Source organism: Xiphophorus couchianus, chromosome 6 (assembly GCF_001444195.1).
Source record: "Xiphophorus couchianus chromosome 6, X_couchianus-1.0, whole genome shotgun sequence".
Classification (NCBI taxonomy): domain Eukaryota; kingdom Metazoa; phylum Chordata; class Actinopteri; order Cyprinodontiformes; family Poeciliidae; genus Xiphophorus; species Xiphophorus couchianus.
Window position 1 is genome coordinate 28,334,787 of NC_040233.1, and position 281,719 is coordinate 28,616,505.

General features: G+C 41.2%; 22 protein-coding genes, 1 long non-coding RNA gene, 1 pseudogene and 1 gene segment (V, D, J or C); 16 read left to right on the forward strand and 9 right to left on the reverse strand.

Moving 5' to 3' along the window:
- Nucleotides 1-1,064, forward strand: part of proca (protein C (inactivator of coagulation factors Va and VIIIa), a) — a 7,405-nt gene extending 6,341 nt beyond the window's left edge. The window contains exons 8-9 of the mRNA XM_028020254.1: nucleotides 1-53; nucleotides 400-1,064. The exon at nucleotides 1-53 is cut by the window's left edge and continues 65 nt beyond it. Of these exons, the coding sequence (XP_027876055.1) occupies nucleotides 1-53; nucleotides 400-968 (622 nt within the window). The 3' untranslated portion in view covers nucleotides 969-1,064. The remainder of the gene's footprint in view (nucleotides 54-399) is intronic.
- Nucleotides 1,065-1,513: 449 nt separating this feature from the next.
- Nucleotides 1,514-6,571, reverse strand: dusp28 (dual specificity phosphatase 28). The gene is made up of 3 exons (XM_028020319.1): nucleotides 6,313-6,571; nucleotides 4,768-5,159; nucleotides 1,514-3,351 (listed from the first exon to the last, which is right to left on the reverse strand). The coding sequence occupies exons 2-3, from the start codon at nucleotides 5,113-5,115 to the stop codon at nucleotides 3,250-3,252; spliced, it is 450 nt and encodes a 149-aa protein (XP_027876120.1). The 5' UTR covers nucleotides 5,116-5,159; nucleotides 6,313-6,571; the 3' UTR covers nucleotides 1,514-3,249.
- Nucleotides 6,572-7,057: 486 nt separating this feature from the next.
- LOC114146313 (zinc finger and SCAN domain-containing protein 2-like) lies at nucleotides 7,058-9,715 on the reverse strand. The gene is made up of 2 exons (XM_028020275.1): nucleotides 9,382-9,715; nucleotides 7,058-8,522 (listed from the first exon to the last, which is right to left on the reverse strand). Exons 1-2 carry the CDS (start codon nucleotides 9,551-9,553, stop codon nucleotides 7,528-7,530), a joined length of 1,167 nt encoding a protein of 388 aa, XP_027876076.1. The 5' UTR covers nucleotides 9,554-9,715; the 3' UTR covers nucleotides 7,058-7,527.
- Nucleotides 9,716-11,008: 1,293 nt separating this feature from the next.
- vcpip1 (valosin containing protein (p97)/p47 complex interacting protein 1) lies at nucleotides 11,009-21,729 on the reverse strand. Its single transcript, XM_028020159.1, has 3 exons — nucleotides 18,922-21,729; nucleotides 16,172-16,258; nucleotides 11,009-15,161 (listed from the first exon to the last, which is right to left on the reverse strand). The coding sequence occupies exons 1-3, from the start codon at nucleotides 21,572-21,574 to the stop codon at nucleotides 14,425-14,427; spliced, it is 3,477 nt and encodes a 1,158-aa protein (XP_027875960.1). The 5' UTR covers nucleotides 21,575-21,729; the 3' UTR covers nucleotides 11,009-14,424.
- An 8,232-nt stretch (nucleotides 21,730-29,961) lies between these two features.
- On the forward strand, nucleotides 29,962-31,031 carry LOC114146342 (immunoglobulin lambda variable 9-49-like). The segment is given in 2 exon segments: nucleotides 29,962-30,354; nucleotides 30,447-31,031. Coding segments are annotated over 2 exon segments (561 nt in total).
- Nucleotides 31,032-40,957: 9,926 nt separating this feature from the next.
- On the reverse strand, nucleotides 40,958-50,994 carry LOC114146346 (uncharacterized). The gene is made up of 6 exons (XM_028020322.1): nucleotides 50,582-50,994; nucleotides 50,169-50,489; nucleotides 46,525-46,563; nucleotides 42,305-42,604; nucleotides 41,202-41,270; nucleotides 40,958-41,107 (listed from the first exon to the last, which is right to left on the reverse strand). The coding sequence occupies exons 1-6, from the start codon at nucleotides 50,754-50,756 to the stop codon at nucleotides 40,974-40,976; spliced, it is 1,038 nt and encodes a 345-aa protein (XP_027876123.1). The 5' UTR covers nucleotides 50,757-50,994; the 3' UTR covers nucleotides 40,958-40,973.
- A 2,739-nt stretch (nucleotides 50,995-53,733) lies between these two features.
- Nucleotides 53,734-57,211, forward strand: LOC114146314 (zinc finger protein OZF-like). The gene is made up of 2 exons (XM_028020276.1): nucleotides 53,734-53,984; nucleotides 54,768-57,211. The coding sequence occupies exons 1-2, from the start codon at nucleotides 53,822-53,824 to the stop codon at nucleotides 55,748-55,750; spliced, it is 1,146 nt and encodes a 381-aa protein (XP_027876077.1). The 5' UTR covers nucleotides 53,734-53,821; the 3' UTR covers nucleotides 55,751-57,211.
- Nucleotides 57,212-59,517: 2,306 nt separating this feature from the next.
- On the reverse strand, nucleotides 59,518-83,566 carry LOC114146327 (gastrula zinc finger protein XlCGF7.1-like). Of its 3 annotated transcripts, none has more exons than XM_028020295.1 (2): nucleotides 83,238-83,566; nucleotides 59,518-60,887 (listed from the first exon to the last, which is right to left on the reverse strand). In XM_028020295.1, exons 1-2 carry the CDS (start codon nucleotides 83,434-83,436, stop codon nucleotides 60,130-60,132), a joined length of 957 nt encoding a protein of 318 aa, XP_027876096.1. In that variant the 5' UTR covers nucleotides 83,437-83,566; the 3' UTR covers nucleotides 59,518-60,129. The 3 variants fall into 3 exon arrangements, with proteins under 3 accessions (XP_027876096.1, XP_027876095.1, XP_027876094.1); XM_028020294.1 differs by lacking the exon at nucleotides 83,238-83,566 and adding an exon at nucleotides 62,898-63,497; XM_028020293.1 differs by lacking the exon at nucleotides 83,238-83,566 and adding an exon at nucleotides 62,898-63,497 and having other exon boundaries at nucleotides 59,518-60,890.
- LOC114146252 (zinc finger protein 343-like) lies at nucleotides 73,322-79,952 on the forward strand. 3 transcript variants are annotated; one of them, XM_028020173.1, is made up of 3 exons: nucleotides 73,322-73,828; nucleotides 74,793-75,062; nucleotides 76,413-79,952. In XM_028020173.1, exons 1-3 carry the CDS (start codon nucleotides 73,543-73,545, stop codon nucleotides 78,617-78,619), a joined length of 2,763 nt encoding a protein of 920 aa, XP_027875974.1. In that variant the 5' UTR covers nucleotides 73,322-73,542; the 3' UTR covers nucleotides 78,620-79,952. The 3 variants fall into 3 exon arrangements, with proteins under 3 accessions (XP_027875974.1, XP_027875976.1, XP_027875975.1); XM_028020174.1 differs by having other exon boundaries at nucleotides 73,323-73,828; nucleotides 74,793-75,041; XM_028020175.1 differs by lacking the exon at nucleotides 74,793-75,062.
- Nucleotides 78,636-81,478, reverse strand: LOC114146291 (zinc finger and SCAN domain-containing protein 2 pseudogene; annotated as a pseudogene).
- Nucleotides 83,567-83,892: 326 nt separating the features above from the next.
- Nucleotides 83,893-87,026, forward strand: LOC114146283 (zinc finger protein 568-like). The gene is made up of 2 exons (XM_028020227.1): nucleotides 83,893-84,102; nucleotides 85,194-87,026. Exons 1-2 carry the CDS (start codon nucleotides 84,075-84,077, stop codon nucleotides 86,777-86,779), a joined length of 1,614 nt encoding a protein of 537 aa, XP_027876028.1. The 5' UTR covers nucleotides 83,893-84,074; the 3' UTR covers nucleotides 86,780-87,026.
- Nucleotides 87,027-88,343: 1,317 nt separating this feature from the next.
- On the reverse strand, nucleotides 88,344-100,506 carry LOC114146301 (gastrula zinc finger protein XlCGF48.2-like). Of its 3 annotated transcripts, XM_028020258.1 has the most exons (4): nucleotides 100,396-100,506; nucleotides 98,429-98,728; nucleotides 90,810-90,910; nucleotides 88,344-90,329 (listed from the first exon to the last, which is right to left on the reverse strand). In XM_028020258.1, exons 2-4 carry the CDS (start codon nucleotides 98,706-98,708, stop codon nucleotides 89,547-89,549), a joined length of 1,164 nt encoding a protein of 387 aa, XP_027876059.1. In that variant the 5' UTR covers nucleotides 98,709-98,728; nucleotides 100,396-100,506; the 3' UTR covers nucleotides 88,344-89,546. The 3 variants fall into 3 exon arrangements, with proteins under 3 accessions (XP_027876059.1, XP_027876058.1, XP_027876060.1); XM_028020257.1 differs by lacking the exon at nucleotides 100,396-100,506 and having other exon boundaries at nucleotides 98,429-98,840; XM_028020259.1 differs by lacking the exons at nucleotides 98,429-98,728; nucleotides 100,396-100,506 and adding an exon at nucleotides 91,961-92,189.
- On the forward strand, nucleotides 90,917-96,914 carry LOC114146296 (zinc finger protein 239-like). Of its 3 annotated transcripts, XM_028020251.1 has the most exons (3): nucleotides 92,711-92,936; nucleotides 95,515-96,483; nucleotides 96,568-96,914. In XM_028020251.1, the coding sequence occupies exons 1-3, from the start codon at nucleotides 92,738-92,740 to the stop codon at nucleotides 96,657-96,659; spliced, it is 1,260 nt and encodes a 419-aa protein (XP_027876052.1). In that variant the 5' UTR covers nucleotides 92,711-92,737; the 3' UTR covers nucleotides 96,660-96,914. The 3 variants fall into 3 exon arrangements, with proteins under 3 accessions (XP_027876054.1, XP_027876052.1, XP_027876051.1); XM_028020253.1 differs by lacking the exon at nucleotides 92,711-92,936 and adding an exon at nucleotides 90,917-91,774 and having other exon boundaries at nucleotides 95,515-96,914; XM_028020250.1 differs by having other exon boundaries at nucleotides 95,515-96,914.
- Nucleotides 100,507-104,110: 3,604 nt separating the features above from the next.
- Nucleotides 104,111-107,143, forward strand: LOC114146321 (zinc finger protein 69-like). Its single transcript, XM_028020285.1, has 2 exons — nucleotides 104,111-104,371; nucleotides 105,642-107,143. The coding sequence occupies exons 1-2, from the start codon at nucleotides 104,209-104,211 to the stop codon at nucleotides 106,535-106,537; spliced, it is 1,059 nt and encodes a 352-aa protein (XP_027876086.1). The 5' UTR covers nucleotides 104,111-104,208; the 3' UTR covers nucleotides 106,538-107,143.
- A 1,065-nt stretch (nucleotides 107,144-108,208) lies between these two features.
- On the forward strand, nucleotides 108,209-111,590 carry LOC114146325 (zinc finger protein 1 homolog). Its single transcript, XM_028020289.1, has 2 exons — nucleotides 108,209-108,435; nucleotides 109,321-111,590. Exons 1-2 carry the CDS (start codon nucleotides 108,273-108,275, stop codon nucleotides 110,145-110,147), a joined length of 990 nt encoding a protein of 329 aa, XP_027876090.1. The 5' UTR covers nucleotides 108,209-108,272; the 3' UTR covers nucleotides 110,148-111,590.
- Nucleotides 111,591-112,008: 418 nt separating this feature from the next.
- On the forward strand, nucleotides 112,009-114,835 carry LOC114146289 (zinc finger protein 391-like). Its single transcript, XM_028020239.1, has 2 exons — nucleotides 112,009-112,242; nucleotides 113,465-114,835. The coding sequence occupies exons 1-2, from the start codon at nucleotides 112,080-112,082 to the stop codon at nucleotides 114,688-114,690; spliced, it is 1,389 nt and encodes a 462-aa protein (XP_027876040.1). The 5' UTR covers nucleotides 112,009-112,079; the 3' UTR covers nucleotides 114,691-114,835.
- Nucleotides 114,836-125,123: 10,288 nt separating this feature from the next.
- On the forward strand, nucleotides 125,124-130,045 carry LOC114146303 (zinc finger protein 664-like). Its single transcript, XM_028020260.1, has 2 exons — nucleotides 125,124-125,376; nucleotides 127,026-130,045. The coding sequence occupies exons 1-2, from the start codon at nucleotides 125,220-125,222 to the stop codon at nucleotides 128,135-128,137; spliced, it is 1,269 nt and encodes a 422-aa protein (XP_027876061.1). The 5' UTR covers nucleotides 125,124-125,219; the 3' UTR covers nucleotides 128,138-130,045.
- A 657-nt stretch (nucleotides 130,046-130,702) lies between these two features.
- Nucleotides 130,703-157,922, forward strand: LOC114146266 (gastrula zinc finger protein XlCGF57.1-like). Its single transcript, XM_028020203.1, has 2 exons — nucleotides 130,703-130,926; nucleotides 155,086-157,922. Exons 1-2 carry the CDS (start codon nucleotides 130,881-130,883, stop codon nucleotides 156,831-156,833), a joined length of 1,794 nt encoding a protein of 597 aa, XP_027876004.1. The 5' UTR covers nucleotides 130,703-130,880; the 3' UTR covers nucleotides 156,834-157,922.
- Nucleotides 157,923-161,230: 3,308 nt separating this feature from the next.
- LOC114146320 (immunoglobulin lambda-1 light chain-like) lies at nucleotides 161,231-169,829 on the forward strand. Its single transcript, XM_028020284.1, has 5 exons — nucleotides 161,231-161,610; nucleotides 161,703-162,023; nucleotides 166,500-166,538; nucleotides 168,891-169,196; nucleotides 169,280-169,829. Exons 1-5 carry the CDS (start codon nucleotides 161,436-161,438, stop codon nucleotides 169,537-169,539), a joined length of 1,101 nt encoding a protein of 366 aa, XP_027876085.1. The 5' UTR covers nucleotides 161,231-161,435; the 3' UTR covers nucleotides 169,540-169,829.
- Nucleotides 169,830-172,748: 2,919 nt separating this feature from the next.
- LOC114146404 (uncharacterized) lies at nucleotides 172,749-180,188 on the reverse strand. The gene is made up of 5 exons (XM_028020397.1): nucleotides 179,667-180,188; nucleotides 179,247-179,574; nucleotides 176,001-176,110; nucleotides 173,438-173,737; nucleotides 172,749-173,347 (listed from the first exon to the last, which is right to left on the reverse strand). Exons 1-5 carry the CDS (start codon nucleotides 179,839-179,841, stop codon nucleotides 173,172-173,174), a joined length of 1,089 nt encoding a protein of 362 aa, XP_027876198.1. The 5' UTR covers nucleotides 179,842-180,188; the 3' UTR covers nucleotides 172,749-173,171.
- Nucleotides 180,189-186,620: 6,432 nt separating this feature from the next.
- On the forward strand, nucleotides 186,621-191,168 carry LOC114146352 (uncharacterized). The gene is made up of 4 exons (XR_003595876.1): nucleotides 186,621-186,934; nucleotides 187,018-187,128; nucleotides 188,571-190,671; nucleotides 190,790-191,168. It is a non-coding gene; the product is annotated as an uncharacterized LOC114146352 (long non-coding RNA).
- A 6,993-nt stretch (nucleotides 191,169-198,161) lies between these two features.
- On the forward strand, nucleotides 198,162-200,999 carry LOC114146318 (transcriptional regulator Myc-like). Of its 2 annotated transcripts, XM_028020282.1 has the most exons (4): nucleotides 198,167-198,539; nucleotides 199,241-199,847; nucleotides 200,248-200,421; nucleotides 200,458-200,999. In XM_028020282.1, the coding sequence occupies exons 2-4, from the start codon at nucleotides 199,247-199,249 to the stop codon at nucleotides 200,760-200,762; spliced, it is 1,080 nt and encodes a 359-aa protein (XP_027876083.1). In that variant the 5' UTR covers nucleotides 198,167-198,539; nucleotides 199,241-199,246; the 3' UTR covers nucleotides 200,763-200,999. The 2 variants fall into 2 exon arrangements, with proteins under 2 accessions (XP_027876082.1, XP_027876083.1); XM_028020281.1 differs by having other exon boundaries at nucleotides 198,162-198,539; nucleotides 200,248-200,999.
- Nucleotides 201,000-211,102: 10,103 nt separating this feature from the next.
- Nucleotides 211,103-221,902, reverse strand: LOC114146326 (protein FAM49B-like). Of its 2 annotated transcripts, none has more exons than XM_028020292.1 (11): nucleotides 221,678-221,902; nucleotides 215,833-215,930; nucleotides 215,611-215,732; nucleotides 214,913-215,018; nucleotides 214,555-214,691; nucleotides 214,398-214,475; nucleotides 213,540-213,656; nucleotides 212,653-212,732; nucleotides 212,428-212,554; nucleotides 212,083-212,153; nucleotides 211,103-212,006 (listed from the first exon to the last, which is right to left on the reverse strand). In XM_028020292.1, exons 2-11 carry the CDS (start codon nucleotides 215,903-215,905, stop codon nucleotides 211,937-211,939), a joined length of 981 nt encoding a protein of 326 aa, XP_027876093.1. In that variant the 5' UTR covers nucleotides 215,906-215,930; nucleotides 221,678-221,902; the 3' UTR covers nucleotides 211,103-211,936. The 2 variants fall into 2 exon arrangements, with proteins under 2 accessions (XP_027876093.1, XP_027876092.1); XM_028020291.1 differs by having other exon boundaries at nucleotides 215,833-215,906; nucleotides 221,678-221,879.
- A 2,955-nt stretch (nucleotides 221,903-224,857) lies between these two features.
- On the forward strand, nucleotides 224,858-232,579 carry LOC114146329 (prohibitin-2-like). Of its 2 annotated transcripts, XM_028020297.1 has the most exons (10): nucleotides 224,858-224,968; nucleotides 225,641-225,770; nucleotides 226,940-227,024; nucleotides 227,701-227,780; nucleotides 229,268-229,452; nucleotides 229,547-229,676; nucleotides 229,756-229,859; nucleotides 230,338-230,415; nucleotides 231,432-231,508; nucleotides 231,583-232,579. In XM_028020297.1, exons 1-10 carry the CDS (start codon nucleotides 224,948-224,950, stop codon nucleotides 231,602-231,604), a joined length of 912 nt encoding a protein of 303 aa, XP_027876098.1. In that variant the 5' UTR covers nucleotides 224,858-224,947; the 3' UTR covers nucleotides 231,605-232,579. The 2 variants fall into 2 exon arrangements, with proteins under 2 accessions (XP_027876098.1, XP_027876099.1); XM_028020298.1 differs by lacking the exon at nucleotides 230,338-230,415.
- A 32,750-nt stretch (nucleotides 232,580-265,329) lies between these two features.
- Nucleotides 265,330-268,680, forward strand: ptmab (prothymosin alpha b). 2 transcript variants are annotated; one of them, XM_028020321.1, is made up of 5 exons: nucleotides 265,330-265,513; nucleotides 267,413-267,478; nucleotides 267,553-267,637; nucleotides 267,724-267,809; nucleotides 267,894-268,680. In XM_028020321.1, the coding sequence occupies exons 1-5, from the start codon at nucleotides 265,469-265,471 to the stop codon at nucleotides 267,930-267,932; spliced, it is 321 nt and encodes a 106-aa protein (XP_027876122.1). In that variant the 5' UTR covers nucleotides 265,330-265,468; the 3' UTR covers nucleotides 267,933-268,680. The 2 variants fall into 2 exon arrangements, with proteins under 2 accessions (XP_027876122.1, XP_027876121.1); XM_028020320.1 differs by lacking the exon at nucleotides 265,330-265,513 and adding an exon at nucleotides 266,671-267,343.
- Nucleotides 268,681-281,719: the final 13,039 nt, after the last annotated feature.

A 281,719-nucleotide genomic window follows, 5' to 3' on the forward strand; every position in this document is an offset into this window, starting at 1 on the left:
CCTGACTGCTGCCCACTGCCTGGAAAACAACTTCAGGTTCAGCGTACGACTGGGTGAGCTCTCCGTCTGCAGATCCATAAACCATCAAACTGAACATAATACAAAACAAAGAGAAAATGATACTGAAGTATTTGTGAAACTTTTATTTCATCTTATTTTAATCACAGAGCAGCAGGTTTCACATTTAATTTCAGCCTCTGTTTCTTTCATCAACTTGGGAAAAACTTCCTCTGCCTGATTTATCTGATGATAAATCTCTTATTCTCCAGGTTTAGATGTGCAGCTCGGCATTGTGGGAGAGTTGTTTTCCTGAGGCAGTTTCGCTTTCACAAGATGTAATAGTGTGACAGGAGTGTTAAAAACGTAACACCTCATCATGATCATGACCTTTTTACTCAGGTGACTACGAGCGAATGAGAAATGAAGGCACAGAGGTTTTGCTTAGAGTCACCAAAACCTTCAAACATCCCAAGTACAACTCCAGGATGGTGGACAACGACATCGCCCTGATGCGTCTGCAGTCGCCCGCCCCGTTCTCCAAATACATCGTCCCCGCCTGCTTACCTGGCCGCGCCTTGGCCGAGAAGGTGCTCCACCTGAACGGCACCACCACTGTGGTGACGGGCTGGGGTAAAGATGACAGCGGGAAGTACAGCTCAGCGCTCAACGTCATCAAAGTCCCGCTGGTTAATCACACCTTTTGCAGCCAGCAGATGTTTCCCCATGAAATCACCAACAACGTCCTCTGTGCCGGGATCCTGGGTCAGAAAATCGACGCCTGTGAGGGGGACAGCGGGGGGCCGATGGTCACTCTGTACCGGGGCACCTGGTTCCTGGTCGGCCTCGTGTCGTGGGGCGAGCGTTGTGGCATGGTGGACAAGTTGGGCATCTATACCAAGGTGTCCAACTACAACGAGTGGATCACTCAGGTACAGGAGGAATGGGACCGAGGAGTTCATCCTCAGTAACACCCAACCAGCCCGTCTGCTCCGTCAAACCCACAGGAACGACTCAGTGCATCAACGCTGATGGAAACGTTTTGTTAAATAAACCTGGTAACTCCAGAGAGGCTTCAGTGTCTGTTTAATCCCCACTGACCTTCGTACTTCAGCTCAATAACCAGATGTAAATGTTCAAGCTTCTGAAGGGTTTTATAAACCCGACTCTTCTGAAGCATCTGAATGTGTTCGATCTGTTCATCTACAGTCTGCAGTAAAAAACATGCTGGTTTGTCAAAACGCCTGTTTAACTCAGATTATTTAAATTATGCTGAGAGTCTCATTCCTCACACAGCTGCAGTCAGACTAAAACATTTAACTTCTGTTTGGGAAATAATTCAACTTTGAAATGAATTGAATTGGATGAATAACAAACTGAGTCTTCTCACGCTCTCCACTTATTTTGTGCCTTCCTGGTTGCCGTACATCATTTCAGTGTCCAAACAAACATTAAATGTGATGATATTCAGATTATCTGAGGTGAAACAACAAACTGTAACATGATTACACACCAATCAGCTCAGAATGCAGAACTTTTATTATATTTACTGTCATTTTCCTCCAGTTAAAACTGAGTGTACAGCTTCTTAAAGGGACAGAGACACATTCAGGTGTTACATTCACTTAAGGCATTTACTGTAGGCTAAAATGTTCTAAGAACTGAACACAGTTTGAAGTAGATATGAAGATAAAATGATTAAATTCAAGCTGAGTAAAGATTCACCTGAGATACAGAACATCACCGTCAGACTATAGACGCTTCAACTTCACCAAATATCACGAATATGAACTTCATAAACTCACTGAGGTTATTAAACTACATCCACGTTTAAACAAGTTTCAACAGTTACCATGGTTTCATCTAGAGAAGCCAGTAAAACATTAATAAACATGGAGTTCTGCTGACCTGAGTTTTTATTGATTTTATTATTGGAACAGGATGCTGACTCAGCAAAACATTCATCTCTAAAACTTCCCTCTAAGTCGCCTGGTTTTAAATTTGTGCTTTTGATTAAATGTTTGAAAAACCAAAACAAGTTTCCACCAGTTCGTGATGTCAGTTTCCACAAAGATGCTTTTTTTATTCAGACTTGAGAAATTTGATTTATTATTGCATTTTCCTTTGTCTGATAAAACAAATCAAACTAAATCTGTTGTTTTCTATAAAAGGTTGAGAAACGATTAAAGTTTAACTTTAACTCACCTTCCCTCTGAAAAAAACCTGCTTTTCACACAAACTGATCCAGATCTAAAGGTTCTAGATATTTATCCTGTTCACAGATTATTAGACTAACAAGCCAGAATATTTCACTGTTTGCTCTTCAAACTTTAAAACACGATGATGTCACTTCCACCCACCTTACTCAGAAAATACATTTCAGATGATTCTGATGACCAAAGTTATTAAAATCACAGCTGGAGGAAAGATGGAGCGTTTCTCTGTCCAAATGTAAAAATAAATATAAATTATCATTAACAAAATGTTTTCATCAGTTGGAGTTTCTTTTCGTTTCCTCGTTGCTTTTCTTTTTGTCTCTCTGAGTTTTTTCCTTCCTTTGGTCAGAAAAAAATAGATTAAATTTGAGAAAAACGTCTAAATATGAAGCCAGAAAACTTAACAGAACAAAACAGATTTGAAAAATATATTTGTTCTAAAAAATATTCTAATAAATTTAAACACCAATATATATATATATGGTTCATGGTTCTTATTTAAGAGGAGAAATAAATGAAGTTTGTGATTTAAATGTGAAATAATGATTAAAATAATAAATCATTGAACTCTTTAAAATCCAATCTGCCTGATTTGTTTGTCAAAACTTCATTTCCTCATTCAGTCACTTTTCACACCAATAATTATATTTTTTCAAAAAATAAATAAAATTCTTTACAGATTTGATGTTTTCTTCACAGTTTTACTTGTTTTTTATGGGTTTATTTTTTTTGTTTTTAGATTTGCTGCAGAAGAAACTCTAAAGTTGAAACACTGCATGTTATGACGTACTCCACATGTATCACTTTATGCAATATAAACACTATTTATGTATTTCTGAGTCATTATTAATGTTTTTACTTCCTCAACATTTGCTCTCTCAAATCTAATCTCTTGGTTTTGTGGTTGATTATTGTTTGATTTCAGGTTTTCTCTCCTGTTTGCTCCTCAAACTGACCCGAAGTTTTAGTTTTCAGATTCAGATTCAAACTCTGATGGTTGTGAATCGGAGCAGAGAGGAAAACGTCCTCAGCTTCATCAGGACGCTCCTCTCCTCTTCCTCAGCTCCTCCTCGTATCGCTGCAGCTGAGACATGAAGCCGGGGTTCGGATCCACGACGTGCCGAGCCGTTTTCACCCTCTGGGAGGAAACAACAGTCAGAAGGACTCTGGAACCGAGGTTCTGATCCGGTTCCAACACCGGATCAGAACACCGGTTCTGATCCGGTGATCAGAACACCGGATCAGAACATCCCTCCTGAGTGAAGCAGGGATGCTGCCCTCTGCTGTTGGTTTAGATAAATCACTGATATAAACTAAACACCGTTAAACTGCAGGACCAGACTATTTACTGAAACATTTAGAAAATCAACTAAAACTGCAGAGAAATGAAACCAAAAAGAGGCAGAAGGAGGTTTCTGCTTCAATCTGAGCAATCTGACCGCTCACAAAGAATAGAAATAGAACAGAATAGAATAGAAATAGAATAGAATACAATATAATAGAATAGAAATAGAATAGAAATAGCCTCTATTGTCCCAAAGAGGAGAAATTCATCTTTATCAGCAGCATCAGATAAAAAGTTTGACACTAAATTAAAATAAAAAAGTGTTAAAATATATTAAAAAAACTAATTTTTTATATATTTTATAAGATTTTATACATGTTGGATTATTACAATAATAATAATAATAATAATAATAAATAATAATAATAATGTACAAGATTATGAACAAAGAAACTGCAACATATTTCATTTCTTGATTCTGACATAATTGAAGGTTTTCAGGTTTTTATTTTACTGTATAGTTTCATAATTATTGTTTTAGCTGCATCACTTCAGTTATTCCTTCTTTATAAATGTAATTATTGATAAATCATCTTTAACGCTGTTCCCCCTTTATCTCCCCTCTGAACTCAGTGACCTCTGAACTCAGTGACCTCTGAACTCAGTGGTCAGCAGGATTTTATTCCGTCTGTCTGTCGGGTCCAAAGTCACCTTGGACATTAAAACCTTTGGTTCTGCTGAGCAGACGGAACCGCTCAGCGCCGGTTCTTTCATCTTTCCTGTCTGATCCTGTTACAGCTGCTGGTTCTGACCCGGAGTTACAAATATGAACTCATGGGAATTTAATGTGTCTGTAAAACATAGAGAAGGTCAAAGGTCACTGTTGAACATCTGTTTTGCTTCTGTTTGGACCAAACATCCCATCGTTCAGTCGCTGTAATAAAGAGAACCGGTCTTTAACGTTCAGAACCTTCACTGAACATTTACGGGTTGAAATAAAAACTCATTTGTTTGGGCTGAAGCAGAACCGGACCAGGTAGAACCGGACCAGGTAGAACCGGACCAGGTTCTGCTGCTTCCCTGTGAAAGTCTGAACATTTGCAGATGACTCTGTGATTCTATTTGCTCCGGTTCTTCTGAACTCCAGAACCAAGCTGGACATCTGCTCATTAGAAGCAACATTTACTTTCAACATGTTTTATTCTGTCATGAATGGAGGAACCGTTGGCACCGACTCAGCAAAACCCAAACCCAGAAGCCCTGGATCACCTGTACGGCCTCCGCCAGCGTCATCCTGCGGTGCTTCATCAAGTAGGCCATGCAGATGGTGGCCGAGCGGCTGCGTCCGTTCTTGCAGTAGACCACGCTGCGTCCGCCGCGGTTGGCCTCCTTCTGGATGGCGTCGGCGCAGCGGTCAAAGTGGCGGTACAGATCCTCGCCGGGGTCGTCGTAGACGGGGATCTGCATCCTGGTGACGCCGCTGCTGGTCGGGAACGGCTGCTGCTTGGACACGTTGATGCAGAGCGTCACCGCCTCCTGCTGGATGAGGTCGTCGCTGCAGGCTGAGCGGGCGTTGCTGATGAACAGAACCTTGGTGACTTTACACAGCTGCAGCATCCTGGCTGACCCTCCTGGGCCTCCTTACCAACGCTAACAGCTTCCTGGTCGTCAGGAGAAGCATGAGAGTGTTAAACATGGACAGTTTAGCGAAACTAAAATGACTAAGATTTGATCCAAATTCTGCACAAAGATCTACTGTCAACTCCTCAGATTCCTGCTGATGGTAAAAGTTTATCGCCTGACAGAGAACAGAGAGAAAGAAACCGTAAGCTCTGTACCTTCTGAATTGTTCATGCTACCGATTAAAAGCAACTTGTGTGTGAACAGTTTCTGACCCCAAAGTGACCCGCAGAAGAAGAACGTGGACATGAACACAGCAGCAGCAAAATGGCCGCCGCTGTCTGTGGGTGGAGTTGAACGTGTTTCCGATCCGACAGAACCGCTGACCGGAGCAGCGGCTTCTGGAGAGAAATCTGACTGGACACAGACTTTTTTCATTTCAGAATCAATCATTTCAGTCGTTGTTTCCATCCAGATTTACTTCTGGTGCAGGATTATGACGTATGTCTCACATTCATGACGTAATAATCGGATACAATGTGACATGACCGTTCAGACTGCAGAAAACGGGATTTAGTTCCACATATGAAAGTGACACAAATCTGACAGTTTGGGGTAAAAAGGTCCGTTCAGACTGATGTGAAATAATCTGATTCGAGTAGCATTTACCTGCTGAGTCAACGAGCGACAGAGACGCGATATTTCAGTTTGGCTAAAAACGTAACGGTGACGCCACCTGGTGGCAGAAAAAGGAAACTACCAACAGATGCTGTCAGCTTTCTGAGGCTGGTGGGGAAAAAAAACCTTCAGTTTCCAGGGACTCGATGCTGCTGATCACTGGATATGTAACATATGAAATACATATGTAATAAATCACTAATTAGCTTCTGTAATAAATGTATATTTTACCCAACAAACCAAACATCCAGAGTTTATTACAGCAGTGAAGTTTCTCCAGCCTGGTCAGTTAAAGTGGAAATATGTTTTATGTATTTCTTTCGTTTTTCATTTCTATGTTTGATATTAAATGTTTTTGCATTAAAATGAAATAATACATTTTAAATCTGAACACAGTGGATTATTTCAGATATATCATTGAGGTATAATTCCTCATTTATTCAAAAATAAAAAAAACATTTCAACACCTAACACACACACACACACACATACACACACACACACCGTCTGTCTGACCTGCAGCTGGATCCTCCTGAATGAACCCGTTCTCCGTCCGTTCCTGCAGACCGACTGATCCGCTGTGTTCAGGTGTCCTCATGACCCCCAACTGTTCTGATCAACAACACACACACACACACACACACACACACACACACACACACACACCGCTCCTGCTGCTATATTTATGCTGCTGGCAGCTGCAGGGTCCTAATGCTGCTCAGATTAAAGGAACCAGTGAGTTTGTGTCTGTCTGGACTCGGCTGCTTCTGTCTGTCAACTGATGTTTGTAATATTTAGTCATAAAAATCACTTTGCTGAAGAATCAAGTTTGGTTCCATTTCACCTCAAAGTTCCAGCCTGATCTGTTTTCAGCAGATTTTCTGTTTTATGGTTTGAAAATGTGACTGAATGTGAAAAAGACTGAATGTAGAGCAGCACAGGCTGGGTGGGTCTGTATGTTATTAAATCTTACATATTAAAATAAGAAACATGCATGAATCACTTTAATATTCCATATCTGACTGATATATGAAAATATAATTTCTGTTCAGAAAAGAGAAACTCTGACTGGAGGGAAATAAAAGCAAAGTGAACAAAAACTGAAATCTGTGTTTGAATGTTTTCATAAAAATCTGCAGCTGATTAATGAAATTATTCAGATTTCTCTGTTTTCTATAGATCTATTTCTCAGCCATGTTACAGGAAAACAGGTTTTTAGTAAAACTGGAAACATTTACAGAACTCAAGTTTACAAAAAAGATTCTTTACTGTAAAAAACAAAATGACAGATATTTGTTGCTCAACTTCAAAGAGTTGCAGAGGTTGATGTCTGTGGCAGGAAGGATCTCCTGTAGCAGTCTGTTACAGTGAATCAGCAGAAGCCTCTGACTGAAGAAAGTGTTCTTGTTTAATGGCCTCATGAATGAGACGCTCCAGCTTGTCTGTGACGTTCTGCTCTTCAGATTCAACCTTCCTGACATTAAACCATCATTCGTCTCAAACTCATCGTAACTAAAATGTTCTTCAGAACTTTTCCCACATTTGGCCAGTAGAGGGAGCTGGTTCCCACCTGTGTTCTGCTTTTGTTGCAGACTGCTGGAAGATCTCCAGTAGAACATGTTGTAAACTCACATAGCTTTGATTTACTTCACGCCATCTGTTGTCCCTGCAGATGTTTCGGGACACTCGTCCCCAGTGTTGGACAGACGCGTCGTCCTCACATGCAGGACCTCAGCCAGATGTGTAATTGTCGCCGGCGTGCGTTGTGGCGTGTTTTTTCAGCGTTGCAGCGTATTGAAACCTCTCCCCACACGAGCTACAGGAGTACGGCTTCTCTCCTGTGTGCGTCCTCATGTGGACGATCAGGCTGTTGCTCCGACTGAATCGTTTCCCGCAGGTTTTGCAGGAGTACTTCTTCTCGCCGGTGTGCGTCCTCATGTGAGCCTTCAGGTTTCCGCTCTGAGTGAAGCTTTTCCCACAGATCTGGCAGGAATACCTCCGGTCGCCCATGTGGATGGCGGTGTGCCACTTGAAGGCTGATGAGTTGGTGAATCTTTTCCCACAGGTGTTGCACAGGTATGGCTTCTCCCCAGTATGGGTTCTCATGTGGACCAACATGCTGTAGCTGCACCTGAAGCTTTTCCCACACGTCTCGCAGGAATACGGCTTCTCGCCCGTGTGCAACCTCGCATGATATCTCAGAGTGGACGCGGCTTTGAAAGATTTCCCGCATTCGTTGCAGACATACGGCTTCTCTCCCGTGTGGTTCATGTGATGCATCTTCAGGTGATATTTTTTCCTAAAGATTTTTCCACAGAAGTCACATTTTAAGGCGTCGCGTCCTGCCTGAGAAAAACTCTGCTTGTCTGAAACTGGATAAACGTCCTGGCTGATGATCTCACTGCCATCGTCTTCAGGTCCTTCATGACCCGTCTGTTCTGTCTTTGTGGATCCTAGATCTACATCCTCGCCTCCTTCCTGATGCAGAGTCTGGAGACCATCAAAGGTTTCCTCTGCTACTCTGGGCTCACCTTCCCCATACAGAAGCGCCACCAGAAACGTTTTGGACTCTTCATCGGGCTCCAGTTGATCCATCTGCAGACTGCTGCCGGGTTCCTCCTGCTCCTCTTTGATCTGTGGAGGTTCTGGCGCCTCCTGCTGGTGGCAGAGCTGCGGCTCGGCAGGAAGCTCCTCCTGCTCCAGATGAAGGTGTTGCTGTGGAAGATCTAATAGGGAAACGGTTTGGATAAAGTTCAGGAAAACATCAAAACAAACCTGTTTCATCATTTTTATAAAAGGTGAATTTATTTGTGACAAACTTTTGGTAGAAAAGCAAACTACTGACCTCTGCTGGTTAACTGAAAAACAAGCTTTAGGAAGTAGATTAAACTACTTCCTGTTTGGGGTTTAACCAACCTAGCTTTAGCATTACAGTTGGAGCTTTAACTAAAACATTTAGTATGTTTAGCTTTGAGATGCATAAAAATAAAATATATATAATCTTATGTTGACAGTTAACTGCTGCATCGTAGGTGCACAAAGAAGCGCTACAGCAGATCCTTCCTCCCACACAACACTCCATAATTCTGCTTTTATTGGCACATTTTTCTGTTTTTATGAAAATATATAGAGGCACATTTCCCTCTCTAAATGATCATACTCTAATGCTATTTTTTTTACCTGTACAGTATTATTTGTCTTATACTAAATATTTGTCGTTGCAGTAAACTCTTTCATTCTTGTTTTTCAAGACATTTTTAAGTTTGTTATTCTCTACCTGACATTTCAGAATAGATGGGTAAATTTTTATACTAGGAAATAAAACATGACTGTTTCAGTCATTTCATTTTGCAGGCCTGTTTAAGCTCCGCTCCTTTCGTTCAGTCTGAGGGTAAAGAAGCAGCTCATTAGTCCAGAACATCACCTGATCAGGCGGCAGCATCCTGACCGTGTGTGGCCCTTTAAATCTGGCAGTCAAAGCCTCAGATCTCTGATAAATGACTGCATTTAAACCTGGTTGGTTAAATGAACCAACCAGGATCACATCCCTGTATTTACTCTCTGAGCTCATATAAAACTCCATACCTGCTGGTTTCTCATGTGTTTGTGTTTTCCAGCTGGTTTCCATCATTCTGCGCTGACGGTCGAGCTCTTCTTCATACTGAATGACGGTTTTCTCAAAAACTCCGAAGATTTCTTCCGCAGCAGCAGCTAGCCGCTGCCTGATGAACTCTCTCACATTCAGAGCTGAACACATTGTTGTTCCTGACCGGAGAAAACCAGCAAACAACCCGCACAATGGAGCTACAAGCTACAAGCTACAAGCTAGCTTCTCATTGTTTACTTCCGCCGGGAGGTCAGAAGATCCGCACCATCTCAACGCCGGCGCACATAGTGGCGCGCTGGGTGGGTGGAGTCTGTGTTGAAAGCTCTCTGTCTGCATTTAAAAGCTGATTTCTCCAGATATGAGTTTTTCAGTTTAAGACACTGTAACGCTCGGGTTAGATTTAAGGGGGGAGAGGAGGCGGCAGACTCGTCTGGGCGATCAAAAACGCACAGCCACACTGGTACTGGGAAGTTCCACAGTGTTGTCTTTTAATAAACTCTCTTCACCAACCTTACAAGCCCGGTTGAACGGCTGCTATAATAACAAACAGAGACACTACACAATTACGGCTGTTACAACACGGATGTCCAAAGTGCGGCCTGGGGGCCATTTACGGCCGCTGGGGGCCATTTACGGACCCTGGACTGATTTTTGTGCGACTGCAATTCAAGAATCATACAAATATGACTCTCTGCAAGTGGTTAATGCAGATGGAAACTTTTAATTATACCCATTTTATTCATCCACTAACAAAGTTTACTTATAGTTATTATTACAGATATAAAATATTGAAAAAAACAAATAGAGAATTAGCATTTTCTTTAGTTTCATCATAAACAGAATCATGTCTATCCAGTGACCTTTACTCAAAAGCAGAGTTGGTTCACTTAAATCTGTTTTTTAAATCATATTATATTACTCTCTAATCTTAAACATATATAGAGTGTTGCATTAATTATTTCTTGCATGTTTGAGAAATCAAATTTGTTTTTATTTATTATCTCAATTCTAATGTTATTAGGGAAACTTTCCACTTTAATGCATATCCAGTAGACATAAAAAATCCAGAGTGGAGGCCGACTAGGGACATTATAGCTTCAATATAAAATCTCAGAGTTTTTCATACCAAATCTGATTTTAATAAAAAGAAAAAAAATCTATTTCTTTTGTTCAAAGGAAATTACAAATAAAAGGAAAGGGTTAGCGTTAAACTCTTATTTCAGTCATCCATTTTGGGAGTTGAGTTGAATTCAAAGTCCAACTAAAGACAAGCTGATGGCCACAGTGAAGTCTAAAGAATATTACGATATTGTTACTATTCACTGACTTATGACTGTCATATTATGATTTTATTCTTGTATTATTTTGGCTTTATTTTTGTTAAATGACTTTATTCTCCATCTTATTGTTTCTTAGTACGGCCCTGACTCTTAGTGGGAATCTGATTTTGCAAAAAATGTAATCTTCAGAAACAGCAAGTTTGATTATTTGACCAGTTCTAGCCTGAATCCTGCAGAGTTGATCAACAGACAACAGAGAGAAATGGAAGTAAAACATGAACAGTCAGAATCAGGAACATCACCAGAAGGACTCGGCTCACAAACGAATGGAGGAAGTGATTTTATTGGTGGCGCTGAGAAGTTTTCATGCAAGCAGCGACGTGGAAGCAGAGTGTCGTCAGCGTTTTATTAGCAACCAGACAGAAGATCCAAAAGAACCAACCGAAGGAGAAACGGAGCGGTTTCTGTACAGGTCCAAATATTCTACAATATGTACTATAATACAGCAGGAATATGGAGGAGCCGCGGGTTGGTGACAGCAGGAGGTTCTGATCCGAAGCGTCCTTCCTGCTCGGGTTCAACGACTTCAAAGTGCCGAGTTTTCCTTCACTTCAACCAGGAGCAGAAAACTGAGCCGAGAGGCAGGAAAACTAAAAAATTAAACAACAACACTTTAAAACTGATGATTTCTGAGGAAAGAACCAGAACAAAACCAAAACAGAACCAGTTTCTAGTCAGCAGATGGAGAGAAACCTGATCACTGGCGTCAAACATCAACTTCCCTTACAGAACAAACTCACATTTTCCAAAATGTTTATCTTTAAAAGACTAACTAAGTGTCAAATGATTGAGCTTTCGTCAAATTAAATAAAAACTAAACAGGTTTTAGTCACAGGAGTCCAGCCGCTTCCGGCTGTCGTCACGGCAACAACCTCCTCATCAAAACGCATGAGCATCAGAAAGCTTTGACTGCAGGAGAGTAAAACAAACTCAGGGTTACTGTGTGAGATGAGTTCAAGAAAATAAAAAGCTTTATAGTTTATCTGAGCAATAAAACCAGAGTGAGAAAAGAGGAAACATAAAAAAACAGGAAACTTCATGTTGATCGTTTCAAACTTCAGCTGCAGAAACAAAAGATTTAAACTGAACTTGAAGCTTTTCATGAGTTTTTATGAGAAAAGTCGCAGCAGAAAAGTGTTTCTGTAGGAACCTGGAGCCCAACCAGAACCCGAGATGGGACATAATCCAGGAGTTCTTCCGGAACCCATCATTTGGACCTTTGGTGTTCTGGTGCTGGAGCAGTGTTCAGGTCCAGCAGGTGGCGCCGTCCTGAAAACCTGAGCCAGGTTCTGGAGGGGAAACGGTTTGTTCTGATCGGTTCCCGTTTGATGCTACAAAATCTGTCAAACGTCAGAAAAACTCTCCAAAAATAAAAAATAAAACAGATTAAACGTTTCCTGTAACCCAACAAAACTTCTGAGCTTCCCAATTTTTTTTATTTATTTTTTTGTAATTTGATTAAATGTTGGCAAACGACAGAAACACAAATGTAAGGAGCAACTTCAACCTGGTTTTTCTTTGGCTGCTGTTTAAACAGAAGTTCAGGTGAAAGTCGGTCCGGATGGAGGGAAGTTCTGTTCAGGCGACTGCAGCTTTCAGAGCCCAGAAATAATTTTAAAAAAGTTTGACAAGAAGCTTCAAACTCAAAACAATTCAAAAAATAAAAAAACATCCATAAGAGAAATAAATCACATCTTTTTAGGAAATTTGTTCTTTCTTGTTGTCTTTGAATCGCCAGACTTTTTTTAAAATCTAAACTTGATTTATTTGACATATTTACTTAAATATCTTCAAAAAAGAAGAATTGCACTGAGATTTTCTCTCCACAAGGGGGAGCCATTCCCCCTCTACCTTCACTGCTCTTGTTTCCTTCACGTTGTTTTTTCTGACTTCTGATTTTGGCAACAGGAGCTTCGGCTTCAAACTGCTGTTAAAATCGACTTTATGGAGACAAAAAGGTAAAAATTTGTTTTTATGGAGATTTTGAACTGAAGAAAAACAAACATATTTATCTGTAAAAGTTGCTGCAGAAGCTGACCTCCAGGTCGCTCCGTCAACCCGCTTCAAACTGAATCCTCAAATTAAACTTCTCTAAAATGCCGATCAGAAAACGTTTCTCTCTTTGGCATTTCACTGTTGGGACGTTTTTACATTCAACAGACGAGTGATGAATTAAAGGAATTACAAACTGCTGAACCCTCCAGAATGATGAAGCCTTTAGAAAGTCAAACTAGCAGGAAGTGGGAGGATGTTGAGGTTGATCTGAGTTTAGACCTGCATGGAGGACGTCATGCGGTTAGTGTGGATGAACACCATTCAATGCTCAATATGGGTGTAAATGTTTGTTGGGTTGGTGGAGGTTACAGGTGGGGTTCTGATGGGCAACTTTTCCCTCCTTAAAGGAGAGACGCATGAAGCTGATCTGTTCTGTTCCTGGATCAAAGCCCAAATCTGTCAACCTACAATAAACGTTCATCAGTTTACTGATCAGAACTCTGTCAGCCAAGTTTTAGAAATATTTGCTTCAAAACTGAGATCAAAACTCAACAGAACAAACAAGAAAACAAATTGGCCTGAAGGTTTGACTTTGCAAGTTTCAGCGAGAAAAACCAGGAAGAACGTCAATAAAATACAGAATCTCACCTGGAAAAATCAGAGGTTCACAATCCAATATGGCTTCTGTGCATAAAAAACAACTAAAGTTGTAAGTAGAAACTATTATTATTAATACTTAATGTTTTATTAAGCAAGCGGCACACACTGCTGTACAATATCTACCTGTGAACTCATTCCTTTAGTGTTTAATTAAAGTGACTCACTCAGAGTAGCACCACAACCAAAGCAAATCCAACTGATTTTCCAACTCTGACTGGCTGGGAACAGATTCCTACATGAGAACTGCTGAGAAAATCACAGCTGGACTAAATTCATTCAGGAGAAACGTTTCCTTCAGTCGGTGTTTTCCTTTAATTCGTCACTCGCCTGCGTCTCTAGCAGAGACCTGAAGCTCACGTTGGGTTGAGCCCTGTGAACCTCTGCAGGAGCTCCTCCCTGCCTGCAGGTGGCGCAGCTCGACGGCTTCAGGAGTCCAGCATTCATCAGACAGGCGGTGGGAGCAAAGCAGGTGTTGGTGATGAAGGCAGCAGAGTTGAACAATGGAAGCGATAATGCAGGGCGTCTCCTCTGTGGCCAATTAGCACTTCCTGTACAGGCAGGAAGTGTCCCGCTCTTTAATCTGACCGTGTTCTTCAGTGCAGGTTTGAAGCAGGAAGAATCGGCGTCTGCAGGAGGGATTCAGAAGGCTGGAGATACAATCCGGTCAGCTTCCAGGCAACTGGGAACACTGGGAGCCGTCGCTGACGAAGAGTCAGCTGGAGGGAAAGTTCTCCTGAAGAAGGAAATAAATCCGTTTGCTCTGGATTTACTTCCTGCCTCTGAGGTGAGAGAGTTAAGGGAGTAAAGACACAGACAGTGGCGGAGAGACGATGCGCCGCAGACGGACCGTCTCCGTGTCTCAGCTCAGTGACGGTTGCCGCGGCAGCAGCAGTGCGGTCAGTTCGCTCCTCAGTCATGCAGTAAAGACGACGCGACGTAATGAAGACCTAAGCTTTGGGGTCCGGCCTGCGGCGGGGCAGCAGGCGGCGGTCAGGGGGCGGAGGCAGCGCGGCGGCGGCGGCGCCATCAGGAGTGGTCCATGGGTTCGCTGGCGTTGCCCTGCCCAGCGTCCTGGCTCTCCATCTCCTCTGGCTCCTCCGGTTTGCCCCCCGTGGCGGCCGCGGTGCCGGGTTTGGTCCCAGCAGTTCGCTCCTGGCTGGCCCCGCCCGCAGCACCTGCAGCGCCCTGCTGCTCCTTCAGGTGGCGCTCCATGGAGGCCTGGATGGAGGACACCATCTCCTGCAGCTTGCGGCGCTGCTGCTCCATCAGACCCGGGTCGGGAGCGCGGCCGTCCCTGCTGGCCACGAAGCCGGGCGCCATGCGGACCAGCTCTCTGGTGGCGTCCTCGGGAATGTCCGACAGGTCCGGCGCTCCTTTGGACACGCTGGCGCTCAGGTCCACGCCGCTGCTGTGCTGCCGCGTGATTGGCCGGTGCTCCGGAGGGGAGGAGCCTCCGGCGCTCCCTAGGGAGTGACCTTTGCCCTGGAAGGCGGTGACACTCTGCAGCTGCTCCTTCTTGCGGACGACGCCGCCGCTGCCCAGCCGCAGGACGCCGTGGGACGGGCTGCCCTCTCTGCTGCCCCTAGTGGCCGCCTCGGAGCGCAGCTGCAGCACCGCCTCCCTCACCAGCTCCTCCACGTCCGGTCCGACCGGGAAGTGACCTGCGGCGTCCACGCAGAGCTCCAGCCGCTCCTCCGCCGCGTTGTAGACGAAGGTTTTCCCCGTCAGGTGAGGCAGCATGCAATGCTTCCCGTCCATGAGGCCTGGAGGACACACACACCCAGAACCGCTCAGCACACACCCAGAACCGCTCAGCACACACCCAGAACCGCTCAGCACACACCCAGAACCGCTCAGCACACACCCAGAACCGCTCAGCACACACAGACTTTAACTTATTTTACTAATCATGAACGTGATTCAATCACACTACTGAAATATACATCAACTCATCTAGTTATCGATTAATCATGAACCTGAGCATAAAGACTCAAAAAAGACCATTTGCTGAAAGAACAATAGAGTCAGAGCAGTAATTAAACCAAAACTGTAAAATAATAATAATATAATATCTATATTTAAATCTAGATAAAAGTCACTGATGATGATATTGTGTCCTTGTTCCACTAATATTCACTCTATTAACAGATTAGTACTACCCTCCATCTGCACAATATAAGGCTAATTGATGATCATCACAGTGACACTCTAGTCAATTTCACCACCACAAAAACCTGATTATATTCACACATCAACATTAATGTAATAAAACCTTAAAATGAAGGTTTGGGTTTTTAATTCTCTTATTTTAAGTGTCTTGGTTTTATTCTGGAGAACTGAAGATCCCTACTGACACTTTTGGATCTTTTCTTCCATTTCTGTAAAGTTTCTCTCCAGACTCTGATGTTGCTGGTTTCCATGAACGCAGCTGCCAGTAACCTCAGAGCGAACGAGCCGATCTGGTGTGAAACGGTTTTAGTCTCAGGTTAAATTTATCTCTGAATCTGATTATTTTCACCGCAGCAGCTCTCCTCACTTCCAGCTCTGTTGTGTAAATGTGACGAAGCTTTGAAGCTTCAAGCTGGAAATACTCTGGTTTTTAAACATACTGTACTGAATGGAAACGTAATAAAAATAACACAGAAACCCGTATCTTCCCATTAAGACAGCTGCATTCATTTAAAAAAAGAAAACCTACAATCTATGTATTTGCGTCCTGAGGTTCTGAGCATGCTCCTGCTCTTGGCTGCGCTGCCAGAGAAAACAAACTCACCCATGTCTTTCTTGACGATGTTGTAGAAGACGCCGCCCTGCTGGAACAAGTGCGGCAGCTTCTTGGCGTACGACCAAACGTCCTCGCCTGGAAAAGGACACAGTTTTCGTGTTAGAGGCGTCCGGAAATACGCAGAGACCTTGAACACAACACGAGGTTCAAATAAGTCTGTAAATCAGCAGTTCTGGCGGCAGAAAACGTCCGAGTCACGGACACTGCAGCAAAAAATCTGATTCTGTAAAACTAGATTCACTGCATGGATCCCATCATTCAAATGAATAAATCAACCATAAATCAAATTAATAACTAACTGCATCTTGTTTTCCTCTAATTAAAGCAGCTAACAGTCCAGGACGGTTTAAAGCTGCTGCTCTAAATATTATATTAATATTATTATCAGTTCTTTGTTGTTTCAACATGTTAGAATGACGACGAGTTTATGAGATGAGATGATTCAGGTCCAAAAAGCTGAAGAACGAGTCGAATGTTCTGGGAAAAAAAATCCCACGTTTCCGACCCCCTGATGACATCACAGAGGTTTATTCCACGCAGCCAATCAGAAATGTTTCTGATCCGTCTGGACCTGATGGATCAGACCAGCGGTCCACAACCTGCGGCTCCGGGCCACAAGTGGCTCGATGGTCCTTCCACAGTGACTGACTAAAAACAGGAAAGGAACCAATGGAGGTTTTAGCAGGTTTTCAGTTTATTCCATGGAATAACTGCAGAATGACACTAAAAGTATTAATAGATAATAATCTATTAATAATCTATTTGTCTTATTATCTAATTTGAATTGTTTTTTTGTATAATTTCTGCAAATAACATTTATCCTCTGCTTTCTGCAGATGTTTTATGTTTTTCTTTATTTCGGAGCTTCAACATAGAAGCATAGAACAAAATTGTGCTTTTTAAAAAAAATAAAAAATAGTAAATATTTCTCATTATTTATGTTGTTTTTAAAGTCATGTGACATGAGTTTTAATGAGAACTGAGGGCAGAAATGGCTTTTTAAAAGCTGAAGATAACAGAATCAAACCATCAAATTAACAGAAATGTGGAATTTTACAACCATTTTACTGAGACAAAACTAAACACATCTGTCTACATTTTATTTCACATTTAAATACAGAAGCTAATTTTCAAAATAATTGCACACTAAACCAGAGAATTATTTTTTTTTGTCTCCAAACCATTTATTCTTTATATTTATTGTCAGCTGGAAAACGGAGGAACTGAAACATGTTTTCAGCTTATAAATCTGTTTGTTGCTGATTATATTTAACTGACTTCAGCTGCTAATATTTATATTTCAGGACATGAGAATCAGGAAAATGTTTCTGGTATTTCATTATGGATCTGCATTTTACTGTCAAATTTATCTGAAGGTTTTAACCAATCAGAGGAGCAGCTCAGCTTCTAGGACCTTTTTATCTCCTGATATGGATTTGAACTTCATCAGGATGATGTCAGAGGTGAAGCAGATGAAGCTCTGAACATTTTTGCGGATCAGTTGTCTGACAGTCGGCTGTCCGGCTGCAGCTAGAACTGGTCACTTCCTGTCCACTGGACAGGAAGTGCAGCGTCAGGTCCAGCGGAGAGCTCAGAGACAAATCTTCCTGAAAATCAGCAGCAACGCTACGTCATGTTCTGTGTTTATCTGGGAGCAGCGGTGACCTTTGACCCTTTTGGCAGGCGACACAGGGAGGGGACGAGATGCCGGAGTCAGCAGATTGACTGAACACACATCAGTGAATGCAGAGTTTCTGGTAAAGCTCAGGAGCCTGAGAGTTCATTCAGCTGCAGTCTGCTGGAAGCCAACCAATCAGAAGCCAGCATGCGTCTGTACTGCACAGCTCAACCAATCTGCAAAGCTCTCAGTTTCTCTCGAAATGAAAACAAAACTAAGAAAAACACTGCTGCTGCGCTTCTTAATTATTACATAAACATGACTGAATATTAGGAGAGAGAAAATCGGCCTGAAGACCCAGAATAGAAGAAGACTGGGTTTTAACTAGGCCAGAGACTTTAACTTGTTAATTTAGATTCATTATAATGAATCTTTTTTAACGCATTAAAGAAAAACAGCCTAACACAGTTCATCTTTTTTTATGTTTACATGCAAAAGCTCTGAGCTGGAATCACGACGGCGTTTTTCACCCCGATTAAAAACTGTAAATATTTTGTTGTTGAGCTCATGTCCATTTATTCAATAATTTAGCAGCAAAAAGTGTTTTGAATTGAAAATGTTGTTTATTTTGATGATATACAGTTTGATTAATTACTTGCGGACCTTGAAATGAACTTGTTCCTCCATTAGTTTTAACTAGATAGGATGTAAACATCTGATGTAAAAAAGAACTGGCATAATAAATAAGAATAAATGAGAAAATCCAGTTATTGTGTCCATTTCAATTATTTAAATGATACTTCTTCATGTGACTGCTAACCTAAAGAAACTCGTTACAAATGGGAATGTTTTAAAAAAGTTTAGCTTTTGTGTTTGTGATGTTATTATTGCAGCAACAGACATTAAGTTCCTAAAAGAGAAATAATAAATAAATACTTCTTGTCACTTTTATCATCATCACAATAGACAAACTTTACACGCTTGCTGCCAGCGCTAGCTATAAGATTAAAATCATGTGGAATACTCTGATCTTTCTCTGGAACATGAGTTCTGCCAGGCTGCTTCCAGGATGTGATGTCATAAAGGATGAAGGTTGACCTGCGTGTCGCCATGTTCTTACCCATCAGGGTTGCTAGGAGACAGAGGGAGGACATCTCCAGGTCGATGCTCTCCTGGATCTCCCGGCTGCTCGTCCGGCCGCTGGTCACCGCGTCTTCGCTCTTCGCCGAGTGCAGGGCGGAGTGCGAGCTGGTTGCCCTGGTGATGGTGGCCCCGGGGCCCCTGTCCTCAGGGCCCCTCAGGATCTCCACCGTCACCCTGTCGCCGTGCTGCAGGGCCACCGGCTCGTTCTCCTCGCCGTCCCGGGGCGGCAGCAGCTCTTTGGGGGGGAAGCCATAGCGGATGCACTGCTGCGGCGGCGGCACGTCGAACTGCTTGGCGATGCTCCGGCGCAGCTCCGCGAAGGTGGTGAGGGCCGGCAGGGTGAGCATGGCCTGGCGCCCGTCGCTGGTCGTCACCCGGATCTTCTTCTCCTTGTTGGAGGAGGAAGAGGGGGAGGAGGTCTTGGTGGGGGTGGCGGGAGCTGAGGAGGAGGAGGTTTCCGGGGAGCCGCTGGGGGACGAGGTCCGGCCCTGACCTTTGGGGTCGTGCTTCAGCTTGTCGGAGCGTCTCTTCTGGGAGACGAAGGCCTGCTCGCTGATGCTCTGCTGGAGGCTGCGCTCTGCCCGGCTCATCGTCAGCTCCTCCTTGTGGAGTGTCTTGGCTTTCTGACCCGTCAGAATGATCTTGGTGGGCAGCTGGGGGTCCGGCGGCGGCGGCACCTCCGTCCCGTCACCGAGACGATGGGCGTGGGCCCCGTCGATGGACACCGGGTTGTACTCATCCGGGTTCTTCTTGGCTGTGTGGTGCAGGATGGTGTTCACCACCTTCTGCACCAGGATCTCACTGCCAAACTCTCCAGGGAAGTGCTTGGTGACCAGCTTCATGGCCACGTCGTACACGTTGCTGTTCAGCGTCGGGTCCGTCTCGTACTGGAACCAGTACACGGTCTCCCGGACCACCCTGCCCCCCCACTCCAGGGTGATGGGGAAGGCTTCGGGCAAGTTGTCGTACTCCTTCCCGTCCCAGTAGTGCTTGAAGCCGCAGCCACACTTCCCCCCCTGCGACCGGCTGTTGGTTCTGTCCCCGTCCAGGTACACCACCGACCCATTCCCGCGGATGTGCCGCACCGACGTCCCGTGGCACCAGGTGCAGGTGTTCAGGGAGCTCAGTTTGTAGTCCGGGACCAGGAAGTCCCTGTGGGGGTTGTAGGAGCACACCACGTTGTTGAGGGGGAAGCTGTAGTTCTTGTCGGGCCGCAGCTGTCCGTGCGTGGACTTGGCCAGGTTGTAGAGCTTCCCGCCCGGTACCAGCCACTCGGACGGGATGTGTAGCTCAGAGAGGGCGCCGCAGATCAGGCAGCGGTGCAGACGGTTCTCCATCACGGACTTCTTGGCAGCCTCCGTCACCTCCTCCGGTTGGACGCCGATCACGCCGGTCCGCCGGTAGACGTACTGGTGAACGTCGGCCACCAGCGACGGGTGGATGCTGTGCTTCTCCATGAACACCTCCTCCATGGCGTTCACCAGCCGCATCAGATACTTATCCTGCAGGCTGCGGTCACCTCCGATCACGCAGCTCCCGTCCGGCTCCAGCTTGATGTACTTCCTGATGAGCTCCTGCGGGACGCCCCAGGCCTTCGGCAGCAGGCGGGGCGGCAGCTTGGGGAGAAGCGTGTTCTTGACGCCCACCAGAGGAACGTAGTGGTTCCTGCCGGAGCTGCTCCAGGCGATGCAGATGGGTTTGTTCGGCTTCCCGTCCTTCCCCTTGCACTGCTCCTCTGGGACAAGTCCGGGCAGGAAGGTGGCAGAGTAGTCGCCAGAGCTCCTCATCCCGCTCATGGAGTCCAGCAGGACGATGGGCCGGTGGAGGACGTTGGCCAGCCCGAATATGTGGATGTTACGCAGTCCCAATGGGACGCCTTCGGGGGGGATGAACAGGGGGTCGCACTCATTGATGATGTCCTCCCACTCTGCGGCGTCAATAAAGTCCTGGAACAGGTTTTTGTAGCAATCCAGGTTCTGCTTGAAGTTCTGCTTCAGGTTTTCTCTCAGTGCGTGCCAGAACAGTTCCCTGCCCACCAGGGCTCTGGACACAGCGTGGACCAGGCAGTGTCCATCTCCGTCCACGTGCACCGGGATGAGACACTCTCTGTTGCCATTGGCCTTCTTTATCTCCTCCAGGGTGTCGTGGAGGTAGATCAGGCTCCCGGAGCGGTCTTTGCCGTACCCCATGGTGGTGACATGGTCCGGCTCTATGAGGAAGGCACGGTCCCCCAGCAGGGAGCAGTCAAAGATCTCCCCCTGGTTCATGTCTTTCAGCAGTTTGGCTTTACCGGTCTGTTTGTCCATGCCGTAGCGGGTCAGCACCGGGGACAGCAGCTTGCAGTGGTAGTTGGACAGCCCCATCACCTTCACCAGCTCGGTCCCCTTCTTCGGGGCCCCGGTGACGCCGAGCAGGGCGTTTCTGAGCAGGTTGTGGAGCACCACGTCCGGGTCGGTGACCTCCTCCACGTTCAGCAGGCCGCTCTGCTCGTGCCGCTGGCCGCACTCCGTGCACTCGATGCTGATGGAGCCGTGAGCGGGGAAGAAGAGCCGCGCCTGGCATTTCGGGTCCGGGCAGGTCCCGCACAGAATGCGCTTGTCTTTCTTCTTGGAGCTCTGCAGCAGCGACATTTCGGGAAAAATGAGGTGAAAATGTCTCCAAGCTTCACAGAACCATGATAATAACCCCGCAGAGAGGCTGTCAGGTCAGCTCTGACCGCGCTAACGACTGTTTTCAACCAGAATAACACCAGAACAACACGGAAGCGGCTGGCTTTCTTTTAGCAACTGACCGTTGCTAAACGTCCCTACGTAATGACGCAGAGCCTCTGGGACTTGTAGTACATCTGAATAATAATGAGTTTAAACCATGAATTTGCTCTAAAATACCTACATATATGTTTTATTATTAAAATTATTACACAAAATAATGTAATTGACCATTAATTAACATGAAATTACAATACAGGTTAAAGTGTTAATAAACGATATCTTTAACATTACTACATTTCCCAGAATGCGTAGCAGCATGTCGTCGTTTTGTTGTGTAAGGAAGTGAATTCAGGGAGAGTTCTCAGTTTATCAACAATAATACGATTAATAAAAACATATTTTACTAATGCGACGTATTTTCAGTATTTACAGTAGCGTTTACATGCATTTTGGGAAAGTGTTAAAATGTTACTTTTAAAAACCGGAGATTCCTAGTCGGTAGTCTGCTGAATTTCATTTAGAAATATGCGAATTTTAAGTTTTGCCTGATTATTCACTTTAGACGGGACAAAACACCAGAAAAAAATATCTTAATTTATTTTACTTATATATAAATTATTCGGCATAAACTGGATCCATAAAAATAAAGTTTATGTGGAGCAAATATTTTAAAAAGCCTACATGACAGCGGTTCTTACGGAATGTTTTTGTAACACGTTGTTTTTGTAAGAGGTTTATTAGATCTGTGAATGCATTCCAGTGCTGAGCCTCAACAATTCAATTAGGGAGAAAAGAAGAGGATAAAAACGGAAAACATTAAGCTGTACAATGTTGAAGGGTCTGGTAGGATTCAAAGTGTCTATAAAGTTCTCAGTAATCATCTCCTGAACATCAGAGAAATCAATAAAGTGCAAAGGAAACCAGATGCAGTCTGCTGTCTCTGCTGTAATCCTGGAGGTGATTCAGCAGATATGTGAATATCTTCTGTCAAATCTGAAAGTATGAAACTCAATACAGTCATTTAGTTTTCTGACATCCTTTATTCATTTTCAGAAAACATAAGATTTTCTTACGTAATAATGTCAAGCATCAAATAGACTTGTATTCCACTCAACCAAGTAGCCTGAGTTTTAGTTGTTACTCCTGTGAACTGACCACCAGATGGCAGATTTACTCTTTGTACTAGTTGAACTTTAGCTTTCAGCTCCAGACGGTTTATCTGTAATGTTCAAATCGATCTTGTTTCTTCTTTTTTGCAGTGCTATTTTTCATCCTATGTATTTATTACTGGGAAAAAATCAGGTTTGTCCAGAATTTAAAAAAACAGACAAAAAAAAAAACAAGAAAATATAAATTGAAACAACTTCTTTTTGAAAATTGTTTACATTTCCAGCATAAATAATAAAATGTAATTTGGTCCTGATGCAGACCAGAAATGTGCAGGATTTTATTCAGCTGATTCTGATATCACCACCAGAAGATTTCAATTCTATTGTTTATTTACATAACATTAATACACAATAAATTTCATCTCAATGCGTTTCATAAGAATGCTTCCAACTGGTGGAGGAACATTCACCAGAACTTCTGGAGGTCAGTCGGATACGAACACCAGCAGAAGGTGTCAATAGTAACAAAATAAAGTCTTGTGTGAAATTCTCTGCATCAGAGTATTCAACACCTAAATCACGACACAAACATGTCGGCAGAACAAAAAGCTTTTATTGTGGGAGACGCTTCAAAGTTTCAGGTGAGCAGAACAGAAACGGCTGATTTCCTTTCAGGGTTGTGATGTTTCACATGTCGCCTGCTTGTTGCTGTTTCATGGCTTAATTAAAAGGAGGAATAAAGCTAACAGATATGAAATGATGTATGTGTTAATGCAAACAAAAGGGAAAAAATGAGTTAAAATAACTGCTGTAGTTAAAGGAAAGTGAAGCAGGAACTTATCAAACATCATCCGATTCTGTCCAGAGCAGGGGCTGATGGGAGCTTTGGTTCCTCTGCTAGAAACCACGTGGCCCTGGTCTGATCTCTCAGCTAGTCCTTGTTTGGCCTCAGCTGCATCAGAGCGCCACTTCTCCCCAGGTTCACCAGAGGAAACTCCACTGCACACAATGCTTTTCCTCCCAGCTGCTGCTCTGTGCTGGCTGGGTTCAGGTGAGTGTTTCCAGCCAATCAGGAGCCAACAAAGCCCACCTGGAGCAAACACTGTCACACTAACCTTCACCTGTCTGTCTGTGTCTCTACAGCGCTGGCTGCCATGGCAACACACCTGGTTCAGGACCAGTTATCATTTGTAGCTGTAGCTGGAAGCACCGTCTCTTTAAAGTGCTCAGGAACAGACATGTGTGATAAAAATCAGGTTTACTGGTACCAAACCACAGAGAGCGATCCGCTCAGAGGGATTCTACGCTACGATCTCGGAGATGGAAAAGTTAATAACCTTCTTAAATTTAAAGATCCTCAGAGAAATGATTTCTTAGCTACACCTGAACCAAACGGTTGTAATTTGGTGATCCAGAAAGTTGAAACGGGTCATAGTGGCTCCTATTACTGCGCCTGCTGGAGGCCGGGTTCCCACAGTGAGAAACGATCCGACCAGCCTGAACAAAAACCTGCAGAGGAGCAGACGTTACACAGGCAGTAAACCACAGCCTCACCTTCAGCCGGTACACACCTGGAAAATTATTACCTCAGAAGATTTACAGGGTTTCTGGTTGTTATTTAAAGATTATCAGTCTGAATGGAAACATTAAATAAATCTAATCCTGTTCCCAGGTTAGCTTAATGTGTTTTGAAGAACTCAGATGTTGGGAGATAATGAGTCTTAGCCTCTGTTCTCACATCTGCAGCCTAAACATCCATTTTACTTCTTCATATTATATATCATCAACTTACACTTAAAATTAACTTTGTACAGTGTAAATATGGGCAGCTGTCAATCATAATTAGCTCACATTCAGGTCACATAATAAAAACAACGTTATAGAACACAGTAACTAATTAAACATCAACTTATCAGATACATAAATATCTGATTATAAAAGAACAAAGTTAGGCCAAAAAACTAAAGGTGCTGATTTCCAGTATTAATTTAATTAGTCCTCTTGTTATTTATGTAATCTTTATGTTTTTCATATTTCATGTTTATGCTTATTAGGCAGAAATGACAAATATGATAAAAAGGAAAGTTCACTTATGAAGCAGTGTGGTGATGCTGAGAGGTTTCAGAAGTCAATATCCTACCTGCCACTGATAACTCTTCATCAATTTGATGAACTTTGTGCTGAACTGAAGATCATGTCAGCTTGTTTTCTGCAGCGCTAAACGCTCCAGAAAACGTTCTGGAGTGTTTTCTGGAGCTCCATGTGAAACAACAAACACATGTATGTCGGGTTAATACGCTATGCTAAGCTAATGTATTAGCTTAGCAATAAGCTAATATGCTCACTAGCATATTAGCTTAATATAATTATTAAGCAATAATATAATTACTGCTATTATAATAGCTAGAATAGCAATATTAGCTATTATTGCTAATTTTGCTAATAGCAATAAGCATGTTGTGTACTCCTCATCCAGTGTGTCCTTAGCCTCTCAAATCACTAACTATTGGTTCATTTTTAAAGAAACGCCTAATTACTAATTTTATCTTCAATGCTTCCATTTAAAACATTAATAATTAATATTCATGTCTTTGAAAAGTGATCGTTCCTCCATCTTCTCTGTCCGGTGGATGAATCAATGAAACTATGGGGTCTTGGCTGGTCAATGTGGATTCCCTCTTTTATTTCTTTACATTGTTCAGTTCTAGAGGCCTTTTCCTGACAGAGATCTGTCAGGACAGACGGCTGCAAGACGTGGAAGACACGTGGCAAAGGTCAACAGGTGGGACTCAAACGGCCGCATGGAGGACTGAGGTCTCCGTCCACAGGTCACTCGCTTCACCTGCGCCATCGCAGCGGCCCACTTTCCTAAAACATACGACTGTTTAAATGTTTCTGGACAAACCTGTCATGATGTCACTGTCTGACAGAAACACCGACAGAACGACGAGCTTTAAACCCGAACCACATGAAACGGCGTGACGCGTCCAGAGCAGGGGCTGATGGGAGCTTTGGTTCCTCTGCTAGAAACCACGTGGCCCTGGTCTGATCTCTCAGCTCGTCCTTGTTTGGCCTCAGCTGCATCAGAGCGCCACTTCTCCCCAGGTTCACCAGAGGAAACTCCACTGCACACAATGCTTTTCCTCCCAGCTGCTGCTCTGTGCTGGCTGGGTTCAGGTGAGTGTTTCCAGCCAATCAGGAGCCAACAAAGCCCACCTGGAACAAACACTGTCACACTAACCTTCACCTGTCTGTCTGTGTCTCTACAGCGCTGGCTGCCATGGCAACACCGCTGGTTCAGGACCAGTTATCACTTGTTGCTAAAGCTGGTCCCACTGTCTCTGTTCCTTTAAAGTGTTCAGGAACAAACGGCTGTGATAAAAATCAGGTTTACTGGTATCAAACCACAGAGAGAGATCCACTCAGAGGGATTCTACGCATCGATCTGATCAATGGAGATGTTAATAAACGTTACGGTCATCCTCAGCGAGATGATTTCACAGCTTCACGTGAAGGAAATGGCTGTATTTTGATAATCAATGGAGTTAAAGAGGAGCACAAAGGCTCCTATTACTGCGCCTGCTGGAGGTCTGGTTCCCACAGTGAGCAACGATCCGAGCTGCCTGAACAAAAACCTGAACAGACGTTACACAGGAAGTAAACCACAGCCTCACCTTCAGCCTTTAAATAACTGGCAATTTATAAGCTGGTTTCCAGCTGTAATAACTGAAGATGTGCATCGACTCTAGATCTATAAATCTAGATCTATAAATCTAGATCGCTCCTCTTTAGGTCCAAACATTATAACTTCAGTTTTGTTTCTGTTCAGCTAAAGCACAGAAACAAAACTGTTTCATTTAAAACACAATAATCTGTTCAGTGCTTGGATGGGGTCAAAGGTCACCTGGTGACATCATAATGTAGAGCTGGGTGTCATCCTCGTCGTTATGGTAGCTAATCTAATTTCTTGTTATGGCCTGAGCCAGTGGGAGAATGTAGATATGGAATAAAATGATCCTAGGATGGAACCTTGATGAACTCCACATGTGACCTCTGACCTCTTCGATGAGAAGTTTCCTATTGAAACAAAGAAATCCCAGTTCTTTATGTCAGACTGGAACCAGTTGAGTTCTGGACCGGAGAGTCCGACCCAACTCTCCAGTTGGTTCAGTAATATGTCATGATCGACACTGAGGTCCAACAGAACCAGAACCAGCTGTGGTTCTTCCACAGTCTGTGTTTATGTGGATGTCATTGAATACTTTGACTAGGCCAGTCTCAGTGCTGTGGTCACCAAGGAAACTAGACTGAAAGACGTGAAAGTGGTTGGTTATTGTTGGGAATCAACCCGGCATTCTAACATCTTTAAACCTAATTATCCATCAACGATTCAGATACATAAATATTTGTCATGTTGAGTTCATGTCTTTTAGCCCAAATACTCAACAGTCAGGAGAAAAGAAAATCAGATAAAGTTTATTTTAACAAGATGAAATGTGAGATTGTGTGGTTCTTGTCCTGTGGATGTGAAGCCGGGTTATCAGAACTCTGAAGACAGAGAGAAGGTGAGTTAATGGCAAATTGAAAAGGTTCAATCTTGAGGAAATGAACTGATCTTAATTGGTGTGATGAGTTTCCGCCAGGGGGGGATTACTGTGGTCTCTTTCAGGGGGTTCTTGAGATGATCCAGGTTCCAGTGTGATCTTGACTGAGTTCTTTGGAGGTAGATGGAAGAGGCTTGCAGTGGAAGGCGGACAGGTAAGTTCTTGTGAGGAGAGGTGAGGAGCGAAACCAGGAACCAGGAACCGTCAACGATTCTTCAGAAGAGGTGGAGAGGAACTCGGGCCATCAGTGGGTAATAATCCACAGTGTCACGAGGGGAAAAGCAGAAACTTGGGCCACACAGAGAGTAAAACACCTGAGAGAGGCAACAGGAGAATATTACTAGAAACAACCTCAAAGAGCCGAGTCAGAGCAGCGCAGAGTACCATAACTGGCAAACACTGAGGCGAAGTGCTGGCAGCTCCTCCTCATATACTCCTAGATGATGAGGTGATTGACCACAGGTGAGCTGAGTCCAGTCAGCAGGCACGACCTCCAGGTAGGCAGAAAATCCCCACTAAGAGCAAAAAGCCCAGTTCCCAACAATATGTGATTATAAAAGCACTAAGTTAGACCTACCAACTATAGAAGGTGATGATTTCTAGTTCTAATGTCACCAATGTCCTGTACTTTGCAGTGTTAAAGTACACTGTAAAAAAATCTGTAAAATTTAGGGCAAGAAATTGTAAAATACCAAAAGTTACAGACTGTAGCATCCAAAGCGTCATGGCTGGTTGAATAGATGGAAGCAGCGGTCCTTTGATGGTCAATGTGGACCAAAGACAGCTGGACCTTCTAATGTTACTTTTCTAAAAGTGTTAAATGTTTCTGGACAAAACTGTTGACAGAAACACCGACAGAACGACGAGCTTTAAACCCGAACCACATGAAACGGCGTGACGCGTCCAGAGCAGGGGCTGATGGGAGCTTTGGTTCCTCTGCTAGAAACCACGTGGCCCTGGTCTGATCTCTCAGCTCGTCCTTGTTTGGCCTCAGCTGCATCAGAGCGCCACTTCTCCCCAGGTTCACCAGAGGAAACTCCACTGCACACAATGCTTTTCCTCCCAGCTGCTGCTCTGTGCTGGCTGGGTTCAGGTGAGTGTTTCCAGCCAATCAGGAGCCAACAAAGCCCACCTGGAACAAACACTGTCACACTAACCTTCACCTGTCTGTCTGTGTCTCTACAGCGCTGGCTGCCATGGCAACACAGCTGGTTCAGAAGGATCTGACTCTGACCAGGAACGCTGGTGAAATCGTCTCCATTGGTTGTTCTGGTTTTGAAATCTGTGACTTCAATTTTATTTACTGGTACCAGAAAAAAACTGAAGCAGAACGCCTTGTACCGGTCCTTCGCTTCGATCGAAGTGGTGAAAAACGCACTTCCACCTTTGATCACCCTCAAAGAAACTCGTTTTCAGCGATGAGGAAAGACGGCGGCGTTGAGCTGGTGATCAGCGGCGCTGCAGCGGCGCATTCAGCCACTTATTACTGCGCCTGCCATAAAACCGGATCCCACAGCGCAGAATCAGGCCTGACAGCCGAACAAAAACCCTCTGAGCAGAGCAGATGTTTAACTGAGGCAGAGAGAAAAGAAAACCACAGAAAATCCCAGAACAACTCAGATAAAACTATTCACTGATCTACATATGACAGACTCTCATGGTTTCTCTGAGCTTTAACACATAAATCTGATCAGTTTAATCTGTGAAAATAGAAAACCAGTTTGACCAATTTCAGCAGTTCCAGATAACATGATTAGTGTTTTCAGCAGGAGAACCTCAGATGATGGTTGACTGGAGGCAGCAGAAATGTTTCCTGATCATTTCATCCCTTTGACACCAGGCAGGATTATTTATAGACAGCATTTACACACAAGTAGGAGACCTGAAGGAATATACAGCAGATACTTTGATACATTTTGGGATGTTTCTGACCAGCCTGTGGAAAATCTGGGCAGTGTGATCAATGGAGAAAGAGGAAAAGGTCAGAGGTCAAGATGTTCCAGTGATGTAGTAGACATACTAATACAGTAACCATCATTTTCTAGCCAGTTGGTATAAATATTTAATATAACAAGTTTTAATCAGGGATTGATTATTTGTCTCGTTTAATAATCAAAACACTGGGCGTGCCGTGGTGGCGGAGGGGTTAGCGCGACCCACATTCAGGCAAACGTAGCCTCGACGCGGCTGTCGCAGGTTCGACTCCCGGACCCGACGATGTTTACCGCATGTCTTCCCCCCTTTCCTGTCAGCCTACTATGAAAACAGGGACACTAGAGCCCACAAAAAGACCCCTGAAAAACATTGCAATAAGACTCATTGTTTACAGAAACAATTCAATCTGGGAACCAGATGTTTGGTATTTGGTGGTTGTGTTGCCAAACCTCATGGTGCTTTAGGAGCTGGGAGATCAGAAAAGTTTAAGATGTGAAGACGATTCGTGGAGGAAGAGGATAACGTTCAGCTGCTGTGATGTGATAGACTGAATATTTAAGCTCTCTGGCTGCACAGTGAAGCGGTTAGCACCGTTGTCTCAAAGCTAAAGGCTAGCATTCTGCAAGACGTGGAAGACACGTGGCAAAGGTCAACAGGTGGGACTCAAACGGCCGCATGGAGGACTGAGGTCTCCGTCCACAGGTCACTCGCTTCACCTGCGCCTTCACAGCGGCCCACTTTCCTAAAACATACGACTGTTTAAATGTTTCTGGACAAACCTGTCATGATGTCACTGTCTGACAGAAACACCGACAGAACGACGAGCTTTAAACCCGAACCACATGAAACGGCGTGACGCGTCCAGAGCAGGGGCTGATGGGAGCTTTGGTTCCTCTGCTAGAAACCACGTGGCCCTGGTCTGATCTCTCAGCTCGTCCTTGTTTGGCCTCAGCTGCATCAGAGCGCCACTTCTCCCCAGGTTCACCAGAGGAAACTCCACTGCACACAATGCTTTTCCTCCCAGCTGCTGCTCTGTGCTGGCTGGGTTCAGGTGAGTGTTTCCAGCCAATCAGGAGCCAACAAAGCCCACCTGGAACAAACACTGTCACACTAACCTTCACCTGTCTGTCTGTGTCTCTACAGCGCTGGCTGCCATGGCAACACCGCTGGTTCAGGACCAGCTATCACTTGTAGCTAAAGAAGGTAGCCTCGTCTCTTTAACGTGTTCAGCTTCAAACGGCTGTGATAAAAGGCAGGTTTATTGGTATCAAACCACAGAGAGAGATCCACTCAGAGTGATTCTACGCATCGACCTGACCAGTGGATTTCCTAATGATCGGTACGGTCATCCTCAGAAAAATGATTTCACGGCTTTCAGTGTAGGAAACATCTGTAGTCTGAAGATAAAAACAGTTAAAGAGGAGCACAAAGGCTCCTATTACTGCGCCTGCTGGAGGTCTGGTTCCCACAGTGAGCAACGATCCGAGCTGCCTGAACAAAAACCTGAACAGACGTTACACAGGAAGTAAACCACAGCCTCACCTTCAGCCTGCACAAAGAGTCATCAACAACATGAAAAGCAATAATCATTCAAAGGTAAACTATTAACTAATTATACAACAAATTTAAAATATTTCTGCTCAAACAAGTCAACACATGAAATGGTGAAATGTGAGACTCTTGTTATTGATGTGATTGTTATGGATTTTATATCTTATGTTTCATTTATTAGGCAGGAATCAGATAAAAAAAAAGCATCTAAATAGTAAGAAATTTGACTTCACATTCTGAAACTGGTGTATGTCTCTTTAAGAAACTCCATCAGCAGTACTTCTCCATGATGCCATTTACAACCATCCTTAGGATCGTTGTACTTTGTTTGATAAACAGACTCAGAGCTCCAGCAGCTGTTTGCTACTGCCGCTAGTCTGATGGAGCCGACTTTAAGATGCTAAGCAGTTTGACAAATCAATATCTTTGATCATTATTTATCGATGATCTCTAAAGGTCCAGGTGAAGACCAGGGAGAGATTTTTATAAAACTTTGTGATGTTTTTACTCCATGTTGGTTTTGGTGAATCATCTTCTGAAGCAAAGCGTTAAATATTTACAGAACGTTTTCTAACAGTCTCATAACTTAAAACATTTTTTAACATGAAGTGAAATAATCTGTCAGTGGAACTAAGACTGTTTCATAAATATTAAGGAACTATTTACTTAAAAAAAGTTCCTATTTCTTGCTGAAAAGCTGCGTAAACGTCTATGTTAGTTTTGTCTCAGTTAAAGTGTATTAATGTGATAGAAACTAGAACAAAATTACTTGGTAGGATTTTGTGTTTTTGCAGTGAAGGAAATTAAAACCAAACTAATATTGATGCAAAACAATAAAACTCATTTGGTCTAAAACCATCTTAGAACCGGACACCACGGGTCAGGAGGCCAAGAAACCACAACAATGTGGAAAGTAAGAGAATCTAGAAATGATGGGAATGTGTTCAAAAGTGACTTTTGACTGAATCTTTGAAACTTTGTTCTCTATGAGCAGCAACGTTTCTATCTGCTCCAGTTCACGGAAAAGCTTCACGTGTGCTAGAAAACATTTTTACCTGTTTTACCTGAGATGGTGAAGTTTGGAGAAAGTCATCCTTGGCCACACCCAGCCCCCCAAACACGCAACCCTTAAAGAAACCGGCTCCTTGCTCACGCTGCAGACGCTGAGGTTTTTGTATCAGAGGGTTTCGCTGTGGAAGGATCAGGAGGATCTAACGAGTCCAACAAGTACCTCATCTTTGGGACAGGAACAAAACTTTATGTAACAGGTAGGAAAACATTTCATTATTAATCTGCTGTTTAACTGAGATGCAGAAATCCTGTATTTGTGTTTTCAGCTCTGAATGTTTTCAGGTCTGACAGAAATATTTTATGATCTAAATCGAGGTGAAAGTCAGCAGTAAAAACCTGAATCTTCCTTCCTAAAGCAACAGAAACCATTAGAAAAACTAAAAGTTTGATAAAGTTTGTTATTTTCTGGTTTCTGTTCCGTCGCCTGTTTCCTGGAAAAAACACAGAAAAATTCTGAGAACGACGGAAAGTTTTTCTGCTCCGTTCTTCAGTTAACGAGAGTAAAAAAAATTACATTTAATCACAGATGATCTGAAGACGTTTCCACGGTCTAATTTCAACATATTTATGTTGAAATGTTGGATTATATCTCCTTCATATTTTAGAGTCATATCAACGTTTTTGCGTTTCTAGGAAACGTCTAAATAATCATAACTTCATCTGAATGTCTGGAGTCCAAACATTTTGCATCCGGGGCCAAAAATGCAAAATTGGAAGTTTTAATAAAATAAAAAAATTTAAATGATCTTTTTTATTATTATTTCACCCGCACAAGAAAAAAACACAACATTTAATAAAACAAGCAATTTCTGTGATTTCTGGAGAAAATTAATCTGTAAATGATGGCAGATTTGAAACCTAATTTTTTTTTAGATTGTTTTTTATTTTGTTGTTGTTTTGTTTGTGGTTTTTCAAAACAAAACAAGATTATTGAAACAACCTGTTTCAATAATAACAGGTTATGCTCCGTGTTGCATTTCATCACCAGGCTGAACTGATGATCATATCAAACCTGATCTTTAGTAAAAGTCTTTGGTTCTGTTTAAATTAAATTAAAAGTAAAATCATGTCCGATAGAATATTAATACTTTGTGTTGGGCTTTAAATGTTTTATTTTAAGGTTTTAATCATTTAAAATTCCTCAGTCAGTGAATTCTGCTCCGAAACATTTTCATTTTCTTAAAATGTGAATCTGCATCAAACCAAATGAATTATTCTGTGACCGAGATCCGACACGAATCAGCCCCAGACGGCCCCGGCGCCGCGCGTTGGACAGCCCCATCCGCACGCTGACAATAAGACTAAAACATTTTATTAGATTCATAAGCATGTATGATGTAAATATATCTACAGTTTTAATTTTCTAAATATTTATAACAAAAACAAATTTTTCAATTTGAAGTTAAAATGAAATTGAATAAAAGCACAGCAGAAAACCAGCAGCTGGTTTATAACATACATGTTCAATTTACCGCCAGAATTTTGTAAAGTGTAAAATTACACCTTTCATTACTAAACATATAAACTTTATTCTTATAATATATATAAAAATATATCTGTAAATTTTGCATCAACTTTAAAACTGAGATTACATCAAATTAAATTTAGTTTTTTCCAAATAGTTTGATATTTTATTCTTGTAAATTTGCTGAAGTTTGTTAATGATAAAAAAACAAAACAAAACAAACAAAAAAAACTTAAAATCAATTTTAAGTTTTTATTATTTCTTTGCATAATAAAACAAAGTTCATGTGTGGGAACTTATAAAACTTATTAAATTCATTTTTGTTCCTATTTATATCTATATTGCAACACTTTATATTACAGACCAGATTTTTCAAGTTACACATTAATCATATTTTATATATTATATATTATTATATATATTATATTAATTATTCATATTAGTGAAATGCTATGCAGACAGGTGTTTTTGTCTTTATTCTCACTGAAATATTTAAACTGAAACAAGATTGTGGACATGCTGAAATGAAAATTAACATTAAAATTCAACGAAATATAAAACAATCTATTAATTCTGAAATTGAAAATATATACTTTTAAAAACTTGTAAAAACATTTATAGTGATTTAAAATATATTTTTTATAATATTTTATATCTATGTTGGAATATAGATGTAGAAAATATTTCATTAATATTAATTATTTATTCTGTTTGTAGAAGTTTTCTAGTTCTGGTTAAGAAAAAAATAATTTGTCGCTTTAATGATTAAAATCTCTGAAATATATTCTGCCACACAACAATAAAACCTTTTTTATCACATTTATAATAATAATCACATATGATTATAATAATAATAATAATGATAATAACTATTATGATTAGAATGCAAAGTATTCACGGATTGTTGCTGTTGGATGTTATATGAAGTCTTTTTTACATAAATATATATTTTTAAGGATTTTAGTGACAGATAATTAAAAATCATGAGTTTTGTTGATTATTGATTATTGATCGGTTCTGTTGAACCGTTTGTGGTTTTTCATCACATCTTATAAACTGGGCTGGAAAATCCTTCAAGAATTTAATTACTTGAAATTTATTTTAAATTTCTTGTTTTGTTTCTTTCCAACTTTTTTTCAGTTAAATTCCTTCCTTTGTTTTGGTGATGAATGTTCATATTTTTATTGAAATGTTTTTTCTCCTGTCAACCTTCAGAGGTCAGAAAGCAGGAACCTGAGGTGAGCCTGTACTCCGCGGCTCCGGACCGGAAGGAGCCGCGGCCGGACCGGAAGGAGCCGCTGCTATGCGTCGCTTCAGGAATGTTTCCGCCTGTGATCCGGTTCACCTGGAAAAGGAAGAAGGAGGACAGGAAGGAGGAGGTTCTTCCTGCTGGAGCGGAGCAGCTGGAGCTCAGCGAGTCGGGTCGGTTCTCCTCCATCAGGATGGTGGATCCGGATCCTCAGCACATCTACGAGTACCGCTGCTCCGTCCAACATGAAGGGGGCGCTAAAGAGTCTCCATCAAAAACAGGTAAAGCGGCTCAGAGATCCGGTTGGATTCAGCTGTAAGTTACTGAAGAGGCAGAAACCCAGAAAATTTACTCCACCTACAGTAGAAAGTATCTGTCCAAGTATTTACCAAGTATTTGGTAAAAAGTACTGAGGAACTGATGATCAAACATTTAATATTAATAATTACATCATCAGATGGACCAAATCATAACGTTAAATGGAATTTTTGGTATTTTAAGGATGAAAATGGATGAAAATGGCAATTATTCATATACGTAACAAAAAATAACAAAATTAGGCAAAATATTTTTTCCTAAATCAGTTTATTTAAAATTAATAATAATACATTACTTTAATACAAACTTTAACAAAAGCTGCAGGCGTGTGTCGGTGAATTTCTGGTTAAAACATGTTTATTTTCATCCAGATGGCAGAAAATCCAGAAATTTTACTCCAGTAAGAAGAAATACTGGATAATAAAATGACTCAAGTAAAAGCAAAAAGTGCAGCTTGATTAAAATACTTTTGTTTGTTTCAAAGAGTTACTCAGGTAAACGTAACAGAGTGGCTCTGGTTCCTTCAGCAGCTGGTGTTCTATTGTTCTAATGTTCTGATGTTCTGATGTTCCTCTCAGTTCTCCCCCGCCCGCCCGGCCCTCCGCCCCCCACCAGGTCTCTGGGCTTCAGCCAGCAGCTCGTCTTCCTCATTTACTCGCTGCTCATCGCCAAGAATCTGCTCTACTTCTGCAGCCTCTTCCTGATCAGCGTCTGTGGAACCAGCAGAGCTGATTGATGGTTCCCAGTTTGTCCTGGAAACCAGCAGAGCTGAATGATGGTTCCCAGTTTGTCCTGGAAACCAGCAGAGCTGATTGATGGTTCCCAGTTTGTCCTGGAAGCTTCCAGACATGAATGTAAAACTTTCTGTTCAAACTGGATCATAAACGTGAAAACGCTTCTACATGCTGCATTTCTATACGGTTCATCCAACAGGAGATAAAAACGTCATTAATCATTTTAGGAATGTGAAAATATTTTTTTATCTTTTGAATGAAAAATTGCATAAATCTGCTTTGTTTACATTTAATGTTTTTATTGCAAAGAATTTCTTTCATTTTATTCTTTACTCAGTTTATGAATATTTTCTTTTTCTGCCAGCTGAAAATCTTTTAACTCAACCTGAATTAAATCTGAATATTTTCTCTTTATTAGTCTGAATGTAAAGTGATTTTCTGTATCCCATAAATCTGGTGAAATAAAATGTAATTAATAAAGAATTTGTTTCAACTTATTCTGTTTCATTTCACTGAGGTTTTTATTGTAATTTATGATTGTTGTAGTTTAATATGAAGATGTTGGGCATTATCCAAATTAATAAATAAAACAAGAATAAAAAGTGTTATTAAATATAATCATAAAATGTTTTAACATGTACAGAAAAACAAAACAGATTGATGTAAATTAGTGATAATTAATAATAATAAGACAGTCTGAATAAATGCAATCATATAATTTATTGCTATAATTTAATATTTTAAATGCATTTATTATCCTCTATTTTAAATTAAAAACAATCAAATTTACTTTTGAATCTAAATAATAAATAATAAACTCTGATCTTTAATTACTGAGCAGCTGAAGATTCACAAATGATTCTGTGAAAAAGAAAATACAGAAAAATGCTTTGAATTTGGAGACAAGAACTAAAAAACAATAAACAGAATAAAATATAAAGATACAGATTTTTACAGATGAATGCAGCTGAGCAGGACGAGGTTTGGACAGTTGGATCAGATTAGCAATAATCTCCTGCTGGGTTTGATCGTCATCAGCTGCTGTGGTCCTGCAGCTGTGTGGGTTTGTGCTCTGCAGCCTCCACACCGTTAGCTGTGGCTTCTCACCTTAATAACACAATGACAGTTACAAGCATCGACTGAAACAATCGTTCAGGAAGCACCTGTTTCTTCATCTGAGAGAGAAACAGCTCAGAGCTGAACTCACAGCTCAGCAATCAGCTCTGATCACAGTGAATCACATCAGTCTGTTCAATGGCTCAAATACATTCTAATAATTATCAGTAAAGACTGAAACACCAACAGCTGAATCTAAACTCTGATCAGTTTTTCTGTGTTTCTGTTGATGCAGCAGGAAGATTTCAGCTCACAGGAACAAACAAAGCAGCAACAAAACCACCGAGACAGAAACTCAAACCACTGAGACAAACATTCACCTTGTTCTGTTCCTGTGACCAGGCGGCCATGTTGGTTCTGATCCGGTCTGGTCGATCAGAGGAGTCTGGACGTCTCCATCACAGCTGACCTAACTGGTTTGGTCTCTGAGGACCAGCTCTGCACTGGTTTCCATCAGGCTGATCACACAAACTGCTGGCAGCTTTACAGCGGAGTCCCTCAGGGCCGAGTGCTCGGTCCTGTTACCATGGCAACCCCCAGTCCCAGCACCGATCCTCTGATGACTCTTTCTGGGTCTCATCAGAACCATCTCCTGTCATTCAGAACCAGATGGATCCTGACCTCCTGGGCCTGAACCCGGGTCAGACTGAGGTTCTGTTGGACCTGAACCCGGGTCAGACTGAGGTTCTGTTGGACCTGATTGTTGTTCTAACACCTTAAACCACAAACCAACTAAAAGCTCTTGGATGGAAACTTGATGATTCTGATCCACTTCCACCAGAACATTCTGGTTCTGGCTGCGACTGTCACGAATTGGTGGTGTGAGGTGGTGAGGCAGACACGATGGAACCAGGTATAGCAGGAAAATGATCTTTTAATAATGAAAATGGTCCAACATAATCCACAAAAACCAGGCAGCACAACTGAGCAGAAGCCAGGGCTCAACGCCGGCAGCAACTGATTAAACGAATGGACAACAAGAAGGACTGAGGAAATATTGGACACGGACCCGACCAGGAACAAGGACACAGGTGGAGTTAAATACACAGAGGGTATCAAGGAAAGAGACACACCTGGGAAATAATCAAGGGGAGACAGGACAACACGGAGACTCAGAGACAGAAACTCGAAATAAATACACAGAAAAACACGGAACATGACAGCGACTTGTCACAAAACTTCATTAAGTTTCTGTTAATCATTTAAATTCTGTTATGACATTTATGTGACCTTTTATATTTTAAAAACATTTGTAAGTATCTGAGACTAAAATACTTTAACTTTACATTTTCTGATGACGTCAGAAGATTTAAATATCAAAATTTCAGTCTACATGGTGAACAGCGCCCTCTGCTGCCACAGTATGATGATGATTATAAGATTTTATAATCCTGTTCAGATGTGTTTCTAGTTTTATGTCACATCTTTCTTTAGTTTCTGGTTCTGGTTATAAATTCCATCATTTTTATTGTAAAATCTTCAGAATAATTCACTCCATGCCATAAAGGTTTGATGCAGCACTTTAGCTATTTGTTATAATTTGATTTGTTGGTAGGAAATCTCAGTTTAGAGCATTTTTAATCTGTCTCTTCTGAACAACCCATGGTCTGAAACTGGAAAAATAAACTAAAAAGAAATAAAACATTTTCTATGATCTGCTGGCGTCCTTATGTTGAGTAAAATATTTTGTATTTATATATTTCAACACTCAGAAGTTCATCAGGTTGAGCTGAAGTTTAAACTTTAAAATTAGGAGGAAAGGATTTATCTGAAAGATGCTGTAGGGAGTGAAACTCCTGGGATTTAAACTAACAACCTTCTCTCAGGTCTTCCGCCCCCTGCTGGACTGGAGCGGAACAGCAGAATGGAACCAGAACATCCTCCGAACCAGACCAGAACTTTCTAAAGTCATTAATGGAGCAGATTTTAACAAGAATATTTCATACAGTAAAAATGATTTTCAGTCTTTCTACTCATCTGTGTTACACTATAATAATACCTGAGGAAACGTGAGTCAGCCTTTAGTTCCACCTTTAATTCTCCCTGTTTATCTGTGTCTTGACTTAGAATTAATGTTTCTATATTTACATGATTAGATTAGATAGCATTTATTGTCATTGAACAGGATTCAACAAAATTCCTATTGCAACTCCCGTGCCAAAAAGTTATGTTACTACAGTTAAACATGATTCACATTCATTCATTTTGAAGCTGCTTTGAATATTTTCTCCACTGAATGTAAATCAGAAGCAGCGCCACCTTCAGGTTGTTACCTACAATACAATCACTGATGGTTTATCTTAGTATAAAAACTAACTGCATACATGTAATGAATATGTAGTGAACGGTCAAATAAATCCAGCATAAAAACAGACGTATAATAATAATAATAATAATAATAATTAAAGCCACAGGCTGGTTAAATGTTCCAGATGGTTTGTTTGTCGGTTTGGTTTGTTGGTTTGCAGCTGCAGCATTTCTGACAAAAGATCAAATTCATTTATTTTTATCAAAACCTGTTGGTTCATAACAACATGATTATTCTAATTAATGCACTGAGGATTTAAGATGCTTGTAATTATAAATACTAAACTAAAATTATTTTAGTTTGAGTTTAATGGATAAAAACAGAATATCAACCAAATATCTTGAGCCAAACTGACTTGTTCTTGGTGAAAATAAATATTTGATCAAAACATGAATTCTGATTTGCTATAGATTGTTTCCTTTTGTAATCATTAAATCTAAATCTGGAGATTCACTGACTTTGATATGATTTGTTAGAAAACCATCCATAACTCATCTTCTGATGGAGAGAAGATTCTTGGTGTATCAGGATATTTACTGGCCTTTCAGTGGATCTGCATGAAGCTCATTGTATCAAACCGAATCATTCTGGATCAAGTTGATGTGAATCCATTTCAGTTCAAACAGGTCAGTTTGTCCTGCTGACTGAATCTGTTCCTCCATGAAGCTTTGAGGATCCAAACTGACATTTTATATTTTCTGGACATTTGAACAACATCCCCAGCAGCTTCACCTTCATGCTGATGAGTCAACTGTTTCCACCTGAAGCTGGTTACCTGGTGCAGAGCAGACCTGGTCACATGTTCATCAGAGCCTGACTGATGTGATTCACTGTGATCAGAGCTGATTGCTGAGCTGTGAGTTCAGCTCTGAGCTGTTTCTCTCTCAGATGAAGAAACAGGTGCTTCCTGAACGATTGTTTCAGTTGATGCTTGTAACTGTCATTGTGTTATTAAGGTGAGAAGCCACAGCTAACGGTGTGGAGGCTGCAGAGCACAAACCCACACAGCTGCAGGAACCAAGTCTGATTGGCTGCCAGCAGTTTGGTCGGTTCTAATAACCACTGAGAACAGATTCATATCTGCTGCTCTACAAACTCATCATCTGCTCCGTCTCTGTGGTTTGGTTCTGCTTCCTGGAAACATTTTCATTGTGTTTATTTAGATCAACATCAGAGCTGATAGATTATAATGTTAACTGGGTCATTAGTCCAGTTAGACGACCTTCTTTAATTCTCACTGATCTGCTGCTGATGAAATATTTCATGGCTCCTGATGAACTCAGGAGCCTCATGGAGCCACATTCACACCTCAGGCCCGACTCATCAAACCTCTGGACGTTTCAGCAGCTGGAGCTTCACAGGAAACATTTAGTAGAAAATAGAAAACAGATTTATTCTTTCAGCGTCGCAGGATTTATTCAGAGCAAAAACAAAATGCATATTTAAGCAATTACTGTAGAAAAAACATTTGGACAAAATCAGAGTTTTTAAATCTTTACAACACAAATTTGACAGAAACAATTTTAAACAACATGAATAGAAATGTTTTCTCAAAGCTTATTATTTCTTCTTCATGAGTCAGTTTCAGCATAAATGTTTAGAATAATAATAAATTATTTTTAAAAAACTAAACTTTTGTATAAGTCAATGATGTTAAATCTGCTGGAACTGATTTAGTTTCCTTCACAGCAAATTGTTCTGATGTCTGATTGGTTGAGAATATCTGACTTTATTAAAGCAAAGAAGCTGCAGAACTAATTAAAATGAAGCTAAAGTTGAATAAATGATTTTCAGTGATTAATAATAAAATCCTGAGTTGATGCAGCCTGGCAGGAGAAGCAGCAGCAGCAGCAGAGATTCATCTGGGGTCCGGGCCCTTGTTCCTGAGGACCATCAGCAGAGAGAGGCCACTGCAGTACACCAGACTCTTCACTATCAGCACTGAGTAGAGCAGGCAGAGCAGCTTCACCCGGCACTGAGACTGGAAGGACACTGACAGACACACAGACACAGAGACCTGATCAATCTGCACATCCAGCTCCTGCTGAGCTGCAGCTCATCTGGGTTTGTCAGCAGCTGATCTTACAGGCGTGTTGCTGCAGTTCTGCCTGGTCTGGTTTCTGTGGAGGACAGGAAGCTGCTGCAGCTGGAAGCTCTGGAGCAGAAAAGGAGGAAAAGTTTGGAGAGAAACAGAGAAATGTCCGTCCTCTGCTGCTCTGCTGCCTGACAGCGACTCACATGAAGCTGAGGGAGTCGCTCACTGAGCAGCAGAGATTTAGATTTTATTCACATTTCATTATTTATCAGCTTTTAACAGATTGTATCATTATGGTGGTGAAATAATAAAGTGTTATTATGCAGCTAAGTTTTATTAAAGAGTGATTATATTATCAGATCCATTCCTGCTGGCACCAGGCTCACTAGCGCCCCCACCAGGCTAACGTTGGTGTTTTAATCTGTAACGTTGACAGATTAAAGAGTCTTTCATGGTCAGCATGTGAACACAGACTGAGGTCAGAGGTCACCAGAACTCTGGAACCACTTCCTGTCTTTACCGGTTTCCACGGCAACAGCTTCAGAGAATAAAATGACAAGTCATTGAAAATGATAAAAAAAACATTTAAACACTTTAATTAGGATAAAACAACTGAAGTTTCTATTTTTATAGTCTGTGTTTATGTATTATTAATAATGTTTTCCAATAAAATATTTATATGGTGATAATTTCAAACTTCCTGTCAACATTAAACATTTTCTAAACCTCGGTGGATGACTGGAGCGGCTCAGGTTTAGAGAGTTTTCTGCTGAAACTGTTAATATTCATCAGCTTCCATGCTGCATTAATAATGAAGTTATGACTTTATTAATAATGAAGTTATAACTTTATTAATAATGAAGTTATGACTTTATTAATAATGAAGTTATGACTATTAATAATGAAGTTAGCTTCATGTTAACAGCTACTCTCTGTTAGCTTTCATGCTAACAGCTACTGTCTGCTAGCTTCATGCAGGTCTGTGCCGTTTCTATGTTCTAATGTTACGGATCAAATGTGATGCTCATGTCTATGTTTAGTTATTAATTATTGATTTGATTCTTCTTGTTTTATAAAGTAAATGACTGGTTATTTTCTGGACGCCTCTCTTGTTTTGGATCCTGTGAGGAGAAACAGCTACGCAGCTTCATCACCTTGTGTTGTAGGGGCCTCCACTGGGCCCCCCTCATGCTGCACAGAGCAGCGGTATCTAGATGTGCTGAGAAGATCCCGATCCACCAGTAAGATGGAGGCGGTGCGGTTCGGCTCTCTGAGCTCCAGCTGCTCTCCAGAGGTCAGATCTTTCTCTCCATCGTCCTCCAGTGTTTTCCAGGAGAACTTGACCTCAGGAGGAAACATGCCTGAGGCCAGACACAGCAGGAAGCCCCTCCTGCCCCGCCGGGCGCTGGATGCTGCTGGGTACACGCTCACCATGGGCTTCACTACCGGATCACCTGGAGGTTGGCAGCAGAAACAAGCAGACAGACACACATCCAGCCAGTCAGCAGCAGAAACTCTCATCACAGTTTAATACGTTATGTTAGAAACACTAAGAAACTTTTCCACATGATTCAGAGTTTAGACTCCAAGGATCAGCTGCTGCAGACGATCCAGAGATTCAACTGGAATCAGTTCATTACCAGAGAAACGACCAGAGTGGCTCTGATTGATTGTCTCATTTATTCTGTTTAAAAGCAACAGATTTTTATTAGAACAGAAAATTTATATGTTTTAAATCCGATTTTAAACTTTACAGAAATTAATCTGCTGGTTTAAGAGATTTTAACTGTTTGTTTGTAATAATTCAGTTTATTTATTTATTTAGCTCCAATTCACACCAAATGAAGATACTTTATAAAAATATCATTTTAATTCCATCATATATATTCCAGTTGATCCTGGTTACCAACAGTTCAGTAAACTCCATTAATCATTCAAAGTAGATTAAACGTTTCTATGGAAACCAGCAGATCGATTGATTGTTTTATAGATTTATCAGCTCAGATGAAGTTTTTCAGTCAAACTGGTTTAGTTTCCTCTACTTCCTGTCTTCACTCTGGGGCCCCACAGGGCCCCATGTTGGGCTCCTGCTTTCCTCTTTGTTTCTCTTTGGTTCTAATTAAAGAAACTTTGGTTTCCTGCCACTCAGTCGTCACGGCGACGGCTCTCCGGCTCCTCGTCTGATTTATTGTTCGTCTGACAGAAAGAAACTTTTTACATTTAAACGAGTTAAAAACCAAAATAATGTTTGATGGAAAATCTGAACTATTTCAGTTTATCAGGCTGAACATTAAATAATATATAAAACTACAGATATTAAACAATTTAAATTATGATACATTTTATGCAAATTATTGGAAGAAACATTTTTATTTTAAATAATTAATATTAAATTAGTTGATTTTCTTGCCACACAGTAACACTAGTTCACTATAAAACTGTTTTCATATATATGATCAAATTTAAACAATTTAATTTTTAAATCTGTAAAGTTTTAGTTGAAATCTAAACTCATAGATTGATGCGACAAAATGTCAAATTTTATATCCAGCTGTAATAAATGTAATAAATATCTTCCACAATTTAACTATATTTACATTTGAACTCTTAATTTTTCTAATAACTTTTCAATATTTGAAAACTGATATGAAAAAATAATAATTACAAATTATGTTTCTCACCTCCGAATAATTTATTTTATATTTAAAGAAAATGTAAATGACTGAATGTTGGTCATATTTTTAGTTGGTTTTCCATATTTATAAATAATACATTTAAACATTGGTAACATAAAGTGTTTCTTAAACATCTTTATGAAACTTTTGAGGTTTTTTAGGTAAAAACCTTTTTAAAGTTTTCTGAACCTTCCTGTGAATATTTGTAAGATTTTCAATTCTTTACCAGATGAACATTTTTATCCACTTCAGAGACTTTAAAACGTTAAAGATGATAAACACAAAATATCTTTAACCTTCTAAATATTTTATAAAATAATAACTTTTCATTTTCACTTTAAGGAAACCACAGAGTTTTTCTTCTTTACTAATGACAGAAACATTTTAAGTTGTAATTTAAAACAGCTGAAGGAAAATAAAAGTTCTTACCGGTTACAAACAGTTTGGTTCCAGAACCAAAGATCGGGTAATTATAACTGCCACACAGTGAGACAGATCCATACAAAAACCCGTCTGATGCTTTTGGTCGGATTATTATTATTATTATTATTATTATTATTATTATTATTATTATTATTCTCTCTCAGCTTCATGTAACTCTGAGGTTTAGCATTTAGTAAATCTATAAAGAATATTTTACAGTAATTAGACTTTTACAGAATATTATTACTTGGTCACTGAGAGTTTTCAGATATTATTCTCCAATATTTAAAAATATATAAATACTACATTTACTTTAAAATATTCTTGGATTTTTGAACATGTTTTTCATCAATTGTTGATATTTCCTTGATTCATTTTCTATTAATGATAAAAACTAAACATGTAAATTCTGAAGCAGCAGAAACACATTAAACACATTAAACCATTTTAACTTCTACAGTGAAACCAGTAAATGTTGGTTCTTACCAGTTACAAACAGTTTGGTTCCAGAACCAAAGATCCATTCATCCCACAGTGAGACAGACTGATACAAAAACCCATCAGCTGCTTTCTGCTTTTATCATATTCAGTTTTTCTCTGTTCGCTTTGTGTAACTCTGAGTTTTAGTCCTAAATAAAATATTAAATTAAGTCTTTCAGTTATTAGACTTAATAACAAAAAAGATAATCACCTCCAACAGCTGAAAAAAGACATTTAGCTGTTTGTGAATTTTACATCCGTTTTCATAAATGTCCACATTTTATAATATGACTTTCTACTAATGAAAACCAGTAAATGTTGATTCTTACCAGTTACAAACAGTTTGGTTCCAGAACCAAAGAGATATTCCCATGCACAGTGAGACAGACTGATACAAAAACCCATCAGCTGCTTTCTAGTTTTATTATCTCAGTGTTTCTCTGTCAGTTTCAAGTTTTATCAGTTAAAACTGCTAAAACTGTCTAATTAATTAGTGTAATTAGACAGTAATTACAGTGTAATTACTGTAAAAGACTATTTTACAATAATTAGACTTTTACAGAATATATTGCAGAGTTAGAGTTACTGAGAGTTTACAGATACTCTCTAATTATTGGTTAAAATACTACATTTATTTCATAAAGTTGTCCTTGAACATGTTTCCCACATTGAATTTTAGCATTTAGTTAACATATAAAGAATATTTTATAGTAATATAGAGGTTTATCAACAATCTTAGCCAATATTACAGGGTCACTGAGAGTTTTCAGATATTATTGTCCAATATTTTAAAAAATATATATAAACTACATTTATTTTAGAATATTCTTGGATTTTTGAACATGTTTTTCATCAATTGTTGATATTTCCTTGATTCATTTTCTATTAATGATAAAAACTAAACATGTAAATCCTGAAGCAGCAGAAACACATTAAACACATTTTAGCTTCTACAGTAAAACCAGTAAATGTTGGTTCTTACCAGTTACAAACAGTTTGGTTCCAGAACCAAAGATCCAGTCATATGTCCACAGTGAGACAGACTGATACAAAAACCTGTCGGCTGATTTCTGCTTTTATTATATTACATTTTTCTCTGTCAGCTTCATGTAGCTTTGAGTTTTAGCAGTCAGTAAATATTGAAAGAATATTTTATAGTAATTATAATTTATAAACAATATTATCAGATATTGCAGTGTGAGAGTCACTGAGAGTTTTCACAAGTTATCCAACATTTAACAGTTTATTTAATAAATTTGTTCAGAGTTTTTTCTAACATGTTTTTCATGAATTGACATTTTTATATTAAATTATCTTCTACAAAGAACCAAATTAGGAGAATATGGGCCTTGAGTTGCAGCCAGATTTGCTGCCCTATCCTCTAAGGAAAAATGATTTTATTTATTAAAATCATTGAATATTAATAGACATCAACAGGTTTTCTTACATCAGCAGGTTTGAACTGATTTAATATTTTTTCTACCCAATAACTCCATGTTGTTTCTAAATAAATCAACATAATTTTCAAATACTTAGATGTTGTTTATATCCACAAAATTCCTAAAAATTAAAACTCACATGGTTTGGGGCGATGAGTTTTATATGATTATGTTTAAAACACAAATTCATTAAAAACAGACAAGAAAAATCTGTGGCCCCAAAACATGTGAGCCCTGGGCTACTGCCACGATCCGCCTTTTATATAGTCGCTGTTTCTAGTAATAAAAATTACATTTAAATCCTGAAACAGCAAAAAGTGAGATTAAACAATAAAACCAGTAAATGTTGATTCTTACCAGTTACAAACAGTTTGGTTCCAGAACCAAAGAGATAATCTCTACACAGTGAGAAACTCTGATACAAAAACCCATCAGCTGTTTTCTGCTTTTATTATATTCAGTTTTTTCTCTTTCAGCTTCATGTAACTCTGAGTTTTATCATTTAGTAAATGTATAAATATTTTACAATAATTAAACATTTATCAACAATATTAGTAGATATTACAGATTTAGAGTTACTGTGAGTTTACAGATATTGACTAATATTAGTTAAAATACTACATTTAAATTATAAAGTTGTCCTTGAACAAGTTTCTCATGAATCATTTATATTTTTATAATTAATTATCAACTAATGATAAAATCTAACATGTAAATCCTGAAGCAGCAGAAAGTGACTCTAAACCCATTCTAACTTCTCCAGTAAACCCAGTAAGTGTTGGTTCTTACTTGTAACATCCAGTCTGGTTCCAGAACCAAACGGTACCAGTATCCTCCACAGAAACCGGTCTGCTGCTGAACGGGTCGGCTGAGGGGAACCGGTCCAGATGATGCAGCAGGATCAGATTTCAGCTCCATGATGAGTTTCTCTGATGTTCACATCAACATGGCTGCTGAAGTTGCTGTGAGGTTCTGAGTGGATCCTTGGCAGAACCATCAGAAATGTGCTGTGAAGGTCCAAAGTAGGTCTGAAGGAAGCTCTGCAGACATCATGTCTGAAAGCTCCCATCTCTCCCAGTGGGTCTCCTGGTTTGTTGGGACGTCGTCTTGCTGAAAGTCTTCAGTGTTTCAGTCTGAGCTGCAGCTGCTGAGATCTCCTGAGATCATGAATGCAGCATGGAGGTCTGTGGTTTCCTGGAGGCTGATGGAGTCATGAAGCTCACACTGATCAGGTGGGATGGAGGCAGCAGAGGTCATGACCTTTGACCTGCTGTGAGTCTGCTGATGTTCTTTACAGGCAGCGGCGGCTCCAGAGTTTTATTTCTGCAGATGCTAAAGGGGAGCAAAGCATTTTACTGAGGTTCTACGACGGATCTTTTTTTCCTATAGTTATCAACAGACGCATTAATATTATTATTTTAATTAGACTGATTTGAGTTTATTTGACGTCAGCATGAAGCTTTGAGCCATTAGCCAGATGACTTCCAGATAATAAATGACATTGTTTAGGTTAAAACATATTTATGACAAAGGAGAAACCAAGTATTGACTCTTTACAACTGTCATGGTGTGATCAATTCTCTGAACCCACATGTGCAGAACACACTCCGGAGGCAGATCAGGTTAGGGAAATTTATTAGAAAAACAACGTGCAGATATGTACAGGTGAAGGTGAGAGGTCTCTCTCTTATTCTCTCTGGCAAGGGCTGGATCTCTGGGATCTAGTGAGAACAGAATAGGGTGAGTACAGGGGCGTGGGAGCCCTCAGTCCCTAACACGGCTATGGTCTTACTTGAGGATTTACAGGGGAAAGCTCGGCTGGAGATCTGGGACTGGTGGGTCCGCGAGGCCGGGGCTCAGGGAAGGGGGGTGGGCTGGTAAGCGGAAGAACAGGAATCCAGGGTGGAAAAACCTTCCAGCCAGTAACTCGGGTCAGGCGGCCAAGGCGTCACGGAGGGGCAACCTGGGAAGAGGTTACACGAAATTAGTTACTTCAAGAAACAGGTTGGTCAGAGGATGGCTAGTAACAACAGATACCATAACTGGCTACACTCTGGCACTGGAGTGTCGGCAGCTCCATCCAGATATACTCCTCCAAATGAGTCAGATATGTGTCAGGTGTGCAGCCGCGAAACCACGCCCTCCAGGAACCTCCAGGAAGCCCCCTGGTGGAAAAAGTGGGAAAGAACCCCAGCCAGCCTTCCCCAGATCCCAACAACTACGTCACTTAATCATTCGAAGCTCCATGTTGTAGATCAGAAGTGAGAATCTGAAGTATTGAACATGGTTACTGATGGTTACCTTCTCCATAATGTGATATTTCATATCTTTCTAATCATATTTACTTATAAAATATATGAATGTTAATCTTCTTACCTTGTATAAAGTGTTTGCTGTAAATCCTCGGTTCCACCAACAGCTGCCAGTCATTATGATTGACGGCTGATATCATCTCATCTTTCCTGGTTAAAATAAAAAGACAAGTTTGGTTTTGACTCTTGTCTGTCTGTGCAGCAGCTTGTGAGCATTTTACTGTGAAATCAACTCAATAAAAGTGATATTATGAACCACATGTAGGTATTTTGACAGGCTTTATACAGGAGAGCAGGTTTGGACATCCAGACAGTGACGTCATGTGCAAAGAGTCATATTGTCATATTTGGTTTTTATTTATTTAAATTAACTTGTGTTTATTTAATTGGCTAATTAAATAAACAGTACAGGACCTGATTTAACTATCTATAAATGTTCTTATGATAAAAAATGTTATGTTTAAAACCGGTTACCTTCATACTGACTAACATTTGGTAGTTTGCTGTGATAAACACTGTTAATATCGTCGAAGTCAGTTCATCTAGATAAAGGTTGGACACTTTCTGACAAATTGTGACCACCGATTGGTCAGTTGCTGACCAAAACCCTGCAATGATTGGAGGAGGATCGCTCCTCGTCTGCATGGGGGCGGAGCCTGCATCATGTCAATTGTTTCCAGGAAGTGATAATAAGTTCACATCCTCTTGTGTTTTTAACTCAGTATATAATAATTTCTTTTGTTTTGTGTCTTTTGATGAAAGTGCAACAACAAATACTTATAAGTAATGTTACATTAATAAAAACTAAATCTATATTTCCTGGTGGCGCTATGAGGAAGTTATGACTTTTCCATTGGAGCTTTATGGCGCCACCACTGTTTACAGGAAGAGGGGCCCTAAATCATTTTCTGCCTCAGGCCCCATACAACCTTGGACCGGCCCTGCATGATGAACATCTCTGCTGGATTGAAGAACAAATATGGAGATTTAATGAATGTGGTTCTAGAGACAGAAAAGGTTTTTCTTGTTTGGGTTTTAATAATCGTCACAGAGTTGGTTTGGAAGAGAGGAGAGGAGAGGAGAGGAGAGGAGAGGAGAGGAGTACAGGTATACAGGTTTACTGTATAAAGTATAAGAATTATTAAATGTAGATTAAAATCAATTAGTTTTTTTGTACAACAGTTAAATTTAAAACATGTAAAGTTGGGTAAACTTTTCACCAAGTTAAAGATTTTAAACTTTAAATGTTGGAAATGTTTCCAGAAGATTTAAAGATGAAAAACTTCAGATCATCCATGAAGAAAAACCAACATTTGTCCTGCTGGTGGCGCTAGAGAAACATCAGGATCTCAGCAGAATATCAGGTTCCTCTGAGAAACTGATGGACAAAATGCTGACCTGAGATCAGTTGAAGATTTAACCTCAGACTGATTAGTGTTTGTCAGGATGATGAAGACGCTGATCTCTTCAATCCAGTAACTCACAACATGAATTAAGATAATAAATGTTGAAATAAATATAATAAAATGATGAAACATTAAAGACTAAAACTCAGAGAGTCTCTGTGTGAGATGGAGGTGAAATCAGTGAACCTGGGCTGTGGTTTACTGCTCTCTATGTCACAAACTGACATCTGATCATCTGGAGGTTTTTGTTCAGGCTGAAGGAATCATTTCTCACTGTGGGAACCAGACTTCCAACAGCCGCAGTAGTAGGAGGCTGAATGATCTTCTCTAATATTTTGAATCTTCAATGAACAGCCGTTCTGAATTTTCTCAGAGAAGAAATCATTTTTCTGGGGATGATCGTACCTGTTCATAATTGCACAGCTACTTCTATGGTAACGAAAAATGATCTTAAATGTTTCTGTTTCTTTCTTCTGGTACCAGTATGTCTCATCATCATAATAACACTGCCCAGTTCCTCCACAGCTGAAGGAGACGCTCTGCCCGGTTCTCCTGGTCAGAGTTAAATCGTCCTGAACCAGGTGTGTTGCCATGGCAGCCAGCGCTGTAGAGACACAGACAGACAGGTGGAGGTTAGTGTGACAGTGTTTGTTCCAGGTGGGCTTTGTTGGCTCCTGATTGGCTGGAAACACTCACCTGAACCCAGCCAGCACAGAGCAGCAGCTGGGAGGAAAAGCATTGTGTGCAGTGGAGTTTCCTCTGGTGAACCTGGGGAGAAGTGGCGCTCTGATGCAGCTGAGGCCAAACAAGGACGAGCTGAGAGATCAGACCAGGGCCACGTGGTTTCTAGCAGAGGAACCAAAGCTCCCATCAGCCCCTGCAGCCCACAGAGAAGAGGAGGCTGCTGATTGGATAATCAGGGGAAGATGCTGATTGGATCATCAGAGGAAGATGCTGATTGGACAATCAGAGGAAGATGCTGATTGGACAATCAGAGGAAGCTGCTGATTGGACAATCAGAGGAAGCTGCTGATTGGACAATCAGAGGAAGATGCTGATTGGACAATCAGAGGAAGCTGCTGATTGGACAATCAGAGGAAGCTGTTGCTGCTGCTTTCTGCAGCTGGACTGGAGTCTGATGTAAAAAATCAGCCTCTCTACCAAAAGATGGCGCTGTTGTATTGCATTTGATTCACAATCAGTGAAGCTATCATTAACTTCAAAGATAAATGTGAATGTTTAACTGTAGTAATAAAACTTCAAAACCATCAGGAAGATGCAGAATGACAGATACAGAAACATTAATTATAAAGAAAACACAGAAATACATTAGAATTAAAGGTGGAACTAAAAGTTGACTCACGTCTCCCCAGATATTAGCTTGTAAGCATATGAAGACAGAGGTAATATTCTATAACAACTGAAAATAACTTTTTCTGGATACATTATTTTTAGTCAATATCTACTCCTTATAACTGTGGAGCAAAGTGATGAGATGAAGCTCCATGAAGCTTCATTTGCTCTACAGCGGCATCAAGTGGACAATAGATGTAAAACAGGTAAAGTGATTTTTATGACTTGTGTCTGCAGCTTTTAACTGAATAAATAATTAAATTATGTTTATTAAGCCAATACATAAATGCTGAATATTGTCTTAATTTGTTTTATTGATCAAATTAAAACTGGAAACAGATAATAGTCTCGAATTGTTGTTACTTTTTAACCATGTTTATGTCACAAGAGACAAAATTCTATTTGTTTTTTTTATTTAAAAATAAAACGTTTTCTCTCTTCTTTTTTTTTTACTGCTACAGAAAATGCCCTTTTATAAAATGCAACCAGAAAATCATCAGCAAGTTTATACAAGTCAGGATAAGAAATTTTCTGTCTCCAGTCCTTTAATGTTACCATTATGATTTTATTTGTAATCATAAATAAAATCATAATGATTTTTATTGCATCCTATACTGACTTGGCTGAGATCCGTCCACTTGGTTGGTCTCCTGGTTTTCATGCAGAACCTCAGTATAGATGAGGTCTTTATATTTCATGAAAGTTCAGTTGAACACAACATATCATTTCTTAAAACACCAGAAATTAGAAGGAAGAAATTCAAACAGGGACATTGTTTATGACATTACTATAAATGATGATTTATCAAGTGAAAATTGTTTTTATATCAAAAAGCCGATCATGATGCAAACACAACTGCAGCAAGATCCTTAAACAACAAAATGTGATGAGGCCTCAGCAGCGTTTTGGAGCTCATGATGATTCACAGGCAAACCAAGGAGACCCAGTTCATAAATCAGCCTTGTGGTACCTTGTGTCAGTCGGACCAACTGACGTCAGACCACGTTTTTCAGTAACTAATAATCTAACGCGTTGCTATTTCATATCCAGTAGTCAGACTACAGTTACTTATCAAAATCATTTTGCGTTACTATTTTCTTTTGGAATTTAATTGTATTTCCTCTGTGCGTCTTGTCGAGTGATCGCCGTTTCTATGCGACAGAAACATAAACAATGGAGGGAAAAGGGAGATGCGATTTTGTTGGTAGAAAAACAGGAACTATTTTGAGTTTCTGTCGCCAAGTCCGATTATTATAAGCGGCTGTGGGCTTTTTTTTTTTTTTTAAGTCGCTAGCAGATTTAATGAGTCGCTTTCTGGGCTGGTTTTTGAAGGTGAAGTTGTTCATTTGGGCTTGGAAATAAACAGACAGAAACCCCAGAATGTGTCTGACCTCCAGCTAGTTTTAGTCAGACTCTCCCTGTCCATCATTTCCAGGATGATCCGTCCCGCTGCGTCTCTGTTAAAGTTAATATATTACCTGTGAATGACGTCCAGATGTCCAGAACATTGGAAACATGGAGACTAATATGAACAGAGCAATAAACGTGAAAACAGCCACGAATGAACGAGTCTGTAAAGTTGTGCAACTAAACGCCATTATAATTATTAATATTAAGATAAGTGTCACTAATCTGTGCAGCAGCCATCTGAACTGTGGAGCCGCAGGAGGAGCTCTGACCTCTGACCTCTGACACCAAACACAGAACCTGGAGGCTGGGGGTTAAAATCCTTAGAGTTTTCCAGATAATAGTGGAAAACACAAAAACTGCACAAATTACTAACGTTTCTTTTTTGTACTGTAACCATTAAAAAAGTCTCCCCTTCAGTCCAACCTTATAAGTGGAGACACATTGTTGATGTTACTGTTATTAAATAACTTACAATTAAATATTGGCAAAGATCAATGTCATTTTCACAGTGTTGTTGTTAGCAGCTGCTGAAAGTAACTAAAAAAGTTACTTTTAATGTAACTTAGTTACTTTCCAAATCAAGTAGTCAGTAATCTAACAGAGTTACGTTTTCAAGGAGTAATCAGTAATCTGATTAAAGTTACTTTTTCAAAGTAACTATGCTGCCACTGCTTATAATGTACCTCAGAACCTGCAGGAGAATCACTGCTGCTGCATTAAGTTTAGAAATACTGATAGAGAAATGAAAGTGGGAATGTTGGCAGTTTAGTATATCTGCAAGACTTTGTATAAACTGTGGAATAATGTATCATTGTCCTAATATGTAAAACATGTAAAAACACAGAGAGTCAGATGATGAACAGAAAATTAGTTTTGCTTTTTTGGAAAATAGAAGATTAGATGTTTGAAAAGATTTTGTTGAAAAGGAAGAATTTCAACAGATCCATATTTCTGTTTACAACATGAAATAAGATGAATTCATGTGAATAAATACAGTTTAGCAGCTCTGTTGTTGTTGCCACGCTGCGGTTCTTCTCCAGCCCAGCAGGGGGCGGAAATGGAAAAAAATCATCTGCGTTTTTCTCACTGTGGCCCTGAGCGGAAGTAAAACCAAAAGGCTGCAGCTGCTGCTTGTGTTGTGTTTTCGTGTCTCAGCTGAATATTTCAGTAACAATGTCTTCAGTTCAGCAGCTGAGGGATTTTATCAGACAGAGACTAACTGCTGCTGCGGAAGAAATCTTCACCCAGGTAGAAAAAACCATCTTCCGCTACGAGGAGGAGATTAAACTGCTGGAAACCTGCTGGAATAAACCTCAGATAAAATCAACCAGAGCCGGTACGAAGCTACAACAGTCACTGATAAATCAGTTTATTACCTGAAGTCTCAACTTTACGCTTCGGTTTGTTCTGCTTTAAGTTTGAACCTGGAAGTCAGACGATTTGCCTTCAGTTGGCACTAAGCTCCGTTTCTGCTTAAATATTTGATCAATATTAAGTTTCACACCGGATGATAGTTTCAGGTTTTATGGCTCTAAAATTATAATATTATTCGGAGCTTCCTGTTTCCCCCTAAACCCGGGTTTATATTTCCGTTTTCCTGGACTGTTGCTCACAGGTCCAAAGTTCTGTTTCAGATGGAAGTAAAGTTTTCATTTCAGTTGGAGGTAAAAGTTTCAGTCTGAAGGAGGAGAGGAGAGGAGACCAGAACCGAGCTGCTGGAGGTCCAAAGTTCTCCAGAGAGTTTTAGACTCTGGTGTTTTGATTTAAGGTCCGGATTTAAAGACCTTTGTTGTAAAAAAACAACCTTCAACTTAACAGATTGTTCAAATCTAATATTATCGATCAGTCTTCAGCAGTTTTACCTGCATACTGCCAAAAATATACCAACGTGAAAAGATGTTTAATTTTGAGAAGGGCTTGTTGGATGCAGAAGCAGCTATTTATTAATATTTTATCTTTCTTTCATGATCTTGACATTACCCAAAATGGAAATGAACTAAACTTTCCTCCTGTAGAGAATTTTAGACAAACCAACAATAAAACCTGCTGTTATTTTACTGTTTATTAACAGGATGGATCCAGGAGACCAGCTTTAATTATTGATCTGTTCTTCCTTCAGATCCAGACCAAGATGAACCAGAACCTCTGCAGATTAAACAGGAGGAACCAGAACTTTCACTGATTGAAGCGGGCCTGGAAGAACTTGGACCAACTAAAGGAAACCAGAACCAGAAGGATCCGGTACCTGGAGGAATCACAGGGGAACCAGCGCAGATTAAAGGTGACCTCACAGAACCACAGCGGCTGTACGTCCCGGTGTCCAACAGCCAGGAGGGACAGCAGCTGGTACTGAAGGAGGAGACATCAGTGGACCTGCTGAGTTACCAGCAAACTGAAGCAGAACCAACCGCTGAGCAGCTTTACAGTTATTATGGTTCTGAATGTCAGACCCAAAGTTCAGAAGGAAACGTCTCCGCTGTGTCCCAGAGTCTGTCTCATAGAAACACTGATTCTTCTCTGAAATGTGACTTCTGTGAAAAAGTGTTTAACTACAAAAACAATCTGGTTCAGCATCGCAGGACTCACACAGGCGAGCGGCCATTTTCCTGTAAAACATGCGGGAAGAGCTTCTCCAAAAGCAGCAATCTGAAGGTCCACATGAGGTCCCACACAGGCGAGAGGCCTTTCATCTGCAGCATCTGCGGCAAAGCTTTAAGTTCAAACAGACATCTGTCCGATCACATGGTCACCCACTCCAGCCAGAGGCCCTACGGTTGCTCAGTGTGTGGAAAAACGTTTTGTCATGAGAGTTCCTTCCAGTACCACATGAAAGGCCACAACGGAGACAGGCCGTATTCTTGTGACACGTGTGGAAAAAGGTTTATTCTCAGTTCCAACCTGCTGATGCACATGAGAACCCACACCGGGGAGAGACCTTTCTGCTGCACCACGTGTGGAAAACGGTTCGCTCAGAGCAGCAACCTGAGCGTTCACATGAGAATCCACACGGGAGAGAAGCCGTACTCCTGCCCAACGTGTGGAGAGAGTTTCTGTCGTAGAGCAGGTCTGCTCAGGCACATGGAGACCCACAAAACCGTCTGAAAACCGAAGAACATTCTTTCTAAAGTGGATTTATTTTACAGTCAGTCCGTAGCTTTTGGTTCCTGCTGCTCACACAGTCACATTGCAAACCATCAAACACTGGAAGGGGTGCACTTATTTATCCTGCAAAACTGTACAAACAATATTTTAGAATCCGAAGAGGAAATATTTCAGAGCTGGGTTTGGTTGAGGTTTGAACCAACAGGGGAAACAAACTGATCCGTTTAAAGCAGCAAATTAATCAGGTGTGAATTCACCTTTAGGCTTTTAAAGAAAACCTGACACAATACCTGAAATATTATTATTAACTAATTACTATGGTAATTATTAACTAGAGTCGGTTTATTTTCTGAAGCACTGTTCAGTGCATAACTTCCTCCAGTCATAATGAAATAAATATCATATTGACATCAGTCAGTGGTCCATGCTTATCCAGCACCAGTTCTTTGTTTAACCCAGAACCAGCTCCCTGCTCTGGACCAGAACCAGCAGAACTGCTTTTACCAGGAAGTGAAGGTGGGATCTTGGGAAACAGCAGGCAGTGCCTTACTTAACAATCTGGACTTTAAAACTAGGAAACCAAACGAGAGGAAAATATTGGCTCAAATTCAGGACAGAAGCTGATCTCTGATCTTCCTGCAGTTTGTGTTGAAATCACTGTCAGAGGTTAAATAGATTAATGTTCCCCTGAACATTGAAATATTATTTCTGACTCGGTTCTTCTATTCTCCAGCTGTTGGTCCTGATGAGAAATCAGCTGATTAGAAACACAAACGCTGCTGGTTGTTTCAAATAATGATAATTAGAATAGAAACATAGAGCAGAATGTTCACTGCAGAACATTTAATGTTTAACCTGCAGAACGTTTCATATCCGGAAATAATAAACAGCTTTTAGTTTCTGCAGCTGAATCATAAATTCTGAGGATGAATGATAATCTGTGTTATAATCAGAAAACTTAATTTCACACCCATGACCCCTGACCCCTGATAGCTTAGTGACCTCCTGCTGGTAGAGAACAGTAGAGAAATGTTCATCAGCTGAAGTAAAAGGTATGAAAGATGAAATGATCTCCTTCCACTCAGCAGGTGAATCTGATCTGCAACAAATATGAATATATAGAAAAACACCTTAAGCTTCTGTAAAGTAAGGTGGAGGTTCTGTAGTACTGTGGGCCTGTTTCTCTGCCTTGTTAGATTAATTTATTGTGAATTCTGCAATAGGACATTTTAATAAAGTTCTGGTCCAGGTCAGTAAGCTGAAAGCTGCTTCCATTATATAAATCCTACTTGACTAAAATATATTTCTCTAAATTATGTTAGCGGTTATCAGCCTCCTGGGATGGAAACACTATGATCATTTATGCAAACAACAATCAAAACTCATTTGTTTTTACATTGATTGCTGTTTTTTTCTTGACGTTTTGCTTTAATAATCTAATAAATGTAAATGTGGAAAGAACTTGACTCATCATAATAATTTGTTACTCTGCCTATAACAACATGCTGGACAGATTATGAGTCTGGAAGAAAATCACTTTCTGAAAAATGGAAACTTAAACTGGTTTAAAGGCTTCTGGAGTTTCTAGATGTTCCCAGCAGGGGGCGCCAGATTCAGACTGAGCTGTAACAAAACTGATCATTTATTTAGAGTTTGATGTTTTTAAACTGTAGAAAAGCATTTAATGCCACTAAACTTCACAGGGAAACTTTTTTATGTGGAGCAATTAAGGTTCTCTGTTCAATTTGAAATGCTTTGCTAAACTGATAGAAATTAAATATATTTAGAAAACAGAAATTTAGAAAGATCTGGAAGTTTCTGTTTAAGTAGGAACTGCTGTGACAAGACGCTGATGAAGCTGGGAGAAAGTCTGGAGATGAACTTGAAAACAAAAGTCTGTTCCTCGTTTTATTGCTTCTTCAGTCTTAGAGACTTTGAAAAAACCTAAAGATCTAAATGAACAAACCGGTAAACATCAGTTTATCCTGATCCAATTCTGGTCCTTTTCCGGATCATTCTTAAGTAACAATGATCCGGATTGTAGCGTCCAGTCACAAATAAAGGCAAGCAATGAAATATTAGAATCTCCCATAAAATTAAAGTTATTAAATAAAGGAACAATAAACAAGTTGGGAACTATTAATCAAACTTTATTTGTACCTTTCAGCAACAAGGAGCTTCAAAGAGTTTTACATCATAAAAACAAAATTACAAAGTCATAAAACAAACAGTCAACATTACATTCTGCACATCAGATTATTGATTAATGTTTCATGATTAGGTTTCAAAAGCAACTTTGAACAGCTGAGTTTTTAGTCTAGATTTAAAGGAACTCAATGTTTTAGCTGACTATCCTTAGTTTAGAGCAGGGGGGCCCAAAGTGGCCCCTGAGGGCCGGCATCCTGGATGATTTAGTCTCTCCCTGGTTTAACACACCTGGATCACATCATGGCTCGTTAGAGGCCTAAGAAGAACATTGACCTCCTGAAAGGTTGTTGGTACCAGGGAGAGAATTAAACATGCAGGATGCCGGCCCTCAGGGGCCCGGCCCTCAGGGGCCCACTTTGGACACCACTGGTTTCAAGAAACTTAGGGTTTCAGCAGCTTTCCAGTTTTCTGGAATAAACTTTCCAAGTTTGTTCCAGAATAAAAGAACATAAAAACTGAAGCTGCTCCTCCAGGTTTGGTTCTGGGGATAAAGAATAAACTAGAACCAGGTGGTAGGAGCTTCGTCCAGAATGCAGACAGTTCGGAGGTCTGCAGAGACAAAGGAAGATATTAATATAAATTAATTGATGACTCTCTTATGCATCAACCTGGTTGTTCCTGGACTGTAGGAATTACACAACTAATCTAAAATGAGTTGGCACCGTTTCATTTCAAAGGAGGTTCAGTTTGCCAGGTAAAGTGTCCTCCACAATAACTGGCAGCCTTGGTAAAGATGTTCAAAAGCTTTAAAATAGTTTCTAATTTATCCCAACAGCGCAATTTTACATAGAAAATTTTAATAATCAAACCTTTAATTTCAGGACATTTATTCAGTGGAGAAAAAATACATGCTTCTGGTTAACTCTGACATAATGACTGAAATGTTAATATGAACCGTCCCTGTAATAAATAATTACAAATCAAGAAAATATGTTTCAAAATCAACACTGCAATTGGTACGAGCACCACAACCAAATCCCATCAAATAAATATGACTCATATTTCAGACCTGGAGTTTTAGTTGATCAGACTGAACTGGAAGTTCAGTCAGTAAAGAATCAGTTCAAAACTAACCTGTTGCTCTGGTTCACTAGCACAAACGTTAAGAGGGAACATGTGGGAACTGTAATCCTTCACAGCAGATCATGTCTGAGTTTTAAATAAATCAGAACCAGAGATGGCGGGTTGTTCATTTACGTGTTTTGTTACGTCCCAACGGCAGACATGGGGCCACGCAGCACACCTGCCAGGTCTGTGTTTATTATCCAAAGATGGGACTGATCTCTATGACCAGCTGTCCCTAAGATGGTTTCATCAAAGTAAAATACATTGTAAGTTTTCTAAAGGTTCAGTAGAGTTTCTCTGGATGGATCATCAAAATGAGCTTTACCTGTTGAGACTTTCTTTAATGTTCCTGGAAACCAGGAACATGAAGAGGCTGAGGTTAAACTCTGGCTCCTCATTAACATGATGATCTTTAGTTCAGAATGAAAACATCATTTCACATGAAAATCATTCACAGGTTGGAGGTACGGCTGAATATATCAACTGCAGTAAGATTCTAATTACATTTCTGGTTTATTCAACAAAAACCATGAATAACACAAAATTAACCACAAAGGAAAATATGATTTACATCAGATGTTAGCATCAGTGCTAACGTCCCCGACTCACTAAAACATGAACAGCTTTACAGAAAACAATACAGAGCATCTGTACAGCAAACATAAGATTGTAAATTACTTTAAAAAGTCCAAATATCAAACAGTGAACATAAGTTCTGGTAGAACCTGCTATTCCCATCAGCCACTAACCAGCCTGGGTTCTCCAGAACATTTGACTAAACTACTAATTTCCTGATAATTATGTTAACTGATCAAATTATTGATGTTATTTCTGATTTAATGTATTTTTCTGTTTTAAATCATAATGTTTTTAATTCTGTTGGAGTTCTGTTTTACTGTTATAAATGAGAAAGCTGATTGTCCAAATATTATTTATCCTTCAGGAAAAATCCACTGCAATTTCAGTGGTGAACATTTTCACCATCAAGAAAATGTTCACCATGGTGACAATAACTAAATTACCAGATGTCTATTTAATCCATTAGTGTGGATTATGGCTGCCTACAAAACCCCATTTAAAAAACAATAATTCAGTCTTCCTGAACATTAAACCAGATTTGTTTCCTCGTCTTTATGTGATTTTTTATGGCTGTACATTCCATTGGCTGTCCTGAATTTAATTCCACATACTGTACATGAGAAAGGTTTCTCACCTGTGTGTACCCACATGTGAGCTTTGAGGGAAACTTTGCGGGTGAATATTTTACCACATGTTGGACAGGAAAATAGTCTCTCTCTGTTGTGTTTCCTCAGGTGGGAGTTCAATGAGCTCAGCAGGGTGAAGCCTATCCCACATATTTCACAAGTAAATGATTTCTCCCTTGAGTGGGTACGCATGTGATTATTCAGGCGCCGACGGTCAACACAACCTCTGCCACATATTTTGCAATAAAAAGGCCACTCGCCTGTGTGGATGCTTATGTGGCCCTTTAAATGAGTTTTTTGAGAGAAACCTTTTCCACATACTGTACAAACAAATGGCTTTAAACCCAAGTGCATTCTGTGATGCACCTGAGAATTATACTTTGATTTAAAGGTTTTTCCACAAACATCACATGTTAAGGATGAGTAGTTATGACAGAGTTTTTTAGTGTTTGGTTCTACTTCATGAAAATCCCTGTCCTGACCACTGGGTTTCTCCAGAAGGTTGACAGGCTCCTGTCTGCTGCAGAGTTCCTCCGGTTCATTTTTAATCTGTGAAGCTTCTGGTTCCTCCCGGTCCAGACTGGATGTCCCCTCAAAACGCTTTTGGACCTTCTGCATCGGATCTTTCTCATCCTTCCAGACATGTTGCTGTAGGATGTCTGCTAAACAATAAAAACACTATCAGTTCATATTATATTTAGGGAAACAGCCGGAAAACATATTTCTAAAAATAAGTAGGGATGCACAAAGTAAAATCCATGTTTTCAATAATTAAAACCCATCAGACAAACAGGTTAGGATGAACAAAAGGCTTTCAGCTGTTATGAAAATACTGCATAAAAGAAAAAAACTTTAAACAAATTTTCCTTTGCATCACAGCCGTATTTGAGGCCTTTAACTGGCATCTGTCTCTTTAAGAAGCTCCTACTCTTTCTGACAATCCCCCTTATCCATGTGATCAAACAATGCTTCTCCATGCTGCCGTTTAGGACCGTTCTTAGGATAGGAGTAGTGTGTATGATGAGCTCAGCAGACTCTCAGACAGAGGCTGAGTGGGGAAGAAGCTTGTCAGGAGACTGCAGCTCCACGGCGGAGCTGTGGGTGAAACGATGAGCGAATCACAGAATTTAATAAACAAAATGGAATCCACAATAAAACGAGACGTTTCACAGAATTAGCTGGTAATACAGGAGAGAAGGGAAGGATATACGGTAGTTTCTGTAGAGTTTTGGCTGCTGTTACCGTCACGCAGCGAGGCAGCTCCTCTCCACATGGACTGAACTCTGAAACACTGACGTCTCCCAAAAAAGAAAGGTGAGCACAAGGTTGGGGACCAGCGAGTTTTAGGACGCGTGAGAAAACTTTTCAGTACAGTTTGTCAGCACACGGTTAAATAGATTCAATTACTGAGAAACAGAGAATAAGCTAACTAGCAGCAGCTAGTTAAGCCTGCTAACCAGAACATTTACATAAATCAGTGGAAGTGAGAGCTGAAGGTTCTTGTTGCTCTCTGGCTGATATCAGATGTTCCTGGAGGGAAAATATAGAAACTTTGCTCATTGTTGGCAGATCAAAGCAAACCGACGGTTATTCCTTCAATGGAAACGTTTGAGTCAGTTGGAAGAAATAAAAATGAACAGATTCTGATCAGATCAATATTTATGTTAAAAACAAGATCTGATCATAATGTTCTTTAAAACGATGAAGGAAAAACCTTTTAAAACTTGAGCTGTTGTTCCACATCAGTCTGTTATATGAACAGAACAACAGTTGACCTCTGACTCCTGATTTCATTCATTCACAACATCATTACATCCTTTTGGTTTTGGTTTAGTAATAAATATAATGTCCTTTCAGAGAGTCAATCTCCTTACAGCACTCACTTTGTACTAATATTCACTTTTTGCTTTATTTATTTTGTTTTCTGCTTTATTTCCTGAATTTTCTGATTTATTTCTCAGATAAATAAAACCATGTGTAAAAATAGAAACAAATATAATATCTAACGTTTTGTTACATCATTTGAAAGCAAAGATTGTAGCTGAAAAAATAAATCATCAAAACTGCATTCATGTTTTGAATTAACAAATGTTTTAAATGTTTTTATGGGTGTGACTCGATTTTTATAATAACTCATTTCTATCATTATTAACAATTTCTTCTGTTTTTACCATTAATCTACCAGCTGACTGTAGACAACAATCAGTCCTTGTGGTTAAATGTGACATATTTAAAAAGTTGTTTTAATGTTTATTAGTATTCATTGTCTGGAACTATAATTAGTTTAAAGGAACTTAGCAGCTTTCTAGTTTGATCCAGATCAGAAGAGCATAAGAACTGAATGTTTTGGTTCTGAAGGTAAAGAGTAAACCAGAACCAGAACCAGATGGTAGAATCTTTGTCCTGTGAAATAAATTCTAATCATTTCTCGCAATTAGAAACTGATTTTGCTCTGTATAGTGTAAACTAGAAGGCATTTGTTGTAAATAAACTGAATAGAATAATGAATCCCATGATGTCATCTGAGTTTATTTTCTCTTTCAATTGTTGATACAGTTTGAAAAATAATCGTCTGTTGCATCCGAGCTAATAACGGTTCGTGTTCAGCCCAGTTAGCAGCAAATATCTCTGTCTGCATTTAACACATCAGCACCTTCATCCAGACCCACCAGAACTTTGTCTCTGCAGCTCCGAACCGATTCTGTTGAGTTTTATCTGTGGTTTCCAGTTGATCCCCATCATCCTGCGCTGAGCATCGAGCTGCTCCTCGTAGCAAATGATGGTTTTTTCGACCTCAGTGAAGATTTCTTGAGCAGCAGCAGTTAGTCTCTCTCTGATAAAATCTCTGAGATGCTGAGCTGAAGACATGGTTGCTGAAATATTAGCTGAGAAACGATAAAACAACCGTTTTCTAACTTCTAACTTTGCTATAATGGCGGATCGCAAGTCCGTGTTGCTGCTTGAGCCTTTTTTCTTCTACTTCCGCTGGGGGTCACCTGAGGTCCGTTTCCGCCGCCTGCTGGGCTGGAAGGGAACAGCAAAGCCCGGATTTTAGATTTTAGCAGCCCGGGGCCCCGGAGCTTTGGGGGCCCTGAATGAGGCTTTGAGAATGAATAAGGTCAGAGTGCCTTAATTTTATCACTGGCTAAGAGGATTTTGACGGTGTTGTTGAAAAATTGTCTGTTTTGTTCTGGCAAACGTCCATATTGAATGCTTGATTATTATTGGTCCAAGTTTGACGTGTCTTTAGCATTGGGGCGGAGCATCAGGGAGTCATTCCTCACATTTTCATTTTCTCTTTCCAGCGCAGGGCTGGAGCGGTGATGAAGAAAATATTCAACAGGATTTTTAAAATCTCATATTAACATGGATCAGAACCATTGTTTCCCTCCACTTCTCAAAACGTTAGCCTTGCTAACAGCGGCTCTACGGTCCATCAGACCCCGCAGCTGTGTCTGATCTGGTGCTTGCAGAGTCAGAGGCGGTGGAGCGTTTGGGTTCGGGCCTTCGGCCTGAGCAAGAAGCAGGGAGCTGTCAAAATATGGATGTTAATTTTAAAGCATCGGAACAGGTTGTGTTTGTAGTAATGGTCTTCACATTGATTGGTCATCAACAGTTCTACAGAGAAATTGCTATTAAAAAAAAACAGCAGCTATTCACCAATTGCAATTTTTTTGGCCGATCACCAATCTTTAAAAAACCTGAGTTGCTGATTTTTGGTGTGTCTGTGTTGCACTAAGTAGGTAACCATAGGATTTCTGTTGTAAACACTGCAAATGGAGAGTTGACCTGGGGGCAGAACTGTCCTTCGCTCTCTAACGGCAGAGCAAAGGAGGACAGAGGCTGATTTTTAGAACTGTGTAGGTAGATAATGTTGGTATCATGGTTATACCGTTGTGCATAACATGCAGTTTTAGGTTACATGACAGGCAGTTTGTAAATTTATTTATAAATTTTAATTAATTTATAGTTTGCCGTCTGCAATGTTGTTGCTGTAAACAAGTGATTATTTGGCAGTTAATCAGGACAAAATCCGTTGTTTTGTGGGATTTTTTGTCCCTATACTTTAAAATATTTTAGTTTAATAACACTCTTTATTACTAAACCTTGCTAAATAGATGTTAGCGATACTATGTGGGATTGAAGCAGCGTAATAGCGGTGTAATATTAGTGAATATGAATCATATCCTATCATTTCAGTGACCTGTGCAGTTCGGTGGACACATTCTGGCTGCATTTAATAAAGTCTGTCATACAAAAAAGAGTCACACTGATCTGTATTTGTCTTTAATTTAATTCCAATAAAACCTGTTTCCTCTGTCTGATACTGTTTTATTCTTACAAACGCCTCTGTATTTAAAATATTTTTAACCTGTAGGATATTCAGAAGTGATCTTCTTGTGGTTTCGTCATGTATATAAATTGTTCCGATGCTAAGCTAACCACAACTCCTAAGCTTCCACTTCAGTCCCATCACTTAAATAATGTTATCCAATATATTTAACATTAACAACCTGCTATAGTTTTCTGATTGTAAACATGACGGTAGCAGCTTTGGACGGGTAGCACAGACAGATAGACATATCTATCTATCCGTGCTACGGTAGAAAAATCTGACAAGGTAGCGCTGATAGTCAGAACACTGGCATTTAGCTATGCTATAAAGATGCTACGAGTCAGAGCCCCAACATGCTGAAAATGTCTTTTTTCTGAATGTGAAGGAAAAATATATTTATTTTCTATTACACTTTTGGATCATTTCTGTTTTATCCTGAGCTTTAGCCTGTGTAGCAGGAGTCATTGGAGTTCTCCCAGTCTGACCAGCAGACTGAAGCCCTGCCTGTGGCCAGTGTTCCCAGTATAATAAACACATAATAAATAAATGTGTTTTATTCTTTCACCTTTTGTGTATTTTTAAACATCTCAATTTGAAGTATTAGTGTATTAATACGGCTTATGTAATGTAATACTCTGTTAGAATTATTTTCACTCTGCTGTCAATAGCAGAGTTAACAAACTGTAATCAGTTTTCCCCCCGGAAAAAAGTAAGAAAAATATGTAGTTTAATGTTTGCCAATGATTTATCAGAGCCATTGTCAAGTGACAACGACATTGGTAAATCAAAAGTCATTTATCAATAATATATTTAAAAAAATAAGTACAAGAAAATATTTTTTTTCTTGTCTTGAAATGTTAAATGTACATTAAATGATGGAGTCATGTAAATATGTTCTTTAATAAAACACTGTAAAAGTGTGTATTTGTTCATCAATGTCAATTATCAGAATCATTTCTATCAAATAAAAACATTCTGCTCTTTATTCAGAAATCCCCCAAAACAATTAATCACATCAAAAGTTAGAAACTCTGTTTTTAGTCATTTATTTTCTTACCAAATATATTAGTGTGAGAGAGAGAGAATGTGTCAATGACAGATATTAACTTAATGTAGAACGTCACTTTCTGAAGTTCGGTCCATTTACTGCTTTCTGGCACATGGGCCACATTCAATATGGCGGACGCTGTGACGTATCTCAGCAACGGGCCGACCCGCTCTATGACGCGTCGGCGTTTTCATGTCTATGGGTAAATCCGCTATGGCAAGCCGTTTTAACATAAATTCGGTTTTGCCGCCCTTACATTCCAGATATCTTAAACCAGGGGTGTCAAAGTCAAATGGACGGAGGGCCAAATAAAAAATTTAGCTACAAGCCGAGGGCCGGACTGATCGAATGTTCATTGAAATTTTTTTAAATGACGCATATAGTCTAGTGAACCTAATTGAACCTACTGAAAACCTAACAAATATATTCCAATATGATCAGATAAATAAAGCAAATCTTATGGCTCTGTCAGTAATCTTTAATTTTCAACAGACACAACTGAAATATTTTTAAAATATAATTGGATTGAAATACAATAAAATAAAGTGCAAAAATCTATTAATCAAAAACAGCACTTTCATCAAGGAGAAGTAACATGCAGTGAAAACAAATATTAAACTTTAACTTTTAAACTTGAACTGAGTAAAAACTCTAAATATGTGATTGCACAGTAATGTTCACTTGTTTGAGGTTGAGGGTGATACTTGGTGGTGTCCCATCTTTTCCACAAGTTCATCAATGTTCGGGGTAAGGCTCTGAGCTGAGGAAATCCTCAGAATTGAGTGAAGGTGTTCAGCAGTAAGTTGACTTCTGTGTGATGTTTTGTTCAGGTTCATCAAAGAAAACAGTTGTCCCTTCTACACGTGTCGCCGGCGACACATCTAAATTTGCAGTACCGTAATTCCGCCACACGTAGCGCTAAGTGGAAAAATTCCAACGGTTTCTGAAAGGGGAGACGTTGCACTTTCCAACAAGTATCGGGTTAATACTGTAACTTCGCAGCTGCAGCTGCAGAGAGTGTAATTAATCCGGGGGGCACTCCTTTAATAGATGGTATATTTCGGCAATAACTTGGTGGATATTGAAAGTTCCGGTTGTTATGGATACATGGGTAAGTACATCATCTCACAGAACATTTAAAGAACTACTTACAGTTCAAATAAGGAAGGTATTTTTTTTTCAGACGGGGTGCCGGCTTACTGCGGTCTGCGGGCCGGTTCTAATAATAAATCAAGATCATTCCAGGGGCCGTAAAAAACCTTCTCGCGGGCCGGATGTGGCCCGCGGGCCTTGACTCTGACATATGTGTCTTAAACTGTCTTATGACTAGACGTTTTAGCGATTTAATATATCTCTAATTACATTCTGACTAGTCGAAATGACGTCAGATTTACCATTGACTTGTATGGAGACGTCAATTCAAGATATCTACAATGAATTATTGACTATCTGAAATACACATTTCAGATATCTACAATTAAATTATGACTAGGCATAAAGTAAATTCAAGATATCTCGATTTTAGTTTTGACTAGTCATAATTCTAATTAAAGATATCTTAAATGACAACATAATTCAAGATATCTTAAATGTATTTTTGGATAGGAGAAATGTAGTTTTGACTAGTGAAAAGTAAATTATAGATATCTTAAAAGCAAATAATGACTAGACAAAACTAAATTAAAGATATCTTGAATTGTAATTTTGACTAGTCAACATTCCTTTTAAGATATCTCTAAAGGAATTAGAGATATCTTGAATTATTCAGCTTTTCCATTTAAGATATCTTAAATTGACATTCTGACTAGTCAAAATGACATTACTGATATCTTGAATTAGCACTGTGTCCAGTCAAAACGTCACAGATTTATGTAGCATTTTGGCGGACAGGCCTTCTAGCCTTAGGCTACTTTATTGTGCTAGTCCGTGGTCCACAATGAGGTCAGTCCAGCTCAAATGCTCGTGTTTTTATTACAATATTCAGCGCTGCAGCTCGTGCTCGACATAAATTAAGAAATACAGATAATTTATTCTCTGCAACAAGAAAACATTTTCAACGTCAAGTGAAGGTAAGTGGATGTTCAGATGTCGGTTCTAACTGTAGCTTACCAGGCTACGTTAGCTTCGTGCTAGTGGAATAAAGAAATATTAATTGGGAAAATTTAAGTAGCCTATTTAGTTAGCACTGGAGTTGCTATTCGCCCTATAAAATACGAAATAGTCCAGTATTTTGCGTCCCGTATTGAAGCGATTTGTTGTGTATATGATTTGTTCCCATCTCGCACCAGCAGCGGGCGAGAGGCGGGTACACCTGGACAGGTAGCCAGTCCATCACAGTCTTTGTTCATTATGAGAAATTACATTATTGGCTTTCACATTTTCATTTCACAATTTTCATAATCTACATGAGAAGCCGTGGTGGGCGTTCCTTATTGAAACTTATGAAAGGTGGTATTAAGGAAGAATAATTTAACATTAACTTTGGACAAAACGTTTGGCTCTTTCTTCCTTAAAGTCCCGGGGTCCCTAGCGGGCGGTGCTGCAGCTGGAGAAAGTGAAACAACAACAGAGCGCGTTGACGTCACAGATCACAGAGTTTAATCCCATACAAAGCAACGCATGAATCAATTAACAAAACTGCAGAGGTACAGAGATATGCATTGATTTCCTTATACAGACAAAGACAGAGAAGACAGATCAACAAAACGAAGACAAAGACAGACAAAAAAGGCAAAGACGCGTCTTTGGAGAGAGCCCATGCAAAAAGCAAAAAATAGTGGCCGCTCTCTGGATTTTTAGCGCTGACACGAAATTTTATACTGAGTGGGTGTTTCTTCAATTTAATATATTCAATTAAGGCGTTCCGTTCTTCGACCAATTAGAAACTCCCGTAGGGACTCAGAGAAACTTAAGAACCTCCCTGATTTACGGCAAAGATTGGAGGGCCATCTGGTTTTTGTCTAAGCAAAAGGGCGGACCACTTAGTGCTAATCCCTGTCTGGTACGGGTGGATCCCTGGCTCCGAAAGGTCCTGAGATGAGATTTCGCAGATACCTCTGAAGTCTCTTCCCCCAAACTCCCGTACTTCTGCCCCATCGGAATGCTAATTTTATGGCTCTGTGTGACAGCGGGAGGCCCCATCCCACATCTCAGACAAAACCTGTTCCAAATAAGAGTATTGAATATAACTTTTACACATGCTGTAAGATTAACTGTATTAAGCACTAAAAATAATCATTTTTTCTCAACAGTGGCAACCCCTTTTTTAATTTAGACTAGGGCTGAAACGATTCATCGAGTAACTCGATTACAAAAAATCCTCGAGGAAATTTATCTGCCTCGAAGCTTCGCTAAATTTATTGTATTGTAATAAGCAATGCTGTTAAATACGCAGCACACTGGTCTAGCCGGAGGGTTTTTGTGTTGCACAACGCTACCACTTCCGTTAGCGCCTGGAGCACATGTGCTAAGTTTGTAGCTATGGAGGGAACCGGAGAATGCTCAGAAGGAGAACCCCGAAAGCGACAAAAAATGTCAAGTTTGGGAACATTTTAGGCTAAACAGAAAGGACAACACAGCGCAATGCATCCACTGCAAAGCAGAATTGGCGCACCACAACAGCACGACATCAATGTTGCAGCATCTGAAGAGAAAACACCCGCTACATGCATCCAACTCGTACACGGTTGCCAACAGGTAACGTTTATGTTCTCTTTGCTAACTACGTTGTGTGATAATCTGCCATGTTATAGATGTAAATTGAGGCACATTATTTTGCTGACGTTACATCTAAACATAGCAGTTACTTAACCGGGTGTAGTGTAAATTGTATGTGAGGGTGGAACTGAGAGAAATTATGCAGGACTTAATGGAAGTTTGTTAATAAAAATACGCAGCAACAGATTACAGGCATAAGCTGAAAAGCATTTATTTATTGGTGTCTTTCCATCCTGAAAAGTTACAGTCTTTTCTTCTCGCTACTGTTATGTATGAATTAGAAATTTTTGATTAATATTTTTTGTAGTAATTCTATATTTGTTTATACCTAAGCAATCAAGAATAAATAATAGCATCGTTTTAATAAAAATAGCAACATTTTTGCATTTTATCATGACTAGTTAAGGCTGCAGAACTCTGTACAAACTCAAACCTTTACATTTTGAGTAAGTTTATTTTTTTCCTAACATATAGATTACATTCTGTTTTCCAATACATAAAAAAACATTTCACTGCATTTAGATTTTTCTGTGATGGTTAAAAATAATGCTTTTAATTAAAGCATCCTCAAACTCACACATAAATGAAAGCCTTAAATCCATAAATAAAATAAAACTGAAACTAAAGCTGCTATCATAGCAGATGAGCTGTCAGTGCAGATTCCAACTTAATAATATTAAATGTTATAATATCCAAATTAGTGCACTTGAAATATATTTAATTCATAACAAGGAATAAACAAATAATCATTACATTGTGCTTCTTTTCAGTGAACCGAAGAGTCATACGTTGGACAGCTTTGTTCAAAGGCTTCCAGGATGTTCGGTTGTTCAAGCAGCTGAGTTCACAAACAGCATTTTAAATATGATCATCACAGACATGCGACCGCTGTATTCTCTGGTTGCCTTAACTTTTCTATTTAAAGCTAATGAATATTTTTTTACTCTTTTGTGTTAGCACTGAAAAAAGCAAGGAATTTGTTGCACCTTAGACTTAAAATATATTGTATAAAATGCAGTATTTACTATTTTGTCTAAACTTGTTTTATTTTTAAATCAAGTATTTTCTTTATTTATCTTTTCTGTTTGAACTTTAGAACAAAAAAGCAAGAGATTTGCTGTACTACTGATTTGAAACTTTACTGGAGGTTTAATGTTATTGCGTTATTATCAATAAAATGTTAGAGTTAAATGAGTTGTTTACTTAGTTCTTTTACGTGTATGTGTATTACTCACTGAAGATAAATACATAAACTAAAAGCTGGAGTATAGACATTTTTATAAGCATATTTGTGAGCCTGCCACTTTATTATTTGAATATAATTTAATATCTTAGTATAACTTTTCTTCAGGTTAAAGCAAACTACTGTTACAAGTAAACTTTCTAAACTACAAACATTTAACTGTTAGGGATGCTCAAAAAGGAGATATTGGACTGATCTGGACTAACTGGTGTTATTGCAGATTTGCCAATAGTTTATATTATAAATTTTTTTTATCCGATTACTCGATTAATCGTAAGAATAATCGATAGATTACTCGATTACTAAAATATTCGTTTACAACAGCCCTAATTTAGACATTAATTCAGTAACGGAAAACACTAAAACATTGAGTCGCTCATAATCCTCATATTTGGTTCAGAAATAAAGCCAAGTTATCAAATAATTTAAAACTATAGAGGCTTTTCAAACCTCAGGAATGACAAACTGGCCGGCAATCAGCAGCGCTCCCAGCAAGTTGTCTCTAATCAGCTAGAAAATAAGAAACAAAATACAAATAAACTAAATAATCTAAATTTTAAGATTTAACTGAAAATGGAGAAATAGCTCCTACAATGTCTTTAAGAGTACCTGCTGGATACCTTATAACAAAGGTAATAATTGCAACATTTTGTCTTTCAGAAGGAGAATGCCCTTGAAATGATACTGGAGTTTGCCAGAGCATCCACGGTGCCTCCACTGGGCTTTCCCCATCGTCCACAAATTGAATTCCTCCATGAGGCTAACAAAATCTTCCCAGAAGCAAATACTTGCCTTATAGTACTCCACCTTCCTGTACACCCAGATTATGAGTCTTTCACAAAGTACATGACAGACGGGATGCTGCAGGCACCTACCTTTGGTGTTGCATAATCAGCTAATGAGTGTAATAACCAGTTCTTTTAAAAAAGAGTTATGTGTTTTAAAGCAAGTTATAGTAAAGGTAATGTAGTGGCCAAACTTGGAAAATATTGAATTGTAAATGCAATATTTACTGTCTTTTTAACCACTTTTTTGTTTCACGATTTAAAGGTGGATGTTTGAGCCACACTGCAAAAACAAAAGGTCTTATCAAGTATTTTTGGACTACTTTCTAGTGCAAATTTCTTAGTACATTAGAGATAAAACTAATATACATGTAACTTTTCATCAAGACATGAGCTTGTTTTAAGTCTAATTATTTAGCATTGTTGAAAAAATAGTTACATTGGCATATTAATTATAACTGAACATCTTTCCCTTGCTATAAGTGAACTAATCTGACAATGTAATAAGTTCTTCTTCATCAATATTAAGGAAAAAATGACTTAAAACAAGCTCATATCTTGATGAAAAGTTACTTATATCTTACTTGTGACTTATTTGAAGTGATTTTTGCACTGGAAAATCTAAGGTAAGATTTATTTTTTTTTGTTTTCTGTGTAAATGGGCATTGTAGTTTAATCTTTTGTAATGATTGTTCTAGTTCATGTAATGAACTCGGCTCATTTGGATTAAAATCAAAATCCAATTCTAAAGAAGCTCAAAGGTTCCAAAAGATGCATTTGAAAAGGGGGTTGGGATATACTTGTTATTTCTACATGAACATTTCCAAAAGTAGAATTTTTATTGTTCTTTCCCTCTCCAGAATGTATATTTAATTTGTCATGTCTTTAAACACCTTAACATTTTATAATTAAATTTGTAAGGTTACCTACTCATATCAGTTCCGAGTTTTATTTGTAGTAATTGTATCTTTAGAACAATGCATTTGATCAAATGTTATTGATGTTTGTCACTCCTCAAACATAGTGACATGTACTTAAATCAATAAAGCATTTGCTATTTCTGCACAACAGGCCTGGTATTTCTCCTTCAGATCTGAAATATGATTGACTGCAAGATTAACTGACTGAAGTTGCTGCTGACTGAGCCTGGATTGGTTGGTTCTACAACTACACTAAGAACCTCTTCAGCATCAGTGGTTGGTAGTGGCCAGAGGACCACAAAGCCCCACCTTGGGCCAAAAGAAAGTCGATCTGCTCTCTTATAGCTAATATGAATAGCTGGTCTACCTCCACCACCTAAAATAGAATCATATTCAAATGCCTTAGCATAATGTTTACTTTATACAACTATTTTTCTCTGTCTGTCTATATCTGTCTATCCTCTACAGGTGTCCCTGTGTCTCCTAAGGGTGACACTATGCACTTCACACAATGTATACATTTTGATATACATAATTTCCTATTGCAAATCCATGAACACAAAGCTTTAAACTTTTATAGACGCTGGAAAGCAACTTAAAGTGTGAATCAGACATGAACCGGGGCTGCGCTTTTATTTTCAGAGGAGCTAAAGGAGGGAGCTGTAGTTCTGTGTAGCAGGTCAAAATCAAGAGCTGGCTGGCTTTACTATAGTTTCCGAAGAGGCAGATAGCTTTACCACAGTATAAAAACTACATCTGGTTATTACCTGAACTGGCCCGGGCTGCGGAATATTAATATTAATATAATAAAATCGCGCTCTCCGCATATCCCATTCTGGAGAACTCTTTCTATATTGTAGCAATTTCTTACAATTTTGTCCAAAACTGCCGGCGCCATTGAATGTTCAGGCAATTGTTTGGACAGCTCAGTACAGCCAAAGAGAGGCTTACATGCAATTTCTTACTTCAGATATCTAAAACTGTAATTCTGACTAGTCATAATTACGTTCGAGATATCTTAAATTATAATTACGGATGTATGACCCTTCCGATGACGAATCCAGTTATTTGAGATATCTTGAAAGGAATTTTGACTAGTCAAAATGTAATTGAAGATATCTTGAATTATTATTATTCCTAGTCAGAATGTAAATACAGATATCTTAAATTACCATTCCGGATAGTCAAAATGTAGTTTTGTCTAGTCAAAATCCAATTTTAGATATCTGGAATGTAATTACGGATAGTCAGACGAAACCGAATTTATGTTAAAACGGCTTGCCATAAATCAGCTGCTGTGTTTCAGCGTGACGCTCAGCGGAAGTAAAACAAAACGGCTCCAGCAGCAGCTTGTGTTGTCTTGTTGTGTTTTAGCTAAATATTCAGTAACAATGTCTTCATTTCAGCAGCTGAGGGATTTTATCAGACAGAGACTAACTGCTGCTGCGGAAGAAATCTTCACCCAGGTAGAAAAAACCATCTTCCGCTACGAGGAGGAGATTAAACTGCTGGAAAAATGCTGGAAACCTCAGATAAAACTCACCAGAATCGGTAAGAAGCTACAGAGACCAGCTAGTTCCGACCCAGAAAATAAAATACAAAATAAATAAATGAGAAATCAGCCGTTTGGTTGGGATTTTTCTTCCTGTTACCATGGCAACTGTTACCAACCGCCCAGTTGCTAGCTTTAGCAGCTACCATTTAGCTAAATTTGTATTCGGTTCGTCCGTGTTGCCGAGCTAATTTGCTTCATTTAAGTAGACTAGAACTGGAAAATAAAACCATTTAAATGATTTCAGAGGAAAAAGAAAACGCCAACAATAGTTATAAAGTTAAGCTTTAAAAAATTAGAGACCTTACATGGGACCTAACTGGCAGGTTCGCCATTTACACGTTTTTACAGAGAAGAGATGGAAAAATGTTGAGTGAAGTTGATTTGCTTTGTTTTCTTTCTCTACCTTAAATGTATTTGCTCTCTTACTGTAAATTGAATTTGTACATCATATAGCTGACTGAGGAAGCGTGATTATTAAATCATAAAGTCCTTCAATTCCAAAGAGAAATCAGTGTTTAGTTTGTTATTTTTGGAAATAAATCTCAATTGTTACTAATTGAATTTATTTGTTCTTTACGGTTGTAGTAAAACAGAAATGATCTTAGAGTGTAAACTCATTGGATCATTTGACAATAACTAAATATTTATTCTATTTGCAATAACTCATAAAATGGACTTTTTACTCCAGTTCTTAACGGTTCGACACCTGAACTCCAAATTAATATCAACATCAAATCTGAATCTGAGATTAATAACACATCACTCATCTTTTAAAATGGTAATATTAATTTTGAGAGGTGTTGGCATAGTAAGTGGATCCTTCTGAATTTTACAGAACGTAAACATACTTCACTATCCGGTTCTTCAGAGGAACAAACCAGGATGTCTGGATCAGAACCAACACCGGTTCTGGAGACGGTCATCGTGTTAATGAGTTCTTGTGTCTCCTTGTTCCTACAGACGAGCCAAAGCAGCATGTCACCAATACGAAAGACCCAGAGCTCTGGGTCGGTCAGAACCTCAAGAAGAAACCAGAACCTCAAAAAATTAGACAGAACCAGCAGGAACCAGAACCTCATTGTATTGGAGGGAAACATGATCATATTCAGATTAAAGACCAGAAGGAACCAGAGTTTGGAGAAACGGTGATCCAGTACCAAGAGGAGATCAGAAAGCTGGATATCTGCTGGAATCAGCTCACCAGAACCAGTATGAAATTCACCAGAACCGGTATGAAATTCACCAGAACCAGTATGAAATTCACCAGAACCGGTATGAAATTCACCAGAACCAGTATGAAATTCACCAGAACCAGTATAGAGCTCATCACACTCAAAAACACAACATCTTACCAATTATTCTTGGTTTAGTTTCTAGTGCAGATATCTTAGTACACTTAAAATAAGACCAAACTAACTTACAAGTCATTTTTCAGCAATATTTTCCAAATTGTTTAGAGTCAATAATTCCTTAGTATTGATGAAAAAGTAATTGTTACGTTGGCAGATGACTTCATTTGTAGCATGAGAAAATATCTTGTTTTATAAGTGAAGAAAATCTGCCAATGGAACAATACTTTTTCATCAGCATTAAGAAATTATTTACTTAAAACAGGCACTTATATCTTGCTGAAAGATATAGGAGAAACAAAACTACTTGCAAGTTAGTTTTGCCTTGTTTCATGTTTCCATCCATCCATCCACCCACCCAGACTTCCAGCTCCTCTGGGGGAATCCCGAGGCGTTCCCAGGCCAGCCGAGAGACATTGTCCCTCCAGCGTGTCCCGGTTTTCCCCTCCTCCCGGTGGGACATGAACTCCTCACCAGGGAGGCGTCCAGGAGGCATCCTGACCAGATGCTCCTCAACTGGCTCCTCTCGATGTGAAGGAGCAGCGGCTCTACTCTGAGTCTCTCCTGGATGACTGAGCTTCTCTCCCTATCTCTAAGGGAGAGCCCAGACACCCTACGGAGAAAACCCATTTCGGCCGCTTGTATCATGTTTATTAAGATATTTTCACTACAAATTAGACCAAAATTACTTGTTAAGATTTTGTGTTTTTGCAGTGCAGAACAGGTGAAGATGCTGAGCAGCTTTCTGAGCCAGGAGCTCAGGTTTTAGGCCTGTTTTCAGAACCAATAAATAGTTTGGATGGATAAGAGAGACAAAATAACTGAGGAACATCCTGCTTCTTCAAGGCAAAGTTCCAGTTTATTTGTGCAGCACATTTCAGCTACAAGGCAGTTCAAGGTGCTTCACATCATAACAACACAAAGTCATAGAACACAGCCAACAACTGAAACATTACATTTTGCCAAGTGCCATCATTAGACCTCAGATTGTTGATTCATGTTTTAGTATTATTACTATTATTGTATTGTTCATTAGGGATCAGATCAGATTGTAGAAAATATCTTAAATCTCCAGTTATTTTGCTTCATTCTAAAAATAAATCAAATATATTTGGGTCGAAATGGACTTAATTTAGACCGATGGTACCAGAGCAGCTGGCCCACACTCTGTGAATCACAGCATCAGTTTCATTCTGGGAAATTATTCTGTTGTTCCTTTCTGTTCCTCCAGACTTCCCAAAGCAACAAGTCTGGAAGGAAGAGGACGTTCTCAATGACCAGAGGGAACCAGAACCGCCACAGTTTACAGAAGAACCAGAAAATGGACCGTCAGATTCAGATTATCTGCAGTGTGAAGAGGACCAGAAGAATCCAGAAGGTTTGGGTGTGAAGGTGGATGAGGAGGATGTAGATCTTCCTCAGTTTGAGGATGAACCTCCAGAACCTCCAGAGTTTGAAGATGGTGAAATAAATTCAGAGTTTATAGATATTAAAAAGGATCCGGAAGAACCTATGAAGATCAAAGAAGACCAAGAAAAACTAGAACCTCCAGAGTTTGAAGAGAAACTAGAGAACCCAGAAGGTTTAAAGGTTAAAGCGGACGAGAGAGATCCAGAACCTCCACGAATTAAAGTCAAACAGGAGGAACCAGAACCTCCACGGTCTGACGGTGAACATGAGCAACCAGAACCAGAACCTCCACGGTCTGACGGTGAACATGAGCAACCAGAACCAGAACCTCCACGGTCTGACGGTGAACATGAGAAACCTCAGTGGCTCACTTTCCTGATCCAGAGCAGCCAGCAGATCCAGCAGCTGTTATCGACGTGTGAAACCAACGCCTTTATGGACCCGTTGCCTTCTGATCAACCAGAACCAGACAAGGAACAGCTTCACCATCAGAACCGTCCAGAACTTCAGCACCTTTTCTACTCAGGTGCAACGCTGGATACTGAGCAGATCACAGAGGAACGTAATGGATCAGAACCGCCACCTGTCCAGCAGGAGAGGAAGAAGCTCTGCAGCGGCTGGGAGGCAGAACAGTTTATGGCAGCAGGGTCTCAGGAACATGGCTGGATTGGACCAGAACCAGAACCAGAGCAGTTTCAGTGTCAGAACCCTGCAGAGGAGCAGCAAACTTTTATCGAGCTTAAAACTATTTATTCATGCGATTCTGAGCAGATGCAAGAGGAACCAGAGCCTCCACGTTTTCAGCAGCAGGAATCAGTCAGGAGTTGGGAGGAGAAACTTCTAATGGCCTCAACTTGTCAACAACATGGCTGGTTTCAGCCAGAACCAGGCGCTGGTCCGCTTCACTGTCAGAACTCGCCAGAAGATCACCACAGATTCATGGAGCTTTACGGTTTCTACTCCGGTGTGACACCAGGTCAGGAGCAGTATGGATCAGAACCCGTCCAGCAGCAGCAAAAGAGCCCAGACTGGGAGCAGCAGGTCACTCCGACCCGACCTGCAGCTGAGGACCAGAACCAGGAAGGAACCAGCTCTGCAGGGTCAGAGCGTCGTTCTCACACCAACACTGTGAAGTTCAGTAAATGCTACGTGTGCAGTGCCGTAGTGAAATCTCAGAGTTTGAATCAGCATCTAAAGACGCATCCGGGTGTGAAACCGTATGTTTGCAAGCGCTGTGGAGAACGCTTCGCCCAACATGCTCGCCTGAGGGACCACAAGATGGCCCACCTGGTGGACGACCTGAAAGCTCGGCAGCTAGCCGGAGTCAAAAGCAGACAGAAGAACTTCTTCTGCGAAATATGCAAGCGAGGCTTTGCTGAACTTGCTTTCCTAAAAAATCACTACAAAGCTCACAAGTGGGAGCAGCCATTTTGTGAAACCTGTGGGAAACATTTCACTTCTGAATATTCACTGAAGTCTCACCTGAAAATACACCAGAGGAAACGTGCAAAGCCATTTTACTGTGGGTTATGCAAGAAAAGGTTCGCTTGTCATTCAACCAAGAAATCCCACATGAAGAGGCACAAAGAACAGGAACCCATATCGTATAAAACATGGCGGGAAACGTCCAACACCACAAAGCCATTAGTCAGCCACCGAGAAACTTCCTCAGCTGCTGAGACTTTGTTTTGTAGAATATGCAAAATACTTTTTCTTTATAGGACTTCTTATATTGCCCACATGAAGTCCCACAAAAGTCCGGCCAACAAATGTTGCAAATGTGGGAAAAGTTTTAAAGATAAACAGAAGCTGGCAGCCCACAGGAAGTCCCACAAGAAGAAACCAACCTTAAATTGTAGCAAATGTGGGAAAAGTTTTCGAGATAAATCTGAAGTAGGTGCCCACATGAGAAGCTGTGGAAAGCTCTATGGATGTGAGGAATGTGGAAATAGGTTTTCCTCATGGAAGGGAGTCAGGCGCCACCAGAAAGGTGGACATTGCAGGGGAAAAGTTCAGTCTGTGAACTAGTTTTTTTTGTTAATGCTTTTCTTCAGTACTAGTGATGTTGCAAAGATGAGAAATAACTTTCTGTAAAATATTTGGAAGGTTGTTGTTTGATTTTTGTTTCGTTTTTAGATGTTGTGTTCACTGATTTACTTGCTGAGAGACCTTGATGGTGTTCAGCCGTATTTAGAGGTCTGAGGCTCTGACCTCATGTTGCTTGTTGGGACGTCCATTCCTGGATTGGAGGCTGGTTCAAATCTGAATTTCTTAACAATAAAAAGTTGCATGTTTAACATTCAAATCATCAGCCAATCCTCACAGGATTGGAGTTTATAATATGTTATTTAAATCTTCACCTTCCAGTTCATCTTTAGAAGCTTCTGCTGTGACCGACGGACGGAACAAAAGTCTTGACAGAGATGGAGGTCCGACCCGATGAACTCAGCAGATGAAGGAAACTGCTTCAGGATGATAAGCGGTGACAAACTTCTGGTAGCGTTGTTTTATTTTTAAGTTATCTTTATTGAACATTTAAACAAGCAAACAAAGAACAGATAGTCTTTATCACAAAAAAATGGTCTGAACCCATTCAACACCACACAGTCAGGGCATAAAAAAGTAACTTCTGTAATTCAGAATCAAAACTATAATGGGTTTTATTACTGCGGCAGCATCATTGAATACAGGTGAACCAGCTTTTTGTGTTTATCAGAACTGGTGTGCAGTTAATCATTCAGGCTCTCTGACTCCGACATACGGCCCTAATGTAGGGGTAAAACTAGCAGCAGTGAGCAGGACCGAAGACATTTGATTGACAGCTGACTGCATTCGCTGATTGGCTCCTGCTTTATCTCTCAACAAACAGCAAAGTATAGTTTAACTGCGGAGTGCAGACATGAAGTCTGCTGTCAGAGACCTGCTCAATATGGAGGATTGCGGGTTTTTGTTTCGATTCACAGCAGGGTGCCAACATTTGTGTCCAGGTGTGTATGAAGCCTCTGCACAGGATGTTTAATATGCAGGTCACTTTACACACCAAACTGTTGATTTTCTTTTCAATTCCTTCTGTTTAAAGTTTTTATGACACCAATGTTCTGATCAGTTGTATTTTTGAAAGTTTTGATTCTGAAATAAAAGAAAGTGTAACTGACCTGAAGTTTGATCAACTTTTAGTCCTTTTAGTTTGCAGCTTCAGGATCGTCTCCAGTCAGAATGCAAAACTATTAATCAACTTACAATAAATTGTTGATTAATGGCTTATTATATTAAAATATGTGCCACTTAATAACATCTGCTTAGACCTTCTTTCACTGTTGTAGTTTGGCCACTGTCCAGAATAAAAGAATATGTAATGGTACATCGATCTGAGGTCAAATGACTACTTCTCATTTATGTGTTTTTGTTTCATGTGGAAATTCAGTTTTCTACTTTCAATGAAGCTTTTCCCACATACTTGACATGAAAAAGGCCTCTCACCTGTGTGGGTTCTCTGGTGTACATTTAAGCGATTGCGAATACTAAAAGCTTTCCCACATGTCTGACATGAATAAGGTCTCTCACCTGTGTGGGTTCTCCTGTGAGCATTTAAATTTGAACTATGTGAAAAACATTTTCCACATGTTTCACAAGAAAAGGGCCTCTCACCTGTATGAATTTTCTTGTGAAGATTTAAATTATCAAGTCGAGAAAAGCTTTTCCCACATGTGTCACAAGAAAAAGGCCTTTCACCGGTATGAGTTTTCATGTGATGACTTAAATGATCCATTCTAGACAAACCTTTACCACATATGTCACAGAAAAAAGACTTCTCACCTGTATGACTTTTCTTGTGAGCTTTTAAATACCCCATTCGAACAAAGGATTTTCCACAAGCTTCACAAGTAAAAGGCCTCTCACTCGTATGAAGTTTTTGGTGAACTTTTAAATAGCCACTTCGAGAGAAACTTTTTCCACACGTGTCACAAGAAAAAAGCCTCTTACCTGTGTGACTTTGGCAATGCTTTTCGAAGTTGTACTTTTTATTAAAAGATGTCCCACAAATGTCACATTTGAAAGACATATTCTTGGAGCCAGTATGAGACTGACTCTGAGACACAGAGGAATTGATTTCTTCCTGATCTTTTGTCTCATCTACAGTAGAGATGTGAAAGAAAAGCTGCTCAGTTCTTGGTTCTTCACTGAAATCACATTTTTGAAGAGTAGAAGTCTCAATCAAAGCAATGGACTGCTTCTGGACTAGCTGCTCTCCATCCCGACTGCTCTGGTCCTTCTGCTCCTGTCGAAGTGGCAAATATTCTGGTTCCTGCTGCTCATGCTTAAGCAGTGAAAAATCTAGGTCCTCTCTCAGTGGAGATTCTGTTTCCTCCTCTACCTTAATCCACTGAGTTTCAGGTTCTTGCCTTCTTTCACTCAGTATCACCCGTTTCTCTTTAGCCCTTGAGAACTCAGATTCCTGACTTTCCTTTGTCACAGACGCTTCTGGTTCCATCTCTTTGTCTTTAATCCATGGAGGTCCTACTTCCACCTGGTTTTCAATCAGTGCTGTTTCTGGTGCTATGCATTCCTCTTTAGCCCAAGAAATCCTGAATTCCTCATTTTCTTCTGTCAATGAAGGTTTTGGTTCCTCTTCTTCCTCTTTGATCCATTCAGTGTTTAGGTTTCTCCGTTCAACCAATACAAGTTGCATATCCTCCTCTTCCTCTTTGATCCCTGGAGATCCTGGTTCTGTCTGTTCTTCAATCAGTGGAGATTCTTGTTCCATATGTTGTTCTTCACTCCATTGAGGTTCTGCTTCCTCTTGGTCCTCACTGGAACTCTTCCCTTGGTTACAGACTTGGTGGATGGCAGCAGCTTCCTCTTCAGTGGAAACATGTGGCTTCAGGTCTGCAGGGACAAAGAGATCATTGATATAGATTAATTGATGCCCATCTCATTTATCAGCCCGGTTATTCTCAGACAGTCTGGACAGTAAGTGTCACATGGTTCGTAGGAAATTAGTGCTGCAGAATCCTATTAATCACACATTCATTCAACTCAGAAGTGTGACAGAAGGGAAACACCTAAAACATGCAGGGCAATGGATTCTGACGACTGGAAATGGGAAACACTGCTGTAGAGGAAATGGTCTTATCCTAAAATATGTTGAATTTACACCAATGCATGCTGGCACTGTAGTTTGTGTAAATGCTACCACTGGAAATGTGGAAATGTTAACAGTGAGGGTATTTGGCCCTTTGCTGTGCTAACACACCTGGTTTGGGTTGTTAATGGCCCCTCTATCACAGTAGGGAAAATTACAGTCATGTTAGTAGTTCTAGCCAAAATGCTGGTTAGGCAGTAAAATCTAGATTTTGTTGAGCACCTGAGCAATGAGCATGCAAGAGATGTCTCTAGAAAAAATGTCTAGAATATGGACAGTTCAGGGACATTGTGTCAAAGTCAGTCCTCAACAGTAACATGTCTTTTCATAAACATGGAGTAAGAAGGCTCAACAACAAGCAGAGGGAACAATGTCTTCAGCATCAGTTACTCTTTGAACAACTCAAAGAAATTGGGTATAATGTTAGTGTGGAACTGCATTCAAGAAATTTGTACAAAGTCAGTTGGAACATAAGGAAAGAAACGGTGTGGCATACAGCACTGTCATCTCATGTCTGGTGGAGGTTCCAGACCCAGAACTGGAAGGAGGACCACCAAACATATCGGGTCAGAAAATTTTACATCTGTTTCTTCAGTCTCCTGCAGGGCTTTATTTTATTATTTTCTACTTCTATGCTTTTTAGCTTGCTTTTGCTATTACTTTAAGCTAATTAGACATATTAAATGTTGCTTATAGCCTCAGTGATTGACAGGAGATGATCCAGGGAGGAATGAGACTTTGACAGAGCCAGCCAGGGAAACAGAGCTATGCAGGTTCATAGGCTTCACTCAGAGAAAAATCTACTACAGTTGATAGCAGGCAGTCATGTTGATATCTATTTACAGATTCGATGTGACAGCAGGAAAACGGCAAATCCAGTACAACTGACAGAAAACAGAAAAGACTGGAACTGCCCTTTGTGTATTTTATCGTTCTTTTAAGCCTGGATATGAAATAGATATTTTGGCAACAGATGGGAAACATGAAATGATGATAATCTGAATAATCTCAGACTGTACATCTAAGTCTTACTACATTTATACACTCACCCGGATCTCCAGACTGCGTAGTAAAATTATGAAATATGTATAGTTTTTTTGGTAGAGTTGATCATTTAACAGAAAATAAAGAAAGATTATTGTCACCTCTTTGGTTTTGAGAAAAAACATAATCCTGAAAATGACAAACACGTTTCCTGGGTAACCATTGAACACCCATAATATTACGTCTGAATCCATTTGGTATTAAATATTTATTTTGGATATAATATATGTATGTAAAAGTAAAATGTGTGTTATAAATATACATTTTTGATGGCTAAGCCTCTCACTTTCTCTACAGTTCGAGTTGTTCCGCATGAAATTGCGTCCCTCTGTTACCGTAATGCACCATGTATGCACGAAGCTAATCTTTGACAGAGAGCTACGGTTAGCTGACTTGACTGCAGTCCTGTGACGGATCTCTGTCTGCATTTAACACATCAGCACCTTCATCCAGACCCACCAGAACTTTGTCTCTGCAGCTCCGAACCGATTCTGTTGAGTTTTATCTGCGGTTTCCAGTTGATCCCCATCATCCTGCGCTGAGCATCGAGCTGCTCCTCGTAGCAAATGATGGTTTTTTCGACCTCAGTGAAGATTTCTTGAGCAGCAGCAGTTAGTCTCTCTCTGATAAAATCTCTGAGATGCTGAGCTGAAGACATGGTTGCTGAAATATTAGCTGAGAAAAGATAAAACAACCGTTTTCTAGATGAGTCCACACAACCTGATGCTGGAGCCTTTTGTTTTACGTCCAGTTGATGTGATGCTGAGAGAAAACAGCAGCTGATTGGTTCGTTTACAGCCCCTGCAGGACTGGAGCAGCAGACCTGACCTGACCTGAAACTGTCATTAATTGACAGTTAATCATAAAGTAGCAAATGTTAACTAATAATATTCATTGAGCTTTTGCTCCTTTCCTCCTTGGTGCTTTTTATTGAGTGAGACTGCTGGTAAGTTGGGTGTACTGTAATTTATATTATATTACATTAATTTATACATGTTACATTTTTAATAAATCTTTAGATGCATTCGATGTTTAAATTAAAAATGATAAAAATCATTGATTGATTGGGAGGCTGCTGCTGTTATGTTGCTCCAGTCCAGCAGGGGGCGGAAATGGACCAACCAGCTGCTTTGACTCGGTGTGACGCGCAGCCGGAGGAAAACAAAAAGACAACAGGAGCAGCTTGAGGACGCAGCTGGGAGACGATTGTGTTGTCATGTCTCAGCTGAATATTTCAGTAACAATGTCTTCATCTTCAGTTCAGCATCAGTTGTTCACTGCGAGGAAAACAATCTGATGGAAACTGCAGATGAGACCAGAATCGGTATGAATCAGTTTGATCGGTTTCCAGCTTCAGCGTCAGCATTACTAACTGACTCCAGGGGTTCAGGGTCCGTTCAGATCGGTGTTACGGTTTAATAGGTTTTCATGTTAACTGGTGACTAACTTCCGGTAGCGTTGTTGCTACATAGCGGAAGGACCCGCTTAGCTGCCCTAGTCAAAGCCCGTCTCTCAACGTACCAATAAGGAATCGGCAGACTGGACTTCTGACAGTCTTCTTGTGGGTCCAAAACGTTTCTTCCAGAATTTAATTAGTTCTGTTCCTTTTTTAAATGTAAGGAGCTGCTTTAAATACTCATTTATCATTTTCCAGTTTATGTATTATCAGTTAACATGGATATTAAAGGGACACAAACCCCAGATTAAAATAGAAAACATGAAACAGCTTTGATTAAACCTTCGGATAAACGGTTCGTTCATCCTGTCAACTTGTTCAGGTTTGGACTTAAACACCAAATTAACTTGCTACTATTGTTAGAAGATAGGCAGTATAAAAAAAAATAATTTTATTTTCTAGATTATCCTGACTTCCTTAGTTTTGAGCTTTCTTGTTATGTTTTCATCTATGACTGCATTATTACACTTAGTATTATTCAGATTATAGTGTTTCTTTATTCTGAGGACTGCAGTTTCAAACCCTTCTCTTTTAATGCATTCTGTCTTTATGTGACTTTTTATGTTGTATTAGTGTTAACTTGGAATACAAAATCTTATATCAAATAAATAACTATATTTTATTTAGTTTCTTTTCCACCTCCAAACTGCATAGAGTGGCTGGAACGTTACTTGTCCTTGTGATTGTTTGTGCTGACGCTCAGCGTTATCAACTCGCTGTCACATCCAAAGGAATCCAAGCGAATGCTGTTTCCTGCCGAGTGCTTTCCTGTGTTAGTGTGTCACAGAGTTCACATCTGTGGTTTCTTAATAGGCAGGATGGACAATGTTTCCCAAATTCCTCCCAAATATCCAGTTTTAATGAAGGTGGAGTCAGATGGTTCCAATGAGGTTTTAGGCTGAAGAATGAGATGATCATCAATTTAAATTTATTAATGATGTCTTTCTTTTTCCCTACAGACCTTCAAAATTCACATGTCTCCATTAAGAAGGAAGCTTCTTCCATCCAACATCTCTGTGCCCAGAGCAGGCGGCTTTACCACAACAGGATGGAACCAGATCCAATACAATGGATTAAAGAGGAAGAGGAGGACACAGCACATCCACTGATAGAAGAAGAAAAGGAGAAAATAAAGTATTCATGGGCTAAAGAGAAACAGAAGAAAACATTACCTTCACTCATTGAAAAACAAGAGAACCCAGACACTCATAGGACTAAAGAAGAAGAAAATCCAGAATTTCCACTGACAGAAGAACAGGAGAAACAAGAAATACAATGGATTAAAGAGGAAGACCAGGACACAAAACACCCAAGTTTAGAGGAGGAAAATGAGGAACCAACATCTTTATGGGCTGAAGAGGAACAGAAGAAACCAGAAACTCCACTTATTGAAGAACAGGAGGATCTAGAATCTAAATGGATTAAAGAAAAAGAAGAACCAGATTCAATATTGATTGTTGAAGTAAAAGAAGAAACAGATTCTTCATGGATTAAACATGAACAGCAGGAACTGGAACATTTTCCAGCTGGGCAGGACCAGAAGGGCCACTGGAGCAGTGAGGAGGGAGAGAAGCTTGTCCAGGAGCCGACTGTTGCTTTCCTGGAGACTTCTCTTCAGGAAGTCTCCAGGAAAGGTGCTGGAGAACCAAGAACCAAGCAATATTTACCTCATATTTCTCCTACAGACAGCAAACATCAGGAAGGAAGCAGCTCCACAGTGTTAGAGAGTTTGTCTCATGCTGACACAAAGAATATGTCTTTAAAATGTGAAATTTGTGCGAGAGCTTTTAAGAAAAGGTTTAACGTGAAAGAGCATTACAAAACCCACACTGGGGAGAAGCCTTTTTGTTGTGAAACGTGTGGGAAACGTTTTTCTCGATTTGGTATTTTAAAAGTTCACAAGCAAACTCATACAGGTGAGAGACCTTTTTCCTGTGAAACATGTGGAAAAACATTCTTGCGAATTTATAATTTAAATCTTCACAAGAAAGTTCATACCGGTGAGAGGCCTTTTTCATGTGACATGTGTGGGAAATCTTTCTCTCGTATTGATAATTTAAATCTACATAAGAAAAGGCATACAGATGAGAGACCTTTAAAAAATCAGGCAAGTGAGAGGCCTTTCTCTTGTGAAACATGTGACAAACGTTTCTCTCGAATTGATCATTTAAAAGCTCACAAGAACATTCACACAGGGGAGAGACCTTTTTCTTGTGACACTTGTGGGAAAGGTTTTTCTCATATCGGCAATTTAAGTATTCATAAGAAAATCCATATAGGTGAGAGGCCTTTTTCTTGTGAGACGTGTGGGAAAGGCTTTATAAATAGTTCCAACTTGAATGTTCACAGGAGAACTCACACGGGTGAAAGACCTTATTCATGTGAAGTATGTGGGAAAGCTTATTTCATCCGCAATCACTTAAATGTACATCAGAGAACCCACACAGGTGAAAAGCCTTTTTCATGTCAAATATGTGGCAAAAGTTTTATTGAAAATAGGAAACTGAATTATCACATGAAAAGAAAGCACAGAAGTAAGAAATAGTCATTTGACTCTCACTGGTTTACAATAAATATTTAGAATTTTCTTAGTAGTTTATTTTTTAGTAGTATATTAGGAAAGGAAAAATACTAATTAAGCTTAAACATGAGTGGGAGTGAAGTGATGTGTTGGACGGGTTTAGCAGAACCTAAACCCGTTTTGTGAGGTGACTCTGGCTCATTGGGTATCGCAGTTTTTTTTGTTTATTAAAGCTTCAAGTTGGAATTTTATAATAAATGTTGAATTTAAACACTTGAAGACAATTTGTTTTTATTTAAAACTTTTACTGGTACATTTTTAGCTTTAGTGCAATAAAAATGAGAAAAATGTAATCTTCCTGTGTGTTTGTTAGGAAAAGATGTTTTTCAGATCTTCGGAGTTTAAAATGATAAACTCTCCAGTGCAGAGTTTAGATTCTAGATTCTCCAGATTGATGGAAAGTTTTTGGCCCAATTTTTGTTCAGATAGTTTACAGATCAGAGGTATGAACACAGTCAGCAGTAAGGACAGGTTTAAGCTCATTTATGTTTATTAAATGCCAACATTTCAGTCTAATAACACAAAGACGGTTACAAGCAGGCCTGGATTGGCAAATTGGGAGAACCGAGGACGCTCTGACATTCTGCCTTAAGGTCTGGTTTTCTCTCTTTATTATTTTTTAATTGGGTCAGTATTCAGTGGGTTGACCTGGTGCGCCACTACTGCAACCATCTCTACTGGACTAACAGCTTTTGTTTTTTGTTTTTCAGAGACGTACCCTGACGTTTCATGTCAATGGTCTCAGTCACTGGTTTAAAAAATGGAAAGTAGAAAGAAAAGATGGTGCAGAGGCTCGAATTAAAAAGACGAAACTCTGGAAACATTTGCAGCTAAAAGTGCAGAACTGAGCAACTTTTCCTTAATAACGACCATGCTGTTAGTAACGTCACATGTGGACGAAGAATCAGGTAAGGCAAGATATACTAGTACGTATTAAAAATTTGAATATTATGTGAAAATGCAATATTTCTTGCCAGTCATCTCAGAAAGGGAAACATTGTATGAAATCTATAGTGATTATTCCAAACCTTCGTTTCCTGTAATTGTGATGATTATGGCTTCAGTGCCTCAGAAAATCAGAATATGGTGAATAATGTCATTATTGGAATCGGTCATCTCCTAATCAGATTATTAACTCAAAGCACCTGCTGACCTGAGTCTGTAAACGGTTCCTCAGTTTGGGTCAGCGGGATTCTGACTGGACAGATGGACCAAACTATAGATCATATGCTTCTGTCATTTAATATTAACAGAAATATTAGTCTGTTCTGAAAGCCAATGCAGTGAAAAAAGCTGCTTTTTTGTTTATTTTATAGTTTTTATTATATAATTTTTTTATAATAAATAAAATTCATTCAATATTGTCAAACACTAGTAACAGATCTACTTTGTCATTTAATGTTCACAAGTCTAACATTATGAAAATCATCCTTAACACTTTGAATTATTTTGTCAATTATATTAGCTAAAATATTTTACTCAAAGTTTAGGTTTGCATTTAAGAGGCTAATTGAACCAAATCTTTCATTTCTACTGTTTGGTTGCTCTTCTCAAAGTTGCTGGAAGAATTTCACTATAAAAAGTTTAATTAAAAATGTCTAATAGTATCAATTTGTATTTAAATGTTTTATAAACCTCAGTGGGAATCCCATTGAGCACAGGAGGGTTTTTCTCCTTTGATTCCATCTATAACTGTTGAATTTGAATTTTGATGCCAATATTGTGTATAACAGTTAGTTGGTTTCAAACTGATGTGAAAAAGAATCTGAAGACGTTCAGTTGAACAGCAGAAGCTTTATTTAAAACCAAGAACACATCGCAGCACAAAGATTTGTGGACAAATTAGAATAAATCTCATCCAGACCATAGAACTATTACAACTAGATCTGTAAATCCAGACAGCACTTCTACATTACCACATCTATACTTCATCATATATGAACACATCCTTCACATCTACTGTCCTGTAAAAACCACAGCAGCAACAATTACAATCAAAACAAATTTAATTCCCGTTTAAATTCAACATTATGAAACCAAATGTTTATCTTATTGAAAAACAAAATGAAAAACTGCTAAACTATTCAGACATTTTGGTTTTCACAGTAAAAGTCTAAAATACATTTATCAATAAATGGAATAAACTCAAAAGTTCTGAAGAAAAACATTGAAAAATCAAATGAACAATGTTGTCAACAGCAACCATCAGTAGTTTATGAACTTTAAAACAAAGTTTTAAAGTTATGAAATTAAACTTCAGTTTGAGGAAATCAACCAAAAGTAAGTTTAACATCGTTGGTGTGGAGAAATGTTTCCTCTACAACCCCACTGTAGATCATTTATTTACAAACATCCAGTCTGAACATCAGGTTATAATAAAGTTGAAGTCCAGCCTTTGATTAGGCCATTCCAACTCTACAATACATTAGTTTGATCCTTCCTGTTGTAGATCTGCAGTTATGTTGATGACAGTATTTGGACTAAACTTCAGCAGCTGGACAGACGGACGATTTCTCTTCACCTCTGGGTTTTTGTTTCATGTGGAAATTCAGCCTAAAAGCATCAAATAAGCTTCTTCCACCTCTGTGGGTTTTCTGGTTCACATTTAACTTGGAGAGCGATTTGAAAATGAATTGTTGGAGATATTTGGATTGAGTGAAAACATGTTTACTCCAAACCTACACAGGAAAGACAGTGTGACTTTCCCATGTTGATCTAAACATGTTTTATTCTAGAAGCTTTTCATAAAGCTCTCCCATGAGAAAGGCCTCTCACCCATGTGGCTTCTCCGGTGAATATTTAATAAATAACGTCTAGTAAAACTTTTCCCACATGTTTCACAAGAAAAAGGCCTCACACCTGTATGAATGTTCTTGTGGACATTTAAATGACCAATTTGAAAGAAACTTTTCTTGCATATCGGACAAGTAAAAGGCCTTTCTCCGGTGTGGGTTCTATAGTGAACATTTAATTGAGAACGTCTAGCAAAACTTTTACTGCATGTTTCACAAGTAAAAGGCTTTTCTCCAGTGTGGGTCATGTAATGCTGTTTTAAGTCGTATTTATTCTTCAGTAATCTCCCACACACACCACAGCTGAAAGGCCCGGTTCTGGTGTCGGTGTGGGACTGATTCTCTGACACGGTGGAGCTGCTTCCTTCCTGATCTCTGCTCTCGGCTTCAGGAGAGATGTGAAAGGAAGGACGCTCACTTCTTGGCTCTCCGTCACTCAGATCCCGTCTCTGAAGTGTGAAAGTCTCCATCAAAGCAGCAAACTGCTTCTGGTCCAGCTGTTCTCCCTCCTGACTGCTGCAGACGTGCTTCTGGTTCTGCCTGGTCGGTAAAGGTTCTGGTTCTGGTTCCTGCTGTTCAAAATTAAACACCGGAGATTGTGCCTCCTCCTCTTCCTCTTTGATCCATATAGATCCTGGTTCCCAATGTTCTTCAGTCAGTGGAGGTTCTGGTTCCATCTGTTCCTCTTCAGTTGCATTGGAAGAAATGACTTTAACAAGAGTCTGGATGAGAAGAAATAAGAAATATATTAAAACTTTGCAAGGGGAGAACAGAAACACAGAGTCAAGTCTGCTCTGCCTCCCGGTGGATTCTGGCTTCCTGTGATCAGCAGGTCATTTAGCAGCAGGGTGTCACCGGCTCTGGGTGTTTCCCAACAGAGAGAAGAGAGGCCTGATTGGGTCATAGGTGTGAATCCTTGATTGTTAAGCACCAAGGATCCTGTGGGGCCCAACACAGAGGGTCCCACTATTTGTCTATTGTTAAGCCAAGGGGCGTTGTTACTTAATGCATAAAATGCAGCCTCAGTTCTGGGTCGGGGAAGTAAAACCCAGATGGTCTCCTGGATCACAAACATCTCCTGCTGTTATATGACACTGTGGACGTTTATAGGACAGCAGCTTGATAAATCTCATGATGGGATCATGCAGACATGATCGAAAGCACAAGAGGGATGAGGGTCACGTTATAAAAAGTAACATTACATCAGTAAACTGAGATTCAGCTTTGTCCTCCTCATGACTGGACCTTCTCTCCTGGACGGTAGCAGCTTCCTCCTTAACCGACACATGTGGGTTCTGGGTGTCTGTGGGGACAAAGGAAGGGATCATTAATATTGATCGATTGATGACTGTCTCGTCTATCAGGTCAATAAGTGACCAACAGTCTCCTGTTGTCACGTTTTCAGCTCAACACATCTGGAGAGAAAAAGTGTGTAAATGAAATGCAATACTTTAGGTCACTGATATCTCTGGTACAGAGCAGCTGGTGATGTAATATTAACACCACCGTTACTTTAATTAATGATAAATGGAGTTAAGGTTTAAACCAGCAAACTACCGGTGACAGGATGACCTCTGACCTCCTGATCCTCTGCCACCCATTAAAGAACACATTATGGTTTAGAAACACAGAAGTAAGAATATTGTTTCAGTTTAAAGTAAAATAAGCCAACAAATACTTAAAGTATTCCACATCAGAGTGAGTTTAGGAGAAACTTAATTCTTTTGGGGCCAAAACTGAATCAGTTAAATCATCATTATATCGTCTATCCTGCAGTAAAACCCAGGATAGTTCAGGCTGCAGATGTTAGTAATGAAGTTCTTTGGATTAAACAGAAACTATATTTTGTTTCACTTCATCAGGTCATATTTCTTTTCTCGCTCTACAGTCACTTTAGGATCATTTAAAATTCAGTTTCTGTTCCCAGGACGAGCCCTGGTTTGTGCCCCTGGTATGGCCGTCACTGTAGCGCATCTAGGTAGCTTTGTCTATTGGTTGGTGCTACCCTTCTGTTGTCATGGAAACTATAACAGTTAGTGTTTAATGTTACTTTAATAAAACTCTGAGGGGATTTAAGTGGCAGCAGTTCTGTGGAAAAATGGAAAATGGAGCAACGGGAGGATCAAGTAGCAGGAAGGAAACATCAACGACCTAGAAAACATCTAAAGTGGAGAAATTACTCAAATGATTTTTGTCTTTTCTGATCTGACGTCAGATGTAATCTAAACTCTTTACATCGCTATAATTCATTTTTGATTTGCATCATTAATCTTCTTCTCTTCTTTCTCCCTCTGTCTCTGTTTCCAGATTAATTGTCTGCATTTAACACATCAGCACCTTCATCCAGACCCACCAGAACTTTGTCTCTGCAGCTCCGAACCGATTCTGTTGAGTTTTATCTGCGGTTTCCAGTTGATCCCCATCATCCTGCGCTGAGCATCGAGCTGCTCCTCGTAGCAAATGATGGTTTTTTCAACCTCGGTGAAGATTTCTTGAGCAGCAGCAGTTAGTCTCTCTCTGATAAAATCTCTGAGATGCTGAGCTGAAGACATGGTTGCTGAAATATTAGCTGAGAAAAGATAAAACAACCGTTTTCTAGATGAGTCCACACAACCTGATGCTGGAGCCTTTTGTTTTACTTCCGCTGCGGGTCAAACTGACAGAAAGCAGTTTATTGGATCATTTCCGCCCCCTGCTGGACTGGACTGGAACAGCAGAAAATGACTGTTCACTGAATCAGACCTGAACTTTTTCTTCATTTTTATGGTTTACGAGCCTTTAGGACATTTAATTCTATTCACTGAAGAACTGAAATATTTTTAAGGGTTTCACAAAAACACAGCTACTACTTGTGAGCCAAATTCTGGGTGTTATTTTGTTGTGTTTTTGTCCACAAATCCCATACAAATAATTATTTGGTGCACAAAAAATGTAAAGAAGGAAAAAGTTCAGGTATGTTTCAGGTAACGTTGAGCTGTTCCGCTCCAGTCCAGCAGGGGGCGCAAATTGACCAATCAGCTGATTTGTGGTGACCCCAGCAAAAAGAAAAATAAAGGATTTAGCAGGAGGTTGTGTGAACTCGTCTAGCAAAAAAAGGTGTTTTATCTTTTCAGCTAATATTTCAGCAACCATGTCTTCAGCTCAGCATCTCAGAGATTTTATCAGAGAGAGACTAACTGCTGCTGCTCAAGAAATCTTCACCGAGGTTGAAAAAACCATCATTTGCTACGAGGAGCAGCTCGATGCTCAGCGCAGGATGATGGGGATCAACTGGAAACCGCAGATAAAACTCAACAGAATCGGTTCGGAGCTGCAGAGACAAAGTTCTGGTGGGTCTGGATGAAGGTGCTGATGTGTTAAATGCAGACAGAGATCCGTTACAGGTTTTAGCTCTGATGCTACATAACAAAACAACAGATTTCTGTTCGAGTCTCTGAAAACCAGATGATCATTTAAACCGACTGACTAAAATATTAATGTTAACTATAAACACAATAAATAAATAATGTACCAAACAAAAACAATAAAAATAAAACTGTGGTGGTTTAGCGCCTCTGTATGAATAAAAATGATCTAAAATAATAAAGAACATTTTAGCATAAATCCCAGATGACATTTTGATTATGGATGCAGGATATTGACTAAAGATTTAATATAAAGTTGACTGATCATATTGATTGATAAACAGTTAATTGATAAATGATCTTTTTCTGAAGAACCTTGTGAATGCTGGGAGGAGGTTGCAGCTTTTATCTAAGAAATCATTGAATCTTTAGTAGAATATTCTGATGGGTCCAATTTAGAATGGAAAGCAAAAACTTTCATAGTTTTTGGATTTTTCTTGATCAGTAGATTTGTAATAATATTTCTCTGCTGTCTACTTTTCTCCAAATGACAGAAATATGAAGAGTTTTTTTCACCGCCTCAATCCATTTAGCTGCTGATTGTATCTAGTGACCTTTTCTCAAGATCTAGGTCATGTTAGTTAGTTAGTTAGTTAGTTAGTTAGTTAGTTAGTTTACATCTCCATCAGTTTCTTTTTCCTCTTTCACATTTAGTTGAGTAAATCAGTGAGTGATCTGGACTAAATTACTTTAATCTATTTCTATCTTTCTTCAGTAATGGTAAGATGTGGGAGCACTGACTGACTGACTGACTGGTTGACTGACTGACTGGCTGACTGGCTGACTGACTGACTGACTGACTGACTGGTTGACTGACTGACTGGTTGACTGACTGACTGGCTGACTGGTTGTGAGGTATATCTTAGAAAACAACCATTTTCTTGGCATATGAAGTTTGTTGTGTGTATCTTACAGCTCCTGTTCTTTGGTAACTGGAACACAGTCACTGTTTATGGATGTTAGACTGAAAATGTACTTTGGATCCGAGGTTTTTAAAAAGAATCAGTTCCTTTACTCAACATAAGATGATTTCTGCTAAATGCTCGGGCGCCTGAACCTTTTTACATCCTGTTGTTTCCTGATTCTTTCCCAGGTAACTGAACCAAAGTAACCAGAGCAGAACCAGCTGGTACTTTCTCTATGGGGCTGAACAATATCTTAAAATGAATAATGAAATAAACTAACAAACTTCAAAACAAACTATGGACATTTTAGCAAAAATAAACTGAAGTAGAAACTCATCTAAAATAAGCTGTTCTGTTAGAACCAGATGGTTTTCTGAATACTGAACTGAAGAGGGAGACACAGGTTTTTATTTGAGTAATTTTTATCTAGATTGTTAGTGGAAGATGATAAAACTGAGATATAATTTAATTAAGATTGGAATAAATGTTAAGACTTGGAGTGAAATCTAAACCAGTAATGTGTGTCCGATCTGAAGAAAGTTGATTTATTTTCAGTTGGACGTTAAATCAACAAAACCTTTGATCTGTAAAAGCATCTGATGTCTTTCCTGCTCCAACATGGCCTCCAGCAGCGTTAGCAGCAGCGTTAGCAGGCCAGGAAGCAGCGTTAGCAGCAGCGTTAGCAGGCCAGGAAGCAGCGTTAGCAGCAGCGTTAGCAGGCCAGGAAGCAGCGTTAGCAGCAGCATTAGCAGCAGCGTTAGCAGGCCAGGAAGCAGCGTTAGCATCAGCGTTAGCATCAGCGTTAGCAGGCCAGGAAGCAGCGTTAGCAGCAGCATTAGCAGCAGCGTTAGCAGGCCAGGAAGCAGCGTTAGCAGCAGCGTTAGCAGGCCAGGAAGCAGCGTTAGCAGCAGCGTTAGCAGCAGCGTTAGCAGCAGCGTTAGCAGATCTGATCAGCTGCTGTCACATGAAGCACCAAACACGCAGCAGTGGGCTGTTTTCTGATCAGCTGTTCATTTGCAGTTTGAGCTTAAAGAAAATGTTTGGGAAGATTCATTTCACCCAAACTGCTCACATTTTTATGAATTTCAAAACTTTATTACCAAAGTGCAGTGAAATGTCAGAAGTGTCATGTTGACTGATTGTCATGTAGAAAGATTTTCAGCTGCTTTAATTCATTGTGTCTGTATTTACTGCAGCCACAGCAGATATTAGCCTACATACATAAATCATATCTCAGTAAATGTTTGCGGAGAAACTTATGAATGATTTTCTGCAGATTTATGTTTTTGAAATGTGATGATGAAATATTCCCAGGTCACAGTTAAATATGTAATGTGACGACATTCCTCCCAAACATCAAGTTATAAATGAAGATGGTGTCCAACTGTTGCCATGGAGACGCTTGGCCCTCCTCAGTGCAGCTCTACTCAGTTATTGGGTTTTCCTCTAACAGTCATGTGACACCAGCCCATTTTTTAGTAATAATTTTGCTGCATTTAAACTGGGCTGAGCTGACGACACGAATTCAGAAGATTGATGCATAAGACAGTCATTGATATATTAATTAATATCAATGATCTCTTCCTTTGTTCCCACAGACGTCCAAAAGCTAAATGTCTTCACTGAGCAGGAAGTTTCTTCCATCCAACTTCTGTGTAACCAGAGGAGGCGGTCCAGCCACGAGGAGGAGGAAGCAGAACCTCAGTGGACTGGAGGGGATCAAATGGAGCCGGATCCTCCAAGACCACCTGAACGGACACTGATGGAAGGAGAAAGTGAGAACGCCGAGTCTTCATGGGATAAAAGGCCACGGAAAACATCAGAGCCTCCACCGACTGAAGAATGGGAGGAATCAGAAACTGACTGGATGAACGAGGAAGAAGCAGAAATTAAACCTTCGCTGTTTAAAGAATGGCAGGAACCAGAAACTCAATGGAGTAAAGAGGAAGAGGAGGATCCACGAAGACCACAGAATGAAGAACGGGAGGATCCAGAAACTGCATGGATTAAAGAAGAAGTGGAACCACTGATAGGAGTGAAGGAGGAAACAGATTCTCCTGTATTTAGCTGTGAAGGAGAGCGAAGACCTGAGCAGCTTTCTCGTCATATTTCTGCTGTAGTTGAGAGCAAAAATCAGGGAGGAAGAAATATTTCCACCGTGTCAGAAACTCAGTGCTTTACTGACAAGTGTGATATTTGTGGGAAATCGTTCAAGAAGAAGTTTAACTTGAAACAGCATTACAGGATCCACACTGGTGAGAGGCCTTTCTGTTGTGAAATATGTGGGAAAAGTTTCTCTCAATTTAGTAATTTAAAAGTTCACAAGAAAATTCACACCGGTGAGAGGCCTTTCTGTTGTGAAACATGTGGGAGACGTTTCTTAAGAATCGATCATTTAAATATTCACAAGAAAATTCATACAGATGAAAGACCTTTTTCTTGTGACTTATGCAGGAAATCTTTCACTCGTATCGATAATTTAAACAACCATAAGAAAATTCATACAGGTCAGAGGCCTTGTCAAACATATGGAGAAGATTTCTCTCTCTACAACAAAGTGAATGCAGGTGAAAGTCCTTTTTCTTGTGAAATATGTGGGAAAATTTTCTCTCGAATTTCTAGTTTAAAGGTTCACAAGAAAACTCATACAGGTGAAAGGCCTTTTTCATGTGACACATGTGGGAAAGGTTTTATACATAGTTCATATTTAAATGTTCACAGGAGAACCCACACAGCTCATTGATACGGCTACACAGATTTCAGTCTGTCTTGGTAAATTATTTTGAAAATACGGATGTTGTGCTTGTGCATTTTCCTGTTGTGAGATTTTAGTTTAGCAGTAACAAGACATGAAGTTACTTTTAAAATGAATCATACATATGATATAGATGCAGGTTAGATTAAAATGATTGACTTTTCTTACCTGATTATTTCTGTTACTAGATTAAGCTGTACTGACCCTTACTAATAAATATCAAGCATAAAGAAAAGTCTAAAACATGATGTGGACATTGACTTACTGAGTCCTGATCATTTATGTGATTCAGTGCATGATTCTAGAAATGAAAGGTTTTGATAGGTTTCTTTGGCCTAAGCTACATTAAAACATCTTTGGGTTTCGCTGAGTCACTAAAACTGACCTGGTTCAGAAACAAGAACATGATGCAACAAAGATGATGTATGGGAAACAGAACATATTTACTGGTATCATATTTTAAAGTGAGTTTTAAGTTTTTAATGCAAAAGAGATGAGAAGACACTAAAGGAGTATCAGTATGAATCTGATAAGATCTGGGTTCAGTTTCTATGTTTGCAGATCAGATGGATGAAAACAAGGTTAAAATAATCTGTTTAATAAATGGCAACATTTGGCTCAATGTTACTGTAACACTGATTTATTGATTAATTTGCTTCATTGTTAATATTTGCATCGTTCCACTGTTTCACAAAGTGAGATAATTTCTGCTGAATTATTTTGATCTGAACTGGGAGGAAACAGTAAAAACAGCAACATCTTCAGGTTCTCAGTATTTACAGCAAACTTAATTCAGCAGTAAATGTTGCAGTGGTTGTTTTTTATTAATAACTTTAAACTGGAATCTCATTATTCTGCATGTCAACATACAGCCCAGTTTTAATAAAACATGTAAATAAACTTTCTGTTATAAGATATATGAATTATGAATAATTGAGGCCTGGAGGCTGTAAATGAAACAGATTGTGGTCAGAGAGCAGATATGAATCTGTTCTCAGTGGTTATTAGAACCGACCAAACTGCTGGCAGCCAATCAGACTTGGTTCCTGCAGCTGTGTGGGTTTGTGCTCTGCAGCCTCCACACCGTTAGCTGTGGCTTCTCACCTTAATAACACAATGACAGTTACAAGCATCGACTGAAACAATCGTTCAGGAAGCACCTGTTTCTTCATCTGAGAGAGAAACAGCTCAGAGCTGAACTCACAGCTCAGCAATCAGCTCTGATCACAGTCAGAAACCTCTGATGAACTACAGACCAGTTAGGATGGATAAATGAAAAACATCATCAGGATCATCTGAATAATAATGACGGCATCAGAACTGAAGAGAATCATACTAGCATATTATTTCCTGTATGAAATGTTTGTGCTGCATTTGATTAAAAACTATTTAAAAAGAATCAAAGCAGCTGAACTCAAACCACTGAGACAAACATTCATGTTGCTTCGTTCCTGTGAACCAGCAGCAGGACCAGGCGGCCATGTTGGTTCTGATCCGGTCTAGTTTCTCTTAGCTGTTGGTAAAACCAAGATAATCCTGTTTTTACAAGAAAGTGGAACAAATTCTTCATCAGCATCAGAGCAGCTTTAAAGATTTTAAAATAAAAATAATTTATTTTTAAATAAAAATCACCCGGTTCAGGATCATCAGGATCCAGGGACAAACCTCTGGAACAGAAAAGGAGGAAAATGTTGCAGTGAATCATCCTCTGTCCTCTGCTCCACCTGAGCCTCCACCTGGTCTCCCAGCTTCATCACCTTGTGTTGTAGGGGCCTCCACTGGGCCCCCCTCATGCTGCACAGAGCAGCGGTATCTAGATGTGCTGAGAAGATCCCGATCCACCAGTAAGATGGAGGCGGTGCGGTTCGGCTCTCTGAGCTCCAGCTGCTCTCCAGAGGTCAGATCTTTCTCTCCATCGTCCTCCAGTGTTTTCCAGGAGAACTTGACCTCAGGAGGAAACATGCCTGAGGCCAGACACAGCAGGAAGCCCCTCCTGCCCCGCCGGGCGCTGGATGCTGCTGGGTACACGCTCACCATGGGCTTCACTACCGGATCACCTGGAGGTTGGCAGCAGAAACAAGCAGACAGACACACATCCAGCCAGTCAGCAGCAACAAGCTCAACCTCAGAAAGAAAATTATTCATCTTCTGTCAAACTGTTTTTGTTATTATTCTGTTTAATTATAATTTTGTATACATTAATTTATTCATGGTAAACAATTTTTTGCTTTGAGGTTTTTAGATAATAAATAATCTAAGTTTAAAATAATTGAACACAAATTATTATATTTCCTTTGAGCAACAAAAACGGTTTTAAATTTTGATTGTTGCTGTAATTTATTTGCTATTATATTGACAAAAGTATCTTATTATTATTATTATTATTATTATTATTATTATTATTATTATTATTATTCACTGTTTATGAACATTAAATGTTCACCATCATTTTTCATCTTAACTCTTTAATGTTTTAATTTCACTAATTAATAACAGAAAAATATGTAAAACATTTAGTAATTCCAACATTTATTAGTAATCTGGAATATAAATCCACGTTTGATCTGAAGTTGTGTTGAAGTTTCTGAGTGAAACTGAATAATCTGATCCACCGACTGATCAGATCGACGCGCCGCGTTAGAGAAATAAAAACTAAAGTTACAGAAAAATCTGTAATGTTTTTAACAATAAACTAAAGTAAAAATAAAATCTAATTTATGTAAGATTGTGTAAAAAGAATGGAGTGTAAATTATTGTAGATATAAAATAAAAAAATATTTTACACATTTGCTTAATTAAAGAAAATGGATCCAGATAGCAGACTGCTTTTGGTTTCAATAATAAATAATAATAATAATAATAATAATAATAATAATAATAATAATAATAAAAAAATATCAATTCTCAGTAACAGGAACTAAATTTGTGTCTCTTTATTTAAAACAATGAATCCAGTCAAGTAAAAAAACGGATTCAAAGCAAACCTGGATGTTGGAGTCTAGTTTTAAATAAAAGTCATCAGATAGACGGGATTTTATTTTAACTTTGAAATGAAACAGAAAAAAACATTTAAAAAGTTTCTAATTTATTGGTAAATATTTTTGTTCCTATTAAAAAAAATGTCTCAGTTTATGAGTCACATTTATATATTTTATAACTACAGTTGGAGACGCTCAGCTAGATATTATATTATATTATATTATATTATATTATATTATATTATATTATATTATATTATTAGGAACAAATAACAGCCTGTCAGTAAAAAGTCGTCTTTCTCTCTTTTTATTTCCCAAACTAATAACTTTTTAGATGTGCAAATAAAATCTAAATTAATCTCCATTATTATACAGTTTTTTCTAATTAACTGTGTTTTAAAATCTTTGTAAATATAAAAACATTTTTAGACACTTTTGTCATCCAGACTTTACATGTTTACAGAATTCATAAAAATAAAAAATAGAATTTTCTGAAAACAAATTTGAATTAATTTGTCAGATTTTTTTTGCAGTTGAAGAAAAATATATTTTACACTGAATGAAATAATAAGGAATGAAAATAAATGTTAGAATGAGAGAAAACAATTTTTGTTTTGCAGTGAAGATTAAAGATGTTTTTATTTATTCCTGATTTTCTCTGTTTACATGATTAATTATCTTTTAACGACCAAAAGCAACATAAATCTGAAGCAGCAGAAAAGATTTAAACACGTTTCGATTCTTACTGGTTACATCGAGTTTGGATCCAGAACCAAAGATCGGGTAAGATTAGACTGAGCCGTCACACAAGCTGCAGAAACCTGTCTGCTGCTGACCGGGTCAGCTGAGCAGAACCGGTCCAGATCTCCATGTTTTCCTCAGAATCAACTGATGACTGGATGCAGATTTAAAAAGTGTCTGAATGAGAAGGAGACGGTCATAATGTCAGCAGATCAGAACCGTCCTGCTGAAGTTGCTGTGAGGTTCTGAGTGGATCCTTGGCAGAACCATCAGAAATGTGCTGTGAAGGTCCAAAGTAGGTCTGAAGGAAGCTCTGCAGACATCATGTCTGAAAGCTCCCATCTCTCCCAGTGGGTCTCCTGGTTTGTTGGGACGTCGTCTTGCTGAAAGTCTTCAGTGTTTCAGTCTGAGCTGCAGCTGCTGAGATCTCCTGAGATCATGAATGCAGCATGGAGGTCTGTGGTTTCCTGGAGGCTGATGGAGTCATGAAGCTCACACTGATCAGGTGGGATGGAGGCAGCAGAGGTCATGACCTTTGATTCATCAGGCTGGGATGATGTATCAAATCATCCCAGCAGAAGATATACAGCAGAGGTCATGACCTTTGATACATCAGGCTGGGATGGAGGCAGCAGAGGTCATGACCTTTGATACATCAGGTGGGATGGAGGCAGCAGAGGTCATGACCTTTGATACATCAGGCTGGGATGGAGGCAGCAGAGGTCATGACCTTTGATACATCAGGCTGGGATGGAGGCAGCAGAGGTCATGACCTTTGATACATCAGGCTGGGATGGAGACAGCAGAGGTCATGACCTTTGATACATCAGGTGGGATGGAGGCAGCAGAGGTCATGACCTTTGATACATCAGGCTGGGATGGAGGCAGCAGAGGTCATGACCTTTGATTCATCAGGCTGGGATGATGTATCAAATCATCCCAGCAGAAGATATACAGCAGAGGTCATGACCTTTGATACATCAGGCTGGGATGGAGACAGCAGAGGTCATGACCTTTGATACATCAGGTGGGATGGAGACAGCAGAGGTCATGACCTTTGATACATCAGGTGGGATGGAGGCAGCAGAGGTCATGACCTTTGATACATCAGGTGGGATGGAGGCAGCAGAGGTCATGACCTTTGATACATCAGGCTGGGATGGAGACAGCAGAGGTCATGACCTTTGATACATCAGGTGGGATGGAGGCAGCAGAGGTCATGACCTTTGATACATCAGGCTGGGATGGAGACAGCAGAGGTCATGACCTTTGATACATCAGGTGGGATGGAGGCAGCAGAGGTCATGACCTTTGATACATCAGGTGGGATGGAGGCAGCAGAGGTCATGACCTTTGATACATCAGGCTGGGATGGAGACAGCAGAGGTCATGACCTTTGATACATCAGGTGGGATGGAGGCAGCAGAGGTCATGACCTTTGATACATCAGGCTGGGATGGAGACAGCAGAGGTCATGACCTTTGATACATCAGGCTGGGATGGAGACAGCAGAGGTCATGACCTTTGATACATCAGGTGGGATGGAGGCAGCAGAGGTCATGACCTTTGATACATCAGGCTGGGATGCATTTCTGTCCAGCATATTAGCAACAACACAACTCAAAGTGCTTTACATCATAATATAACCATTTCTACCTGCAGTGACCTTTGACCTGCTGTGTGGGGCTAGGTGTGTGTGTGTGTGTGTGCGGGTGTGTGTGTGTGTGTGTGTGTGTGTGTGTGTGTGTGACACACACCCTAAGAGCTGAGAAAACCTCCAGCTCAGGACAGAGTTGAACATGTTTGAGGACAGAATCTGAACCAAACAGGATCACTGGATCACATTGGATCAAACTGTTTTCTGTTTCTGTTTTCATTTTATATTTTATATTTTTTGAGCTCTTCTGTTCAGAGACGCGTCAGAAACCTGAATCTTAATGTTTACGGAGGAAACGGCTGTTCAGCCTGATATTCCAAACGAAGTGAAGAGGAAGAGATGTGGATCCAGTACCGAGGTCCAAACCAGAGAACAAAGTACCGACTCAGCATCCTGTCCATGGGCAGAACCATCATCACTGCAGCGCTCCAGTTTCAGTCCCAGTTGACTAAACTGGGACACTCTGACTTCCCAGTTGGAAAAATCTTTCTGTAGATTTCCTATGAATTGTTAGGTGGACTTTGCATTGCAGTAAATGCTGTTTGTTTGTAGTTTTATCACAGTTTGTTTGTAGTTTTATCACAGTTTGTTTGTAGTTTTATCACAGTTTGTTTGTAGTTTTATCACAGTTTGTTTGTAGTTTTATCACAGTTTGTTTGTAGTTTTATCACGGTTTGTTTGTAGTTTTATCATAGTTTGTTTGTAGTTTTATCATAGTTTGTTTGTAGTTTTATCACAGTTTGTTTGTAGTTTTATCACGGTTTGTTTGTAGTTTTATCACGGTTTGTTTGTAGTTTTATCACAGTTTGTTTGTAGTTTTATCATAGTTTGTTTGTAGTTTTATCACAGTTTGTTTGTAGTTTTATCACAGTTTGTTTGTAGTTTTATCACGGTTTGTTTGTAGTTTTATCATAGTTTGTTTGTAGTTTTATCATAGTTTGTTTGTAGTTTTATCACAGTTTGTTTGTAGTTTTATCACGGTTTGTTTGTAGTTTTATCACGGTTTGTTTGTAGTTTTATCATAGTTTGTTTGTAGTTTTATCACTGTTTGTTGGCTAATTGTCTTGTTGGAGGTGAATAAAGTGTGAACCAGCAATCCAAGAACACTGACCTTTAGATGCTACAATAGGTACAATGTTAGCCACCTAGCGCATCATAACAAATTAACTACAGATCAGCACTTCACCAGTACAGTCCTGGACCAGCCAGTTCATGGAGGATCAGCTGCAGTGGAGGAACAGCAGGACGGCTGGGAAGAACCTGAAGATGATTTCAGGCCACAAAGGAGAATTAGAGAATTTGGCTTCGTTCATATAGCAGGAAAATGTGACTAATTTTCAAATTAAATGAATAGTTACTGTTCAGAAGATATACAGCAGCTAATGTGGAACCTCGTATTTCATGAGTTATATTAAGGTGGAAGATGTGAACCTGGGCTGTGGTTCACTGCTCTCTTCCTTCCTGTTTTACCTCTGGAGGTTTTTGTTCAGGCTGAAGGAATCATTTCTCACCGTGGGAACCAGAACAACAGGAGGCTACTGCCTTCAATGAGTTCAGATTCTTCTCAGATGAGAAATCACCTTTCTGAGAATGGTTGAACTTTTCTAAAATCTCACTCGTACTCTTCCAAAAACAAAATAGTACTTTACATTTTTCTGTATCTTTCCTCTGGTAGCAGAAAGTAATCAGACAGAGGAACACCAAACACCTGGCAGAAACACTTACTGTAAAAGAGTGATTCAGATATAATAGTAGAAAATTTACCTTTGGATGTTTTTATTTGAAAATGTTTATATAAATCTGTTTTACTGACAGAAGCATGTAAATAAAGTATTACCTGGCTCAATTCTCCACAGGGATTATTAGAATATAACCCATATAAGGTAGACTTGAAACAAATAATACAATATTTACTTTTATTCTTAGTTAATATCTGCTCTATTAATAACAGTTTAGAGAAGTTCTGTTCCGGTCCAGAGAATTTAATCCGTTTGGCTGCCGAGCTGTTGTTCCCCTCCAGTCCAGCAGGGGGCGGAAAACGGACCAATCAGCTGCTTTGTTTCAGTGTGACCCCCAGCGGAAGTAAAACAAAACCAAACGGCTCCAGCAGCAGCAGCAGCTTGTGTTGTGTTTTCGTTTCTCAGCTGATATTTCAGTAACAATGTCTTCAGTTCAGCAGCTGAGGGATTTTATCAGACAGAGACTAACTGCTGCTGCGGAAGAAATCTTCACCCAGGTAGAAAAAACCATCTTCCGCTACGAAGAGGAGATTAAACTGCTGGAAACCTGCTGGAATAAACCTCAGATAAAACCCAACAGAACCGGTACGTTAGTAAATCAGCGCTGAAGCTCCGTAAACCAGAAAAACTTCCAGCTGAGATGTTTGGAGATAAATGTTCGATTTTCGAAAAGTTTTGCAATCAGAGCTCGATGGCGACACCTGCTGGTCGAAGTTAGGAATCGAAAAACCGATCAACATTAAACATGAATTCAATTATAGAGGTGACTTAATAAATGGCTGAAGTTTATTATAAAGTGATAATGTTTATTTTAAAGGATGAAGGATGATCAGCTGTAGGAGGTTCGGATCTTTTTGCCTAGTCAAATCCAGGAGGTTGTTTTTGCTTCAGGTCGTTTTTGCTTCATGCTCTCTGGGAACTGAAGGTGTTTTTGCTGGATTGGACTTTTTATTTTAATTTGTCCGTTTTATTTTCAAGCTTTGGAGTTTGAAACATGTTGTTCTGTTTTCACCAAGCATCACAAAACATCCAGAACCACAAACCGGGACGTCCAGGCGGATAAATCACAGAGTTAGCAAATTATGGGCTGTTGTAAAGGATTATTGTAGTAATAATCTTTATATTATTCTTACAACTACAATAATCAAATAAAAAATTTCGTAGCAGCTGCTTAAACTATGAAAGAAACATTTTTATTAAAAAAAACTGTTCTTTTTAAATGATATTGTAATTTATTGATTAAACTACAATATGATTCAAACGTAATGTTTAATTTCAAGTTTGAAGTACATAAAAGTTTTTTATAGAATAGATATTTCCAATTTATTTTTTCCTGTTATTAATCTTATTGATAGAGAAAATGGAGCTTTAAGATATTATAAAAAATCTAAAATGGTTCCAGTTGCTCTAATAAACCAGCAGAAGTAAAGTCAGAGTTATGGAAGGAACTGGAAGCAGTTTAAGTTAATATTTACTTTGAACTCGGGTCTCTGGAGTTTATCAGACGGGTCGGATCAGATCCAAACACAAAGTTTATGGATTAGGTTGGGTTGGATTTTATAACTTGAATGATTCCTGCTGAGGTTTTGCCGCATCGACGACGGGCTGCTTTGAAACACCAGGTCTGTTTTACTGAACACACTGAGTGAACAGTGACTTTTTTTGTTGCTGTTTCTTCCTTCATTGCTGCTAATAACAATTAGCTTTCATCAAAAGCTCATTGGTGGAAGTGAGAACATTAAAATATTAAAACTTGATTTAGTGGATCTTTGAGGCAGATCATTTGCCTCTGGGAATTTAAAAAATTGTCATACTCAACCAAATATTTGATCTTTTATGTTTTCTGTTTCTCTAGTCGTCCCAAAGCAACATGAAGATGAGGAAGAGGAGGTTCTCACTGACAGCCAGCTCTGTAATCAGATGATGAGTTTGAATGAGGATCAGGAGCAAAAAGAGGCTCCACAAGAGAGCGACAGCAACGAGGAGCTGGAACATCAGCTGCTGAAGGAGGAACCAGAAGCTTCACTGGTTAAAGAGGAACAGCAGGAAGTCTGCTGCAGTCAGGAGGGACAGAGTCTTGATTTTACTCAGACTATGACTCTGCAACAAACTGATTTCAGTGAAGAAGAACCAAACATTGAGCATCTCGACTCTAACAATGTTTCTGAGAACCAAGATGAAGCAGGAAGCTACAGTCCTGTGTTAGCGAGTTGGGCTGAAACTGTCCCAGATGAGTGCTGTGAATGTCATGTCTGCGGGAGAGTCTTTAAATCTCAGTACAACATGGTGCGACATCTCAAAGACCACTCAGGGGAGAAGCCGCTGTGCTGTCAAATATGTGGAAAAGTGTTTGTACAGACATGTCATTTGAAAGAGCACCTACAAATGCACACAGGTGCCAAGCCCTTTTCCTGTGAAATCTGTGGGAAATGTTTCACCAGGAAATCTAGCCTGAAAGTTCACAGAAAAACTCACACAGGTGACAAGCCTTATTCATGTGAAACCTGTGGGAAATGTTTTAGCAGAAGTTTTTGTTTGAAAGTTCACAGAAAAACCCACACAGGCGTTAAGCCTTTTTCATGTGAAATCTGTGGGAAAAGCTTCCGTGAAAAATGGTATTTGAAATTCCACAGGAAGACCCACACAGCTGAGCGGCCATATTCCTGCCAAACATGCGATGAAAGCTTTAATAGTATGAATGAACTGATTTGTCACCAGAAAGTCCACAAACCTCTGAGGGAGTTCTGGTGAGATCTGAAGGTTTGTGGGGAGCCGTTTCACGTTTCCCAGTTCTGCTCCAGATGTTTCCGTCATCCAGCCGTTCACTTTCACTCTGATGAAAAGGCATTTTTTAAAGCTGCTGCAGAAGATAATTTTTAAACATAATTCTTACATCAACATAACCAAGAGGTCCATGCAGTACAATCTTAATATGTTAAGAAATGTAGGTGAATCAGGAGTCGTCAAAATGGGATAAAAGGAAAGGATGTTACCATGGCGACTCCTTATCATACATAGAGGAGGTTGGATGAGAGCAGACTTTAACTGGACCATAATGGTCGTGTTCCCTGTGGTTGATGTTCTGATGTTGACTGTTACCTGTAGGATGAAAACATTTATGTTTCCTACAGCTTTGAATGAACCGTTTCTCCTGAACACTGAGGGAAGTTTCAGACTGAAGGTTAAAAATGTTTCAACATTTATGTCTATTTAATTGATTGCTAAATGTTTGACATCCTGAACTTGCTTGTAAAGCAAAGTTGTAAATTTTTGATTTTCCTTTAATGTCCTGTAAACCATTTTGGATTGCCCTGTGTCTTCTAACTGAATAAAATCGCCTTGCTTGGGGCCGTCTCACACCGCTTCAGTTTATTCCAACATGAGTTCAGTCGGAGTTCATCAGTCCCACATGTTGAATCCTGATGCAGAGAAACCAGTTCGTCCTGCTGATGGTTGACCTAAATCAGAACCAATCAGGTTCTGGAGTCAAAATATCAGCAGCAACTGGAAAAAACTGCTCAGTGATCAGCAGAATGGTTTAAATAATTCTTAGTTTTCCATTAATAATCAATCAGTTCTGTAACTTTTGATATAAAAATTGCCCCTCAAAATTGATTCTTAGCCTGAAAAGATGTCTCTGTTTTTTAATTGGCAGCAACCTTCTTCACTGAAAATGATTTCAAATTCAAACCTGCCAGCGCTGTAAATACTTTCCACATAACGGTTGAACAGACATCGTTGTGTTGACTTAATCTGTCAACAGACAGTAAAAACCTGCCTGCTCAGTCATATTTTGGTGCATTTTGTCATCCGTGTTCTGAGTGATGTTCCTACAGCAGAGCACACAAACATTCACAGGTACTTTGACGTAACACCTGAGCTGAAGCTGGAATGTTTCTGTGCATTGCTGTGACACAGACTCACAAAATGAAAAGATGTCTGTCTTTTCCCTGTCACAACTGCATTGTGTGGGAATTTGAACAAGATTCCAGAGCGAGCTGTGCATGAACAGCACAGCTTGTTTTTATTTAGTGTAACCTGAACCCAACCTTGGTTCCGACCCTCTGCAGGCCTGAGCGGGCCGGGCCACTGGGAAATGTCTGGATGCCCCCGATGGCCAGTCCACTCTGGTTGGAATGACAGAAACTTTACAAGCTGTAAATACAGGCAAGGTCTAAACCTTAATGTATTATTGGACTCACGTTTCCACAGGTACTATTAAAAAGTAACACGTATGAGGAAGCACAGGAGGAAATGAAAATAACTTTAGTTTGTATCGTTGATTAATTTCTGGTTGATTAATAGTTTACAGAAGTTCAGAGAATCTGATGTTTGGCTGCCGAGCTGCTGTTCAACTCCAGTCCAGCAGGGGGCGGTAAACAGACCAACCAGCTGCTTAGTCTCAGTTTGACCCAGCGGAAGGAAAACAAAACAGCTTCAGCTGCTTGTGTTGTGTTTTCGTTTCTCAGCTAAATATTCAGTAACAATGTCTTCATTTCAGCAGCTGAGGGATTTTATCAGACAGAGACTAACTGCTGCTGCGGAAGAAATCTTCACCCAGGTAGAAAAAACCATCTTCCGCTACGAGGAGGAGATTAAACTGCTGGAAACCTGCTGGAATAAACCTCAGATAAAACCCAACAGAATCGGTACGTTAGTAAAGCTGCGATGGAGAAACGGATATGTGTTAATCATTGAAACTTTGAGTTGAGTTGAAATAAAGGCTCGTTTCATGAAAAGTTTTGCAACCACGGCTCGATGGGGCCCCCTGCTGGTAGATTCCTCATTAATTGCTCATTCAGAAGCAATTAATTTTCTCCTGAATGAAGACCAGGAACAAATAAATATTATAAATATATTAACCAACTAGAGAAACAACAAATTATTGCCCCTGAAAACGTATGTAGTTTTAAATGCTCTTACTTTGTAGCACTTTGTTTTGCTGAAAATGTGATATATAAATTAAATGACCTTTACTTCCTCTACTAAACTTTCTTCAGGTTGATTTTTCTCCAGCCACATTTCTTCCTCAGTCGATGGTTCTCCAGTTTCTTTCCAGCTTGGAACAGTTCTGACCCAGTTTAAGAAGTTTCTGCTTTTCCTTTAATAGTGTGACATTGTTTTCTTCATGACCGCAGGATTTCTTTCAACAAGAGAAATGAGAAGCTTCTCGTTGCATCTGATGGGGATAAATATGTTGTAACAGCAGAAAGATAATCAGATCTGCAGTAATAACCCAGTTGGAGGCTCAGACTTATTGGCTGAATTAAATCCAGGTGGCTTTTTTTTACTTCTTACGTTTTAAGTTATGTGTTTAAATACAGTGACCAATAAAACCGACACGTTTGATCACTGGGACAAGGTTTGTTGTACTGAGTATCAAATTAAGGGAGTATTTGCTTCATTGTGCTTTCAGCAACACATCCTAGGTTATTCGGTTTGTTTTCTCTTTTCACTCAAGATGCCCAAACTAAACAACTGATGAGTGACTCAGTTATTAAATATTTGACCTCTTATGTTTTCTGTTTCTCTAGTCGTCCCAAAGCAACATGAAGATGAGGAAGAGGAGGTTCTCACTGACAGCCAGCTCTGTAATCAGATGATGAGTTTGAATGAGGATCAGGAGCAAAAAGAGGCTCCACAAGAGAGCGACAGCAGCGAGGAGCTGGAACATCAGCTGCTGAAGGAGGAACCAGAAGCTTCACTGGTTAAAGAGGAACAGCAGGAAGTCTGCTGCAGTCAGGAGGGACAGCAGATGGACAGGGTTTATTTTACTCAGACTATGACTCTGCAACAAATTGATTTCAGTGAAGAAGAGCCAAACTTTCAGCATCTCAACTCTAACGATGTTTTTGCTCTGGGGAACGAAGATGAAGCAGGAAGCTACAGTCCTGCGTTAGGGTGTCGGTCCAGAATGGTTCCAAATGAATCCTTTAAATGTCATGTTTGTGGAAAAGTCTTTCAATCGAAGTTTAACACGTTGCGACACCTCAGAGTCCACTCAGGCGAGAAGCCATTCTCCTGTAAAATATGTGGAAAAGTCTTCACACAAAACTCTCACTTGAAAGAGCACATGAAAAGGCACACAGGTGTCAAGCCCTTTTCCTGTGAAACCTGTGGGAAATGTTTCGCCAGACGTTTTAATTTAAAGGTTCACAGAAAAACACACACAGGCAGCAAGTTTATTCCATGTGAAACCTGTGGGAAAAGCTTTCGGGAAAGATGCTACATTAGATTCCACATGCAGACCCACACATGTGAGCGGCCATATTCATGTCTAACATGCAATGAAAGCTTTAGCAGTCTGAGTGAACTGAACTGTCACCGGAGAGTCCACAGAGCTCTGAGGGATCTCCAGTGAATGAGCAAAACATGGGAAAAGCTTCAGTCGAAGGAGAATCCAGGTGATTGGATGAGAGCAGACTTTAACTGGACCATAACGGCCGTGTTCCCTGTGGTTGATGTTCTGATGAAACACTGTTGAGGATGAAAACATTTGTGTTTACAACAGCTTTCAGAAACTCTGATGAATGAATCTTTTCTCCTGAACATTGATGAAGGTTAAACCTTAACCACGCCGGATTACCCGCCTGCCGTTTTTCATTGTATTTTCTGGGGCTGCCGGAGTTTAAACTCTGCCGGTGTCCATTATGATGCTTTTATAGTTCAGCCTACAGCCCCCCTTTTTGATTGACATCGCATTTGACCAATGTCATGAAATGGCTTTTTCCGAGCCAATAATATCCAGGGAACGACTGGAGCTGGTTTTGACATGCTTGTATTCTTTCTGGAATATTTCTGACTGGTCAACTCGGAAACTAAATCTAAAGCCTCCGATGTGTAGCCAGCGTGTCCTGTCATAAGGATATCAGGTATTTTGGGTTTGTTTTGACATGAATCCACCAGCTGCAGGCCTAACGACGCGTAATGTGTGAGTCTTTGCTGCGTCAAAGTCAGGTTCTGTTAACCCTCGTGTGTAACGGTGTTTACAGGCAGAACGGAGAGACACGTTGTCAGAACGTGTCAAAACTGGAAGTGTTTCTTCAGCAAAACTTCACAACTCACAGGAGTGGATGATTATGGCCATAAGAGTGCTGACAAGTTTTGGATCTGAGAATACCGGAAGCTTTTAGCCGCGCGCTGCTGTAGTCAGAGTGAGGTGGGTAGAGTACCGAAGATCGAGAATGGGGGTCCGAGGGAAGGGTGGTGTGGGAGGAGCAGGGCAGGAGGGTTCAAAGAAGGAGAGATGGTGGCAGACTGGGGGTCAGCTAGAGTATCGTTAGAGTGCGAGGAGGGGGGTGGGTAACATACTGCAAGGAGGAGGTCTGGCTGTACACTAACTCCCCCTGATATGGTATTTTATTTATATAATCATAAGTAATTTCCACTATCCGTAATAATGTGTCTACCAGAAGATTCCTCTGTTCATTATCTTTCATTAGAGCCTCATTAATGACTGTATGTTGTTACAGTTTGTATATCAGGTGTTGTCCAGGTGGCCGTTTGGAGACAACACCTGGACATCCTCAAAAATAAACATGTCCAAATTGACATTTCTTTTTTGTGCTATTTTGATCAGTCTTGAAATCCACGAGCAGAATACTTTATTCTACAGATTTATTGTAAAAATAGAGAATTTAGCCTGTCATCTTCATAAAGAGACCAAGATTTTACTCTAAATGGTTCAAGAACAGCAGCTGATGTCATTTATGTAAACCTTTTCAGTTGTTTTGGTGATTTGGGGGGTGAGCGTGTAAGAATTGCTCTGTATAAATAAAGTTGCTTTGCTTGTTTGTGGTCATCACACAGCTTCATGTTATTTGAACATGGGATCAGTCAAAGCTCAGCTGTAGTTCATGTTACTGTGATGTTAGATCATTTTTTAGTTACTTTTGAGACTCGCATGTAGAAGCAATTTTTCAAATGAAATAAAGATAAGAATTAATTATTTTCTCAGAACTGATTCTCCTTTGCATGTGTTATAGGATAACTTTAAAAGATGAATCTCATTTTTAATCAGAAACAAACTTTTCCCTTGGATGAAAGTGATTTTAAATCCCTTCATGAGAGAGTTTTAAATACTTTTTGCCTATTTCTTTAACTGTTGTAATATAGATTCAGATTTAGAAACACTCGTTGTGTCTGCGTTGCTGTTCCCCTCCAGTCCAGCAGGAGGCGGTAAACGGACCAATCAGCTGCTTTACCTCAGTCTGACCCCAGCGGAAGTAAAACAAAACGGCTCCAGCTGCTGCTTGTGTTGTGTTTTCGTTTCTCAGCTGAATATTCAGTAACAATGTCTTCAGTTCAGCAGCTGAGGGATTTTATCAGACAGAGACTAACTGCTGCTGCGGAAGAAATCTTCACTCAGGTAGAAAAAACCATCTTCCGCTACGAGGAGGAGATTAAACTGCTGGAAACCTGCTGGAATAAACCTCAGATAAAATCAACCAGAGCCGGTAAGAAATCACAGAAACACAAACTAACAGGCACTAAATTAATCCGCGTGCTGAAAATTTTCCTGTGGCCATTTTGAAGAATAAATAGTTGTAAACAAACAGCCGAACATTCAGCCGTTTCTTCCAGCTCCAGGCCCAACTGTCGGTTCCGATCCGTTAAAATAAATAATCTGAGAACAAACTCCGAGTTTCAGTCCAGAACAACTGATATCAGGATCAACTGACCCTCTGAGTTTTAACCTGAGTTTTAACTGTTACCGGGCAGAGAGCCATCATCAACACAGCGCCGAGTCACCATGGCAACCAGTTAAAAAGCCCACATGCAGCAACAAGAAGTGATTTTAAACAATAAACGGTTATAAATAAGTCAGAAAAGGAGGTTAATTAAACACTTTTACTGCACTTCCACTTTGGATCTGATTTGTTGTTTTATTTACAGATAAATAAATAAATCTGTAAATAGTTATTTACAGATAGATATTTGTAAATAGGGGAATATTTATGTATTTATCTGAATTTTCCCTCTGCGACTGATTCAGGACTATAAACCATGAAGAAATGAATGATCCCTATTGATGCATTATTAATGTGTCACATAATGTCATAGGAAGTATGCACTTTCTTTGGTTGATTTGTTATAAACTGTAATGAGGCCAGTTTTTAGCTTTTGGAGCGTTTACTAAACGGTGGAAAAATAAAATGTTTCAGTCCCAAATCTACTGATTAGAGATCAGATCCAATCAGAAGAAAAGCTGCAGACTGATTGGTTCAGAGAGTCTCTGCTAAATGAGAGGAAAAGAGCCACTAAAGTACATCACAGTATTTAGCAACATCCAGATTTCCTTTATTTTTGTTTACTTAAATGTCTCAGATCTTCAAACTGCCTTTGATATCATAGATAAACGGATTAAACTGTTTTTAAATGGTGGTTGAATTATTGAGTTATATAAAACAAATTTCACTCATGTTACATCCTGAACTAAACTTATTTTTGATTCAGTTTTACTTTCTAAAACCAGACCTGATCACTGCCTGACTGGTAGTCATTAAACCTCTTAAATCGAACCCGTCTGACAACACGAAGTAGGCTAAAAGTTCTCAGAAACCAGAAACCAACATATTTAAAGAAATGAAAACACAGGTGATGAAGTCCTGAGGAGAAACGGCTGCAGCCCCATGATGGTCTTCACTTAATAATCTCCATCATTAATTTTCCCTGCAGAGCGCCCAAATCATCGTTTCCATGGTGAGGATGGGGTTCAAACAGACCAGAGCGCCAGTGAAGACCCGGGGGAACCAGAACCTCCACGTCTCCAGAGGAACCAGCAGGAACGCAGGCCTCCCCATCATCCAGACAGCCAGAAGGAACCAAAATATTCCTGCTTGAATCAGAACCAGCAGGAAGCAGAACCTCCACAGGAGGAGCCGCGGTGTGCAGAGGTTAAAGAGGAGCTGGACGAACCAGAACCTCCGACTGGACCGAACCAGGAGGAGGTTAAAGAGGATCAACCCGAGCTGCTGCAGATTAAAGAGGAGGAAGAGGAGGAGGAGGCATGCGGCAGCCAGCAGGTGGAGCAGTTCATCCTGAAGCAGGAGCACTTCGACTTCACCGAGCCTCTGAGTCAGGAAGCCGACCTCAGCGAGGGAGAACCCAACATCCAGCGTCTGTACGCCGTCAGCTTCCCTTCGGCTGGGAACCAGAACCACGAAGAACGCAGCTTCCCCACGTCTAACGCGACGGTGTCCACCGCCGATAAATCGGTCAAATGCGACGTTTGTGGGAAAGTCTTTAAGAAGAAGCATCACTTCAACCGCCATCAGAGGATCCACTCAGGCGTGCGGCCGTACACTTGTACGATCTGCGGGAAAGGCTTCACGCAGAGCGGCCACCTGAAGAACCACATCAGGACCCACACCGGCGAGCGGCCCTTCTCCTGCGACACCTGCGGGAAAAGCTTCTCTCAGGTGGTCAGCCTGAACGTCCACATGCGGATCCACACCGGAGAGAGGCCATACGCCTGCGAAATCTGCGGCAAAAGTTTTACGGTGGTGACCAACCTGAACTTCCACAGGGGAACCCACGCGGACGAGAGGCCATTCCCCTGTGAGACCTGTGGGAAGGGCTTCGGGAACTACACGTCGCTCAAAGCCCACCGCAGGATCCACACGCAGGGCCGGATGCATTTCTGCGAAACCTGCGGGAAAAGCTTCACCAAAAACGCAGCGCTGAAGGTCCACATGAGGACGCACACGGGCGAGAGGCCGTACTTGTGTGAACGCTGTGGGAAATGTTTCATCAGTAAGGGGGACCTGAAAGCTCACGTTAGAACGCACACCGGCGAGAGGCCGTTCACCTGCGGGACCTGTGGGAAAAGTTTCATCCAGAGAGGAACTCTGAACGTCCACATGAGGAGCCACACTGCAGAAACAAACGCCAACGCTGACTGAACAGGGATGGTCATATTTACTCTGTTCTCTTTACTGAGCAACTTATTAAACTGACTCATCCAGATGTTTCAAACAGCTGGACCAAATGGAGATGAGGAGAATATGGCGGTTCTTTCAAGAGTTGCAGACATGAAGGATTCTTAAACATCAAAACTCAGTTATCTGAATGTTGATTTGGTGGAACCTGGAAACGTTTCATGTGAGGAACCCGGACCGGTTCTGGTGGAGATATCAGGCTACGTTCTCACAGCTGGTCTTAACGCTCACCTCCATTTTTAATTCCATTTTCTGTGTGGTTGCTCATGCTGCTCATTTAAATTCAAACGCAGACTTCTGCGTGAACGGTTTACGACCCCAAAGCGACTCGCATGCATTACATTAGGATGACAAACAAAAGGTCTCATTTGATAAACTGTCTGTTGCCTTTTAGGTTAAAACATGTTTTTCTTCAGTCAGTGAAGCACCAGAGGAAAGAGAAGTGAAGCTAATTTTAACTTTGACCACAGAGGAGCGGCCTTTGGATTGTCAAGAAAATCCGAGCTCATCCCACTTCCCCATGCTGGAGATTTTAGTTTAACAGTAATAATAAATAAAGTTATCTTTAAAATGAATCACTCAAGTGACATCAAGGCCCAACAGTAGACTTAAGTGTCAATAAAGTTAGTTTAACAGTAATAATAAATAAAGTTATCTTTAAAATGAATCACTCAAGTGACATCAAGGCCCAACAGTAGACTTAAGTGTCAATAAAATAAATCTAGTTGTGTGTGTTGTTTTTGTCTCATGCAAACTTTGCTTTAATTCTACTTTTTTCTATCTAATCATAAGAAATCATAGTCAGTCAGAGAGAGTCATTAAACAGGAAAAGCAGGTTTCCTGGAAAAAGAGGAAGTTTCTAGCCTGCAGATTTATAAAAATAGCTGAGACTACTTCTTAGTTTAAAGCATGAAAGTTTTAAAGAATGAAATCTAAACATTATTAGTAATTGGATAAGATTCAAAGTAAAATACTTATATTAATATTGGTTTAATTGTAATAATACTTACACTTACATTTGTGAGAACACTTACAAGAAAAACAAGTAACTGTAACTTTGGTATTATATAATTAGAATCATGGATTATTCTTGGTTTCTTTTCAGAAAAACATCTGTAATAACTCACATTAAGATTATAATAAATATAATTAATAAGTTATAGTTATAAAATTATAAATGAATGCTAAATCAGAGAAGCTAAAGAAAATAAATGTGATATAAATGTGATTTTGACATTGAACTTGAAATGGTGTAAAAGGTTATAAAACTGCAATTAAACATCACTGATATGTTGGAGGTAGATGGTAGGTAAAAGGTTGTGCAGGCAAGGGACACAGGAGGTTGAGCAACCCTGAGACATTGGCACAGACATCAGGAAATGTCTGTAAGACAGTGATGGATATGAGATCATCTGTCTAAGCAGACAGCAGGCGCACCAGGGGGGTGGATGAACCCTATATAAGGTGAGTGCAAAAGAGGAACCGTTCGTTGGATCCTCCGGGCAGCTTCGAGCCAAGATCGAGATGGACAAAGAACTCTGCAGCTGAAGAAGAGCCGGGGCCACGGAGCCGGAGACTGTCCTGCACATGGAGACCAACCCGTCTGGCCCACAATCTGTGGCTTCGAATCACACTTCTCTCATCGGCTGGGTTCTGACCCCAAAGACAAAGATGAAGACAAAGACAAGGAAGAAGAACTGGTGCCTTTTTTCCTGCCAGCACCAAGTCCTGTGTGACCTCAGCATCCATGCGGAGAGGAAGCTCATCAGACCTGCGGAGATCCTGGCCTTCGCCGATCAACATCTTCCTCCTGCTGCCACACCTTCTTCATCATCAAGCCAGGTCTGGGGTTCGAAACGCCAAACTCCGTCCGTCTCTCTCAAAGGTTCCCTTTTTTAGTTCTCAGTATCAGCAGTAGGGAAAGATAGACTAGATGATTGATTTTACTTATTTGATTATTTCTGCTACTGAATTAAGCTGTACTGACCCTTGCAAAAATGCCTTACTAATAAAATATTTAGCATAAAGAAAATCTAAAGATGTTGTGGACATTCAGTTAATGAGTCACCTTAAAGTTCTTTGATGGTTGTAAAATAGCTGTGATGTTTGATTCTGGAGAGGAAAAAGTGGAAAATGTTTTTAGGTTGCTGGTAGCCCATATTTAAAACCTCATCCTTGGGACTCGCCCGAGTCACTAAAACCTACCTGGTTCAATAACAAATGCAAGTTGTAAAATAGAGAACGAGCGACCGTTAACAGGTGTGCTCTGTGAAACTAGTTGGCTGTAGGCTGCTCAGTCTGGCTAATTCACAGGGGGAAGAAGGGTGGGACACCTGGATGTAGGCCGTCAGATAACCAGGCGAATCGTTTCTCGAAACCAGCTTAAACAGAGTTTACTTCAGTTCTGGACAGGGTAAATCCCAGCAGATTTAGGAAACTCAACGGACCCGTTAGACGGAGAGCTGGTAGCACATCTCCCCTCTCAGAAGAGGAAGTACGAGAGTGAGAGAGTAGAGACAGAAAGGAGGGGGGGGGTGATGCGCAACAACAAGTGGCGCCCAACGTGGGGCCCAGTCCAACGGAGTAGGAGGGCCCTATGGCCAAGTTAGTAAAAACAGATGTGAGGATCTGAATAGCTCACTTGGCTTGTTAACTCTTAAGGAATAGAGTTAATGGTGACTGATAAGGCCGTCAGTCACAACCCTTGCAGTAACTGTATGGCATACAGGTGAGGGAAGGCTCCTACTGAGGATAAATGACCGGATCCAGACAGTGAAGCTAGTAGCCAACATAGTCTAGACCCATCCCTGCTCGAAGGCTAAAGAGAGGCTTTGGGGGATAGACAACTTGAACCGACAGAGAGACGGAGTGATGGATGATCACTTCGAGGAGGAAAATCTGGGGAAGAAACCGGAGGAAGCCGGCCGTCCAGATCGTTTGGAAAAGGAGGAGACCTCAACAGAACTGCATCAGCTTCTACACAGCTACTGTGACTCAGACCTGAAGCAAGTGGGGAAGTTGGTTCCAAGAATGAGGAACTGAAACATCAACCCCTGACAAAGGAAAGCTGGCTCACTCTTGCTGGAGTGGTTCGTGATGTAATGCTGACCAGACCAGCCAGCAACCATGCAGAGGAGACGGAGAAAGGTGTCATCAGCCGACGATGGATGAGGAAGCACACCGCGTCCTCCACTGCAGCCATCGAGAAGACATCCGGCAACAGAGGAACAAACACCAGCAGCTGACATCATCACACAGACGCAGACATGGTTAAAGACATCCTGCTGGACCCGGAGCTTGAAATTGGGCCAGCACAACCCACCAGTAAGAAACGACCGCAAGAGACATCTGAGAAGCCAGAACAACCGGAATGGACAATCTACACCGATGGATCCAGAAAGGGGTCCGACCAGTCGGCATACTGGGGATTTATTCTGAAGCAGGATGGCAGAGAGAAATGCCGTCAGAAAGGAAAAGCTCCCGGTAGTGCTCAAGCCGGAGAAGTAACGGCAGTACTGGAAGGATTGCTGGAGCTGGTGAAAAGGAAAATCAAGAGTGCCAGGTTAGTAACTGACAGTTACTACTGTGCTCAGGCCCTTAGAGAGGACTTGGCCATTTGGGAAGAAAATGGTTTCGAGACTGCAAAGGGCAAGCCCGTGGCACACAAAGATTTGTGGAAAAAGATTGCTGAGCTAAAAATGCAGTTGGAGATAGAAGTTGAGCATCAAAGAGCACACACGCATGAGGGAGCTCATTGGCGTGGGAATGATGAAGTGGACTGTTATGTCCAACAAAGGAAGATCGTCTTTGTCGGTACCGAGAAGTGGGACAGTACTCCCAGAGGACGGGAGGTCCCAGAAGAGTACGTGGTCGAGGTCGTGCGGAGCGTGCATGAGGCCCTTGGACATGCAGGCGTGCGACCTACCCGTAAGGAGCTGGAGGAGCAAGATCTTTGGATCCCAGTGAAACAAGTCCAACGCGTGCTGAGGGACTGTGAAGTGTGTGGTCAATACAACGCAGGTCGCCGAGGGCAGCGGATGGAAGGTTTGTTCATCAAGAGCACAGTCCCATGGGGTTCAGTCTGCATGGACGTAGCAGAGCCAATGGGGACAACAGGAAAGAGAGGTGAGAAGTACCTCTTGGTGCTGATGGACACAGTGACAACTGCTAGAAGAGCAGGTCTTCCCCTGCAGAGGAACTCCGTTCACGTCACAGAAAGCAGGGAGGCGAAGACACTCCTCCTTTTTGCTTAGAGAAGGAAAAGGGAAGTTGCAGCTTGAAGTGTCACTGAAAACAGGGCAGAGAGTTTGGATTAAAGCTCAAGATCGGCCTGCAACTACGGTGATCAAGCTGAGATTCAACGCCCAAGATTTTGTAAAGTAAGTACTGAACTTCAACACAGTACTACTGATGAAGAAAGGGGTCCATGAGGAAGCAGTGCTCAAGCCAGTTCTTAGCTACAGCGAACCAGAACATTACAAGAAGATGGCCAGAGAATCAAGCACCATGCCATCCTATATTAGACTGGCCACTATTACAGGAAGGTTGCCGTTCAAAGAACAACTTCAAGGCTTTGGACTGGGAGGGCCGTGAAGAAATTGGATTATGCTAAAGAAGAACTCCTGTCACAACCTGATGGATTAAAATGGAAAAGGATCATGATTACGGATAAAGCGTCATGATGCTTATGCTTTTTGCTTTGCTCTGCTGAACAGCCAGAAAAGTTTTTTTTTTGAGGCCTTCTGTCTCAGCCCATCTTCCCTAAAGAACCATTCCACATCCTGAAGAACCGACAGTTCATCCAGCGAAGGTTCCTGTAGAAGAATCAGAGCGATCCAAGTTTTCTTCGACATTCATCACCTCATGGGGGAAATCAAAACTCCAAAGAGGGGGTGTCAAGAGAAGTGGAGTTTTGATGACTACACTGAGCCCTCTGTGAAAACTGAGGATGAAGAATCTGCATCTTCACATCCCAGACGAACTTCTTCTCTTTCTAGGGGATGAGGACGGCGAACTGCAGGAGGGTGATGGACTCCCAGCATGTGAAAGGTCTGACCTCGTGGAGGGGGTGTCAAGAAAATCCGAGCTCATCCCACTTCCCCATGCTGGAGATTTTAGTTTAACAGTAATAATAAATAAAGTTATCTTTAAAATGAATCACTCAAGTGACATCAAGGCCCAACAGTAGACTTAAGTGTCAATAAAGTTAGTTTAACAGTAATAATAAATAAAGTTATCTTTAAAATGAATCACTCAAGTGACATCAAGGCCCAACAGTAGACTTAAGTGTCAATAAAATAAATCTAGTTGTGTGTGTTGTTTTTGTCTCATGCAAACTTTGCTTTAATTCTACTTTTTTCTATCTAATCATAAGAAATCATAGTCAGTCAGAGAGAGTCATTAAACAGGAAAAGCAGGTTTCCTGGAAAAAGAGGAAGTTTCTAGCCTGCAGATTTATAAAAATAGCTGAGACTACTTCTTAGTTTAAAGCATGAAAGTTTTAAAGAATGAAATCTAAACATTATTAGTAATTGGATAAGATTCAAAGTAAAATACTTATATTAATATTGGTTTAATTGTAATAATACTTACACTTACATTTGTGAGAACACTTACAAGAAAAACAAGTAACTGTAACTTTGGTATTATATAATTAGAATCATGGATTATTCTTGGTTTCTTTTCAGAAAAACATCTGTAATAACTCACATTAAGATCATAATAAGTATAATTAATAAGTTATAGTTATAAAATTATAAATGAATGCTAAATCAGAGAAGCTAAAGAAAATAAATGTGATATAAATGTGATTTTGACATTGAACTTGAAATGGTGTAAAAGGTTATAAAACTGCAATTAAACATCACTGATATGTTGGAGGTAGATGGTAGGTAAAAGGTTGTGCAGGCAAGGGACACAGGAGGTTGAGCAACCCTGAGACATTGGCACAGACATCAGGAAATGTCTGTAAGACAGTGATGGATATGAGATCATCTGTCTAAGCAGACAGCAGGCGCACCAGGGGGGTGGATGAACCCTATATAAGGTGAGTGCAAAAGAGGAACCGTTCGTTGGATCCTCCGGGCAGCTTCGAGCCAAGATCGAGATGGACAAAGAACTCTGCAGCTGAAGAAGAGCCGGGGCCACGGAGCCGGAGACTGTCCTGCACATGGAGACCAACCCGTCTGGCCCACAATCTGTGGCTTCGAATCACACTTCTCTCATCGGCTGGGTTCTGACCCCAAAGACAAAGATGAAGACAAAGACAAGGAAGAAGAACTGGTGCCTTTTTTCCTGCCAGCACCAAGTCCTGTGTGACCTCAGCATCCATGCGGAGAGGAAGCTCATCAGACCTGCGGAGATCCTGGCCTTCGCCGATCAACATCTTCCTCCTGCTGCCACACCTTCTTCATCATCAAGCCAGGTCTGGGGTTCGAAACGCCAAACTCCGTCCGTCTCTCTCAAAGGTTCCCTTTTTTAGTTCTCAGTATCAGCAGTAGGGAAAGATAGACTAGATGATTGATTTTACTTATTTGATTATTTCTGCTACTGAATTAAGCTGTACTGACCCTTGCAAAAATGCCTTACTAATAAAATATTTAGCATAAAGAAAATCTAAAGATGTTGTGGACATTCAGTTAATGAGTCACCTTAAAGTTCTTTGATGGTTGTAAAATAGCTGTGATGTTTGATTCTGGAGAGGAAAAAGTGGAAAATGTTTTTAGGTTGCTGGTAGCCCATATTTAAAACCTCATCCTTGGGACTCGCCCGAGTCACTAAAACCTACCTGGTTCAATAACAAATGCAAGTTGTAAAATAGAGAACGAGCGACCGTTAACAGGTGTGCTCTGTGAAACTAGTTGGCTGTAGGCTGCTCAGTCTGGCTAATTCACAGGGGGAAGAAGGGTGGGACACCTGGATGTAGGCCGTCAGATAACCAGGCGAATCGTTTCTCGAAACCAGCTTAAACAGAGTTTACTTCAGTTCTGGACAGGGTAAATCCCAGCAGATTTAGGAAACTCAACGGACCCGTTAGACGGAGAGCTGGTAGCACATCTCCCCTCTCAGAAGAGGAAGTACGAGAGTGAGAGAGTAGAGACAGAAAGGAGGGGGGGGGTGTTGCGCAACAACAAGTCATTAACTGAATGTCCACAACATCTTTTAGATTTTCTTTATGCTAAATATTTTATTAGTAAGGCATTTTTGCAAGGGTCAGTACAGCTTAATTCAGTAGCAGAAATAATCAAATAAGTAAAATCAATCATCTAGTCTATCTTTCCCTACTGCTGATACTGAGAACTAAAAAAGGGAACCTTTGAGAGAGACGGACGGAGTTTGGCGTTTCGAACCCCAGACCTGGCTTGATGATGAAGAAGGTGTGGCAGCAGGAGGAAGATGTTGATCGGCGAAGGCCAGGATCTCCGCAGGTCTGATGAGCTTCCTCTCCGCATGGATGCTGAGGTCACACAGGACTTGGTGCTGGCAGGAAAAAAGGCACCAGTTCTTCTTCCTTGTCTTTGTCTTCATCTTTGTCTTTGGGGTCAGAACCCAGCCGATGAGAGAAGTGTGATTCGAAGCCACAGATTGTGGGCCAGACGGGTTGGTCTCCATGTGCAGGACAGTCTCCGGCTCCGTGGCCCCGGCTCTTCTTCAGCTGCAGAGTTCTTTGTCCATCTCGATCTTGGCTCGAAGCTGCCCGGAGGATCCAACGAACGGTTCCTCTTTTGCACTCACCTTATATAGGGTTCATCCACCCCCCTGGTGCGCCTGCTGTCTGCTTAGACAGATGATCTCATATCCATCACTGTCTTACAGACATTTCCTGATGTCTGTGCCAATGTCTCAGGGTTGCTCAACCTCCTGTGTCCCTTGCCTGCACAACCTTTTACCTACCATCTACCTCCAACATATCAGTGATGTTTAATTGCAGTTTTATAACCTTTTACACCATTTCAAGTTCAATGTCAAAATCACATTTATATCACATTTATTTTCTTTAGCTTCTCTGATTTAGCATTCATTTATAATTTTATAACTATAACTTATTAATTATATTTATTATAATCTTAATGTGAGTTATTACAGATGTTTTTCTGAAAAGAAACCAAGAATAATCCATGATTCTAATTATATAATACCAAAGTTACAGTTACTTGTTTTTCTTGTAAGTGTTCTCACAAATGTAAGTGTAAGTATTATTACAATTAAACCAATATTAATATAAGTATTTTACTTTGAATCTTATCCAATTACTAATAATGTTTAGATTTCATTCTTTAAAACTTTCATGCTTTAAACTAAGAAGTAGTCTCAGCTATTTTTATAAATCTGCAGGCTAGAAACTTCCTCTTTTTCCAGGAAACCTGCTTTTCCTGTTTAATGACTCTCTCTGACTGACTATGATTTCTTATGATTAGATAGAAAAAAGTAGAATTAAAGCAAAGTTTGCATGAGACAAAAACAACACACACAACTAGATTTATTTTATTGACACTTAAGTCTACTGTTGGGCCTTGATGTCACTTGAGTGATTCATTTTAAAGATAACTTTATTTATTATTACTGTTAAACTAACTTTATTGACACTTAAGTCTACTGTTGGGCCTTGATGTCACTTGAGTGATTCATTTTAAAGATAACTTTATTTATTATTACTGTTAAACTAAAATCTCCAGCATGGGGAAGTGGGATGAGCTCGGATTTTCTTGACACCCCCTCCACGAGGTCAGACCTTTCACATGCTGGGAGTCCATCACCCTCCTGCAGTTCGCCGTCCTCATCCCCTAGAAAGAGAAGAAGTTCGTCTGGGATGTGAAGATGCAGATTCTTCATCCTCAGTTTTCACAGAGGGCTCAGTGTAGTCATCAAAACTCCACTTCTCTTGACAGGATGCACCGTCCCAACATGAAACTAAGATCCCAAAACCAGCACAGTTACTGAACGCCAGCTGGAGTAACGATTAGAGGTAGAAAGACAGGCCACAGTTTGATGTGCCGGTTTATTCATCAGAAGCAGCTCTAAACTACTGGAGTTTTAGCTTCAGTTTAAAGTTTTATTGCTTGGCTCCAGTGATGTTACTGACCATAAATCTGTTTGATTTTTTGAAGAAATATTTCTGATCTTGGCCGGATCTCAGATGTTTGCTGTCAATGAACTGAAATCAGTTTCAGGTCCAGATGAGATCCTGGACTTTTGTGGATTAACTTGTTAGTTGGAAACATGCAGAGCTGCAGAGTCCAGAGACATTTCTTCTTCTTTTAAAGTTGTCTGTATTCAGAAATACATAAAAGCAGATTTATTTGTATTTATCCAGTTTTTTGTTAAACTGAAGGTCTTGGCTGGGAGTTTAAGGTTATTGTTCAAGTAATTTTTTTATAATCCCATTGTGACTTTCTGAGTTGTAATCGAATCATGAAGTGTCCACTGATCTCCTCCCATACGTTGCCATGGAGACTGAATTGTGTTGTTTTCATGTTGTTTCGTTGTTAAAGCTGCTGGACATGCAGAAGCAGATCAACCAAAGACTGAGGCTCATTTAACCTGAAGGTGCTTTAAGTGTGAACATTTCTACCAGCAGCTGTTGCACTTTTTTATTTTTCTTTGTTTTCTACCTGATTTGCATGTTTCTCATTTGTGTTAAAGAAAATATACACCTGTCACATTAAACGTTACATTAAAGATCTGAAATGATTTGTCATGGTTTGCATTACTTTTCATACATGAGGACTGCTGTGCATTAAAACTCAACATGTCTGTCTGGAAACTGAAGTGTTAGTGGGAGAAACTGGAATAACTGGGAGCAGAAGAACATCCCATAATAACTCCGGGATCATTTGGTAAGATGAGGCTGATGTTTAAAAAATGAAATATAATCTTAGATCCAGTTCTGTGAGACTTTCTGAGTCACCAACAATTAATTAGTTCCATGTCAAAGTATTTACGAAAATGGTGATTTAGATTGTTGTGAGAATAAATATTTTTATGCATAATTTGTACATTTTTTAAATTCAGCAAAGATAATTTAGGAAAACAGACTTAAGGATGAAGTTTCTTGAACTGTGGTTCAAAACGTCCACAGAGGATTTAATGATATTCTGCCTGTTCAGTAGAAATGTCTCCTGAGTTCATAAGCTGGACGTCATTTGTAAGTTAAACAGTAAACAGATCTGAAAAAATATGAATCAGGAAGGAAAACAGACTGTTGAGACATTTAATCTCTGAAAATAATTTCTGCCATGTTTTGTCTTCACTTCTGAAGATTAACAGCTCAGTTCAAACTGCTGTTATCCTAAAGAAAAAAACTAATAATATACTCCAATCCATCAGTAGGACATTTAAATGGCTTGTTGTTGCTGTTCCCCTCCAGTCCAGCAGGAGGCGGAAAACGGACCAATCAGCTGCTTTGTCTCAGTTTGACCCCAGCGGAAGGAAAACAAAACGGCTCCTGCAGGTCTTGTTGTGTTTTTGTTTCTCAGCTGAATATTTCAGTAACAATGTCTTCAGTTGAGCAGCTGAGGGATTTTATCAGACAGAGACTAACTGCTGCTGCGGAAGAAATCTTCACTCAGGTAGAAAAAACCATCTTCCGCTACGAGGAGGAGATTAAACTGCTGGAAACCTGCTGGAATAAACCTCAGATAAAAACAACTGGTACGGAGCTACAGAAAACTATGAACTAATAAATAACTAATAGCAAATAAATGTCTAATTCAGTGTTTTAAGGAATCAGATCTTAGAGCAGCTTTATTTAAAAATTATTCTGGTATAAAAGGCCTGATCTGACCTGGTTGTTTTCTTCCACGTATTTAAATTCACTTCTTATAATTAATCTGAGCTTTACAGAATATATAATTAGTTCAGGTTTGAGCTATTTAAGCTATGGTTCATATGGTGAACCAAATTTAATTAGACTTTAGTTCTGAAAATCCGATTCAATTCAAACCAAGGCTGTTTTTTTCTTTTACATAATTTATAATGAGTATAGATTCATAAAGGGCTACTGGAGCCCAGAAGTGTCAAAATACAAAAAACACAACAAAAGTTATGATAAAATGCTGAAATTGTTGCTTTGCATTTTTATGACCCTTATAGGCAACCGTACCGTCAGATTAGTTAATTAATCATCATTAATAATAATAATTTTCATAGCAAATGTCAGCAACAAGTTAGTTCAAAAACTTTACAATGTGAAAACAAAGAAAAAACTAACTCTCAGATATTATATTTTATTAAGTGACATTGTTAAAATCACCAATATGTCAAATATGTTGGTCAATGTTTCATTTATTATGTTTCAAAGCAACTAATGAGCGTAAATACCTTAATAAAATAGACATGCAGAAAGAAGTTATTGAAATTACAAATTCCTCTGGTTTTGGAAAAGGAATATTTCTTCCTATCATTCATGTTTTACAGTATTTGTTTGTCATATTACAAAAATAATTCAGTCTCTTTGATCAGTCTAAGATTTTAAAATATTACTGGAGCTGATTTTAAAAAAAACTAATTTAAAATTCATTAAAAAAACTATCAAATGTATTTGTATAGTACATTTTAGCAGTTCAATAAACACAAAACACTGTAAAAAAAACATTAGATTGTATTAAATACGTCACAGAATCATCAGGAATTATTGGCTTCAAATAGTGAAGTAAAGACTAAAATGAATAAAAATCCATTTATTATTGCAGCTGAAACAAAGTGAGTTTTTAGCCTTGATTTAAAAAATCTCAGTGTTTCAGCAGTTTTTCAGATTTCTGGAGGTTTGTTCCAGAATAAAGGAGATTAAAATTATGTTGTACAAATCTGAAGATAATCCTAACATGTATCAGATGTTGCTGTTTAATAAAAGCTTTAGAGATGAAATGTGATGCATAAAATAAACGCGGCTGTCAGTCACAGCAGAAACAAACTCAGCAGGAAATGAATTTGGTCATTTTTGACCCACTTATGGAAATCTGGGTTTGTAATGTGAACATTGTAATTCTGTAAAATGTCTTAGAGAAGATCAAATTTTAAATGGCATTTCATTAAACAACATTTTTTGAGTAAAGATGGAATATGAAATAACTTTTTATATTAAACAAAAGCTAGTAAACTCCATCACCGGGTCATTTTTGGCTGCATGTCAGGGTTAATCAAAGATTCCAAGCTGTTGTTTATATCAGGAGTGATTTGTAAAGTTTTTGTTTTCCTTTTTATAAATTTGTTAGAAATATTAAATAAACGAGGAGCCAGGATGTCTGAACGATGCAGATTTAGAACTCAGTCACCAAATGAATCATCTCTTCTTCCTCCAGATGTCCAGCAGCAACATGGCAACAAAAACAAGGAAGTTCTCCAGGACCGCCAGAGACCATGGGGCGTACCGCAGGAGGAACCAGAACCCTTAAATCTGAAAGTGACTCAGGAAGAGCTGGATTACCCGCAGGTCAAAGAGGAACCGGAACCAGAGCCAGAATCACAGCACATTAAACAGGAGGCGGAGGTAGAGGAGTTTGTCTTGAAGGATGAAGACTTTGCTTTCATGGAGACTTCCACCTGTCAACACGGAGACTTCGATGAGGCGGTACCGAGCGGCGACCAGAACCGGTACCAGGAGGAAAGCTCCTCTCCTGTCTCAGAGAGCCGCTCTGATTCTGTCTCTGCTGCCTCTACAACCTGTGACGTTTGTCTAAAAGGCTTTAAGTGTAAGTACAGTTTGTTCCGTCACCAGAGGATCCACTCCGGCGTGAAGGCGCACACCTGCTCCATCTGCTTCAAAAGGTTCACCCAGGGTTCCCACCTCAGGGCCCACATGAGGACCCACACCGGCGAGAGGCCCTTCTCCTGCGAGACGTGTGGGAAAAGCTACACCCAGGCTGGCGGTTTGAACGCACACATGAGAACCCACACAGGGGAGAGGCCGTACTCCTGCGAAATATGCAGTAAAAGTTTCATCAGTTGTGCTAATTTGATCTGTCACAGGGGAACCCACGCGGGCGAGCGCGCCTTTTCCTGTGAAACTTGTGGGAAAAGCTTCATTCAGAAGAGAAGCTTAACCGCCCACATGAGGATCCACACCGGCGAGGGCCGATGTTCCTGTGAGACGTGTGGAAAAAGTTTCTCTGACAGGTGGTTTCTGAACGCCCACAGGAGAATCCACACAGGTGAGAAGCTGCACTGCTGCAAAACCTGCGGAAAAAGTTTCTCCAAAAACTCCACACTGAAGGTCCACATGATAACACACACAGGCGAGAGACCGTACCTGTGTGAAATGTGTGGGAAGGCTTGCATCAGCAGGAGTTATCTGAAGGTTCACATGAGGACACACACAGGGGAGAGGCCGTTCACCTGCGGCAAATGTGGGAAGAGTTTCATTCAGAGTGGAAATCTAAACGTTCACATGAGAATTCACACAGAAGAACGGTAGAACCCGACCGTCAGACCCGATTCTTTCTCCTGCAGGTTTAGTAGTTAAAGCTGAAGATGTGAGTTTTTCACCACCTTCAATGTTTGTTCTTATTCTGGCAACTCATACAATTAAAGATCAATTTTTATTACTCTAACAGTAAATGTTTTGACTAATTAATTTTTCTCTCAAAATGGCTGTTTTACATATATTTCACGTAAAAAGTTAATTTTTGCATCTCACCAAATGTAAGCAATAATCATATTTTTAAAAACAAGGCAAAGTTATTAGTATAGAACATTTCAGCAACAAGGCGTTACAAAATGAAAACATAAAACCATAAGGAAATATGTTTAATCCAGTCTACAATAAACCAAAGTTCCAGTTGTGTTCCTAGTGTTATCCTAGTGTTAATGAAAAGCAACTCTAAACAACAGCAGAACTTTAATGTATTGTGGTTCACAGGGATCCAGTGAAGGACTGGAGAACTGGGTCTATGCTCCTGGTTTTAGTCAGAACAGCAGCAGCAGCGTTCTGGATCAGCTGCAGCTGTCTGACTAGGATTATTAATGTGTGTAAAGTTTTGTACAAATTTACACCTGCAGATTCAAATAAATAATAAAACCTTTTATTTATGTATTTATATGGATACTGAATAAAAGAGAAACCTGAATTTTAGATATTCGACCCTCTGATGTGAAAATCCCTTAAATTCAATGTTTTTTTCCACAATGTTAGTTTTCTTTCTGCACAACTCACATCTCTGTGGTTGAAACTGTCTGCAGTAAAATCACAATTCTGGGAAAAAATAATATTTTTTAGTTTCCCTGATCCTGTTCTGTAGTACAGAACCCAAATAGGAAACAGTTTTTCTAGTAGCATTTTTTAGTGAAAATGCAATGTAGGAGATTGGAGCTTTAAATCACTAATATTGATTAGATTTTTCTTATTACTTTGGAATTTTTGTTGGTAAATTATTCAAGCTACTTTCAGGAATAGACTTGATCAAAGCAGAATGTAGAAAAACACAAAGAACAGATTAGAGGATTCACAAACTTGTAAATATTTCAAGTTCAACTTTAAAAACTTTCCAGCCTTTCTGATTCTAAAAACACTAAAACATCTATTATCTCTCATTCAGGACCAATCAGAGGCTCATGGTCATCATTCTTCTTCTGTGGTATTTTTACTGTTCTGCCTCACATTAAGTTTTTCAGACAGGTTTCTATAAACTTGTATTTCTGTAAGATTTCATCTTTAGCTGCAGTCACAGTGAATCTTTATGTTTTGATCGAACATCAATTTATCTAAACAAGATGTTTGTTTAGTTTTTGCAGTATTTTTGTTTGATTTTCTTCAGTTACGTCTTCAGGCCAGCAGGTCTGGTAGAAACTAAATTAATCTTATCTGGGTTTTACTTTCATGATGTGCAGAGTTCAGATTGTTCAGATGATGCATAAAACAACCATAGATCTGGATGCTAACACACCGTTAGCCGTTTTTATCCCAGTCAACATCGACAGATAAATCAAACCGGTCTGGAACTCAATATTTCAGTTACTGTAAGTTATATTTAATGGTTTAGTTCCTGACTACTGCAGTATATTTGTGCAATCGTCTCATTCTGCTATAATAAAATGTTTTCTGCTGAATCTTTGTTATTTTTGTCTCTGGTTTTCGTCGGAGCTGATTGCTGAGCTGTGAGTTCAGCTCTGAGCTGTTTCTCTCTCAGATGAAGAAACAGGTGCTTCCTGAACGATTGTTTCAGTCGATGCTTGTAACTGTCATTGTGTTATTAAGGTGAGAAGCCACAGCTAACGGTGTGGAGGCTGCAGAGCACAAACCCACACAGCTGCAGGAACCAAGTCTGATTCAAATCTGATGAATGTTGGAAACATTTTCTCCCATTAAATTTTTATTCATAACCAACTGTCTGTTTATCTTTTTATTAAGACATTGAGCATCTGTTGGGATTTTCACCGGAGCTTTTTTTGTCTTTATTTTTATACATGTATAATCCTGGTACTGGAAGGTTCTTTGTTCTTAAAGAGATTTTTTATTAAAACTGGTTTTACATGGATATAAAAAGGAATCCTAAGTACTGAAACATTTGAAAAAATTTACTTTACCAAAGTTTAGACCAGGTATCTGCTACTTTTACAGTCCAAAGGGAAATTTTTGCCTTGATTCCAAATAAACAACTAATTTAAAACGAAAAATATTAAAATATCTTTGGAAAAATAACAACTTGCAATTTTTCCTAAGTATCTACCAAGGGACACAATTTTATTTCTATCTTTTAGGGCAAAGAGAAAACATAAAACTTCAGCATTTTATTTTATGAGATGTTTATATTTCTGGAAGATCATGTTAAAGTACATTTTGTGGATCTAATATTGTTGCTAGTTTTAGTATCATTCTGTCTTATAAATTCAGTTCAGTTATTCCATGAAAACAAAATGTGAAACTCTTTAACCATGCACTTGCTCTTATGCCTATTTTTAAAAACATGAGCAGTATCTTTTTTTATTTAAGCCAGTTAGTTTTTTCTGCTGTTCTCCTCCAGTCCTGTAGGGGGCGGCAAACGGACCAATCAGCTGCTTCCTCTCAGCGTCACCAGCGGAAGTAAAACAAACAGGCTCCAGCAGCAGCTGGAGAACGGTTGTGTTTTCGTACCTTTACTGAATATTTCAGTATTAATGTGTTAATTTCCTCAGCCGGGAATGTTCAGGGTTTAAAGAAAAGCTTCTCGTTGGAGGAAAAGATGGAGGATTTCCGCCGGAAACCCGAAACTAAACCGCACAGAGTCGGTATGTATCCAAACAGGCCCGTTACAGCTGAGGATGTAGAGATAAACTGTAGAAAGCATCGTTTGGTAGGTATTTTCTCAACCTACATAAACAGAATCACAGAAAACGTTTATTAGTTTTCAACCAGAAGGAGAAATCAGCGAACATCTCCTGAGAGCCATTCAGTTACAGCTGGTCTTTAATTTTCACACAAGGGAGAAATAAAGAGGAAACAGGTTTTGTCTCTGTTTGTCCCAAGGCGGGGAAACTTTCTGTTGTTACAGATAATCAGACTACAGAGACATTCTGTAACCTTAAACAGTAAAACTAAACCCTAGAAATGAAAACAAGCTGGTAAACCACTAATGTAAGAGTGAAAACAACACATAGTAATTCTAACTCTGCTTATGAAGGTTAATGTGTGTTTTATAGAGCGGAGGTTAGTGTGGATTTACTGGTGGTGTTACAGATTAACTGGTGACCAGATTACTTTAAGGTGGCAGGTGTTTCTGTGGGCGTGGCTTTTCAGGACCCATTTCACCGAACCAGCAACAGAAAGAACAAATCACTGCAACACACGAGATATTTATCAAGATTTAATGAAATTCTCAACAGAATGAATATTGAATTAGAAACTGATGAAATAATGTCTGTAAAATCACCAACACAGAGCCTGATCATTTTGTGATGCCTGACAATAATCAGTTAAAGATCAAAATTAATCTGAATTTGACCAGAACAGATCCTAAAGCTGACAAATGCTTTTAGAACAATAACTGGATTTATTATTGTAATTCTTTTCTCCCTCATCCTGTATTATATTTAAATGTTTATTGTTATTGTAATAATCAGTTAATAATACATTAACTGATTATTGATTGTTTATGTCATTTCTTGGAGACAACTGAAAAATATGAGGGTCAGATGGAGAAAAAAATGAATTCTTGTGATGAACTTTTATTTCCCTCATTATAAATAATAAATAATTATGATATAATTAAATTTTGGCAGACGTCCTTTCATCCAAGTCACTGTAATACTCTGAATAAAAAACCTTTATGTTCTTTACTACAGGATTTCTGTCCATATGTTCACACCAGTGTGATTAAGCATTTTCCTGCTGACCAGCAGTCTGCAGCTGCCACTCAGTAACCTGAAAGAGAACAGGGTTCTAAAGAGGTTTACTAAGAATATTGCAATAATGCAGTCATGATTAAACAAAAGCCTTAATAATTTACGGTTCAGAATGAGACGATGGAGCCGAGCTTGTAGTTGGAGATTCAGCTGCTTTGCTTTTGGTTCTGGTGGATCTTTGCTGCCTCTGGTTCTGTTTGTCCTCTTGGCTGCTGCAGCATCACAGGTCAGGATTTAAACCAATTCACATCAGTTTGAATCATTTAGAATAATTTTGACTCTGATTTGTCGTCACACTGCTTCTAAGCAGTAAAAATATGAATCTGAAAAGTTAGAAAATAGTTTTGGTTAAAACTCAGAAATTTAATTCCATCAAGTTGATTTAGCAACAAGACACAAGTTGTCTAAACATTGTTTTTTAAATTTCTGATAGCTCAATGATCTTAAACTGAGTTGTTTAAGTAATTAATTATGAGAATAATCATAGTATTACCAGAATAAAGACGAACAGAAGAACGTTGTAAAATGAAGAGAACAAAGTGAGTCTCAGTTTGTCTGGTTTTCTGCTAAATAAACCAAGTTGTTGCTCAATAGTTACAAAGTTCTGCTGATGATAATTTGATGCTGATGTGTTAAAACATGAAATATTTCCTTATCTGTAAAAATATAACTTCACAAGATGCTCAACATGGATTCATTGCCCAGTGGAAACCAGTAAAACCAGTCACCACTGGACTCCTTCCACCAGCTGATTATTGGTTTAGTACATTATAGACGGTGTCCGTTATCCTGCAATAGCTAGCCCCGCCCACTTCATCACAACCCTCCGGGGCTGACTACTGACCAGTTCTCTGTCTAACAGGTCCGGAAAATCTCTAAGACCTGGGTATTACCCTAAATGAGATCTATAAGAGATAATCTATTCAAACTGGTGTCGAAAGCGATTCGTCTAGCTCTAACTACCTCCAATCCAGAAGCTACGACCCTTTTCAGTTAAGAAACAATCAGCTGAGTAGCCCTCACAGCTGCATAATTCCAATAACCACTTCTGTTAACGGTAACTCGCTTTCTAAAATATAACTCGCTCTTGGAACTGGCTAGACTAAATTTAGTGACTTGGATGTAAGTCCCTGGGTCATTATTTTACTCTCGCCAAAGGAAATTATGAAGCCTCCTCTTTACTAGAACCATGTACATTAATTTTACCTTTATTAGAAGAACTGAAGAATGATTACCTGACTCGATTAATTCCAATGTCCACCAACCTCATTAGAATTTTAGAGTATGAATTTTATTAAGCAAGCTTAAGCAGGAATATGTGACATACAAATCAATAATCAATTGTATATAAATTTGAGAACAGTATAATAAGGTCCACATGTATAACTATACCATGCTGTCTCCTTTCCCTAACCTATGTCACTGTTTCTGAGATGGAATTTCATGGAGCAGAGGCAACTCGCACCCAGTTGATGGTGAATCTTAGCAGCAGAGACATCCAGATTCCTTGGACAGAGTCTTTATCCTTGTGCGGGAAAAATCCTCCTTAGAATAGTAGCAAAGTAGAACGGGTTTAAATCCTTTTAAAACCCAACTCTTTATCCCTCCGGGAACTTTGTCTTTTCTCCAAGTCTGTTGCAATGTATTCGGGGTGGAGGCAAGACCGATGGCCGAATCAGGAACTCGGGTTTAGGCGTCCGGAACTTGTCCCTCCTTGGCGGCGCTGAGTATCAAGTCTCCCGTGGTTCCAGGGTGCGGTCTGTTACTATTTCCTCTGCTTCTCCGTTTCGACTCCTTCAGCGCCGTGGACAAAGAACAAGAACTTCTCCTTTTCCGTCTGCTTTTATACGTTTCTCTGCCATGCATGTGTATGGGGAGTTTTAGTTTACGTGGTTTCCTGAACATCTGCTGATTTCCACGGAAACCCCCGTCGGCCCCTCCTCTCTGCTGACTGAGGTGGAAAGTCCCGTCCTTCCCTCAGCGTGTTGATCTTAGCCAACCATAGCGCCCCACCCATCCTGTGCGTCTGGCCATCTGTTCAGAACTGCTTGCGACAGCAGGAACTCACAAGTTCCCCTTCTCTTTTCACTCACCCTTTTCTCTGATTAATTATTAAACACAGTCAAATATTATAAACTATTTGCAGATTTTCATTAAGCATTAATCATTTCTTTCACTTATTATAAATCATCAAGCATAATCATTTCATTGTTGTTATCTCATTACAGATCATTATTCATACATTTCAGAACCATTCAGTGACTACTTATACACAGTCATTTTACCAATTGTACTCATACATGTCCAACTTAATCATTATAAATCAAAACACCAGATTGCTTTATTTCTCTCAGGCCTTCATGCACCTTTTTCTGCGTGTACCTGGATAGATCTCAAACCCCATACCAGTTTTCTCGACACCCCCTCCTTGAGATCGGACGGTGCTGCGCAGAAAACACAAAGTCCAAAGTCAAAATAGGTCAAGTCCATCACCGCAATCTGCAGTCAGGATATCTTGTTCGTAGCAGGTAACCGGAGATGATGACGGTGTCCAGGTATCCACAACCTCATACTCCGTCAAATTGGACGGCGGAGAACTCCAGCGCTCAGCGTCCAACTGGGGAGGAAGTGGAGATCCGGCTGATCCAGGTGGGCTGATATCCTCCAGTGAAGACTGCAGAAGCGAAGGCAGATCCACCTCGGAGTCTGGCAGCGTCAGTGGGTTGTTACAGTATCCCTCCAACTCAGCCAGTAGATCTTGAAAATCCATATTGGTCGAAGGCGGATCTGGTGACGGAGATGATGCGAAGAGGGTGTCTTCTGTCTGGCACGCTTGGTGAGATGAACTGAGAATCTCAGTTTGGGTACCCTTTCTGTTAGTCGCACTGCTGGTTTGGCATCCGACATCGATAAACATATCCGGAGACATGGGACATGTGGGTGGAAGGTACTCGCCCACTGCCACAACTCTTCCATCGAGAAGGTGTAGAGTTGGCAGGCATTGTCGAGTGAGCTGGTGTTCCCATAACTTCTGAATCACGGGCAGCAAGAGTCCCGTGTGCATTGGAGATGTTGTAAGGTCGTCGTCTTCTTGGCCAAAGGCAGAGGTCCACACGATTTTGTGCACCCGCTCCAGGAATCGAGATGTGGAAGCCGCTATGTAAGGCAAATCTCCTGTGGCGCAGAGAATTGCCGTTACATCTGTGAAACGGCTGCTCACGCAACGGTGACACCAGCGGGAGGACGATGCAACCCAAATGAATCCATAGGATTCTGCGGCGATCCCACATCCCACACAGCAGGTTGGGGCCTGAGGAGAAACAGCAACCCAGGTAACTTCACGATTTCGGTTACGGATTAATAATAACACAACGAATATGCAAAGGCGAAAGCGGAGAGAGTAGCTGGTTTAAGCTCGAGTGCCTGCTTGGGCTGCCAACCAGGGAGAATTAATCACAGGAACCGGAATGTCATGATCTGGAGCTGGTTCGCCCCGATCATAGACATGAGCTGAATCATGGAATATTGCAGCATAGGTCATCATCCATACAACGATGGCCAGGTCTGAGGTCTCCTGAAGCCAGTAGAGGACCACCAAGATCCCCCAAACCGTTGCCCAAAGAGCCAGAACTATCCACTTTTGCAGCCATATGCGCCTGCCCCAACCCTTGATGGACAAAGCCTGGCGCGCCAAGTAGACTAGGATAGATACTGCGAAAAGCCCCTCTAGAATAGCTGTGAGGATCTTAAGTGGGGCGGTTCGAGTAGCTTGACGGCCCCCAAGGACCAACTCCAGTATCAGGGCTGTGGTATTGGTAACAAGCCATAGGCAAACCACGACGCCCCTGCGCCAGTTGATGCGGGTGCGGCCCATCAGGTAACAAGCGAAGAGGGATGAAGCTAACCCCCATTTCTGGAGGATGATGGGTCGTAGGATAAGCTTGACATATCCTTGTAGCGCAACGAAGATCCTCATAGGATGTCCCCTGGGCCAGGAACCAGTGTGGCAGTAGAGTACCCAGGCCAGGGTAACCCCTAAGTGCTCAAGGGTACTCACTCGAATTGGTGCAAAAAGTGAGTTGGGGTTCGATGTGTTGGTTGAAGAGTTAGATTCCATGATGTCCGATGGTGGTTCTTTTGGTTCCGGTCTTGTCGGCAGCGGCGGAGAAGGTTGAATGGCTCGTAGGCACACGAGAGCTCTCTCTTATGCAGAAGCAGGCTCCGCCGTCGGGGGGAGGGGCTGGTACTCCCTCTTTTTGCAATGACAAAGTGCTTTCAGCCACACCTCCAGGACAACTTTGCCGACGATTAAAGCCACGGCCACGCCCAGTAGGCCCAAGATGTATGGCCACAGCATACTCAGCGCACTCAGCAGCCATTGCTCAACAATGTGTAGGCCTCCTTCCACTACACTAGCAACCTCTTTGACAACCTCGGTGATTGCGGTCACGATGGTCGCACCCATAGTTTCATACCAGAAACAGTCGTGTTGGTTCGCCCCTTCGCCACATTTCTGCCAAATCTCCCTAGAGATTGTGCAGGTGAGATTGGAGTACAAAAGATTAGGTCCGACCCAGTCAAACCCTGAGTCCACTTTCCCATCGCACAGACTCTTTCGGAAAGCATGTCCTTCGGCTATGGCTATAAGGGGATTTGGGATGAATGGAACTGGAAGACCCAGAATACTCTTGCGCTTCTGGAGGTGGTAACCTAGGATTGCGTCGGTACAGGTCTTTCCGCTCACTATAGCCCTCCGCCATGTACCATTGATCTTGCGCCAAGTAACTTCAGAAGAGTGCGTGTCATACTCATCTGCATAGTGCTCCTTGCAGTAGCGTTCCCAACCGCGAACCATTTGGCAGGGTCTTCTAGCCAAACCAATCACGCATTCGGGGATGTTTCTTGTGTTATTTTTACAAGTCATGCGCCAAGGTCTTGGGTTGACGTAGTTGTCGGGTTTCCAAAAGAGTCCAGGCCAAATCATGCGTTCCTTGGAATAAACGGTGGCGAGATACTGGTACTTGATCCAATAATTGGTAGATTTACTGAGACAGGGTATGACCCAGGCCTGAAGTTCTTCTTGCTGGAGTCCCCACCATTCCCAGTCCCAATTCCGAGAATAATCCTCGTACCAGGCTCGTAAAGCCCATTTAGCGGTCGGAAGGACGTCAGGACTAGGGCAGTGATACCTCCAGGTGGAATAGAAGGTCTTGCTAGTTTGTACGAGGTCACATCGTGGGGAAGAGTGGGTTTTCACCCAGCAAGTGTTGTTAAGGCTGTCAAAGATACTTTGGGCGACACACTTGTCGATTTTTGCAAAATCGCCTTTAGGAGCGCTCAGAAGTTCATCAGGAGTTGGAAGGGGTTGTGTGCGCAGATTGGCAATATGTAGCTCCTCTAACCCAGCGTGAGAGCGAACCGTTCCCTCCGGGAAGTCTCCCATAAAGAACGTTTGGTCGTTGGCTATGTACGTCCATGGGAATGTGTTATTTAGCCAGGTTTCAATTTCTGTCCGTATTGAGCGTACAGAGTGCCAGAAATCCGACAAGTATTCTTCAACAGCTGTGACTATGTAATTTTGGCCCCTGCATTTGACGAACTTATTCCAGAGGCAGGCATTTAACCACCTAAAGTGGTGCGTATAACAATGTTGTTGGTCAGATTGGAACATCAACCGTGTGGGACCTTGTCGAATCAGGAGGGCCGTAATGTTAGTCAAACTTTCGTTGGAAGGCGGCCTCGTTGCCCAATCGAGAAAGTCGTTTCGGGAGGTGCTGTTAACCCGCGGTCGCTCTGTGATGTTAGCATCCTCTCTGCAATTCAGGTGAAAGTCACCCCAAAACTCCCCTCGTGGGAGCCAGGCTCGACAGCCTGAGGACCTGTGCGGGGCCGGGTATACTACTTCGGTATCCCAGTACCCTTGGTTCGGTAACAGTAGTAGCGACCGACAAGCCATGTTGCAATGCCATTCTGGAAATCCTCGATCCGGATGAATCCAGTTGCATCTGACGGTCCGTCGTTCTTTGCGCTGTAGAACCCGTATCCAGCAGAGCGCTCCGGTGTCGAGGAAGTCATAGGCGTAGATCTCCCAGGTCCGATTCAGAAGGCCGTCTAGGGAGGAGTCGTTCAGTTTGTAGGCTCGGCTTTCCACATACTTTTTGCCGTTTTCTTTGGCGAATAATCCGGTTCGATTCTGGGCAGAAGTTTTGTTGTCCCATGGCACAAAGATAGCCGTGGTGCTTGTATTCCAGCAGTTGAAGGTGGCATACTTGGAATGTCCATATGTGACTCTTGTATGCGTAAGGTACCATGGTCCAACTCCGATGAAGTAGAAGATCGTAGCGAGAACAGCAGCAGCAAATAGCAGAGCAAGAAGCGTTAGCAGCCCTTTCAGGCAAAGGGATTTTCCTGTTATCGTAGTCGTTTTCCGTAGCAAAGGTTCGTTAGAGGTGTCCGAGTCGTCCTCAGCGTCGTCAGTGTCAGTGGAGCTGTCCGAATCCGATGATGCGTCCAGCCAACCCTGGTCTGTAGGCTTGCGCCTCATGCCGATAGCATCCATCCTGGCCAGATTAGTGATTCTCTGGGATCCAGTGCATCAGGCGTTGTACAAATTTTTCTTAAAGCCTTGAAGCAGCCCTGGTTAGCAGGGTTCTTCGCAACCCGTCTGGTGGCTCTTCTCTGCTGCAAGGCTGTAAATATTGGAGAGGGGTAGGGCAAATCGGGCTCCAACCCCCTCCACACCCACTTCCAGTGGAACACCCTCCAATAGTCCGGCCGAGGAAACGGGCCTTGGGCGGTGCCGTTTTTCAGCGCCTGGTCATACCAAGATTCGTGATTGTGCCCTATGGGGGTGGGCACTGAGATGTAGGTGTACAAAGGTTGCCCATGCAAAGTTAGTCTGGTGCGGTACCCCCAGGTTGACGGGGTGAAAATCCTCTGGTGTGGTGGGTTGGGGTAGACCCTGTCTATTTCCAATTTCAATGGAAGCCTGGTGTTATTAAATATATAGCATTCTGGATTCATTTCCCTCTTTACTATGGTTTTTGCCATACTTGGTGATGTGGTCCAAATAATCATGTCATTAAGTGAAATTTCACAATACAGTCCTTGCAGTGGTTCAAGGTAATGGGGACCCCACCTTATCCGTAGTTCGATCCCCTGTACCCTGTGATACACTGTATTAAAAGTCCATGGCAGAGATCTTGGGCTCATAGGTGAAATTGATGCATAATGGACCGTGTTATTGGACCCTCGTCCTTGCCAAGCAGGCGGTGCGGTAGGGATGAATAAATGTGGCTTCGTTGGAGGGGGTGGCGTGTACTCTTCACTTTCCCCCACCTGTTTTGTGTTCTGGAAATTAGTGGGTCGAAGATATATGAGGTACTTGAGAAAATATGCTTCGGTGAGCGGATTGGAAGGAGTGAAATCTTCTCTTGGCATATCAAGTAGTATAGAGGTAGTAGGGAGTCTCAGAAATGGGCCTTTATCTGATAGTCCCGACGAGACTCCAGCTCCTACTTTGAACATTTTAGTTACAAAAACCCTTGTACCTTTCCGCCTTGCGGGTTTCGACTGACGTTGGGACTTGGCGACTCGCTTTCCCCCTTCCGGTGTATCCGTTAGTCTTAGTTATTCTTCCTCCATGGAAATGCTGAAGCGAGCTTCTGCCAGGCGTGAGTCTTGGGTTTCTTCTTAGGAGGCTCCGGTTCGGTGTAGGATACGGTGGCGTAATTCTGCTCGTCTGGCACCACTTTGATGGCTGCTCCGACGGAGTAGATTCCTTTATAGGGGACGGTGATCATGCGCACTGACAGCTGAATCTGGCAGGAGGTGCTAGGATCGGAGGGCGTACCCGCTCTGTGGGCCACGCCTCCCGGGTGTTGCAAAACTCCATCCCGAAACTGGGACTCCGCTGTTATCCAGTACAGGCAAGACTTTTCCTTAGGTCTTACCGCATTGCTGCCCCACCCGTCCACCTCAGTGGTGTAGTAATACATATCTGAGCAGCGTACCCCATCTTCCCTTGGCACGTCCGGTAAATCCACCACAGGAATTGTGCAGTCATTGATGACTTCCAAAATCAGATGTGCCCATGTGGTCAGCTCCCAGGGGCCTGTCCAACCCCCATTAACGGCTTGGTCTCTGGCGTCATCTGGGAGTGCACTTAGCCCCTCAGCTGATGGTTGGTACGCGTGAGGCCGATGCACCCGGAAGATCATAGGGGAGTGGCTGGTGTTCAATGGTGGAAATGACAGGGATGCTCCAGCAGCTTCATATGGCCAGGCAGCATGAACAGAATCCCACAGGACATCATGGGGCCCTTCTTCCCTCCTCCACACCCATGGATCCGCTTCTTCTGGGGTGTTTGGGGGAGCTGAAGGTCCCGGTAATATTATCGGTATGGGGCTCCCATGGTTTGGTTGTACTTGCCCATATGTTCTGTAATATCGCAGCGAGCTATAAAACCTCGTCACCTGCCATCCCTCAGCCTGACCTGTCAAAGTCACTTCTCCTCTCCCCAGCTGGTCTTCGCAAGTAGAACAATGATGGAGATCGTCCCCATCCCAGACGCAATAACAGCTTTTTGGTTCTTCATTCTGCCAGCTCCATTGGGTCTCCAACTGAAGTCGGGGCAGGTAACCTACCCGGCAGTTCCCACAGATGGTGTTGTTCAAAACCGTAACCGGAGAGACGCGGAGATGTTGTAGCATCTCTGCGGTGGCTCCTTGTTGCCTGGGTTTCTCACGGCCCGGTCCCTCCCAGGTGATGGGGAGTGGGTTGTTTACTAAACAAACCGGACAGCGACTTTTAGCTTTTGCCCACATCAGCATCTCTCGCTCCTCCGACAGGACTCCCTTTTTAGCCCAATCCAATTTCTTCAGGGCTCGTCCTGCCCAAATCCCTGAAGGTGTTCTTCTAATTACAACCACCCCTTTCACGGTGGCCAGTCCGATATAGGGTGGAATGGTACATGATTCACTGGCCATTTCACCGGCTTCTGTTTCACTTTAGTCAGGAACTGGCTTGAGCTGCTCAACTCCTTGAATCCCTTTCCTTTTCAGCAATACTGTGTTTCTATCCAGTACTTGCTTGACGATGTCAGTGGTCTCAAACTTGGGTTTTACTGCTGCATTTACAGGTTGCTCTCTTGCTTTGACCCACACGCGCTGTCCCTCTCGGAATGGCACTCTGGGCGTCAGCTTCTCCTTTTTGTCGCTGGAGCTCCGCCCCACTTCCTTCGTGGTGAACGGCCGTTGGTTGAGCTCCATTGCAGGGGCGGGCCTCTCGGCTCTGCTTCTGTCGTTCAGTGCCTGCCCTATTTCCACCGCCTGTGTGCTCCAACTGTTGGTGTTAGCATTTTTAGCTATCCAGCTTTTCACTAACCCTATGGCTCGTTCCACCACTCCGTTAGCTTGTGGGGTATAGGGTGGAGAGTAAACTCGCATTACTCCAAACTTCTGACACCATTGGTCAACCTGTGAATTACGGAAATGAGTCCCATTATCCGTACGCAGCTCTTTCGGGATTCCCAGGGCACTTCATACTTGTTCCAGCATGCCGACAACACTATTGCCGTTTGCTTTCCTGGCCGCTTTGGTAGTTACAAACCCCGACATAGAATCCACCAGCACTAAGAGGTACTTTTCACCTCTCCTTCCTGTTATCCCCATGGGGCCTGCAACATCCATGCAGACTGAGCCCCAGGGGACCGTGCTCTTGATGGATAACCCATCCATCCGCTGCCCTCGGCGACCTGCGTTGTATTGTCCACACACCTCACAGTCCCTCAGCACGCGTTGGACTTGTTTCACTGGGATCCAAAGATCTTGCTCCTCCAGCTCCTTACGGGTAGGTCGTACGCCTGCATGTCCAAGGGCCTCATGCACGCTCCGCACGACCTCGACCACGTACTCTTCTGGGACCTCCCGTCCTCTGGGAGTGCTGTCCCACTTCTCGGTACCGACAAAGACGATCTTTCTTTGCTGGACATAACAGTCCACTTCATCATTCCCACGCCAATGAGCTCCCTCATGCGTGTGTGCTCTTTGATGTTCAACATCTATTTCCAACTGCAGCTTTAGCTCAGCAATCTTTTTCCACAAGTCTTTGTGTGCCACAGGCTTGCCTTTTGCTGTCTCAAAACCATTTTCTTCCCAAATGGCCAAGTCCTCTTTAAGGGCTTGAGCACAGTAGTAACTATCAGTCACTAACCTGGCACTTTTGATTTTCCTTTTCACCAGCTCCAGCAATCCTTCCAGTACTGCCATTACTTCTCCGGCTTGAGCACTCCCGGGAGCTTTTCCTTTCTGACGGCACTTCTCTCTGCCATCCTGCTTCAGAATAAATCCCCAGTATGCCGACTGGTCGGACCCCTTTCTGGATCCATCGGTGTAGATTGTCCATTCCGGTTGTCCTGGCTTCTCAGGTGTCTCTGGCGGTTTCTTCTTACTGGTGGGTTGTGCTGGCCCAATTTCAAGCTCCGGGTCCAGCAGGATGTCCTCCCATCTTCCCCACCGTGTGTTAGTTGCTTTAGTACTTTCCACGGTACCTTTTCTTAGATACTTGTGAACTTGGCTCTGTGTGATGACTTTAACTGGTTGTCCCTGTGCTAGATCCTTCAGCACACCCCAGTAACGAGCTAACACCGCTAGCTCTTTCTCCTCCTGCGGATATTTCTTCTCAACAGAAGTCAGGGTGTAACTCCACAGGGTAACCAAGCCTCCATTTTCGTTACTCACTTTGATCATGGCATCGTCATTCTCACAGCTGATCTCTGCCACCAGTCTTTCTGACAAACTTCTTGGCTCCAGTCTCACAGCTGCTTGAATGGCTTTTCTCAATTCTTCCAGGTTCTGTTGATTCGCTGCTGTCCAAACCCAGGGTCTCTTTCCGTCCTTCTCGTCCTCCTCACTCTTTCTCAGGCATTTGTACAAAGGTTTGGCATACTTCTGATAATTGGGTACGTGGTCCCGGACATAGTTGCATAGTCCTAATATTTTCTGTAAGTCATTCTCTGACTGAGGTGGTTGAATGTTCGTCAGCTTTTCTCTGTACCCATCTGAGAGTCCCAAGTCCGACGTGACTTGGAAGCCCAGATAATTCACTTGGAACTGCCCAAATTGACATTTCCTGAGGTTTAGTTTCAGGCCTGCCTTGGTGAGGTTTTCTACCACTTTTTGTAGCCTTTCTAGGTGTTCTTCTTCTGTGTCATCAGCAATAAAGACATCATCAATGTACACAGTTGCACCTACGTCCCCCAGTACTTCCATCACTGCTGACTGGAACACGTTTGGGGAGTTCTTGTATCCCTGGGGCAACCTTTGCCACACGTAGCTCTTGCCTTTGTGGGTGAATGCAGTTTTACCTTGCGATTGTCTGGCGAGGCGTAGAGAGAAAAATCCATTGGCTAGGTCGATGCATGACTTGAACTTCTTGACTCGAAGAGTTTTCAGCGCTCCTTGTGGATTGATTAGACTGGCTCGGTTTGCTATTGTTCTTCGATTCAGGGCCTTGAAGTTGATAACTGGTCTCCAACCCCCTCCAGCCGATTCAGGTTTCTTCACCGCCTGGATGGGGCTGTTGGTGATCGGGTTGAGCTCCTCTCTGATGATTTCCAGGGCGCCCAGCTCCTTCACGATTTTGTCCATCTCCTCGACTGCTCCCGGGTTCAGCGGGTACTGCCGGACAGGTGGATGAACCCCACCTTCGATGTGATGAACAAACTTTGGACCCAAATCCCCACAATCGTTCTTGAACCGTGCCACTTGCGCTGTAACGATGATCTCACGCAGCTTCTCTTTCCCAGCCGGGGAGAAGTCACTCTCTGCGAGCTTCTGTTCTGTCACTGTCGGTATGTCAATCGGTTTGTACCAGTCCTGCTGCCCGGATCCGGTTTGAGTCGGGCCGACTTTCACCAATCTTGCTTTCAAACTCGTCAGCCTTCGCTCCAGTCGGCGATGTGTGCCTTTCTTTTTACTGAGTTCGTCTAAGTCTTTTACTGTGAGGAGATTGTAGGGACCTTTCACCCACACTACTCCTTTCCAGGTCCCATATGGCATTTCTTCTATTTTTCCATTAGCAAACTGAACCTTCAGGTGTCCTGCTGTTTCTAGGTCTTTGCGGGTCATAGACACCTCCGCTCCGGTGTCCACCAGGTAGGGTACTCCCTCCACTTTAGCGTAGATTTCGTCCCCCTCCCAGTAGGCATTTTCTAAAATGACCCGCGACCTGGACGTCATTACTTCGGTGACCCCCCGGTCCCGGCTTTACGGGACTCACGGAGGGCCGTCCTCTGTTCTGGGCTCAATTTCCTATACTCCTCATCTGTCAGGAACTGACCTTTCCCTGGCTGGTTTTGTGAAGCCGGCGAGTTGGTCGGTCTCCCTTGTGGTCCTGGTGGTTTCTGCTGGAACGGCCGGTTCTGGAAATTGGATGGTGGTGTTCCCTGTTGAAACGGCCGGCCCTGGAAATTGGATGGCTGTGTGCCTTGCGGGAACGGCCTGCTCTGGAAGTTGGATGGCTGTCTGATGTTGACCCTTCCAGGTGGCTTTGCTGGTTGGCTAGCCTCCTTCTTCCTTTTGTCCTCGTAGTACTGCTGCTCCAGGTCGAATCCCTGCACTGCCACGTCCATCTGGGCCACGGTTGTGCTTCTCACTGGCAGTTTCACAAACACAATCTCTCCTCTTCGTCCCTTTGTCACCTCACGCAGTACCTTCACATACCTCGCGGGAGAAACGGTTTGCTTTAGTGTGTGCCAAAGCGGTTCCAACCGGCTTCCTTTGTCCAGCCGTCCTCTAGCTCTCTTCACCTGGGATTCTTCGTCGTCCATGTCCTCCAACACCAATCTCTCATAGTTGCTCTGTGCTGACTCTGTTCCAACCATCGGGTCCGCAGTCACGCTGGTCAGCCACAACTTTTTGGCCCCTTCGTGGTTGGTGGTAGATAGCACGGTTGGCCAAACATCTTTCAAATATTCCTCATTATTTTCATCTGTGTTTTTACTCCGAATCACCAGCCTTAGATTCTTTAGTTCTGCGTATGCATCTTGTCCGGTAGTAGTGGTCGGTGGTTGGGCCGACACCCCTTGTGGTCTCCGCGGGATCTGTGGTCCTGGCTCTGAAGACGTCGCCTGCGGTTCCTCATCAGCCGACACCTCGTCCAGCTTCTGTCGAGTCTCCCTGGAGTACTTGTAGGCAGCTTTCTTCAGTCGTCGCAGCATCACATCATACATAATCCCCATGTATGCATTCCTGAAGTTGGTGGTCAGGGAATAGTGTGCTGTCAGGGTAGAGCAGGATGGTGTCATTAGGATGTTAGCCCACTCCCCGACTGTCGCTTCTACCTCGAGCAGCACCTTGTCTCCCAGCCTGCTGGCCCATCCTGCTGGAATCTGGTACTCGGTCTGACCGACCTCTGGTACATACGTACGCCGTCCGTCTTTAGCCTGTACGGGGCCCCATGTCACGTCTCTCGCCAGTCTCTCAGAAGAACCCTCGATGTCAAAGGTTTCTATTTCTTTCTTCTTACCTCGGTGCTGTCCTGTTCGGAGTGTCTTATGCCCTGTCGGTGGTTGCTTTGGGTCGGAGAAGATGCTGCCGTGATCACTCTCTTCTTCTTCTTCTTCAGAATGTTCGATCTCCTGTTGCTCTTCTCCGTCCTCCGAGTCGCTGATGTCCTCATACTGTTGTTGTCGAAGAGGTTCCCTCCTGGGGGAGTTCAGCGGTTGAATCTTAGCTGGTTTCATTGGTCCTACTTCTCTCTGGACCATCAGCTGCTCATTCTTGACTCTGTCTGTGTTGGGTTGTCTCAATTCACTGCTGCTTCCCTCGAATGAGAATTCTTTGACGTATCTTGCTGCGTGGGACTCTGGTCCGACTGGTGCTTCCCTCAACTTTATCCTGAGTGGCTCCATAACCTTGGCTTTGCCGGTCTGGGTGGTGTTTGAAACTTCACTCTGGGGTATTTTTAAGGGATATTTTTTAATCCCCTGTGATGGATGGCTGACATGGCATTGCTCCTCCATCTCAGTTGCCATTCGTACCCCCTGCTCAATGCGGAGTCGATGCATACGGGGGTCAACCACCACCACCACCTCTTTGAACACAAAGAAATGACTGTTGGTCTTGGCTATATTCACCACTCCGTTCTCTGCAACCGACCTGGCTGTGTCCCCTGGCAAATCTGCCGATTTCAGTCCCCGCACGCTCACCATCACTTGTCTCATGCCTTCATTACTGGCAGCCACTAGACCCCGTTCGAGTCCGTGCCACATCTTCTTCCGATATTCCTCCAGACTCTCTCCTTTCTTGTAAACATCAATTGGGACCAGGATTACGGCACCATAAGGAAGACTGTAGCCCTTCATTATCACCACGTCTCCTTTAGTTTTTGCACTACAGGAAGCTTCTAGCACCCGTGAATCCTTTTGGTAACATCTCCCTGCTTGGTTGTTAAGGCTCTTTCGGAATCTTCGGTGGTGGATCTTGTATCTGTCGTTGGTGAAAACAATCAGTCCGTCACCTTCAAGATCCCATATTCCTCCAACAAATTGATAAATCTTGAGCCCACTTTGCAGGCCCACGCTGATGGTCCCTGGTGGTATTTCTGCTAACTCTCGGGCCATCCTCCATACATCCGACTTCTGGGTCTTTTTCTTGGGGCGGCCGTGGTCCCACAGCTCCTCATCCGATTCCTCCTCGTCCTCGTCGGAGCTGCTGCCCGCTGGAGTCTCCGTAGGTGGCAGTGGCTGCCTCCTTTCCGTGCTGTGGACTCGGGGATGAAACCCGAGCTCCTGACCCCGTCGAGGGGACCAATCCCTGGCCGCTTGCTCCAACTGCTCCTCAGTGAAACCGTCGATGAGCGATCCCTCGTGATTTTCCTCTTCTGACTGCTCAGAGGGGATCTCGTCGTTCCGCGATGATCCCGGTCGAGCTGGGATGTCGTCATCGCCGTCCGTCAGGTCTATCAGGTCCTGCTGATCTTGCTTCGGTTGGTTAGTCGGTGTTGTGGCTCTGCTGGGCAGTCGAGAGGGGGCCTCAGCCACCGCCGATTCCGCCTTCTCCGGGGCTCGCTCCTTTCTTTTGATGCCTTTGTAGGTCGACAGTCTCTGCAGGGCTTCTTTACACTCTTTGTACTGACTTACCCCTCTAGCTAGCTGTTCTATCAGGATCCCGTCGATGCCCGCTGCCCTTGTGGCTGTCTTCACTACTCCGTCATACTTCCCAGAGGGGCTGTAAACAATCCGCAGCTCACCAGCGGTCCATCCCTCAAGGAGCCCGGCGAACCATTCTAGCCACTCTTTAATCTCCAACTTCTTAGCAACTTTCACTGGGCATTTGACGACCCCCAGTCGGTGACCATCGTTAAGTCGGGAGCAGTAGTATATCTGGGTCTGTATCATGTAGTTCATCATGTCTTGAACCTTGTTCTCGTTGGTACTATAATGTGATTCGAAGAAAGTCCTTTTCAGTGTCCCAGTCCAGGAATCCAATCCATCACCGAGTAATATCAACATTACAGGAAGTTGTGATATAGTAGTTTGGGAAAGACGGGTTTGATGATCTTCCCCGTCTTGGCTGATGTTGCTTGCCCCTTGTCCCTTTGCTGGCTTTGGCAGGGGATCCAGTTCCCCTCTTTCTTCTTCATTCATAGTTGTCTTTGTCTTCGAGTTGCCTATCCCCCAAAGCCTCTCTTTGCGCTCTCGAGTAGGGATGGGTCCAGGCTGTGTTGGCTACTGGCTTCACTGTCTGGATACTATCACTTATCCTCAGTAGAAGCTTTCCCTCACCTGCATGCTATACAGTTACTGCAAAGGTTGTGACTGACGGCCTTATCAGTCACTGGTAACTCTATTCTTTAAGAGTCAACCATCCAAGTGAGCTATTCAGAATCACACATTCTGTTTTTACTGACCTGGTGTATTAGGGCCCGCCTACTTGGCACCGCCCCACGTTGGGCGCCACTTGTTGTTGCGCAACACCCCCCCCCTCCTTTCTGTCTCTACTCTCTCACTCTCGTACTTCCTCTTCTGAGAGGGGAGATGTGCTACCAGCTCTCCGTCTAACGGGTCCGTTGAGTTTCCTAAATCTGCTGGGATTTACCCTGTCCAGAACTGAAGTAAACTCTGTTTAAGCTGGTTTCGAGAAACGATTCGCCTGGTTATCTGACGGCCTACATCCAGGTGTCCCACCCTTCTTCCCCCTGTGAATTAGCCAGACTGAGCAGCCTACAGCCAACTAGTTTCACAGAGCACACCTGTTAACGGTCGCTCGTTCTCTATTTTACAACTTGCATTTGTTATTGAACCAGGTAGGTTTTAGTAACTCGGGCGAGTCCCAAGGATGATGTTTTAAATATGGGCTACCAGCAACCTAAAAACATTTTCCACCTCTTCCTCTCCAGAATCAAACATCATAGCTATTTTACAACCATCAAAGAACTTTAAGGTGACTCATTAACTGAATGTCCACAACATCTTTAGATTTTCTTTATGCTAAATATTTTATTAGTAAGGCATTTTTGCAAGGGTCAGTACAGCTTAATTCAGTAGCAGAAATAATCAAATAAGTAAAATCAATCATCTAGTCTATCTTTCCCTACTGCTGATACTGAGTACTAAAAAAGGGAACCTTTGAGAGAGACGGACGGAGTTTGGTGTTTCGAACCCCAGACCTGGCTTGATGATGAAGAAGGTGTTGCAGCAGGAGGAAGACGCCGATCGATGAAGGCCAGGATCTCCGCAGGTCTGATGAGCCTCCTCTCCGCATGGATGCTGAGGTCACACAGGACTTGGTGCTGGCAGGAAAAAAGGCACCAGTTCTTCTTCTTTGTCTTTGCCTTTGCCTTTGTCTTCATCTTTGTCTTTGGGGTCTGAACCCAGCCGATGAGAGAAGTGCGATTCGAAGCCACAGATTGTGGGCCTGACGGGTTGGTCTCCATGAGCGGGACAGTCTTCGGCTCTGTGGCCCCGGCTCTTCTTCAGCTGCAGAGTTCTTTGTCCATCTCTTGGCTCGAAGCTGCCCGGAGGATCCAACGAAAGGTTCCTCTTTTGCACCCACCTTATATAGGGTTTATCCACCCCCCTGGTGCGCCTGCTGTCTGCTTAGACAGATGATCTCATATCCATCACTGTCTTAAGAGACATCATGTCATGATGTCTGTGCCAATGTCTCAGGGTTGCTCAACCTCCTATGTCCCTTGCCTGCACAACCTTTCACCTACTCTCTACCTCCAACATATCAGTGATGTTTAATTGCAGTTACACCTTTTTACACCATTTCAAGTTTAAGGTCAAAATCACATTTATATCACATTTATTTTCTTTAGCTTCTCTGATTTAGCATTCATTTATAATTTTATAACCATAACTTATATCACATTTATTTTCTTCAGCTTCTCTGATCTATCATTCATTTATGATTTTATAACCATAACTTATTAGTTACTCTTATTATGATCTTAATGTGAGTTATTAGATGTTTTTCTGAAAAGAAACCAAGAATAATCCATGATTCTAATTATTTAATACCAAAGTTACAGTTACTTGTTTTCCTTGTAAGTGTTCCCACAAATATAAGTGTAAGTATTATTACAAGTAAACCAATATTAATATAAGTATTTTACTTTGAATCTTATCCAATTACTAATAATGTTTAGATTTCATTCTTTAAAACTTTACCTTTAAACTAAGGAATAGTCTCAGCTATTTTTATAAATCTGCAGGCTGGAAACTTCCTCTTTTTCCAGGAAACCTGCTTTTCCTGTTTAATGACTCTCTCTGACTGACTATGATTTCTTATGATTAGATAGAAAAAAGTAGAATTAAAGCAAAGTTTGCATGAGACAAAAACAACACACACAACCAGATTTATTTTATTGACACTTAAGTCTACTGTTGGGCCTTGATGTCACTTGAGTGATTCATTTTAACCCTTTCATGCATAGTGGTCACTACAGTGGACAGCTATCTAAAAGCCATTTTCTTGTGCTTCCTGTGGATTTTTATGTTATAAATGCACACAGACCACTGAAGTGGACACTAATGCATCATAAAATATACCATCAACTACTGGCCATCAGCTGCAAATGCAAGAAATTATTTTTGTTAAATACAATATGGCCGACAGACAAAAAAGCATGAGAACCGACCCGGTCCCTCCTTCTACTGTAGACGACTCTTGCAAGTAAAATAAATATTGTGACATTAGATAACCCCTAAGGAACAATACTACTGATGTATTTTTCAAATAACAACTTTGTATTTGGACAAAATTACAATTGATCACATAAAAAAAAATATATATATATATATATATATATATATATATATATATATATTTACAAAAAAAAATGTCCTACCTTTTTTATGCCTTAAGAAAAAAAATTTTAAAAATGGAAAAAAAATTCGGACACAAAGGATCATAATTCATGCATGAAAGGGTTAAAGATAACTTTATTTATTATTACTGTTAAACTAAAATCTCCAGCATGGGGAAGTGGGATGAGCTCGGATTTTCTTGACACCCCCTCCACGAGGTCAGACCTTTCACATGCTGGGAGTCCATCACCCTCCTGCAGTTCGCCGTCCTCATCCCCTGGAAAGAGAAGAGGTTCGTCTGGGATGTGAAGATGCAGATTCTTCATCCTCAGTTGTCACAGAGGGCTCAGTGTAGTCATCAAAACTCCACTTCTCTTGACACCCCCTCCATGGAGTTTTGATTACCCCCATGAGGTGATGAATGTCGAAGAAAACTTGGATCGCTCTGATTCTTCTACAGGAACCTTCGCTGGATGAACTGTCGGTTCTTCAGGATGTGGAATGGTTCTTTAGGGAAGGGAAGATGGGCTGAGACAGAAGGCCTCAAAAAAAAATTCTGGCTGTTCAGCAGAGCAAAGCAGAAAGCATAAGCATCATGACGCTTTATCCGTAATCATGATCCTTTTCCATTTTAATCCATCAGGTTGTGACAGGAGTTCTTCTTTAGCATAATCCAATTTCTTCACGGCCCTCCCAGTCCAAAGCCTTGAAGTTGTTTTTTGAACGGCAACCTTCCCGTAATTGTGGCCAGTCTACTGTAGGATGGCATGGTGCTTGATTCTCTGGCCATCTTCTCGTAATGTTCTGGTTTGCTGTAGCTAAGAACTGGCTTGAGCACTGCTTCCTCATGGACCCCTTTCTTCATCAGTAGTACTGTGATGAAGTTCAGTACTTACTTTACAAAATCTTGGGCGTTGAATCTCAGCTTGATCACCGTAGCTGCAGGCCGATCTTGAGCTTTAATCCAAACTCTCTGCCCTGTTTTCAGTGACACTTCAAGCTGCAACTTCCCTTTTCCTTCTCTAAGCAAAAAGGAGAAGTGTCTTCGCCTCCCTGCTTTCTGTGACGTGAACGGAGTTCCTCTGCAGGGGAAGACCTGCTCTTCTAGCAATTGTCACTGTGTCCATCAGCACCAAGAGGTACTTCTCACCTCTCTTTCCTGTTGTCCCCATTGGCTCTGCTACATCCATGCAGACTGAACCCCATGGGACTGTGCTCTTGATGAACAAACCTTCCATCCTCTGCCCTGGGTGCCCTGGGTAGCTGTGCAGAAAGCTGATGCAGTTCTGTTGAGGTCTCCTCATTTTCCAAACGATCTGGGCGGCCGGCTTCCTCCGGTTTCTTCCCCAGATTTTCCTCCTCGAAGTGATCATCCATCACTCCATCTCTCTGTCGAGTTGTCTATCCCCCAAAGCCTCTCTTTAGCCTTCGAGCAGGGATGGGTCTAGACTATGTTGGCTACTAGCTTCACTGTCTGGATCCGGTCATTTATCCTCAGTAGAAGCTTTCCCTCACCTGTATGCTATACAGTTACTGCAAGGGTTGTGACTGACGGCCTTATCAGTCACCATTAACTCTATTCCTTAAGAGTTAACAAGCCAAGTGAGCTATTCAGATCCTCACATCTGTTTTTACTAACTTGGCCATAGGGCCCTCCTACTCCGTTGGACTGGGCCCCACGTTGGGCGCCATGTCCGTTATCCTGCAATAGCTAGCCCCGCCCACTTCATCACAACCCTCCGGGGCTGACTACTGACCAGTTCTCTGTCTAACAGGTCCGGAAAATCTCTAAGACCTGGGTATTACCCTAAATGAGATCTATAAGAGATAATCTATTCAAACTGGTGTCGAAAGCGATTCGTCTAGCTCTAACTACCTCCAATCCAGAAGTTACGACCCTTTTCAGTTAAGAAACAATCAGCTGAGTAGCCCTCGCAGCTGCATAATTCCAATAACCACTTCTGTTAACGGTAGCTCGCTTTCTAAAATATAACTCGCTCTTGGAACTGGCTAGACTAAATTTAGTGACTTGGATGTAAGTCCCTGGGTCATTATTTTACTCTCGCCAAAGGAAATTATGAAGCCTCCTCTTTACTAGAACCATGTACATTAATTTTACCTTTATTAGAAGAACTGAAGAATGATTACCTGACTCGATTAATTCCAATGTCCACCAACCTCATTAGAATTTTAGAGTATGAATTTTATTAAGCAAGCTTAAGCAGGAATATGTGACATACAAATCAATAATCAATTGTATATAAATTTGAGAACAGTATAATAAGGTCCACATGTATAACTATACCATGCTGTCTCCTTTCCCTAACCTATGTCACTGTTTCTGAGATGGAATTTCATGGAGCAGAGGCAACTCGCACCCAGTTGATGGTGAATCTTAGCAGCAGAGACATCCAGATTCCTTGGACAGAGTCTTTATCCTTGTGCGGGAAAAATCCTCCTTAGAATAGTAGCAAAGTAGAACGGGTTTAAATCCTTTTAAAACCCAACTCTTTATCCCTCCGGGAACTTTGTCTTTTCTCCAAGTCTGTTGCAATGTATTCGGGGTGGAGGCAAGACCGATGGCCGAATCAGGAACTCGGGTTTAGGCGTCCGGAACTTGTCCCTCCTTGGCGGCGCTGAGTATCAAGTCTCCCGTGGTTCCAGGGTGCGGTCTGTTACTATTTCCTCTGCTTCTCCGTTTCGACTCCTTCAGCGCCGTGGACAAAGAACAAGAACTTCTCCTTTTCCGTCTGCTTTTATACGTTTCTCTGCCATGCATGTGTATGGGGAGTTTTAGTTTACGTGGTTTCCTGAACATCTGCTGATTTCCACGGAAACCCCCGTCGGCCCCTCCTCTCTGCTGACTGAGGTGGAAAGTCCCGTCCTTCCCTCAGCGTGTTGATCTTAGCCAACCATACCGCCCCACCCATCCTGTGCGTCTGGCCATCTGTTCAGAACTGCTTGCGACAGCAGGAACTCACAAGTTCCCCTTCTCTTTTCACTCACCCTTTTCTCTGATTAATTATTAAACACAGTCAAATATTATAAACTATTTGCAGATTTTCATTAAGCATTAATCATTTCTTTCACTTATTATAAATCATCAAGCATAATCATTTCATTGTTGTTATCTCATTACAGATCATTATTCATACATTTCAGAACCATTCAGTGATTACTTATACACAGTCATTTTACCAATTGTACTCATACATGTCCAACTTAATCATTATAAATCAAAACACCAGATTGCTTTATTTCTCTCAGGCCTTCATGCACCTTTTTCTGCGTGTACCTGGATAGATCTCAAACCCCATACCAGTTTTCTCGACAACGGTAATTTGTGGGCTGAGTGCTTAATTTAAGTTTTTTATTTTTCTGCAGCATTTGACTGAATAACATCTGGATCCAGATGTTATTCCAGCAGAACTCGACAGTTCTGACCCGTTAGACCCGGAGAGTCCAGGTCCAGAACTGGACCAGCAGAGCTGTCTGTAGGCCTCTCGCAATAACAAATTTTGCTGAACGATTAATTGTCTCAAAAATTATTGCGATAAACGATAATATTGTTTGAAGACCTTTTTACACTGATTTAATGTAAATGATGTAATAATGCATGTGATTTCCTGCCAAAGATAGATACACTTTATTTTCAAAAGAATATTTAACACTGGAACTGATAAACAAAATAAACAAAACAACCAAAAACAAAAATAAAATGGATTCTCAGTCTCTATTAATAAAAAATGTACTTGATAAAAACTAAACAACATAAAGTGGAAATAAATACTGCATTCAACCAAAAGAGTGCAGATTATGAAGTCTGTATATTATGCTGCCCTTCAGTAATAATTAGATTTAAATGGAAAAGATGGGCACATCGACTACCTGATGCAATAGTTCACACTACATGATTTTTTTTGCCCCAATCAGCCAATCAGAAAGCGCGGATTCTGTTTTCTGAGAGGAAATTAAGGAGGGGAATCCCAAGCAGCTGACACGGCGCAACCCGAAGTCCAGCGGACATTGGAGATGATATGTGGAAACAACATTAATGTTTATTCAACATGCAAAGAATATAGAAATGACAAGAGGAGGAGTTGGAGCGAAATTGCTACCGCAGTTGATAAACCCGGTAACTTTTCAGCTGTTCTTCGTTAACGTGACGTAAACAGGTTCTAATGATTTTCATTCAGTCAGGACTTTACGCTGACACTAGCCACATGCATTGCAGGTAGATTGTAGTAAAGCATTGATTAATACCTGGTTTTAAAATTAGTTCACTGAACTTGTAGCCATTATTTTGTGCCCATTGTTGGACACCACATGGCAGGAACGAACCCAATCGAACCGTTATACCTAGGATTTCTGTCGGCTAATGTGTGGTCTGTCAGGTTTTGAAAATGGGCCGACAATCAGCAACAGCTCTAAGATCGTGTAGTCTGCGCTGGGCTTTACACTAAGGAAATGAGGAAGGGAGGGTCAGTGGAGAGCACCGGAGTTGAGCCTTTTTTCATTCGGTGTCATCAACAGAAAGAGAAAACGGTCAGAAGAGACGATAATGCCGATAATTGAAATGACGTCGATAGTTTTAATTTATCGTACGATTAATTGATTTACCGTTTATCGCGACAGGCCTAGCTGTCTGCCGGGTTTTAGATTCATCGGAAATCCGACCCGGCATTAAACGTTCAACAAGTTAATGTCTGATGTTTTCATTTTTCCTTCAGATTTTCTAAATCAGCATGTTTGGAAGGAGGAAGAGGAGGAGGAGGAAGATCTCTCTGAGCAGCAGCTTTGGACCCAACAGAACTACTCTGTTCTGGACCAGGAGGAACTCAGATGTCCAGGTATTAAAGAGGAACAGGAGGAACCAGAACTACCTGATGCTGCAGAGGAACAAGATGAGGAAGAACTGGCAGATCAGAGGGAACCAGAACATTTACTGATCAAAGAGGAACAGGAGGAACTGCAACTTTCACACATTAAGGAGGAACCAGAACCTGCAGGATTCGGATCAGATCAAGGGGAACCCGAACATTTAGTGATTAGAGAGGAAACAGGACAACCTGAACCTTCACACATTAAGGAGGAACAGGGTGAACTAGAGCTTTCAGGACTCAAGAAGGAGCAGGAGGAACCAGAACCTACAGTAGAACCTGCAGTAGAACCTGGAGGACATTCAGAACGGTCCCAGTTTGCAGTCGACCTTGAGGAGCCTCAGCTGCTGTCCTTCCTGATCCACAGCAGTCAGCAGATCCAGCAGCTGTTGGTGACCCACTCGGCTGATGGGTTATTGGACTCCTGGTCGGATCAGAGGCGCAGCTCCAGGGAACCAGAACCGGAACCAGGAGTGGATCATCAGTACAGCCGGTCTGGTTCTGAAGCTCAGGGCCAGAGTGAGGCAGGAAGCAGCGGTCCTGTGTCTGACAGCCGGGTCCACTCCAACCCGGAACCACCTGTGAAATGTGACGTCTGTGGGAAAGTGTTCATGTACGAGCACAGCCTGGTGGAACACCAGGGCGTCCACTCGGGCGTAAAGCCGTACGCCTGCGACAACTGTGGGAAGAGTTTCACGCAGCCCAGCGGGCTGAAGGTCCACATGAGGATCCACACTGGGGAGAGACCCTTCACCTGCGAGACCTGTGGGAAGAGCTTCCGCTACAGCAGCCATTTCCACGTCCACCGTAGGACTCACACAGGGGAAAACTCCTTCTCTTGCAACACCTGTGGGAAGGTCTTCACTCGGATTCGCAGCCTGAATGTACACATGAGGTTTCACACGGGCGACTGGCCGTTTTCCTGTGACACATGTGGGCGGGGCTTCAGTAACGACTTCCAGCTGGACGTCCATAGGAGGACGCACGCCGGCGAGTGGCCCTTCTTCTGTGAGACCTGCGGGAAAGGATTCTGCAGGCGCTTCAGTCTGAAGGTTCACAGGAAGACGCACACAGCCGAGAGGCCTTACAAGTGTGAAACCTGTGGGAAAAGTTTCCGTGACCCTTCGTATTTAAACGTTCACAAGAAAACTCACACAGGGGAGAAGTACTCCTGCTCCACATGTGGGAAGAGCTTCACCCAGCTGGGCAGTTTGAACGTTCACAGCAGGATGCACACAGGAGAGCGGCCATATCTGTGTGTGACGTGTGGAAAAAGTTTCATCAACAGCAGCCAGCTGAGCCTGCACAGCAGGACTCACACGGGTGAGAAACCATTTTCCTGCGACGCCTGTGGTCAGAGCTTCTCCAGGAACAGCAGCCTGGTCGTTCACATGAGGACACACACCGGGGAGAGACCCTACCACTGCAGGATATGTGGGAAAAACTTCACCCAGTACGGCGTTCTGCAGATCCACGTCAGAACCCACACCGGGGAAAAACCCTTTTCCTGTTCAGCATGTGGAAAAAGATTCAATCAGAGCAGCAGTCTGATCAAACACATGCAGGTTCACACCCAGAGGAAGGCGGCTCCTCTCTAAGCCTTCAAAACGTAGATCTACAGGTTAAAGAATTTTAGTTAACATAGACCTGGAGGGTAGATGTGGGCAATTCTTCTGGTTGTACCAACTTCTCAGCCAGGTTTCCCTCAAATTGCTTCTTTAAAATTCATTTAACCTGGTTAAATTACAGGTTATGTGAGACAGTTTAAAGTTTGGTTTTAGTTGGAGATATTTTTATTTCTGCTTTCAGATACATTAATATCTCCAAACATAACAACAAAGAGTAAAACATGGCAGGAAGATAAACTAGTTGAATTCAAAAGAACCAAAAATATGTTTATGAATGAACATATTTTGCAGCGTCACGTTTTCTGACTCCATTAATCAACAGAACAGTTTTCTATTTCTGTTCCATTTTTTAGTCAAATGTAGTTTTTTCTTTATGACACCAAGCTGCTTGGTCTGTCATAGGAAGCTCAAATAAATTACTTATTACACTAAACTTCATTAATTACATCATAAATGCTGAGTATTTAATTCTTTAATAAACTCTGAAATGTTAGTTTTGTCTTCATGCTAACTTGAGAGCGACGATCCGGTTAATACCGACACAGAACCGTTTAAATTAAGTCCAGATTAAAAATATTAAAAACTCGCAGGAAGGGATTTTATTTAATATGAAATATAATAATATCCACAACATTTGGGTTCATTTTCTGTTAAACTGATAAATATTTTACTCTCTAACTATTAAAAGATGAAAAATTACAATGAAGGAATAATTAAGAAGTTCTATTGACTCTAGAAGATTTGTATCCTTCCTCCTCTAACTTTAACTTTTTTAATGAAAGAGTCTTTACTTTGACTAGACCGTTGTATTGCTCCTTCTATCTGCAAATAAAAACTATAATTGAGTGTTTTTCACTTGAAGTTGTTCAGTCTCACTGTTTCCTCGGGTTAAAGGTTAAGATAAATGAGTTCAGTAAAATCTTCTGGTTCTGGTTCTGGTTCCGCCTCAACGACTCGGCTCTGCTCACTCAGATCAAATTACCTGTTTGTCTCTGAGAACTGGGTCATAATCTGCTTTATGGAAATAATGTGCTGAAAATAAATTATACAGATTTGTAACTTTGTGTTGAGTTTTTTTATTTGTATTTTTTAAGGTTTTTAATTTTCTAAAAAAATGTGAATTGCAGCAAATATCACCTGGAGGCCTCAGGATAACCAGTCCTTGATCTTTATTAGATTGCTGAGTTAAAACAGGAATGTTTGTGAACTTTAGAATGAAAAACATATTTGGATAAAATCACAATTTATAGTTGAGATATTAAGAAGTTTTTCCCACTAAAGGCCTGTAATCTGCTCCAGTCCAGCAGGGGGCGGTAAATTGACAAATCATTTGCTTTTATCAGTCTGACCTCCAGCAGAAGTAAACAATGCTCCCAGCAGCAGGTTGTGTTTTTGTTTCTCATATTTCAGTAACAATGTCTTCAGTTTATTATCTGTTCTTACTGTCAGAGAGACAAACTGCTGCAAAATGAGAAACAATATAAATATTAATAATTAAACTTCTAAAAACATTTAACAGGTTTGGTTAGCTGCTAAAAATCAGACGTTGTAATTTATTATCTTGGGAAAATCAATAGTTATTAATAAGTGATGATCAAAGTGACATTTCACAGCGACAGCCACTGAATCCTGGTTCACAATAACTGGCCACTTTATTAGGCACACATTACTACTACTGGACTCTGGATATTTACTATTTTTCAAAACAATCTTGGTAAACATGAAAGAAAGTTGTGAGTGTAAATAATGTAAAGAAGCTTCACTTTCAGACCAACTCATCTTCCTCCATAAACTGACAAATTCAAAGTAAAAAAAAATCTTCATTTTGATAAAGATTTGTTTAAATTTCATCAAAAATTTGGTTTAAATTTCAGCAACATGTGAAAATAACAGCTTCTTTCCTTCATGTCCCAACGGATCTCATAATGTCAGCATCAGGAAGCAGCATCAATGAAACTTTGACTGGACCACAGAGGTAACAATAGTAACCTGAACCTCCTAAACTCATTTCACTCTGATCTCTGCAGAGACTCTGGAGTTAAAGCAAAGCAACAGCGCCACCTGCAGGTTGTTCCCAGTCTGTTTGATGGTGTGGCTGTGATGCTCAAACTGAAAACTGTTAATAAAAATCTGAATCAGAAACATTTCAGTGTCGCTAACGTCTAATCTAACCCAACAGCACCACCTGCTGGTTGATTTTATCCATCAGATTCCAGTTCAGCCACTAAGCAGCAGAATCTTCCTCTGATGATCCAATCAGCAGCTTCCTCTGATGATCCAATCAGCAGCTTCCTCTGATGATCCAATCAGCATCTTCCCCTGATTATCCAATCAGCAGCCTCCTCTTCTCTGTGGGCTGCAGGGGCTGATGGGAGCTTTGGTTCCTCTGCTAGAAACCACGTGGCCCTGGTCTGATCTCTCAGCTCGTCCTTGTTTGGCCTCAGCTGCATCAGAGCGCCACTTCTCCCCAGGTTCACCAGAGGAAACTCCACTGCACACAATGCTTTTCCTCCCAGCTGCTGCTCTGTGCTGGCTGGGTTCAGGTGAGTGTTTCCAGCCAATCAGGAGCCAACAAAGCCCACCTGGAACAAACACTGTCACACTAACCTTCACCTGTCTGTCTGTGTCTCTACAGCGCTGGCTGCCATGGCAACACACCTGGTTCAGGATTTAACTCTGACCAGGAGAACCGGGCAGAGCGTCTCCTTCAGCTGTGGAGGAACTGGGCAGTGTTATTATGATGATGAGACATACTGGTACCAGAAGAAAGAAACAGAAACATTTAAGATCATTTTTCGTTACCATAGAAGTAGCTGTGCAATTATGAACAGGTACGATCATCCCCAGAAAAATGATTTCTTCTCTGAGAAAATTCAGAACGGCTGTTCATTGAAGATTCAAAATATTAGAGAAGATCATTCAGCCTCCTACTACTGCGGCTGTTGGAAGTCTGGTTCCCACAGTGAGAAATGATTCCTTCAGCCTGAACAAAAACCTCCAGATGATCAGATGTCAGTTTGTGACATAGAGAGCAGTAAACCACAGCCCAGGTTCACTGATTTCACCTCCATCTCACACAGAGACTCTCTGAGCTCTGAAGGTTTCTGGTTTCATTCATTATTTTCAGACTTGATAAATTTATGGTTTCTGTCATTTTAAAGTTAAAGTTAAGGTGATGATTCTCCCTGAATCATAAATAATTCATTGTAAGCAATATTAATTTCATACAGCAGATCTCTCCTGTAATCTGGACGTGTTACAAACAGAGGAACATATTGAGAACAGCATAGATTTAGTTTTATTCCCACTGGACTGTTAAGATTTACAGATTAATTTCTGTTCATCTTATAAATTAACAGAATTTATTACTTTAAAGCAGCCATGCTGCATAATTAAAGGGCTGATTACAATAAAATCAAAGATATAGAATATCCTCACGTTGCATTTGCTCAGTTTTTATCCATGAAGTATCAGCTGGATTTTTCTAACTCTTTTATAAAACATGTTATAATTTATGTGCCACCTAACATTTTATAAGATAATTTTGATGTCCAACCCATGCTTAGCCTTTTGAGAAGTTTGAAACATTTGCAGCTCATTAAATTTCCTGTTTCTTCCTGTTTCGGGGTAACAGAGTCAGGTGGGGGACAAAGACCAACCAGATGGAGACATGGAGGCTTGATGCCAGCCTCAGCCCCAGAGAGACGGCAGATTAAATCCTCACAGTCAGAAAAACCTTTAAAGCTCCAGAAATACCACAGTCAGTTTAACCTGATGATTATTTCAGGACTGATATTTGATTTTCAACCTCTGGGACATTTAGACTTTTATTATTAACACAATAAATGATCAATACTTCCTAATCATGAATCAATTCTTCAGTTAACAGAATAAAATGTAGGATGAACATTAACACATTTTAACACATTCAGACAGAAACATTGAACATGAAAGAGAAAAGGCCATAATCCTTCATTTGACTCTTTCTGTCTGAAGATAATAACTTTAGTTTGGTTTCTGTCCAGCTTTAGAACATTATTATTAAAACTGATTGTTTTCTGTGCATATAATTCAATGATTCACTGGGTTCAGATTCACCTGATGACATCATAATGTAGAGCTGTGGATCATCTGAGTTTCTCTTCATGATTTCAGAGAAGGAAGATGCTTCAGAGTTAGATGTTTTCTTCATCGTCTCTCTGTAGGTTTTACAATAAACAAGTCAAGTTTCCCACCATGTTCCCTCAGACTTTTGATGAAGATTTATTTCACTTCTCAGTGGTGGAGCAATTTATTATTACCAGAAACAATAACCACTTACAAGGGAGCGTCCAATCAGCATCTTCCTCTGATTGTCCAATCAGCATCTTCCTCTGATTATCCAATCAGCAGCCTCCTCTGATGATCCAATCAGCATCTTCCTCTGATTATCCAATCAGCATCCTCCTCTGATGATCCAATCAGCAGCTTCCTCTGATTGTACAATCAGCATCTTCCTCTGATTGTCCAATCAGCATCTTCCTCTGATTGTCCAATCAGCAGCCTCCTCTTCTCTGTGGGCTGCAGGGGCTGATGGGAGCTTTGGTTCCTCTGCTAGAAACCACGTGGCCCTGGTCTGATCTCTCAGCTCGTCCTTGTTTGGCCTCAGCTGCATCAGAGCGCCACTTCTCCCCAGGTTCACCAGAGGAAACTCCACTGCACACAATGCTTTTCCTCCCAGCTGCTGCTCTGTGCTGGCTGGGTTCAGGTGAGTGTTTCCAGCCAATCAGGAGCCAACAAAGCCCACCTGGAACAAACACTGTCACACTAACCTCCACCTGTCTGTCTGTGTCTCTACAGCTCTGGCTGCCATGGCAACACACCTGGTTCAGGACCATTTAACTCTGACCAGGAGAACCGGGCAGAGCGTCTCCTTCAGCTGTGGAGGAACTGGGCAGTGTGGTAGTGGTTATATCTACTGGTACCAGAAGAAAGAAACTGAAACATTCAGAGTTATTCTCTATATCTACAGTGGTGGAACAGGAAAACCTTACAATCATCCTCAGCAAGATGATTTCTCAGCTGAGAGAGATGAGAACAGCTGTAAACTGAAGATAAACAAAGTTAAACTGGATCATTCAGCCTCCTACTACTGCGGCTGTTGGAAGTCTGGTTCCCACAGTGAGAAATGATTCCTTCAGCCTGAACAAAAACCTCCAGATGATCAGATGTCAGTTTGTGACATAGAGAGCAGTAAACCACAGCCCAGGTTCACTGATTTCACCTCCATCTCACACAGAGACTCTCTGAGTTTTAGTCTTTAATGTTTCATCATTTTATTATATTTATTTCAACATTTATTATCTTAATTCATGTTGTGAGTTACTGGATTGAAGAGATGATTTAATTACTAGTAAACATTATTTTTAATACCTTTATTTCTTTATAATGGATAATCTCAGACAAGATTTTATGTAATCAGAAATTGATTTGTTTGGTTTTTGGTTTAGTAACATCCAGATCAATCACTGACTTAACGTATTATTGTTAGTAATAACTAAAAATATCATTTTTATTTATCAAAATGATAACTAAAAGTCATTTTAGTTATTATTTTAGACACTAATTGACCACCACCACTGGTGGACTCTCCTCGTTGTGCTGCAGCTTGATGCTGTTCTGTGGAGCCATGATGCCTTTACCACCATATTGATCCTTTCTCTATGTTTCCTCAGGTCTCAAGGTCTCAGCGTTTGGATGCAGAACCTGGAAACATCCAGATCTACAGGTGAGTCTGCTGACAATGAAGATCAGAGATCAGAAAACCTGGAGCTGCCAGAACAAACCAACTCTGTGACGATTATTAAAACCCAAACAAGAAAAACCTTTTCTGTCTCTAGAACCACATTCATTAAATCTCCATGTTTGTTCTTCAATCCAGCAGAGATGTTCATCATGCAGGGTTTCTGTTGTTTTGTAATTAAACAGCTTTATTATTCCTCCTTAATCATAAATAATTTATGTTATAATATTATATGCATACAGTTGATAGTCATCAGGTTTGTTTCTCATACAGGCTGGTTGTGTTAGAAACAGAGGAACCATTAGGAACGGCCTTTTTCCAGTTTAATGTTCTTTGACGGACGGTAGGAGTAATTTTACAGATTAATCTTGGTGACATCATAATGCAGAGTTGTGTATCATCTGTGTAGTTATGGTAACTATTCTTATTACCCTTTTCAGGTCCAAGAACCTAGAACATCAAATCCAGACACAAGGAAAGACGAGAGAGTTGGATTCATGCTACTCACAGGAGAACGGACAGAGACGTACTGCAGTTACAATCTCTATCCGCTCTGAAAACACGTCTTGCCGCATCCTCTTTTTATTTCAATCATCCCCTGGTTATAATGCACATTTCAGCTCTATCAAAACATATGCAGCTGCAACGTGATTCACGGTTTCATAAGAAAAACTAGAACATTTAGTATGAACAATATGACTGAATAAGGCTAATCAGCACCATTACGCTATAAACTCTTATTATAAACATGAACGGTCAGGATGTCCAGCTGTCCGATCAGAACCAGCTGGTTCCGGATGTCTCTGCATCCTTCAGCAGGGCTTCCTTCAACATACTCAAACATAGTTAAAACAATTCAACATTCAAGATGAATGAACAAAAGAAGCAAATGTTTGCTAACATTATTGTTTATACAATTTCTCTAACAACCCATCATAATCTGTTCTAACTGGATGATTAAATAGATAGAAATTAATATTTACAAACCGGAGTAGAATATCAAGGTTAACATCCTTAATGATGACTCAAAATGTATTTATGTTTGGGTTTGGCTTTGGTTCTAGATTGATGTGCAGATTTTAAAAAATTTCCACATAAATAAGTTGGAGTTTAGATGTTCTGATCACAGGCAGGTTTATAAAACCGTGAACTAAATCAAACCAGGCGGGAGTGTTGTTGGTATTGTTCATTAGTCTAACAGGCGCAGTGTTCAGTAAATTCACATCAATCTCCACCTTGTTTGGGTCTTCAATCAAATATCATAGAAGAGAAAATCTAAAAGCAGAAAAAGTTGCACTGTTGTCTCTAATGGTGGTCTTTAGTGTCCTGTGTGATTACATCAAACTGACCACTTGCTGCAAACGGTTTCAACTTTACTCACAGAAAACATGGCAGCTACTAAATCAATCAATATCAGATCAATATCAGATACATTTTCCATCAGAGTGTCGTCTCTGATCTGGACGCTGAAGCTGCTGGTGATGCGTTGAAGAGTTATGAACACGAACCGTTCATGATTTCCAGAAAGAGAGTTTCCCTTTGTTTAGTTTAGTGTTTAATGATTCGCTGGCTTTATTTGCAGCTTTTATAAAAAAGATGAAGTTGAGTTTTACATAATTTATGATCCACAGACTTTCTTCACTTCTCTTTTGATCTCATTTAAAAGGGTTGGTGGGACAAAACTCATGTTATCAAAAATCCAATCATGTTCACATCATCAACTTCCTGGACCAACTATATGGACAGACACACGACCCTCCACATCCTCCAGGGATCCATCATGTTTCCAGCTGCATGGGCCCCATCAGGGCCAGAGGGTTCTGCTTCGCTCTGTCTTCTTCAATTGCATTGAGAGACTAACTGACTGACATGCAAAGAGAAGCTGCAAAAAAGACAGCAAAGCACAAAGATGAAAAGCAGAGCAGATGGAGAGGAAGGAGGAGAAACAAAGTGTCTCACAGAGAGAGAGAAGTTCATGTTGGGTTAGAATCAGAACATCGAGTCAAAATGTTCACGAGTCAAATTTGGCTGGAAATACATTTTACAGTTTAATTAGTGATGCATCACAGGACACATCCAACCTGTGTGAGTCCTGCTCCGTTTCCCTGCTGCCTCCATCCCAGCCTGATGTATCAAAGGTCATGACCTCTGCTGTCTCCATCCCAGCTTGATGTACCAAAGGTCATGACCTCTGCTGCCTCCATCCCAGCCTGATGTGTCAAAGGTCATGACCTCTGCTGCCTCCATCCCAGCCTGATGTATCAAAGGTCATGACCTCTGCTGCCTCCATCCCACCTGATCAGTGTGAGCTTCATGACTCCATCAGCCTCCAGGAAACCACAGACCTCCATGCTGCATTCATGATCTCAGGAGATCTCAGCAGCTGCAGCTCAGACTGAAACACTGAAGACTTTCAGCAAGACGACGTCCCAACAAACCAGGAGACCCACTGGGAGAGATGGGAGCTTTCAGACATGATGTCTGCAGAGCTTCCTTCAGACCTACTTTGGACCTTCACAGCACATTTCTGATGGTTCTGCCAAGGATCCACTCAGAACCTCACAGCAACTTCAGCAGCCATGTTGATGTGAACATCAGAGAAACTCATCATGGAGCTGAAATCTGATCCTGCTGCATCATCTGGACCGGTTCCCCTCAGCCGACCCGTTCAGCAGCAGACCGGTTTCTGTGGAGGATACTGGTACCGTTTGGTTCTGGAACCAGACTGGATGTTACAAGTAAGAACCAACACTTACTGGGTTTACTGGAGAAGTTAGAATGGGTTTAGAGTCACTTTCTGCTGCTTCAGGATTTACATGTTAGATTTTATCATTAGTTGATAATTAATTATAAAAATATAAATGATTCATGAGAAACTTGTTCAAGGACAACTTTATAAAATATATTTAGTATTTTAACTAATATTAGAGAATAATATCTGAAACACTGAGTGACTGTAACTCTGTAATAACGGCTAATATTGTTGATAAAAGTCTTATTACTGTAAAATATTATTTATAGATTTACTAACTACTAAAACTCAGTTACACAAAGCTGACAGAGTAAAAAACTGAAGAGATTAAATTCAGAAATCAGCCAACAGGTTTTTGTATCAGTCTGTCTCTCTGTGGGTGGTATGAATGGATCTTTGGTTCTGGAACCAAACTGTTTGTAACTGGTAAGAATCAACATTTACTGGTTTTCATTAGTAGAAAGTCATATTATAAAATGTGGACATTTATGAAAACAGATGTAAAATTCACAAACAGCTAAATGTCTTTTTTCAGCTGTTGGAGGTGATTATCTTTTTTGTTATTAAGTCTAATAACTGAAAGACTTAATTTAATATTTTATTTAGGACTAAAACTCAGAGTTACACAAAGCGAACAGAGAAAAACTGAATATGATAAAAGCAGAAAGCAGCTGATGGGTTTTTGTATCAGTCTGTCTCACTGTGGGATGAATGGATCTTTGGTTCTGGAACCAAACTGTTTGTAACTGGTAAGAACCAACATTTACTGGTTTCACTGTAGAAGTTAAAATGGTTTAATGTGTTTCTGCTGATTCAGGAATTACATGTTAGTTTCTATCGTTGGTAAATAATTCATCAGACATATCAATAATAAATGAAACATTTCCAAAATTTACTGTACAATTTTGTTTATAATACCTGAAAACTGTCAGTAACTCTAACCTGGTAACATTTGCTAATATTGCTGATAAATGTCTAATTACTGTAAAATATTCACCATACATTTAATACCTGCTGGAACTCAGTGTTACATTAAACTGACTGTAGTAAGAACAGAAAACAGCTGATGGGTTTTTGTATCAGTCTGTCTCACTGTGTAGAGAATATCTCTTTGGATCCGGAACCAAACTGTTTGTAACTGGTAAGAACCAACATTTATTCATTTCACTGTTAAAATGTCAAAATGGGTTTAAAAGTCACGTTCAGCTGTTTTAGTTTTAAAGATGTTTATTATTTTAGCTTGTGATCAATCACGCTTAATCTGTTGAAAATGCATCAAATGAAAATTATAATGCAGACAGAAAATGTATAAAACATTTCAGAATTGATCAAATGTTTAAAACGTTAGAAAGTTTACCGATAAAACCCAGAAATAATCTGATCAGCAGAGATGTGAATCAGTCAGGTGATTAAACTTTTAGTTTCTGAGCCTCGTTTTAAGTTCAGAGCAGCAGAAACATTTTCCTGACATCAATAAACTGATTTTACCATCGCAGCTGTGAACAGAGTGGATCAGCAGAGCAGCTGCTGCATGTTCTCTGTTCACGCAGCTGCTGGGGGAAAAATCCGATTAATGCAAAATATTCCTTATTCATTTACTGGCTGCTGAAAGCCAGCGAAACGTAAAACTGATAGAGGAAAACTGAAAATAATAAGACCAGAAATCAGCCGGCAGGTTTTGTGTTTCTCGCTGTGTGGATCTTTGGTTCTGGATCCAAACTGAGGTAAGAAAAAATGTTTTATTGTTTTATTGTAGAAGTTAAAATGTGTCCAAAGCCACTTTCTGAGTTGAAATGTAATTTTTTTCATTAGTAAAAAATTCATCATGAAAATAATTTTTGAAAACATGCTCTTTGAACAACTTCATAAAATATTTGCTTCTAGAAGTATTTTAGAATAAAATCAGTAAACTCTGTGATATGTTCAGAATTTATCTAAAATCTAAAATCTTTCTGTGAAACTAAGTTCAGTTTTTCAGTTTCTGAATGTCATTAAAAATATGATTTATTTTTAAAAACTGGTTTTTGTTTTTGTTTTCAGGATAAAATTTAATAATAAATTAGGACGTAAAAAAAGTAAAAAGGCTTTTACATTTCATTTAAAAGTAAATGAAATACAAACTTTGTCAAAAATGTATGGAAAAATAATCTGGAAAAAATAAAAAGTATTAATCATTTAAGAAAGAAATAATTTCTATAGCCGTATATTGATCAGATATTGATCGGCATTCAGATCGGCTCCAGCCGTAACGATGGATTAACCCAGTTAAAATGTTTCTGTGGAGCCGAGTCCAGGTTCTGTAGTGGACTTTGTTCTGGACTAACGAGTAGATTAGTAAAAAAAAATTACATTTATAAATAAAATCTGGGTTAAGAAAAATTCCAGCTTTAGAATAGAATAGAATAGATTATAGAATAGAATAGAATAGAATAAAGTACTTTATTCATCCCAGCAGGGAAATTACTTCGCAGTTACAGCATAGAGACACAATAACAACCACTGAGTAGTAGTAGTAGATAAAATAAAAAATAAAAATAAAATATAAAATGCTGTTAATATAAGAAACAGCTTAGAGCAGACCTTGCAAGATTCAAAACATGCAGATATGTATCTGTAAATATATGTACAGAAATGTGCCACAGTGCAGTTGTGCAATAATTTTGATCATCAGATGAATTTATTGAGACAAAAATACAGAAACAGTTTTAAATGATGATCTTAGTTATTCAGAAGAAAAGCCGTTAATTTAAACCGTCTGTTTTTCCCGTGAGAAGAAATATTCCCACCCGACCCGATAACCGGGTTCAACCAGCAGAACCAGTAAAGAGTTTTAATCCCAGTGGAGGAACTCTGACCCACTCTGCTTTGCTGAATTGATTTAATTCAGACACATAGGGCGGGTTTCCAGTAGGAATGAACAGATGAAGGCCATGGTAGAGTCCAGGCTTTGACTAGGCCGCACCTACACTTTTTTCATTTCATGAGCCATTCAGAGCTGAACTTGCTGGAGTTCTTTGGATCGTTGTTCTACCAGGTACAGCAGGTTCTCCAGGTCCTTCAGCAGCTCATCAGTCCCAGAGCATCACTCTGCCACCACCGTGTTTGACTGAACTGTGATGTTCTGGTTCTGACCTGCTGTCAGTTTTACAGCAGATGTAATGGGACGTCCAGGTTCTGGAAGGTTCTCTCCCGACTCATCAGATTGTTTCAGGGATCATAAATGTCAGACGGGTCTTTGTGTTGTTTTGGGTTACATCATTTTTATTCAGCCTCTCCTTATTCTGGAATCATGACCTCTGACCTCAACCGAGACAGTGAGGTCTGGAAAGGTTTAGATGTTCTGGATTTTTCTAGGATGGGTCGGGTCTTTTATTAAATAATAAACAGTTAATAAATGAAATCTTTTATTTTCTCAGTTTATCGTTTCCTGACATTAAAATGTGTTTGATGACCTGAAATATTTCTCTGTTCTGTTTGTTTCTGCTGTCTTCAGGTAGAACAATGAAGAAACCCGAGGTGACTGTGTGTCCGGTGAAAACACAAGGCCGTGTGGAGGGAGAGACGGCTCTGATGTGTCTGGCCTCGGCCATGTATCCTCCTCTGGTCCGGATCTCCTGGAAAAGACAGAAGGGCAGCAAGGAGGAGCCGGCCCCCGCCGAGGAGAAACAGCAGGAGCTCAGCGGGTCAAAAAGTTCTGCCGTCATCAGGCTGGTTAAAAACGAGACTCTCTACAATTATGAATACATCTGTGAAGTTCAGCATGAGGGCGGCAGCGTGACCAACCAAACACGGTTCCAAGGTACGAAAAGCAGAAGATCAGTTCAGGAGAAATGCAGCTTCAGATTCAGTGTGACTGGAATGTTGGACTTCTCTTTGTTCCAGAACTTCCAGAACCTCCAGCACCAACAAGGTCTGGAGCAGCAACAGATCGGCCAGCAGCTCCTGCGCCACCACCAGCAGCGTCTGTCCGTCCTCAGCTCCCAGTGAGGCTCCCAGTGAGGCTCCCAGTGTCCTTCCAGTCTCGCTGCAGGGTGAAGCTGCTCTGCCTGCTGTACTCAGTGCTGATAGTGAAGAGTCTGGTGTACTGCAGTGGCCTCTCTGTGCTGATGGTCCTCAGGAGCAAGGGCCCGGCCCCCAGCTGAACTGCTGCAGTTTATCACATTCATCAGCTTTAAGAAACATTGTTCAGGACAAACTGTGGAATGTACTTTTGATTTCATTTTGCTGCATTTTATTATAATTTAATTCTTTTTGCTTTTCACTTTTTACAGTGTTGTAGATTCTACACATTTATTAATTTTGTATTTGAATAAACTCAAACATTTTTTGTCATGTTTTTCACTTTTTATAACTTTTATCTGACCTGAATGTAATGAAATTAAAACGACAATAAAACCATTTTTCCACCATCAACATGTATGTTATTAATATGAATTATATGTAACGTGTCAGTAAACCTTATTGGTTCATCTGTTTGTCGTCTGATTCTTCAGTTTTGCTCTGAATCAGTGAGAACATCAAACTCTACGCCGATGACGTCGTTGTTTCCACTCATGAACAAACAGCAGAGCTGCTTTAAAAACTAACATCCTGACTGTTTATGAGTTATTCTAACATTAGCATAATAAAACACATTTTCTGTGTTTTCTTCACTTTTTAGGAACTTTTCTGTTTCACACAGTTTAGTTAGCAGTAGCTTAGTTAGTTCAGAAGGACCAAATCTCTCTCTCTCTCTGTCTCTCTCTCTCTCTGTCAGATGTTTAGCTGCTCTGCCTCCATTAGTGATAATGTTTTATGTTTTTTCTTGCTTTGGGGCTGATTGGCTGACCGTATGCAGGAGCCATAATCCTGGAAACCAGCCCACTGGACTCCACCAACTTGTCCTGTTGTAAAAGTTTCACTGATCACCTGCTGGGAATCAGCAGGTCTGTAGTCAGAAACGTGGAATGAGAAACACGACCATGATCAAATGTTTGCCAGGACCAGAATGAGCAACTTTACATCCTACCTGGCAACAAACGTCTGGTTAGGAAAGTTCAAATACAGGAAAATTGACACATGATTACAGCAATCAGTGTCACTAAAGTTGCATTGCTTCAGTGTGAAAGTTTGCCAAAACAATGTTGTAGTTTTCTCTGGTCCCTTCCTGATGTGACGACATGTTTAACCGTTTGCTGTCGTTCAGCCGCTGCTTGTCAACGTGGCGTCTTCAAAACAGGAAACTCTGATAATTGGCAAACATTTTGGAAAAAACCGAAAGACGGCATCATCCCACTGTGGAGGGAGAAGCTCTTCTTTCAGGAAGACAATGAACTTCTCTGCTAAAACGCTGACAGATCAGGGAACCAGAATCGTAGTTCAGCACCTCTCTGTACTTTGACTGATCCGTTTCGCCATTAAGACAGCGTCAGATTCCAGTTTGTTCATGTGAACGATGAATCTCACTCCGTATGAAGGATTGCTGTAAAGACGACGACACAAGTGATTTCTGCTTCTCTGTCTGCTCATCTGGGACTGAATGCTTCAAATCAACGACTCATTGATGCATTTTTTGATAATTATCAATATTTAGAATATGTTTGAATTAAAATAACTTGTGTTTAAAGGTGTTTGTTGTGAATTGGTTCTATATAAAGAAGCTGAATTGAACTGAGATCAGTGATTCAGTGATTTAACAGGAGACTGAGAATTAATGATGATGGTCTAACTGGACTAATGACCCAGTTAACATTATAATCTATCAGCTCTGATGTTGATCTAAATAAACACAATGAAAATGTTTCCAGGAAGCAGAACCAAACCACAGAGACGGAGCAGATGATGAGTTTGTAGAGCAGCAGATATGAATCTGTTCTCAGTGGTTATTAGAACCGACCAAACTGCTGGCAGCCAATCAGACTTGGTTCCTGCAGCTGTGTGGGTTTGTGCTCTGCAGCCTCCACACCGTTAGCTGTGGCTTCTCACCTTAATAACACAATGACAGTTACAAGCATCGACTGAAACAATCGTTCAGGAAGCACCTGTTTCTTCATCTGAGAGAGAAACAGCTCAGAGCTGAACTCACAGCTCAGCAATCAGCTCTGATCACAGTGAATCACATCAGTCTGTTCAATGGCTCAAATACATTCTAATAATTATCAGTAAAGACTGAAACACCAACAGCTGAATCTAAACTCTGATCAGTTTTTCTGTGTTTCTGTTGATGCAGCAGGAAGATTTCAGCTCACAGGAACAAACAAAGCAGCAACAAAACCACCGAGACAGAAACTCAAACCACTGAGACAAACATTCACCTTGTTCTGTTCCTGTGACCAGGCGGCCATGTTGGTTCTGATCCGGTCTGGTCGATCAGAGGAGTCTGGACGTCTCCATCACAGCTGACCTAACTGGTTTGGTCTCTGAGGACCAGCTCTGCACTGGTTTCCATCAGGCTGATCACACAAACTGCTGGCAGCTTTACAGCGGAGTCCCTCAGGGCCAAGTGCTCGGTCCTGTTACCATGGCAACCCCCAGTCCCAGCACCGATCCTCTGATGACTCTTTCTGGGTCTCATCAGAACCATCTCCTGTCATTCAGAACCAACTCTTTGCAGAACTTCATGAAGGTTCTGTTGATGACGTTGAACTCCTGCTTGGTCTTTATCTCTGCATTAGATATCAGAACTCTGAACCCGTCCTGCTGGACCTCTCACCATGTTCTCACTGTTTTATCTTCAGGAAGGTGGAACAGACCAGGGAGAAACCAGGCAGGTATCAGGAGAAGATTTTACAAAGGTTTCAGGATTATCCTCATTCGCGGTGCAGCAACAGCTGTGATGATCCAGGTGGCTGCATGTTGACTGTAGCTGCCAGTTCTGGGATCCCGTCTCACTTCCTGGGTTTTTATGTTGTTAATATGTTGCTTTTTCTGTGTAGACGGTTTTTTACAACCTCACACTGTGTCCTTTATGGATACAAGGTGAAATATACACTAACTTCATCTCCTGCTGTAATGTTGTTCTCATCTAACTAAAGGGCAGAACCAGGCTGCAGCCTCAGGGACCTGAAACGTTCATTTAATAAAGTCATTCATTCATTCATTCATTCAACAAATCTACCCATTATAACTGTGTCTGTCCAAATTGGATCATTTTGTCAGTAAATGTTTAAACTTTCAAACTGAACAGAATCAAAGTGTTTCTGATCAAAGTCTTTGATTCCGACGGTTCAGTTAAAGTCCAGCTGATCGTTTTCAGCTTGTTGCTCATCAGCTTCAGGGAAATGAAACATGTTGGGACAAAAACTCCTGATTTGATGGAGAATTTAGGAACAAACAGAGAATCAAGTCATTTAGTCCCAAACAGATCTTTAATAAAAACATCAGGGATTTTACACAAAGTTCTTACTATGAAATAAAGACAAAACTGTTAACAACAAAGGATCAAATAAGAAGCAGAAAGAAAAAAATCAGAAAAGATCTAAATCAATCTATAAAATTATAACATCACAGACTGACAGGAACAAATCATCATCTGGATGGAAATCATTAACATAAATCTGAAAAACTGGAATAAAAAGATTCTCTTAATGTTTGACTTAAATGTAAAGAAGCTTTAAAACAATAAATCAGCAGTGATCTGACAGGAAAGTGAGTTATGAGAGGGGAAAAGATATGCAGCTCAGGTGAACAGGCAGCGTCGAGAACTGAGGCCTACGTTGATCAGTTACACATTTTACTCCTACACCATCACCACACCTGTGAATCAAGGCCACTGGAGTCAGAAAACCCTTAAAAATCACTCAGCAGCGATGAAGCAGGAGAAGCTGCAGCTGGGGGCCGGGCCCTTGTTCCTGAGGACCATCAGCAGAGAGAGGCCACTGCAGTACACCAGACTCTTCACTATCAGCACTGAGTAGAGCAGGCAGAGCAGCTTCACCCGGTTCAGGATCATCAGGATCCAGGGACAAACCTCTGGAACAGAAAAGGAGGAAAATGTTGCAGTGAATCATCCTCTGTCCTCTGCTCCACCTGAGCCTCCACCTGGTCTCCCAGCTTCATCACCTTGTGTTGTAGGGGCCTCCACTGGGCCCCCCTCATGCTGCACAGAGCAGCGGTATCTAGATGTGCTGAGAAGATCCCGATCCACCAGTAAGATGGAGGCGGTGCGGTTCGGCTCTCTGAGCTCCAGCTGCTCTCCAGAGGTCAGATCTTTCTCTCCATCGTCCTCCAGTGTTTTCCAGGAGAACTTGACCTCAGGAGGAAACATGCCTGAGGCCAGACACAGCAGGAAGCCCCTCCTGCCCCGCCGGGCGCTGGATGCTGCTGGGTACACGCTCACCATGGGCTTCACTACCGGATCACCTGGAGGTTGGCAGCAGAAACAAGCAGACAGACACACATCCAGCCAGTCAGCAGCAGCTGCAGCTCTGCACTGCATTCAGTCTGATCCTGGAAACTACATGGACTCTGATACCTGAACTGCTGACCAGCACAGAACAAAGTTACCTGCAGCCTCTGGACTCACCTTCACATCAAACACTGACTCAGGCAGATTCTCTGCAGGCTTTTATTTTGAAGTTACTCTAAACAGAGATTTAAATCTCTTAAAGATATTCATTTTAAATGTGGCTTTTATTTCCACAGCGCATTAAAACTTTAGTCTTTTTCTTTTATGCTTTCAAAGGTTATGGTTTTATTTACTGGCCACTTTGTATTTTATGATTTAGCCGTACAGCATTTTGGTTGACTTTAGTTTTTAAAGCATTTTATGAATGAATGAATGAATGAATGAATGAATGAATCTGACTTGAATATGTTTATTTCACTGATGGAAGAAAACAGTTTGAACCCAAAATTTAAACGCTGACAGTTTATATGAAAGTCAGATTTCTTCTACACCATCATCATTGTTCTGTTAAATTTGAGTTCAAATAAATGAAGTTTTCAATAATATTCTCATTTATTAACTATTACTGTATATTAACTACTAGACCTTCTTTAAAGCTTTAATGTTTTAAAATTATTAGATCTGGAGATGTTTGTTTCTTCTGCCAAAACTTATTTTGTAATGATAAATTTTTATTTATTAATTATTGTTTAAACACCAACTGATTACCTCATTATGTCATTTTTATTAATTAAATCAGAATTTTTAATCCACCTTCTATAGAGAACCTGAGTTGCTTTTTGCCAAACACTTTTTCATGAGTCGTTTTCAGGCTTTGAGCTTCGCTTGTATCATCATAAAATGTCAGATAATATCTTTCTCTGATTTTCTATCATTTATTTTTATTAAACATTTTTCTTTAGAAACTATACTGATAGTATACATTTCCTTTTTGTGGGACCTTTTTTCCAAACGAATCAAGATTGTCTAAACCTTTAACCACATAAACCTCGTTCATTTCTTCTGTAGAAGATTTTTCTGTTGTTGAAATTAATTCTTAAATATTTCATTATATTATTACCTTCATTAAATAACAACCCAGATCAGTTTCTGATAATTTTTCTAATTATTTTTTGGTAAAAAATGACTTATGTGATTATTATAGAAAATATATTGAAACCTGAAAGTTATTTATAATTTTTTTCTACATTTAAATAAAATCTTCCACTTTTTACAATAATATATCGAATGTTGCAACCACAGTGGATCTAATTAATAATTTTAAAAGTTTTTGTGGAACATGTTTTCTTTCTTTGAGATAACTGATCCAGTCAGAGGAAAGGCGGTTCTGCAGCGATCGGGTCGGGCTCACAGTTCAGCAGAATGAGAACCTGGAGAATTTCTCTACTGATCCACACAGAACCGTTTAAAACCTCGATGCTAAAATTGATTTATTTTATTTCAGGAAAGAGTTTCTATTTTCTGAACTTAAACGAAGCTCAGAAACTTTGGAGGTTTTAACTCATTTAAACAGATTTATATTTTTATCTGCTGATCAGATCATATTTAGGAGATTTTACCTGGTATATTCACTAACATTTTAAAATTCTTATGTTTCATATCTTCAGAGATCTTTAATCCTTTTTTGTCTAAATTACATTTTCATCTGATGCATTTTAGACACACTAAGAATTATTAAAATGATAACATAATGAGTAGTTATAGAAGCAGAAATAATAGAAAGTCACATTAAACCATTTTAGCTTCTACAGTAAAACCAGTAAATGTTGATTCTTACCAGTTACAAACAGTTTGGTTCCAGAACCAAAGATCCATTCATACCACCCACAGAGAGACAGACTGATACAAAAACCTGTTGGCTGATTTCTGAATTTAATCTCTTCAGTTTTTTACTCTGTCAGCTTTGTGTAACTGAGTTTTAGTAGTTAGTAAATCTATAAATAATATTTTACAGTAATAAGACTTTTATCAACAATATTAGCCGTTATTACAGAGTTACAGTCACTCAGTGTTTCAGATATTATTCTCTAATATTAGTTAAAATACTAAATATATTTTATAAAGTTGTCCTTGAACAAGTTTCTCATGAATCATTTATATTTTTATAATTAATTATCAACTAATGATAAAATCTAACATGTAAATCCTGAAGCAGCAGAAAGTGACTCTAAACCCATTCTAACTTCTCCAGTAAACCCAGTAAGTGTTGGTTCTTACTTGTAACATCCAGTCTGGTTCCAGAACCAAACGGTACCAGTATCCTCCACAGAAACCGGTCTGCTGCTGAACGGGTCGGCTGAGGGGAACCGGTCCAGATGATGCAGCAGGATCAGATTTCAGCTCCATGATGAGTTTCTCTGATGTTCACATCAACATGGCTGCTGAAGTTGCTGTGAGGTTCTGAGTGGATCCTTGGCAGAACCATCAGAAATGTGCTGTGAAGGTCCAAAGTAGGTCTGAAGGAAGCTCTGCAGACATCATGTCTGAAAGCTCCCATCTCTCCCAGTGGGTCTCCTGGTTTGTTGGGACGTCGTCTTGCTGAAAGTCTTCAGTGTTTCAGTCTGAGCTGCAGCTGCTGAGATCTCCTGAGATCATGAATGCAGCATGGAGGTCTGTGGTTTCCTGGAGGCTGATGGAGTCATGAAGCTCACACTGATCAGGTGGGATGGAGGCAGGAAGACAACCTGACGAAGATGAAGAATCTGCTCCTCTTAATAACCTTAGTTTGATCAAAATTACAAGTTGCGAGATCATCTGAATATCAGGAATTAATATCCAAACAGCTTTCAGTCTCTGTCAGTTATTGTTCTATGAATATCTGCCTGGAGAAGCAAGTTATTATAGAACGATCAATCAAGAAGTTAATTTGTGTGTTGTTTTTTTGTGAAAAACAAGTTAGTAAACAAAACCAAGAAGCAAGAAAATAGGCACACCAACATAATTTTTCATTTTGAATCTTTAATTTCTGATTGTAGTAAATTCTGTAGTGTTATTTCAGTTAGTCCGTGCAATTCTACACATGGCCGCTAGGGGCGCTGACGCGTTAGTGACCAAGGAAAGATTGAGCACAGAATAAATCTTCCTGTTGAAGTTAAAAAGAGCTTAACGTGTCTCGTCTTTCTCATACTACAGGTCAGTAGAAATATGGTTTTATGTACATATATCAGGACTCTTGAAGAGTCGAAAAGGTTCTTACATCAAATGTCAACTAATGTGTCACGTAGTTCGTTTTGTGATTGTTGTTGTGTACAAAAACGGGACTTGTTCTGAATGCTAATTGGAGCTAATGCTAGCGGACATGTGAGCTACCGGAGGAGCTAGCTGAAGAACCGTGGAGTTCTTTTGAACTTTTGTTTTGCACTTTTTCTCTCACTCAAAGGACATTATTTTCGTTTCTTTATTTTATTTTATTTGATGCTTCTTTATGGGTTTGTTGAAAAAAACAGATAAGCCATATATTTAGGGTATTGGATTTAAAGCACTAACTACAAAGTTAATATGGTTTAGAGAAGTAAAAGCCATTTGTGAATTAATTTAGTCATTTTATGGAATTCATAATGGTAAATGGAGCATGTTAAAATAATGATTGTTTGGTTTAAAGGAATATTACATCCATTTCTGATGTAATGAAGCTAATGATTCTCTGCTGAAGTATGTGATACCTGAAATATGTTGTCTATGAAGTGTGTTTATAACACAGAAGAAGAATAAATCTTCCTGTTGAAGTTAAAAAGAGCTCAGTGTGTGTCTCGTCTTTCTCATACTACAGCATCACACGTTGAGGGAAGATCATCATCTACATTACCCTCAGCCATCCGAGGTTGCAGGGTAACACGTGCACTGACTTCCTCTAACAGGTGTCCCTACACACAGGTACACCCCCACAATAAATACAAACTGCTTCTCTACAAAATATAATAATCTATCAATACTATGATTCAAATTTCAGTTAAAATATTTTGGTAAACAAGGTTTAACTAGATTCATATGAAACTAAACAATTAATTAGACAACATGAAAAGAAACTAATAAACTCATAAGTTTACAAAGACAAAGGACAATAACTGTGTTCACTGCTGAGTTAACCAGTTAATATCATAATGCAATTTTTAGGACAGGAGTTTTCAGTCATGGTTCTTGTCGTGGAAAAAAACTATTTCCAAGCACTGTTCAGGTAAAATCACTCAGTCAGGTTTATTCATGAATTTTGCACAACTCAGAGAGTCACAGGACAATCAGTAATGAAGCAAGTCTGAAACGGAAAACTCTGCCAGGCAGAGAAACACATGAGTTTTGTACAAAGGGATCCAAAGCCTGGGAATCAGGCTGGTTCCCATGCAGCTGGGAAAAACAACGTTCAACCTCGTGCATGAAACCCAAACAGCTTTAACTTGGTGGGAAAATACAGAACTTAGAATAAACATATAGCAATACAACTAGCAGGTGTAACAAACAATTGTTATCATTTCAACAACGTCTGTAAGGCTGTGATTGAAACCCAGGAACATGAAGCAAGGCTCCATGGCAGAAATTCAGTCAGAGCCGGTCAGGAACATGATCAGGACATCATGTTCCTGACTCCAGGCTGTGAGAGGCTGAAGACAGAAGATTTCACTCTGAGTGAATTCAGGGCAGCAGCTGATGTCGGCCTTGTTTCAGTCAGTCTGCTCCAGAGCAGCTGTGGCTACTATGTAGCTCACCATCGTAAAAATGGGTGAATGAAAAGATGTAATGTAAAACACTTTCAAGTCAGAGGACTTGATGAAGCCCTGCTCACATGCTGATAATTTTCTATAGATTTTATTTTAGACAAAACGTTTGACTGTAAATCGTTCTGATTAAAGTTCTGATGGGTCAGAGAACCGTAGCAGCGCTGAAGCAGAACTGAGGTTGAAGTGATATTTGTCCAGGTGAAGCAGGATGTGGGAGCTGCTCAGTGTCTATTATTCAACAATCTATGCTCAAATAATCTTTTCACTGAGTGAATGGACACATGCAGCTAGTTTTTATCTCAACCTGCTGAGAGTTTGCTATATTATAAGATTAAAATAAATTGGATAATTATTGGAAATATTGAATAAAATGGTTCACAAGACAAAGTGCTGGCAGAACTGAGATCAGATTTGCTTCTAAAATGACATAAAGTGAAATTAACTGCTGAAATCTGTTAAGCAACAAGAACTAATGGAAGAGTTTTCATGAAGACTTAACAGAAATAAGAACTAATGGATTTTATTCCTGCAGTTCTTTAAATGAGCTGAGTTATTCAGGACACAATGATACCTTCAGACATTAGACTCAAAGTCTGAAAATAATAATGAATGAAACCAGAAACCTTCAGAGCTCAGAGAGTCTCTGTGTGAGATGGAGGTGAAATCAGTGAACCTGGGCTGTGGTTTACTGCTCTCTATGTCACAAACTGACATCTGATCATCTGGAGGTTTTTGTTCAGGCTGAAGGAATCATTTCTCACTGTGGGAACCAGACTTCCAACAGCTGCAGTAGTAGGAGGCTGAATGATCCAGTTTAACTTTGTCAATTTTCAACAAACAATTGTTCTCATCTCTCTCAGCTGAGAAATCATCTTGCTGAGGATGATTGTAAGGTTTTTCTGTTCCACCACTGTAGATATAGAGAATAACTCTGAATGTTTCTGTTTCTTTCTTCTGGTACCAGTAGATATAACCACTACCACACTGCCCAGTTCCTCCACAGCTGAAGGAGACGCTCTGCCCGGTTCTCCTGGTCAGAGTTAAATCCTGAACCAGGTGTGTTGCCATGGCAGCCAGCGCTGTAGAGACACAGACAGACAGGTGGAGGTTAGTGTGACAGTGTTTGTTCCAGGTGGGCTTTGTTGGCTCCTGATTGGCTGGAAACACTCACCTGAACCCAGCCAGCACAGAGCAGCAGCTGGGAGGAAAAGCATTGTGTGCAGTGGAGTTTCCTCTGGTGAACCTGGGGAGAAGTGGCGCTCTGATGCAGCTGAGGCCAAACAAGGACGAGCTGAGAGATCAGACCAGGGCCACGTGGTTTCTAGCAGAGGAACCAAAGCTCCCATCAGCCCCTGCAGCCCACAGAGAAGAGGAGGCTGCTGATTGGATAATCAGGGGAAGATGCTGATTGGACAATCAGAGGAAGATGCTGATTGGACAATCAGAGGAAGATGCTGATTGGATAATCAGAGGAAGATGCTGCTTCTTTTCAGCGGTTTAACAGTGAAACCAATCAGCAGGTTGTTCTGGGTCCTTTTACTGCTCACTAAGTGTTTTCTGCTTTACATGCTCATTCAGTTTATCAGTTTAACTGTTTCTCTCCCAGATGAAGCTGCTAATAGAGCCGTGGCTTTTAACCCAAACAGTTTAGGCCCAATAGGAGAATTTTATTTTCATAATCATTAAAATATTCTATTTTTTATTGGACAGTCGTATTATAAGACTTTAATTACGATCAGAGGAAGATGCTGCTGCTGCTTTCAGTGTCTGCCTCTCAATCAGAAGGTGGCGCTGTTATGCTGCCTCTGATTCACAATCAGTGGAGACAATAATCAAATCAGCTTCAAAGATAAATATCCATAATGTTTGACTATAGTAATAAAGCTTCAAAGCCGTCAGGTAGATGCTGAATGACAGATTTAGAAGCAGACAAACAGGGAGAATTAAAGGGGGAAATAAAAGCTGATTCGTGTTTCTAGAGGTATTATTAGAGTGTAACACTGATGAGGATAGTAAGAAGACTTTGAAAAAACTGAAAATAGTTTTTACTTGTATAGTTTATATCTATGATGCCGTATTAGGGTCACTGTAGATAAAAACCGCTAGAAAATTTTCACCAAAACACTCAAAATTTTAGATTAATCTAAAAATCTTTCTAGAATATTGTTTTTCCACCTTTAGAACATTGAGTCTAAAGTACACAAGTATGATTGACAGTGCTAAGCCCCTCCTCCTGGCTCTGATTGGTTGTTGGTGCATTTCTTCAGATGGTGTTACCAGCTCAGGTGGGGGAGATCGATCTTTTCACTGATTATCTGTCTCAGAATCAGAATGATTCTGAAAGCTGGAAATGTTCTCAGATTAATAATGAAGAATTGATTCATCAATTTATTATTGAATCTTTTACATTTTCAGAACCTTCTAGATGTCGAGGTGAAGATTTTTAAAATTATCCTTCATAATGAAACTGACCCACAGCATGACTGGGCAGAGAGCCCGGCATCGCCGTGGCAACAACCGCAGAGCCACAGGAGCAGAAGAAGAAGAAAGGATGTGTATTTAGTAAAAAATAAAAAGTGACAATAAAGTAAAACATTTAATATTTAAAAATTACAAACTCAGATGGACCAAATTACAGATTTATGTGGAAATATTGGTGCATTTTTAAAGACCAAATTTAAAATACTAAAAACTCAGAGTTGGGTAGTAAGTAGTCAAAATTAAAAAAATATACATTTAGGAGTATTTTTTTTCTACTTTTACTTTAAAATGTTATTGTAAAATATTTCTACTCTTATTTGAGTAAAACTTCTGGATTCTCCACCCACTGAATGAAACATTCAGACACAGAAACACCTGCAGGTTTTGTTGAAGTTTCAGAAGTTTTTTTCTTATTGACAGAAACTGATATGGAAATTTTGTCCTTTGCCTGATTTTGATACTTATATGAAATTATTGTAACTTTGGTCCTGAAAATATCAAAATTTCCACTTAACTTTACATTTGGTCCATCTGATGATGTATTTTTAAATATTAAATGATTCATCATTTTATCAGTTACTCAGTATTTGACTAAACTTTTTCCCAAGTACTTTTTTACTCTTGAGTATTTTTTACTACTACTTGAAGTACTGCTTCTCTTACTCGAGTATAATTTCCTCGATCCGCCTGTTCTGGAAGTTTTTACTGCGTTTCTGCTCTTAAACCAACTTTGCACCAACTTTGTTTTTAACGCACAAATTTTCCATAAAGATCCCCACTTACTCTTCGTTGCCATGGTGATGATGGTCTCGGTCATGGCCTGCTCCTCGTCCTCCACCCGCGGGTCGTACCGGTCCAGCAGCTGCGTCAGAGGCGGCGCCTCGGGGATGAGCTGGATCATGACCCGGCTGATGTTGGGCGCCTGCTGCAGCAACAGGATGCTGAGGGTCTGCGAGCGAATGCGGCGCCCAGCAGGCTGAGCGCGGCGCCCAGCTCTCCGCCAGCAGCTTGCAGGTCTGGTTCATCTCCACGGCGCGGCCCGCGGACAGGACCATGGCGAGGGAGAGGAAGAGGAGCATCCTGCAGAGAGGAAGGAGAGAGTGACTCTGGATTGAGGCTGGACTCAGGACTTTATGATTGGCTGCCAAAGGACTTTTTTTTCCTCTTTTGTGGAAGTAATTTTTAAAGCGGCAGAAGGAGTTTTAAAATATTCAGTGATGGGATTTTAAAATATAGAGTAGATTCATTTGCAGAAGTGGAAACGTTTTCCACCTGGCAGCAGGGAAAGCCTGGATTTTTCTCCTAAGATGTCTGAAGACTTCAGTTCTCCTCTGAAAAGTTACATTTCCTGATTGAGGAATTTCAAAAGTACAACATAGTAAAAATACTCATAAAAAAAATTTCTCCAAAAAAAGTTACTCACATAAATATAACTACCTGACTACGATACAAATGATCTTAAATACTGGAAACACAGCAAGCATCTACAGAACATAAAAGTTTTCTAACAAACTAAGAAAATTGACATTATTCTTTTATGCATAAATTTATTTAACATTTAACAACCTGAACTAAAGTCTGACCACATTCAGAGATTAAATCATAAACATAAATGGAGCAGCCAAACCCATTTACTTACATTTTGATGTCAATCTAAAAAGTGAACCAAGATATTAAATATTGACTTTATCTGATTTTATGTAGTTTCAAACAATCTGCCAGCATTTTATTGTCTGAAGTTCAAACTTGTTCATACATTTTTAGTGGAAAACTTTGTTTTGTGAATGTGGGTTTTTGTAGAATAAGAACTATTTCATATCAGATTCTGCACAGATGATGAGTGTGCTAGTGAGCAGGATATAAAATAATCTTTCATCAAGAATTGCTTTAATTTATTGGAATAATCCAGGAGCAGAAATTTTTTCAGTCACATTTCAGAGATTTCAGCTCTCCTCTGCCACCTGCTGGTTCAACCAGGCACTGCAGGTTAAAGTTTCTTCAAACATTAGCACAGCAGGACTCCCTTTATACAGCTTTTATTTTAATTTTATTGTCTTAAACTTTCAAAATGTCTTCTTTGTTTTGAAGGGTTGGCATCTTGAGCCATTTTTTGTGGTCTACTCAGAGGAACTACCCATTGCATCCTGGGAAGTGGAGTAGAAATGCATAAATCAGAGTTGATCAAAACATCAAAACAGTTGAGTAAAATATATCTGCCACATAGAAATCAGTCCTGACATGAAAGCACAATGTAAACATGAACAAAATATTACATTTATTCTGGCTACAAACATTTTCTCAGATGTTTCATTCAAACGTGACAGGAAGCTGTTCAGTAGTTGAAAAGTCTGGTTATAAAGGGAGGAGCTGCGTTGCACCAAACATGAGCTAAAATATTCCCAACCTGCTGCAGCTGCAGGGAGAAAACATTCAAGTTTCCAGTTTTCTCAACTCACAGCCTGACAGACGACACCCAGGGTCCAAACGACCAGAACCATCATTCTTTAAAAGTAAAATGAACTTCAGCCTCTCTATTTTATTTTTAACATTTTGAGGTGTAACATCTGCTGTTAATTTAAGACCAGTTAAATTAAAGGCATCATGTTAGCAACAAAAAAAAACTTCATATCTGGATTTAAACAAAGATGTTTCAGTTTATTTCATTCTACTGTGTTTTTCTAAAACGACACAAATTATGCAAATTGGTTAAAAGTAACGTTAAGCAATGCTATTGAGGATTCTTGTGACAGTGGACATGAGAACTTCCCTTTAACAGGAAGACTTTCCAAATAGCTCAGCCTGGAGGGGCAACATAAAGCCCTGTGGGACGCCAAGCTTTAAGGCGCTGGGGAAACTCTGACTGCTGTCTATATCTCCAAGTCGTCTTCGGGCTGATCTTGGTCCGATCCCTCCCCTAGGAGCCGCTTGACACAGCGGACCCCACCCAGAGGCATGAAGCCCCCGACAGCTCCTAGGATCTCTGGGACAGTCAAACCCCTCCAGGTGGCCGCCCATGGAGGGGAAAAATAAAACCCGAAACTGTTATTAACTGATCAGGAGAAGCCTGAAGGTGGCAGACTAGAGTTAGATCTGGCAGTATGAGCTGGTGTACAATGGCAGCTGTCAATGAGCCGTGTGTTGGTTCTGTTGGATAAGACCAGACCGGAAGAAAGGCCAACCAGAACCAAGATAAACCCAACTAAAGACCCGACCAGACAGGAAGCAAAACCAGACCAGTCAATACGTGTTTTTCTTGCGTGCAGCAAAACCAAGATCTGTTTGTGTTGCTGTGAAAAAGAATAAGGTCACCTGCTTTTATGTAGTCTGTGTTTTTCCTAAAACTGCACAAATTATGTACATTGGTTAAAGATTACTGAGAGAAATGCCTCATATTTAGGATTCAAGTGGAGAGAAAACTTTCACTTTAACAGTAAGACTTTCAAAACGCACTTTTTCAAGTACTGAGAATCCATTTTATTTTTGTTTTTGGTTGTTTTGTTTATTATGTTAATCATATTGCCTGCATTATTACGTCATTTCTATTAAATCAGTGTAAAAAGGTCTTCAAACAATATTATCGTAATCTTTTTTTTTTTTGCGGCGCTAGTGACTCGTATTTTTTTGACAGTAGGCAGACAGGAAAGAGGGTGAGGAGAAGACATGCGGCAAAGGTCACTGGGAGTCGAACCCGCAACGTCCGTGTAGAGGACTAAGGCCTCCAAACGTGGGGCGTGCTGACCCGCTGAGCCACCACAGCGCGCCATCGCAATCATTTTTGAGACAATTAATTGTTCAGCAAAATTTGTTATTGCGACAGGCCTATGTGGCTGTTGGCCTTTTCTCTTTAAACAACAATGAATGTCCATCTATGGAAAAGTAGAAATTATGAGTCGGGTTTTGCTATTTTAGTTCACAGTTCATGAAGTGGGTCTGTTATAGTTTCAGGACAAAACACCTTTTTCTTCATACAGAACCAGCCTGACCCAAACATCCTGCACTGTTCTTTAGTTTTACCTTATTTAAGTGACTCCAGAGATATTTGGGAAATTAATTACAAAACACAACAGCCACTAATCAAACTTCAAAAAAGACCAATAAGAGAAATTAACAAGGCTAAGGACCAGGACCAGACTAACACATTATTTATCCAAATATTTTGCACTTATACAATATTTTGCACAGAACTACAAAATATTCTTCAAATAAATAAAGCCAATGCTGTACACAATTTCATTCATAAATATAAAAATAATTCTAAATTAATTAAGTACTGCATTGCCCATTGCAAAAAATCACTAAGCATAATATTTTACATTGCAAATTATCATCTGAATAAAAGTGTTGATGATACAAGTCTGGCCCCTTATAGCTGGTTAAAAATATTACATGTATATATATATAATGGTCTTTACTGTTTTCTGTAAAGGCTGGTTCTAGGCCAGATTTACCACAGGGGCCGTGCAGACAGTGTTTTTATGGAGACACTTAAAAAAAGAATTGAACAAAAACAGATTAATATTTCATCATTTAATAATGTGAACAAAGAGCCACTTGTGTCTCCAGAGATTCAGGTTGCAGATCCTGATTTAGCAGATGGAAAGTGTGATCCTATCTCCATACAGCAGTTAAAAAAGCAGTACTATAAATTTTAATTCATTAAATTAATTTTTATTAAAAATAATTTTAATGTATTTTTAATAATACCGTAAAAAGAAAATTGTAAAGAAAAACTATCTACCACTGAATATTGAAAAAAGACATTTATTTAGTATAATTTCTTTAGAGCCCCTCTTGGCCCCCGTCTAGAACCGGCCCTGGCCTGCAGGTATTTTTGCTTAGCATGTTTGTTCTTCATTGATAGGAAGTCAGATTATCCAAACTGGTAAACCACATTAATACAATATTAGTGAAATAATACATTAAATGACCACTGGACAATTATTCATAAAATATATCAATATTTCTGAATAAAACACACAGAAAGTATTGTAATGTAGGAAATATTTATATATTTACTGTTAATCTATTCGTGTGATTTGTTCTTTAAATGGCCACTTATTTTGGCTATTGCTATTATTTATTAAATATCATCCAAACTCAACATCCAAAGAATCAAACCACAATATTAAGCTAAAATCATAATAATAAACTGAATCAATCATAACTAAATGTTCTGTACCATGTCAGCCTGAGGAGATGATTGAGGATGAAGAGACGCTGATTTCTGGTTCTTTAGGTTCTGATGGGTCTGCGGTTCCTCTCCTGATCCATTCTGTCCATCATACAGCAGCTCACTGCGCCACCAAGGACATTTTTTTTTTGTCTTTCTATGTCCACAGTTTCCATCCAAACTGAAATTGTTCAGCTTATAATGAACAATAAGCAGAACAATTTCAGCTTATTGTTCAGCTGAAATAAGCTGAACAATGATAATCGCGTGATTTAAAAATATAAACGTGATTTAAAAATCACGTATCTATTTTTAAAAGCGTTTTTGCTTCTAAGGATCAGATTTATTTCCTTTTTGCTATTCTGCTGGTTTTACGGGTTTTACTTTGAGTTTGGACTGAAAGCTGTCAAATCTGGTAACTGCCAAACGGCGCCATGTTTGTTTTTTTATGAGCGTGATGCGCATGCGCCGTGCTGGATAGAAATATGACGCCGTTTCGACCTGAGCGTTTCAAAGGCCCGGTTCGACCAGGCCGCACCGAGACACTGAACCAGCTTTCTGATATTCATCCGCCCTGGAACCCGGATTTAAAAATCTCCTTTTCTCCCAAGACGCCGAAATGGACGCCCAGCCTAAAAAACTACAAACTTCTGCGGATTCACCTGAAATCGTCTCGGTGTTGATTGGGCCTCCTAGTCTGGCGCCTAAACACACCTGCTGAGAATCAGGTGGAGTGGGCGAACAGGCCGCGGGACCGCCATGTTTGAAATCGCTGCGTTTGTTACAAGGTAAGTTATTTTTCGGAATCCTTATTCGAAGTTGTTTGTTTTGTCCTTGGTTAAGTTATGGAGGTGATTTTGTGTTTGAACAGCAGCAGAGGACGGACCCGGCCATGGCGTCTCAGCGGTGGTTTGTCTGGCTGCTGATGAGGACAAGCAGGCCGCGGGGCCGCCATCTTTAAAATCGCTGCGTTTGTTACAAGGTAAGTTATATTGCAGAAACCTTTATTGAAGTTGTTTGTTTTGTCCCTGTTTAAAACCGTCTTATGGCCATAATTATAACTGGGCCGCCTGTTTTTTTTTATTTAAAAATGTTTATTTACTTTATGGCTGTAAAATTCTGAAATGTGCATGGAGTCTTTATTTTTGCTCCTTTTTTCCCAGAACAACCTCAGCTGTCAGTATCTGATAGTTATTTAATATTTCTGTCTATTAAAAATTGTGAACAACTTAAAGAGGGAAAAAATCAGAATTGAAATTTCCAGGTTTATTAGTGAAGAACTTCAAGATGACAGGGGCAAGCAGTTTCAGCTTTTAACTATATTACATAAATTCAGAGAAAACTGAAACCTGGCCTCCAATTTACACGTTTTTGTTCCTGTTTTTTATTAAATTATTTCAGGCATTTAAATTTTTTTTTTGTGGTTGGCTCTGCAGCAGTTCTTTTCTAGCTGGCACCAGTGAAAGTGTAAATCACATTTTGCCAAAAGTGATTTTTATTTCCATCCATCCATACTTTATCTAGCACACTGCAGGTACAGAGGGGTGCTGGTATCCATCTCCAGGGGTCAAAGGGCGAGAGACGGGTCCCCCCCCTATTCATCTTTTGACCAAAAAAAGTGGTGTTTTTTTTTTTTTTTCTTCCCCAAAATCACTTTTGGTAAAAATATTAATTGGGGCATTCTTTTTGGAAGCTCACAATTTTATTTTCAGCATAGTAAATATTTATTGTACAAATTGTGCAGGAATCAAGATGAAGCTAACATCTAGCCAGTAGTTGTGTAGCATTCAAATGAAAAACGTTATTTTGTACAAACATTTTACATAACCTGGTTTGCTGGTAATATGTCTCTCATGTTCACTGCCTTCAGATATTACTCTTCTGAGATAATTTATCACTCTGGTTGATTTTCTTTTAGACATTTCCATAGTTGTATGTGTGATTTCAAATCATCCTCTGCTGTCTTCTCTCTCTCTCTCCGCTACTCTGTAGATACAATACGAAGCTCCGCAGGGAAACTCGTAGCAGAAATATTTTCTGTAATGTCTCCTGCAACATGCACATGTCATCCACAGTTGAAAAGCCCTTTTTATGCACTTTCTAATACTTTTGGATTTTTTTGAATGCTACCAACCATTCAGGAGTTATGATGCAGAGTAGCTTGGGTGACAAATAAGACGGAGAATCTTTCTTGTGATTGGTCAAAGCTCATATCAAACATTTCCCAGGTGGCTACTGTCATGTGTCATATATGCCATGAAAGCACAATGTCTCAGCTTTTCTGCCCTTTTTAAATTTTTCTTTATATGTTGAACTGTTCAGGAATTACGGTAATGGGAAGTACACAATCCGAATCCTGACAGCAGCGACGGGTTGGTTATAAGAGGGTTAAGTTATTGAAGCCATTTTTTTGTGATTAAACAGAGCAGCAGAAGGCCACCCGACCACGGCATCGCAGCGATGGTTTGTTTGGGTGCTGGCGTCCCTGAAATATGGGGGAAAAATGGCGTCTGGAGCCAGCAGTTGATCGATTATGGATAAACTACAATCAAGCTGAGGATTCCCTGCAAGGTGCCTGGCGGATCCGCCCAACCCATCAAAGGTTTGTTAAGTCAAAGAACTGTTCCAATGGCGGGTCCAGAAGACATCTCAAAGTAAGAGCTGCTGCTGGGTTTGATGCTGAAGCGTTTGGCTATGCTGGTTTGTTTTGATTCTCTGCTGAGAATCTATGCGCTGAGAAGGATTCTGCTGTTGAAAATCCTTCTGTCTTGGGTCTTTTTGCTGTTTACTGCGGTGGTCATGTGACCTGGGAAGGTTTAGGTGTAACTAGCATGTTGGAATCTGAAGTTCATGGCTGAAAGTCAGTTGTGATGTGAAAGATGGCTGCCAAAGATATGGCAACATTTTAGAGGATGCAGGAAGTGATTCAGCTTAGGCATAATAAATAACACCATCATAATCCTTGATAACATACCTGCATATTATTAGTAATAATTTAATGTGGCTATGTTGACATTAATATAATTATCTTTTCTGTGAATATTATCAAATATACTTTTGGGTGAAAATAAGGTCTTTTACATTTCTACATACATTGTTTTTATTTTTTGTATCTACTTAATATTTAGTTTGAAATCTAATCTAAATATTCTTAAAACGGCGTCCATACTGTAATAATCTAATAGCTCAACAAATTTTATTCGCGTTCAACAACAATGTAAACGTGAAAATCGATTTATTTCTGCGTCGACTCGGCGGACAGATTCATTTCATTTCGTCTGGACTGCGACGGTCAACAGAGATCTGCTGGAGCTGCAGGTCAGAGGTCAGAGGTGAGGTTTACACAGTCTAATCCACCACCTCTAATTTGCAGGTTTAAATCTGAGATTAACTCAGGTTTCCTTCCAGAGATGATCCAGTTGGACCCGTCTTTCAGTGTTAAGTTTGTTTTTAACCCAGTTTTCCTCCTAGACTAAGCTGCTGGATGACCTGTTGGTTCACCAACCGTTTCTTTTCTCCCTTTAGCTTTTAAAATCACACAAACTGTTTCTCTTTAGATGAAGCCACCAGAGGACCTTCTGCTGCAGCCAACTCTTTTCTCCTATAGGATCACTCCTGGATCCTCTTTTTCTTTTTCTGTCTTTCTCTTTATTCTATCTTTTCAATCCCCGGGGGTCGTGACAGATGGCCTTTCTTATAGAGCCAACTTCTGGTTCTGCTGGAGGGTTCTTCCTGTTAAAGGGAAGATTTTCCTCTCCACTGTCACTGCATGCATCCTCAATATGAGGTATTGCTTTAGCTTACTCAACTTTTAACCAATGTTTGATAACTGCAGTTTTCTTTTTAAATTTTCTTTGTTTTTTTGAAAGTCTTCTTGTTAAAGGGATGCTTGTCTTCTCCACTGTCACCACTTGAATCCTCGATGTGTCTTACGGTGACGGAGACTGGTTTTGAGCTCATGGTTGAGAGTTTAAGGTCTTGTCAACACCACATGGATGTGGACTGAGGGGATTTAGAAGCCAGTCAGCAGTTTTTGTTGAGATGGAGACTGGAAACACCAAATGGCCTCAGACTGGTAGTTAATGTTGGTATCAAGATGGGCACTATGGTATTGGACTCTGAACCCAACAAAAGGAAATGTTGCGTGCTACTTCTTGAAGCCACTTGTCAAGGCTTTGAAGTTGCCGGATGAGTTAAAGGAAATTGGTAACAAAGGAATACAACGAAACGGTAAATCCATTCCCTGCAGGAAAAACACGGTAGGTTATATGAGAGGAAGATGTTCTGATCTTGGGTACAGCAACCAGAACAGATCTTATATTCTGTAGTCTGTGATCAAATATGTGTAATTCATTCTAAAAGGTCACCTATTGAAAGTCAAGAACAAAGTGTAAAGGTGTGTGAACAACCGCAGGATGACGGAAGGATAATACCCAGTCTAAAGACCTTCATCTCCCCTTCTCTGATGGCTGACCTTAGTGACCCTACCGTCGGGCTCAGCAGTTTTCCTCAAGAAATGCTACAGGTATTTTGTGGTTTAAGTGATATTCATAAATGTGTTTTTTGAAAAGTGACATCTTCATTCTGAGTCGTTAGTTTGACCTTAAACCTGCACCCATCCTGTTGTCTTCCTGTTCTTCAAGAATCCTTCTCGATCATCTTGTTTTCGTCTCTGGCTTCACCCTTCATCGCCTCCCAAGGATGGACGGACGGACGGAAAAGCCCTTCATCGCCTCCCAAGGATGGACGGACGGACGGACGAAAAAGCCCATCATCGCCTCCCACTGATGGATGACCTCAGTGACCCCATCACCAGACTCGGCAGGTTTCCTGGAAGAAACCCTAGAAGTGTTCCCAGATGAGCAGGTAAGGCAGATGCTCCCTGATCCGGTTCTTCCCGATCATCTTGTTTTCGTCACTGATTTCACCCTTCATCACCTCCCAAGGATGGACGGATGGATGGAAAAGCCCTTCATCGCCTCCCAAGGATGGACGGACGGATGGAAAAGCCCTTCATCGCCTCCCAAGGATGGACGGACGGATGGAAAAGCCCTTCATCGCCTCCCAAGGATGGACGGACGGATGGAAAAGCCCTTCATCGCCTCCCAAGGATGGATGGACGGATGGAAAAGCCCTTCATCGCCTCCCGCTGATGGATGACCTCAGTGACCCCATCACCAGACTCGGCAGGTTTCCTGGAAGAAACCCTAGAAGTGTTCCCAGATGAGCAGGTAAGGCAGATGCTTCCTGATCCTGTTCTCCATTTTGACTTGAAATGTTCTCATCAGTCTTCCTCATGAAGTGCTGCTGGGATTCTGCTTTTTTTTTGTTGTTTTTGTGATATTGATATGTGATCTTTTGAAAAGTGACATTTTCATTCTGAGTTGGTGTCCTGTGGTCCTTCAGGAATCCTCCTGGATCATCCGATTCCGTCCTTCATCACCTCCCAACGACGGACAAAAGAAAATGACTGAACTTGAAACAACTCAGTTTCTTTTTTCTTTTCTGTCTAGGATAATTTTGTTTAGAAATTTCATAATGTTATTTTTTTACATTTAAAATCTTTCATTGTTAAAGGTTAGTTAGAATTTAATGTCTGGTTTAGGTTACTGGAGGATAAATCAGTCATTTTTCAACTGTTAACATTTTTGTTTCTCGGTTATTTTTCTCCACAGAAACTACACCTGGTCTGGCGTTCTGATTGGCTGTGGTTCCTTCCTGGAGGAGGACGTTGGCTGACATGACGCTGCCAGCCGACCCTTCTCCGTCTCCTGCTGCCAACGTTTCCATGAACGTAGTAAGTTCTCCTGAACAGTTGCTCTGTTGTGTTTCTGCTCCGTCTTCTCTCAGCTCCAGTCGGTCCTGGCAGGTGGCTGCAGATACTGAGCCCGGTTCTGGTTCTGCTGGGGGTTTCTTCCTGTTAGAGGGGAGTTCTTCCTCTCCACTGTCACTACATGCGTACTCAGAATGAGGGACTGCTGTAAAGTCAACAACTCAACACAAGAGGTTTGCTGTCGCCCCCTGCTGATCAGGAGGAGTGAATGCTGTAAGTAACAACTCTATACAATCTGCTGGGTTTTCTTTGGTACAAACCTCTTAAACTATAATTAACTTTAATCTACTGTGAATTAATAGAAATTGGAGTGTATGTGGGTTAACTAAAATTATTTCAAAGTGCATTGAGACAACATTTTTGTGAATTGATGTTATATAAAATTTAATACTTAAACCAACAAATGCACAACAAACAACCAATAACAAAAATATTAAAAACCCCCAAAATTAATTTAAAGATGTTCAAAACACCAACAACCAATACAAAAACCTTCAAAACAAAATACAAAAACCTTCAAAACAAAATACAAAAACCTTCAAAACAAAATACAAAAACCCCAAACCAACAACTATACTTAAACAATAAAATAAAGAAACTCAATTAATATGTATTTATAACGTTAATTCACAATGTTGTTGTCAAAGCATTTTATAGTCATTTCAATTCAGTCAGATTCCAGTTGATTTTACTTTTTTAATATTTTAGATTCAGTTAATTATTAAAGTAGTTTGTACCAAACCAGCAGATTGTATGGAGTCGTTACTTACAGCATTCACTCCTCCTGATCAGCAGGGGGCGACGGCAAACTGCTTGTGTTGAGTTGTTGACTTTACAGCAGTCCCTCATTCTGAGTACGCATGTAGTGACAGTGGAGAGGAAGAACTCCCCTCTAACAGGAAGAAACCCCCAGCAGAACCAGAACCGGGCTCAGTATCTGCAGCCACCTGCCAGGACCGACTGGAGCTGAGAGAAGACGGAGCAGAAACACAACAGAGCAACTGTTCAGGAGAACTTACTACGTTCATGGAAACGTTGGCAGCAGGAGACGGAGAAGGGTCGGCTGGCAGCGTCATGTCAGCCAACGTCCTCCTCCAGGAAGGAACCACAGCCAATCAGAACGCCAGACCCAGTGTAGTTTCTGTGGAGAAAAATAAACTAAAGCTTTGTTTATGCCAATACTGTCCATTCATATAGAGGTGTTATTCTCCTACACAATGTCCAGTTTGATCCTATGTGTAATAAAACTTTCAAATTCAGATTGTGCAATGCCAGTCTGTAAGTAAAGGAACATGAATAAACCAACAGAACCAGAACCAAGTTGACTCAAGGGAGCCATTTTGGACCAGTTAATACTGTGAGGTCTTTGGTTTAACATCAGAGAGCCATAACGGTTTCTGGTTTTCTTTTTCCCCTCCGTGGGCTGCCACCTTATCGTGGTGGAGGGGTTTGAGTATCCCAGGGATCCTAGGAGCCATCAGAGGCTTCATCCCTTTGACAGCACCGTTTGCCACAGGTCCACCGTGGCGGTCGGTGAGGGATCGGACCAAGAGCAGCCCAAAGATCGCTTAGAATATAGACGGCTTTCCTGTTTGACTAGAACTATAGATGGAAGTCAGGCTTTTATTGGGAAGTAAAGTCAGATTAAGCTAAAGGTTTATAGTTGAGGCACTGAACTGACTGAGGGGTTATGAACCAGTTGTGCCGTCCCTTCAGCTGCCTGTTGGCTTCACACGCTGCTATTTCTGGCTTTTCTTTTTTAACTTGACATTTTTTAACCTTAAACATACACCAGGCCTGATTAATGACCAGCTCTACTTCAAGGCTCAGCAGGTTTTCTGGAGGAAACCCTAGAAGAGTTCCTCGGTGATGCTTCCTGATTCATTTCTGCATTTTGACTTGAAACTTTCTTAGCAATCTTCCTTAAGGAATGCTGCAGGTATTCATGTTTAAGTGATAAAACAAGTGAGTTTTTGAAAAGTGGTGGTTTGATTCTGAGTCGTTGACGGGTTTGACCTGAAAGCTGCACTCGTCCTGCTGTCTTCCTGACGTCTCTGTGGAGTCGGCCGCTGCAGCTTTATAGCAGAGCAGAAATATCTGAACATGGTTTTAGCTTTAGGCAAATGAATATGTTACCTCATCTGGAAACATATTAGAAACTGAATCAGTCAAACTTTTCATTCTCATCCTGATCTTTATCACAACTATGCAGCTAAACTTACTCTTGGTCAACTGATGTTGGTTTGGTCCCAAGAATTATTGACTGCTCCAGTTTATATCAAGAATTAAATTCCTGTCATTACTGTATCTCTTTACTGCTAACTCGCAGTAAATATCACTTAAAAAAGGTATTTTATTTCAGTCATACATATATTCCAATAGATATTAGTCATTATTCAAATTAAGAAACTTTTAAACTACCTAAGGAAGCCTGCTATCTTTAACCACTCTCCTCCTGACCAGCAGGGGGCGACAGTAAAAAGGAAAAACTCCCCTTTAACAGTAAGAAACAATAATAAAGCACTCAATATGTTCTAATGAGTTTTATGTAAGCTACAATATTAATTATACATTCATTACAAAAACATCCCGAATCTTTAGGGTCCCCAAAACTTGTGGCCCTGGACGAAGGCCTGGATGACCTTTTCTTAAAGTCCGGCCCGGTCAGCAGCAACATTCATACTTTATCCTCAGGTTTGTTTTGTTTGTTTGTTTGTTTGTTTGTTTAGGATAATTCCCAGTTGTTGGAGAAAATGACGGCACCTCTTGTTCTGTCCAGTAAATGAATTGCATGATGAATTAAAATGAGCTCGATTTCCATTTGCATGATTTATTTTTTTCTTTCTACCAAAAACTAGTTGAATCACCTTCAGTCTGGTGTTTTGGTCTCCACTGAACCTTTTTTAAGGACAATTTTGTTTACAGAGTCTTCATAATTCATTTTATTTTTTATTTTTATGTTTCTTATTTAAAATGTCTTCCAGGTCCAGTGTTGGGTGTTTATTAGAATTTAAAGTTTGAGAATTTGTTCATTCTTTGTTTTGTCATATTAGTTGAAAATGATTTAAAAGGAACATTATGGTTCATAGCAATAACTTTTGGGATAGTTTATCATTCAGTAAAATGATTTTGAGGGTCATACATATTGCTGGACAACAAATTATCCCAGAAGTTATTGCAATAAAACATGATATTCTTTTAATACCATTTTCAACTAATATAATGGCAATAACAAAATGCATGAACACATTCTCAAATATCAATAAAGTTCAAATTCTAATCAACATTTAAACTGGAAATGGAGGGAGGACATTTTAAATATCCAAAATAAATGTATACAAAATTGTCCTTCAAAAAATGGCGAGTTGAGACTAAAACACTTGACTCAGTTTTTGGTAGAGAGAAAATAAATCATACCAATGGAAATTGAGCTTGTTTTAATTTATTGTGAGTAATTTATTTCTTATAACAGGTTTACGTCTGTTAAATAAATCTTTTATTTATTAGGTTATCAGTGTTTTAATTCCTGTTGGGACCAGAAGAAGAGGATTTTTCTTCTTTGGGTTTTTATTTTCCATCTCCACAACAAAGAGTCAGCTGGAAAGCATTAATTTGAGTTTCTGTTTTGGGTTTTTATTTTGTCCTGTGAGCAGTGGAAGCGTCTCATCGTGTGGCGCAGCAGCTTAATGCAGCCGGACTCTGGTACCGTCTGTAATAAGGTGACTGGTTCGCCATAGCATCGCTACAACTCGATCATCTGAGGCGCTGCTGCTGAGGGAAGATTTCAGATGAGACAACCTGAAAATAAAGGTCAGAAAGAAGAAAATGTATAAAGTGGCCTTTCCACTAAACTACATCTAAATCCATTCTGGTTCCCTTCATCTCCTGGGACTTGCATGCCCATTTTGATTTGTTTTTTTTACAGGGATGTTCTCACAATCTGTTGAAATAAAAATGAAAGAAAATTCTAGACGTTTATCTCTGAATGTGGAGATTTGACATGAAGATTGCTTTGAGATAAGACTGCCGACTTCTTTTCATTTATAACTAAACCTTTGTTAGCTTTTCTGTTTTTTGTTTTGGACTACCTTAGTGCAATAAAGTGACACTAAAATAATATGTTTCAGCTTCACACGCTAACTTAGATTGTTGTACATTCAGCAAACTACCAGAACCAAACCGTTGGGTAACCGGGCTGCTGGTGTTGTTGCCTAGGTGATCTTGAAGCACCGCGATCCGGGTCACGGCACCAAAGATGTAACCCTGTCCGTGTGAGCTGCAACCTCGCTTTCCTTAGACTCTGCGTTGTGTTTTCTTTAATGGTGGTTGTCAGAAGGAAACTTGAGGCAGGAATCGGACCCACACAGCTGTTGAGATCGTGGTTCAGACCGTTTATTCGGACCACCCGACAGCGCAGCGGCTTCGCCTTCAGAATTCACAGATTTATCCCTAAAATAAAGGATTAAAGGTGAATCTGCTTTGATTCATCAGAAATTACAGAAAAAAGTGTGCATGATATTTTTCTCCATCCAGAATCATAAGATGACCAATGATTGTCTCACATCCAGAACCAAGTGACTCACTGATGGAGAGTCTGTGGGAGTAATGAGGAGGGATGGCCGCCAGGTGGCGCAGTGCAGCAGAAACAATACAAAACACTGTAGAATAATAATAATAATCATCATGGCTGCTGCTCTATCTGCTGCTCCTCACTCACAGAATGTATTGGCTACATTTACTGATACATTTAAACGATTTGTTAGATTATATTTATCTGATTTTAATTTATTTAAAGTTTCATTTTGCTGGTTTATTGTATTGAAACTATTTTCCGTTGCAACATTAGAACAAATAAAGGGTTTAATTTAATTGTATTAAATAGTTGTCCGGTAAGTTTAGAGCACAGGTGTCAAACTCAAGGCCCGGGGGCCAAATCTGGCCCACCAGACCTTTTCATGTGGCCCTCTGGACTCCAAATTACATCAATAAATTCTTCCAGGTTTTCACAAATCTGCAAAATTCACACAAAATCAACAAACCTCCACACTTTTTTCTGATTTTACAACAAATTTTCTCAAGATTGGTCTAAAACAGAGTTTAAGTGACCTCAGCCTTACTTGATGTCAAGTCATAGTCTGTAATAAAAAGTCACATTTAACATCATAAAAATTCCTTACAAACATTTCTAAATTATCACTACAAAATCTGTCATTTTGATTGCAAAAAACAACTAAAACAATCACAAAATGTTGGAAGAAGGGCTATTTATTGACATTTTAACCGCTCATTTGGTTCCTTCAATATATTCTGGCGCAACCGGCCCTTTAAAAACACTCAGATTTTTAAATGGCCCAAGATGAAAATGAGTTTGACGCCCTTAGTTTAGAAAAAAACTACCGTAAGATGAACGCAGTTTGTGATTTCCGCCAGCAGAGGGCAGCAGCTCCAGGTTCACAGAAAAACTTTTTAGGTTTTTGGGTCGAAGCTGCAATTCTGTAATTATATGATATAAAAACTTGGTGATGATATTTGTTCCTATTTTCTGCCAATAAATTTGGGTTTTAGATATGATCGCCTTCATGAGGTTTTCATAACTTGTTAATATTTAGACAGAATCCAGACTTGATGTTTTAGTTTAGATCAGATTTAAAATATTTTATTGTTTCACTTTCCATCAAATTCTTTCTTCAATGTTTTATTCATGTTTAAAATCAAATATGATTCATTTTATAACTGGCCGAATCAAAGCAAATTAAATTTAAATCATTTTTATTTTTTACATTTGTTTTTGAATATTTATTTTGAAAACCTAAAATTATTGGTTAGGTTTAAATATTTTATGATTTTAGGACTTTTAGCGATTTGTGATCATTTATTATTTAATATATTTTTTAATTTCTTATAATAAAAACATTTGTTTGATGTTTTTATTTTATGTTCATAAGATCTATAAATCTTTTCGTTCCTCTATTTGTAAATCATTTTTCAGGTTATTCTCAGTAATAAATCGATCATTTATTTTCCTTGTTTTCCTTCTTTGTTTTTATGACATCATCACTGGATCATCTCGGATTTCCCGGAACTTTCTCCCCTTGCATCATTTACAGTCAGTCTGGACCACCCGAACCGTTACACCGCACATCCGCAGAATAAACTAGTTCCCTCTTTAAACCGGTCCTCCGACCCGGTTAGACCCGGAACCGGTACCGGAGCCCCGCTGCTCTGTCGGAACCAGCGGTGCTGATGCTTCGCGGCGGGTCAGAGAGCAGAAAGAGGCGCTTTTTAGGTTGTTACGTAGAAGATGAGTGGCGGGAACGTCGTGACGTCAGCGGAAAGAAAAGAAGTCGGCGGGTATAAATGCGTGACGTTCGGCTGGATGCGGTGATTCACACTGAGAGCGGAGCGGAGGAAAACATCAGCTCAGAAAACAACAACAACAACAACAATAATAACGATAATAATCAGTTATTGATCCGGATCCATCGATCAGGTTCTCAGCAAACTTTCCTCTGAAGATTTTAACTTTTTTCTTCAGAAACTTTGAAGATTTCTGTTCAGAGGTGAGTTCATCAGCTCGATTAAATATTCATAAATCTTATATTTAATCCATGATGTTTCTGTTTGACTCTAAATAAACTGAAACATTTGGATCAGAACATCTCAGCTGTTTGACTAAAGTCACTTTTTATGTCCAGATTTATAACAGAACAGAGTTTTATCGTCTTTATGTTAAATAATGTCTGAGTTTTTCAATTAAACCTGATATTAAACCAGAGTTTGATCAGCTGCCGAACTTCTTCTTCTTCTATGGTTTTATGTAAATATGATGATTCAGACTGAATTGTAATTAGCCGAGACAACAGAACCCAAACAGAACCAGCAGATTATCTCAGAAATATGTAAACATGTTCGGTTGACTTTTATTAAAATATATTCACTTTCTCACATTTCCTAGAGAAAAAAGAATAATTTGTTCAAATAAATGCAAACTAAGCAGATATGATTGTTAACATTTTGGATTTATTCTGATCATTTGGGTCTTAAAGGAGATTTTTAACAAAATAAAGCTCTTTTTTTATCTGGATCAGATTGGCTGCAGCTGCTTAGCTGATTATTCCTACGCTTTTGCAGACAGTGAACGCATCACTTTAAGGTTCTGATGGTAGAAACAGATCCTGGTTCTGATGGAGCCAGCAGTTTGGACCCAACAGGATGATTTTATTTCTTGTTGAAGTCACGTTTAACTCTGTTTCCTGTGCAGGCGGCCATGATGGCGGTCATGTTGGCCACGCCCCCGGCGCCCTACGACTTCGACTCCATGCAGCCGTGTTTCTTCCTGGGCGGAGACGATGAGGACGTCTTCCCCAGCCAGCTCCTGCCCGGTCCCGGCGAGGACATCTGGAAGAAGTTTGAGCTCCTGCCGACGCCGCCCATGTCCCCCAGCCGGACCCCGCCCCGTTTGGACCCGCCGCTGTCCGCCGCCGACCACCTGGAGGCGCTGTCGGACCTGCTGGACGAGGAGCTCCGCCCCTCCGCCGCGCTGCAGTCCTTCATCATCCAGGACTGCATGTGGAGCAGCAGCTTCGCTGCAGCCGCCAAGCTGGAGCGGGTCGTGTCCGAGCGGCTGGCGTGTCTCCGGACCCGGCAGAACCCAACCGACACCAGCGGGCTGGCGGCTGGTTCTGATGCACGGGACGAGACCGAGTACCTGCAGGGTGTGGCGGCGGCGTGCATCGACCCTTCTGAGGTGCTCCCCTTCACGCTGACGGGCCAGAACCAGAACCAGACCCATGACAATAGAGTGGCGATGGAGGTCGAGTCAGAGTTGAGTCTGGAGACGCCGCCGCTCAGCAGCAGCAGCGAATCAGGTGAGAATCAGGAGACATTTGGTTCTGATACAGTGGCGACCGCAGAGGAGGTCCCGGGGGCCCGTGACCCCACAGGGGGGGCGTGACCCCACAGGGGGGGCGTGACCCCACAGGGGGACCGGGGTGCCGTGACCCCAGAGAGTCAGAGAAAGGCTTTCAGAGTCACTTTGTTCCTTCAAGACATAAATGTAAACCCAATAAAAAATACATTTATCAACTTAAAAATAAAATTTCAAAAATCTTTAAAATATATAAATTTTTTGCATGAATATTTATATAAATTTGGGCCCCATCTGGTCGCCACCATGAACATTTTCTAGAGTTTTTCCTTCTGGTCTGATGAAGTTCTGCTCGTCTCTGGTGGAAATTCTCTTCATCCATGTTGGTTCTGTCTCCACAGAGGAGGAAGAGGAGGATGGTGAGGAAGAAGAGATTGACGTGGTGACGGTGGACAGACGGAGGACGTCCCATCAGTCCCCTCTGGTCCTCAAACGCTCCCTCATCGACATCCAGCAGCACAACTACGCCGCCCCGCAGCCTGCTGGGAAACGGCCCAGGTCGACAGAGAGCACCGCGATGTCGCCACTGGCGACGGCGGCGAGGCAGAGGTGCGGCGGTCGGCGCTGCTGGAGCCCGCGGTCGGACAGCGAGGACGAGGACAGACGCAGGACTCACAACGTGCTGGAGCGGCAGCGGCGCAGCGAGCTGCGGCTCAGCCTGCTGGCGCTGAGGGAGCAGATCCCGGCGCTGGCCGCCAACCACAAGGCGGCCAAGGTGGCCATCCTGCAGGGGGCGACGGCGTTCATCCGGGAGGCGCGGGCGGACGAGCGCAGGCTGCTGAAGAAGAAGGACGAGCTGACGAAGAGGAGCAGGGAGCTGCAGCGGCGCCTGGAGCGGCTCCGGACGCTACATTAGCCGCTAGACGGCTTTTAGCTAGTTTTCATGTTGGAAACGGAGGCGGAGCTTAGAGAGTCAAAATGACCGCAGGACAGAAACGGGTTCTATCAGAACCGCCGGGTCAGAACCTTTATTTATTTACTCTAATTTAACCTAGCTGTGTTTAATTTGTCCCCTTTCTGTTGTGAAATGATTTTATTTTTATATTTTATAGAAATCAAACATGTCAAAATAAAAGCCCTGATTTGCTTGGACCAGAGGTTCTGTTTTGCTTTGACCCGTTTCCTCTGAACCGGGTCGGATTCACTGGAGGAGAATTTCTGATGTCATTCCTGAGGGATGAACTCAGGAGTGAATCCGATCCGCTGACCCGTTTTCCTGGAATTTATTCCTCCGTATGTTCCGGGTCGATCCGCGGTCCAATCAGACGTGTCCTCTGAGGTCCAGTTGGCCCGGTTCCTGTCATTGTGTCATCCAGGACCGTCTAACCTGGAAGCAGAGGCCCGGTCGGTTCTGGTTCTGTTCCCAGTGAAGTCGGAGGGAAAACTGGGTGAAAGTTCAGCTCCGGTCCGATTAAAGTCCGGGTCTGGGAGACACAGAACCAGGCTGGTTCTGGGTTCCTGGTCCGAAACGCAGAGATAAAAACTCCAGGAATGAAACAGTTTCCGTCATCCAGGGAGAAATTAACCCTTTAACTGCTTTACTGGCAGACCCCAGGCCTTTCCCTTCAAAATAAAAGCATCAGCTTTATTTATCTCACCAGAACCCATCAGAACCAAAACGGTCCGGTTTGTATTGGGCTGCATTTGCTCCTAAATCTGGACTCTGGCAGAACCGCAGCTTCTTCCTTCCTCCTGCCAAAAACAGTCAAACAGGAAGCGGTGGCAGGCGGGTTACACACCCTGAGTCAGAACCTCGGGCCAGAACCTCGGTCCGGTCCGCTGAGTCACGGTCCGGGTCTCCAGCTGGTTCTGTTGGTCCGGATCCGTCATCCATGAGTCACGACTTTCCTCTTCCTGTCGGCTCCTGATCCAGGTTTCTGCTGATCCAGATCCAAACCTTCAGAACCAGAACCAGAACCAGCTTCTTTATGGAGCCATAAAACAGTTTATTAAAATAAGTTCCAGCCTGTTGGTTAAATCAGTTTAATTACAGTTTATTCATCATAATTCAAATGTAATTACAAAAGATTAAATTTAGATAAAATTATCTTGGTTTTTAAAATCATCAGGTTTTGACTGAATATTTATTAAAATGATAAAAATCATTCGTGGGTTTTATGTGTCATTAATTATTAATCAGTTTTTACTGAAGAGGCTGTAAAATCTGATTTCATCACAAGAAAATCCATCTCCACTCGTTTTGGGCTCCTGGTGAACTTTGACCTGAGCCTCAGCAGCTTGTGATGTCATTAACATCCCGACTCCGTCAGCCTGGAAGCTGCCAGACCTCCTGATGGTTTTCTCAGGAACTCACTTCCTGTTAGGTTTTCCTGCGCGCCTCAAACGGCGCCGCAGCGTTCCTGATGGATAATCATTGATCCTCCAGTCATGCAGGAAATCATCCGACGGTTCAGTAGCTTCACACTGTCCTCAGGCTCCGTTACTTTAACTACACCAAACTCTGAAGAACTGCCTCAGTCTGTTTATTACGTCTCATATTTCAAACTGACAGAACTTCCTTCTTCTTCTCTTTGGGCTTTTCCCTTCGGTGTCGCCGCAGCCAATCATCTGTCTTCATTTAGTCCCGTCTCAATATTATAAAGTTTGGATCATTCTTTCTCTCACGATTCGTTTTCTGAACAGATCCAGTCTGACACGGTTCTCCTCCAGATCTAAAGAACTTCTTTCCATCTAGTCGACTTTTAAAGATCTTTCTGGATTTAAAACTTTGTGTTTTTAAGGTTAAATATTTTAATTCTATAATATTTTCTAGTGACCTGAAACTGTTGCCTTCTGCACATGTAGCATCAGCCTGAAGACGAATGACCGGCTCATTAAACACAGAGAGAAAATTAAGATGTTTTTAGTGATGCGTTCAGGTGCTGCTGCTTAATATCCTGGTGTCTTGTTTTTTCAGTATATTAATATTACCTGTTATAAAATATCCTATAAAGAGACAGCAGGTGTATGTTACCTTATATTCTGATGACATTCAGTTACATTTATATCTATACATATATATTTCTATAGATATACATATGCTCAAAGCTATATGTAAATAGATAGATATAAACATTATGTATCACCACGTTTTGCATTAATTCTTCCACAGAATACCCATAAAATGAATTAAAGGTAAGAGGTCATTCATTCTGTTTTCATTTTCTCTCATCTTCTTGACAACAGTAATGTTTTCTTCTCCGGTCTGTTAAGCATTCACTGTTGCTCCCAGCTGAACAGTTAACCAGCTCTGAAATAGACTAACACACACACACACACACACACACACACACACACCTCAGAGCAAATTCTTCTAAAGTGTCAGTTTTTACCTTCATAGCCTGAAATGTCCCATAAATTCATTTCTGATCTGCTGGAGGCGTTTGGATAAATCCAACCAATCAGATCCTCAGCAGCCTTTCAGGTGACAATATTACCTGTTGGGACCAAACTCACCTTTTCCTCCCTAAACCTCTGGTGACCGTTTGACCCCTGGAAGCAGAGGATCGACCGTCTCAGGTGGATCCTCGATGCAGAACCTGCTGCTGGCAGGTCACCGCCGACCAAACCTGTTCACATGTGACCGGTTTATTAGGTCTCTGTTTAGATACCAGTAAGAAACATGATGATGATGATGATGATGATGATGAAGTGGTGCTGAAGAGGAGGAACTTCTCTTCGTCATCTTCATCTTCATCATCGACCTTCTTTCTGCAGAAACTCCAGATGTTCAACACATCCAGGTTTATTCAAAGTTTCTGTTCCTAGAGAACTCGGTTCTTTTGACCCGACCCGGTTTACTCTGCTGCTCAGAACCGGGTCAGCGTCTTAATCCTGGATCAAATCAGAACCACATTAAATGCTGCAGGTGTTGTATTATATGGTTCTATAAATAACCCAGCAGCTGGTACCGGTCCAAACGCCCGGATCAACCTTCTGGTTTTTCAAAGTGTTTTGGGTTTGAAGGTGGAGCTGCGGGCCTGAACCCCCGCGACGGGCGCAGCTCCTCTGGGACTCCATGATGCCCCCCGCCCACGCCTGCAGGGTTTTCCTGCGCGTCGGTTGGTCGCCTCCCCACGCTGCGCGGAAACCGAAAGCGTTTCAGTCAGCAGACCACCGTCGACCGCAGCTGTTTCCGCTGCGCTGCTTCACACATGGAGCCTGGTTCTGATCGAACGGCGGCTGGTTTCTGCTAACAGAAGAAAAACTGAAACTTCAACCAAACATTTTGGTCAAAACATCACAAGTTCATGTTGCTAAAATTATCTACTTCAGGATTAAAGTGGAAATGTTACGCTTTAAATTTTTCCATTTCACATTAAAACTGTTGTGGCTGATTTAAATCTGATCTGCGATGTTTTGGTCTGAGTTCCTGTAGAACCACATGATCCTTTTAGACCAAGAGCAACTCGCTTTAATGCCGTCTCTTTAAATGCAAATAAGGCACATCAAGCCCCGCCCCCATCCACATGGCGCGGCGCTCCACTCCACCATTTCTGAAGTTTATTAGCAGATTATCGGCGCAGTACTGTCACTGAATGCATTTGGATTTTTTGTTCTCTAACACAAAAACAACAACAGCAAAGTCAAACTGTTTATGTAAAAATACTATTTAATACCTTCAGTACAGTTCTGTCCTCAAGGAGCTAACAGCTAGCACACAGCTAATGTTAGCAGAAAGCACAATGCTACTGCTAGCAAAACAACGGCCAGGATGTCACAGCAACACACGATAAATTCATGAATTCATGTCTGAAATAGTCAGAATGAACAGACTGTTGATCGGTGGAGAACATCCTGGAAGAGCCGGTGGGATCTGAGTTTCTGGGAAATGTTCCCCCCTCAGTGGGGAAAGTTTGTTTTACGAATGCTGCAGAAATCTGGTGTGGAGGGAAGAAGGAGTCTGTTGTTACGCCCAACAACCCAACAACCAACTGATCCACTTGTAGTGAATTTGCTTAAAAGGAAATCCATGACTTGTTCTGCAGCAAATTACTGTGATGTAATTATTCAAAAAACCAAAAAAAGGGAAACTGAATGGTTTGAAAACATAACCTATCAGAATATTTTACAGAAATATTACAATTTTTATTGTGACTTTATAGCAAGTCACAATAAAAATAAAAACACACTGAAAATTAATACTTAACTAGAGGAAACTAAATCCCACTGCTTCAACCAGTGGAAGCCAAAAACACAAAACTTGTCCATCAAAAACATACAAAGTTCTGGTTGGACTGAGAGGTAAACAATGAATAAACCAGTCATTACAAGAACTCACCGTAAAGATTTCAGAATAAATTCAACTTTTCTCTCTGCTAGAGACTCAGAGTACAAAAAAACTAAATGTATGTAAGATTTTCAGTCATTTCCCTTTAAATTCATGTTATTCCTGTTTAACTGAAGTTTATTTATTAACCTTCCTGCTTGGAGACTGTGACGGCCCTGCGGTGCTGTCCTATGTGTGTGCTGTATAGTGCAGGCTGCTTTTCCATTAGGTCCTTGATTGTGGGAGGTGCCTCCCAGACCTGGATGGTATATAAGGAGCGCCGTTCCATCAATCGACAGTGTGGCTGGCTGACAACAGAAGCAGACGAGATCCGGACTCAGAGGCGGCGCTGGCACAGCTGACACCTTGTGTTTTTTAATAAATGCCTCGTAAGGGGGTTAAAAACCGTTGGGTTTGCCGTGTCCTCCCTACTTTTTGTTGCGGCCATCCGAGCCGGGCCGTAAAGGAGACACTCAAAAAAACTGCAAAACAGCCGAAACACTGAGACAGAGCTGTTTTTGAAACATGATAAATGGAACATTGATCAGCATATTTAATGATTATTGATGGTTTTGATGATGTCACTCATCAGGATGTTTGTTTCTGGTTTCTCTGAGACTTTATTATGTTTTATGACTTTTATTTTTGTGTTTTTATGAACACTTTGAGCTGCGTTGTTGATTAAACATGCAAAACAAATAAACTTGATTGATTGAAGCAGAAATATCCTTTGGATCAGCCCAGAGAGAGAACGAGTAGAGATGGAGAACAACCTCAGAGCAGAACGACCCCAGACTGGGATTTGAACCTGCAGCCTCCCTCTGCCAGGCAGCAGAGCTACACAGCTCCGTAGAGTTAAATAAACTTTAAATTTAAGGGAAAAAATTATTTTCAGCGATTATTGTTTTATCTGCATCAAATAAAATTCAGGGGAAAAGGAAACAACGACAAAAATCTTCCAAAACAATCACACATGAGTCACTGAAGGAAACATGACAGATTTTACACATTTTAGGGGGAATTTCCCTTTAAATGCATCAGTTGTTGTGTGAACTGAAGGCAGAAACGTGTGTTAAATACTTTTAGGCTGAATGAGTCAGAGCGCAGCGTGAGTCACGGTGTGTCCCGCTGCAGAGCGGAGGCAGAGTGAGGCTGAGGGTTCACAGCGTCTGCTGCTGCTGCTGCTGCTGGAGTGTGACTGAAACCCACAACCTGAGGTGACTTTCCATACAGATGTTTCACACAACTTTCTGTCAGCAGGTAGAAAATACAGAGTGGAAACTCCAGAAACTCAAGTAAAAGTTTTACAGAAGGAGAAATGAGAGAAACTGGTTCAGCATCTGGAGGTTTTAGAGAAAAATGTCCGAAAAACTGTCGATATGTGATATGAATATCGATGTTCTGGCACCAATATTTACTTTTGTTATTCATATTAACAGTTTTTTTAATAGTTCAAACAGATTAAGGTATATTAATATATTAAGGTATGTAAATATACCTTAATCTGCATTAATGCACACGGTGGAAACTGTTTCAGTGCTACCACACTCTTCCACTCTGGGGGTTCAGCCAATCAGCACTGAGGAAAATAAATGCTGGTCCTGGATTGGCTGCTTTTAAAACACCAACCAATAGTGTGTTAGCTAGCATTGCTAATATGTATCTGAGCTTCCTAAGTTGTATTATTTTGAATATTTTACATCTAATCTATGAGAAAAATCTGCCAGTTGGCAAATTTTCTGAGGATAATTTGGAGGCAGAAACTCTGAGAGCAGAATGGAGTTTGCTCTGGTTCAGCACTGTGGAGAAACAAACACTGGAGAAACAAACACCATGCAGACAGCATGCCGAGGTCAGTCCTCAGTCCAGGTGGTTCTGAGCTGCTGGTTCTGTTCTGGTCTCTTGCTTTGTCCTCTAAACTCTCTGGTTGGTTTTTGCTTCACAACCCTCTCAAAGCTGCAGGCATCTCTGTTTATTGTGTTTCTCCAGCAGACTTTTTCCTCCCACTCAACTTTCCACTGACAGTATTTATCAGAACTGAACAATTCTGTCAAAAAATCTGATTTTAGATGTGATGCTATAATGATCTGAGAGTTAACATCTACATATAACAATAAGGTTCATGATCTGGTCAGATTATTATTATGAACAATGATCGGGTTCTTTCTGAACCCGGTGGATCAGAACCTGCAGTTTCCTAGCAACCATTTATCTCTGACTGAAGCTCTTTATGCACCCAGGATATTTTCCAGAAACATCTCAGCGTCTCTGCTGGACCTCCTGCTGTCCTCTCTGAACGTTCAGCTTCCTGTTTTCGCTCCTCGTTTGATTCAGATTTAGATCATTCTGGTTCTGGTTCAGATAATTCTGGTTCTGGTTCTGGTTCTGATGGAGGTTCCTTCCTGTTGAAGGAGAGTTTTTCCTCTGTAATGGAGGAGTGAACGCTGCAGGTCAACGACTCGATGCGATCTGCTGCGTCTCCTTAGGTAGAAACTTTTAAACTAATTTGAATAATTAACTGAATTAACTGATTGATCATCAATTGGAATAAATGATCTTCAGGTTCATCGCAGCTGTTTGGTCTCATCTCAGCAGCTCGTTTTAAAACTTTAAAACCAGTTTAACTGGTTCTGAACTAAAGGACTTTTATTGTGAAAAACCAGGAATAGAATCAGGCCTGATTCAAACTGTTTTTATTCTGCAGATGATCTGTTGGTTCATGAATGAGAGAAAATCCTGACAGAAATGAGCGAGAGGGCAGAGAAACCTCCATCCTGCTGCTGCTCGGCACCTGACGGCTGATGAGCTCCGGCCTCCGACACGCCGCCTGTCAGCCACACCCAGCAGCTTCCTGTTCCGGTCCACCGACAGGAAGGAAGCTCCTTATATGGAGCTGTAATACTGACAAATTCAGGCCAACAGAAAACCGATTCAGTCTTAAAACATGTTCGGTGTCTGGATAAATTATTACATCTGAAAATGATTAACATTGATGTTTAAACTGTTGATCAGTTTATACAGTTTCTAATGTTGAAGTTTAGCCAAAAGTTTAAACAACTTTTCAAAAACTATTAAAATTTTCTTTTCTCTGACTGACCCAGGCTCATTTACCAAATCCTGACTCCTAAAAACCTCACGATAAAAACTAAAGATTCATTTATTTAAACAGGTTAATTTAACCCTTTGTGAGCCGCTGGGTGCAGCAGCTGACAGGAAGCAGGCTGAGCGTTTCTCCACCTGTGGGGCTGCCCCACTATCTGCCTGATAATAAATAAAAACTCATTCATGTTTATTTTTAGCTGCAGCAGCTGAAGGAAACGTAGATAAAACTAATAATATCTGACCTGAATGGAGTCGGTTATGGTGAAGAACTGGATCCAAAACCTCAGGAGATAAACACGAAGCCCTGATGTTCCCCACAGGCGTCGTCATGGTTACTGAACAACTGAAATGTAAACAGTTTAAAAACTGAGAACGTTTGAGACTCATTTACTAACTAGAGATTTAATTAAACTTCCTTCAGGACCAGATGTGTGGAACAAACAGGCTTTAATATTAACTTTAATATTTGAGATGATTTGCGCTTCATCCTGCTGGTCAGACAGACGTGGAGATGATTTCATACTTTCAGCAGAGAAACTGAAAACTGCTGCAGAGTTTGATGAGTTTGTAGCTCTGAGGAGTTTCAACAGGTGGACCTGCATGGAGGTTCAGGACCTGCAGCTTCACCTCTTCAGCTCACATTCCTGCCTCGCCTCCTCGCAGGTCCAACCAGGACCAATTCTGCCCCCTGCAGGCCGCAGTGGTCATTACAGCCACAGATTCAGAATCAGAAAACATGAAACAGATACTAAATATTCCTCAAAAGGTAAATAAATATACATTTAAACATGAATTAACAGATAGTTAATATTTACATAATTATAAATATTTATTTATGGGCTGAGGAAAAACCTGAGTCTTTGCTCTAACTCAACCCGACCCGGATCTCTTTTCCTGACCCTAAACTTGGTTTGTTAATGAAATGAGATGAAGCTGTGAACAAATCCACCAACTTGGGATTCTTTAGCTCAGCACAGAAGCGAAGGGAAACCCTGACCTTTGACCTCTGGTTGGGCCAGCTACACTCAAGGCCTGGTTTCTTTCTGAACGGCCACCAGGGGGCAGTGATGTCTAGAGGAGGGTGGTGGAGCGTCGGACAGACATGGATGAAGTCCTGTAGACGCCATGACCAGAGAACCACAAGGTGGCGCCAAACTGAACCTGATGAACCGGACCGACCCGTTTCATTCACAAAAATAAGTAGACTGGAAGTTTCTTCAGGGACACTGTACCGAGGTGTGGAGGTGATCAGAACCTCGACCCGACAGCTACCTGGTGTCAGACTCCATCCTGTAGTCGGGTTTGCATTGCATTATGGGATGCCGTAGACAAACTAATAAATAATACCAGAACAGTTCACTTTGATCGTTTTAACTGAAATAAAACCCAGAATCAACCTGATTGGAGTCTGCTTCCTGTATTTACGTTTGGTTCTGATGTCTGGCCCGTAAACAGACTTCAGGTTCTGGAAATGGTTCTGAGTTTATAAACTCATCAACTGATTCAGACCAAAATGAACACACTCCAGGTGAGACCTTAACGAGATCCGAAGGTCAGGAGTTCACTCCAGCTGTCACTAAGTTGTACGGTATAAGGCGGCCATATTGGCGGCCATATTGGATGTTGGACTGATCAAAGGTCCGTGTCAGTGACAAACCTCTTCTGGACCTTCCTGTCAATGTTCTGGTCCTTCTTTGTTTTTCAAAATAGCAAGGTGAATCCTTTCCCAAGCTGAGAAAGTCCAGTGCAGGTTTTACATTTAATTTCCTTTTCATTGGACAGAAATCACGTGGCGTCCCCCAAGGCTCAAACCTGGGACCCCTTCTATTTAACGTCTACACGCTCTCAAGGCTAGTTACCATGACAACTGATCACATGCTGTCACCAGGATCAGCTCAGTTCTTTCAGAGCAGATTATTCTGCTGCCATCTGGTGGCCAACGTAAAATATTTCAAGTTAAATGTTGAAATATTTGGGTCACTTACTGGAGGAAAAACATGTTTTAGTTTTTTATTGGTGGATGTTTTTTTCTGAGAGAAAAGAGTAAAGATTAGACTATTTAGATTAAAAAGACAAAGTTGAAACATTGATATTAAAGTTGAAATATTAAGAAAACACTGAGGTCATAATATTGAGACAAAGTGATCAAACATTTCAACATGTTTGATCAGGTTTCAGACGCTGAAGGAGATTTAAACTCTTTCAGCGTCATCATGTCATTTACACTCTTACTTCTTTACTTAATTAGGACAGTCATGTGTAACCATGGCAACAAGGTATTGTTTTCAGAACCAGGAGCAGCTGATTAGCATCTCAAAATCAAATATTACCTGAACTTTGACCCCAAATCCCAGAGGAGCTTAACAGGAGGCTTCATAGATGCAGAGAGATCAGATCCCCGACTCCAGTGTTTCCGGGCCTCAGGCCCCCTGCCTGCATGTTTCAGGTGTTTCCCTTCTGCCACACCTGGACTGAATCTGTTGGTGACTAACAGGATTCTGGTCATGCAATCATTTGGACCAGCTGTTCTGAATAGAGGCACATCTAAAACATGCAGAGGAAGCTGAAGACTGGATTGAGAAGCACTGCCCTACTCCAACATCTTTCTAACAGAACGAGCAAACAGACAGAAAGAGGAGCAGCAAAAGCAAAGGAGATGGATCAGCAGTTTGTCACGGTTTTATTCAGGATGAGTATCTGTGGAATATCGTCTGCTGCCTTTGGGAAAAATAACAGAATTTTTAACTGAATTTGTGATTTTTTTCCTCATTTCAGAAACCAGGAATTTGAGCCTTAAAGTCATTTTTATAAAGATGAAAACAAACTTTTTTTTTTATTAAAAATGTAAAAATTTTATTTGGCCAAAACGTCATTTAAAACAATAAAACTGCAGCATCGAGATACAAGGAAACTTAAAGCTCAAAACACATAGCATCAGGTCAAAGGTCGAGAACATCAAAATCCACATCAGTGGACAGATCTTCCTCACATCCGTACCAAATCATCATCATCATCATCATCACAGAGGTTCGTTCAGCTTCCTGACCTCCATGAAGACGTGAAGCAGCTGAAATGTTTGGACCGAAGCTCCGTGTTCTGCAGGCTGGGATGGACTCATCGAGTCGCATCATCACATCCAGTGTGAGACTACACACACCGCAGGGGGGCGCGTCGGATTTACAGGCTGTGAGACACAGAAGTACTGGGAGGAAATAACCCAACAGTCGGTTCTGAGTCAAAGAGCCGTCAGGAAGCACCAGAGAGCAGAGAGACGGAAACGTTTCCGTTCCTACAGAGTAAAGCTGAGATGTCACTGAATCTGGAATAAAAGCAGTTAGTCGTTGTAATTATCACTGCAGCCATTAGGGGGAGCAAGCGCATCTACCATCAGCTCGGTTAACTGAGTGTTTGAACGTCCAGCGTCGGTTCTACCCAGCACCAGAAACCAGGGGGCAGAATTAAACCTGAATGCAAACACTGATCTTCCTCCCTTCTTCAACAATAAACATCCTATGTTTGAACTTACAATATAAAAATAATTAAAAAAAATAAAATACAAAGTAAAGACAAAAAAACTGAAGTTTTGTTCAGTAGTTCTTCTGAAATTTGGACCTTAACACTTCCTGTCGCTCCGTTCCTACTCAGTGCTGAAGAAGAAGTTAGTTGGCCTGCAGCATGTTCTTGATCTGCTTGGAGGTAGTCTCATCGTTCAGGTGCTTGGTGGTGTACCTGGAGGCAGAGGGAGGGTTAGAGGGTGGAGGGAGGGATGGATGGATGTACGGTTGGATGCCTCTCTCTCTCCTACCTCAGGGCGTTCAGCAGTCCCTCCACGCTGCTGGGCGGCTGATCCTTCAGAACCTTGATGCAGCCCTTCATCTGAAAACACAACACGTCAATCTAGAACCTGCAGAACCGCTTCTGGATCAGGAGGTTCTGATCGGTTCTGTTTCTGATTTTAAATGTTGTTGGTCGATCCACTAAGAAAAATGATTTTACTGATGCAAATGACAGAATATCAAAGCTGCAGTTTGTAACTCTTTTGAAAAGTGTGTTTTTCTACATATTTGTTGAAATTATTATCAAATGTTCATAAAGGAAAACGAATATGAAGAATAAAACTCTGTGGCCCCGGATGTTGGGCGTGACGTACGTCTATGTTGGAGGTTTTGACGAAGGCGCCGGCCGGATGGACGTGGTCGTACAGGATGATGACGCCGACCATCACACGGAGGCAGAACAGAACCGTCTCCTCACTGGCGAAGCGACTGCGGTACTCCCTGCTCACACACACACACACACACCCACACAGAGTGAGCGTCAGGCCGAAGCGGCGGAGGAAGACCGTACAGGTGATGAAGATGCGTTCAGGACTCACGGCGTCTCCAGCATCACTTTGCACACGCAGGCCATGGTGCTCAGACAGACGGTCGTGTTCTCGATGGGAACATCCGGGTTCTGGACAGCAGAGACAAACGGATCATCAAAATGGGGAACCGCTGCGCTCCAGATGCATGATGGGAGAAAACCCAACAGCTCCACCACTTCAGTTGTCTTTGTAGACGAGTTATTTTTATGACTTATGAAGTCAAATGGTCACAAAAATACTCAAATTACATCCAGAATAACAAATCAAACTTTGTCCAAAGGTTTTATTTTGGTTCTGATATCAGTTTGGACCAGTGGTTCTGAAACCACATCCAAACCGGACAGAACTGCTACATGTTCGGTACCAAAGAACCCATCTTGGACCTGCAGGAACAAACCGACTAGCATTGGTTCTGCTGCTTAAAGTAGGAGGAGTGCGCCCCCTGCTGGTGAGCTCAGCAAACAACAGCTGCTGCTGATCACATCAGTCCTGCTGTTCAATAATCAAGAATTACACAAAAACTGGAAGATTTATCAGTTAAAGCTACATTCAGAACTGAATGATTATTGATTAATGCATTGATTTATTAAATCTGAATGACAGATTTATTTTAAATTTAAGTTTAAAAGTTTCTCTTTTCTCCTGTTAATCACTGATTGTTTCATCAACATGAATCTGGAAAATGTGTAAAAATTAACAAAAGCATTTTTTCTTCATTATCACCTCACAGTGACAGAAGATTACATCAATATATCTATAAATCTGTATTTTCTGATGAGTCTCTGCAGAGCAGAGCTTTGGGGAGTTTAGTGAGACAGTCAGTAGAAAGATTGGACCAACCAGAACCAGAACCCGTCCTGGAGGACAGAACCCCATTAAATGACAGATAAACTCACATCTGAGACGAACTTTGACGTGGCGTCGCTCAGCGTCTTCAGCATGGGCGTGGCGCTGGCGTAGAACAGAGACATCCGATTGGCCAGCTCGTTGTTGACCTCGCTCCCCGAGTCCGACTGAAAAACCAGCAGAACCCAGAGACTCACAACGAGCCGAAGAGCATTTTCACAGAGGAGAGGTTACAACACAAGGATGGTGCAAGGACCTTTACATTTTATACTGAGACATTTTTATCTGATTTCGTCACAAACTGACATCTGAAAACATAAACAAGAGTTTGGATTTCAGCATCAAATCTGAGGCAGAACCAGCAGATTAGAGCCAACAGGATTAAATCCCTCAGTGATCAGTTTATCTCACCTCATAACTCACCAAGACAAGCTTTAACATCACCTGATATCCTTAGATTTCAGGTTTTCTAAATTTAAAACAGAAGCGGACCGAGGACACGTCCCTGTGGCTCACCAGGTTCAACAAACAGAGAATCTTTCTGACCTGATTCTGCTTTATGAGGAGCCATTTGTAAAGTTACACAGTGAAAAAATAACAGCGATAAATAATATTCATTCATTTTAACTGTCACAGTTTCAAATTACATATTTAAACTTGGATGAAAAATATTTAGTTTGGTAGCTGAATATTAAACTTTCTAACTAAAAGCTAATTATTTCATAGACAATAAAGGAGTTTACCATCACAGTGACCGGCTGCTGTGAGGAGATTCAGCGTCTCCAGCAGAAGTTTATTAAAGATTCACAGGATCCAGCTTTTATTTTGATAGTGCACTTCCACTTATCAGTAAGTGAATTTGCATATTAACTAAATATTTATTTTGAATCTTTGTACGAGTTTCTTACCGACATGTTGTTGATCCGCATGCGGCTGATGGTTCGCCGGTAGTAGCTGAAGTCGTTCTGGATGGCCGGGTTGGTCATCTGAAACGGGACAGAGTCAGAGCGATGAGGAGGAGGAGGAGGAGGAGGAGGAGGAGGAGGAGGAGGAGGAGCAGCCGACCTTCAGCTCATCGAATCGCAGCGTGAAATGCAGGATGTGGGCGAACTGACGGGCCAGCGCCTGTTTCTGCTCCAGATGTTGGGTCGGAGTCGAGTCGGCGCTGGTGAGGATGTCCAGCAGGCAGTGCAGGCTGGATTCTGACGGAAACACACGGAAACTCACCACGGCACTGTGCAAAAGTTTTAAACCACATTTCTTAATGTTTTCCCTTCAGGACTGAACTGAAACTGGACCTCAGTCCAACTAAAACTATGATCAAGACTTTCAACATTTAGAGAACGAATCCGGCTGCTTGGAAGGAAAACATGTAGAAAAGTGGGTCGGGTTGGTAGTTTGAAACCTGTTAGAAGTCGGTTACCCAGTTTCTGTGAAAACTCGTAGAAAGTTTTGAGTTTGGCGACCAGAGGAACCACGGCGGCCCAGGCCGTCTCCTGAACGCCCTCAACGTTTGGGTTCTGGATGGCCTGAAAACAACAACGACACTTTAAAACCAGGAACTGAGCTCTGCACACTTTCAAAATAAAATCCTCCGTGTTTATAAAGACTGTTTTCAGCATTTCTCTCTGATTTCCAACAAACTCAGAGGAAGTTTTCATAAAGGGCCAAATTAAAGTCTAAATGATCATGTTTTTATGGCTTCATGCTGCCGTTTGTAAAGTTACACAAACACAAATTAACAGAAATAATTTGAATTGTTTAGTCTTTCATTAGAGAAAAAAAAGTGTGATTAGTTTTTCAAAGTCTTATTCATTCAATTATAAACGTCACAGTTTCAAACTAAATATTTATTTAGTAAGTTAAATGTTTAGATTGGAGTTAATACTATTTAGCTTACAAACTAAGCTGTTATTCAGCAATATAAATATATTGTTAGAAAGATAAATATTTAGTTTGCAAACTAAATATCTAGTAAGGAAACTAAGTATTTAGCTTGCTAACTAACTATTAAGTATACAAGCTAAATATTTATTTAGTAAGTTAAATATTTGAATGGTAAAGTTTGAAATCCAGCTCTTTGAATGTTTATTATATTTTCATATTCATCAAGCTGCTCGCCTGTCGTATTTCCTCTCCTGCTCCTTTGTACGTCTGCAGGTCCTCCAGGATGACCTTGGCCTCCGTCAGCACCTGGTTCACCTTCTCCCACACCTCCGTCTCTGACTGCGAAGGCTGAGCGTCTGGAAGAACAGCCTGGGGTCATTATCAAAACATCTGCTGCTGCTAACAGCTGGACAGGAAGGCAGACGGATTCGACTGGTCAGAGTCTCTGATTCCTACTTTCAAAGTCCAGGAAGAAGTTTCCAGCATTGTTGTCGATGTCTCGGGTCAGCACCTTGATCAGGTTCCCCATGCTGCCCACACAAGAAGCAAAGTAGCTTTAGACAGACAGAAGGAAAACTGTTAACCATGTCGCTAACGTTAGCATGCTAATGTTAGCACAGCACAGTGGGTCTGCTGATCTGAGGTCCATTACTGAGAAAGGTTACTGGTTACCATGGTGACACAATGATGCGCAGGCGTCAAGACATTTCAAACGTTCTGCTTTTCTCCTAAAGACTTTATCTAAAAAGATTCTACATCATCCAACCAACAGGAATTCATATAAATAATCTGGAAGATAAATTACTGAACCAATCCTCACATTCACATGACAGAACTACAGCTATGATGCTAATGCTAATATTCAGTCATTAATAATACTGTTAGCCAGCTAGCACAATTTCTGCTAGCTAACATTCAAATCTAAAGTGAAATGTTAGCCTACTGCTAATAGCAACATTAGCATTTTAAATGCAGACATTAGTGACAGTGTTACTGTAAAATTATTCAGCCGAACATTCAATCATTGATGATGTTAGCCTAGCAATGATCATGCTAGCATGCTAAGCCATTACATTATTATATTCCCCGTACTCTAACGCCAGTTTTCATACATAAATGACAACATTAGCCACCTAAACAGCTTGTTTTTAAATTTAACTAGAACTTTACATCTGAGTCCGAATTTACTGGTCAAATCTAAACAAGAAACAAAGATACAAGTGAGAAACATTCAGCTGAGGTCTCACTTCCTAATTCTCACATCACGTGATACAACACAGAACATTAAAGTTTTAAAGAACTGAAGCTAAAACAGAACATCTAAATCCAGTAAATCCAACTTCATTCCCTGAATAACGGCATGGAAACTGGAGTCTGGCCTTAGATTACCATCATCATCATCATCATCATCATCATCATGATGATGATGATGATGATGATGATGTGGAGGATTTGAAACATTTGGGGACGTTGGTGTGACGGAGGTTGAAATCGTCGTTAATCATCAGAAGGCCTTGAAATGTTCAATCTTTCTCATTTATCGTTTAAAAAACTTATATATCTCACTTTAGAGATTTTTAAAAGTTGATTTAGCAGTTTTATTAGTAAATCCATTTTAAAAAATCTCTAAAGTGAGATTTCTAAAAATGGATTTACCAATAAAACTGCTTCCAGATCCTTTTAATAGTAGTAAAGACTAACATTTTAACACATAATACCTCAAAATATACAGTAAAATTCCTATTCATGGCCTTTGTGTTGGTCAAGTTTGTTTCTGATAAACCAGGATCCCATTTAAAGTAACAATATTTGAGTGAGGAAACCCTGAAGCTGCGTTAAAGGAGAAGTGAAGCTCGCAGCTTCACCTTTATCTGGAGAACATTTCATGCTGTCGGGGTAGATTTGCTCTTTGTGCTCTAAAATGCTCGCCGGCTGACAGTTTGGCAGTTTGTGGCTGCAAGCTGAAGTGGAAGCGACGCCTTCGTGTTAAAAATGGAGAAAAGAGGAAGCAACAAAGTCTCTGAAAGTTTGGCCTAAATTTAAAACAGAGGAAGTAAAACAGGCCGAGCTGAGTTCAGGTAAGAAAGGCAGAAAAGAACGACGGCAGAAACGACTGATCCCGGTTTGTAGAGCCCGGCGGTCCATTCGGTTCTGCTAAAGACTGCAAACATAGGAAGACTTTGTTACGCCTTAAAGCATCAGACCTTATTTTATTCTCTAAAACACAAAAAGCTGCAGATTTTCCTCCAGCAGAAACATTTCCTTTACTTCCTTCAATAAATAAAACGTTAGTTTTCCTTTGAGCCGCCGATTAAAAACAACCTGCAGTTTCAGTGATCATTTTTAACCCGAGCAGCTCTTTAAAATGGACTTTTACTTCCCCAAACGGAGCCGTAATGGACTCTCGCTCTGAAGTGGGCTGTGATTGGTGAACTCCTAATGTGGAAGTTTCACTTGGAGACACGACGGCTGCTTTAATCACAAGGTCATCTGATCGTTTCCTCCATTTCATGGGCCAGCCTGGTTCCAGAAGGTTCTGGTGTTTCCTTCAGTCTGACAGCTGATGGACAAACTAAAGTCCTGGTGACCAGCGTTGGGCCTTTGTGGGCGTAAACCAGCCTCAACCCAACTAAGCGATGTTGGGTCGAGGTTCTTCATAAACTGGGTCAGTAAAACATTCAGTAAAGACCAACAGTTTAAACAAAGTGACTCTGGTTCAGACAGGAGACGTCCAACACGTCGCTGCTCTGATCTGTGAGAGTTTTGTTCATTATTTGGGGATCCATCAGTTCGGATGTTCGCTGGTCTTACATGGTTTTCTTGGACAGAAGCAGCTCAGTTCCTGTCCTGCTTGTGCAAAAGTCTTAGAGTGTTTTCCAACTTCCTTCTTCACCAAATGGAAACAAGATGGAGGCGTCAGATTTTAGCGGTTGGAGGATTTCTCTTTAGTCTTTGGCTAAAGACCATCAGACATTTCTGCTGCTAGCGCTAGGCTAGCAGTTAGCTTTGGTTGTATTTACCCAGAATGCCCTGGGTTGTAGTCCACTTACTGCTTCTGCAGGGAATGAAATCAGAGCAGATCAGAGCAGGTCAAAGGTCACCCAGGGTGATGTTATAGATGGTTCCAGGTGAACAGAACTTTGACCCAGACAGCAGAACCTGAGGCTAACCCAGAGGTGGGCAATCCTGGTCCTGGAGGTCCGGTGTCCTGCAACTCTTAGACGTCTCTCTGGTCTAACACAGTTGAATCCAACAGCTGGATCTCCTCCTCAGTGAGGTCAGGTTCTCCAGAGTTCTGCTGATGGCCTCATTATTTGACCCAGGTGTGTTGAAGTAGAGACACATCAAAACGTTGCAGGAGACCGGCCCTCCAGAACCACCCCTGAGGTTAACCGCTGCTGGAAACGACCAGCTGGTTCTGCAGAATCTAACGTCTAACAACGACAGCATCTCTCTGCTTTATGCAAACATCTTGTTGTTTTTAACTCTGTGGTGTTTCTAAATATATTGATGAGCTGAGCCTCCAACTTCCTCTCTGTCTGCTGAAACTCAGCGATCAGAACCAGTTCTGACCGGGTTCTGGACCAGAACGGAGGAAAGCTGGGTTCTTATCGCTCAGAACGTTCAAACCGACGCATTTTAACCCAAATAAAACGGGTTAAAATGACAGAATCGTTCATTATTACCACATAAAAGCCTCAGAGAAAAAACCGTTTGAAGTTATTAACTGAATTCATATTAAAGAATCTTAACTTTTAAAATGGACGAAAATGTTAAAGTTTCTCAGTAAATCTGAAGTTTAACCTCTCAGTTTGGACTAAAATTAAACAGAAATGTCCTTTATTGTTTCCAAAATATGCATAAATGTTTGAGCATTAAAAAGAAAATTTCTATTAACAAACTGCAAAAGCAGAGATGCGTAAATATTAGCAGGGATGTGAATATTTACTGGGTTTGTTTTCTCTTTAAAGTTAAATACTTTTTTATAATTAAACACAAAACATCTTGAGTCAGAATTTATAAATAAATTGTTTGACATAAAACATATTAATTTTGGGCTAAATCTCTGAATCCTCCTGTAATTATTTAACTTTAAGACGATCCGCTCGTTTTATCCTTAAACTTTTAATAAACAGAAAGATAAACTCAGAAACTTTGACTTTTTCTGGAAATGAATAAAATCATAACCTTCATATAAATTCTGAACCAGAACCAGAACCAGAACCTCTGTCCGGACCAGCGACGGCTCCAGAGGTCCGGTCGGCCCTGACCAGGTGTGTGGTGACATCATGCTTGGAGGCGGAGCTTCATATTCTCTAATGTTTCCTCTGATCTGAACTAAAGGTACTTTCATTCTGCAGCCTGTAGGGTCAAAGGTCAGAGGTGAAGAAAGTTCAGCTGCAGGTTGATAAAAACTTCTGGTTAAACTTTATTATTATGTTTTATCAAGTGCTTTTATTCTGAAATGTGTATTTTATTGTGAAGGAATCTGGGCTGCCAGTAAAGTTTGAGCTGAAGAATCAGATGAGATCTAATCTGTCGTTCTGTTTTGTGGCTGAATCGTCTTCCTAAGCATGAGGTCAAAGGTCAAAGTGTTTATTTATAATCAGGTTATCGCCTGATATGGATCTATTTATGGTTTTCTGTTCCTGAATGAAAGACGACAGACGGACAGACGGACAGAAAGAGTCGAACAAATGAGCAAATGAAAAGCAGCAGAAACTGAACGATGGTTCGAATCCCAAAACCAACTTCAGTTTCACTTTTTAAGCTTCGTTTGATTTCACTGATTAAAGAACGAACATGACTGGAATGATACAGAGCTGATGAATCTGGATCCGAGTGTACCGGGCCTGTAGAACCCGGAACCGGTCCAACGGACCCGCTGGTTTAACAGCAACAGTATGGGAGTGTGTGGAACAGCTGGAGAACCCGGCAGGAAGTAACAGGTTTGAACATCCAGCAGAGCAAATAATCCAGATTACAGCAGAGACCAGTTTATCATCTGATAGTTATTATGAACTGATTTATGACACAGAAAATATTGGAAAATATATTAGAGACGTCCTGGTGTGTGATATTAATATCTGTTATGGTATATATAAATAAACTGCTGACTTTGCTCTTCTGCTGCAGTTAAATTCCCCACAATCTGCATCCCTGTCACATGACCCAGCAGAGGTCACATGACCCAGCAGAGGTCACATGACCCAGCAGAGGTCACATGACCCTTAAACACAAGATGGAAATGAACATCAGTTCTTCATATCGGCCCAGTTTATGTATTAATTAAAGTCAGTTTAAAATTGAATTAGAAAAGCTGAGAGAATATTAAACAGTTTATTTATTTTTATATTTTTGTGTCCAGAATTTCAGGTTTCAACCTGCTGAAGGACATAATAATGCTCATATTTTTAATATTTTGCAAACATTTTATAAAGACAAAGGCTGAGAATGTAAAGCTTTCATTTTGATTCATTAATTACATAGATTTCAATAAGTTCAAAAGTTTAGGGCAATTAATCCATTTCTATAAGGAGTTAGCCTGTCAGAGAAGCTAGCAGTGAAGCATCTCAATGCTAAACATGTAGCAGGTAATGCTAATGTCAGCGTCCACAGTCCAGATTTCTAAAGAAGCTCCATGAATGATCAGGACTTCCTGAAACTAAAAAACTGAATGGATAGAAAAACACTTCTGATGGCTGAAGAACAGATTTATTCAATAATTTACCAGCAAAAATGTTTTTTGAATTGGATGCTTATGTTGTCAATATATAGCTTTTGATTAAAATGTGATTAATTAATTACAGATATATTTGATTAAAAAGTTTAATCAAGTCCCTTGTCTAGTTAAAACATTAGTGCCTTGGGGGCCGGAGCCCCCCGGCCGCCTGTTTCCTCGCACCGCCCCTGGAGGAGCCGCGCTCAGCCCCAGATTTGTCGGGCCTCTCCGCTGGCGGCTCTGACAGTCTGAACGGAGTGAAAACGGAAATGAGTCCCGCTGCTGGTTGCGGGTAAACAGACTCGAACCTGCAGAGAGGCGCCAGGATTTGGAGGTTTTTATTCTCAGGATCTGATCTCAGATCGGAACCTCCATGTGGGTCAGAACCTGCATCGGAACCTCACAGTTCTGCTGCAGGTTCTGCTCCTCCAGCAGCAGCAGCAACAGCGGTCTGCAGGACCTGACATGTCTGATCAGTCAGGATCCACCCTGAGATCTAACCCCCACCTCCGGCCCGGACCCCGCCGCCTCCACCCCTCCCGGCCCCGGCCGCGCCGCGCCGCGCCGCGCCGCGCTCACCTTCACTGATCGCTGATCGATGAGTGCGGAGCGGATCGATGGCCCGATGTGCCCGCGGTGCTCCAGGTGTCTCCCGGCGGCCCGCCTCCTCTACATGCTGGTGAGAGTCAACCCGGAAACCGGCGGCACGCAGCGCCGTTAACTATAAAAGGAGTGATTTCCTCAGGAGGAACTGAAGCGTGAGCCAATCAGAGAGCAGCAGGAGACAAGCTGGGCTCCGCCGAGCGCACAGACCCGAATGGACCGTCGGAACCGGCCGCCGGTCCGAGCCCCGCGCATCAGAACCTCCGGTTCCAGGTGATCATCCATGCCGCAGGTCCGCTCTGTGCGCAGGGTCAAAGTTCCTCTGTGAAACCAGACTCCGTTGAAAATCCATCTAAAATTAAACATTTTCATCAGTTTCCACCTGTTGCTGAAAGATTTCCTGCTTCACCTTTACACCAAAACATCTTCCATAAACTTTTATTTTATTCGGCTCATTAATTAAGTCATTGGTCGCATTAATTCTGACAAATAACATGAATAAATGAAGCAAATTACAAATTACAGCTGGCGCCAGGGATTTTTACTTCTACATGATTTATTTAGCCTTTTTCCTAAAAAATAAAAATATTTTCTATTTGTGTTCTTTTATCTGATCACTAGAGGTGGGTGGCTCAATTAAAAATATTGGTAATATTGATACCAAGTCAGTTTCAATATCAGATTGGTACCAGGGAGATTAATCAGGGGTGGGCAACTCCAGGCCTCGAGGGCTGGTCTCCTGCAACTTTTAGATGTGTCTCTACTTCAACACACCTGAGTCAATAATGAGGTCATTAGCAGGACTCTGGAGAACTTGATTGCACCTAGGAGGTGATTCAGCTGTTGGATTCAAGTGTGTTGGGCCAGGGAGACATCTAAGAGTTGCAGGACACCGGCCCTCGAGGACCTGGATTGCCCACCTCTGGATTAAATCAACACTTCAGTTTCAGTTTCCTTCTTTATTTTTGCTTTGTAGTTTCTCAATAATACTGTAAAAAATAACTTGATTCTGTCTCCACTGATCATTCTTTCATACTTTGTTTATTTAGAAAGCAATGCACACAAATTAGTTGTTTTGTTTATCATTATTATATTTCATTAAAGTATTTTGTTGACGCTTAAACTTTATCTGAATTCTTCCCTATTTAACTCATTAATGTTTAAATAATACAAAAAACACAAAAATGCCCAAATATGAGAAGTTTGATTATGAATCGTTCTTAAATAATAAGTATTGGTTTTGATAATATTGTCCCTGTATTTACTTGGTGTTAATTTCTGCTGATCATCTTTGCCTGTTTGTCAGGAAATCTGAGTTCATTTAGCTGATTGCATCTCAAGACGCTGCAAGGCAAACAAGCTCAGTTCATTATAAATCTATAATAATTCATTTCATACCAACACAAACAGATTCAGAGACATTTTCTGACCCCGAATGTCTGATTAATGTTTGTATTAAACTGTCTTTAATCTTCAGATAATTCACTTCCTGTTTCATCAGCTGCTCTTTGTTATGATATGAAAGATAAATCAGAGACCTTTACACAAAATGTTTACATTTCTCTGTTTGTTTGTTAATTCACGCAGCCTTTTTTTAATGACTTCGACTTAGACTGACTTTATTATCATTTTGCATGCACAGGGTGAATACAGAACGAAATTTTGTTGCATACGGCTCAGGACAATGTTGTGAGGTTACTCCAGAATAAAATAAAATACAGTATAAAATATGAATATAAATATAAATATAGAATATAAAGTGCAGGAATGACAGTAAAATATAAGTTATTTAGCTCTGTACATGTGCAAGGTATAAAGTGGAGACCAGATTTTAAGTGCAGTCCAGTTAAGAGTTCAGCAGTCTGATGGCAAGTGGGAAAAAGCTGTTTCAGAACCTGGTGGACCTGCACCGGATGCTGCAGAACCTCTTTCCAGAGGGCAGCAGGGAGAACAGTCCATGGTGGGGGTGTGAGGGGTCACTGACCACGCCGAAACATCATCCTTATGTTTTATTTATTTATTATTTAAATGTAGACAACCTTTTATTTATTTATTTATTTACTTATTTTAAATTTCCAACCTCTGCGGTGGACTGGCGACCTGTCCAGGTGACCCCGCCTCTCACCCGCTGACAGCTGGAGAGGGACCAGCACCTCCTGACCCCAATGGGGCAAGAGTGGAAGAAAATGGATGGATGGATGGATGGATGGATGGATGGATGGATGTTGACAGACTTAATAAAAACTGGTCTTGTGTCCTCTTGGTGTCAATATGGGGTCGCTTTTTAATAATTAATATTTTTTTATTTCCTTTTTTCAACCAATTAAAACCCCATTAAGATCTAGATCTCATTTTAACAGAAATCTGCAACAATTTTTATTGTTTGTCATCATATTTGTCCTCAACAATCTGCATTAATCTTAATCAACTTTGATCAAATTCAACCTTTATTTTGTAACCATATAATTAGTTTTTAATTAATTATCATTCAGCCAAAAGAATAAAATCAGTGGAGACTTTTTCTCTGTGAACATCAGTGACTCAGACTTGATTCAAAACATAAAGTAACTGAAATATTTCATCAGTCGGGAGCTCCAGAGCTCTGCTGCCCCCTGCTGCACAGGAGCAAGTAAAGGACAATAAAGGATGCTTCCATTACAAATTGATGGTTGATCAAATTTGATCATTTTGTTCACATTTCCTCACAGCACATTGTGTCTTCATGCCGGATTAAAGGAAGTAAAGATCAACTTTAAATGATTTCAAGAAAGACTGACAGCTTGAGAGAAAAATATCAATAAATATTTTTGAAAGCCCATATAAATAAATACTAACGAATAAATATTCAAATAGAATAGAATGGAATAGAGAGTGAACAGTACGGACAAATTTACAGCATAGGACAAATACTGTACAGGTATTGAAAAATAATATCTCATATCAATATAAATATGCCACTCAACATAGTAATTTAAGAAAAATGCACAAGATGTTTTATTTATACTTAGAAAACAGCAACAGACAAATAGAGAAAATCATGAAAATCAAACATATGGAAACGGAGGTCATCTTTCTTGTTTTTAAATTATTTGATCAAATAAATAATCATCTGAATCATTAAAAATGACTGAAAAACGATGAGACAGTCACGAAGCCTACATTTCCCATGATCCTCGACGGACACGGAAATACGTCATCACCCGTGACCTTGTTGTCTCTTCCCATTCGGTTTTCTAACAGGACAGCATGGCGAACAAGGAGCCAGGTGTAAGTGGGCTTTTTCCGTTAATATCTATGATTTTTACGGAACCTTTTTCTTCTTTCCGGGTCCAGTTCGGTAGAACAGCTCCGTGGTTTCCCGCGCTTTGCTCCCCGGCTCGTGCCATTTTAAAATTCAGCGCTTGAGTCCAGCTGACGTTAGATGACAGGTAGAGCTGATTTAGGAGGATTTAAATGTGATTAGTAATAATATAAATGTCTGATTCTGCTTTGTTTTAATGGCTGTTCTAATAAATCTGTTCAACATTAGTGACTCAGACTTGATTTAGAGAATCAGGCGGGGTTTATGTCAAGAAAGCTTCAGAGTTCCGCTCAGGAGTCAAATTTACGTTGCGAAAAGCTCTAAAATAAGGTAACTTTAGGATTTTCTTTAATTTCCAGCTGGTATTCTGACTCTATTAAAACTTTACTAAAGTCTCCAGAAACTCAACTTTAATTCGGCTCATAAAGCAGGTGTTGGAGTGAGGTTTAATCTGGTCTAATTGTTCTAAAATCCGCCGATTATCGCTGTTTACAGAACAACCGGATATTTACATGAGCTCTATTAGAACAGGGATCCAAGCTTTAAGGCCTGGTATGGAGGTCAGGTTAGTTGAGCCTGATGCTCTGTATCTGCAGGTTCTGTTGATCTAATCAGACGTGATCTGCTGTGTTTGTCAGGGTTTTCTGCAGCAGCTGCGGCAGATCGCTGGCAGGATGTCCTCTGGACCCCGGGGAGCAGGAACCGGACTGAAGCTCCTGATCGGAGCTGGAGCTCTGGCTTACGGCGTAAAGGAAGCTACATACACAGGTAGCCCTGACCTTTGACCCCAAACACCTTCTCAGCTGGTCTAAATTTTGATTTAAATCCAGTTGATCCCAATCCAAGTCAGACTCCTTATAATCCCATCCAGTCTGATTTGTACCTGGAAAACCTCGGGATCCTCTGGGATCCCACTGATAACCCGGCTCAATAATTAGCTCAGGGGTGTCCAAACTTTCAGCCATTAGGGCCAAAACTGTAAAGTTGCGAGAAAGCCACATTTTTTTTAGTTAAAACTGAAAAGATCTCTTATATTATACTAAATAGACAATAATTTATTAAAGCAAAAGAGTCTGAGTTTTGTAGAAAAGAAATCTGGGAAACAGGATCTTGCAGAGTTGCTGTTTAACGTGACAGATAAATATTTTCCAAATATTTTTTTGAGTTTATTATCCTCATGAATTATTTTTTTACTTAAGGACAGACAGTGCTGGTTGGTTTTAGTGAAGTTTAAAGATAATTATCCTAAATAAATAAATGTGAGCATTTTATTTTTCTGTAAAAATTCTTGAATTAATTATGAATTTACTCCTTTTTTAAGTTGTGGACTGAGGGGCCAAACAAAGCCATCCAGCGGGCTGTAATCAATCAATCAATCAATCAATCAAATCAAATTTTATTTGTATAGCACATTTCAGCAGCAAGACATTTCAAAGTGCTTTACATCATTACAAACACAGAATCACAAAGCAACATAGAATCAATAATCAAAACAAAGCATTAAGTCAAGTTCCATCAATAAATTTGTAATTGATTACATTTCAAATACAATCCTAACCAGGTGGGTTTTTAGTTGAGATTTAAAAGAAGTCAGTGTTTCAGCTGTTTTACAGTTTTCTGGAAGTTTGTTCCAAATTTGTGGTGCATAGATGCTGAAAGCTGCTTCTCCTTGTTTGGTTCTGTAAATGGCCCCCAGGCCACGTTTTTACATCCTGTTATAAACTCTTCTCTGTGTTATTTAATGTGGCTCCAGCAGGAAGCTGCCAGTTAATGTCCAATAGAAAGCTAACGCTGTGGCAGAACCAGACTGAAACTCAGACAGGAATCAGCAGCATCATGCTGCGGATCAGAACCGCTAGCATCCTGCAGGTAACGGTTCGGACCCTGACCAGGACCAGAACCTTCTGACTGTCCTCTGTCTCTCTCTCTGTGTTCAGTGGAAGGAGGACATCGAGCCATCATCTTCAACAGGATCGGTGGGATGGAGATGAACACAGTGCTGGCTGAAGGTCTCCACTTAAGGTACGTTAGCTTAGCTAGCAGCTGTATTAGCTGCATTTTAACAGCTGCTATGATAGTGTTCACATCTGATTAGCATCTCAGAGGCTCAAATAATACCTGAACTTTGACCCTGAATCCCAGAGGAGTTGAAAAGCTTCATGGAGCTGAGAGGAGGAGGAGGAAGTGCAGAGCGTCTCCTCCATCCATCATGGTGAACAATAGAAGATCTTTGGCAAACAAAATGGACGAACTTCAAAACTAAAACAGGATCCAGCCAGAGTTTTACATTTATTTTGTCATTCAGTGGAACATGACTGATGGATCTTATCCCAGACTCCAGCGTCTCTCAGCCTGGATTTCAAACCAAACAACCAGACAGATTTAAAGAGCAGCAAAAGCAAAGGAGGTGGATTAGCAGAGCTGCTAACAGCTGATGGAGCCATCCAGCCTGGATACTGAACTGTTGGCATGAGACTGTCATACAGTCTTCAGTCAGAGGCCTCTTCAGAGTCACTGTGAGACGTTCTGCTACTGGAGCTCCTTCCAGCATCACCAGCCATAACGGCTCTTTGAAGGAACTTGGCTGATCTGAGTTATGAGGACATTTAGGGACTCGTCATCCTCTGTGTGAGGATGAAGGTTTTCCTGCTGTAATCAGATTACTTTCCTCTGGTTCTGACTCAGCTGTCGTCTGCAGGATCCCTTGGTTCCAGTACCCCATCATCTATGACATCAGAGCCCGGCCCAGGAAGATCTCCTCCCTCACAGGAAGCAAAGGTCAGAGGTCGTTTTAAATCAGGCCCATGTTTGACTTTCTGTTCTGGTTCTGGACCAGAACAGTTCATTGGTTTAAACCAGTCTTTCTCAAACTATGGTCCGCGAGGTCCTGCATGTGAACAACTGTTTCCATACCAAGTGCGACGCTACAGCTAGCTTAGCAAAGGATGGTGTTAAAAATAATGATAGAAAACTGGTTTAAAACCAGATCACTCAAAAAAAGATACTGGTGGAAAGAAAACAAGGCCAGGAATATTATATGATCAGAGAAGCTGAAGCTGCTGAGTGTTGATGTTTGGTTCACTAGCGACTGGATTCCTTTGAACGGCTCGGTGCGGTGAACTGTAGGACTCGACTCACTTACTGAGAACTGTTCTTCTTCAGTTCACAACTGGATCATTTCCTTAAAGATGCAGCAGATTAGGTGTCATCCTCTTGTTATTTTTTAATTTAATTAAAAATTATGAAATGACATTAAATACTATTGATAGAAATGGGTTAATCATTTTTATATTTGGTGCAGAAAATGATTTTTTGTTTCTGTTAAAACAACTCAAATCTATTTTTCTTTAATTGTGCTTCAAAATCACAAATATCCCTAAATGTTGTTATTGTACACAACACTTGGTAGTAAAGAACAACTTTTATATTTTCATGTGTTTGACATCATTTGAAAGCTTAGACACTTTCAGAATCTGTAAATAACTCAAATTGCCCAAATAGACGTTTTCATGGCACCACTCTTTCTTCTCTTTGGAAGAACTAAGAAAACAACAATATGTGAGTAAACAGACTGATATTTTCTTTTAAATTCAGATGTGTTATTTCAGGTTAAGTGATTTTCAACCTGAAAAGGTTTGAGAAACTCTGGATTAAAGGGAAGTGGCTGCAGTTTGCTGTCTGCCCGCTAGAGGGCAGCACATCCATTAACTGGAAGCTTCATCTGAGGGTTTGATCGTCATGGCAACCACTATCTATGAGCACATTTCCCTTTAACTAGACAGCTCAGCCTCCATTTTGTTTTTATAGTTTATTTATTTGTCAACATAAAGTAAAAACGAACAAAAACATTTTTTAATGTTTGTAAAGTTTAAAGATGTTTTTCCCTCTGAGCTAAAATGATATCCTGGTACAGTTTTTATTTATTATGATGAATAAATCAGTAATTAATCTCCCTGCTTCATCTGGACGGTCGGGTTCTGTCTGGTACCAGAACCGACCCGTTAACCATCCAGAACCAAAACTGACCAGGTTAACCAATCAGCTGTCCTGTCAGACCTGAGTGTGAAAAAAGCATAGGTTCTGATTGGTTAACGGTTCTGGTTCTGATTGGTTAACGGTTCTGATTGGTTAACGGTTCTGGTTCTGATTGGTTAACGGTTCTGATTGGTTAACGGTTCTGGTTCTGATTGGTTAACAGTTCTGATTGGTTAATGGTTCTGGTTCTGATTGGTTAACAGTTCTGGTACTGGTTCTGGTTCTGTCAGACCTGCAGATGGTGAGCGTGACGCTGCGGGTTCTGTCTCGGCCGCTGGCCTCCAACCTGCCGGTTCTGTACCAGCATTTGGGTCAGGACTACGATGAGCGGGTTCTGCCCTCCATCGTTAACGAGGTTCTGAAGAGCGTGGTGGCCAAGTTCAACGCCTCGCAGCTCATCACCCAGAGGGCCCAGGTAGGTGCAGCCGACCTGACTGCTGGTTCTGGTGCAGCAGGAAGTCAGTCATGTTGATCCGGCCCGGTTCCGTCCGGCCCGTCCCCTCCTGCAGGTGTCGCTGCTGATCCGCAGGGAGCTGTTTGAGCGAGCCAAAGACTTCAGCATCATCCTGGACGACGTGGCCATCACCGAGCTGAGCTTCAGCCGCGAGTACACGGCCGCCGTGGAGGCCAAGCAAGTCGGTGAGTGGACCGGAACCGGGCCGCTTCCGCAGGCTCAGCAGGCCCGGTTGGATCTGAGGTTCTGGTTGTTCTCCTCCAGCCCAGCAGGAGGCGCAGCGGGCCCAGTTCTACGTGGAGAAGGCCAAGCAGGAGCAGAAGCAGAAGATCATCCAGGCTGAGGGCGAGGCGCAGGCCGCCAAGATGGTGAGCTGGACGACCGGCTCGGGTCAGAGCTGGTTCTGGACCGGTTCTGAACTCTCTTTAAGAAAATCCAAAGACCAAATTGAGGAAGTTATTCTGGAACTTTTTAGTTTCCATCCACTGTTTATGATACGATGCTTCAAAATGTGCAAAAAGAGCCATAAATGCGTCGTGTGCTGCGATCTGTGTTACCATGGTAACCTCACCTTTCTGCTGACCTCGGCCTGATAATTCAGTACATCTGTGATTTGATTCCTGGATGTTTATTAAACAGTTTCCACATCAACCACAGAAGAAGAAGAGGAGCTGATCTGTTATTGAAGAGTTAAAGTGACTTTATGATCAGATTTACTGTTTACACTTCCTGTCTCCATCTGAGCGCGTGCAGAAACCGTTACTGTCCGACCCACTTGACTGTGTGTGTGTGTGTGTGTGTGTGTGTGTGTGTGTGTGTGGGGGTGTGTGTGTGTGTGTGTGTCAGCTGGGCCTGGCCGTGACGAAGAACCCCGGCTACCTGAAGCTCCGGAAGATCCGGGCAGCCCAGAACATCGCCAAGACGGTAAGAACCCAGCAGAACTTCCTGTTGGTCCAGACCAGCTGCAGGCTCCACACACACGCTTGGTGGGGCAAGGGGCGGAGCTGCAGGTAACCATGGCAACCAGCTTGGTAAACTAAGCAGCATCACCTCCAGGGTTTTATAAGAACCGGTTCTGGTTCCTGCAGAGTTTCCTCTGATCTGGACTCGCTTTGAATCCCAATAAAAACATGAAAGTTTCTGATTAATCCCAATGAAACAAAATGGAGGTTCTGGAGGTTCTGGAGGTTCTGGAGGTCCGTTCTGCTCCCTCCAGCAGCTGCTGACAGACGGCCACCAGGGGGCAACAGACGTCCAGCAATCAGCCTCGTTTCAGCTTCTGTTGCTGTGCTCTGACCTTTGACCTCTGGTTGTCACCATCAGAGCAGGTTAGAACCTGCAGCAGAGAGTTAATCTGCCCGGCAACAGCTGGAGTTTTTAAAGATGGAGGATGAGAAACAGGAAGCAGCAGGTCGACTCAAACCAGAGAAGAAGAAAAACCAAACGGCTTTTAAATTTTATTATGGGTAAAAATCTGAAAAGTGTGGCTTGCATTTATATTGACTGGAGAACATTCTTCTTAAAGTTTTACCACTGATGATTGTCAGCTGGAGTGGGTCCCTTACTTTGACTAGGCCATCCCATAATGTCTCTGGCTGGATGTTCAGGCTCCCACAGCATGATGCTGCCACCGCAAGGTTTTCAAACCGCACAATAAAAGTTTCAGCAGATTGTGATCTCTGCTGCTCCTCCAGAACCAGGACCTCCTCTGCTGGGTTTCTGGTCTCCATGGTGACGCTGGTGATTCTGTACAGAACCTCAGACCAGAACCAGAACCTGAAGAGAACCGGGTTGTAAAGGAGGCTGAGGACAGATGAACAGGCACACGCCACACTATTCAGATCTTTTCTCATTAGAAACGAACCATTCTCCTGACCCGACACCTGCAGGGTTCTGCAGAACCTGGTTCTGGTTCTGATCCATCTGTGTCATTCCTGCAGGTGGCGCAGTCCCAGAACCGAGTGTACCTGAACGCAGACAGCCTGGTGCTCAACCTGCAGGACAGAGACAGCTTCAGGTGAGTCCGGTCCGCTGCAGCAGGCCCGTCTCACCGGGTCAGAACCAGAACCTCTTCTCCTGTCTCTGTTTCAGGCTGTCGCTGTCCACGAAGTAAGACGTCTCCTCTTCATCATCTTCCTCTTCCTCGGCGCCCGTTTCCCATCATCCCCCTCTCCGTCCAGCCGTCCCGATCAGAACCCAAACCGGGCCTCAGAATTCTGGTTCCGCTCAGATAAACCCGACCCGGAATGATGCGAGTTCCCTTCAGAGACAGAGGGATGTCAGTCGGACTTCTTCACAGAACCGGACCGGATCAGGAGGCCGGTTCTGATCCGGTTCCAGCAGCAGGACAGACTCCACCTGGACTGACGATCTGTCCTCCTAAGGCCGGTTCTGCCAGGACCCGGGTCCAAACCCGGTACAGATGGGCTGCACTGAAGCTGAAGGCCTGGTTTACTCTGACCCATGGAAGAGGTTCTGAACCCGACCCGGATGTTCTACAGAACCAGCCTGAAAGCAGCGCCGGGTTCTGGGCCGGTTCTGACATTAAGCTCGGCCCGGTTCTGTTGTTCTGGAATTGGATCAGTTCTAATCGCTCAAATACTGATAAATGCTCTACAGACCAGGTCAGTTTGGTTCTGGTTCTGGTCGGGTCCAGATTTGTCCTTAACTCAAGATTATAGAAATGAAATGAAATCATCAGTTAAATCAGAACCAGGTTCCTCCATGTTAGGTTTGGACCGGGTTCTGGTCGGTACCAGACGGATCGGACCGGGACGGTGGTTCTGTTGATTTAACTGGTTCTAAATATAATGTCTCATATTTCCGACCTCACACAGGATTTCCATATTTGGTCGTGTGTCACGTTTAGCCGCTGACATCACTTTGATTCACCGGCTGGTTTGTAGTTCTGGCTGAAGGATCAAACTACAAACCCCAGAATGCAGTGGGGCAGCAGCTCCTGTCCTGTCATTGATCATGGCGTCTGGCTGGAGGAGAACGGTTCCTATGAAGATCAACTGGAGCTGGTAGAAACCAGAGTTCTCTTCCTGGTTTGGATTCAAAATAAAATCCAGTTTTTTATACCAGATCAGATTTTTATTTTTCTGTCTTTTCTAAAAAGGAAATTACAATATATTTTCAAAAAGTGTTTATTTCAATCATCCGTTCTGATTGTATGACGGAGAATCAGGGCCATGAAATGAGTTTTCAGTTATCAGAATGAAGACGATTCCAGAAAAACCTCATAAAATTATAATAAAATATTAATTTGAATCAGAAAAAAGCTTCTAGTGACATCAGCCTCTGACAAGCAGCTCAGTTTGTCTGAGTCTTTCTGCAAAAGCCATAGAAATGATACATACTGAGCTGAGCACAGCTAACCAAAACTTAGGTGCTGTAGCAGCTTCTAATTTACCAGAATAGAAAACATTTGCAGGAGCTAACGCTGAACTGCTAAACAACAAGTTAGAAGTTAAACCACTAAACACATAAACTGACTAGCACAAAAAATATTGTAGATGCTAATTGTAAACCGCTAAACACACAGCAGAAGCTAATGCCAAACCGCTAAGCATGTTAAAAACGTTGGTGAAAGCTAATGCTAACTATTAAAATGATGACATTGTGAGACTCGCTAACAGCAAAGTATTGAATAGAGGAAGTTCTACAGAGTTCTGCCTCTAGAGGAAAAAAACAAATGCATGCCACACTATTCAGAGATATCTAAAAATAAAAACTCATTTCTGGTTAGTGAGGTTTGGGTTCGAACAGAACAAGAAAACCTGAAACATGTCAGCTGAAGAGCATCTGCTGCACACACACACACGAATGCAAATGTTCTCTGAGACCCCAGACTAACTGGACTGGGACTGGGTCAGAACCTCTAGATGCTGACAGGGCCGTGACGTCACTGTCTTTGTCCCTGGAGTGCCTCTTCTTCCTATGTCCTTCCTCTACAGGGCAGAGACAACACAAGATGGCTGCCGGGTTATTTATAGGCCGAGCTGCTGCTGCTGCAACCAGAAACCTCCACCCAGCTGGTGGGGGGCTGGAGGGGGGGGGCTCCATTGTGTGAGTGACACAAAGCAGCCGCCATGTTGGGAAGCTGCTCCGCTTCTGCATGAGAAAGAGGAGGAGGAGGAGGAGGAAGGTGTGGGGGGCAGATTTACAGCTCAGAGGGGATTTTTTTATTCAGGGGGAGAGGAGGAGGGGGGGTAATATTCATTGGGGGGGGGGGGGGGGGGGGGTTAGGAAAAAGGCAAGAGGGGGCGGGGAGACGGAGGCGACATCTGATTGGCTGTGGCTTCACGCCTCCTCACACCAGGCCTGACCAATCAGAGGCCAGGACGCGGTTTGAAAGATGCTAGAAGGAAAAGAGAGGCGGGGGGGCAATAAAGGGGGAAGAAGGGGTAAGAAAGACTGTTGGGGGGGTGAGAGGAAAAAACCCGGAGTCAGAGATGATGAATGTCCCGCTGGAGTCATGAGCAGCAGCTGCAGTCTGTTAGAACACGACCCGGTTCTGGTTCCTGCTGATAAATGACCAGCAGAGCTTACTGATCGGAACCAGAACCACAGCTGGTTCTGGAGGGGAGGTCAGCTGCTCTTATTCTGGCTTTAACCTTTATTTACCGCTTTGATCACAGATCCAGATTCTTTAGCAGCATCTGGTGGCGACTAGAGGAACTGCAGCTCCTTTAATTCCTATTTTTTTATTTAAATCCGTGGAGAAATGTTTCATTAAAGCGCTTTTGATGTTTTTGTTTCTTTAATAAACTCTGAATGAAGGTGACTGAGCTGCTGAACGTCAGAGAGGAGCTGCAGTTCTGCGGTCTGACCTCCATCTTGTTCCTGTAGGATCTGCAGCGCTGCTGCAGCTGCTGCTCAAAGGGGGGCGTGGTCACGTGACCAGACTGGCCCCGCCCCCTTCCCATCCTGTTTTCACTGTTCACAAATAAGGACGGATTACCGCTCATCTGCTCCGTCGCCATGGAAACACTGACCTCACTCCGGTGGTGACTCTCAATCTGGGCTGGTTGCCAGGGCGACGGGCTGCTGTTCGGTTGCCAGGGCAGCTCTGCAGTGTCGTCAGCGGTCGGAGCAGGATGCTGTTTGTGTGCGGCCTGCAGGGGGCGCTCTACCGGAGCAGAACCACCTTCACTATGTTTAAACACCGTGTTCATACATGAAGAAATATTTCATTTTTATTTAATATTTTATGCATCACTTAATTACTTTATTGGGCAGCTAATATTTTTATCTGATATATTTGTTGCATTTCTTCTTTAAAGTCTATAAAGAAATTTTCTATTATGTTATTTATTCATTTGTATTATTTAAATAATTTTTCTTTTAGTTGTAAATATATTCTGTTGTTCATCATTTTATTTACTGATTTACCTAAATGTTTCATTTGAAGTTAATTTATAGAACTACGGAGGTCAGCAGGTGTAAACTGCACTTCAAACATACGAATGATACAAACTTCAAAACCTTACAAAAAAAAATCCCCCCAAAAAACTCAAACAAAAAACGCTGCAAGAAATAACAAGAGCAAGTATTAAACTCCTGGAAACAGAATCCTCCAGGCCACTAGGGGGAGTCTGCCACCAAATCTAAACCAAACTCTCAGCAAAGATGGGATGAAGAGAAGAAGCGTTGTCTTCATGTCTTTTTCAGTTTTTTACAGAACCAGTTTGTCATATTATTAATATTAACCAATCAGAACAATTAAAACGTTTTATAATAAATCTGAAGGCCCCAGTCTTTTTCTGACCAATCAGAGTGAGCCAATCTTTCTTAAAGGCACAGTACCTTAAATGATTAGCTTTAGGTGCTTAGCGACCCGACCCAAAAGGCTCATAGAGTCAAAGCTAACCGGGTCTGAGCAGAACTTTTATTCTTAGGTTTTTCACATTAAGGTTTTCTGACAACATCAAATAATGAAAATGGTGTTGTAATTAGCTGATCCTGGATCAGAACCAGAGAGCAGGTTTCTAATGAGGTTAAAGGTTCTGGTTCTGTTCGACCCGTCCGTCCGTCTGTCTCTGGGAGAACGGTTCTGTTCAGTTTCCTGTGATCCAGATAATTAACCTGCTTAACGCTGCAGAACCTCCTGGGACCAACCAGAACCAGAACCAGGTGGCCCAGTGGCCCAGTTCAGAGACCCGAGCCCAACGCTGCTGCAGACGATGGATTTAAATGTGACTTTTATAATAACCTCTGCAGGGGTCAGAGGTCATGATTCAACAAAACAAAAATGGCCTCCATGTCGAGGTCTAAGACCAGAACCGCTGCTGACCCAGAAGAACCCAGAAGAACCCAGGAACCTCCTGGTGATCCTCCAGGCTTCAGAAGCTCACCGCTGCAGTCAGACATGGTGGTGGCAGCATGATGCTGTGGGCCTGCTCCACTTCTGAAGGTCTGACAAAATAGAATAGAATAGAATAGAATAGAATTACTTTATTCATCCCAGCATGGAAATTATTAGGAATTGACTAAGCCATACAATGGCTTAGTCAAAGTCTAAACCTTCACCAGGAAATTGTTGCAGCAAAACCCTTCAACCAAAGCAGGTCAAAGGTCATCCACAGTGACACTAGTGGGTCAGGGTGTGAATATTTAGCAGGTCGGTTTGAATAGATTTATTATCTGACTTTAAAATCTGTTTGATCTGAAACTGGAGGTCAGAGGTCACGCTCCATCAGACTGGAGGGGAAAATGGCCGAACATCCAGATGATCCCAAAGACTTCTGGGAAAATATTCGGACTGATCCCACAGTAGAGCACGGTGGTGGCAGCATGGTGTCTTCAACCGGGTTCTGATCCAAAACACACCAGCAGCTCTTCCTCTGATTGGCTGATGAACAACATGAGGACTCTGGATTGGCCTAGTCAAAGTTAATGCTGTGGCCTGACCTTTAAGAAGCTGTTCAAAGGTTTGGATTGTTTTATACTAATAAAATAAAAACTGAATGTTGTTTTTATCAATAATTAATTTGATTTAATGATCAGAAACTGAAACGAGACAAACAGGAAACCAGGAAGTGAAAACCTCTGATCACTTCCTGCTTCTAGCCGGAGTGTTTCTGGACCCGCTCAGTCTGCAGAACCCAAACCGTTCCAGTTCTGGTTGCTCTTATTTTAGATCTGACCTTCTGTCAGCAGATCAAAGAGCTGCAGCTGACTGAGAAACCCGGTCCGGGTCCAGAACCGTCCAGAACCTGGAGGGAACCCGTTCCCTCTCCGCCGTTCCTCACTTCCTGTTTTCTGCTGCAGACAAAAACAGGAAGTGATCCGATGAGTTTCAGGCCTGCAGGCCGACTCCTGCAGCTCACACACACTTCCTCATTCCCACCCCCCCAGAACCTGACATGACCCGACCCAAAAAGGCCCGGCTCACATCGGCTCTCCATCCAGAACCAGCAGAACTGGATCTGCTGCAGGAACCCGAGTTCACATGGAGAAAAACACAGAACAGCCAGTTATTTCTGTCCCTGCAGGGGTGTGTGTGTGTGTGTGGGGGGGAATGTGTGTGTGTGTGTGTGCGGGCGTGTGTGTGTGTGCGTGTGTGTGTGTGTGCGGGGGTGTGCGTGTGTGTGTGTGTGTGCGCGGTCGCGTGTGTGTTTCCAGAGGTAAATGTCAGACCCGCTCTGCCCTGCAGGTGGCGCTGCAGCAGCTGCTCTGATCTGACAAAGTTCTGATAAAAACCAGAACTGAAAGTGATAAAAAACTGATAAAACTGAACAGAACCAGAAAGTTCTGCTGCTTCCTGGTCCAGTAATCCGGGTCTCTGTCCAGAACCAAACATTCTGCAGAATGAACTGATTTAATGAATATTCTAAATTTATAATTCATTTTAACAACAAATTTCTTAACATAATTCTTTGAAATGTATTTTTTAATTGTAATGTTTTGTTATTGTTTTCATGAATTATTTTCACAATAAATTATGGTTTTCTGCAGACGTTGTATAAATGTGACCTTTGACCTTAACTTGTTAAAATTATTCAGAAAACGGAAATAAAAAATAATTAATCTGAAATAATTTTCTAAAAGTGTTTTATATAAAAATAAATGTCATAGTTATTTAAAATGGCAAAATTAAATTAATTAATAATTTTTGAATTACTGATGAATATTTGACTCTTAATTGTAAATATTATTCATATTTTTATATTCTTATGAGATATACTTTCCATCACAATTTAATGCATTGCATTTATTTATTTCATATTATTTTATATTTAAAGTTTACTTTTTTATAACTAATTTAAACATATATGTAATAATTTAAGATGTAAATAAATATTCTGTGTTGTGTTATAGCTGGTTTATTGTGTGACTGGTGAAGGACTCGCTCCTCTAATGAGACGACGCCCCCCGGGGCCCCCGGCCCCCTGGCCCACCCCTCCCTGTGGCCCTGGGGGACCTGCTACCGGAGCTAATGGCCGACGGACAGACAGACAGATAGACGGACGGATGGACGGCGTCTGCAGGGAGTTCAGAGGAAATGAGGCAGGAGAAAACATGAAAAACAAACTCATTAAAAATCTCCACATATCAATAAAATCTCCCAGAGATCAGACGCCATGTTGCTGCAACGGCTCTCATTATTATTGCTGTTTATTCTCCTCCTCTTCTTCCTCCCCTCTCTCCTCCTCCTCCCCTTCGTCCTTCTTCTCTTCCTCCATGTTTGGTCTGAGGGAACTTCTCCTGATCCTCCAGCGGGGAGGGACTCGGCTTCCTCCCGGTCTCAGAGGGCAACTCCCGTATTTTTAGAGAGGCAGACTTACTGGCTCTGCTGAGAGAGGGCGTGTGTGTGTGTGTGTGTGGGTGTGTGGATGTGTGTGTGTGTGTGTGTGGATGGGTGTGTGTGTGTGTGTGTGTGTGTGTGTGTGTGTGGATGTGTGTGTGTGTGTGGATGGGTGTGGGTGTGTGTGTGTGTGTGGGTGTGTGGATGTGTGTGTGTGTGGATGTGTGTGTGTGTGGATGTGTGTGTGTGTGTGGATGGGTGTGTGTGTGTGTGTGTGTGTGTGTATGGGTGTGTGTGTGTGTGTGTGTGTGTGTGTGTGTGTGTGTGTATGGGTGTGTGTGTGTGTGTGTGTGTGTGTGTATGGGTGTGGGCGCGTGTGTGTGTGTGTGTGTGTCTGGGAGGAGAAGCTGACAGTGACAGATGGAGCATCATGTCTCTTCATGTCGGCATCCTGCTCTGCTGAATCAGCTGCAGAACGACTCTAACAACAACCTGCAGTCACTCAGCTTCAAACGCTTCTTCTTCTTCTGCTTCCTTTTCTTCTTCTTCTTTTTCTTCTTCTGCTTCTTCTTCTTCTTCCTTCTCTCGGTGGGATTTTCCCTCCAGTGGAGGTGAAAGTTTGTCCCCAGAGAGCAGCAGCTCTGGAGGAGCTGATTAAAACCTTTAGATAAATGTTTTGGTTCTGTCTCATGTTCAGAACCACGCTGGTTCTGTAGAGCTTCTCCGGTGCTGGAGAACCTCTCCGGTTCTGGACTCGTTCACGTCAGCCTTTGGCTCGGAAGTGGAGCTGAAACTTGTTTTGTATCTTTGGCTTTAGCAGCAGAGCTAACAGGAAGTTTCCTCTGGTTGTTGCAGGAGGCCGGTTCTGATCCAGAACCAGGCAGCCCGGTTCTGCAGACAGGAAGCTGTCGGTGTTAAAGTGAGGCCTGGAAGCCAGTCGGTCCTCATGAGGAACTGCAGAGTTTTAAAACGCTTTAATTTGCTCTTTCTGCAGCCTGAACCGTTGAGCCTCGTTTCACACCAACTTCTGCTTTCAGAATAAACGATTCTTCTGTTTTTCTCAGCAGCAGAGGAAGTTCTAAGGTGTCCAAAGTGTGGGGCGGGGGCTATTTATGGCCCATAGACTTAGTCTGTGCGGCCGTCAACTACAATTCAAGAACGACACAAAGCATTGGGTTTCCTCAGATAGAAACTTTATACACTAGTTTAAATAATAATAATAAACTGTTAGTTTTAAATGAATGTGATTAAACTGTAAAGTTTGTTCTGAAATGAAACTTTATAACTAATGAAACTTTTCAATTAATTCAAACTGAATTGAATTGAATTAGTTGATGCAAACTTTATTTATACTTTTGTCAAAAACAAAAAAAATTGTTAGGTCCAACATAAAGTATTTAATTTAGTTTTGTCTTTATTTTCATAATCACATCCACTGGAACATGAGTTCATTAAACTTGGCTAAATGAAGCTAACGTTCTTAAAGAAACAGTGACCTAAATCCTCTTGTTGCTGAGAACAGAATCTTGTTTTTCTGTTTTGTTTTTCCAATTGAGAACAAAATATTAATAGTAGTTCCTGTGACTTTATTATATAATTTTTGAGGCTCGAGATCTTTTCATCTGACAGTTTTGGAGTCTTGATATAAAAAGTTTTGACGCCCCTAAATAAACTAATTCATCTGGTCGTTACTCTGATCTTCATCTCAGCTTCATCTTATCATGTTTCTAATATTAACTCTAAAATGGCCTCCTGTAATAAATAAAGATGCATCAGATTAAATTCCTCACTGGAATATAAACACTTAATGCACCAATAAAACTTTAGATACAAAATAAAATCCACCATAAATATTCCACAGTCATAGCTTTACATTTCTGAAACCAAATTTTAGACCATAGGCTCATTTATTCAAAAGTAACAGAATTTTTATTCACCAAGTTAAAGTTTAGCTTGTTAGCGTAATTTAGCATAGCTAACCTGGTGGAAGGCTGCGCATTTGGTAGCACTGCTGCCTTAGAGCAAGAAAGTTCTGGGTTCGATTCCCGGCCCGGGTCTTTCTGCACAGAGCTGCATGTTCTCCCTGTACATGGTGGGTTCTGTCCGGGTTCTCCAGCTTCCCCCCACAGTCCAAACACACGACTGTCAGGTTAACTGGTCTCTGCAGGTCTGTGTGTGTAGCTGGTCTGTCTCTGTGTTGGACTGGTGACCCGTCCAGGTGACCCCGCCTCTCGCCCGTTGACCTCTGGAGAGGCACCAGCACCTCCTGACCCCACTGGGATAAGAGTGTAAGAAAATGGATGGATGGATGGATGGATGGATGGATGGATGGATGGATAACCTGCTGAAAGTAAAACATTGGAGTCTTATTAATAAAGTTTCCTCAGCTTTCAGTCCTTTAGCTGTAACTGAAGAAGTCGTCTTTAGTTTAGATCAAATACTTTGACCTTTTATTCATGTTCCTTTTATTTTGTGCATTTCATCGTCTGTTTATTTGTCATTTTCAATTTTAACTAACTAGCTTATTTCACTACCTACCTTAGCTAATAGTGGCTAAAGACACACGCCATCATACTAACTGAGGATAAACTGGCCTTACAAAGAATTCATCTAGTTCTCTATTTTATTTAAATTGTGGATTTTATGTAGATTAAATAAACATTTTATTAACCAGTTTACAGACTAACACTGTGCAGCTGCAACTATCCTACAATATGTTTAACCTGTTATAAATCCTTATGCTAAGCTAAATTACTACATGGATTTTTAAAACTACAGATCATTTATGTCTTTACCTCTTTTTTATTTATCAATCATTTTATTTGTGGAGAAGCTAGCACAGCTTCCTAAACACAGAGTTGAGCTGACTATCATAACTTTTAATATTGGGGAGATGAAATAAAATTAGGATATTTTTATTTGCAGGCTCTTTGGAGCTAACTACTGTCTGTCCTGCTGCTAATTTAAGCTGCATATTTTAAAATCACAACTCATTTATTTCTTTTTAGCTCCTAAATATTTATTAAGTTCAAATGTAATTGTTGAACTTAAAAACTTTGAGAACAGCTAGCGTAGCTTTACAGTAAGTTTAATTAATGGGGTCTAATAAAGACATAGTTGATCTAACTGTCTTTATAAAACTTTGAGTTTTCTAAAGATTAGATCAACATGTTGATTTTGACCTTTGGGGATTTTTATTATTTTCACTGTTAATAAACTGACTGCTGTTTGACTCACCGGTTATCAGCCATCATGTTCAGCTAATCTGCTTAGTGTAGATTTATTACTGAATAGTCATTAAATGAATAAATATGAATGTGAAGGTTTCCTGCTGGAACAGTTGATGTGGACTAATGACCTTCAGCTTTCTTCTCTGAGTAAATATGTTTCAACATTGACCCGGCTGCTGCTGGTTATCATGTTGACCATCTGAAATAATCTTCCTGTTTGACTGAACTGAACTGTTGTTTGTTCAGTCTGCTGTGAGTCAGCAGCTCTGACATGATTTCATTTTCTTCTCCAAATCCACAAACTTTCAGCTTTGATGTGAGATTTCTGCGTCTATTAGCAATAAATAAAACTCCTAGCTCAGGTTTCAGAGGGACGCGATGTGGTCAGGATGAGAAAGTAGATTTTTATTTGGGTGAAACACGTGAAACCAGGTTTGACTCCGGATCCAGGCTGAGCCGGACTCCGGTCCGGGATTTCGCTGCCGCCGCTCAGCCTGCTTCCCTCAGCAGGCCGCCATTTCAGGAGCTGCACAGAGGCCCTTCATCTGCATCATGGCAGAAACAAAAGCAGCTCTTTGTCTGCAGCCTCCATGTTTCCACCTTCACACCTGCAGACGTCCGGACGCGCAGCGGCCTTCGCAGCGCCGCCTTCACTCGCTTACAGCCAGGCAGGAGACTAAAGGTCACCTGGAAACACACTGACCCCTCATCCTTCAGCCAACACTCCATCTCTGTCACATTTAGGAGACTTTTATTCTGAAAAATGAAAGGAAGAAACGTCTTTTCTTCTCTGACCTTTAAGGGACGACACATTTTGACCCTAAGAAAGCTGAAAATGCAGTTTGTAAATGTTTAGAGAGTAACATGTTTTTATTTTTAAAAAGCTGAGTCAGGTTTTTGGGGCTGCGCTCCTTCCTGTCGTTTATTGTCCCGTTGGGCCGTTTTACGGCCTCCAGGCCTCATTTATAACCCGACTTCCTCCAACCTGGATCCACCAGAAACAATTTGGAGGGAAAAGAAAGCCTCTTTACTTTTACGGTATGGAAACGCCTCCCCCCCTTCACATGCACACACAAATAAAGGCCATCACATATCAAAGGAGTGTTTGATCTGGGTGTGTGTGGGCCGGCCGGGGGGCGGGGTGCGTCGGAAGGAGGACAGACAGAGACGGCAGATAAGGAGTGGATGGGGGGCAGGAATGCCAAACCTCCACTGTTGCAGCTCTGAAAGGAAACACTGTACTTCAACCCACACAGCAACACCGCAGTCCTGTTGGTGACACCTGCAGGCTGCAGCTGGTACTGCACTTAATGCTGTCTGTGCAGAAACAACAGTTTAGTCATCAGGTTCTGGTTGAATGTTTGACTGAAATGTGATCATTTTAGTCGATTCATGGAACTTTCTCTGAGTTTAGAGGAACCGTTGCTCCGTTACTGACTGACAGCAAACACATGAAAACTAGTGGCGACAATTATTAATGGAGTTCATTTCATTTTAATCAATATGATTAGCAACATTTTCAATTCAAAACCCAAATTTCCTGCTAAATGACTGAATAAACAGAAATCAATCAGATGCTGAATCTTAACGGGAACCAACATCATGTGAGGCGTCAGAGTTTTGATCAAACGGAGAAATCAGGTTAATTTCTCCGTCTCTAATTAATTAATCACAATCAATCAACAAAATCTGCAGCACTTTCAATTCAAAACTTATTTTTGCTGGTAGATTATTGAACAAACAGCAGAACAGCAAAGATATTAATAGTTTTTAATTCTTCAGTTTTTCATCCATCAGACTGGAACAAAGTTCATTTTCCAGAGTTTCAGGAAGTTCTGATCGTTCATGGAGCGTCTGCAGAGAAATGGACCGTGGACGCTAACATTAGCATTAGCTGCTACATGTTTAGCGTTGCTATGCTAACTCCTTTTAGCACAACTTGAACTCAACAATAGTTTTTTCCATCAGATCGATTAGAGGCAGAACTGAAGAGGCTTCGTCGGCCATCACTGTTAGCGGATGTAGCTTGTGCGTCAGATGTTCGGATGTACCAGAAACACAAAGACAAACGTTCTGGCTGGAACTGATGTTTGTAAAAAAAAATAAAATAAAAAAAGGGATTAAATGCATTAACATTTGAACACTTTAAAATCTATGAACCAACCAGAATCTGGAGGACAGAGAACATTTCAGGGACATTCGCTACGTTTGGCAGGTAAATTTAGACTGAACCTTTAAAACGAAGGAGAAAGTCGGGGAGGTGTGTTTGGTTTGACCAGGATGAAGCTTCACTTCATCACATTTTCAAACTGCAGGCTGCAGAAACCAGTAAGATGAAAGACACTAAAAACATTTAGAGATTTTCTGTAGAATTTTCTTCCACTGTGTTTCCAGTCATATAACCTAAATGACCAACATGGGATTATTATTTCACTCTTCCATAATTCCCCAGGACATTATTTTATTTACATCAACGATGTTTCAGGAACGTTAAACATGTTTTCTGTACTTTAGATACTAATAATATTCAAATCCTGTCTTTTTTGGAAAAGCTTTCTGCAGTAATTTAAGCTTTTTAAAATCTATGACAAAAATAAAGATTAAAATAAAAAGATGCCACAACATCAGTAATCTGAAGTCACAACAAGCAGATGTTCACATCCTGAAAGTTAAACGGCACCACAGAGTTTTTAAATTTCAACTGAGTTGAAGTTTGGAGTCCAGAACCAGAGCGGACGGTTCTGTGGGTTAATCATTAACTGGCTCTGGACTCGTCTGGAACAAACAAACCGACTAACCTGCTGGGTAATCCACAGACATTCCTCTGAGCTGTAATCTGTAATCTGTAATCTGTAATCTGTGATCTGTAATCTGTAATCTGTGATCTGTGATCTGTGATCTGTAATCTGTGATCTGTAATCTGTAATCTGTAATCTGTGATCTGTAATCTGTAATCTGTGATCTGTGATCTGTAATCTGTAATCTGTGATCTGTAATCTGTAATCTGTGATCTGTAATCTGTGATCTGTAATCTGAGATCTGTGATCTGTAATCTGAGATCTGTAATCTGTAATCTGTGATCTGTAATCTGTAATCTGTGATCTGTAATCTGTAATCTGTGATCTGTAATCTGTGATCTGTAATCTGTGATCTGTGATCTGTGATCTGTAATCTGTGATCTGTAATCTGTGATCTGTAATCTGTAATCTGTGATCTGTAATCTGTAATCTGTAATCTGTAATCTGTGATCTGTAATCTGTGATCTGTAATCTGTGATCTGTAATCTGTAATCTGTAATCTGTGATCTGTAATCTGTAATCTGTGATCTGTGATCTGTAATCTGTAATCTGTGATCTGTAATCTGTAATCTGTGATCTGTAATCTGTGATCTGTAATCTGAGATCTGTGATCTGTAATCTGAGATCTGTAATCTGTAATCTGTGATCTGTAATCTGTAATCTGTGATCTGTAATCTGTAATCTGTGATCTGTGATCTGTGATCTGTAATCTGTGATCTGTAATCTGTGATCTGTAATCTGTAATCTGTGATCTGTAATCTGTAATCTGTAATCTGTAATCTGTGATCTGTAATCTGTGATCTGTAATCTGTGATCTGTAATCTGTGATCTCCATGTTTCCTCTGAAACGTCTGGATTCTCTAAACGGTGGAGAATCTCAATAAAACTAAAACTAGTTTTATTAAGGTTTTTATTTGACCTGAAGGAGGTTCTGGTTCTAGTCCTGGTTCTGGTTCTGGTTCTGGTTCTGGTCTTGGTTCTGGTCCTGGTCCTGGTTCTGGTCTTGGTCTTGGTCCTGGTCTTGGTCCTGGTTCTGGTCCTGGTTCTGGTTCTGGTCCTGGTTCTGGTCCTGGTCTTGGTCCTGGTTCTGGTCTTGGCTCTGGTTGTGGCTCTGGTTCTGGTCCTGGTTCTGGTTCTGGTCTTGGTCCTGGTCTTGGTTCTGGTCTTGGCTCTGGTTCTGGTTCTGGTTCTGGTCCTGGTCCTGGTCCTGGTCTTGGTTCTGGTTCTGGTTCTGGTTCTGGTTCTGATGTGAAAAGTCCGGGTAGATGTAATGTTTAAATGTTGGTTCTGGTTCTGGTCCTGGTCCTGGTTCTGGTCCTGGTCCTGGTCCTGGTCCTGGTCTTGGTTCTGGTTCTGGTTCTGGTTCTGATGTGAAAAGTCCGGGTAGATGTAATGTTTAAATGTTGGTTCTGGTCCTGGTCCTGGTCCTGGTCCTGGTCCTGGTTCTGGTTCTGATGTGAAAAGTCCGGGTAGATGTAATGTTTAAATGTTGGTTCTGGTTCTGGTCCTGGTCCTGGTCCTGGTTCTGGTTCTGATGTGAAAAGTCCGGGTAGATGTAATGTTTAAATGTTGGTTCTGGTCCTGGTCCTGGTCCTGGTTCTGGTTCTGATGTGAAAAGTCCGGGTAGATGTAATGTTTAAATGTTGGTTCTGGTTCTGGTCCTGGTCCTGGTCCTGGTTCTGGTTCTGATGTGAAAAGTCCGGGTAGATGTAATGTTTAAATGTTGGTTCTGGTTCTGGTCCTGGTCCTGGTCCTGGTTCTGGTTCTGATGTGAAAAGTCCGGGTAGATGTAATGTTTAAATGTTGGTTCTGGTCCTGGTCCTGGTCCTGGTCCTGGTCCTGGTTCTGGTTCTGATGTGAAAAGTCCGGGTAGATGTAATGTTTAAATGTTGGTTCTGGTCCTGGTCCTGGTCCTGGTCCTGGTTCTGATGTGAAAAGTCCGGGTAGATGTAATGTTTAAATGTTGGTTCTGGTCCTGGTCCTGGTCCTGGTCCTGGTTCTGGTTCTGATGTGAAAAGTCCGGGTAGATGTAATGTTTAAATGTTGGTTCTGGTCCTGGTCCTGGTCCTGGTCCTGGTTCTGGTTCTGATGTGAAAAGTCCGGGTAGATGTAATGTTTAAATGTTGGTTCTGGTTCTGGTCCTGGTCCTGGTCCTGGTTCTGGTTCTGATGTGAAAAGTCCGGGTAGATGTAATGTTTAAATGTTGGTTCTGGTTCTGGTCCTGGTCCTGGTCCTGGTTCTGGTTCTGATGTGAAAAGTCCGGGTAGATGTAATGTTTAAATGTTGGTTCTGGTCCTGGTCCTGGTCCTGGTTCTGGTTCTGGTTCTGATGTGAAAAGTCCGGGTAGATGTAATGTTTAAATGTTGGTTCTGGTTCTGGTCCTGGTCCTGGTCCTGGTTCTGGTTCTGATGTGAAAAGTCCGGGTAGATGTAATGTTTAAATGTTGGTTCTGGTTCTGGTCCTGGTCCTGGTCCTGGTTCTGGTTCTGATGTGAAAAGTCCGGGTAGATGTAATGTTTAAATGTTGGTTCTGGTTCTGGTCCTGGTCCTGGTTCTGGTTCTGATGTGAAAAGTCCGGGTAGATGTAATGTTTAAATGTTGGTTCTGGTTCTGGTCCTGGTCCTGGTTCTGGTTCTGATGTGAAAAGTCCGGGTAGATGTAATGTTTAAATGTTGGTTCTGGTCCTGGTCCTGGTTCTGGTTCTGGTCCTGGTTCTGGTCCTGGTCTTGGTCCTGGTTCTGGTCTTGGCTCTGGTTGTGGCTCTGGTTCTGGTCCTGGTTCTGGTTCTGGTCTTGGTCCTGGTCTTGGTTCTGGTCTTGGCTCTGGTTCTGGTTCTGGTTCTGGTCCTGGTCCTGGTCCTGGTCCTGGTCTTGGTTCTGGTTCTGGTTCTGGTTCTGGTTCTGATGTGAAAAGTCCGGGTAGATGTAATGTTTAAATGTTGGTTCTGGTTCTGGTCCTGGTCCTGGTTCTGGTCCTGGTCCTGGTCCTGGTCCTGGTCTTGGTTCTGGTTCTGGTTCTGGTTCTGATGTGAAAAGTCCGGGTAGATGTAATGTTTAAATGTTGGTTCTGGTCCTGGTCCTGGTCCTGGTCCTGGTCCTGGTTCTGGTTCTGATGTGAAAAGTCCGGGTAGATGTAATGTTTAAATGTTGGTTCTGGTTCTGGTCCTGGTCCTGGTCCTGGTTCTGGTTCTGATGTGAAAAGTCCGGGTAGATGTAATGTTTAAATGTTGGTTCTGGTCCTGGTCCTGGTCCTGGTCCTGGTTCTGGTTCTGATGTGAAAAGTCCGGGTAGATGTAATGTTTAAATGTTGGTTCTGGTTCTGGTCCTGGTCCTGGTCCTGGTTCTGGTTCTGATGTGAAAAGTCCGGGTAGATGTAATGTTTAAATGTTGGTTCTGGTTCTGGTCCTGGTCCTGGTCCTGGTTCTGGTTCTGATGTGAAAAGTCCGGGTAGATGTAATGTTTAAATGTTGGTTCTGGTTCTGGTCCTGGTCCTGGTCCTGGTTCTGGTTCTGATGTGAAAAGTCCGGGTAGATGTAATGTTTAAATGTTGGTTCTGGTCCTGGTCCTGGTCCTGGTCCTGGTTCTGGTTCTGATGTGAAAAGTCCGGGTAGATGTAATGTTTAAATGTTGGTTCTGGTCCTGGTCCTGGTCCTGGTCCTGGTTCTGGTTCTGATGTGAAAAGTCCGGGTAGATGTAATGTTTAAATGTTGGTTCTGGTTCTGGTCCTGGTCCTGGTCCTGGTTCTGGTTCTGATGTGAAAAGTCCGGGTAGATGTAATGTTTAAATGTTGGTTCTGGTTCTGGTCCTGGTCCTGGTCCTGGTTCTGGTTCTGATGTGAAAAGTCCGGGTAGATGTAATGTTTAAATGTTGGTTCTGGTCCTGGTCCTGGTCCTGGTCCTGGTTCTGGTTCTGATGTGAAAAGTCCGGGTAGATGTAATGTTTAAATGTTGGTTCTGGTCCTGGTCCTGGTCCTGGTCCTGGTTCTGGTTCTGATGTGAAAAGTCCGGGTAGATGTAATGTTTAAATGTTGGTTCTGGTTCTGGTCCTGGTCCTGGTCCTGGTTCTGGTTCTGATGTGAAAAGTCCGGGTAGATGTAATGTTTAAATGTTGGTTCTGGTCCTGGTCCTGGTCCTGGTCCTGGTTCTGGTTCTGATGTGAAAAGTCCGGGTAGATGTAATGTTTAAATGTTGGTTCTGGTTCTGGTCCTGGTCCTGGTCCTGGTTCTGGTTCTGATGTGAAAAGTCCGGGTAGATGTAATGTTTAAATGTTGGTTCTGGTCCTGGTCCTGGTCCTGGTCCTGGTTCTGGTTCTGATGTGAAAAGTCCGGGTAGATGTAATGTTTAAATGTTGGTTCTGGTTCTGGTCCTGGTCCTGGTCCTGGTTCTGGTTCTGATGTGAAAAGTCCGGGTAGATGTAATGTTTAAATGTTGGTTCTGGTTCTGGTCCTGGTCCTGGTCCTGGTTCTGGTTCTGATGTGAAAAGTCCGGGTAGATGTAATGTTTAAATGTTGGTTCTGGTCCTGGTCCTGGTCCTGGTTCTGGTTCTGGTTCTGATGTGAAAAGTCCGGGTAGATGTAATGTTTAAATGTTGGTTCTGGTTCTGGTCCTGGTCCTGGTTCTGGTTCTGATGTGAAAAGTCCGGGTAGATGTAATGTTTAAATGTTGGTTCTGGTTCTGGTCCTGGTCCTGGTTCTGGTTCTGATGTGAAAAGTCCGGGTAGATGTAATGTTTAAATGTTGGTTCTGGTTCTGGTCCTGGTCCTGGTTCTGGTTCTGATGTGAAAAGTCCGGGTAGATGTAATGTTTAAATGTTGGTTCTGGTTCTGGTCCTGGTCCTGGTCCTGGTTCTGGTTCTGATGTGAAAAGTCCGGGTAGATGTAATGTTTAAATGTTGGTTCTGGTTCTGGTCCTGGTCCTGGTTCTGGTTCTGATGTGAAAAGTCCGGGTAGATGTAATGTTTAAATGTTGGTTCTGGTTCTGGTCCTGGTCCTGGTTCTGGTTCTGATGTGAAAAGTCCGGGTAGATGTAATGTTTAAATGTTGGTTCTGGTTCTGGTCCTGGTCCTGGTTCTGGTTCTGGTCCTGATGTGAAAAGTCCGGGTAGATGTAATGTTTAAATGTTGGTTCTGGTTCTGGTCCTGGTCCTGGTTCTGGTTCTGGTCCTGATGTGAAAAGTCCGGGTAGATGTAATGTTTAAATGTTGGTTCTGTGTTCAGTGGACAATATTTACGTTTTTTTCTCAGCCAGTTACGTTGCTGCAGCCGCTGAGCCGCTGCAGCACAGACCTCTACAGGAGATTCTGCATCAGCCTCCAGCACGTTTAGTTTCCTGTTGGGATCATTTTATTTCTCTTGTCAAACTTCCAGCTGCAGCGATTCTTAGGAACCAGAACCGGTTCTGATCCACCCAGGGTCAGATATTTACATACGCTGTGTGGACAGTGATGTCATGAAGCCGCCAGAAGAGGCAGGAAGTGGAGAGACGATGAAGAACAGAATAATAAAAGGTTTCATTGTTCCACACATTTACAGGATTTTAATTATTATTCATCTTTAAACTTGTTTTTCGGCCATTTTTGCCTTGTTCTGATCCAGTTGCTTTACATTATTTATGTATTTATTATTTTTAAACTCTTTGGAGCCAAAAATTATAAACCAGATGAAACTTTTGGCAAAACATTTTTTCTTTCATTTCTTCCTGGTTGTTTTGTTGCTCTTCGTGATGCTGGAGACGTTTTGATCTGTAATCTGACTGCTGATGGCAATAATCAATATTATCATCAGGATCCCAAAGCCAAACCGGGCCCAGGGCCCAGGGCCCCGTGGGGGTTTGGACCGGCCCTGCAGGAACCTGCAGCGGTCCAGATAGACGGGCTGAGAAGCAACAGGCTCGGTGGTTCAGGTGATAAACTTGCAGGAATGTCTGGAATGTAGTCCTAAACCGGGTCGGAACCAGAAAGTCCTGCAGGATGAAGCTTCAGAACCAGAACCTCTGTATGAATATATTTGACCTCCAGCCCTGACCGGGTTCTCCAGAACTCCCAGTTTGAAAACATGAATACTTTCATCATCAGTTATGGAAGCAGCTGACTGGACCGCCTCGCGTTCTGATCCAGGACGGGATGGAGGTTCGGTGCTTGTTTGGGTCGGACCGCGTCGTGTTCTGACCCATTATCCAACACTTCCACCTTAAATCGGAGCTGCTACTTCGGGCTGAGTTAAGGCGGACTGAGTGTGAACTGGGTTCAGGTCCGGACTTGAAGACGGAGGTTCTGCTGTCACACCTGGAGCCCGGTAATGAGGACGGGTCCGGACCTGTTCTGGTTCTGATGAAAAAGTTCTCTGATCCGTCATGGTGGAAAACACGTCAGTTTTACTCCACATTTATTTCATCTTTAATAACAAAAACAGAAAAAATACTAATAATTTTAACATGTTGGGTTTGGATGAGTTAGTTAGTTAGTTAGTTAGTTAGTTAGTTAGTTAGTTAGTTAGTTAGTTAGTTAGTTAGTTAGTTAGTTAGTTAGTTGTCTTGGACCAAACTGTCTCTGCTGCCGCCTGCTGGTCTCCTTTTGGCCACCAGGTGGCACCAGACCGACTCTGACTCAGTTATTCCACATTTAGTTGTTTTCTGTTCTAAATATAAATAAACGTAGAGAAAAAAAAATTCGAATTTAAAACAATAACTAAAAATTAATGAAATGATGTTCAAATAAAATCTTGAATAAAAATGACCAAAAAAAGAAAATTAAATGAAACTGAATTGAATTTATGAGTTTTATTTGAGTTTATGTTTGAAACTAATAATCTGTTTGATTTTCTGGATCAGCGGTTTTCAACCTGCGGCTCCGGGGCCACAAGTGGCTCTTAATAACATGATAAATTAAATTTAATAACAAATTAAATTTGGTTTCAAAAGCTTGTTTTGTTCTGTAATAAATTGTTTCCCATGACATCATTTTGCTTTGCATCATTTTTATCATGAAGTTGGAAACAATATAGTTTTCTTTCCTTTTTGATTTTATTTCTACATCCCAGAAGAAACAAATGTTTCTTCTTCTCTTCCCATGTTTTATGTTTTTCTTTATTTTGAAACCTGAAAACAGAAATAAAATGTAAAAATTATAACAAATTTCTAAAAGTAAACATTTATGAAACATTTTAAGATGTTAAAGATCCTGAGAAGTTGCGAATATGGATCTTAGGATTATTAATGTTGCAGAACTTTGATCTAAATGAGCAGAAATATCAGATGAAAGGTTTAATTTATAAACTTAAAACAGCTACAGTTAATATCCAACACTTTATACTCACAAGACACCCTTTATTATTATTATTATTATTAATAATAATAATAATAATAATAATAATAATAATAATAATAAAAGAATGCACTAAAATTTAACAGATCTGAAAAAAGAAACAAAACAAAAGATGATAAATGTATAAAGAGTCAGAATTACTTGCAGAATATTTATCAAAAGAAAAACAGATTAATTTTTCTGTGCAGGACAAATGTAACAGTTTGTTCTGGAAGAACCAGAACCAGCCCGACCCGGTTCAAGAAATCTGAGTTTAAAATGTTTCGTTTTGTTAAACTCTGAGTCTGGAACAGCTGGAAACGAGAGTGAACAAATGTCTCAGGAGGACTAAAGACAAATGCATGCCGCACTTTCCAGATTTTCAGTCCAGAGCAGAAACAACGTGTCTCTATGAAAAATGATTTCTGCTCTGCAGCTGGAAACATCTGGGAGTCACAACGACCCACACTGAGAGGAGCTGTGTCTGCCAGCGGCCAGCAGGGGGCGACAGAGACTGAAGCATCAATCAATCACTGCTGAACCCCGAGACACCTGGAGACATGGAGACACCTGGAGAAACCTGGAGACATGGAGACATCTGGAGACATCTGGAGACATCTGGAGACACGGAGACATCTGGAGACACCTGGAGACATGGAGACACCTGGAGAAACCTGGAGACATGGAGACATCTGGAGACATCTGGAGACATCTGGAGACACGGAGACATCTGGAGACATCTGGAAACATGGAGACATCTGGAGACACGGAGACATCTGGAGACATCTGGAGACACGGAGACACCTGGAGACACCTGGAGACACCAAGTTTCTCCAGGTGCTGCGTCTCTGGAAGGTTGCTGGTTGGATTCCTGATCTGATTCTTTCTACACACACATCCTCTCAGATTACATCATAACATGTCTGTGTGTGTGTGTGTGTGTGTGTGTGTGTGTGTGTGTGTGTGTGTGTGTGTGTGTGTGTGTGTGTGTCCAGCAGGACTCTGCAGATCAATAATTAAACATGTCTAATGGATGTGAGCTGCTGTGAGCAGGACGCACTGAGCATGCTCAGTGCAGCTGAGTGAGGTCACAGCCTCAGACTGACCCTCTGACCTCCACAATCATCATCTTCATCTTCATCTGAGCTGAAAGGTTGTGATGTCTGATAACTGAGCTGCTTTCTGCAGGAAACCGTCTGACTGTAAGAGAACCAACAGTCAGTTTCATTTCACACGTTTATGATCAGATTTTATTTACAGGTTATGACTTTATGATCCTCCACGGTTCTTCAGACGGTCGTTGTGGACGGTGATGCTGCGGGCTGCACGGAGCTCCTGTAGCAGTCAGTGTATTAATGAGAGGCCTCTGACTGAAGGTCGTTGCTGTGTGACGGTGATGATGTGATAACAGCGGAGATGATGTTCTGGATGACATCATCAGTCGTCAGCTAGCTCTGCTAATCCGCCTCCTTTGCTTTTGCTGCTGCTCTTTACTTCTATTCTCTGTTTTTGTGAGTAAAACGTGACGAACTGAACGGAGATGGACCAGAACACCAGCTGCTCTGTTTCAGCTCAGCGCCTTCTTCACCTCTACAAACCAAAGCAGCGCCGCAGATGAAGACCGGCCCGGTCCAACCGGGTCCCATCGGTGATGAATAACCCACTGAGAGGTCCACTGGTTCTGGTCCAGAACCAGAACCGGAGGAGCTGAGAGTCGATCATCTCCTCCATCATGAACCTGTGGCAGTACCTGTCCTGATGCTGATGGGTTGCCAGGTTGGGAGTAATCCCAGGCTGGAGCCTGGAGGAGACGCTGCAGAGAACGGACCATTATGTTCTCCCATCATTCCCAGTGAGTAACTGGGCCTTTCACTGGGAGATAAAGGCTTGTTGTCTCAGTGAGACGGACGACTGGGATGTTCCATCCCACCCAGTTCAACCAGTTTGACCAGTTATCTGGTCAGGAAACCAGTCTAACAACAGAACACAGTCGTCTGTTTTCCAGGAATAAAATGTCTTTTAGCTTTTGAGTCCTGATGGGAAAAAAGTTTACTGACATTTTATGGTTGAAGCTGATTGTCTCTTTAAACTACAGTCAGTTTCCAGATTCAGAAATGAGTCGTTTAACTCAGGATCCTTTAAACTCAGACATAAAGAGAACAATCTGATTTATCCAGATTATAACGTCAAACTAATTTAAGAGACTTGAAAATGAGAAATCAGCCAAAGAAACATTTAAACCTCTGAGGCTGCAGTTCCTCCAGCGGCCACCAGGGGTTTCCAGGTGTTTCCACCTCCTCAGGTCAGCAGTTCTCCCTCCTGAGATCCAAGACTTCTCTAATCAATCAATCAATCAATCAATCAATCAATCAATCAATCAATCAATCAATCAATAAAGTTTATTTGTAACCTTTCAGCTACACGGCAGTTCAAAGTGCTTCACATCACAAAACAATAAAAACATCATAAAATCAGAGAAAAAGGAACAAACATTTTGACGATTGGCTTCATCAAGATCATCGTTACATCAAAAATGTTTATCAATGTTTCATCTAATGTTTCCATAGCAACGCTAACCAGCTGGGATTATAGTCTAGACTTAAAGACACGCAGTGTTTCGGCTGTTATTCAGTTTTCTGGTTTGTTTCAGATCTGTGGCGTATAGAATACCTCTAGATCTACAACTCTAGATCTATAACTCTAAATCTATAACTCTAGATCTATAACTCTAGATCTATAACTCTAAATCTATAACTCTAGATCTACAACTCTAGATCTATAACTCTAGATCTACAACTCTAGATCTATAACTCTAAATCTATAACTCTAGATCTACAACTCTAGATCTATAACTCTATATCCATATCTCTAGATCTATAACTCTAGAGCCATAACTCTAGACCTATAACTCTAAATCTATAACTCTAGATCTATAACTATAGGTCCATAACTCTAGATCTATAACTCTAGATCGTTCCTCTTTAGGTCCAAACATAATATCTTCAGTTTTTTTTCTGTTCAACTAGAAAGTTTTGTCTCATTCACACTTTTATCTGTTCAGTGACTGCATGGGGTCAAAGGTCACCTGGTGACATCATAATGTAGAGCTGTGTCATCCGCGTCGTCATGGTAACTAATCTTATTTCCTGTAATAACCTGAGCCAGTGGCAGCATGTAGATATTGAAGCTGAGGAGTCCTAAGACTGAACCTTGGGGAACTCCACATGTGACCTCTGACCTCTTTGATGAGAAGTTTCCTGTTGAAACAAGGAAATCCCAGTTCTCTATGTAGGACCAGAACCAACTGAGTACTGGACCGGAGAGCTGTGTCAGTAAAATGCTGATCTGTTCATTTATTCTGGATTAACAGACTTTCCTTCCTGAAGCTCTTTGAATGCTGGTTTCCTCCCAGTTTGACTCCAGTTGCACCAATCAATCAATCAATCAATCAATCAATCAATCAATCAATCAATCAATCAATCAAATTTTATTTGTATAGCACATTTCAGCAGCAAGATATTTCAAAGTGCTTTACATCATATCCAACACAGAAACACAAAGCAACATAGAATCAATCATTAAGTCAAGTTCCATCAATAAATCTAATTGATTACATTTCAAATCCAATTCTAACCAGGTGGGTTTTTAGTCGAGATTTAAAAGAAGTCAGTGTTTCAGCTGTTTTACAGTTTTCTGGAAGTTTGTTCCAAATTTGTGGTGCATAGATGCTGAAAGCTGCTTCTACTCGTTTGGTTCTGGTTCTGGTTCTGGAACAAGCTGAGCTCACCGTTGGGCCCCTGCCCCCCCTTCCCCCCCAGGCCTCTTCTCACCTGGATGTGAGCGACACTCAGCCAGGTGAGGAGGTCGGGGGTCGGAGGCCGGCAGGTTTCTCTGAACCATTTCTGTCCTGCAGAGAAACAATCTGGATCTTCATCCTTACATTTCCTGACATGATTACAGCTGATCTGTATCCGATCCTCACCTGGTTTTAATTCAGATTAGTCAAAATTACGTTTTTCTGATCTTTTGGCAAAAATGTTTTGATTTAAAAATCTGATTTACAGCCTAAAAACCAGAGGAAGAAAAATGTTAATAACCAAATAAAACAGATTCCAGCTGGGATCAAGTTCAAAATTCAGAAAACATTTTTTTAAAACTGGTTAATGGGACTGGAGAATGTGATCAACATTCAATAATTATTGATATAAAATCAGTTCCTGTATTTTGCAGAAAAGTTATTTATAGTTAGGCAATTATTCTAATAATTAAAACAATTATTCATATAAAATAAATTGGTACATTCGGCTTATTTTTCATGTAATGTATTAGAAAAACATTACAAGATGCAAATAAACAACATTAAATTGTTTAATGTTTGCTTGTTTAAAATAAATATTTTTTCTTGTAAAGTTTTTTTATTTCAAATCAGAAATAAGCATTTTATTGACTAAAAGTCAAGAACAGTTTTCCTTTAGTGAAGGCTTCATCATTTTTAGCAGAGCCTGTGAAAACCTTTCCTGCTGGACTGAACATCAATACATCAATAAAAATTATTTTTTTCATTAACTGATTAATAATTGGGTAGAAAAGAAGCTTAAAGTGAGATTTATTGATCAGGATGCGACGCAGGCGACGCTGCCAGAGGAGTCAAACACATTTATGTTGTTTTCATCTTAAATGCAAAATATGTTTATTATTTGTTCAGTTTTGAGTGAATTGTTCTCCCATAAAACAGGTTTTTAGTCTCTGTTGTCCGTAACGATTAATCGATCAATCGATTGATTAACCGATTCAGCCGTAATGATCAGGTTAGATTTGGCTGCTTTCAAAGTTTCTGACAGATTTTGTCCAAAGTTCCAGATTTAGAGTTAAAATAATGAAAATATTGAGTTTTTACTGATTGTGTTTTTATTGCTCCAGATATCAGCGCCGCTCTCCGCCTCCTGCTGGCGGGTCGGGTCCATGAAGTGTTTGGGCCGACCAGAACCAGATCCATCAGGCTGAACCGCCAGCAGCTTGTTAAATATTAACCAACCGTCGGATTGGGAAGAGAAATCCCACTTTGACCCAGACGGGATCAATTCATCTAATATTCAACGTCCTTTACTATTTAATACCTACTGGACCCGACCAGCTGCAGAACCCGACCGGCTGTAGAACCCGACCAGCTACTGGACCAGACCAGCTGCAGAACCCGACCAGCTGTAGAACCCGACTGGCTGTAGAACCCGACCGGCTGTAGAGCCCGACCGGCTGCAGAACCCGACCGGCTGTAGAACCCGACCGGCTGCAGAACCCGACCAGCTGCAGAACCCGACTGGCTGTAGAACCCGACCGGCTGTAGAGCCCGACTGGCTGCAGAACCCGACCGGCTGTAGAACCCGACCGGCTGCAGAACCCGACCGGCTGTAGAACCCGACTGGCTGTAGAACCCGACCGGCTGTAGAGCCCGACTGGCTGCAGAACCCGACCGGCTGTAGAACCCGACCGGCTGCAGAACCCGACCGGCTGTAGAACCCGACCGGCTGCAGAACCCGACCAGCTGCAGAACCCGACCAGCTGCAGAACCCGACCAGCTGTAGAACCCGACCGGCTGTAGAACTCGACCGGCTGTAGACCCCGACCAGCTGCAGAACCCGACCGGCTGCAGAACCCGACCGGCTGTAGAGCCCGACCGGCTGCAGAACCCGACCGGCTGCAGAACCCGACCAGCTGCAGAACCCGACCAGCTGTAGAACCCGACCGGCTGTAGAACTCGACCGGCTGTAGAACTCGACCGGCTGTAGAACCCAACCGGCTGCAGAACCCGACCGGCTGCAGAACCCGACCAGCTGTAGAACCCGACCGGCTGCAGATACTGAACTTCTGTGTAAAAGTCTTTTCTTTCCTTCCAGTTTATTTGGTTTAATTCATTTAAATCCTCTAAAGCTTCTTCTGCTCATCCGTCTCAGAGAACCTAAAATCCTGCATGTTTTCCATCCACCAAACTTTCTCCTCTTTGGATTTTTTCTTTCACACTAAACTCTAAAAATACGATCAAATAGAAAATATTAAAATGTTTTTCATCGCTCCAGTTTAGAAGCAGATTCTGCCAGAAGGATTCACTGGTTGGAAGAAAACAATCTGGAACTGAAGCTGCAATAAATGAGCTGCTTTCATCAGAAAAACACCACAGCATGATGCTGCCACCACCATCTGTTATCATGACCGTGTTCAGGTTGATAAATGAAGGCCACAAAGTTCATGAATCGACTGCAGGCCTGGACTGGTTGGTGGCTGATTGACCTGGAATTTTATGTTTTATCAATCAAGTTCATTTGTGCAGCAGATTTCAGATAAAAAGCTTTTCGTCATAAAATCAAAATCAAAATCAAAAAGGCACCAAAACATCGTACAGCCAGCAGTTTGAGGACATTTTATCGAGTGCCATCATCATATATGTTGCATATTCATATATTAGACTAAATTATGTCAACAAATGCACGCCACACTTTTCAGAATTTTCCCAATTTTCTTTCCTTTTCATATAAAACTAACAAAATGTCACAAAATGTTGTCAAAAAGCTACAAAGATGATGAATATTTCTGAATCCTGTTCTGAGATGATCAGTAGCCAAATTAAAAACACGTAGAAAACTCTAAATAGACGCACATTCCTAAACTGCATGACTAATATTTCCAGACTGAGACGCTGGTCTGCAGGACGTCTCTGATCCTCCGTCCTCCGGGTAACGACATCCATCAGCATCGCGTCCTTGCTGCCTGATCGATAGATCCACACAGATCCAGAGGAGATAGAGAGGCAGGCCGGATGCACGAGTCATGTGACTCTGAGGGGAGGCTGTGATTGGCTGTGAGAGGAACGTCTGATGTTCTGGAGCTGATCTGGATCCATCCATTATTGAACAAAGGAAACTGTGCAAAAAAAACTAACATAAAATAAGTTTACATGTCAGTCTGGATATAAAAATACATGTTTTTAATCATCATTCATGTTTACAATTATTTCAGTTTTTGATAAAGTAGAGCATCAAATGTTGAACAACCAGCATCATGTGTTGGCAGAAACATCAGCCTCCTGATAAAATGAAGAAAGGAGTTCCTCAGGGATGAGTGTTCGGTGCTCTAAGCCTTTTGGTCATGATAATGATTGTGGTGGGACTGGATTTAAATTTTTAATCAAGTTAACTGCTCATATATTGACAAAAGAATCAGCATTTTCAACCCAAGAATACTTTTTGCTGCCAAATTGTTGATTTAATAGACAAATGAGCTCAACAACAGCGATATTGTTTTTAATCTGTTCTTCAGGTTCTTCAGCCATCAGATTGAAGAGAAGAGTTTTTCCATCCATTCAGGTTTCCAGAGTTTCAGGAAGTCCTGATCATCCATCCTGGATGCTGACATTAGCATTAGCAACATGTCTGGCATTGAGATGCTATTTTAGGCTTGAATAGCTTCACTGATAGGCTAATTCCTTTAAGCACAACTTGAACACAACAATAGTGTTTTCCAGCGACCCATCAGATCATTTCAAAGCAGAACTGAACCCCCGAGGGAAGCAGCTCCGTCGTTCACTGTTGTTAGCGGCTGTTGCTTGTGGATCAGATTTATGGGCAACCAGAAACACAAGAATTCACCTCTGTAAGTAAAAAATGTTTTTAAAAGAATTAGTTATTAGAAATTAACAAGTTAAAATCTCAGCCCTACTAAGAACATATTGTATTCAGAACTATTCACATCCTTGGAGATGCACAGGTGGCCTGGACTCCACCTGTGGAGGAGGCGAAGCTGCTGAGGTTCTTTTGTTGGTCGGTTTTGGTTCCGGTACCAGACAGGAAGCTGAAGCTCCATTTTCTTCCTGTAGATGTTTTCTTTTCACCTCCTCCTTGTTTCTACTCTCATGCTCTTTTCCTCTCCTTCAGCAGAGCCTCTAGGCTGATCCAGGGTTTGTTGTTGGAGGAACACTGACCCGTCCTGGTGGACATTTGCTTCTCAATAGTTCAAATAACACCAGAACTTTGACTCTAAAACGTTCTGGAGGAGTTGAAAAGCAGGCAGAGCAGAGAGAGACATGCGCATCACATCCCCTACTCCAACATCTTTCTAACCTCATCGTCAGACAAAGATTTAAAAAGGAGTAACAAAAGCCAAAGAGGTGGATTAGCATCTCCAGTCAGAAACCTCTTCTGATTCACTGCGATACTGACTGCTACTGGAGATCCTTCCTGCCAACAGCATCACCAGCCACAACAACATGAAGGTTCTCCGTTCGGGTCTCGGTCTCTACGGAGAATACTTTAAAAACCAGAGCCAAGAAAACCTCCAAGGATTACGAGGATGACCTTTAACCTCCAAAGATTATCAGCATGCAGGAGTCTGTGAAGTTAATAAAATATACAAAATGTTGTTTTTCATCTGCCTGAGATACACAGATTTATTTCATTTAGGCTTGAAAGCTGATCAATAAGTGATCTGATTCTAAACATGTCTGAATTTTTTATCTACAAACCAAACTTAGAAACATTTTAACAGAACAAAGAAAAGAAAAAAAACCCAAAATAATTAATAGATTTATATGAAATACTGGAGATACTATTGACCAGGTCAGGAGGTTCTGACCGGATCCAACCGGTCCTCGTGGTGTCCAGTTGTTTTTCCAGCAGAGATTCTGTGAAGTGGTTCTGGGTTTCCTTCCCTTAGTCCAGCCTGATTTTGATGTTGGACCTGGACGACACGTTCAGTGTGGATCAAATGAATCGGACCGGTTCTGGACAGACAGCACCGGTCCGATTCACCCAGTCGACCTCTTTGGGTTTAAACGGCTCGTTCCGAGCTGCTCAGAGGAAGTTCACCATAACAGGAAGTTCCATCAGAGGAGCCAGCTGCACTTCCTCCAGTCCAACAGCTCTGCTACTTTGGGTTCTGCTGCTCTGGTTCTGGTTGAAGTGAACTGAACCGTATGAACCATGTGGCTTATGAACACCAAGAGATCATGGTTCTTAGTCTTTTACCAAAGGCAAAAGAGAAATCCTACAATTGCTCAAATCTGACTGTACTCTATTTTTGTTTCCGTTTGGTAAAGAAGGAAGTTGTGTTCAGCGTCTTCTTCTGAGGTTTTCATGTTGTTTCCTTCAGTGCTTCTTGGTGCAGCGCCCCCACAGGTGAGGAAAGGAACAGGTTGCTCAATTAGTTCAGATGGTTTGGCTCAGTGCAGTGTGAAAGAGAACCACAACCGCTGGAGATGAAACAAATGTTGTCAGTTTGGTTCCCAATCGAACCGAGTCCACCGGACTATCAGGTGTGAAAACACAGTGAAAGTAGCTGAGCTGAAGTTGCCGCTCCTGAAGCATCCATCCCCGTCCAGCAGGTTCAGACATGCCGGTGCGCTCCTCCATCCTTATCTCCCAGTGCGCTTCATCCACCGCTGTTATATCAGGCTGTGTGGGACAGAGCAGGAAAAACCGGAAAAAGACGGATCCAACTGCTGTTTGAGTCATGTGTGGTCTGGAGGAACTGATCTGAGCTGCAGTGGGAGGAGCTGATGAAGGAACCTGCATCCAGCTTCTGTCCCTCCAGACACTGTGGTCTGAATCCGGCTCTCCTGGAAAACCTCCAAACTGGAGCCAAGAAGCTTCCTGATCCACCTAATCCTAATCCCAAGGAGGAAAACTATCATCTGGTAAACCCTCCACCTCCTGTATGGCAGATAATTAATGCCCACCACCAGTTTCTTTCTTCACTAGATGTTTCAGACAGCTAGGAGCAGTAAAAACTAGGAGTCCACCGATTACACTTTTCTGGCTGATGACCAATTTTTAAAAATTCAGATTTTAGCCAATACCATTTTTTGTTTAAAATAAGTTGACAACATTGGGGTGACAAAGAAGAGGACTGTGGTTGATTTTCAGAGCTTTGCAGAGGCAGATAAGATTGATGGATACAATCCGTTACTCATGTACCGGCACATATCAGGAAACCCTGAGCTGAAACCTGCATGCATGGTTATGAACACCTGGACAGATTCTCCTGCCATGAGCCTCATCTTCTGGTTTTATGTCTGTTTGTGAGACACTCATGGAGTTTTCTGCTGTAGAACAGAAACTATTAGATATTTATGCCATGTTTTGATAATAATTCCTTTATTATTATCTAATATTACTAGTAAAAGACTACTGACACCTTTCAGCTGCGTTTCGATGAAATTGTCATGTGAATTCTGAGAGAGCTTTTCAAAAGGTGCAAAAAAGAAAATGTGAATTACTTGTTTTTCAGTCTTCAGGCTTCGCAGAGCGTGATTTCATCAGAACATGGCTGGAATAAGAGAGACTACAAGAAACAGCATGGACCACATGTCTCAGTGAAAATACAAGAGTGGACTTAGAAATGTTTCTGACGTTCGTGCCTGTGGTAAGGCACAGAGCAGCAGTTGATGGGAGCATTCACATTTTTCTGCAAATGTGTTTCTATCTCCCCTCTAAAGCATTTATTCTTTTGCAGAGAATCCGAAAACCAGCTCAAAAACGTTTTGGAAGTTGAGAAACATTTTTTGTTTCGTTCAGCTGTTTGAATGCAATATTTCAAAATTCACATTAAAATAACGTTGATAGAAACATGGATACTGTCGTCAATAAATAAATGCTTCTGATCGGTGTCAAACAAGCTGCAAATACACGAATGATGCAAACTCCAAAACACAAAGACAAAAAGCAAAAACCAACAATCAACTAAACAAATGCAAACAAAAAACCTGCGAATGTAGAAAAATTGCTGTGATCAATAAACAAAATTAATGCAGGAAATAGGAGAAGAATGAAGGAAAATGCTGCATTTATAGATAAAATAATTACATGTATGAAATGCTGCAAACTCACTCCAAAAGCAGAAGTCGTCCAGACGTTGAGAGGGAGTCGAGTAAAAAACTGTACAGAACCAGACTCTCAGCAAAGACGGAACCTTCTGAAGAAAGTTGGAGGAAGGACAAAAAGGTTCGTTATACTTCATGTCTTTTACATTATACAACGGGAGCATATTTACGTAGGTAAGATTACCTGCTCCAGACTCCCCCTAGTGGTCTGGAGGACTTGTGCTTTGTGGCGTGAGTTTGCAGCATTTCAGACTTGCTGTTGTTTTTGCTATTTGTGGCATTTTGATTTCATCTCCTATGATTGCAGCATTTTTTGTTTGCATGAGTGTTTTGTGTTTGGAGTTGGGATCCTTCACGCTTTGCAGCTTGTTTTACTGTTTGCTGGTTTTTGGATCCATCGGCCACCATACAACATGCCTGTAAAGCATGATGTTAGCAGACAAGAGCAAGAACCTCAAACAATGCAGCGCGTGTGGAGACTTTTGTGTGGAGCGATGATGAAGATGAGCATCATGTTCAATTATAAAGCTAATAAAACATAAGACAAACATGTAAGCCATGAATCTTGTTGTTATGCATTATAGATCAGGTTAGCATTTGGACTAACATGTTTTCACAGGATCTTTCATTTTGGAACCTATTTCTGTTGTTTCCATGTAGAAGCAGGGTACAAGTGAATCTTAAAACTCACTTTATGATTTTTTTTTTAAGCTGAAGTGTTTTGCTTTTCCTCCGTTTGTTTCTGTAAGTTGAATTTTCTGTTAGGTTTGTTTTAGGAACCACGGCCACACAGACTGCTGTAGGAAAATAGGATATTTGCATTTAACGTGTGGCTTTAGTAATGAGGCAGCGATGCTTTGAGAGTCTGAGAAATCAACACTAAACGGTGATGTTTGGGTGAGAAGAGCCTTATTTGGTGGTAAATAATCAGTAACTGGGATGGATCTTTATATAAAGTAATTATTTATTTATTAAAAACTCCACAGAAAGTTAAGATGGTCTGTGCTAATTTTATTATTCCAACATATAAAGGAAGTGTAAAATATTTTTAGGAGATTCAGTAGCAGAAATGAAATAAAACACCAGCAAAGAGTTTCAGCAGAAGATGACATCATTTAAAGCTCAAACAGTGAAACTGAGTGTGAAAGTAGAAACCGTGAAGGAAATATGAGATTTCTGTTTATCTCATGTGAGGAAAGTTATTCATCATTTCCCACAGTATGACTATCTTTTCTTTACACTAAAACTGAACCTTCAGGGGTTTAAAACATACTCAGCTCAGTCCAGCAGCTTTGGGGAAGTAAAAACTTTTGTGGGATTTTGAAATATTGAATTTTAGTCCGTTTAAATGGACTGCACAAAATTCAAGGTGAATTGAAGCCGTTTGGTTGAAATAGTTGAATTTTCTCAGTAAAACACGGTCAGAGGGAGAAGATTTGGTTCTGCTGAAGGATCACTTTCTCCATCTGTTCTCTCTGATAACCACATTAATATTTCATGACAGCAACAGCAACAGGGAACAGGCCAGGTTCTGTTCGCCTGGGCTGTTCCGTAGAACTCATGTTTATCTGAGAGATTATTAGAGGAACCAGAGTGAAAAAGAGGCGATTTTACTCGGCAGTAATCAGAAAACATAACATGGCCACAGGCTGGGGAGAAACTCCACACCGACTCCAGATCCGCGATCCGGAGCCGCTGCTTACAAACAACCAACTCACACCGGTTTAAACTGACGGACGGTCACGGGAGCCAATCAGCGGCCGCTGTGCGCCTAAGCCTTGTTTATTTCACTCCATCGACCAATCAGCGCGGCGCTGTGTCGGAGTGCGTCACCAGAGCAGAATGTGAATGTGGGCACGCGCTGCTCTGCTCCCATCCCCCCACAGCAACAAGGAGTAATGGCGGCCGCTTTTTTTCTGAGTGTCGCTTTGTCCCGCTCTCAGTCAGCCTGTAACAGACATGAGTTCATAAGTGGGTAAGAAAACAGAGGGTCGCGCCTCATGAGCACATAATTATTACGATGATTTTCTGTTTCCCGCACTCTTGTCATCGCATGTTTTTGTTATGTCGCACTGTTTTTTGGTTTTTTCCACTTCTGGTCCCTCCTCCTCCTTCTCGGCGGGGCTTTTCTCTGTGGGCTCCAACAATGGAGGAAATGAGGCCAGCAGCTTGTTCACACCAAACTACACGTTAAAACTGCGCTCTGGTGCGTTTACTCGACGGATAGTGCGTGTTTGTGCGTGGGGCCACCTTCCCGCACGGGTTTTGAGTGAAGTGTGTGTGAAAAAAACGTGTAGAGTGTGAAGTGCGCACATTCAGAGCTGAGAGGGAGTTTCAAAAATGGACGTTATGAAGGGGGAGGGGCGAGCAGCCGAGCGGGGGCCGATCACCGCTTCAATTAAACTCCATTTCTCCCCCAAACTCTCTCAGCAGCGCAAAAAAGATACTTTTATCCACCAAAACCGACTGTTTTCTCACAGTTTCTCCATTTCTGCGCTTATAATCCCTCTCCGCGGCGGTGGGCGGGAGAACCGGTCCGGGTTCGCCTCCTGATTCCCCCAGCCGGCCATCAATCAATCAAACTGACACCACGTCAAACGGAGCGCTCGTTTATTCGATGAATTCACTGCGCAGCTCGGTTCGGACCCGGTTTTCTGGCCTCCACGGTGTCGGACGGGCTCCGTGAGTCACGGTGCGGTCCGTTCCGCTGCCTTTAATCGGTTCGGATTATTTGTTTTTAGCGGAATAGGGACGGTTGCATGGGGAGAACAGAAGGGGGCGTGGCCTAAGCAGATAGAAATTCTACCCATTGTTCCACTCCGGCGCGCGAAGAAAACACCTCTGTGCTGCCAGCAGCCAATCAGCGGCCGGCGACCTCCGCGAGGCCCCGCCCATAAGCCTATATTAAAGGCTCGGCCGTGAGCACCGTCGGCCACTGGCACAATCTAATCCAGCTAGATCCGCAGCCGAGCAGAGGGGATTTACTTTATTCCAGCTTTCCTTTCAGCCGTCCTTTATTTTATTGAACTAAAACAATGGCGGACACGCAGGTGGACTCTGGCTCGGATATCTCTGCCAAGGTAAGCCGCCGCTCACCTTCCCCTTCCTCCCTAAGCCCCTCTCCAGCTTTACGCGTCTCCAAGCCGTAACCTAGATTTTCACCAAACCTTTCTCGCGCTCATTCGAGCCCAGAGGATCATAGGAACCAGTGATCGAGTAACCGGGCCGAACCAGCCGGGGTCCTGATACTGATGGGGAGGGAGAGGGGGGCCAGTAAATGGACCCCTAGAATAAAGCTGGGAGTCGGAGCTCCGCATCATGGAGATCTGCGCCTCCAGCGCCGCGTCTCATTGTCCGGAGAGGAAGAGTCTGCGCGGGGTTCTTTGTTTATACAAGCGGCTTGGTTCTGCCGTCCAGCCCGAACCGGTGCGTTACGCACGGCGCGCTCTCCAACACGCACTTATCGCGTTTTTCCGCTACTCTTATCGCCGATTGAGGCGCCGATTCTCACATTTTTTTCCCTCCTTCGCGTCCTGAGAGATGCTGGAAGTGATTTACATTCAGAGGACAATCAGGTTCGGACTTTCTGGGGGGTCCAGTCTCCTTCCGGATGTGTGTGTCGGCGGAGCTGCCGGGGCTCCGGCGGCGCTCCGGTTCGGATGTGGAGAGAAGTTGATGCGTTTGAATGGAGCGCGGAGCGGCAGGAGGTGCGGAATTCACGCTGTCAACTTTCACCTCCTCCAGCTTGTTGGTTCTTGTTGGTCCATCTCTGGTTCGGTGTGTGACCCAGCAGGCACCTGCCGGCCGCCGCAGTCCGACCCGGTTTGTTTACGGACGGGATCGGGTCGCCGCCTGGGAGCCGCGCGGCTTCCGCTTCTTCTTCAGCGTTTTTTTTCTCTTGCAGCGTGTTTCGATTGTATCTCCGGGGGGAAACTTTTTCTGTCTCATTTTGTAACCTTCTTCATTGTGTGCGCCTGCGTGCGTGTGCGCGGGCGCGCCGTGGAGGTGTGATGTGACGGCGCTGGTTTTCCCCTCTTTGTGGTTCTCCCTCCGCCGTTCCGACTGTGAGCCCACTTGTTTTGGCTTCAGCCGGACTTTGGTTCTGGTTTGGTGAAACTTTAACCGGTTCTGGTCGGGGTGGGGGGGGCATGCCGTGTTTCCGCAGCAGCGGCGGCGGCGGGGCGCGCAGCGGGCAAACGGCAGCGCAGCTCCGGCTGGTAATGAATGAACATCCGGAGGGAGGCAGAGAGGGGAAAGTTCGGCTCCGGTATTAGGTGTTATAATCCGGGGGGCGCCTGCTGCCTCTATTTTTAGTTCTGGGGCATTTTTACGCACACGCGTCTTTTTACGCGCGGCGCGCACCACGCGCTCTCCGGCGCTTCTGAACAGCTTAATGGATTCCAACCAATGAGATTATATTAAGCAATTAATCAATAACTGTAAATGCAGTGGATGCGTGGGCGCGCGTGTTGCGGGGCGCGCGGGAGGGAGGAGCGTGTTTCCGGTGAAAGTGTTTGTGTGGACGCGGTTTAACGGCGCGTTTCGGTTCCGTTCGGACCCGCAGCCTTTGCCATGTGTCGTCTTCTATTGTCCTCCGTTACAACAAGCGGCCAGCAGCAGCAGCGTGCGTCGCTCTCCTCCGCCTCCTCTTCATCACCCTCCTCCTCCTTCTGCGCCCTCCTGTGTTATTTTAAATCGAGCAATGCATCCTGGGTATCGCAGTGCTTCTCCCGGGCGTGTCTCGTGACATGGCAGCAATGGCAGGCAGGCTGAGGACTACAATACCCAGAGTTCCCCTGGGGCCACATCAAAGTATCAGATTACAACACATTAGAGCGGATGGAGGGGGAGGAGGCAGGGGAGGATCTGCAGAGGATCTGCTGGCTAACAGGGCTGAACAATGTGCAGCTGTAAGTAGGCCAGTGGGTAGAAGGGCAGCGCTAACCGCTACGCTAACGCTAATGCTGCTTCTGCTGCAGGACCTGAAGGAGAAGAAGCTGGCAGAGGAGAAGGAGAACGGCAAGGATGCTGCCACCAACGGGAAGGTAGGGGCCCAAAACTTCTGGCCGAAAACCTGTAAAGGGATGAAAACTTTAGCTGACAGCTGCTCTTCCTTCAGGAGAATGAGGAGAACGGTGAGCCTGAGGTAGACGAGGAGGAGGTGGATGAGGAGGAAGAGGAAGAAGAGGAGGACGACGGAGAAGGTGGGACGCCATCTGTTACCATGGGAACGGAAGGGGTGGGTGTTTGTAAAACCTCCAGACCTTTGACCTCTTTCTGCTTCCTGCAGGAGATGAGGAGGACGAGGAAGATGATGAAGACGAGATCGAGGGCGGCACAAAACGGGCAGCTGACGACGACGACGAGGATGACGAGGTGAGCCGCCGGCAGCCCTGACCCCGTCCTGACCCCATCCCAACGCCGCCCCCCATCCTAATGGTGTCTCCTCTCCTCTTTCAGGACGACGTCGAAACCAAGAAGCAGAAAACCGACGATTGATGCGTTTCCGCGCGGCGCCGACCTGCTGAACCACTTCCTGGTTCTTCACCTCTGACCTCTCTGACACGTCACAGGTGGAGGGGCGGGAGGACTGACCTAAAGGAAAAAAATAATAAAAAACCAACATGGTCATTAGCAAGTAGAGTTCAACAAGCATCACCACGTCCACCCCCTCCCATCTCCCTGACCTCTGACCTCCAGGCTGCAAGACAAATTTTCTAGAGGACCCGCCGCCTCGCCCGACGCAGAAATCTGGCTTCTCTTCAGCAACAACAACCCCAACGGAGAATTTGTTTGTATTTTTATTTACATTTTATATTTTTGTACATATTGTTAGGAGAGGGAGGGGGGGGGGGGCAGCTTCTCTCTCGGCAGCGATCTCGTCAGACCAAATCGGTGCTTCTTCTGTAACGAAAAGATTTTACTTGGTTGACCATGTTACAATATCTCAGATACTAGAAAACCTGTAAAAAACAAAAAAGCTAAAAAAAAAAGAATAAAAGCTGAAAGGCAACCTGTTAACGCCGCTGAACTCAGAGCATTCCAGTAAATTTAATGTATGTACTTTAGCTGTACCATAACTAGTTTGTTTGTATGGGAGGGTAAGGCCAAAGAGAAGAGCCTCTGTTTCCTTTTGTTCTTTTTTTTTTTCTTTGTCAGCGACATTTTGTTTTATGACGGCCTGTTTTGATGTATGTGCGAAGTTTGTTGTTTGACAATAAACCGGACTTTTATTTTGTGAGTTGTACTTCACATCTCTGCCTGGTTTCATTTCCTCTTCCTGGCGGCGGGAAAACCCGCTCAAGGTGAGTCAGGAAGTCGCTCCGGAAATGTTGATTTACGACATGCATGACCTACAAAACGCAGATTTTTAGATTTAATCTGAAAAAACACCTAATCTGGATGAGCTTTTTATGAAAGTCAAAATTGTGGAAAATTAAACCTGTTTTTGCCTCCAGAAATGTCTCAAATTAATTTTAGAGCTTTACTACCTTTAAATTCAGATATTTTTTAAGTCAATTTAGTTCAGAAATTTTAACACAATGTTTTACTTTGTGATAAAATTCCTAAATAAATGGACTTTAATAGCCAACATATTAGCTGTTTCACTGTCTTTTTCTGTTATTGGTGTGATTACATCACAACAATAAAAAGCATTATTATACATAAATGAATTTATCTTAAAATTGTTGGTTTTAAAAAGGTAAATCTGACAAATGAGTCTCATCAGGATGTGTATTTTAATTTACTGAATATATTTATTGTCCCACTGGAAATTCAGGTATATTCAGCATAACTGATTTAGGTAGATTCACACAGCAAAATTCAAAAGTAGTATATATATTTATATATTTAAAAAGTTAAGAATAAAATATTGCAAAAATATCATAAATCGAGTTACAAGAAATAAAAACATAGCATCCAAGTCAGTATATTTGAGTGGGATTAATTCTTTTAAATGTTGAATATGTGCATTTATTACAATATATGAAGAATAAAAAACAGCACAGATGTAATTTAAAATGAGCAGTAGGGGTGTGAGTACTTCCTGGTTTTATCAGGAGCGGTTAGCAGCCGCTGGAAGGATCTGTGTTAACGCTGCTTAGCGCGCCGCGGACGCAGCCGCCTGTCACTGCAGTTCAGCAGCTTCACATGGAGACACGACTGTAAGATCCAACATTTTGTATTAAAATTATTATAACAGGAACAGGCCCGCTAAACATCTTCACTCAGAGCCAGCTGATGCAGGGAACTCTGGGAAGTTGAGTCCAGATGATCCTGGGTCCAACAAGGACCACTGAACCTGAACTGGTCACTGGTTTAATCTCTGCTGTGTTTCTTCATGTGGGTTGAGCTGTTTTTACAGTAGGAACCAACCAACCATCCAACCAACCAACTGCGGTTGCTTCAGCAGAAACATGTCTAGTCTGAACCTGGTAGGAGGATCTGATGGTAGGAGGATCTGATGGTAGGAGGTTCTGCTGCATGTCGGGTCGGGTCGTGTTGGCTTCAGCCTGCAGCACTCAGAGAGGAATGCAGCCAGCTGTTCAGTCTGTTCGCTCCAGTCCTTCCAGGAGACACCAGTAACCTGCTGTGGACTGTGGGAGGAAGCCGGAGTACCCAGAGAGAACCCAACAATAACATGGAGAACATGCAGATAGACCCCAAACTGGGATTTGAACCCAGAACCTCCAGGCTGCAAGGCAGCCGAGCTACCAACTGGTTTGATTTATTCACTCTAAAATAAGGTGATTATTATCTAAAATACTTTTGTTTTTTTTATCTTTTGATCTTTAATCTTGATTATGATGTGAAAATTATTTAGTTCATTTTTAAAGTATTTATTCTATTTTTTCCTGTTACAGTTGTATACTTTTATACATTCAATTAAATTATTTTAATAATAAATACTAAATCAATTTTATAGTACATTTTTATGATAAAATTATATAATGCATTTTAAAATAAATTTTTATGGCTATTTTTTCATTGATCTCATTGATCAACTCAACCATTCAGAGTTGAACACTTTCAGTCACTGAAATGTTAGCATTGATGAGTTGATTTGTTCAGGTTTCAGAGGTTGGAGCAGATCAGACTGGGATCAGCTTCCAGAACCAGTTAAACCAGCAGCTGCTGGTTAAACTGGTTTCCATGTCAGCTTGACGCTGCAGGTCAGCAGGTCAGCAGGTCAGCAGGTCAAATCATCTCTGATCATTTTACAGATTCAATTCAGTCTAATTATCTAAACTTATTCATCTTCATCAAACATTTGGAAGAAACAAGAAAATATTTTATTAATTTATGTCAAAACTTTGACCTTTAACCCAAAGGCTTCTGGAAGTTAAAACTCTGCAGCTAAACGACTCTAAACTAATCAATCAATCAATCAATCAATCAATCAATCAATCATGTTGTTATCACTTCTTTCTGTTCAGGTTTATGGAAGCAAACTAAAATCATGTGAAGAAACAAGAAAGATAAATTTGGACAATAATAGGACAAAAATTGTAAAATTAATGAAAAATGTGCAGAAAAGTGTTGAGTTTTCATTCATGAATCAACAAACATCCAACTAAAGACTCTGTTCTGATTGGTTAAATAATAAAATCATAGAACTGATTAAAAAAAAAAGGGTGTAAATATTAACAAATTTATGATTTTATTTTCAGATTTCAAACCTTCAGTGCAGTTAAACATTTAAAACGATGAAAACGTTTTTGTTATTTTATGTTATTTGTTTGATTTGGAATAAGAACTAAAACAAATACGGGTGTGAATACTTTATACAAACCTGGATTGGATCCAGAACCAGAACCTTCTGGAAGGACGAGGCACAGCTGGGACCAGAAGTTTACATACCCCAGCCCATCTGTCTCACCTTCCCGTTCTGAGAAAAAGTCGTGAAAATTCTCTAAATTCCAGAATAATTCTGTTTTTTTTTTTTCTGGTTTTGTAAATTCCTTCTATCAGGTCAGAAGTTTACATACACACAGGTCACTTTGCCTATTAAGCAGGTGATGACATCATCGCTGTCGGCTTCTGGAGCAACACCTGGCAGAGGCTGAAGGATGGAGTGTCCACCTCAGCTGTGACCTCTGACCTCTGACCCAGAGGAAATCTGAGGGCGGAGCCGGAAAGAGTCCTGCAAGCCTGACCCGGTTCCATCGGTTCTGAATCCAGAATCCAGGAGGACTAGAGTCAGACGCTAAGTTTAATAATATTTTATAGGATATTATTAAGAATAAATTAAATAACTATAAAATAAAATAAATAAGTATTTATTTATTTCCTTCACTTTATCAGATAGTTGAACCTTTTTAGGTCCCTGAAGACAATTAACTCAGTTATTATCACTATAAATGTAGATTAGTTACATGCATCATTTTTTTAAATTCAATCCTTTTCCGTTTCTTTCTAGATTCACAATAATTCTGGTTTGTTTTGGTGATTAGCTGTGAAGCCAAATGATCGTTGGGACCTGAATGAAAACCTGAATCCTGTCCAGTTTGAGCTTCCTTTCCTCTTTCTAACTTTCCTCTCCTTCCTGAGTTTCCTTCCCTTCCTGAGCTTCCTTTCCTTCCTGAGCTTCCTCTCCTTCCTAAGTTTCCTTTCCTTCCTGAGCTTCCTCTCCTTCCTGAGCTTCCTTTCCTTCCTGAGCTTCCTTTCCTTCCTGAGCTTCCTCTCCTTCCTAAGTTTCCTTTCCTTCCTGAGCTTCCTCTCCTTCCTGAGCTTCCTCTCCTTCCCTCCTTCCTCCTCAGGTTCAGGTTCGGAACCAGATGTGCAGCCAGCAGCTGCTTCCTTCACTCTGATGAGTTCAGACTTGATATGAACTCACCGCTGCAGGCTGCAAACATCAAGCCAGACCTGATGCAGGTAGAAAACATAAGGCTCACCTGTGCTGCTTGTTGATTGGCTCTCAGGATATGAACTCACCAATCAGAAGTCCAGGTCTAGAATTTAAACCCAAAGGTGTTGTTTTCAGCGGTCAGCCAATCAGAAAGCAGCATGTAAATTCGGGTCTTTGCTGACTTCCCTGTCCTGAGTTGAAACTAGGAACCTTTTTCTGCCTCAGCGAGGAGACGATCAGATCAGACTGAAGCTGAGTGGAAACAACCTGAAGGTTCAGAGGCTGCAGTGCTGCACCTGCACCTCCAGGGGGCGGTCTGAGCTCCTGCACAGCTGAGCAGGATAAACAGGTACAATGTGTTTTTAACAACTGTAGCCGTAAACAGTTGGTGTAATTATCTGCAGTTTCCTGCCTTGAACATGAGTTCAGTGGATCTTCATCGATCCTGCGCTCTCTGGACGACGCAAAAAGCTGCAAATAAAGGTTTAATTTCTGTCCAGACGTTCCCACAGCAGCAGCAACATGCTTCAGTTATTAATCACTAATCCTTCAGAGAGGAAAACAGATTATTTAAAGGTACAGGGAGAACATGAGGCCTGCAGCAGACACGCACAGCTTCCTCATGTAAGATCAGTTCTTCCTCAGTGCGGTGCTGCCATCTGGTGTCCAAACTCAGAGTTGCAACCTGTGTCCTTAAGTCAGTTTATCTGTTCTGCACAATTTACAGCCTACAAATGTCTCAATGCATTTCACAAAAAAGTTAATTCAATACAACATATTACAGATAAAGTTAATCCACTCCAATATAATACTAAAAATCAATCAGTGCATCAAGAAACCTCCATCAGAACCAGAACCAGAACCAGGCTCAGTAAGAACAGCAGACCAGTGGTTCCCTCCAGTAATGACTTTGATTCCCACCTCACTGATCTGCTTATCAATAACTAGACTTCAACCTTCAACCGGCAGATTGCTATGTATTTAGCTGAAGTAACTGGACTGCTGCATGTTTAAACAGTGATGATTTCAATAAGGTGTTTGGCTGCACTGCAGTTCCCTGATGTCAACACAAACTCTAGAGGTTTATTTTCATGTCTTAAAAAAATCTCTTTGCTGTCTTTACTTTAACTAGACAGCCTCTTCATGGTGTTCCTGTGTGGTGGAGTTACCAAGATCTTCATGCTAGTGTCAAACATCTGTTCTGAACTTCAGAACTGTTAACATATTCATATTTTTATAAATATAAAACATATTATAGGCATTGTCAATAGTAAAATAAATAAAATAGTTCTTTTTATTTGCTTTCGGGAGTTTAAAGTTAAGTGTTAACATTCCAGAGTAAAAAGGAGGCGTCTGTATTTACCGAACACCCCCCTGTTTTTTGTAAAATGGTTTGTTCCGACATTAGCGCGCTTGGCTATGTTTGTTAGCAGTCAGAAGAAAGAAAGACAGTGAAAATTATAACTATACTGCCAAGGAAAATACGACAAAACAGAATTTAAAAAGAGGGAAGATAAAAAAGAAGAAACAGAAAGCAAAGATGTCAATTTGCCACATAGGTTTTCACAGAGAGGTGAGTAAAATATCTTGTGATTATCAGTTTGTTAGCTCAGCTAGCCTAGCTAGAGGCTAACGTTCGCCTCCGTTTTACCCGCATTTCATCTGTGAAGGAAATTGTTTAATAAAATATTCACATATTTAGCTTGTTTCTGTACTTTTGTACCACATTTAAAACCGATAAGTTATAGTAGGCAGCAGCTCCAACTCCCCAGACTAGCTTAGCTCCGCCTCAAAGTGAAAAACATGAGAAATACTGATCAATGACATGCTAGGCTAGTTATCATCATTGGAGGAAATCTATCACGCTTTTCTCTTTTTACTAGTGCACAACAAAACTGAAATATTTATAACTATCAAATTCAAACGACCATTAATAATAGTAATAATGAAAACTCTAGGCTGGAGGCTTGGCGGTTTGCATTTAAGCTACAGGTATGCTACCACTTTCCCTCCTAAATTATCCCTCTGCTGCTCCTAAATGCAATTAACAAAATGCAGCATTTTTTGTGAAGTCTGCCTTACATTACCAGTATTTTGTACAGTGGCTGTTGCTTGTGGGGAGAGAGCTAAAACTGTTTTTAAAACTATTTGAGGTCCAGTATGTCTCTAGACAGACTATGCAGTAATTACATGTTGTCAATTGAAATTCAGTTGCTTAGAAAGCTGGACCTGGATCAATCACTTTATTAGAAACAAGGCCCAGGTTACTGGTTAATGGCATTTTTGAGGGAAAGGTTTGGGTTTCCATTAGTTATTTGTTCTTATCTTGTTAAAAACAAATCTGCTGTGTTCACTACTTGGGAGATGATAATGTTAATGTATGTTAATTTAATGATTAATTATCACTATTATCACATTACATAACTGATGACCTATCTGATGATCGTGACATTTGTAGGCAGTATTGCATGATGTATGCACAGGCTAATATTTTGATCAGAAAGTTTGGTATGTGTTCATCCTCTGTGAAGGTAGCTCTTTTTAAAGTTTTCTGTACTTCATTTTACACAGCCCATCTATGGCGAAGATATAAAAAAAGTAGCCTGCACAAACTTTATGTGGCATACAATGATGGCCTGAGGCTCCTACTCAAAGTGCCTAGATGGAGCAGTGCCAGCCACATGTTTGCACATAACGCTGTTCCCACATGTGCAGCTGCGCTCAGGAATCTCATGTATAAATGTATGTGTAGATTATCCGTGTCATACAATAATATAATAGCAATTTTAGTAAACCCTGTTTTTAGTACAGCGAGATTTTTCTCAAGATTGTGGAAACATTGGCGTCATCATTTATTTGTGGCTCAGTGACTGTCATGTTTCTTTTTGTTTTTTTATTCTTTTTGTTTTACTATGGACCTCTTTTGTGTCTGAAATAAAGATTGATTGATTGATTGATTGATATTATTATTATCATTATTATTATTATCAATAATAATAACAATTAATTATTATTATAATTAATTATTATGTGTTAGAAATTATAATTTTACAACTGTTATAAATGCACATGTAAGTGCATTTGTTGTTGTTTTTTAGCTTTGAAGAATTAAATAAAAATAATTTGTAATTTTTCCAATTAAACTGTAGTAATATTTGGCCGTTAGCAGCAGTCAGTGCGCCTGAGTTGAGAAGAAGGTTTGAGCAGTAACTGTAGCAATGAGGCGTTACATTTCAGGAGTTGATAAAAACATTTCAAAGAGGAGTCAAGGGAAGAACTGAAAGTTAAATGTTTTATTTTTAATTAAAAATTGGAACGAACCGACAGGTAAGTTTGACTGGCTCATGTTTGATGAGAGCAGCCAGTCAGTGTTTTGTTTCATATGCAGTACGCGTCCTCCAGCAGTAAGGCAAGTAGGTTTATTAAAGGTATAAAATATTTATATTAGAGGCCATAATGGACGTCATATCTTCTAAATGCCACAAGGAGGTGAAATGCATCGTTCAAGGAATTACGACTCCGGAGAAAACTGTTGATGAGCCTGAAAACCGGCCGTCATGAAAAGCTGAATGTAGAAGTTCACACCCCATCGGTAAAAAGGAGGACACTTTAACGACTACGAATGGCTCTGCAAGTAAGTAATCCATTTAAGATTAAACATGTATCATAATGTTAGCTAAGTTTGTCTTATAGTAACACATCATGCTCTGTATTACTAGCAAATGGCTACCCTTTATAGACTGAATATTAACTGAGTGTACAGTTATTTTGGTGTTCCAACTAAAGTTATCAAAGTTTATGTTGAAAATCAGGCGATGCTATAAAATATTTCTCCTCCTTCATGAAAAGAAGTGAATAAAGACAGATGGCACCAGTGTGAACAGTAAGGAGGCCAGAGTGGTTATGGAGCACGAAGCTGAAGTTTACTAAAGTCCCTCAGGGCAGAAAGAGATCAAGCCAGTTTATTCTCCACTAGGGCTGTTGTAAACAAATATTTTAGTAATCGAGTAATCTATCGATTATTCTTGCGATTAATCGAGTAATCGGATAAAAAAATGATCAAATAAAATATTGGTAAATCTGGTATAACGCCGGTGTTACTATCAGATATCAATATCAGTCTAATTTTTCATTTTTGAACTTTTCTAACAGTTAATTTTCTGTAGTTTAGAAAACTAACCTGTAACAATAATATCTCACTTTCTAAGTTAACCTGAAGTTATACAAAAATCTGAAATTATATTCAATTTAATAATAAAGAGGCTCACAGATACGCTTATAAAAAAATGTCTATACTCCAGCTTTTAGTTTCTGTATTCATCTTCAGTCAGTTTAATAGATGAACTCTCACTTTGCCCCATAACCTCACAAGCTTTGGGTTTGAGAAAATGGGAAATGTCGCCTGGAGTTTGGGGGGCTTGGAATGGTGGTGGTGGTGCAGGCGAACGTAAGAAGGGAGTGAAAATACAAACAAACAAACCTAATGTGTGTGTTGGGGGGAAGACACGACCGGCAGACCAGGGGACGAATGCAAGAACTGGGGCAGCAATACGGGATATTTACAGCACCTTCGTTCGTCACACTCAGAAACTCGTCTACAGCCATGAACCGCCACGACGCTCCGCCAGCCGTTTGTTCAGACCAGGATGATATGAAACTGCTGCCATCAGGCAAGAGATACAGAGCAATAAAAACCAGTTTTTACCCGATGGCAATCATGGCACTAAATTCAAAGGCATAAGAATTTCTGCTCTTGACACCACTTTGTTAAAATTTATTTCTCATTTTGTACTATTTATTTCTTTATCTTTGTATATTATGTATATACACATAACCTGCATCTTAACTCGAGTCGAGCAAATCTCAATCTGTAATCTATTGATGACAATGACAATAAATCTTATCTAAATTTATTATGCGGTTCGTCTGTAAAGCTACACTTACACTGTAACCATCAGCTACTCAGTTCAGTTCAGTCTATCTGCTCACCTATGAGAGCCCCCATGGGCCAAACCTTACAAACCCTCTACTATCAAACTCTCACATACACTATCAAACCTTCTTACAGAGTTTGATTGCAACAAAAGTTAACTTAAAATCTCAGTTTCTGATTGGATAAGGCATAAGGATAAGGCGGGTTTTCACGGACAGGAAAATAGCTGAGCTGCAGAACTCACAGAGAAAATGAATATTTTAAATAACATCGTTAAATGTCCTACAGAAGTGTCAGCATTAAAAGAAGTGTTAGATAGAAGCTGACAGCCAACATCCCCATCTACCAATGCGGTGAAGCTAGCAGCTTCTTCAGAAATGGCAGTAAAGCCTTCACTCGATTTTAATGTGTGTGATGGCACAAGTTACGGCGCCCTCTTTTCAAAATAAAAGCACACCTCCGGTTTATGTTTGAGTAACACTTTAAGTTTCTCTCCGGCGGCTATAAATGTTTAAAGCTTTGAGTTAATTCACTTGCAAATGACATTATGTATCTGAAAAAAATAAAAATATATTGTTAGAGGGGAAAATTCCTGTAAAGCACATATGTGCAACCTCAGTTAAAATTGGTCTTGTAGAGGTGTCCCTGTGTCATCCTGAAGTGAGAGAAGCCACTAGTAAGGTATTGTTTATGTAATCGGAAAGATTTTTTGCCTGTCAAATGTCAGCAATTTTGATTGAGGTGCTTCCTCAAAGCCTGCCGGGATCCTGCTGTGTGGATGGAGTCAAACTTCACGCATGATTCACTTGAGCAACTTCTCCCTCAAAATTCAGGCCTCAACAGTTGCTGCGTTTCCGTTACAAACTTTGTAGATATGTCTGTAATTTTGACAAAACGTAATTTAGTACAGGAATAAGTTTGTTTGCGTGACGCCATCCTCCTCCTCTGACTTCCTGTCATCTTCTTCCTTTTTTCCGCCTGTAGAAACATCCGGTTATTGATCATGTGATGTGAAGGAACTGTTTCCATTGCAATTTAGCTAAATACACTAATTTTCTTTACAGCTGAAAACCCATCTCACCTTAGTGCTAAAATTTAGCAACAAACATGTTTTTTTTTTTACCTGTAATTGGCATATTTCCATAAAGGGAATTAATTTTTTTTATTTCCAATTTGCTTAATTGTTTGGTCAATGGAAACAAAGCAAGAGGCTCAAGTTCATGGAAAATACAAAACAAGGTGAGAAATCCAGCAAGTAAATGCAAATTGCAAAGTTGTTAAGGATTTTCTATAATAAATGAAGTGTACTAATCTGGCAGCCTGCGTGGACCAGCACCAGTGCAACGAGAAGGCCTTAAACTCAGTGGGGAAAGCAGAAATCTGTCTGCGTGAGAACTTGCAGAACCGATTCGAGGACATGAACTCCACTGTTCTTCATGCAACCAAGCTGGAGGATCTGAAGTCTATGGTAAAACATTGTGAAGGTAAATACTTTGTCATAATATCTTTCAACATTAAGATCATTTTCACATTTGGATATTTATGTAGTATAACTACATATTTGTAAGGAAAATACTTTTTGAATGTTGGGGTTGTGTAGACTGTTAAAGTTTGAAGTTAATAGTTAGTTAAAAATAACTTATTGCACCACACATCTGTTAAGGTGTCCGTGCTGTTATGTTAAATTGGTTTGTGTACGTACATATTTATGGTAAACTTATTTATAAGGGAGCATGATAATTATCAAGAAATTATGACGTTATTCTTATCGTTCGGCTGTCAATACGAATAGCACTGATAACATATTCAGTGTTGTGGTTCTTTTAATCAAGCGGTCTCACCTGCACAAAGTTCAAGTGGTATTTTCATAATGGGAGAAAACAACTTTCTGACTGGAAATAAATCATTTCAAAATCTCCTCACATCAGAAAACAGCTCTGATCATTTTAATGTAGTTCCAAAATGACATAAATTATTCAAACAACAGAAAGGTAAACGTGAGGTCAGAACGACTCCCACTCTGAAAACTTCCAACACCTTGTGAATGAAGTTTGAACATTTTTTAAGGTTTCAAAGGAAGACAATCTGCTGGCTTTGAGTAACAAATGTTGAAAAAATCTTTTGGTATGAGAAAACCAGCACAATCTTTAGCATGTTCAATTTGATCAGTCACCGTAAACACAGCTATTGTTTTGACGGAGCGTTCAAAGCATTTTAGGACGCCTCGATGCTAAAGACAATAGCAACAAGCCTCCAAGAAACCGTCGGGACTCCATCCGCTTTTGATGAGAATTTGCCCTTGAAGAAACAAGAGATGAAGTGATGAAAGATCTCCTGATGGGAATGACGGCGACTGATGTTCTTCTACTAGATAAGTATGATTTGACTTAAAAGCCTTGATTGACAGCAATATAAATAATATAAGCTTCTTCTTCTGCTAATAATGGCTTTGTGTAATTGTGCCTTCACTGGTCTTTGCTTCAAGGATATAAGTGTTATAAATATCTATAATTATACATTAGTAACATAAATGTGTCTTCTTTAAATCTAACTCGTCTCATCATTTTCTAACTTGTGGGATGCATTTTTTTTTTCAATCGTAGTTATTTTAAATCCCTGATTAATTCAAGAAACCTTGTTTTTTTTTTACATCAGTAATCAATGAACCACATTCAAATATATGTGAATTTCAGACTTTCTGTTCAGTTCTGTCAACTGTTTTTGGTCTTTAGATTATTGATGTTACAGCCTTACAGTTTTGTTCACCAATCTGTCATTTCCAGGTATGCTATCGGCTATTGGTGTTATCTGGTATCAGTGCTTGGAATGAGAAAACTATTGATTACCAACATCGGTTTAAAAAAAAGTTATTGTGCTCCCCACAATAACAGATGCTTTATCTGACAGACATTTGAATAAATCATACGATTTCTATAATTTGATTGTGGGTAGAGTTTGTAGCCAAGGGAAGAATTGCACTCAAAATAGAAAATTGTGTCTGCTGAAATGTTTTTATTTGCTCCCCTGCCTGGGAGAACATTACACAGGTCTTATGATTAGTGCAGAGTTCTGTGATGACCTCAGGTCTGGCTCTGGTTCTGATTCCAAAGAGAATCTCAACAGCCAACAGAATGGGTCAGGAAGAACAACAGCAGAATTTCCTCTAAGCAGAACCAGTACGTTTTTTGGTTGGTTCTGTTGCATGTTGTGAAAGTCCAAAGCCCCCCTTAACGCTCCATCTACTTCATCACAAAGTTAAAGCTGGGAGGAGCTGCTTCAGGTAACAGTGCTGCTTTGTTTTCTTTAAATGAGGATGAAAGTCCCACCTGAGTAGGTAACTGAGGCAACGCTGCCACACCTGGGGCCTTCAGGTAAGTCCTGCTGGTGTACCAAACCTTCTCAGTCTCCAGTGATTCAGGGTGAGATATTAATATTCGCAACACGTATGTGTTAAATCTTCCACTGTGAAGTACAAACTGTATGCGTTTGTGTGCTGAGGGTAGGCCTGCGTACTGTGGCCCATTTTCTTAATAGATTCAGTTCAGTTTGCTCTTAAAGAATGAAAATTACTGAACTGTTGCAAAATACCTTTTCATGTGGTTTCTACAATAACTGACCTCTGCTTGGTAAATCTTTCAGTTCACTTTGGATTTTCCAGCTGTTTGTCATTTCTTGTTTTAAATCCAAAATGGTTGCTGATGTCAGATCTTCGTTGGGGTGACTTGCTCAGCGCAGCGTTCTGCACAAGCGGCTGCTCTGTCCTTCAGCTTTAACCTGGTGTCACACATTACTGTTGAACAGTCTCATGTCCTACAAATCAATATTGCTAAATTTAAACGTGATCAATCCAAAATTATGTAATTTTATGCCATATGATTAAAGCATGTTGCACAAATAAACACATTTTCATAGGAGTAATAAGAGCGTTGCTGATACTAATTTTTTTTCTAGCTTTGACAGAAAAACAGGATCCATGACGATAATAAAAACAAATTTTTGTTTTCACTGTTTGTAACAAATTTTCTATATGCTTTTTAAAAGAAATCTCTTTATCTAAAATAAAACCAAGATATTTATAATTACTGACAAACTCAATTTGTGCACTGTTAAGGAAGAATAATTTATAAATTAACTTTGGAAAAAAGTTTGGCTCTGTCTTCCTCTGGATCTCAGGTCCTCTCAGCGGGCGACATGCGGCCACAAGGAAACAACAATGCGTGTTGACGTCACAGAATTACAGAGTTTAATCCCTTACAAAGCAACGTATGAATTAACAACAAAACCGCAGAGGAACAGAGATATACATTACCTGAGACAGGAAAAAAATACAGAAAGAAAAGACAAAGACGCGTCTTTGGAGAGAGCTGATGCAAAAAAGCAAAATAGTGGCAGCTTTCTGAATTATTACTCCTGTGCACGAACTCTTATACTGAAGGTGTGTCTTTCCTTTTTAATATATTCAATTAAGGCGTTCCTCCGGTTGACCAACTGGAAGCTACCTTG

Excerpts from the sequence above, each read along its gene's own strand:
- LOC114146283 (XM_028020227.1), top strand. The coding sequence starts at position 84,075 with ATGGAAACTGCAGATGAGACCAGAATCG. Across the intron at positions 84,103-85,193 it reads TGCAGATGAGACCAGAATCG|ACCTTCAAAATTCACATGTC; the intron begins GTATGAATCAGT and ends TTTTCCCTACAG.
- LOC114146346 (XM_028020322.1), bottom strand. The coding sequence starts at position 50,756 with ATGGGAGCTTTGGTTCCTCTGCTAGAAACCACGTGGCCCTGGTCTGAT. Across the intron at positions 46,564-50,168 it reads CTGCGGCTGTTGGAAGTCTG|ATTATCTCTTTGGTTCTGGA; the intron begins GTTCCCACAGTG and ends CACTGTGTAGAG. Across the intron at positions 41,271-42,304 it reads GGAGGCCCCTACAACACAAG|AGCTTCCAGCTGCAGCAGCT; the intron begins GTGATGAAGCTG and ends TTTCTGCTCCAG.
- LOC114146301 (XM_028020257.1), bottom strand. The coding sequence starts at position 98,816 with ATGAATAATTTTCTTTCTGAGGTTGAGCTTGTTGCTGCTGACTGGCTG. Across the intron at positions 90,911-98,428 it reads GGAGGCCCCTACAACACAAG|ACACCCAGAACCCACATGTG; the intron begins GTGATGAAGCTG and ends TTGTCCCCACAG. Across the intron at positions 90,330-90,809 it reads CTGAATCTCAGTTTACTGAT|ACTCTTGTTAAAGTCATTTC; the intron begins GTAATGTTACTT and ends CTTCTCATCCAG.
- LOC114146329 (XM_028020297.1), top strand. The coding sequence starts at position 224,948 with ATGGCGAACAAGGAGCCAGGT. Across the intron at positions 229,453-229,546 it reads TCATCACCCAGAGGGCCCAG|GTGTCGCTGCTGATCCGCAG; the intron begins GTAGGTGCAGCC and ends CCCCTCCTGCAG. Across the intron at positions 231,509-231,582 it reads CAGGACAGAGACAGCTTCAG|GCTGTCGCTGTCCACGAAGT; the intron begins GTGAGTCCGGTC and ends TCTCTGTTTCAG.
- LOC114146289 (XM_028020239.1), top strand. The coding sequence starts at position 112,080 with ATGTCTTCAGTTCAGCAGCTGAGGGATTTTATCAGACAGAGACTAACT. Across the intron at positions 112,243-113,464 it reads GATAAAATCAACCAGAGCCG|AGCGCCCAAATCATCGTTTC; the intron begins GTAAGAAATCAC and ends TTTTCCCTGCAG.
- LOC114146320 (XM_028020284.1), top strand. The coding sequence starts at position 161,436 with ATGGGAGCTTTGGTTCCTCTGCTAGAAACCACGTGGCCCTGGTCTGAT. Across the intron at positions 161,611-161,702 it reads TCTGTGCTGGCTGGGTTCAG|CTCTGGCTGCCATGGCAACA; the intron begins GTGAGTGTTTCC and ends GTGTCTCTACAG. Across the intron at positions 166,539-168,890 it reads AACCAAACTGTTTGTAACTG|GTAGAACAATGAAGAAACCC; the intron begins GTAAGAACCAAC and ends TGCTGTCTTCAG.
- LOC114146303 (XM_028020260.1), top strand. The coding sequence starts at position 125,220 with ATGTCTTCAGTTGAGCAGCTGAGGGATTTTATCAGACAGAGACTAACT. Across the intron at positions 125,377-127,025 it reads ACCTCAGATAAAAACAACTG|ATGTCCAGCAGCAACATGGC; the intron begins GTACGGAGCTAC and ends TTCTTCCTCCAG.
- LOC114146314 (XM_028020276.1), top strand. The coding sequence starts at position 53,822 with ATGTCTTCAGTTCAGCAGCTGAGGGATTTTATCAGACAGAGACTAACT. Across the intron at positions 53,985-54,767 it reads GATAAAATCAACCAGAGCCG|ATCCAGACCAAGATGAACCA; the intron begins GTACGAAGCTAC and ends TTCTTCCTTCAG.
- LOC114146313 (XM_028020275.1), bottom strand. The coding sequence starts at position 9,553 with ATGTGTTCAGCTCTGAATGTGAGAGAGTTCATCAGGCAGCGGCTAGCT. Across the intron at positions 8,523-9,381 it reads AACACATGAGAAACCAGCAG|ATCTTCCACAGCAACACCTT; the intron begins GTATGGAGTTTT and ends TTTCCCTATTAG.
- dusp28 (XM_028020319.1), bottom strand. The coding sequence starts at position 5,115 with ATGCTGCAGCTGTGTAAAGTCACCAAGGTTCTGTTCATCAGCAACGCC. Across the intron at positions 3,352-4,767 it reads CGCTGGCGGAGGCCGTACAG|AGGGTGAAAACGGCTCGGCA; the intron begins GTGATCCAGGGC and ends GTTTCCTCCCAG.
- vcpip1 (XM_028020159.1), bottom strand. The coding sequence starts at position 21,574 with ATGTCGCTGCTGCAGAGCTCCAAGAAGAAAGACAAGCGCATTCTGTGC. Across the intron at positions 16,259-18,921 it reads TCTCCTAGCAACCCTGATGG|GCGAGGACGTTTGGTCGTAC; the intron begins GTAAGAACATGG and ends GTCCTTTTCCAG. Across the intron at positions 15,162-16,171 it reads CATCGTCAAGAAAGACATGG|GCCTCATGGACGGGAAGCAT; the intron begins GTGAGTTTGTTT and ends TGTGTCCTCCAG.
- LOC114146321 (XM_028020285.1), top strand. The coding sequence starts at position 104,209 with ATGTCTTCAGTTCAGCAGCTGAGGGATTTTATCAGACAGAGACTAACT. Across the intron at positions 104,372-105,641 it reads GATAAAACCCAACAGAACCG|TCGTCCCAAAGCAACATGAA; the intron begins GTACGTTAGTAA and ends CTGTTTCTCTAG.
- LOC114146404 (XM_028020397.1), bottom strand. The coding sequence starts at position 179,841 with ATGGGAGCTTTGGTTCCTCTGCTAGAAACCACGTGGCCCTGGTCTGAT. Across the intron at positions 176,111-179,246 it reads GGTTCCCACAGTGAGAAATG|CTGCTGCATCATCTGGACCG; the intron begins ATTCCTTCAGCC and ends TGAAATCTGATC. Across the intron at positions 173,738-176,000 it reads AACCAGACTGGATGTTACAA|GTGATCCGGTAGTGAAGCCC; the intron begins GTAAGAACCAAC and ends GCCAACCTCCAG.
- LOC114146325 (XM_028020289.1), top strand. The coding sequence starts at position 108,273 with ATGTCTTCATTTCAGCAGCTGAGGGATTTTATCAGACAGAGACTAACT. Across the intron at positions 108,436-109,320 it reads GATAAAACCCAACAGAATCG|TCGTCCCAAAGCAACATGAA; the intron begins GTACGTTAGTAA and ends CTGTTTCTCTAG.
- ptmab (XM_028020320.1), top strand. The coding sequence starts at position 267,182 with ATGGCAGCAATGGCAGGCAGGCTGAGGACTACAATACCCAGAGTTCCC. Across the intron at positions 267,344-267,412 it reads GGGCTGAACAATGTGCAGCT|GACCTGAAGGAGAAGAAGCT; the intron begins GTAAGTAGGCCA and ends CTTCTGCTGCAG. Across the intron at positions 267,638-267,723 it reads AGAGGAGGACGACGGAGAAG|GAGATGAGGAGGACGAGGAA; the intron begins GTGGGACGCCAT and ends TGCTTCCTGCAG.
- LOC114146318 (XM_028020281.1), top strand. The coding sequence starts at position 199,247 with ATGATGGCGGTCATGTTGGCCACGCCCCCGGCGCCCTACGACTTCGAC. Across the intron at positions 199,848-200,247 it reads CAGCAGCAGCAGCGAATCAG|AGGAGGAAGAGGAGGATGGT; the intron begins GTGAGAATCAGG and ends CTGTCTCCACAG.
- LOC114146327 (XM_028020293.1), bottom strand. The coding sequence starts at position 63,096 with ATGTCTTCAGCTCAGCATCTCAGAGATTTTATCAGAGAGAGACTAACT. Across the intron at positions 60,891-62,897 it reads GCTGCAGAGACAAAGTTCTG|CAGACATCCTACAGCAACAT; the intron begins GTGGGTCTGGAT and ends TTTATTGTTTAG.
- LOC114146296 (XM_028020250.1), top strand. The coding sequence starts at position 92,738 with ATGTCTTCAGCTCAGCATCTCAGAGATTTTATCAGAGAGAGACTAACT. Across the intron at positions 92,937-95,514 it reads GCTGCAGAGACAAAGTTCTG|ACGTCCAAAAGCTAAATGTC; the intron begins GTGGGTCTGGAT and ends TTGTTCCCACAG.
- LOC114146266 (XM_028020203.1), top strand. The coding sequence starts at position 130,881 with ATGGAGGATTTCCGCCGGAAACCCGAAACTAAACCGCACAGAGTCG. Across the intron at positions 130,927-155,085 it reads AACTAAACCGCACAGAGTCG|ATTTTCTAAATCAGCATGTT; the intron begins GTATGTATCCAA and ends TTTTTCCTTCAG.
- LOC114146252 (XM_028020173.1), top strand. The coding sequence starts at position 73,543 with ATGTTAAAACGGCTTGCCATAAATCAGCTGCTGTGTTTCAGCGTGACG. Across the intron at positions 73,829-74,792 it reads GATAAAACTCACCAGAATCG|ACGAGCCAAAGCAGCATGTC; the intron begins GTAAGAAGCTAC and ends TTGTTCCTACAG. Across the intron at positions 75,063-76,412 it reads TATGAAATTCACCAGAACCG|ACTTCCCAAAGCAACAAGTC; the intron begins GTATGAAATTCA and ends CTGTTCCTCCAG.
- LOC114146326 (XM_028020292.1), bottom strand. The coding sequence starts at position 215,905 with ATGGGGAACCTGATCAAGGTGCTGACCCGAGACATCGACAACAATGCT. Across the intron at positions 214,692-214,912 it reads CGAGTTTTCACAGAAACTGG|AATCCAGCCTGCACTGCCTG; the intron begins GTAACCGACTTC and ends TGTTTCCGTCAG. Across the intron at positions 212,007-212,082 it reads GGACTGCTGAACGCCCTGAG|GTACACCACCAAGCACCTGA; the intron begins GTAGGAGAGAGA and ends CTCTGCCTCCAG.